Source organism: Syngnathus scovelli, chromosome 4, assembly GCF_024217435.2.
Source record: "Syngnathus scovelli strain Florida chromosome 4, RoL_Ssco_1.2, whole genome shotgun sequence".
Lineage (NCBI taxonomy): Eukaryota > Metazoa > Chordata > Actinopteri > Syngnathiformes > Syngnathidae > Syngnathus > Syngnathus scovelli.
In genome coordinates, this window is record NC_090850.1 from 3,296,962 (window position 1) to 3,580,000 (window position 283,039).

Below are 283,039 nucleotides of genomic sequence, written 5' to 3' on the forward strand. Positions count from 1 at the left end.
TGTGGCGGCCATCTTGGATTGACCCTGAAGTGCTCCCAATGACCCTAGAATGAACCGGAAGTGCCCCAAATCGAACCGGAAGTGACCTTAGGTAAACAGGAAGTGACCTTAGGTAAACCGGAAGTGACCCCAAATCAAACCGGAAGTGACCTTTTTAAACCGGAAGTGACCTTTTTAAACCGGAAGTGACCCCAAATAAACCGGAAGTGACCTCAGCTAGACCGGAAGTGCCTCTATTCAAACCGGAAGTGACCCAAATAGACCGGAAGTGACCCAAATCAACCCGGAAGTGAACTTATTTCAACATTAACTGCCCTAAATAGCTACATTAGGCGCTAACAGTTGCTTTTTTTGTCCGATTGAACCCGTTTCAACATTTTAACCCCAAAAGTGAACCTCCTGAAGCTGTTTTTTTACGTTTTGTTCCAAATTTCAAAATATTTCGGCGCAATTGCTTTTTCTTTTAATTCCCATTCATTCTCTATGGGGATTCAACATTTGCTCTCACTTCTACATTTTTTAACCGATTCAACCCGTTCCAACATTCAACTGTTCATCCTTTGCCTGCCTATTCCACAACTTTCCACTTACCAAAAATTCTCTACAATTTCGTTTTTCTACTCTTTTTTCCACATTTTTCAACCGATTCAACCCATTCCAACTTTATTCACTTTGTTTACCTTATGCTTACCATATTCACCTCCTTCACCCACACTTCCAGTGTGGCGGCCATCTTGGATTGACCCGGAAGTGCCCCCAATGAACCCAGAATGTACCGGAAGTGCCCCATATCAAACCGCAAGTGACCTTAGGTAAACAGGAAGTGACCTTAGGTAAACCGGAAGTGATCCCAAATCAAACCGGAAGTGACCTTTTTAAACCGGAAGTGACTTTTTTAAACCGGAAGTGACCCCAAATAAACCGGAAGTGACCTCGGCTAGACCGGAAGTGCCTCTACTCAAACCGGAAGTGACCCAAATAGACCGGAAGTGACCCTAATCACCCCGGAAGTGACCTTATTTCAACATTAACTGCCCTAAATAGCTACATTAGTCGCTAACTTTTGCATTTTTTTGTCCGATTGAACCCATTTCAACATTTTAACTCCAAAAGTGAACCTCCTGAAGCTATTTATTTTCGTTTTGTTCCAAATTTCAAAATATTTTGGCGCAATTGCTTTTTCTTTTAATTCCCATTCATTGTCTATGGAGATTCAACATTTGCTCTCACTCTCATTTTTTAACCGATTCAACCCGTTCCAACATTCAACTGTTCATCTTTTGCCTACCTATTCCACAACCTCCCACTTACCACAAATTCCAAACTTCAAATTTGAAATTCAACCAAATTCTCCAAAATTTAGTATTACACTTCTATTTTCCACATTTCTCAAGAAATTCAACTCATTTCAACATCATTCGCCATCATTCCCCAAGAAGTGATTCAAAGTCTTCGCCTTCACACGCAATTTCTCCAGAAATTGCATTTTCTAGTTATTATTATTATTATTATATTTTATTCTCCACACTTTTTTGTCCCGCTTCTTCTTCCACATAATTCATCCGATTCACTCCGTTCCACTTTTGACGTATTCCAAATATTCACGAGATGAGCGCTTCCATTTTTCTCGTTCCGAAAATTTTCCGATTTCGCAAAATTCGCGAATTTACGACAAATTTTTCCCCATTCATTCTCAATGGCGGATTCTACATTTCACATTTACGTCATTCCCCTTTTAAATTCACCTCATTCAGCACATTCAAACCACATTCGGAATGATTCTCGACATTCCCAAAATTCCCAAATTCAAAAATTTCACGTTTTCACGTTAAAAATTCCGACAAAATTTCACGAAATTTCGTTTTTCACCTCTAGTTTCTACATTTTTCAACCGATTCAACCCATTCCAATTTTCAACTGTTCATCTTTTGCCTGCCTATTCCACAACTTCTCACCTACCAAAAATTCCAAAATTTCAAATTTGAAATTCAACCAAATTCTCCAAAATTTCGTTTTTCTACTCTAACTTCTACGTTTTTCAACCGATTCAACCCATTCCAACTTTCAACTGTTCATCTTTTGCCTACCTATTCCACACCTTCCCACTTACCAAAATTTCCAAATTTTCAATTTTGAAATTCAACCAAATTCTACAAAATTTGGTTTTTCTACTCTAATTTCTACATTTTTCAACCGATTCAACCCATTCCAACTTTATTCACTTTGGTCACCTCATCCTTACCATATTCACCCCCTTCACCCCCACTTCCACTATGCTTACACAATTCAACCCTTGACCCCCACTTCCAGTGTGGCGGCCATCTTGGATTGACCCTGAAGTGCTCCCAATGACCCTAGAATGAACCGGAAGTGCCCCAAATCGAACCGGAAGTGACCTTAGGTAAACAGGAAGTGACCTTAGGTAAACCGGAAGTGACCCCAAATCAAACCGGAAGTGACCTTTTTAAACCGGAAGTGACCTTTTTAAACCGGAAGTGACCTTTTTAAACCGGAAGTGACCTCAGCTAGACCGGAAGTGCCTCTAATCAAACCGGAAGTGACCCAAATAGACCGGAAGTGACCCAAATCAACCCGGAAGTGAACTTATTTCAAAATTAACTGCCCTAAATAGCTACATTAGGCGCTAACTTTTGCATTTTTTGTCCGATTGAACCCGTTTCAACATTTTAACCCCAAAAGTGAACCTCCTGAAGCTTTTTTTTTACGTTTTGTTCCAAATTTCAAAATATTTTGGCGCAATTGCTTTTTCTTTTGATTCCCATTCATTCTCTATGGGGATTCAACATTTGCTCTCACTTCTACATTTTTTAACCGATTCAACCCGTTCCAACATTCAACTCTTCATCCTTTGCCTGCCTATTCCACAACTTTCCACTTACCAAAATTCTCTACAATTTCGTTTTTCTACTCTTTTTTCCACATTTTTCAACCGATTCAACCCATTCCAACTTTATTCACTTTGTTTACCTTATGCTTACCATATTCACCTCCTTCACCCACACTTCCAGTGTGGCGGCCATCTTGGATTGACCCTGAAGTGCCCCCAATGAACCCAGAATGTACCGGAAGTGCCCCATATCAAGCCGCAAGTGACCTTAGGTAAACAGGAAGTGACCTTAGGTAAACCGGAAGTGACCCCAAATCAAACCGGAAGTGACCTTTTTAAACCGGAAGTGACCTTTTAAAACCGGAAGTGACCCCAAATAAACCGGAAGTGACCTCAGCTGGACCGGAAGTGCCTCTAATCAAACCGGAAGTGACCCAAATCAAACCGGAAGTGACCTTATTTCAACATTAACTGCCCTAAATAGCTACATTAGTCGCTAACTTTTGCATTTTTTGTCCGATTGAACCCGTTTCAACATTTTAACCCCAAAGGTGAACCTCCTGAAGCTGTTTTTTTTCGTTTTGTTCCAAATTTTACAATATTTTGGCGCAATTATTTTTTCTTTTAATTCCCATTCATTCTCTATGGGGATTCAATATTTGCTCTAACTTCTACATTTTTTAACCAATTCAACCCGTTCCAACATTTGACTGTTCATCTTTTGCCTACCTATTCCACAACCTCCCACTTACCAAAAATTCCAAACTTCAAATTTGAAATTCAACCAAATTCTCCAAAATTTAGTATTACACTTCTATTTTCCACATTTCTCAAGAAATTCAACTCATTTCAACATCATTCGGCATCATTCCCAAAGAAGTGATTCAAAGTCTTCGCCTTCACACGCAATTTCTCCAGAAATTGCATTTTCTAGTTATTATTATTCTTCTATTTTATTCTCCACACTTTTTTGTCCCGCTTCTTCTTCCACATAGTTCATCCGATTCACTCCGTTCCACTTTTGATGTATTCCAAATATTCACGAGATGAGCGCTTCCATTTTTCTCGTTCAGAAAATTTTCCGATTTCGCAAAATTCGCGAATTTACGACAAATTTTTCCCCATTCATTCTCAATGGCAGATTCGACATTTCACATTTACGTCATTCCCCTTTTAAATTCACCTCATTCAGCACATTCAAACCACATTCGGAATGATTCTCGACATTCCCAAAATTCCCAAATTCAAAAATTTCACGTTTTCACGTTAAAAATTCCGACAAAATTTCACGAAATTTCGTTTTTCACCTCTAATTTCTACATTTTTCGACCGATTCAACCCGTTCCAACTTCCAACTGTTCATCTTTTGCCTACCTATTCCACAACTTCCCACTTACAAAAAAATTCCAAATTTTCAAATTTGAAATTCAACCAAATTTTTCGTAATTTCGTTTTTCTACTCTAATTTCTACATTTTTCAACCGATTCAACCCATTCCAACTTTCAACTGTTCATCTTTTGCCTGCCTATTCCACAACTTCTCACCTATCAAAAATTCCAAAATTTCAAATTTGAAATTCAACCAAATTCTCCAAAATTTCGTTTTTCTACTCTAACTTCTACGTTTTTCAACCGATTCAACCCATTCCAACTTTCAACTGTTCATCTTTTGCCTACCTATTCCACACCTTCCCACTTACCAAAATTTCCAAATTTTCAATTTTGAAATTCAACCAAATGCTACAAAATTTGGTTTTTCTACTCTAATTTCTACATTTTTCAACCGATTCAACCCATTCCAACTTTATTCACTTTGGTCACCTCATCCTTACCATATTCACCCCCTTCACCCCCACTTCCACTATGCTTACAAAATTCAACCCTTGACCCCCACTTCCAGTGTGGCGGCCATCTTGGATTGACCCTGAAGTGCTCCCAATGAACCTAGAATGAACCGGAAGTGGCCCAAATCAAACCGGAAGTGACCTTAGGTAAACAGGAAGTGACCTCAGGTAAACCGGAAGTGACCCCAAATCAAACCGGAAGTGACCTTTTTAAACCGGAAGTGACCTTTTTAAACCGGAAGTGACCCCAAATAAACCGGAAGTGACCTCAGCTGGACCGGAAGTGCCTCTAATCAGACCGGAAGTGACCCAAATGGACCGGAAGTGACCCAAATCAACCCGGAAGTGAACTTATTTCAACATTAACTGCCATAAATAGCTACATTAGGCGCTAACTTTTGCATTTTTTGTCCGATTGAACCCGTTTCAACATTTTAACCCCAAAAGTGAACCTCCTGAAGCTGTTTTTTTACGTTTTGTTCCAAATTTCAAAATATTTTGGCGCAATTGCTTTTTCTTTTAATTCCCATTCATTCTCTATGGGGATTCAACATTTGCTCTCACTTCTACATTTTTTAACCGATTCAACCCGTTCCAACATTCAACTGTTCATCCTTTGCCTGCCTATTCCACAACTTTCCACTTACCAAAAATTCCAAAAATCAAATTTGAAATTCAACCATATTCTCAAAAATTTAGTATTACACTTCTATTTTCCACATTTCTCAAGAAATTCAACTCATTTCAACATCATTCGGCATCATTCCCCAAGAAGTGATTCAAAGTCTTCGCCTTCACACGCAATTTCTCCAGAAATTGCATTTTCTAGTTATTATTATTATTATTCTACTTATTCCGCTCACTTTTTTGACGCTTAACTCCTTCCACATACTTCAACCGATTCACTCCGTTCCACTTTTCACTTATTCCAAATATTCATGACACGGCTGCTTACATTTTTTTTGTTCGAAAAATTTTCCGTTTTCACAAAATTCACGATTTTGTGGCATTTTTTTCCCCATTCATTCTTAATGGCAGATTCAACATTTCACATTTTTGTTGTTCCAGTTTGAAATTCACTTATTTCAACACATTCAAATCACATTGGGGACATTCCCAAACTTGCCAAATTCAAAAATTTCACGTTTTCACTTTTAAAATTTGCACAAAATTTTGCAAAATTTCACAAAATTTAGTTTTTCACTTCTAGTTTCTACATTTTTCCACCGATTCAACTCGTTCCAACTTTCAACTGTTCATCTTTTGCCTACCTATTCCACACCTTCCCAGTTAGCAAAATTTCCAAATTTTCAATTTTGAAATTCACACCAAATTTTCCCAAAATTTAGTTTTTCCCTTCTAATTTCTACATTTTTCAACCGATTCAACCCATTCCAACTTTATTCACTTTGTTCACCTTATGCTTACCATATTCACCCCCTTCACCCCCACTTCCACAATTCAACCCTTGACCCCCACTTCCAGAGTGGCGGCCATCTTGGATTGACCCTGAAGTGCCCCAATGAACCCGGAATGAACTGGAAGTGCCCCAAATCAAACCGGAATTGACCCCAAATGAACCGGAAGTGACCTCAGGTAAACCGGAAGTGACCCCAAATCAAACCGGAAGTGACCCCAAATCAAACCGGAAGTGACCTTTTTAAACCGGAAGTGACCCCAAATAAACCGGAAGTGACCTCAGCTAGACCGGAAGTGCCTCTAATCAAACCGGAAGTGACCCAAATCAAACCGGAAGTGACCATATTTCAACATTAAGTGCCCTAAATACCTACATTTGCGCTAACTTTTGCAAATTTTGCCCGATTAAACCCATTTCAACATTTTAACCCCAAAAGTGAACCTCCTGAAGCCGTTTTTTCCTTTTGTTCCAAATTTCAGAAACTTTTGGTGCAATTTTTTTTTCTTTTAATTCCCATTCATTCTCTATTAGGATTCAAGATTTGCTCTAACTTCTACATTTTTTAACCGATTCAACTCGTTCCAACTTTCAACTGTTCCTCTTTTGCCTTCCTATTCCACAACTTCCCACTTACCAAAAATTCTCTACAATTTTGTTTTTCTACTCTAATTTCTACATTTTCAACTTATTCAACCCATTCCACCTTTCAACTGTTCATCATTTTCCTACCTATTCCACAACTTCCCACTTACCCAAAATTCCAAATTTTCAATTTTGAAATTCACACCCAATTTTCCCAAATTTCCTTTTTCCCTTGTAATTTCTACATTTTTCAACCGATTCAACTCTTTTCAACATCATTCTGCAACATTCCCCAAGTATTTATTCAACCTCTTCACCTTCACACGCAATTTCTTCAGGAATTGCAAATTCTAGTTATTATTATTCTACTTATTCCGCTCACTTTTTTGACGCTTAACTCCTTCCACATACTTCAACCGATTCACTCCGTTCCACTTTTCACTTATTCCAAATATTCATGACACGGCTGCTTACATTTTTTTTGTTCGAAAAATTTTCCGTTTTCACAAAATTCACGATTTTGTGGCATTTTTTTCCCCATTCATTCTTAATGGCAGATTCAACATTTCACATTTTTGTTGTTCCAGTTTGAAATTCACTTATTTCAACACATTCAAATCACATTGGGGACATTCCCAAACTTGCCAAATTCAAAAATTTCACGTTTTCACTTTTAAAATTTGCACAAAATTTTGCAAAATTTCACAAAATTTAGTTTTTCACTTCTAGTTTCTACATTTTTCCACCGATTCAACTCGTTCCAACTTTCAACTGTTCATCTTTTGCCTACCTATTCCACACCTTCCCACTTAGCAAAATTTCCAAATTTTCAATTTTGAAATTCACACCAAATTTTCCCAAAATTTAGTTTTTCCCTTCTAATTTCTACATTTTTCAACCGATTCAACCCATTCCAACTTTATTCACTTTGTTCACCTTATGCTTACCATATTCACCCCCTTCACCCCCACTTCCACAATTCAACCCTTGACCCCCACTTCCAGAGTGGCGGCCATCTTGGATTGACCCTGAAGTGCCCCAATGAACCCGGAATGAACTGGAAGTGCCCCAAATCAAACCGGAATTGACCCCAAATGAACCGGAAGTGACCTCAGGTAAACCGGAAGTGACCCCAAATCAAACCGGAAGTGACCCCAAATCAAACCGGAAGTGACCTTTTTCAACCGTAAGTGACCCCAAATAAACCGGAAGTGACCTCAGCTAGACCGGAAGTGCCTCTAATCAAACCGGAAGTGACCCAAATAGACCGGAAGTGACCCAAATCAAACCGGAAGTGACCATATTTCAACATTAAGTGCCCTAAATACCTACATTTGCGCTAACTTTTGCAAATTTTGCCCGATTAAACCCATTTCAACATTTTAACCCCAAAAGTGAACCTCCTAAAGCTGTTTTTTTCCTTTTGTTCCAAATTTCAAAAAATTTTGGTGCAATTTTTTTTCTTTTAATTCCCATTCATTCTCTATTAGGATTGAAGATTTGCTCTAACTTCTACATTTTTTAACCGATTCAACTTGTTCCAACTTTGAACTGTTCTTCTTTTGCCTTCCTATTCCACAACTACCCACTTACCAAAAATTCTCTACAATTTTGTTTTTCTACTCTAATTTCTACAATTTCAACTTATTCAACCCATTCCACCTTTCAACTGTTCATCATTTTCCTACCTATTTCACAACTTCCCACTTACCCAAAATTCCAAATTTTCAATTTTGAAATTCACACCCAATTTTCCCAAATTTCCTTTTTCCCTTGTAATTTCTACATTTTTCAACCGATTCAACTCTTTTCAACATCATTCTGCAGCATTCCCCAAGTATTTATTCAACCTCTTCACCTTCACACGCAATTTCTTCAGGAATTGCAAATTCTAGTTATTATTCTACTTATTCCGCTCACTTTTTTGACGCTTAACTCCTTCCACATACTTCAACCGATTCACTCCGTTCCACTTTTCACTTATTCCAAATATTCATGACACGGCTGCTTACATTTTTTTTGTTCGAAAAATTTTCCGTTTTCACAAAATTCACGATTTTGTGGCATTTTTTTCCCCATTCATTCTTAATGGCAGATTCAACATTTCACATTTTTGTTGTTCCAGTTTGAAATTCACTTATTTCAACACATTCAAATCACATTGGGGACATTCCCAAACTTGCCAAATTCAAAAATTTCACGTTTTCACTTTTAAAATTTGCACAAAATTTCACAAAATTTCACAAAATTTAGTTTTTCACTTCTAGTTTCTACATTTTTCCACCGATTCAACTCGTTCCAACTTTCAACTGTTCATCTTTTGCCTACCTATTCCACACCTTCCCACTTAGCAAAATTTCCAAATTTTCAATTTTGAAATTCACACCAAATTTTCCCAAAATTTAGTTTTTCCCTTCTAATTTCTACATTTTTCAACCGATTCAACCCATTCCAACTTTATTCACTTTGTTCACCTTATGCTTACCATATTCACCCCCTTCACCCCCACTTCCACAATTCAACCCTTGACCCCCACTTCCAGAGTGGCGGCCATCTTGGATTGACCCTGAAGTGCCCCAATGAACCCGGAATGAACTGGAAGTGCCCCAAATCAAACCGGAATTGACCCCAAATGAACCGGAAGTGACCTCAGGTAAACCGGAAGTGACCCCAAATCAAACCGGAAGTGACCCCAAATCAAACCGGAAGTGACCTTTTTCAACCGGAAGTGACCCCAAATAAACCGGAAGTGACCTCAGCTAGACCGGAAGTGCCTCTAATCAAACCGGAAGTAACCCAAATCAAACCGGAAATGACCATATTTCAACATTAAGTGCCCTAAATACCTACATTTGCGCTAACTTTTGCAAATTTTGCCCGATTAAACCCATTTCAACATTTTAACCCCAAAAGTGAACCTCCTGAAGCCGTTTCTTTCCTTTTGTTCCAATATTCAGAAACTTTTGGTGCAATTTTTTTTTCTTTTAATTCCCATTCATTCTCTATTAGGATTCAAGATTTGCTCTAACTTCTACATTTTTTAACCGATTCAACTCGTTCCAACTTTCAACTGTTCCTCTTTTGCCTTCCTATTCCACAACTTCCCACTTACCAAAAATTCTCTACAATTTTGTTTTTCTACTCTAATTTCTATATTTTCAACTTATTCAACCGATTCCACCTTTCAACTGTTCATCATTTTCCTACCTATTCCACAACTTCCCACTTACCCAAAATTCCAAATTTTCAATTTTGAAATTCACACCCAATTTTCCCAAATTTCCTTTTTCCCTTGTAATTTCTACATTTTTCAACCGATTCAACTCTTTTCAACATCATTCTGCAACATTCCCCAAGTATTTATTCAACCTCTTCACCTTCACACGCAATTTCTTCAGGAATTGCAAATTCTAGTTATTAGTGTGAAGGTGAAGACCTTCACACTATTGTTATTGCTGTCCTTTATTATTATTAGTGTGAAGGTGAAGACCTTCACACTATTGTTATTGCTGTCCTTTATTATTATTATTATTATTATTATTATTCTACTTATTCCGCTCACTTTTTTGACGCTTAACTCCTTCCACATACTTCAACCGATTCACTCCGTTCCACTTTTCACTTATTCCAAATATTCATGACACGGCTGCTTACATTTTTTTTGTTCGAAAAATTTTCCGTTTTCACAAAATTCACGATTTTGTGGCATTTTTTTCCCCATTCATTCTTAATGGCAGATTCAACATTTCACATTTTTGTTGTTCCAGTTTGAAATTCACTTATTTCAACACATTCAAATCACATTGGGGACATTCCCAAACTTGCCAAATTCAAAAATTTCACGTTTTCACTTTTAAAATTTGCACAAAATTTTGCAAAATTTCACAAAATTTAGTTTTTCACTTCTAGTTTCTACATTTTTCCACCGATTCAACTCGTTCCAACTTTCAACTGTTCATCTTTTGCCTACCTATTCCACACCTTCCCACTTAGCAAAATTTCCAAATTTTCAATTTTGAAATTCACACCAAATTTTCCCAAAATTTAGTTTTTCCCTTCTAATTTCTACATTTTTCAACCGATTCAACCCATTCCAACTTTATTCACTTTGTTCACCTTATGCTTACCATATTCACCCCCTTCACCCCCACTTCCACAATTCAACCCTTGACCCCCACTTCCAGAGTGGCGGCCATCTTGGATTGACCCTGAAGTGCCCCAATGAACCCGGAATGAACTGGAAGTGCCCCAAATCAAACCGGAATTGACCCCAAATGAACCGGAAGTGACCTCAGGTAAACCGGAAGTGACCCCAAATCAAACCGGAAGTGACCCCAAATCAAACCGGAAGTGACCTTTTTCAACCGGAAGTGACCTCAGCTGGACCGGAAGTGCCTCTAATCAAACCGGAAGTGACCCAAATAGACCGGAAGTGACCCAAATCAAACCGGAAGTGACCATATTTCAACATTAAGTGCCCAAAATACCTACATTTGCGCTAACTTTTGCAAATTTTGACCGATTAAACCCGTTTCTACATTTTAACCCCAAAAGTGAACCTCCTGAAGCCGTTTTTTTTCCTTTTGTTCCAAATTTCAAAAGATTTTGGCGCAATTTTTTTTTCTTTTAATTCCCATTCATTCTTTATTAGGATTCAAGATTTGCTCTAACTTCTACATTTTTTAACCGATTCAACTCGTTCCAACTTTCAACTGTTCAATTTTGGTTTTCTACTCTAATTTCTACTTTTTTCAACTTATTCAACCCATTCAACTTATTCAACCCATTCCACCTTTCAACTGTTCATCTTTTTCCTACCTATTCCACAACTTCCCACTTACCCAAAATTCCAAAATTTCAGTTTTGAAATTCACACCCAATTTTCCCAAATTTCCTTTTCCCTTGTAATTTCTACATTTTTCAACCGATTCAACTCTTTTCAACATCATTCTGCAGCATTCCCCAAGTATTTATTCAACCTCTTCACCTTCACACGCAATTTCTTCAGGAATTGCAAATTCTAGTTATTATTATTATTATTCTACTTATTCCGCTCACTTTTTTGACGCTTAACTCCTTCCACATACTTCAACCAATTCACTCCGTTCCACTTTTCACTTATTCCAAATATTCATGACACGGCTGCTTACATTTTTTTTGTTCGAAAAATTTTCCGTTTTCACAAAATTCACGATTTTGTGGCATTTTTTTCCCCATTCATTCTTAATGGCAGATTCAACATTTCACATTTTTGTTGTTCCAGTTTGAAATTCACTTATTTCAACACATTCAAATCACATTGGGGACATTCCCAAACTTGCCAAATTCAAAAATTTCACGTTTTCACTTTTAAAATTTGCACAAAATTTTGCAAAATTTCACAAAATTTAGTTTTTCACTTCTAGTTTCTACATTTTTCCACCGATTCAACTCGTTCCAACTTTCAACTGTTCATCTTTTGCCTACCTATTCCACACCTTCCCACTTAGCAAAATTTCCAAATTTTCAATTTTGAAATTCACACCAAATTTTCCCAAAATTTAGTTTTTCCCTTCTAATTTCTACATTTTTCAACCGATTCAACCCATTCCAACTTTATTCACTTTGTTCACCTTATGCTTACCATATTCACCCCCTTCACCCCCACTTCCACAATTCAACCCTTGACCCCCACTTCCAGAGTGGCGGCCATCTTGGATTGACCCTGAAGTGCCCCAATGTACGCGGAATGAACTGGAAGTGCCCCAAATCAAACCGGGATTGACCCCAAATGAACCGGAAGTGACCTCAGGTAAACCGGAAGTGACCCCAAATCAAACCGGAAGTGACCCCAAATCAAACCGGAAGTGACCTTTTTCAACCGGAAGTGACCCCAAATACACCGGAAGTGACCTCAGCTAGACCGGAAGTGCCTCTAATCAAACCGGAAGTGACCCAAATCAAACCGGAAATGACCATATTTCAACATTAAGTGCCCTAAATACCTGCATTTGCGCTAACTTTTGCAAATTTTGCCCGATTAAACCCATTTCAACATTTTAACCCCAAAAGTGAACCTCCTGAAGCCGTTTCTTTCCTTTTGTTCCAAATTTCAGAAACTTTTGGTGCAATTTTTTTTTCTTTTAATTCCCATTCATTCTCTATTAGGATTCAAGATTTGCTCTAACTTCTACATTTTTTAACCGATTCAACTCGTTCCAACTTTCAACTGTTCCTCTTTTGCCTTCCTATTCCACAACTTCCCACTTACCAAAAATTCTCTACAATTTTGTTTTTCTACTCTAATTTCTACATTTTCAACTTATTCAACCCATTCCACCTTTCTACTGTTCATCATTTTCCTACCTATTCCACAACTTCCCACTTACCCAAAATTCCAAATTTTCAATTTTGAAATTCACACCCAATTTTCCCAAATTTCCTTTTTCCCTTGTAATTTCTACATTTTTCAACCGATTCAACTCTTTTCAACATCATTCTGCAACATTCCCCAAGTATTTATTCAACCTCTTCACCTTCACACGCAATTTCTTCAGGAATTGCAAATTCTAGTTATTATTCTACTTATTCCGCTCACTTTTTTGACGCTTAACTCCTTCCACATACTTCAACCGATTCACTCCGTTCCACTTTTCACTTATTCCAAATATTCATGACACGGCTGCTTACATTTTTTTTGTTCGAAAAATTTTCCGTTTTCACAAAATTCACGATTTTGTGGCATTTTTTTCCCCATTCATTCTTAATGGCAGATTCAACATTTCACATTTTTGTTGTTCCAGTTTGAAATTCACTTATTTCAACACATTCAAATCACATTGGGGACATTCCCAAACTTGCCAAATTCAAAAATTTCACGTTTTCACTTTTAAAATTTGCACAAAATTTTGCAAAATTTCACAAAATTTAGTTTTTCACTTCTAGTTTCTACATTTTTCCACCGATTCAACTCGTTCCAACTTTCAACTGTTCATCTTTTGCCTACCTATTCCACACCTTCCCACTTAGCAAAATTTCCAAATTTTCAATTTTGAAATTCACACCAAATTTTCCCAAAATTTAGTTTTTCCCTTCTAATTTCTACATTTTTCAACCGATTCAACCCATTCCAACTTTATTCACTTTGTTCACCTTATGCTTACCATATTCACCCCCTTCACCCCCACTTCCACAATTCAACCCTTGACCCCCACTTCCAGAGTGGCGGCCATCTTGGATTGACCCTGAAGTGCCCCAATGAACCCGGAATGAACTGGAAGTGCCCCAAATCAAACCGGAATTGACCCCAAATGAACCGGAAGTGACCTCAGGTAAACCGGAAGTGACCCCAAATCAAACCGGAAGTGACCCCAAATCAAACCGGAAGTGACCTTTTTCAACCGGAAGTGACCTTTTTCAACCGGAAGTGACCCCAAATAAACCGGAAGTGACCTCAGCTGGACCGGAAGTGCCTCTAATCAAACCGGAAGTGACCCAAATCAAACCGGAAATGACCATATTTCAACATTAAGTGCCCTAAATACCTACATTTGCGCTAACTTTTGCAAATTTTGCCCGATTAAACCCATTTCAACATTTTAACCCCAAAAGTGAACCTCCTGAAGCCGTTTCTTTCCTTTTGTTCCAAATTTCAGAAACTTTTGGTGCAATTTTTTTTTCTTTTAATTCCCATTCATTCTCTATTAGAATTCAAGATTTGCTCTAACTTCTACATTTTTTAACCGATTCAACTCGTTCCAACTTTCAACTGTTCCTCTTTTGCCTTCCTATTCCACAACTTCCCACTTACCAAAAATTCTCTACAATTTTGTTTTTCTACTCTAATTTCTACATTTTCAACTTATTCAACCCATTCCACCTTTCAACTGTTCATCATTTTCCTACCTATTCCACAACTTCCCACTTACCCAAAATTCCAAATTTTCAATTTTGAAATTCACACCCAATTTTCCCAAATTTCCTTTTTCCCTTGTAATTTCTACATTTTTCAACCGATTCAACTCTTTTCAACATCATTCTGCAACATTCCCCAAGTATTTATTCAACCTCTTCACCTTCACACGCAATTTCTTCAGGAATTGCAAATTCTAGTTAGTGTGAAGGTGAAGACCTTCACACTATTGTTATTGCTGTCCTTTATTATTAGTGTGAAGGTGAAGACCTTCACACTATTGTTATTGCTGTCCTTTATTATTATTATTATTATTAGTGTGAAGGTGAAGACCTTCACACTATTGTTATTGCTGTCCTTTATTATTATTAGTGTGAAGGTGAAGACCTTCACACTATTGTTATTGCTGTCCTTTATTAGTGTGAAGGTGAAGACCTTCACACTATTGTTATTGCTGTCCTTTATTATTATTATTATTAGTGTGAAGGTGAAGACCTTCACACTATTGTTATTGCTGTCCTTTATTATTATTATTATTATTCTACTTATTCCGCTCACTTTTTTGACGCTTAACTCCTTCCACATACTTCAACCGATTCACTCCGTTCCACTTTTCACTTATTCCAAATATTCATGACACGGCTGCTTACATTTTTTTTGTTCGAAAAATTTTCCGTTTTCACAAAATTCACGATTTTGTGGCATTTTTTTCCCCATTCATTCTTAATGGCAGATTCAACATTTCACATTTTTGTTGTTCCAGTTTGAAATTCACTTATTTCAACACATTCAAATCACATTGGGGACATTCCCAAACTTGCCAAATTCAAAAATTTCACGTTTTCACTTTTAAAATTTGCACAAAATTTTGCAAAATTTCACAAAATTTAATTTTTCACTTCTAGTTTCTACATTTTTCCACCGATTCAACTCGTTCCAACTTTCAACTGTTCATCTTTTGCCTACCTATTCCACACCTTCCCACTTAGCAAAATTTCCAAATTTTCAATTTTGAAATTCACACCAAATTTTCCCAAAATTTAGTTTTTCCCTTCTAATTTCTACATTTTTCAACCGATTCAACCCATTCCAACTTTATTCACTTTGTTCACCTTATGCTTACCATATTCACCCCCTTCACCCCCACTTCCACAATTCAACCCTTGACCCCCACTTCCAGAGTGGCGGCCATCTTGGATTGACCCTGAAGTGCCCCAATGAACCCGGAATGAACTGGAAGTGCCCCAAATCAAACCGGAATTGACCCCAAATGAACCGGAAGTGACCTCAGGTAAACCGGAAGTGACCCCAAATCAAACCGGAAGTGACCCCAAATCAAACCGGAAGTGACCTTTTTAAACCGGAAGTGACCCAAAATAAACCGGAAGTGACCTCAGCTAGACCGGAAGTGCCTCTAATCAAACCGGAAGTGACCCAAATAGACCGGAAGTGACCAAATCAAACCGGAAGTGACCATATTTCAACATTAAGTGCCCTAAATACCTACATTTGCGCTAACTTTTGCAAATTTTGCCCGATTAAACCCATTTCAACATTTTAACCCCAAAAGTGAACCTCCTGAAGCCGTTTCTTTCCTTTTGTTCCAAATTTCAGAAACTTTTGGTGCAATTTTTTTTTCTTTTAATTCCCATTCATTCTCTATTAGGATTCAAGATTTGCTCTAACTTCTACATTTTTTAACCGATTCAACTCGTTCCAACTTTCAACTGTTCCTCTTTTGCCTTCCTATTCCACAACTTCCCACTTACCAAAAATTCTCTACAATTTTGTTTTTCTACTCTAATTTCTACATTTTCAACTTATTCAACCCATTCCACCTTTCAACTGTTCATCATTTTCCTACCTATTCCACAACTTCCCACTTACCCAAAATTCCAAATTTTCAATTTTGAAATTCACACCCAATTTTCCCAAATTTCCTTTAACCCTTGTAATTTCTACATTTTTCAACCGATTCAACTCTTTTCAACATCATTCTGCAACATTCCCCAAGTATTTATTCAACCTCTTCACCTTCACACGCAATTTCTTCAGGAATTGCAAATTCTAGTTATTATTATTATTATTCTACTTATTCCGCTCACTTTTTTGACGCTTAACTCCTTCCACATACTTCAACCGATTCACTCCGTTCCACTTTTCACTTATTCCAAATATTCATGACACGGCTGCTTACATTTTTTTTGTTCGAAAAATTTTCCGTTTTCACAAAATTCACGATTTTGTGGCATTTTTTTCCCCATTCATTCTTAATGGCAGATTCAACATTTCACATTTTTGTTGTTCCAGTTTGAAATTCACTTATTTCAACACATTCAAATCACATTGGGGACATTCCCAAACTTGCCAAATTCAAAAATTTCACGTTTTCACTTTTAAAATTTGCACAAAATTTTGCAAAATTTCACAAAATTTAGTTTTTCACTTCTAGTTTCTACATTTTTCCACCGATTCAACTCGTTCCAACTTTCAACTGTTCATCTTTTGCCTACCTATTCCACACCTTCCCACTTAGCAAAATTTGCAAATTTTCAATTTTGAAATTCACACCAAATTTTCCCAAAATTTAGTTTTTCCCTTCTAATTTCTACATTTTTCAACCGATTCAACCCATTCCAACTTTATTCACTTTGTTCACCTTATGCTTACCATATTCACCCCCTTCACCCCCACTTCCACAATTCAACCCTTGACCCCCACTTCCAGAGTGGCGGCCATCTTGGATTGACCCTGAAGTGCCCCAATGAACCCGGAATGAACTGGAAGTGCCCCAAATCAAACCGGAATTGACCCCAAATGAACCGGAGGTGACCTCAGGTAAACCGGAAGTGACCCCAAATCAAACCGGAAGTGACCCCAAATCAAACCGGAAGTGACCTTTTTAAACCGGAAGTGACCCCAAATAAACCGGAAGTGACCTCAGCTAGACCGGAAGTGCCTCTAATCAAACCGGAAGTGACCCAAATAGACCGGAAGTGACCCAAATCAAACCGGAAATGACCATATTTAAACATTAAGTGCCCTAAATACCTACATTTGCGCTAACTTTTGCAAATTTTGCCCGATTAAACCTATTTCAACATTTTAACCCCAAAAGTGAACCTCCTGAAGCCGTTTCTTTCCTTTTGTTCCAAATTTCAGAAACTTTTGGTGCAATTTTTTTTTCTTTTAATTCCCATTCATTCTCTATTAGGATTCAAGATTTGCTCTAACTTCTACATTTTTTAACCGATTCAACTCGTTCCAACTTTCAACTGTTCCTCTTTTGCCTTCCTATTCCACAACTTCCCACTTACCAAAAATTCTCTACAATTTTGTTTTTCTACTCTAATTTCTACATTTTCAACTTATTCAACCCATTCCACCTTTCAACTGTTCATCATTTTCCTACCTATTCCACAACTTCCCACTTACCCAAAATTCCAAATTTTCAATTTTTAAATTCACACCCAATTTTCCCAAATTTCCTTTTTCCCTTGTAATTTCTACATTTTTCAACCGATTCAACTCTTTTCAACATCATTCTGCAACATTCCCCAAGTATTTATTCAACCTCTTCACCTTCACACGCAATTTCTTCAGGAATTGCAAATTCTAGTTATTATTATTATTATTATTATTCTACTTATTCCGCTCACTTTTTTGACGCTTAACTCCTTCCACATACTTCAACCGATTCACTCCGTTCCACTTTTCACTTATTCCAAATATTCATGACACGGCTGCTTACATTTTTTTTGTTCGAAAAATTTTCCGTTTTCACAAAATTCACGATTTTGTGGCATTTTTTTCCCCATTCATTCTTAATGGCAGATTCAACATTTCACATTTTTGTTGTTCCAGTTTGAAATTCACTTATTTCAACACATTCAAATCACATTGGGGACATTCCCAAACTTGCCAAATTCAAAAATTTCACGTTTTCACTTTTAAAATTTGCACAAAATTTTGCAAAATTTCACAAAATTTAGTTTTTCACTTCTAGTTTCTACATTTTTCCACCGATTCAACTCGTTCCAACTTTCAACTGTTCATCTTTTGCCTACCTATTCCACACCTTCCCACTTAGCAAAATTTCCAAATTTTCAATTTTGAAATTCACACCAAATTTTCCCAAAATTTTGTTTTTCCCTTCTAATTTCTACATTTTTCAACCGATTCAACCCATTCCAACTTTATTCACTTTGTTCACCTTATGCTTACCATATTCACCAACCTTCACCCCCACTTCCACAATTCAACCCTTGACCCCCACTTCCAGAGTGGCGGCCATCTTGGATTGACCCTGAAGTGCCCCAATGAACCCGGAATGAACTGGAAGTGCCCCAAATCAAACCAGGATTGACCCCAAATGAACCGGAAGTGACCTCAGGTAAACCGGAAGTGACCCCAAATCAAACCGGAAGTGACCCCGAATCAAACCGGAAGTGACCTTTTTAAACCGGAAGTGACCCCAAATAAACCGGAAGTGACCTCAGCTAGACCGGAAGTGCCTCTAATCAAACCGGAAGTGACCCAAATCAAACCGGAAATGACCATATTTCAACATTAAGTGCCCTAAATACCTACATTTGCGCTAACTTTTGCAAATTTTGCCCGATTAAACCCATTTCAACATTTTAACCCCAAAAGTGAACCTCCTGAAGCCGTTTCTTTCCTTTTGTTCCAAATTTCAGAAACTTTTGGTGCAATTTTTTTTTCTTTTAATTCCCATTCATTCTCTATTAGGATTCAAGATTTGCTCTAACTTCTACATTTTTTAACCGATTCAACTCGTTCCAACTTTCAACTGTTCCTCTTTTGCCTTCCTATTCCACAACTTCCCACTTACCAAAAATTCTCTACAATTTTGTTTTTCTACTCTAATTTCTACATTTTCAACTTATTCAACCCATTCCACCTTTCAACTGTTCATCATTTTCCTACCTATTCCACAACTTCCCACTTACCCAAAATTCCAAATTTTCAATTTTGAAATTCACACCCAATTTTCCCAAATTTCCTTTTTCCCTTGTAATTTCTACATTTTTCAACCGATTCAACTCTTTTCAACATCATTCTGCAACATTCCCCAAGTATTTATTCAACCTCTTCACCTTCACACGCAATTTCTTCAGGAATTGCAAATTCTAGTTATTATTATTATTATTCTACTTATTCCGCTCACTTTTTTGACGCTTAACTCCTTCCACATACTTCAACCGATTCACTCCGTTCCACTTTTCACTTATTCCAAATATTCATGACACGGCTGCTTACATTTTTTTTGTTCGAAAAATTTGCCGTTTTCACAAAATTCACGATTTTGTGGCATTTTTTTCCCCATTCATTCTTAATGGCAGATTCAACATTTCACATTTTTGTTGTTCCAGTTTGAAATTCACTTATTTCAACACATTCAAATCACATTGGGGACATTCCCAAACTTGCCAAATTCAAAAATTTCACGTTTTCACTTTTAAAATTTGCACAAAATTTTGCAAAATTTCACAAAATTTAGTTTTTCACTTCTAGTTTCTACATTTTTCCACCGATTCAACTCGTTCCAACTTTCAACTGTTCATCTTTTGCCTACCTATTCCACACCTTCCCACTTAGCAAAATTTCCAAATTTTCAATTTTGAAATTCACACCAAATTTTCCCAAAATTTAGTTTTTCCCTTCTAATTTCTACATTTTTCAACCGATTCAACCCATTCCAACTTTATTCACTTTGTTCACCTTATGCTTACCATATTCACCCCCTTCACCCCCACTTCCACAATTCAACCCTTGACCCCCACTTCCAGAGTGGCGGCCATCTTGGATTGACCCTGAAGTGCCCCAATGAACCCGGAATGAACTGGAAGTGCCCCAAATCAAACCGGAATTGACCCCAAATGAACCGGAAGTGACCTCAGGTAAACCGGAAGTGACCCCAAATCAAACCGGAAGTGACCCCAAATCAAACCGGAAGTGACCTTTTTCAACCGGAAGTGACCTCAGCTGGACCGGAAGTGCCTCTAATCAAACCGGAAGTGACCCAAATAGACCGGAAGTGACCCAAATCAAACCGGAAGTGACCATATTTCAACATTAAGTGCCCTAAATACCTACATTTGCGCTAACTTTTGCAAATTTTGCCCGATTAAACCCATTTCGACATTTTAACCCCAAAAGTGAACCTCCTAAAGCTGTTTTTTTCCTTTTGTTCCAAATTTCAAAAAATTTTGGTGCAATTTTTTTTTCTTTTAATTCCCATTCATTCTTTATTAGGATTCAAGATTTGCTCTAACTTCTACATTTTTTAACCGATTCAACTCGTTCCAACTTTCAACTGTTCAATTTTGGTTTTCTACTCTAATTTCTACTTTTTTCAACTTATTCAACCCATTCAACTTATTCAACCCATTCCACCTTTCAACTGTTCATCATTTTCCTACCTATTCCACAACTTCCCACACCCAAAATTCCAAATTTTCAATTTTGAAATTCACACCCAATTTTCCCAAATTTCCCTTTTCCCTTGTAATTTCTACATTTTTCAACCGATTCAACTCTTTTCAACATCATTCTGCAGCATTCCCCAAGTATTTATTCAACCTCTTCACCTTCACACGCAATTTCTTCAGGAATTGCAAATTCTAGTTATTATTATTATTATTCTACTTATTCCGCTCACTTTTTTGACGCTTAACTCCTTCCACATACTTCAACCGATTCACTCCGTTCCACTTTTCACTTATTCCAAATATTCATGACACGGCTGCTTACATTTTTTTTGTTCGGAAAATTTTCCGTTTCCACAAAATTCACGATTTTGTGGCATTTTTTTCCGCATTCATTCTTAATGGCAGATTCAACATTTCACATTTTTGTTGTTCCAGTTTGAAATTCACTTATTTCAACACATTCAAATCACATTGGGGACATTCCCAAACTTGCCAAATTCAAAAATTTCACGTTTTCACTTTTAAAATTTGCACAAAATTTTGCAAAATTTCACAAAATTTAGTTTTTCACTTCTAGTTTCTACATTTTTCCACCGATTCAACTCGTTCCAACTTTCAACTGTTCATCTTTTGCCTACCTATTCCACACCTTCCCACTTAGCAAAATTTCCAAATTTTCAATTTTGAAATTGACACCAAATTTTCCCCAAATTTAGTTTTTCCCTTCTAATTTCTACATTTTTCAACCGATTCAACCCATTCCAACTTTATTCACTTTGTTCACCTTATGCTTACCATATTCACCCCCTTCACCCCCACTTCCACAATTCAACCCTTGACCCCCACTTCCAGAGTGGCGGCCATCTTGGATTGACCCTGAAGTGCCCCAATGAACCCGGAATGAACTGGAAGTGCCCCAAATCAAACCGGAATTGACCCCAAATGAACCGGAAGTGACCTCAGGTAAACCGGAAGTGACCCCAAATCAAACCGGAAGTGACCCCAAATCAAACCGGAAGTGACCTTTTTCAACCGGAAGTGACCCCAAATAAACCGGAAGTGACCTCAGCTAGACCGGAAGTGCCTCTAATCAAACCGGAAGTGACCCAAATAGACCGGAAGTGACCCAAATCAAACCGGAAGTGACCATATTTCAACATTAAGTGCCCTAAATACCTACATTTGCGCTAACTTTTGCAAATTTTGCCCGATTAAACCCATTTCAACATTTTAACCCCAAAAGTGAACCTCCTAAAGCTGTTTTTTTTCCTTTTGTTCCAAATTTCAAAAAATTTTGGTGCAATTTTTTTTCTTTTAATTCCCATTCATTCTCTATTAGGATTCAAGATTTGCTCTAACTTCTACATTTTTTAACCGATTCAACTTGTTCCAACTTTGAACTGTTCTTCTTTTGCCTTCCTATTCCACAACTACCCACTTACCAAAAATTCTCTACAATTTTGTTTTTCTAATCTAATTTCTACATTTTTCAACTTATTCAACCCATTCGACCTTTCAACTGTTCATCATTTTCCTACCTATTCCACAACTTCCCACTTACCCAAAATTCCAAATTTTCAATTTTGTAACACACCCAATTTTCCCAAATTTCCTTTTTCCCTTGTAATTTCTACATTTTTCAACCGATTCAACTCTTTTCAACATCATTCTGCAACATTCCCCAAGTATTTATTCAACCTCTTCACCTTCACACGCAATTTCTTCAGGAATTGCAAATTCTAGTTATTATTATTCTACTTATTCCGCTCACTTTTTTGTCCGTTAACTACTTCCACATACTTCAACCGATTGACTCCGTTCCACTTTTCACTTATTCCAAATATTCATGACATAGGTGCTTACATTTTTTTCGTTCCAAAAATTTTCCGTTTTCACAAAATTCACGATTTTATGGCAATTTTTTCCCCATTCATTCTTAATGGCAGATTCAACATTTCACATTTTTGTTGTTCCAGTTTGAAATTCACTTATTTCAACACATTCAAATCACATTGGGGACATTCCCAAACTTGCCAAATTCAAAAATTTCACGTTTTCACTTTTAAAATTTGCACAAAATTTTGCAAAATTTCGCTAAATTCAGTTTTTCACTTCTAATTTCTACATTTTTCCGCCGATTCAACTCGTTCCAACTTTCAACTGTTTATCTTTTGCCTACCTATTCCACACCTTCCCACTTAGCAAAATTTCCAAATTTTCAATTTTGAAATTGACACCAAATTTTCCAAAAATTTAGTTTTTCCCTTCTAATTTCTACATTTTTCAACCGATTCAACCCATTCCAACTTTATTCACTTTGTTCACCTTATGCTTACCATATTCACCCCCTTCACCCCCACTTCCACAATTCAACCCTTGACCCCCACTTCCAGAGTGGCGGCCATCTTGGATTGACCCTGAAGTGCCCCAATGAACCCGGAATGAACTGGAAGTGCCCCAAATCAAACCGGAATTGACCCCAAATGAACCGGAAGTGACCTCAGGTAAACCGGAAGTGACCCCAAATCAAACCGGAAGTGACCCCAAATCAAACCGGAAGTGACCTTTTAAAACCGAAAGTGACCCCAAATAAACCGGAAGTGACCTCAGCTAGACCGGAAGTGCCTCTAATCAAACCGGAAGTGACCCAAATAGACCGGAAGTGACCCAAATCAAACCGGAAGTGACCATATTTCAACATTAAGTGCCCTAAATACCTACATTTGCGCTAACTTTTGCAAATTTTGCCCGATTAAACCCATTTCAACATTTTAACCCCAAAAGTGAACCTCCTAAAGCTGTTTTTTTCCTTTTGTTCCAAATTTCAAAAAATTTTGGTGTAATTTTTTTTCTTTTAATTCCCATTCATTCTCTATTAGGATTCAAGATTTGCTCTAACTTCTACATTTTTTAACCGATTCAACTTGTTCCAACTTTGAACTGTTCTTCTTTTGCCTTCCTATTCCACAACTACCCACTTACCAAAAATTCTCTACAATTTTGTTTTTCTAATCTAATTTCTACATTTTTCAACTTATTCAACCCATTCGACCTTTCAACTGTTCATCATTTTCCTACCTATTCCACAACTTCCCACTTACCCAAAATTCCAAATTTTCAATTTTGTAACTCACACCCAATTTTCCCAAATTTCCTTTTTCCCTTGTAATTTCTACATTTTTCAACCGATTCAACTCTTTTCAACATCATTCTGCAACATTCCCCAAGTATTTATTCAACCTCTTCACCTTCACACGCAATTTCTTCAGGAATTGCAAATTCTAGTTATTATTATTATTCTTCTATTTTATTCCCGCCACTTTTTTGTCCCGCTTCTTCTTCCACATAATTCATCCGATTCACTCCGTTCCACTTTTGACGTATTCCAAATATTCACGAGATGAGGGCTTCCATTTTTCTCGTTCCGAAAATTTTCCGATTTCGCAAAATTCGCGAATTTACAACAAATTTTTCCCCATTCATTCTCAATGGCAGATTCGACATTTCACATTTACGTCATTCCCCTTTTAAATTCACCTCATTCAGCACATTCAAACCACATTCGGAATGATTCTCGACATTCCCAAAATTCCCAAATTCAAAAATTTCACGTTTTCACGTTAAAAATTCCGACAAAATTTCACGAAATTTCGTTTTTCACCTCTAATTTCTACATTTTTCGACCGATTCAACCCGTTCCAACTTCCAACTGTTCATCTTTTGCCTACCTATTCCACAACTTCCCACTTACAAAAAATTCCAAATTTTCAAATTTGAAATTCAACCAAATTCTTCGTAATTTCGTTTTTCTACTCTAATTTCTACATTTTTCAACCGATTCAACCCATTCCAACTTTCAACTGTTCATCTTTTGCCTGCCTATTCCACAACTTTTTACCTATCAAAAATTCCAAAATTTCAAATTTGAAATTCAACCAAATTCTCCAAAATTTCGTTTTTCTACTCTAACTTCTACGTTTTTCAACCGATTCAACCCATTCCAACTTTCAACTGTTCATCTTTTGCCTACCTATTCCACACCTTCCCACTTACCAAGATTTCCAAATTTTCAATTTTGAAATTCAACCAAATTCTACAAAATTTGGTTTTTCTACTCTAATTTCTACATTTTTCAACCGATTCAACCCATTCCAACTTTATTCACTTTGGTCACCTCATCCTTACCATATTCACCCCCTTCACCCCCACTTCCACTATGCTTACACAATTCAACCCTTGACCCCCACTTCCAGTGTGGCGGCCATCTTGGATTGACCCTGAAGTGATCCCAATGACCCTAGAATGAACCGGAAGTGCCCCAAATCGAACCGGAAGTGACCTTAGGTAAACAGGAAGTGACCTTAGGTAAACCGGAAGTGACCCCAAATCAAACCGGAAGTGACCTTTTTAAACCGGAAGTGATCTTTTTAAACCGGAAGTGACCCCAAATAAACCGGAAGTGACCTCGGCTAGACCGGAAGTGCCTCTATTCAAACCGGAAGTGACCCAAATAGACCGGAAGTGACCCAAATCAACCCGGAAGTGAACTTATTTCAACATTAACTGCCCTAAATAGCTACATTAGGCGCTAACATTTGCTTTTTTTGTCCGATTGAACCCGTTCGAACATTTTAACCCCAAAAGTGAACCTCCTGAAGCTGTTTTTTTACGTTTTGTTCCAAATTTCAAAATATTTTGGCGCCATTGCTTTTTCTTTTAATTCCCATTCATTCTCTATGGGGATTCAACATTTGCTCTCACTTCTACATTTTTTAACCGATTCAACCCGTTCCAACATTCAACTGTTCATCCTTTGCCTGCCTATTCCACAACTTTCCACTTACCAAATATTCTCTACAATTTCGTTTTTCTACTCTTTTTTCCACATTTTTCAACCGATTCAACCCATTCCAACTTTATTCACTTTGTTTACCTTATGCTTACCATATTCACCTCCTTCACCCACACTTCCAGTGTGGCGGCCATCTTAGATTGACCCGGAAGTGCCCCCAATGAACCCAGAATATACCGGAAGTGCCCCATATCAAACCGCAAGTGACCTTAGGTAAACAGGAAGTTACCTTAGGTAAACCGGAAGTGACCCCAAATCAAACCGGAAGTGACCTTTTTAAACCGGAAGTGACCTTTTTAAACCGGAAGTGACCCCAAATAAACCGGAAGTGACCTCGGCTAGACCGGAAGTGCCTCTACTCAAACCGGAAGTGACCCAAATAGACCGGAAGTGACCCAAATCACCCCGGAAGTGACCTTATTTCAACATTAACTGCCCTAAATAGCTACATTAGTCGCTAACTTTTGCATTTTTTGTCCGATTGAACCCATTTCAACATTTTAACTCCAAAAGTGAACCTCCTGAAGCTATTTATTTTCGTTTTGTTCCAAATTTCAAAATATTTTGGCGCAATTGCTTTTTCTTTTAATTCCCATTCATTCTCTATGGAGATTCAACATTTGCTCTCACGTCTACATTTTTTAACCGATTCAACCCGTTCCAACATTCAACTGTTCATCTTTTGCCTACCTATTCCACAACCTCCCACTTACCACAAATTCCAAACTTCAAATTTGAAATTCAACCAAATTCTCCAAAATTTAGTATTACACTTCTATTTTCCACATTTCTCAAGAAATTCAACTCATTTAGACATCATTCGCCATCATTCCCCAAGAAGTGATTCAAAGTCTTCGCCTTCACACGCAATTTCTCCAGAAATTGCATTTTCTAGTTGTGTGAAGGCGATGGCCTTCACACATATGTTATTCTACACCATTCTCTATTATTATTATTATTATTATTATTATTATTCTTCTATTTTATTCCCGCCACTTTTTTGTCCCGCTTCTTCTTCCACATAGTTCATCCGATTCACTCCGTTCCACTTTTCACGCGTTCCAAATATTCACGAGATGAGCGCTTCCATTTTTCTCGTTCCGAAAATTTTCCGATTTCGCAAAATTCGCGAACTTACGACAAATTTTTCCCCATTCATTCTTAATGGCAGATTCGACATTTCACATTTACATCATTCCACTTTTTTCTACATTGTTCAACCGATTCAACTCATTCCAACTTTCAACTGTTCATCTTTTGCCTACCTATTCCACAACTTCCCACTTACCAAAAATTCCAAATTTGAAATTCAACCAAATTCTCCAAAATTTCGTTTTTCCACTCTAACTTTTACGTTTTTCAACCGATTCAACCCATTCCAACTTTCAACTGTTCATCTTTTTCTAACTATTCCACAACTTCCAACTTATGAAAAATTCCAAATTTTCAAATTTGGAATTCAACCAAATTCTCAAAAATTTTGTTTTTCTACTCTAATTTCTACATTTTTCAACCGATTCAACTCATTCCAACTTTCAACTGTTCATGTTTTGCCTACCTATTCCGCAACTTCCCGTTTACCAAAAATTCCAAATTTGAAATTCAACCAAATCTTTCTAAATTTCGTTTTTCTACTCTAATTTCTACATTGTTCAACCGATTCAACTCGTTCCAACTTTCAACTGTTCATCTTTTGCCTATCTATTCCACAACTTCCCACTTACCAAAAATTCCATATTTGAAATTCAACCAAATTCTCCAACATTTTGTTTTTCTACTCTAATTTCTACATTGTTCAACCGATTCAACCCATTCCAACTTTCAACTCTTCATCTTTTGCCTACCTATTCCACAACTTCTGACTTACCAAAAATTCCAAATTTGAAATTCAACCAAAATCTCCAAAATTTCGTTTTTCTACTCTAATTTCTACATTGTTCAACCGATTCAACCCGTTCCAACTTTCAACTCTTCATCTTTTGCCTACCTATTCCACAACTTCCCACTTACCAAAAATTCCAAATTTGAAATTCAACCAAATTCTCAAACATTTGGTTTTTCTTCTCTAATCTTTACATTGTGAAACCGATTCAATCCATTCCAACTTTCAACTTTACATCTTTTGCTTACCTATTTCACAACTTCCCACTTACCAAAAATTCCAAATTTGGAATTCAACCAAATTCTCAAAAATTTTGTTTTTCTACTCTAATTTCTACATTTTTTAACCGATTCAACTCATTCCAACTTTCAACTGTTCATGTTTTGCCTACCTATTCCACAACTTCCCGTTTACCAAAAATTCCAAATTTGAAATTCAACCAAATTCTCCAAAATTTCGTTTTTCTAATCTAATTTCTACATTGTTCAACCGATTCAACCCATTCCAACTTTCAACTCTTCATCTTTTGCCTACCTATTCCACAACTTCCCACTTACCAAAAATTCCATATTTGAAATTCAACCAAATTCTCCAACATTTTGTTTTTCTACTCTAATTTCTACATTGTCCAACCGATTCAACCCATTCCAACTTTCAACTCTTCATCTTTTGCCTACCTATTCCACAACTTCCCACTTACCAAAAATTCCATATTTGAAATTCAACCAAATTCTCCAACATTTTGTTTTTCTACTCTAATTTCTACATTGTTCAACCGATTCAACCCATTCCAACTTTCAACTCTTCATCTTTTGCCTACCTATTCCACAACTTCCGACTTACCAAAAATTCCAAATTTGAAATTCAACCAAAATTTCCAAAATTTCGTTTTTCTACTCTAATTTCTACATTGTTCAACCGATTCAACTCATTCCAACTTTCAACTGTTCATCTTTTGCCTACCTATTCCACAACTTCCCACTTACCAAAAATTCCAAATTTGAAATTCAACCAAATTCTCCAAAATTTCGTTTTTCCACTCTAACTTTTACGTTTTTCAACCGATTCAACCCATTCCAACTTTCAACTGTTCATCTTTTTCTAACTATTCCACAACTTCCAACTTATGAAAAATTCCAAATTTTCAAATTTGGAATTCAACCAAATTCTCAAAAATTTTGTTTTTCTACTCTAATTTCTACATTTTTCAACCAATTCAACTCATTCCAACTTTCAACTGTTCATGTTTTGCCTACCTATTCCACAACTTCCCGTTTACCAAAAATTCCAAATTTGAAATTCAACCAAATCTTTCTAAATTTCGTTTTTCTACTCTAATTTCTACATTGTTCAACCGATTCAACTCATTCCAACTTTCAACTGTTCATCTTTTGCCTATCTATTCCACAACTTCCCACTTACCAAAAATTCCATATTTGAAATTCAACCAAATTCTCCAACATTTTGTTTTTCTACTCTAATTTCTACATTGTTCAACCGATTCAACCCATTCCAACTTTCAACTCTTCATCTTTTGCCTACCTATTCCACAACTTCCGACTTACCAAAAATTCCAAATTTGAAATTCAACCAAAATTTCCAAAATTTCGTTTTTCTACTCTAATTTCTACATTGTTCAACCGATTCAACCCATTCCAACTTTCAACTCTTCATCTCTTGCCTACCTATTCCACAACTTCCGACTTACCAAAAATTCCAAATTTGAAATTCAACCAAAATCTCCAAAATTTCCTTTTTCTACTCTAATTTCTACATTGTTCAACCGATTCAACCCGTTCCAACTTTCAACTCTTCATCTTTTGCCTACCTATTCCACAACTTCCCACTTACCAAAAATTCAAAATTTGAAATTCAACCAAATTCTCAAACATTTTGTTTTTCTTCTCTAATCTTTACATTGTGAAACCGATTCAATCCATTCCAACTTTCAACTTTTCATCTTTTGCTTACCTATTTCACAACTTCCCACTTACAAAAAATTCCAAATTTGGAATTCAACCAAATTCTCAAAAATTTTGTTTTTCTACTCTAATTTCGACATTTTTTAACCGATTTAACTCATTCCAACTTTCAACTGTTCATGTTTTGCCTACTTATTCCACAACTTCCCGTTTACCAAAAATTCCAAATTTGAAATTCAACCAAATTCTCAAAAATTTGTTTTTTCTAATCTAATTTCTACATTGTTCAACCGATTCAACCCATTCCAACTTTCAACTCTTCATCTTTTGCCTACCTATTCGACAACTTCCCACTTACCAAAAATTCCATATTTGAAATTCAACCAAATTCTCCAACATTTTGTTTTTCTACTCTAATTTCTACATTGTTCAACCGATTCAACCCATTCCAACTTTCAACTCTTCATCTTTTGCCTACCTATTCCACAACTTCCGACTTACCAAAAATTCTAAATTTGAAATTCAACCAAAATCTCCAAAATTTCGTTTTTCTACTGTAATTTCTACATTGTTCAACCGATTCAACCCATTCCAACTTTCAACTCTTCATCTTTTGCCTACCTATTCCACAACTTCCCACTTACCAAAAATTAAAAATTAAAAATTTGAAATTCAACCAAATTCTCAAACATTTTGTTTTTCTACTCTAATCTTTACATTGTGCAACCGATTCAATCCATTCCAACTTTCAACTTTTCATCTTTTGCTTACCTATTTCACAACTTCCCACTTACCAAAAATTCCAAATTTGAAATTCAACCAAATTCGGAAAAATTTCGTTTTTCGACTCTAATTTGTACATTTTTCAACCGATTCAACCCATTCCAACTTTCAACTCTTCATCTTTTTCCTACCTATTCCCCAAATTTCCACTTGCCATAAATTCCACATTTTAAGATTTTAAACTCAACCAAATTCTCCAAAATTCTGAAATTCCACCAAATTCTCCAAAATTCCGTTTTTCACCTCTATTTTCTACATTTCTCAAGTAATTCAACTCGTTTCAGCATAATTCGCCAGCATTCGCCAAGAAGTGATTCAAAGTCTTCGCCTTCACACGCAATTTCTCCAGAAATTGCATTTTCTAGTTATTATTATTATTATATTTTATTCTCCACACTTTTTTGTCCCGCTTCTTCTTCCACATAATTCATCCGATTCACTCCGTTCCACTTTTGACGTATTCCAAATATTCACGAGATGAGCGCTTCCATTTTTCTCGTTCCGAAAATTTTCCGATTTCGCAAAATTCGCGAATTTACGACAAATTTTTCCCCATTCATTCTCAATGGCAGATTCGACATTTCACATTTACGTCATTCCCCTTTTAAATTCACCTCATTCAGCACATTCAAACCACATTCGGAATGATTCTCGACATTCCCAAAATTCCCAAATTCAAAAATTTCACGTTTTCACGTTAAAAATTCCGACAAAATTTCACGAAATTTCGTTTTTCACCTCTAGTTTCTACATTTTTCAACCGATTCAACCCATTCCAATTTTCAACTGTTCATCTTTTGCCTGCCTATTCCACAACTTCTCACCTACCAAAAATTCCAAAATTTCAAATTTGAAATTCAACCAAATTCTCCAAAATTTCGTTTTTCTACTCTAACTTCTACGTTTTTCAACCGATTCAACCCATTCCAACTTTCAACTGTTCATCTTTTGCCTACCTATTCCACACCTTCCCACTTACCAAAATTTCCAAATTTTCAATTTTGAAATTCAACCAAATTCTACAAAATTTGGTTTTTCTACTCTAATTTCTACATTTTTCAACCGATTCAACCCATTCCAACTTTATTCACTTTGGTCACCTCGTCCTTACCATATTCACCCCCTTCACCCCCACTTCCACTATGCTTACACAATTCAACCCTTGACCCCCACTTCCAGTGTGGCGGCCATCTTGGATTGACCCTGAAGTGCTCCCAATGACCCTAGAATGAACCGGAAGTGCCCCAAATCGAACCGGAAGTGACCTTAGGTAAACAGGAAGTGACCTTAGGTAAACCGGAAGTGACCCCAAATCAAACCGGAAGTGACCTTTTTAAACCGGAAGTGACCCCAAATAAACCGGAAGTGACCTCAGCTAGACCGGAAGTGCCTCTATTCAAACCGGAAGTGACTCAAATAGACCGGAAGTGACCCAAATCAAACCGGAAGTGACCCCAAATGAACCGGAAGTGACCCCAGGTAAACCGGAAGTGACCCCAAATCAAACCGGAAGTGACCTTTTTAAACCGGAAGTGACCTTTTTAAACCGGAAGTGACCCCAAATAAACCGGAAGTGACCTCGGCTAGACCGGAAGTGCCTCTACTCAAACCGGAAGTGACCCAAATAGACCGGAAGTGACCCAAATCACCCCGGAAGTGACCTTATTTCAACATTAACTGCCCTAAATAGCTACACTAGGCGCTAACTTTTGCATTTTTTGTCCGATTGAACCCGTTTCAACATTTTAACCCCAAAAGTGAACCTCCTGAAGCCGGTTTTTGTCCTTTTGTTGCAAATTTCAAAAAATGTTGGCGCAATTGCTTTTTCTTTTAATTCCCATTCATTCTCTATGGGGAGTCAAGATTTGCTCTAACTTTTTTTAACCGTTTCAACCCGTTCCAACTTTCAACTGTTCATCTTTTGCCTACCTATTCCACAACCTCCCACTTACCAAAAATTCCAAACTTCAAATTTGAAATTCAACCTAATTCTTCAAAATTTAGTGTTACACTTCTATTTTCCACTTTTCTCAAGAAATTCAACTCATTTCAACATCATTCGGCATCATTCCCCAAGAAGTGATTCAAAGTCTTCGCCTTCACACGCAATTTCTCCAGAAATTGCATTTTCTAGTTATTATTATTATTATATTTTATTCTCCACACTTTTTTGTCCCGCTTCTTCTTCCACATAATTCATCCGATTCACTCCGTTCCACTTTTGACGTATTCCAAATATTCACGAGATGAGCGCTTCCATTTTTCTCGTTCCGAAAATTTTCCGATTTCGCAAAATTCGCGAATTTACGACAAATTTTTCCCCATTCATTCTCAATGGCAGATTCGACATTTCACATTTACGTCATTCCCCTTTTAAATTCACCTCATTCAGCACATTCAAACCACATTCGGAATGATTCTCGACATTCCCAAAATTCCCAAATTCAAAAATTTCACGTTTTCACGTTAAAAATTTCGACAAAATTTCACAAAATTCCGTTTTTCACCTCTAATTTCTACAATTTTTGACCGATTCAACCCATTCCAACTTTCAACTGTTCATCTTTTTCCTACCTATTCCACACCTTCCCACTTACCAAAATTTCCAAATTTTCAATTTTGAAATTCACACCAAATTCTACAAAATTTCGTTTTTCCACTCTAATTTCTACATTTTTCAACCGATTCAACCCATTCCAACTTTATTCACTTTGGTCACCTCATCCTTACCATATTCACCCCTTCACCCCCACTTCCACTATGCTTACACAATTCAACCCTTGACCCCCACTTCCAGTATGGCGGCCATCTTGGATTGACCCTGAAGTGCTCCCAATGAACCTAGAATGAACCGGAAGTGCCCCAAATAAAACCGGAAGTGACCTTAGGTAAACAGGAAGTGACCTCAGGTAAACCGGAAGTGACCCCAAATCAAACCGGAAGTGACCTTTTTAAACCGGAAGTGACCTTTTTAAACCGGAAGTGACCCCAAATAAACCGGAAGTGACCTCAGCTAGACCGGAAGTGCCTCTAATCAGACCGGAAGTGACCCAAATAGACCGTAATGACCCAAATCAACCCGAAAGTGAACTTATTTCAACATTAACTGCCATAAATAGCTACATTAGGCGCTAACTTTTGCATTTTTTGTCCGATTGAACCCGTTTCAACATTTTAACCCCAAAAGCGAACCTCCTGAAGCTGTTTTTTTACGTTTTGTTCCAAATTTCAAAATATTTTGGCGCAATTGCTTTTTCTTTTAATTCCCATTCATTCTCTATGGGGATTCAACATTTGCTCTCACTTCTACATTTTTTAACCGATTCAACCCGTTCCAACATTCAACTGTTCATCCTTTGCCTGCCTATTCCACAACTTTCCACTTACCAAAAATTCTCTACAATTTCGTTTTTCTACTCTTTTTTCCACATTTTTCAACCGATTCAACCCATTCCAACTTTATTCACTTTGTTTACCTTATGCTTACCATATTCACCTCCTTCACCCACACTTCCAGTGTGGCGGCCATCTTGGATTGACCCGGAAGTGCCCCCAATGAACCCAGAATGTACCGGAAGTGCCCCATATCAAACCGCAAGTGACCTTAGGTAAACAGGAAGTGACCTTAGGTAAACCGGAAGTGACCCCAAATCAAACCGGAAGTGACCTTTTTAAACCGGAAGTGACTTTTTTAAACCGGAAGTGACCCCAAATAAACCGGAAGTGACCTCGGCTAGACCGGAAGTGCCTCTACTCAAACCGGAAGTGACCCAAATAGACCGGAAGTGACCCAAATCACCCCGGAAGTGACCTTATTTCAACATTAACTGCCCTAAATAGCTACATTAGTCGCTAACTTTTGCATTTTTTGTCCGATTGAACCCATTTCAACATTTTAACTCCAAAAGTGAACCTCCTGAAGCTATTTATTTTCGTTTTGTTCCAAATTTCAAAATATTTTGGCGCAATTGCTTTTTCTTTTGATTCCCATTCATTCTCTATGGAGATTCAACATTTGCTCTCACGTCTACATTTTTTAACCGATTCAACCCGTTCCAACATTCAACTGTTCATCTTTTGCCTACCTATTCCACAACCTCCCACTTACCACAAATTCCAAACTTCAAATTTGAAATTCAACCAAATTCTCCAAAATTTAGTATTACACTTCTATTTTCCACATTTCTCAAGAAATTCAACTCATTTCAACATCATTCGCCATCATTCCCCAAGAAGTGATTCAAAGTCTTCGCCTTCACACGCAATTTCTCCAGAAATTGCATTTTCTAGTTATTATTATTATTCTTCTATTTTATTCTCCACACTTTTTTGTCCCGCTTCTTCTTCCACATAGTTCATCCGATTCACTCCGTTCCACTTTTGACGTGTTCCAAATATTCACGAGATGAGCGCTTCCATTTTTCTCGTTCCGAAAATTTTCCGATTTTGCAAAATTCGCGAACTTACGACAAATTTTTCCCCATTCATTCTTAATGGCAGATTCGACATTTCACATTTACATCATTCCACTTTTTTCTACATTGTTCAACCGATTCAACTCATTCCAACTTTCAACTGTTTATCTTTTGCCTACCTATTCCACAACTTCCCACTTACCAAAAATTCCAAATTTGAAATTCAACCAAATTCTCCAAAAATTCGTTTTTCCACTCTAACTTTTACGTTTTTCAACCGATTCAACCCATTCCAACTTTCAACTGTTCATCTTTTTCTAACTATTCCACAACTTCCAACTTATGAAAAATTCCAAATTTTCAAATTTGGAATTCAACCAAATTCTCAAAAATTTTGTTTTTCTACTCTAATTTCTACATTTTTCAACCGATTCAACTCATTCCAACTTTCAACTCTTCATCTTTTGCCTACCTATTCCACAACTTCCCACTTACCAAAAATTCCATATTTGAAATTCAACCAAATTCTCCAACATTTTGTTTTTCTACTCTAATTTCTACATTGTTCAACCGATTCAACCCATTCCAACTTTCAACTCTTCATCTTTTGCCTACCTATTCCACAACTTCCGACTTACCAAAAATTCCAAATTTGGAATTCAACCAAATTCTCAAAAATTTTGTTTTTCTACTCTAATTTCTACATTTTTTAACCGATTCAACTCATTCCAACTTTCAACTGTTCATGTTTTGCCTACCTATTCCACAACTTCCCGTTTACCAAAAATTCCAAATTTGAAATTCAACCAAATTCTCCAAAAATTTCGTTTTTCTAATCTAATTTCTACATTGTTCAACCGATTCAACCCATTCCAACTTTCAACTCTTCATCTTTTGCCTACCTATTCCACAACTTCCCACTTACCAAAAATTCCATATTTGAAATTCAACCAAATTCTCCAACATTTTGTTTTTCTACTCTAATTTCTACATTGTTCAACCGATTCAACCCATTCCAACTTTCAACTCTTCATCTTTGGCCTACCTATTCCACAACTTCCGACTTACCAAAAATTCCAAATTTGAAATTCAACCAAAATCTCCAAAATTTCGTTTTTCTACTGTAATTTCTACATTGTTCAACCGATTCAACCCATTCCAACTTTCAACTCTTCATCTTTTGCCTACCTATTCCACAATTTCCCACTTACCAAAAATTAAAAATTTGAAATTCAACCAAATTCTCAAACATTTTGTTTTTCTACTCTAATCTTTACATTGTGCAACCGATTCAATCCATTCCAACTTTCAACTTTTCATCTTTTGCTTACCTATTTCACAACTTCCCACTTACCAAAAATTCCAAATTTGAAATTCAACCAAATTCTGCAAAATTTCGTTTTTCGACTCTAATTTGTACATTTTTCAACCGATTCAACCCATTCCAACTTTCAACTCTTCATCTTTTGCCTACGTATTACACAACTTCCCACTTACCAAAAATCCCAAATTTGAAATTCAACCAAATTCTCCAAAATTTCGTTTTTCTACTCTCATTTCTACATTTCTCTACCGATTCAACCCATTCCAACTTTCAACTCTTCATCTTTTGCTTACCTATTCCACAACTTCCCCTTACAAAAAATTCCAAATTTTGAAATTTGAAATTCAACCAAATTCTCCAAAAATGTGTTTTTCTACTCTAATTTTCACGTTGTTCAACCGATTCAACTCATTCCAACTTTCAACTCTTCATCTTTTTCCTACCTATTCCCCAAATTTCCACTTGCCATAAATTCCACATTTTAAGATTTTAAACTCAACCAAATTCTCCAAAATTCTGAAATTCCACCAAATTCTCCAAAATTCCGTTTTTCACCTCTATTTTCTACATTTCTCAAGTAATTCAACTCGTTTCAGCATAATACGCCAGCATTCGCCAAGAAGTGATTCAAAGTCTTCGCCTTCACACGCAATTTCTCCAGAAATTGCATTTTCTAGTTATTATTATTCTTCTATTTTATTCTCCACACTTTTTTGTCCCGCTTCTTCTTCCACATAGTTCATCCGATTCACTCCGTTCCACTTTTGACGTATTCCAAATATTCACGAGATGAGCGCTTCCATTTTTCTCGTTCCGAAAATTTTCCGATTTCGCAAAATTCGCGAATTTACGACAAATTTTTCCCCATTCATTCTCAATGGCAGATTCGACATTTCACTTTTACGTCATTCCCCTTTTAAATTCACCTCATTCAGCACATTCAAACCACATTCGGAATGATTCTCGACATTCCCAAAATTCCCAAATTCAAAAATTTCACGTTTTCACGTTAAAAATTTCGACAAAATTTCACAAAATTCCGTTTTTCACCTCTAATTTCTACATTTTTTGACCGATTCGACCCATTCCAACTTTCAACTGTTCATCTTTTTCCTACCCATTCCACACCTTCCCACTTACCAAAATTTCCAAATTTTTAATTTTGAAATTCACACCAAATTCTACAAAATTTCGTTTTTCCACTCTAATTTCTACATTTTTCAACCGATTCAACCCATTCCAACTCTATTCACTTTGGTCACCTCATCCCTTCCCATATTCACCCCTTCACCTCCACTTCCACTATGCTTTCACAATTCAACCCTTGACCCCCACTTCCAGTGTGGCGGCCATCTTGGATTGACCCTGAAGTGCTCCCAATGAACCTAGAATGAACCGGAAGTGCCCCAAATCAAACCGGAAGTGACCTTAGGTAAACAGGAAGTGACCTCAGGTAAACCGGAAGTGACCCCAAATCAAACCGGAAGTGACCTTTTTAAACCGGAAGTGACCTTCTTAAACCGGAAGTGATCCCAAATAAACCGGAAGTGACCTCAGCTAGACCGGAAGTGCCTCTATTCAAACCGGAAGTGACCCAAATAGACCGGAAGTGACCAAAATCAACCCGGAAGTGAACTTATTTCAACATTAACTGCCCTAAATAGCTACATTAGGCGCTAACTTTTGCTTTTTTTGTCCGATTGAACCCGTTTCGACATTTTAACCCCAATAGTGAACCTCCTGAAGCTGTTTTTTTACGTTTTGTTCCAAATTTCAAAATATTTTTGGCGCAATTGCTTTTTCTTTTAATTCCCATTCATTCTCTATAGGGATTCAACATTTGTTCTCACGTCTACATTTTTTAACCGATTCAACCCGTTCCAACATTCAACTGTTCATCCTTTGCCTGCCTATTCCACAACTTTCCACTTACCAAAAATTCTCTACAATTTCGTTTTTCTACTCTTTTTTCCACATTTTTCAACCGATTCAACCCATTCCAACTTTATTCACTTTGTTTACCTTATGCTTACCATATTCACCTCCTTCACCCACACTTCCAGTGTGGCGGCCATCTTGGATTGACCCGGAAGTGCCCCCAATGAACCCAGAATGTACCGGAAGTGCCCCATATCAAACCACAAGTGACCTTAGGTAAACAGGAAGTGACCTTAGGTAAACCGGAAGTCACCCTAAATCAAACCGGAAGTGACCTTTTAAAACCGGAAGTGACCCCAAATAAACCGGAAGTGACCTCAGCTAGACCGGAAGTGACCCAAATCAACCCGGAAGTGACCTTATTTCAACATTAACGGCCCTAAATAGCTACATTAGGCGCTAACTTTTGCTTTTTTTGTCCGATTGAACCTGTTTCAACATTTTAACCCCAAAAGTGAACCTCCTGAAGCTGTTTTTTTACGTTTTGTTCCAAATTTCAAAATATTTTGGCGCAATTGCTTTTTCTTTTAATTTTCCATTCATTCTCTATGGGGATTCAAGATTTGCTCTAACTTCTACATTTTTTAACCGTTTCAACCCGCTCCAACTTTCAACTGTTCTTCTTTTGCTTACCTATTCCACAACCTCCCACTTACCAAACATTTCAAACTTTCAAATTTGAAATTCAACCAAATTCTCCAAAATTACACTTCTATTTTCCACATTTCTCAAGAAATTCAACTCATTTCAACATCATTCGGCATCATTCCCCAAGAAGTGATTCAAAGTCTTCGCCTTCACACGCAATTTCTCCAGAAATTGCATTTTCTAGTTCTTCTTAATTTTCTTCTGCCTTTTTTATTGCAGCATATTAAAAGTTTTCAATATAGGATTTAAATTTGTTCTCAAATTGAATGTCTGGCTTTTTAAAATGTTTTGGGCAACGTAGGGTGTAGCTAAAGTCTTCTGCAATTACTATTTAGGATTTTCTTTCTTTTTACGGGAAATTTTGGGACCTCTCATCCATATTTAGTACAGATTTCCCGGTACACTATTCTTGCTACCTTGTTATGCCTCTCCATGTATGAATGCCTAGACCGCCAGCGTCTTACACGCGGTTGTGCTATGTTGCACCATTCCAGGGGCTTCTTTATCCAGCCTACACCTGGGATCCTCTCTGATGTGGTACACCCCAGCCTCTACTGATCTTGTGTTTAGATAGAGTTAGGGTTAGTGGTTAATACAACGGACACAGTGATCAGGGCAAATGTTAGTATCCAGGAGTCCTCAGGCAAGACCCATCATGCTATGTGTCCATATCAAGAGTTTGTTTACTTGATGGTTGAGTGGAAGCACCTGTGGCTAAAGAGAGAATGTGGCAAGGTTTACTTTACTCTCTGGACCTGGATTTGACACCTCTGTCAGAAAGGTATATTTTCATTATGAGCGTCGATATATTAAATGCAGCAATGCCAGGGTGCAAACGCTATTTTGCAAACAGCTCAGACTGAATTTAGGAAAAGAAGAGTGTGTCTGATTAGGATTTTCAAAGCCACCTGCCTCGGTTCATCTTTGCCTCTCTGTGAAATCATCGTCACACACAGAGAACAGTAAATGGTTCTATTTTCTTCTTCAGTGGGGGAAACATGTTTTTTGTTGTTGTTGTTGTTGTTTTTTTTTGCTTGAGTTCTCTAATTGGCCATTTCAGATTACTTTAGCACAGCATAAACACCGGAAAGGAGAAAAGAACAGTTTTCTCTCAGAGCACTGAAATTTTCTACTTTTATTGTCTCACACTTTTGTGATTCTACTGATTGTTGGTGGATTGGTTTTCAAACTTTTGTGCAACCCCAGTACAAGCCTTCTGTTAAGAATGGTGAACTGCATTACCACTGTTGTTACCATCTGTTGTTCACTCAACTATCTGGCATTAGCCAAGGTAGTATAATAACAACCATACATTCCACCAGACCTAAGACTCTTCAATGTTTCTAATCAATTAAATTGACTAATTTACAACCAATTTTTCTGAATTGGGTTGTGGTCTTGATTTCTTCTACTTTTTGCTTTTGAATACTCATAATTTATCTTGTATCTAACTAATAATTTTGTTGGCTGTTGTTCTGTGTCACATCACAAACATGGAGCCTGTGCCACAACCTTGATGTTGACAACACCATACTGTCATGCGGTCGCGTTTATTTTTCCGGTTTTCTGTCTCGTCGGTGTCGTAACTTTACTTCCTGTTTTATTTTGTCATCCCTTCCGTTTCAGTTCGTGTTTCCTTCCTCGGTGTTTGGTTGTCTTGTCTTCCCTGATCCCGATTGTGTGCACCTGTGTAGTTGACACTAATTGTCAGCACCTGTGTCCCCGCCCTTTTGTGTGTATTTAGTCCGTGTCTTCCCCTTGTCTTGTGCCACTGTGTCTTGCCTCGTCCCGACCACCAGCGATTCTTTGACGTCCGAGCTCTCAGTAAGACTCCTCCTTTTTGTCTCGCCACAGAGCGACGCTTTTTGTTAGTGCCTTGATCCCCATAGCCTTTTTGTCTCGCCACCGAGCGACGCTTTTTGTTAGTGCCGTGATCCCCATAGCCTTTTTGTCTCGCCCCAGTGCGACGCTTTTGTTTGTACTTTTTGCCACGTGTTTTCCCTCGCAAGAGGCGTTTTGAGTTGTACTTTTGATCAGTGTGTGTGCTGGAATAAATCAGAGAAAGAAACGACTCTGCATCCGAGTCCTCCGCCTTGTTCCCAGCCTGACAGTACACACTGGCCAGACATGGACTCGGCAGAGTCGGAGCACCTGTGCGCCGCAGTGCGCTCCCATGCCTCACAGCTCGCCCAGCACCAGAGGCAAGTGGGCGACTTGGGTGAAGAAATCCGAGGACTCGCTAAGAGTCAAGAAGACTTCAGAGGAGCGGTTGCCACCCAAGAAGCAAAGCTGGGTCAGCAAATGCAGGACGTGCTCTCGCTCTTAAACGCGGGACCAGCAGCGACCTCCAGTACACCCGCTGCTTCCCCAGTTACTCCCCTTGCAATAGCTCCCATGACCGGCGGTGCCAGACTGGCTCCTCCAGAGCGCTACTCCGGTGAACCCGGCCTTAGCCGGGCCTTTATTACTGAATGCGAGATGCACTTTGAGAGGTCCCCAGCAGATTTCCCCACCGAGCGCTCCAAGGTGGCCTACATGGTATCATACCTGACGGGGAGGGCCCGCACGTGGGCCACCGCGGAATGGGCCAGGGATTCCATCTCCTGTCGCTCTCTCCCCGCTTTTATCGAGGCTCTGCGAACGGTGTTCGACCCAATCTCCGCTGACCGAGCAAAGGCTCGCCAACTCTGTCAGATAGTCCAGGGACAAGAGACCGTCGGAGACTACGCCATCCGTTTCCGCACGCTGGCCGCGGAGTGCGGTTGGAACGCGACGGCACTGTATGACATCTTCCTCCGGGGCCTCTCTGGATCCATACAGGATCAGCTAATCCCCCTAGATCTTCCCACCGACCTCGACGCCCTCATCGCTCTGGCTATCCGCACAGACAACCGGCTGCAAGAGTGGAGGAAGCACCGAAGCAGGAACGCCCCCGCCTTCGTCCCAGTAGCCGGTCCTTCCGTCCTAGACGCTAACCACTCCAGGCCGGACGGGGATCGGCAGCGCCAGGAGCCAGAACCGATGCAGTTGGGCAGAGCTAAGTTAACAGAGTAGGAGAAGTTACGGCGACGCCGGGAAGGAAGATGCCACTACTGCGGTGAGCTCGGACACCTCCTTCTCTCTTGTCCGGTGAGGAGGACCCTGAAGGTAAGCGCCTTCTCTGCGGCTCTGTCCCCGGGGCGAGTGCTCCCCAAGGGCAGGATTATACAGCTGGGAAAAGAAATAGAACTTGAAGTGCTAATAGACTCAGGAGCGGATGAAAGCTTGATAGACTGGGCTTTTGCTCGCCGATGGGGGGTAAAGACTGACCTGCTGAACACTCCCGTGAAAGCTAAGGCACTCAATGGACAGGCACTTTTTGAGGTAACTCACATAACAGAACCTGTTTCGCTGTCGATTGGGCCCCACCAGGAGAATATACGGCTACATGTCGTAACCTCTCCAATGAACCCTCTCATTCTCGGGTATCCATGGCTTCAACGCCACAACCCCGCTATAGACTGGGGATGAGGGGAAATAACGGGATGGGGGCTCGACTGTCATGATTCCTGTATCAAGTCTAACCCGCGCGCTGTGCCTCCTGCTCTAGACGCGCAAACCCCAGACTTAACCGGGGTCCCTGCGTGTTACCACCAATGGGCCGAGGTATTCAGCAAGGCCAAGGCTGCCTCCCTACCTCCCCACCGTCCGTATGATTGCGCCATTGAACTCCTGCCGGGTTCAACTATACCCAAGGGGAGGCTTTATTCTCTTTCGGGACCTGAAAAGCAAGCCTTGAACGAATATATAGACTCCTCCCTGCAAGCAGGACTGATTCGACCATCATCGTCGCCTGCGGGGGCGGGGTTCTTTTTCGTGGGCAAGAAGGACGGCACCCTACGTCCCTGTATTGACTATAGTCCCCTCAATCAGATCACAATCAAGAACCGGTATCCGCTCCCACTGATGTCGACCGTGTTCGACCAATTACAGCAAGCCCGGGTGTTCACAAAGTTAGATCTGCGCAACGCATACCATCTAGTGCGCATCCGGGAAGGGGACGAATGGAAGATAGGGTTCAACACCCATCGAGGACACTTTGAATACTTAGTCATGCCATTTGGCCTCACCAATGCTCCCGCTGTGTTTCAGGCCATGATAAATGATGTTTTGAGAGACTGTTTGGACCGTTTTGTGTACGTATATTTGGATGATATTTTCATTTATTCCCCGGATCTGAAGACCCATAGGTTTCACGTCGAGACGGTGCTGCGACGACTCCTTGCACACCAACTGTACGTAAAGGCCGAGAAAAGTGAATTCCACAAGAACACCGTATCTTTTCTCGGTTTCATCGTAGCCCCGGGCAAAGTTGAGATGGACCCGGCGAAAGTTAGCGCGGTAACGGAATGGCCTACCCCTGACTCACGTAGAAAGGTGCAGCAATTCCTGGGCTTTGCCAATTTTTATCGGCGGTTCATCAAGGGCTTCAGTGCCACGGCGGCTCCCTTGCACGCGCTCACGTCTCCTAAGGTTCCCTTCCGCTGGTCGGCGGAGGCGGAGGCGGCCTTCTAGGAACTGAAGAACCGCTTCAGCACCGCTCCCATCCTCACGCTTCCCGACCCGTCACGACAGTTTGTGGTGGAGGTGGACGCCTCCAATCGAGGAGTAGGGGCCATTCTATCACAGAGAGCCAAGAGCGACAACAAGCTCCATCCGTGCGCGTTCCTGTCTCGACGGCTGACGCCCGCCGAACAGAATTACGATGTGGGAGATCGCGAACTGTTGGCAGTAAAACTGGCATTGGAAGAATGGAGACATTGGTTGGAGGGAGCACAGCAGCCTTTTTTGGTCTGGACAGACCATAAGAATTTAGAATACATAAAGTCAGCTAAGAGATTGAATTCCCGCCAAGCCCGCTGGTCACTTTTTTTCAATTGTTTTAACTTTTCTCTGTCTTACAGACCGGGAACCAAAAACACCAAGCCTGATGCCCTCTCCCGTGTCTACAACTCAGATCCAGAAATTAAGAAGCCCGAATCCATTCTGCCTCCTCATTGCCTGGTGAGAGCAGTGACCTGGCCAATTGAAGGCCGGGTACAGCGGGCCAATGGTAACAAGCCACCCCCTAGTGGTTGCCCGGAGAACAGACTTTTTGTCCCCGATCAATTACGATCCCAAGTCGTCCATTGGGCTCACACCTCCAGACTCTCCTGTCATCCGGGCATGCGCAGAACCCTGTTTGTCATCCAGCAGCGATTCTGGTGGCCCTCCATGAGGGCAGACGTCAAAGAATACGTTGCAGCCTGTCCCGTCTGCGCCCGGAATAAGAACTCCCACGGCGCCCGTATGGGGTTGCTGCATCCCCTACCCATTCCTTCGCGTCCGTGGGCAGAGATATCCATGGACTTCGTCACCGGGCTTCCGGCCTCGCATGGGCCAACCACCATACTCACGGTGGTAGACAGATTCTCAAAGATGGCTCACTTTATCGCCTTGCCCAAGCTCCCGTTCGCTAAACGAACGGCCACAGTGATGATGGACCACATATTCCGGGTTCATGGGTTCCCGAAAGACATTGTTTCCGATAGGGGGCCCCAATTCATATCCAGGTTTTGGAGGGAGTTTTGCAGGCTCATAGGGGCAACCGTGAGTCTCACGTCAGGCTATCATCCGGAGGCAAACGGGCAGACGGAACGCATCAACCAGCAGTTGGAGACAAGTCTCCGCTGCCTGGTCTCCCAGAACCCCTCCTCGTGGAGCAAGAACCTCACCTGGGTGGAGTATGCCCACAACTCCCTGCCCACCACGGCTACAGGTATGTCCCCATTCAAGTGTGTGTATGGCTACCAGCCCCCAGTCTTCCCTGACAGTGAGCCGGAGGTGACGGTGACCTCGGCCCACGCCTTGGTGCGCCGCTGTCGTCGCGTCTGGTCGGCGGCACGGGCCACGCTGGTCCGACAGGGGGACCGGGTCAAGCGGATGGCTGACCGGAGGAGACGTCCGGCGCCCGTGTACCAGCGAGGTCAACGTGTCTGGCTGTCCAACAAGGATCTCCCCCACCGGGGGGGACTCCAGGAAACTGGCACCTCGCTTCGTGGGTCCGTTCCCCATCACCAAGGTCGTGCACCCGGCCGCGGTGCGTCTCCGCTTGCCCAGGTCCCTTGCAGTCCACCCCACCTTTCACGTCGGGAAGGTCAAGCCGGTTGTGGACAGTCCATTGGTGCCAGATCCTGCGCCGCCTCCGCGGACTGTGGGAGGTGGGACGGGCTACACCGTGAAAGAACTATTGGACGTGCGCAGAAGAGGCCGGGGCTGGCAGTACCTGGTGGACTGGGAGGGTTATGGGCCGGAGGAGCGGCAATGGGTGCCGCCTAGTTATATTTTGGACCCGGGACTGTTTGAGGACTTTTATGCAGCTCACCCTGAGGCTCCTGGGCCGTCTGGGATCCGTCCCTGGGGGGGGGGGGGGGGGGGGGGGGGTTATGTCATGCGGTTGCGTTTATTTTTCCGGTTTTCTGTCTCGTCGGTGTCGTAACTTTACTTCGTTTTATTTTGTCATCCCTTCCGTTTCAGTTCGTGTTTCCTTCCTCGGTGTTTGGTTGTCTTGTCTTCCCTGATCCCGATTGTGTGCACCTGTGTAGTTGACACTAATTGTCAGCACCTGTGTCCCCGCCCTTTTGTGTGTATTTAGTCCGTGTCTTCCCCTTGTCTTGTGCCAGTGTGTCTTGCCTCGTCCCGACCACCAGCGATTCTTTGACGTCCGAGCTCTCAGTAAGACTCCTCCTTTTTGTCTCGCCACAGAGCGACGATTTTTGTTAGTGCCTTGATCCCCATAGCCTTTTTGTCTCGCCACCGAGCGACGCTTTTTGTTAGTGCCGTGATCCCCGTAGCCTTTTTGTCTCGCCCCAGTGCGACGCTTTTGTTTGTACTTTTTGCCACGTGTTTTCCCTCGCAAGAGGTGTTTTGAGTTGTACTTTTGATCAGTGTGTGTGCTGGAATAAATCAGAGAAAGAAACGACTCTGCATCCGAGTCCTCCGCCTTGTTCCCAGCCTGACACATACACCGTAAATATTGAACAAGTTCGGTATTAAGTTTGTAAACATCTACAATTTTCCAAGCAGATGGGGAAGGGAAAATCACCCTTGGTTTTCTGTATGTGTGAATGAAGACCACTCCAGGGTTTTTCCCTGCATCTCGGCCCAGGGGTAGGCTCCGACTCACCTGCACCTCAAATGAGGCCAAGCAGTAAAATTGGAAGGGCAGTAAGGCAGAAGGGCAACAGCTCGCTTGATCTTGATCTTGTCTCACTTATATCATTCAAATAAATTATGATGTTTGAAAATTATTTAATATACTAAGAATCATTTTATTGATGCACTTATGCCAAAGTACAGCTTTCTTGGAGGCTGAGCATCCCTAAATTCCTTGCCTTGGGGGTAAGCAAATACCTTTGGGATCAACCCAGATACCTCAATGCAAAAAGCTTAAGTCACTAAAGTAACATGTCCTGATACCATTTTCGTAACACTTTTACCAAGTTAAATGGGCTTTATTTGTACAGCACTTTTCTACCGTCAAAGTACTGAATTCAATTACCTGGGCCAAGCTACCTCCAAATCCTGTACAATGAAGACAATGTTCAAGGATGTGTCTGGTTTAATCCACCAGGAAAGTTGCGGATCTGAGATAGTTGTAGCAATGACAAAACTGCTTTCCTATTTATTACAAAAGCATTACACAAATGGAAGTTCAAAAATAAGGACAAAAAATAATAATTTAGCATCGGTGGATCAAAAGGGAGGCCGTGGCAATATGCGCTCCATGTTTCTTATGTCTTAGTGGATGTTTTGTGTTTAAATATATTCAGGGCTCATTGATGTCTAAGAAACAGATGGAAATAACAGATTTCTTTTGTAGAGCTACGCATTCCTTGTACTAGTATCTTATCATAAAGAAGAATTTCCTGTGGGCAGTAAATAAATTACAGAGCTATCTTAATCTTTGGGCAAAAAATGGTAATTAACTGTAAGATCTCCACCCAGCAAGGCTCTGCCCTGCATTTTCTCTTTGAAATTGTAGATAAACCGCGTTTCTCAGGGTGCCTTCATATCTGTGTAAATAAACAATTAAGATTTAATTACAAGATGAGGGAAATATATTTGCTGTGTTGAGCTGTTAAATACGCTTTAGCAACCTTTCTGGTAGGATGTCATTTTTCTGGCTCAACCTGTCCCAAAATACAAATTATACATAATATTATTGTGTGTAAGGTATAAATTTGCATTTATGTAAATCTCCGTGTTGTTTTTTTTACGGATTGATTGATCGATTGAGTGATTTTATCTGCCGAGGGAATTTACCGCGATTCTGCTAGTCGCGGTATACATCCCGCCTACCAACATCGAAAGCGACAGGATCGCGGCGCTTGGTGAACTGTACCAGGCTGTCAGTGAACAGCAGACAGCGCACCCTGACGGTTTCACCATCTTCGCTGGAGACTTCAATCATGCCAACCTGAAGTCTGTTTTCCCGAGGCTTCACCAGCATGTTACTTTTCCGACACGTGGAGACAGCTTCCTGGACCTGGTCTACTCTGCGCAAAAGGGAGCTTTCAAAGCCACCCCCCTCCCCCATCTTGGGCTTTCTGACCATCTCACCGTTTTGCTTTTGCCCGCATACAGACAATTGGTGAAGGCATCCAGGCCGGTTCGGAGGCGGGTTCGGGTGTGGCCTGAGGGTGCCTCCGATGCACTTCGTGACTGCTTTGACACCACTGACTGGGACTTGTTTAAGCAGGCAGCCACCTACAAAGATCGGACGGACATAGAGGAGTATACTGACTCTTTTACCTCTTACATCACGAAGTGCATCGATGATGTGACTTGCTCGAAATCCGTCGTCACTCGAGCGAACTGGAAGCCGTGGCTGACAGGGGCTGTCCTCAGACTGCTGAGGGCCAGGGACAAGGCTTTCAGAGCGGGGGATGAGGCTGGCTTGAGGACAGCGAGGGCCGACCTGTCCCGAGGCATCAAAGAAGCGAAGAAGGCGTTCTCGTCCAAGGTCTCCACCCACTTCAAGGACAGCAAGGACGCACGTAGCCTTTGGCGGGGCATTCAGACCATCACGGACTACAAGCCCGCGCCGAGGAGCTGTGAGGGCGACGTCCGTCTGCTGAACGATCTGAACCGCTTCTTTGCTCGCTTCGACGCCCAGAACAGCACTTGCCCCCTGAAGAACACTCCCCCCCCACACGAGCAGCCCCTGCGCCTCTCTGCCGACGGTGTGAGGAGGGCGCTTGCCGCTATTGACACCCGTAAGGCGGCGGGCACTGACAACATCCCGGGTCGAGCGCTGAAGGACTGCGCTGGGGAGCTGTCGGGTGTCGTCACGGACATCTTTAACGTTTCCCTGCAGCAGGCCCCTCGTGTTTCAAGGCTGCCACCATCGTTCCTGTGCCGAAGAAACCTGCACCGTCCTGCTTCAATGACTACCGCCCCGTGGCACTGACGCCTATCATCATGAAGTGCTTTGAGCGGCTTGTCATGGAGCACATCAAATCCGTTCTGCCCCCCGCCATTGACCCTTTCCAGTTCGCGTACTGTGCCAAGCGTCCCTGAGGATGCCATCTGCTCTGCCCTCCACTCGGCCCTCACACACCTGGAGAGAAAGGACTCTTATGTGAGGTTGCTGTTTGTGGACTTCAGCTCTGCCTTCAACACCATTGTGCCGCAGCGACTCATCTGCAAACTCGACGAGCTGGGCCTCAGTACCTCCCTCTGCAACTGGCTACTGGACTTCCTCTGTCAGAGGCCTCAGGTGGTGCGTGTTGGCGACAAAATCTCTGCCAGCATCACGCTGAGCACGGGGGCCCCCCAGGGCTGGGTGCTCAGTCCATTGCTCTTCACCCTGCTGACGCATGATTGCACTGCGACCTACAGCGACAACCGCATAGTGAAGTTTGCTGACGACACGACTCTGGTGGGTCTCATCACGAAGGGCGACGAGACTCGGTACAGGTCGGAAGTTGACCTTCTGACCACGTGGTGCAGGGACAACAACCTCCTGCTGAACGTCGACAAGACCAAGGAAATTGTTGTTGACTTCCGGAAGGGTCACACAAAACACCTGCCGCTGATCATCGATGGTGCTGTGGTGGAGAGGGTGAGCTGCACCAAGTTCCTGGGGGTGCACATCTCCTGGTCCGCAAACACCTCGTCACTGGCAAAGAAAGCTCAGCGACGCCTGTACTTCCTGCGGAAGCTCAGGCGTGCATGTGCTCCTCAGGCAGTCCTGTCTACATTCTACCGTGGCACCGTTGAGAGCGTCCTCACCAGTTGCATTGCTGTCTGGGGTGGTAACTGCACTGAACAGAACTTGAAGGCCCTGCAGCGCATAGTGAATACGGCTGGTAAGATTATTGGTGCTTCGCTCCCCTCCCTGAAGGACATTTACACTTCTCATCTCGCCCGGGGCCCGGCCGGGCATAGCCCGAAATGGAAACGTGGGTCCCCCTTCCCATGGGCTCACCACCTGTGGGAGGGGCCGAAGGGGTCGGGTGCAATGTGAGCTGGGCGGCAGCCAAAGGCGGGGACCTTGGCGGTCTGATCCCCGGCTGCAGAAGCTGGCTCTTGGGACATGGAATGTCACCTCTCTGGCTGGAAAGGAGCCCGAGCTGGTGTGCGAGGCAGAAAGATTCCGACTAGATATAGTCGGACTAGCCTCCACACACAGTTTGGGTTCCGGTACAAGCCCTCTCGAGAGGGGCTGGACTCTCTTCCACTCTGGAGTTGCCCACGGTGAGAGGCGTCGAGCAGGTGTGGGTATACTTATTGCCCCCCGGCTGGGCGCCTGCACATTGGGGTTCACCCCGGTGAACGAGAGGGTAGCCTCCCTCCGCCTTCGGGTGGGGGGACGGGTCCTGACTGTTGTTTGTGTCTATGCACCAAACAGCAGCTCAGAGTACCCACCCTTCTTGGGGTCCCTGGAGGAAGTGCTGGAGAGCGCTCCTTCTGGGGACTCTATCGTTCTACTGGGTGACTTCAATGCTCACGTGGGCAATGACAGTGAGACCTGGAAGGGCGTGATTGGGAGGAACGGCCCCCCTGATCTGAACCCGAGCGGTGTTCTATTGTTGGACTTCTGTGCTCGACACGGATTTTCAATAATGAACACCATGTTCAAGCATAAGGGTGTCCATGTGTGCACTTGGCACCAGGACACCCTAGGCCGCAGTTCGATGATCGACTTTGTAGTCGTGTCATCGGATTTGCGGCCGCATGTTTTGGACACTCGGGTGAAGAGAGGGGCGGAGCTGTCAACTGATCACCACCTGGTGGTGGGTTGGCTCCGATGGTGGGGGAAGATGCCGGTCCGACCTGGCAGACCCAAACGCTCTGTGAGGGTCTGCTGGGAACGTCTGGCAGAATCTCCTGTCAGGAAGAGCTTCAACTCCCACCTCCGGCAGAGCTTTTCCCACGTCCCGGGGGAGGCGGGGGACATTGAGTCTGAGTGGACCATGTTCCGCGCCTCCATTGTTGAGGCGGCCGACCGGAGCTGTGGCCGTAAGGTCGTTGGTGCCTGTCGTGGCGGCAACCCCCGAACCCGCTGGTGGACACCGGCGGTAAGGGATGCCGTCAAGCTGAAGAAGGAGTCCTATCGGGCCGTTTTGGCCTGCGGGACTCCGGAGGCAGCTGACAGGTACCGGATGGCCAAGCGGAACGCGGCTTCGGCGGTTGCTGAGGCAAAAACCCGGGCGTGGGAGGAGTTCGGTGAGGCCATGGAGAATGACTTTCGGACGGCTTCGAGGAAATTCTGGTCCACCATCCGGCGTCTCAGGAGGGGGAAGCAGTGCAACGTCAACACTGTTTACAGTGGGGATGGCGTGCTGCTGACCTCGACTCGGGACGTCGTGAGTCGGTGGGGGGAATACTTCGAAGACCTCCTCAATTCCACCTACACGCCTTCCATTGAGGAAGCAGGGCCTAGAGACTCTGAGGCGGATTCTCCAATCTCTGGGGTCGAAGTCACTGAGGTAGTTATAAAACTCCTCGGTGGCAAGGCCCCGGGGGTGGATGAGATCCGCCCAGAGTTCTTAAAGGCTCTGGATGTTGTGGGGCTGTCATGGCTGACACGCCTCTACAACGTTGCGTGGACATCGGGGACAGTGCCTCTGGATTGGCAGACTGGGGTGGTGGTTCCCCTCTTTAAGAAGGGGGACCGGAGGGTGTGTTCCAATTACAGGGGAATCACACTCCTCAGCCTCCCTGGTAAGGTCTATTCAGGGGTGCTGGAGAGGAGGGTCCGTCGGGAGGTCGAACCTCGGATTCAGGAGGAGCAGTGTGGCTTTCGTCCTGGCCGTGGAACAGTGGACCAGCTCTACACCCTCGGCAGGATCCTCGAGGGTGCATGGGAGTTTGCCCAACCAGTCCACATGTGTTTTGTGGACTTGGAGAAGGCGTTCGACCGTGTCCCTCGGGAGGTTCTGTGGAGGGTGCTTCGGGAGTACGGGGTGCCGAGCCAACTGATAAGGGCGGTTCGGTCCCTGTATCACCGATGCCAGAGTCTGGTCCGCATTTCCGGCAGTAAGTCGGATTCGTTCCCAGTGAGGGTTGGACTCCGCCAAGGCTGCCCTTTGTCACCGATTCTGTTCATAATTTTTATGGACAGAATTTCTAGGCGCAGCCGAGGCGTTGAGGGGGTCCGGTTTGGGGACCTCAGCATCGCGTCTCTGCTTTTTGCAGATGACGTGGTGCTGTTGGCTTCTTCAGGCCGTGATCTCCAGCTCTCGCTGGAACGGTTCGCAGCCGAGTGCGAAGCGGTCGGGATGAGGGTCAGCACCTCCAAATCCGAGTCCATGGTCCTCGATCGGAAAAGGGTGGAATGCCCTCTCCGGATCGGGGATGAGATCCTGCCCCAAGTGGAGGAGTTCAAGTATCTTGGAGTCTTGTTCACGAGTGAGGGGAGGATGGAGCGTGAGATCGACAGGCGGATCGGTGCAGCGTCGGCAGTAATGCGGACCCTGTACCGGTCCGTTGTGGTGAAGAGAGAGCTGAGCCAAAAGGCAAAGCTCTCAATTTACCGGTCGATTTACGCTCCTACCCTCACCTATGGTCACGAGCTATGGGTCGTGACCGAAAGAACGAGATCTCGGATACAAGCGGCCGAAATGAGTTTTCTCCGCAGGATGTCCGGGCTCTCCCTTAGAGATAGGGTGAGAAGCTCGGTCATCCGGGAGAGACTCGGAGTAGAGTCGCTACTCCTCCACGTTGAGAGGAGCCAGATGAGGTGGCTCGGGCATCTTATCAGGATGCCTCCTGGACGCCTCCCTGGGGAGGTGTTCCGGGCATGTCCCACCGGTAGGAGACCCCGGGGACGACCCAGGACGCGCTGGAGAGACTATGTCTCTCAGCTGGCCTGGGAACGCCTTGGGATCCCCCGGGATGAGCTGGATGAAGTGGCTGGGGAGAGGGAAGTCTGGGAGTCCCTCCTGAAGCTGTTGCCCCCGCGACCCGACCCCGGATAAGCGGAAGAAGATGGATGGATGGATGGATGGATGGATCTCGCCCGCAAGGCAACCTCGATTGCGAGAGATGTGAGTCACCCGGCTCACTCTTTGTTTGACCTTCTGCCCTCTGGGAAGTGGTACAGGAGCCTGCGCTCCCGCACCACCAGACTCGCCAACAGCTTCTTTCACAAGGCTGTTAGGACCCTGAACTCGCTACCCCCTTCTGCGTAGCGTGCGGCACTGTTGCGCTATTTTCTGGAATGTCTGTTGTACGCGCACTTGCTCCTTTTTTGCTCCTTTTATTTATTTATTTATTTATTTATTTATTTATTTATGTATTTATTTATTTATTTATTTATTTATTTATTTATTGTGTTATTTATTCATTATTTATTCAGCACGCTGTTGTTATACTTGTTTACTTGTTTGTCTGTCGTGAGCCATGTCTTGTCACCGTGGGATAGGGGGGAACGAAATTTCGGTTTCTTTGTGTGTCTTTGGCATGTGGAGAAATTGACAATAAAGCTGACTTTGACTTTGACTTTGATGGGTGTATACTTGTAAATACAGTGGTACCTCTACTAACGAACGCGTCTACTTTCGAACCAATTTTCAACTTCTTAACCGACGTGCCAGCCAGCCCCCCACCCCCTCCTCCCGCCTTGCCTCCTTTGCTCTGCCATTCCTTGTTCGTCTCGGTGCATAAGCAGTGTCAAAACAGTGTGTCTCCTAAGGCTATCAATATGAAACTTGAGATCATAAAGGCAAAGGCATATGGAATTCAGACAAAAGCATCGCTGTTCCACTTTATATAAACCACAACTGAATGAGTAAAACTTAAAACAGACGAATTTATAAACGTGATATGTAAGCGTTAAGATTTATGAGTTCTGCATCACTAACAGATAGAATGGGACAGATCCTTGCTATATTGTGGAGGTGAAAACACATTTCTAGTAATAATGTTTTTTTTGACAATTTGATGAGAGAGTTGAGTCAGATATGGAGATTTTTGCTGAATCACTTTGTACATTTATCAATTACATTCAACAGGACCTTTATCAAGACTCAAATTGGTGCCTTGTAATAATCTGTGCTTATAACATATTTGATTCAAATATGTTGTAAAACATATTTAAATCACAGCGTTTTCTCTGAAATATATGTTTTATTATAAACAAGGCGTGTCGGACAGCACTAACCTGGGTGCTGGTAGAGAAACCAACTTTTCCTCAAAATTTTGCCCGTTTTAATATAATTGTAAACAAAATTCATTATAGCAGCACAGATCCTAGGTTGTGTGGCCCAGTGGTCTAAGATACTGGATTTAGGCTCCAGACTTTCATGAGGCATGGGTTGAAATCCCACTGCAATCACTTATGCATCAATTCAGGTCTAGGTTCTTCTTGCCCAACTCCATAAAGTATCAGGACCCTTCAAAGGTCTTTACGAAATATACATTTTTGCCTTTCATGCTAACCTGGAGTACCCATTTAATAGGTAACTAAATAGGTGTATTTGTACAGAGAACGGTGAAAGAAGGCACATATATGCCTCGTAAACTGAATGCATTGAGGATGGGTCAGGTTCCATGCAGCACACCCAACGTGTCGAAAATATTATCCGCACAACATTTCTTCTCAAAAGCATGACTTGAAAAAACATCCAAAGCTTTCCAAAGTTCGAAACAGCAGAGGATGGTTTCGATCCATCGACCTCTGGGTTATGGCCCAGCACGCTGCCGCTGCGCCACTCTGCTGCTCAGCGCTAGTTATTCATGATGTCTTCTAATCAGCAAACAAGCATTCGGTTCCAACTCGCAACTGGATTCTGATTGTCACTCAAACCTGCTCCATCCTGCTTCAATGACTACCGCCCCATGGCACTGACACCCATCATCATGAAGTGCTTTGAGCGGCTTGTCATGGAGCACATCAGATCCATTCTCCCCCCCACCATAGACCCCTTCCATTTTGCGTACCGAGCCAAATGGTCCTCTGAGGATGCCAACTGCTCTGCTCTCCACTCAGCCCTCACCCACCTGGAGAATAGAGACTCGTATGTGAGATTGCTGTTTGTGGACTTCGGTTCTGCATTCAACATCATTGTACCACAGCGACTCATCTGCAAACTCGACAAGCTGGGCCTCAGTACCTACCTCTGCAACTGGCTACTGGACTTCCTCTGTCAGAGGCCTCAGGTAGTACGTGTTGGCGACAATATCTCCAGCAGCATCATGCTGAGCACGGGGGCCCCCAAGGCTGCGTGCTCAGTCCATTGCTCTTCACCCTGCTGACGCATGACTGCACTGCAACCTACAGCAGCAACCACATGCTGAAATAAGCCGACGACACGACTGGTGGGTCTCATCACCGAGGGCGACGAGACTCAATACAGGTCGGAGGTCGACCTTCTGGCCACGTGGTGCAGGGACAACAAACTGCTGCTGAACGTCAACAAGACCAAGGAGATTGTTGTTGACTTCCGGCAGGGTCACACCCAACACCTGCCACTGACCATCGACGGTGCTGTGGTGGAGAGAGTGAGCAGCACCAGATTCCTGGGTGTGCACATCAGTGAGGACCTCTCCTGGACCACCAACACTGCATCACTGGCGAAGAAAGCTCAGCGCCGCCTGTACTTCCTGCGGAAACTGAGGCGAGCAAGTGCTCCTCCGGCCATTCTACCGTGGCACCATTGAGAGCATCCTCTCCAGTTGTATCGCTGTGTGGGGTGGTAGCTGCACTGAATACAACATGAAGGCCCTGCAGCGCATAGTGAACACAGCTGGTAAGATTATTGGTGCTTCACTCCCCTCCCTGAAGGACATTTACACCTCCCATCTCACCCGCAAGGCAACCATGATTCTGTGTGATGTGAGTCACCCCGCTCACTCTTTGTTTGATCTTCTGGCCTCTGGGAAGAGGTACAGAAGCCTGCGCTCTCGCACCTCCAGACTCACCAACAGCTCCATACTCCAGGCTGTTAACTCTCTCCCCCCTCCACCCTCGGCTGCATAACGTCCTGTACTTTTGCGCTATATTCTGACTGTCTGTTTTATGCACACTTGCTCCATTTTTGCTCCTCTTATTTATTTATTTATTTATTTATGTTATTTGTTTTTTATTATTTATTCATCGCTCTTATTTGTTCATTGTTTGTGCCTTCTTGTTTTTACTTTTTGTGCTGTTTACTTGTATGTGTATTGTGCAATATGTCTTGTCACCGTGGGATAGTGGGAAACGTAATTTCGATCTCTTTGTGTGTCTTGACGTGAAGAAATTGACAATAAAGCAGACTAACTTTTTTTGACTTTGATATTGTTTCGCCTCTGTTGTGTACAGGCTTCATTACATTATGAACAAAGCTCAGTCGGGCAGCACTAACCTGGATGCTGGTGGAGAAACCAACCATTTATCCTCCAATTTCACGTTTTAAATAGAATCGTCAACTAAATTCAATGTAGAAATTGCAGGTGGTCGGCAGTGTGGCTGAGCGGTCTAAGGTGCTTGGTTAAGGCTCCAGTCTCTCCTGAAGTATTGGTTCAAATCCCGCCACTTCCGCATCAAATTATTCTTCTGGCCCAACTCTTGTCGGTGCAGCCGTTTGGTATGATGACCCTGGAAAGTTCTTTGCGAAATATCAATCTTTGCCATTCATGTTCATCTGGACTACGCATTTAATAGATACACTGTGTATTTGGATAGAGACCGCTGAAAGGAGGCACATATATGCCTCGTGAACTACCGTATTTTTCGGACTAAAAGTCGCTCCGGAATATAGGTCGCATTAGCCATAAAATTCACAATAATGTGAAAAAAAACATATATAAATCGCTCCGGAGTATAAGTCGCATTTTGGGGGAAATTTATTCGACAAAATCCAACACCAAGAACAGACATGAATGAGCAATAACAGGCTAAACGATAGGTATGCTAACGACATAAACACAAACGAAGAGCGGAGAATGGGCCTGACGTAACATGCAGAGTTATTCAAATAACTATTACATAAATAACACGTTTATAAAACCATCTGTGTCACTCCAATTCATTAAATCCATCGATCGTCCTTTATGTCAACAATGCCAGCCGGGTGCGCGCAGCTGACGGCGGTTGCACTTCAAAATATTCCACAGGCCCATATGATTTATATATCAAATAACTTATACAAGCAATAATATTATCAAACCATCTGTGTCACTCCAAATCATTATATCCATCGATCGTCATTTACGTCAACAATGCCGGCCGGGTGCGCTTCAAAATATTCCACAGGCCCATATAACGATATATAAGTTATATATCAAATACCGTATTTGCCGGTGTATTGGTCGACCTTTTTCGATCCAAAATCGACCGAAAAAAATCGACCTCGACTTATACACCGAGTCATAAAATTTAACTTCGTATTCATCGCTTCAAATGTGATGGTAACCAAGGCCGTTTCTCATGCATCTCATTGTGCGTTGCACTTAGAAAATTTGAACCGGGCGGCGTGCGCGAGTGCGCGGCCCGCTGGAAGTCGAATGAGGCGCCGCGACCACCTCCGCGGTGCTTATAAACAGCCGATCCGCTCGGCGGGGGCTATTTTCGGCCACTTGGCTCGTGCGCACGGCCTCCCGGATGTGCCGGGCGGGTGCGCGAGCTCGCCGGCCGCTGGAAGTCGAATGAGGCGCCGCGACCACCTCCGCGGTGCTTATAAACAGCCGATCCGCTCGGCGGGGGCTATTTTCGGCCACTTGGCTCGTGCGCACGGCCTCCCGGATGTGCCGGGCGGGTGCGCGAGCTCGCCGGCCGCTGGAAGTCGAATGAGGCGCCGCGACCACCTCCGCGGTGCTTATAAACAGCCGATCCGCTCGGCGGGGGCTATTTTCGGCCACTTGGCTCGTGCGCACGGCCTCCCGGATGTGCCGGGCGGGTGCGCGAGCTCGCCGGTCGCTGGAAGTCGAATGAGGCGCCGCGATCTCCTCCGCGGTGCTTATAAAGTGCCGATCCGCTCGGCTTGGAGCTATTTCCGGCCTCCCGTTGGTGCCGGGCGGCGTGCGCGAGCTCGCCGGCCGCTGGAAGTCGAATGAGGCGCCGCGATCTCCTCCGCGGTGCTTATAAAGTGCCGATCCGCTCGGCTTGGAGCTATTTCCGGCCTCCCGTTGGTGCCGGGCGGCGTGCGCGAGCTCGCCGGCCGCGATCTCCTCCGCGGTGCTTATAAACAGCCGCATGCGCACGGCCTCCCGGAATTTGAACACATTTCGTCAATAAATTTTGCATATTGAATTTTGAAGTTTAATATAATGCAACAATTGAGCTCGACTTATACAAAGGATATATCATAAAATCGTAAATTTCCGTCGAATTTTAGGGGGTCGACTTATACACCGAGTCGACCTGTACACCGGCAAATACGGTAACTATTATATAAGCAATAATATTATCAAACCATCTGTGTCACTCCAAATCATTGAATCCATTGATCAAATTCCTCGTCCTTTGACAACAATGCTGCGCGTGCGCCCTGACGTCAGCCTCGTCGTTATTCCACAGATCGAGTATATAACTATACTGTAGCGTTAACAAAGTAAAAGGAAAGACGTGGGTTTGGTAAACGGCTCTTTATTTAACAAAACAAGAGTTCAACGAGCCAACAACTACTGAACTGTAACGATTAAAACATATACAAGTTGCTACACGAAATAAAATATATCAAATAATTATAACATAAATAGTTCACCGGTGTCGACTTCCATGCGTTTGGCGGTGTGGACTTCCATCCCCGGAGGTGGCACTTCCAGCCACGGAGGTGGAAGAGAGCTCCATAGAATAGGACTGGGCGTGCGTAAAAGCCATGTCCGAGCCCCATCCACCGTTCCCGGACAGCCACCCGGCCGAGCGCCGGCCCCAGACTTCCATCCACGGAGGTGAAAGAGAGCTCCGTAGAGTAGGACCGGGCGTGCGTAAAAGCCATAATAGTTTTTCAAACCTTCTGTGTCACTCAAAATCATTAAATCCTTCAAACTCTTCATCCTCCGTGTCACTTACAAACAAAGCCGCTAATGATGCCAGTAGTACGTGGGACCCTTCATCATCTTCGTCATCCCGTGATCGAATCTTTGTCCTTTATTTAAACAACCGCCGTGCCGCTGATGTCACTTAAAATTCAAATTACAGTAATCCCTTGCTACATCGCGGTTCGTTTATCGTGGTTTCACTTTTCTTTTTTTGAATTTTGAAAATTTGCAAAAGAATTCACATATAAGTCGCTCCTCAGTATAGGTCCCCCCCCCCAAACTATGAAAAAACCACGACTTATAGTACGAAAAATACGGTACATGCAGTGACGAGTGAACAAATAAGTCGGCAGACAAGTTTACCAATTTACCAGTGGCCAGAAGAGCAGCACTCTGTGCCGTACTGTAACCGTCGGTGAGAATGGGTAGACAGGGAGGCCTGTAAGCAAGTCCGTCACTCGGATAGTCCATCGCTTCTCTGCCTTTTGGCTAAGATCAAGTGTAGTATCTGTTCTTATCATTTGAATATCCGATTTGCCCCCTTTGAGGGACTTCATATTAAATTGCTTTTTGGAATAGGGAGATGAGATTCAGAGCTTACTCTGCCCACTCTGCGCATCAACCTGGTGTTGCAGTATATCTGGGACTGGTGTACTTACCTATGTTGGTCAATTGAAATGCAAATTCAATAAAACGCAGCGAGGACGGTTTGGATGCTCAATTTTTCACAACGGGCCTGGCAGAAGAAAACAAGGCCTTCAGGTCAGCCAGACGGACACTTGGCCGACAAACATCTGCTCTACTTCTCACGAGTTTCAGTGAGTCAAACCCAGGTTGCAACCATCACCAGAGGCTTGTCGCATTAGCTCATTCGACGGTTGCATGCTCCACCGTTGCGCCTGTTACCTCTTATGCCCTGCGAGTAGTACACACACACACACACACGCACATTTCTAATCCACTAGTACCATCACACCATTCGCCAGTTTACAAATGGCACCGTCATCTAACAGAGAGGATGTAAAATAAGTGGTCGTGTGCCCAGGCATAAAGACCTAACCTGGCAGGAATGACACTGTGATCACGAAGGTGGTTCACCCAGGGTGAGATGTGCCTATTGCACTGACGGTCACATGACCCCTGCGAATTCTCCAAATGCAGGAATCTCGACTGCGTAATTTGTGAGAGTGGGGAAATGTGTCCGTGCTCTCCCTGATTTGATTGTTAGATATTGAGAGTCCTGAACCAAGTGCGACACAAACGCTTGTAAATCCTGTTTCAGGGCCGCAGCAGGCACTTGGCATCTGCATCTTAAATTGAAGTTGAGGATTCTAAGTAGTGTGGCCGAGCGGTTTAAAGCACTGAATTAAGGCTACAGTCTCTCATGAGGAGACCGGTGAAAGTAGTCACACATATTCCATGTGAAACGTAATTGACAATGGGTCAACTTCCATGTGCAACAATTAATGTGTAGACCAGGGATGTCAAAGTCAAACACACCGAGGGCCAAAAAAACAAATTTGCTACAAGCCGAGGGCCGGACTGGTTCAATGTTTATTAAAATATATCGAAATGATTGCACATAGCCTATTGAACCAAGACCTAACACAGTGTACATTATTTAATGATTAAATGAATATGGCAATATTTTGTTATGGCTCTGTCAGTAACTTCAAGGGAAAACATTTTCAAGAACCAAACAGCAAAAAATTAAATTGTTTTTAAAAACAAAATGTGTTTCTTAATATCAAGATAAATGCATAAATAAAAGTGCATGCATTATAAACTGAAAAATTATTATTGTGCTGCTCTATGATCTACCGATCACTGCTTTCAAATCGTAAAATAAAAAAATTAATCCAATCAGTTGTATTCTTTCTCATGGCTCTTATCTGCAATGTTCCCTTAGTCCATTCAACTGAAAAATAAATATAAATAAATAAAATACAAAAATGTATGGCACACAGACAAAGCAATACTTTCTTCAAAGAAAAATCACGTCTTGTAGAAACAAATGTAAAAATTTAACAGAATTAAAAAACGGAAAACACGCTACTGCTCTGTGATGCTCACTTGTCTGAGGCTGAGCCTGATACTTGGAGGTGTCTCATCTTTTGTACAAGTTCATCAATATTCGGGGTTAGGCTCTGAGGCTCAAAACCAGTTTTTGATAAACTCTCCTGCTGCAAAGGGCCGGGGTGATTTTGCGATCTCTTTTGCCACAGTAAAGCTAGCCTTGACAGCAGCCTCGCTTTGTGATTTAGCATATGTGAACATAGCCTGTCTGGACTTAAGGCCTCGTTTTAATTCTTCCACCTTCTGTAGCTTTTGTTAATATTCCATATTCTTGTCTTTGTCTGTGTGTTTCTTAGACGTTTGATAGTGCCTTCTTAAATTAAATTCTTTCATTGCAGCTACATTTTCTCTACACAGAAGACACACAGGTTTGCCTCTTACCTCCGTAAACATGTACTCTGCCTCCCACCTGGCCTGAAACCCCCTGTTCTCAGCGTCCACCTTACATTTAGCCATTTTTGAGGAGGGTGGGTATCAGAAAGTTGAACTCTGCTCTGTGCAAAACACCAGCGGGCGGCTGTGGCCTGCGGGCCGGTTCTAATAGTAATTAAATATCATCCAGGGGGCCATAAATAATCAATTCGCGGGCCGGATCTGGCCCGCGGGCCGTAACTCTGACATATGTGGTGTAGACAGTCTAAACTTTACAATACTTCTATTCAAGAGCAACACTTCAAAGAAGTTTGGAGGCTGTTTAACAATAGGAAACAACGAGCTCCAGGTAGTAGAAAATTGTTTCAATCAATCAATCAAGCCATCCGGGCCATTGGCTCAGCACGCTCCATCCGCGCTACCCTGCAGCTGATCACTCAAACCTCATTCTGTCCCCTCATCGTCGAACGACCATTAATGCCCAACACTTGCAACTGGATTCCGGTTGTCTTTGAAGTCGTTTCGCCTGTTGCGATTGATTGTACAGGTATGGTGTTGTTTCTGCAGGGCACATGTGCTTGCCGCGGCTCCTAAGGCGCCTCGGGTGAGCTGCTGGGTCGTCAGCTTGTTGTTTCTTCTTTGTTACATTATTATGTTATTTGGCCGTGCGGTCTAAGGCGCTGGATTTAGACTCCAGTGTCTCCTGAGGCGGGCATTCAAATCCCACCACTGCCACTTCTGCATCAATTCAGTTCTGTTCTTCTTGCCCAACTCCTGTCAGTGCAGCCAAAACGTATCAGGACCCTTCAAAGGTCTTTGTGAAATATCTATCTTTGCCTTTCATTCTAACCTGGAGTACCCATTTAATAGGTAACTACACTGTGTATTTGGACTGAGAATGGTGAAAGAAGGCACGTATATGCCTCCTAAACTGTATGCATTGAAGATAGGTCAACTTCCATGCAGCACAGCCAACATGTGAAAAATATCATCCGTACAACATTTCTTCTCAAAAGCATGACTTGAAAGAATATCTAAAGCTTTTCAAAAACCACCAGGCAACAAGTTCCAAGCAGAGAGGATAGTTTCGATCCATCGACCTCTGGGTTACAGGCCCAGTACGCTCCCGCTGGAACACTCTGCTGCGCAGAACTAGTCTTTCATGATGTCCTCTCATCGGCAAATGAGCATTCAGTTCCATCTCACAACTGGATTCTGATTGTCACTCATTTTGTTTCGCCTCTGTTGTGGACATGCTTCATTACATCATGAACAAAGCTCAGTCGGTCAGCACTATTCTTACTCATTTTTGCTAGCTTTGCGGGCTCGACTGGGGAAACATGTCACGTGACCGAGACGAGCGTCTTGACCTGAATTAAATAATCGTCGCTAAAAAGAAATATGTACTATATTTTTTTCCTGTGCGGCTTGGCGGCCCGGTACCAAGGGCTGGTGGAGAAACCAACTATTCATCCTCCATTTTCGCATGTTTTAATAGAATTGTCAACAAAATTCAACGTAGACATTACAAGTGCTAGGTAGTGTGGCGCTGGATTAAGGCACCAGTCTGTCCTGAGGCGTAGGTTAAAATCCTGCCACTTCAGCATAAGTTTAGGTCTGTTCTTTTGGCCCAACTCTTGTTGGTGTAGCCATTAAGTATGATGACCCTTCAAAGTTCTTTGGGACATATCAACCTTTGCCTTTCATGCTCTTCTAGACCAGAGGTCCCCAACCACCAGGCCGCGGACTGCTACCGGTCCGTGGGTCACTTGGTACCGGGCCACCAAGCCGCACAGGAAAAAAAAAAAATATATTATTTTTTTTTATCAACGATTAATTAATTCAGGTCAAGACGCTCGTCCCGGTCACGTGACATGTTTCCCCAGTCGAGCCCACAAAGCTAGCAAAAATAAGTAAGAATTTATTTTGAAAAATATTCTCTCCCAATTACATCCGTCGGTTCACCTCAAGACACTCGTCTCAGTGGCCTAGTAGTAGAGTGTCCGCCCTGAGACTGGAAGGTTGTGGGTTCAAACCCCGGCCGGGTCATACCAAAGACTATAAAAATGGGACCCATTGCCTCCCTGCTTGGCACTCAGCATTAAGGGTTGGAATTGGGGGGTTAGATCACCAAATGATTCCCGAGCGCGGCACCGCTGCTGCTCACTGCTCCCCTCTCCCCCAGGGGATGGATCAAAATCACATGGGGATGGGTTAAATGCAGAGGACAAATTTCACCACACCCAGATGTGTGTGTGACGATGATCATTGGTACTTTAACTTTAACTCAGTCACGTGACATGTCACCTCAGTCGAGCCCGCGAAGCAAGCAAAAATGAGCAAGAAACAGAGATGAGGGAAAAAAGCCCAATGAGGAGAAGGAAGAAGAGGCTACGTCTTCTAAGAAAAGGAAAGCTGCATTTAAAAGAAAATTTCTGGACTCCTACTTAAAATATAGATTTATCGCCACAGGAGACTCTAACGCAGTTGTTTGTCACCCTTTTTTTCATTCACGGCACACCTTTTAATTGGAAAAAATCTCGAGGCACACCAACAAAAATCTGTTAAGACGTAGCCACCTATATTAACAATATAGTCATTCTTATCAAAGTGTCTTGAATAAATCAACTCAAAAACTTATTTTTTATCATCTTTTATATTTCTTCTTTCAAATAAAAAGTGCACTTAAAGTGCAATATTATATTTGGGAAAGATTTCACTGTTACAATATGAAAAGTTGCATGTACAAAATGTCAATCTCAGTATATTTTACTTGTTTGCTTGGTACCATAGCACTGTTAGATAGCTTTTCACTGTCACGGTCGGTTGTAGCATGGAGCAGGACGACCAAGTGCAGCTTGGACCAGGGTTTATTGAAGCAACTCAAAATACAGACTCGGTAAACTGACATGACTTAAACAATAACTTGACTGACTGACCGGGACGTGGAACAAGAAAACAGCAGGACATGACGGCACCAAGACAGGACGACAACACCGAACGACAGCAACCAAAACCAAAACCAATGATCCGACAGGGAGAGAGGGGCAGACAGGACTTTTATACACGACAGGTAACGAGAGGCAGGTGGGAACAATCACACTGATCATGGGCACACAGGAGGGGAGGGGCGAGCACACAGACAGAAACCAAGACAGACACATAGTGGAGCAGTTGGGGGCGAGACGTGACATTCACCACATACCAAGCACAACGGAGCATCCCAGGTAAAAGTAAATCCGAATGAAATATAACTCTCATTGTATTGCCTTGAGCACACGGTATTTGCCTTATTTCTCATACTAGGGCCTTCATCTGGGTCTGAATTTTGTCCAGGGCCCAGATTGGAGTTAGCATTTTTTCTTTTCAAAAACGTCTCCATCAGTGTCAGCACAGTCTTGCTAGCCACAATGCTCTCACTAGTACCTGTCACATTCATGCATCACTAATTCTCTTGTCTTAACGTACAATGCAATTCGCTCCCTGCTGCCATCTAGTGATAAGGAATCTGTCACGGAACAGAGACAGGGCGACCAAGTGCGGCACGATCCTTTATTGAAAAAGGGGGAAAGGGGAAGTGGAACGCTGGACTTGCGGTCTGGCGTGGCTGAGCAGCAGAGCACAGCGCGTAGTCGTAGTCGGAGGCAGGCAGGTTGTCGAGACAGGCGGCGATCAGAAGCGTGGTCAAAGGACGAGCTAGTCGTCGGGGCAGGCGGCGATCAAGGCATGGTCGGTCAGTTAACAGAAGCAGTTGGCAACAGAGATCATTCAGGGGACAAAAAAGCAGTGGTGTCACGGGCACGGTAAGTAGACGAATTGACAACCACTGGCAGAATATACAGAGGTTAAGTAGGGGACCTCACGAGCTGAGGCAGGTGCTGGCAATTCCTTGATTGGGGCTTGGCTGGAAGTCAGGTGACGCAGGAACGTGACAGAATCATTACATGATTACGCTTCCAGTCACTACTACAGCACAGACACTCGACAATGGCATATTATCTGCAGATAATAATCAATTCGTTTTCAAAAAATATTTTTAGACCAATTAGGTGAAATTGGATAATTTTCCACGGCACACCTGACGATCACTCACGGCACACTAGTGTGCCGCGGCACAGTGGTTGACAAACACTGCTCTAATGCGCCAAGTCCACTCTGCATAATATGTGGTGACAGGCTAGCTAACGAGCTAATGAAGCCTTCAAAACTGCTTCGGCACATGGAGACCAAGCATTCTGCATTAAAAGACAAACCTTAACCACTTCGGGTGTCATTGTCTCCGATTACGCCTACATGGGACCGGCTCGTTTCTGAGAAACAAGCTCAGTGCTCCCACTAATTCAACGTAATGGTGACTTTTATTTTTATGTCGTTTATACTTGTTTTTATGCCAGCCGTATCATTTTATTTCATCGTATTTATATATTTATTATAAGTGTATTATTTATTTATATAAATGTATTATTTATTTATATAAAGGCCGGTCCGCGAAAATATTTCTGACACGTAACCGGTCCGTGGCGCAAAAAAGGTTGGGGACCACTGTTCTAGACTACCCATTTGAAAGGGACCTACACTGTGTATTTGGATTGAGACTGGTGAAAAAAGGCACATATACGTATGCTTCGTGAACTACCGTATTTTCCGCATTATTAGGCAAACTTAAAAACTTTAAATTTACTTAAAAAAAACACAGTGCGCCTTATAATGCAGAGCGCCTTATTATTGATCAAATGATGAATTTGTTGATCCATACTGGTTGTACACAGCGCTCTGTCAAAATGTTTCAGTACGTTTTAGTACGACTAGTAAATTACAAGTTCGCATTGCTTCCCAGCATTACGGCAACCGTGGTCAGGGGGCGTCACTAAATAGGTGTTGTACCCACGAGGCTATTTCATTTCAAAATAGGCTGTTCCGTTAATGTTTTCGAGTACGTTTACGGATCAATATCCAACGGAATCATAAATAAGCAGCACCAGTTGTCAGGCGCAGAGCAGGGAGAGGACTCGAATGCAGAGAGTTCAATGTCCAAAAAGGAACAAAACAAAGGCGCCTCGAACCGAGGGAGAAAAAGGGGAAATCAAAGCGCCTCGAACTGAGGGAAATACAAAAACAAGGTAGCGATGTAACCAAGTTAACATCGGTGATCAAGGTGGCTCTAACAAGGCTTCTACGTGGAACTCGAGGGTTTCGTGATCGCTAGTGTTCTGACAAGGCAAGATGCACTGGCACTGGATACGGGGAAAGACGCGGGTTATATGGACACAGGAGGGGAACACAGGTGAAGACAGTTGGTCATTGACGCAGGTGCACACACTTGGAATCAGGGGATCACGTGACCGGACGCACAGGGGAAGGACACACTGACTGGAACGAGAGGAAATCACACAATAAAACAGGGAATGCACCGGACGACACATGACAGCATGACATAACCCCCGCCCTCTAGGGCCGGATCCCAGACGGACCCGGAGCATCGGGGTGAGCCGCGTAAAAGTCATCTAGTAGCCCGGGGTCCAGGATATAACTACGCGGCACCCATTGCCGCTCCTCTGGCCCGTAACCCTCCCAGTCTACCAGGAACTGCCAGCCACGGCCCTTCCGGCGCACGTCCAGCAACTTCTTAACTGTGTAGGCAGGCCCACCCCCCACCGTCCGCGGAGGTGCCGCGGGAGCCGGCACCATCCCACTCTCCCTCACCGGCTTGACCTTCCCGACGTGGAAGGTGGGATGCACCGCAAGGGACCGAGGCAGACGGAGTCGCACAGCCGCTGGACCGATGACCTTGGAAATTGGGAACGGCCCCACAAAACGGGGGGCCAGCTTCCTGGAGCCCACCTGGAGGGGAAGGTCCCGGGCGGACAGCCAGACCCGCTGGCCGGGCCGGTAGACAGGTGCCGGACGACGTCTCCGGTCAGCCATCCTCTTCACCCTGTCGCCCTGGCGGACCAGTATGGCCCTTGCCGCCGCCCAGATGCGCCGACAGCGTCTCACCACGGCGCGTGCCGAGGTAACTGACACCTCCGGCTCGCTGGCGGGGAAGAGCGGGGGCTGGTATCCAAAGACGCACATGAAGGGGGACATCCCGGTCGCCGTGGTGGGAAGGGAGTTATGGGCGTACTCTACCCAGGTCAAGTTTTGACTCCATGACGAGGGGTTCTGGGTTACCAGACAGCGGAGGCCCGTTTCCAGCTGTTGGTTGATGCGTTCGGCTTGGCCGTCTGCTTCCGGGTGGTAGCCCGAAGTGAGGCTCACGGTGGCCCCTATAAGCTTGCAGAAGGCCTTCCAAAAGCGGGACACGAACTGGGGGCCCCTATCTGACACGACGTCCCTAGGAAATCCATGGATCCTGAAGACGTGGTCCATGAGAACTACTGCCGTACGTTTGGCCGAAGGTAATTTGGGCAGGGCAATGAAGTGGGCCATCTTGGAGAACCTATCCACGACGGTGAGTATCGTCGTCTTACCGCTAGACACCGGCAGTCCCGTGACAAAATCCACAGAGATGTCGGCCCATGGTCGAGAGGGAATGGAGAGAGGCTGCAGCAACCCCATCCGGCGGCCCGGAGTGTTCTTACTTCGCGCACAGATGGAACAGGCTGCAACATACTCCCGGACGTCCGCCCCCATGGAGGGCCACCAGAATCTTTGTTGGAGGACGTGCAGGGTTCTTCGCACGCCCGGGTGACACGTGAGCCGGGAGGTGTGCGCCCAGTGGATCACTTGGGATCGTAGTTGGGGCGGAACAAACAGTCTATTCTCGGGACAACCCCTAGGGGGTGGATCATCGTGGTTTCCCCGCTTTACTAAGTCCTCTATGGGCCAGGTTACGGCTCCCACCACGCAGTGAGGGGGGAGAATGGGCTCTGGCTCTGAGGACACCGGGTCTGGGCTGTAGACGCGTGACAGCGCATCAGGTTTGGTGTTCTTGGCCCCCGGTCTGTAAGACAACGTGAAATGGAAACGGTTAAAGAAGAGGGACCAACGAGCCTGGCGGGAGTTCAATCGCTTGGCCTCCTTGATATATTGCAGGTTCTTGTGATCGGTCCAAACCAGAAAGGGGTGTTGGGCTCCCTCCAGCCAGTGTCTCCATTCTTCCAGAGCCTTTTTGACCGCTAACAATTCCCGATCTCCGACGTCATAGTTCTGCTCCGTGGGGGTCAGCCGTCGGGACAAAAAGGCGCAGGGATGAAGCTTGTTGTCGACCTGGGATCTCTGAGACAGGACGGCGCCGATTCCCTGGCTGGAGGCATCAACCTCCACCACGAACTGACGAGATGGGTCAGGCAAGGTAAGAATTGGAGCGGTGGTGAACCGCCTCTTCAGCTCCTGGAAGGCGGCTTCAGCCTCCGCCGTCCAGCGAAACGGAACTGTCGGGGAGGTGAGAGCATGCAGGGGAGCCGCGGTGGCGCTGAAGCCTCGTATGAATCGCCTATAAAAGTTAGCAAATCCTAGAAATTGCTGAACTCTTTTGCGGCTATCCGGTACCGGCCATTGGGTCACCGCGCTTACTTTGGCTGGGTCCATCTGGACCTTTCCTGGGGCTATGATGAAGCCAAGGAACGATATCGTTTCTACATGGAACTCGCTCTTTTCGGCCTTGACATAAAGTCGATGGTCCAGGAGTCGTTGCAGGACCGACTTAACATGACTCTCATGGGTCTTCAAATCGGGTGAATAAATTAAGATGTCATCTAAGTAAACGAAAACAAAGTGGTCTAAGAAATCACTCAGAACGTCATTGATCATGGCTTGGAAGACCGCGGGGGCATTGGTGAGGCCGAACGGCATTACCCGGTATTCAAAGTGTCCCCGGGGGGTGTTGAAGCCCGTCTTCCACTCATCCCCTTCCCGAATGCGCACAAGGTGATACGCGTTACGTAAATCTAACTTGGTGAATACCCGAGCCTGCTGCAACTGATCAAACACGGCCGACATGAGTGGGAGGGGGTACCGATTCTTTATAGTGATCTGGTTGAGGGGACTGTAATCTATGCAGGGGCGCAGGGTTCCGTCTTTCTTCTCCACAAAGAAGAATCCGGCCCCTGCAGGCGATGATGACGGCCTGATCAGACCTGCTTTAAGTGACGCGTCAATATAGTCATTTAAGGCCTTCTTTTCGGGGCCCAAAAGGGAATAAAGTCTACCCTTGGGGATCGAAGCACCGGGCAATAGGTCTATGGCGCAGTCATAGGGACGGTGGGGTGGTAAGGAGCTCGCCTTGGCTTTGCTAAATACCTCCGCAAGGTGATGGTAGCATTTGGGTACTTGGTTTAGATCTGGAGCTCTGAAATCTGGTTCAGGAGACGCAAGGTCCGAGGGAGAAGTGCAGGTGGACTCGATCGAAGGTTTTGGTTTGACACACGATACTTGGCACTGGGATGCCCACCCCTTTATCTCCCCTGACTCCCAGTTTATTACAGGGTTGTGGTGTTTTAGCCACGGATAACCGAGGATAAGCGGATTCAGGGGGGAGGTGGCTACATGCAGTCTTACTAGTTCATGATGAGTGCCAAACGACAATGAGAGGGGTTCGGTTATATAAGATATGTCAAAAAGGGCTTGTCCGTTAAGTGCTTTAGCCTTTATGGTTGTGTTCAAGGGTTCGGTCTTTACACCTATGCTGCGAGCAAAAGCCCCGTCGATCAGATTCTCGTCGGCCCCTGAGTCAATCAACACCCCGAGCTCGAGTTCCTTGCCTTGGCAGGTTAGCGTCCCGACGGGTAGAACCCTATTCTTCTGCCGGACCACGGAGAAGGTGCTTACCCTCAGCGCCCTCCGCTCCGGGCAGGAGAGGAGGAGATGACCAAGCGCCCCGCAGTAGTAGCATCTGCCCTCCTGGCGTCGACGCTGTCTTTCCTCTTCGCTCAATTTGGCCCGGCCGAGCTGCATGGGTTCCGTCCCCTCGAGTGGCCCGGCCGGGATCGATCTTTGGTGGTGCGTCTCGTGGGATGACCGCCCGCCCAATGATGCGGAAGGAGTAACGATCGCACCCCGGCTTGCGCGCTGCTTCCTCCATTCCTTTAGTCGGTTGTCAGTTCGGACGGCCAACGCGATGAGAGCGTCGAGCTCCACAGGAAGATCAAGGGAAATTAGTTGGTCCTGGATGGTCCCGGAAAGACCCTGGAGAAAAGCATCGTACAGAGCCGTCGAGTTCCATCCGCTTTCCGCGGCCAGAGTGCGGAAGCGGATCGCGTAGTCGCTGACTGTCTCTCGACCCTGGGTGATGTGGGACAGCTCTCGTGCCTTCTCTCGGTCCGTGGGAACTGGATCGAACACCATGCGCAGGGCCTCGATGAATCCGGAAAACGAGTGACAGGTAGCGGAATTCCTGGCCCATTCTGCGGTCGCCCACGTCCGGGCTCTTCCCGTCAAATAGGAGATCGTGTATGCCACCCGGGAGCGTTCCGTTGGGAAGTCGCCGGGAGCTCGCTCGAACTGCATCTCGCAATTCGTTATAAAGGCTCGACTCAGCCCGGGTTCACCTGCATATCGTTCTGGGGAAGCCAGTCTGATCCCCCTCGCCAGAGGAGCAGGCGCCGGGTGGTCCACAGGGGGCGCCGCTGTGGAACAGGGCGTCGCAGCTCGCCCCGTGGTCAGCAGAGCGAGGACGTCTTGCATCTGACGACTCAGCGAATCCACCTGGGTGGCCACCGCCTCTCTGAAGCCTTCCTGGTTCTTTACCAGTTCCTGAACGCCAACACTCAGAGCGTCGACCTGCTCCTGCTGTTGGCCCAGTCGCGCAGTCTGGGAGCGTACTTGGGCGACCAGCTGCGCTGTCTCTGCCGAGTCCATGTCTGGCCAGTGCGTAATGTCAGGCGCAGAGCAGGGAGAGGACTCGAATGCAGAGAGTTCAATGTCCAAAAAGGCTTTTATTGTCGCCACTGACAGTCGAACAAAAAACGCCTCACTAGGAGGGAAAAAAGGGAAAACAAAGGCGCCTCGAACCGAGGGAGAAAAAGGGGAAATCAAAGCGCCTCGAACCGAGGGAAATACAAAAACAAGGTAGCGATGTAACCAAGTTAACATCGGTGATCAAGGTGGCTTCTACGTGGAACTCGAGGGTTTCGTGATCGCTAGTGTTCTGACAAGGCAAGACGCACTGGCACTGGATACGGGGAAAGACGCGGGTTATATGGACACAGGAGGGGAACACAGGTGAAGACAGTTGGTCATTGACGCAGGTGCACACACTTGGAATCAGGGGATCACGTGACTGGACGCACAGGGGAAGGACACACTGACTGGAACGAGAGGAAATCACACAATAAAACAGGAAATGCACCGGACGACACATGACAGCATGACACCAGTGTGTTAAATCAGTCTTTAGTCGGTTCCGATCACTGTTTGAGAAACGTGATTATTTACAGGGGGCTGCCACAACACTTTGCTGAGGCGCATGGGAGTCTGCGAGCTGAGGCTCATGGGAGTTTGCGGGTGGCTAATGCTATCATGATAGCTGCTATATGCACGAGGCTATTTCATCTCAAAATAGGCTGCTCCGTTAATGTTTTGAGTAAATTTACGGATCGATATAGAAGGAAAACATAAATAAGCAGTACCAATGTGTTAGATCAAACTTTAGTCAGTTCTGATCATTTTATAGGAGATAGTTTGAGAAACGCGATTGTTTACAGGGGGCTGCCACGACACTTTGCTGAGGCTCATGGGAGTCTGAGAACTGAGGCTCATGGGAGTTTGCAGGTGGCTCATGCTATAATGATAACTGCTATATGCACGAGGCTATTTCATCTCAAAATAGGCTGCTCCGTTAATGTTTCGAGTAAATTTACGAATCGATATGGATGGGAAACATAAGTAAGCAGTACCAATGGGTTAGATCGAACTTTAGTCACTTCTGATCATTTTATAGAGGATATGCACTGACGTCACAGATCGGGGCGGCCATTTTTGTTTGGGTGGCAAAAAGCCTCGTCTGCTGCCACTGGACTCGTGAGGATGGCGGCCTGGGTGGGTGTCGTGAGTGATTATTTCGTCCAGTTGGACCAAGAAAGCCGCAAGAGATACATTGAAAAGTTGAAAAAATATAACATTCGTGTTGATCTGCTGTGGAAACCAAGTAAGAACGCCACCAGCTCCTGCTTCGCTTGAGCTGGGACAGCAAGCGCTTGGTCCTCTGATAAGGCGACTTTTCCGCCAGTAACATATCCAGACATTTACAACTATTTGATAGTTGTTTTTCAGACAAGCTTGATATAAAATTGGAAACTGGCGGATCCAGTTTGGTGTTTCAGGTGGGGCCGAACTGATCTTTGGGTGTATTCGCCTGTGGCTGTACCCTGTATCCGCCAGTGACAATGGATGATTCTGACTTATAATTGTAGATATGTGAACAATCTAATTATTAAAAACTAGCAATTGGACAAACATACTGTAATGAAGCTGTGTAATTATGCATTCCTTAGTTCATGGCCGAGAAGCAGCAAGAAAAAGGGAATATCCGACCATACCTCACAGATGAATGTTGATGTCAATAAAACAAAATTACGTATTTGCCACAAAGTGATCTGAGCAGATGTATGAATGGATAGTTGGCTTTCAAAGCTTGGAGCTGTTGCGGCCATGTTCCGCCCTACGAAGCGCCGCCACCCAGCTATCCTTTCTGGTCTGGTCCGCAGGAAACCAATACAGCTTCTTGGTATCGCCTTTTTGGAAGCGATAGGCACATCCAATGGCACAACAACTCTTCACCGTGGTCAAAGTTGCACCGTAACAAGTTTGCCACGATCTGCCACTGATTAAAAAAACTCATCTGCAAACTCGACAAGCTGGGCCTCAGTACCTACGTACCTCTGCAACTGGCTACTGGACTTCCTCTGTCAGAGGCCTCAGGTGGTACGTGTTGGCGACAAAATCTCCGCCAGCATCACGCTGAGCACGAGGGCCCCCCAAGGCTGTGTGCTCAGTCCGCTGCTCTTCACCCTGCTGACGCATGACTGCACTGCGTCCAACAGCAACAACCGCACAGTGAAGTTTGCTGACGACACGACTCTGGTGGGTCTCATCACCAAGGGCGACGAGACTCAGTACAGGTTGGAGGTTGACCTTCTGACCGCGTGGTGCAGGGACAACAACCTCCTGCTGAACGTCAACAAGACCAAGGAAATTGTTGTTGACTTCCGGAAGGGTCACACCCAACACCTGCCGCTGACCATCGACGGTGCTGTGGTGGAGAGGGTGAGCAGCACCAAATTTCTGGGGGTGCACATCAGTGAGGACCTCTCCTGGTCCGCCAACACCGCGTCACTGGCGAAGAAAGCTGAGCGCCGCCTGTACTTCCTGCGGAAACTCAGGCGAGCAAGTGCTCCTCCGGCCGTCATGACTACATTCTACCGTGGCACCATTGAGAGCGTCCTCTCCAGTTGTATCGCTGTCTGGGGTGGTAGCTGCACTGAATACAACATGAAGGCCCTGCAGCACATAGTAAACACGGCTGGTAAGATTATTGATGCTTCACTCCCCTCCCTGAAGGGTATTTACTCCTCCCAACTCGCTCGCAAGGCGGCCACGATTGTGAGTGATGTGAGTCACCCCGCTCACTCTTTGTTTGATCTTCTGCCCTCTGGGAAGAGGTGCAGGAGCCTACGCTCCCGCACCGCCAGACTCACCAACAGCTTCATTCTCCAGGCTGTTAGGATCCCGAACTCTCTTCCCCCTTCTGCGTAGCGTCCTGTACTTATTTATTGTGTTATTTGTTTATTCATTATTTATTCATCACTCTTCTTTATTCATTGATTGGTTTGAAGCGGGAATCATGAATCTTGAACCGGCCATCTCACGTAAACGATCAGCCCTCCTCAACTACAAAGCCAATCCCAGTGACAAAACACTTGCAGCTCTGAGGAAAGCCAGAGCTGACACCCAGAAGATTGCCAGGCAGTGCGCAAATAAATACTGGCAGAGTATATGCCAGAATATCCAAACTTCTGCTGATTGTGGCAATATCCGGGCAATGTATGATGGGATGAAAATAGCATTCGGCCCCACTGTCACCAAAACTGCCCCTCTGAAGTCAAGCACTGGTTCAATCATTACAGATCGAACCAAACAATTGGAGAGATGGGCTGAGCATTACCAAGAGCTTTTAACGAGGGAAACTGAAGTCACGGTAAATGCTGTGGAAGGCATAACACCACTACCTGTCATGGAAGAGCTTGATGAACCGCCCACTATTCAGGAGCTGTATAAGGCTGTCGATTCCCTATCCAGCGTAAAGCCCCAGGAAATGACGGCATCCCCCCAGAGGTCATCAAAGCAGCCAAACAAACCAGCCTCCTCGTGCATCTCCACAAGCTACTCTTACAGTGCTGGGATGAAGGAAACGTGCCTCAAGACATGAGAGATGCCAAGATCATCACACTATACAAGAACAAAGGCGATAGAAGTGTTTGCAACAACTATCGCGGAATATCCCTACTCTCTGTCGTGGGAAAGACATTTGCCCGAGTTATATTAAACAGACTCTATCCACTGGCTGAACGGATTTATCCAGAATCCCAGTGTGGCTTTAGAACAGGGAGATCCACCATCGACATGATCTTCTCATTAAGGCAACTGCAAGAGAAGTGTCGTGACCAACAGCGACCACTGTATATCGCCTTCATAGACCTAACGAAAGCCTTTGATTTGGTCAGTAGAACGGGTCTGTTCACACTCCTGCACAGAATTGACTGTCCTCCTAAATTGCTGAGACTGATTGTCTCCTTTCACAAGGATATGAAAGGTACTGTACAGTGCAATGGATTAAAATCTGAACCCTTCCCAATTACAAGTGGGGTAAAGCAAGGCTGCGTCCTTGCCCCAACTCTCTTTGGCATCTTTTTTTCACTATTGCTACGATATGCCTTCGAGACATCCGAAGAAGGAGTGTACCTGCACACCCGAAGTGATGGCAGCCTATTTAACCTTACCCGCCTTCGAGCAAAAACACGCGTGCGCAAAGTTCTCATTCGTGAAATGCTGTTCGCGGATGATGCGGCACTGACATCACATACCGAAGCCGGCCTCCAAGACCTTATAAATGCCTTCGCCCATGCTTGTAGAGAGTTCGGTCTGACAATCAGCATAAAGAAGACGAACATCTTAGCCCAAGGTGTCAGCTCTACCCCTCACATCTCAATTGTCGACTGTTGCCTCGATGTGGTCGAAGATTTCACCTACCTTGGCTCCAACATCTCTAACAGTCTCAGCCTCGTCAAAGAGATCAATGTCAGAATCGGCAAGGCCTCATCGGTGCTAGCCCGCCTAGCAAAAAGGGTGTGGGAAAATAGCTCGCTCACCATCAAAACCAAGATCTCAGTGTATCAGGCCTGCGTGCTGAATACACTTCTATATGAGAGCGAGACCTGGACGCTGTATAGTCATCAGGCACGCAAGTTGAACAGTTTTCACCAGCGCTGTCTAAGGAGGATCCTCAACATCTCATGGCAGGATCACGTTTCCAACAAAGAGGTCTTGACCAGAGCAGGAGTTTCCAGCATGTTTGCCATCCTTACAAACAGACGTCTGCGGTGGATTGGCCATGTATCCCGTATGCAAGATGGTCGACTTCCCAAAGACCTATTGTATGGTGAGCTCGCCTCTGGTTCTAGACCACTCGGAAGACCACTTCTCCGCTTCAAAGATGTTTGTAAACGGAGCTTGAAGGAGGGCAACATCGCACCAGCACAATTTGAGACACTGGCCGCAGATTGCTCAGGGTGGAAAGCCGTTACCAAATCAGTCATCAAGAAAACGGAAGAGAACAGAGAGAAGAAAATGGAAGAGAAAAGGGCTCAAAGACACAGAAGAGATGCTCAGCTACCCCGAAACTCTACTGCCTTTAGCTGTGACATCTGCAACAGGGCATGCGGCTCCAGAATTGGACTCTTTAGTCACAGAAGGAACTGCAGGTCCAGCAACCAATGACCACCAAGGCACATAGTCTCTCGAGACTGACGGAAGCCAACAACAATTTATTCATCACTCTTCTTTATTCATTGATTGTGCCTTCTTGTTTTGTTTTTCTTGTGTTGTTTACGTGTATGTACATTGTGAACTGTCTTGTCACCGTGGGATAGTGGGAACGTAATTTCGATCTCTTTGTGTGTCTTGGCATGTGAAGAAATTGACAATAAAGCAGACTTTGACTTATTTTGCCTTTGAAAATGCTAAAAAAAAATGCCCCAGTACACGTATCGCTAAAGCGCAATCCAGCCTTGGCCCTATTAGCACCACCCAGTGTCCGCCGCTTTTTGCCGCCCAAACAAACCGTCAGCCGGTCTGTGACGTCACGTTGCATATCCGCTATAGGAGATAGTTTGAGAAATGCGATTGTTTACAGAGGGCTCATTGGTTATTGGCTAGCGGATGCATACCGCAACCCTAGTCAACCTCAGTTTAGCTTCTATTTTATGCGCCTTTTAATCCGGTGCGCCCTATACAGGACTGTCTCAGAAAATTTGAATATTGTGATTAAGTTCTTTATTTTCTGTAATGCAATTAAAAAAACAAAAATGTCATACATTCTGAACTCATTACAAATCAACTGAAATATTGCAAGGCTTTTATTATTTTAATATTGCTGATTATGGCATACAGCTTAAGAAAACTCAAATATCCTATCTCAAAATATTAGAATATTTCCTCAGACCAAGTAAAAATAAAACATTTATAACAGCAAAACAAAATCAAACATTTGAAAATGTCCATTAATGCACTCAGTACTTGGTTGGGAATCCTTTTGCACGGATTACTGCATCAATGCGGTGTGGCATGGAGGCAATCAGCCTGTGGCATTGCTGAGGTGTTATGGATGCCCAGGATGCTTCAATAGCGGCCTTTAGCTCATTTGCATTGTTGGGTCTGGTGTCTTTCAGCTTCTTCTTCACAATACCCCACAAATTCCCTATGGGGTTCAGTTCAGGGGAATTGGTAGGCCAAACGAGGACAGTAATGCCATGGTCAGTACACCATTCACTGGTGGTTTTGGCACTGCGGGCAGGTGCCAGATCATGCTGGAAAATGAAATCATCATCTCCATAAAGCTTTTCAGCAGACGGAAGCATGTAGTGCTCTAAAATCTCTTGGCACACAGCTGCATTTACTCTGGACTTGATGAAACACAGTGGACCAACACCAGCAGCTGACATGGCTCCCCAAACCATCGCTGACTGTGGGAACTTCACACTGGATTTCAAGCAACTTGGATTTTGCTCCTCTCCAGCCTTTCTCCAGACTCTGGCGCCTTGACTTCTAAATGAAATACAAAACTTGCTTTCATCTGAAAAGAGGACTTTGGACCACTCCCGGCGAACGGCAGCTGACTGAGCGCGCACACGCTACTCACCTGCATCAGTCGAGGCTATCTGGGCGTGTGCGCGCTACTCACCTGAATGTAATCAAGGACGCCAGAAGGAAAGACCTAATGGGCAAAAAACATCATCTCCAGCAGCATGGGAATACAAAGCAAATACAGAAAAGTACCAAAAAGAAACAAAAGATCTGAACAGACAGCCGGTAACCTCACAAATCCTCCTTGTTGCTAATACAAATGACTTGCTGCCCTTGTGGCTAATACCATTGAGATGGGGGGGAAGAGGAAGAGTGTGACACATGGACACTTTGTGCTTAATCATAAAGTGGAGACAGACAATTAAAAACACGCATCTTTTTCTTATATTTGTCACATGTATTGAAAGTATTTACTGCTAAAACGTAATGTTATAGAAGAGGTGTTTGTAAATATATGTGTATGGTTAAAAAAGATCCTGGGTTGGGTGGTTGTTTGATATTTACATCCATTGGATTTACTATCTTAAATTCATTATTTAATTCATTAAATTTATTTTTATTTAAAGTCAAAACTTTCCATAGATATTTTCTGCATATCTGATTTTACAAATAATATGCAAAATGGTAACTGTTGGAATTTGTTTGTTTTATCTTTGAGGTTTTTCAGCTAACTTGCTAACTGCTAAGTACAACTGAGACCACCCTTACAACAAATGATTGACAAGTTGGAAGAAAATCACGGGTGAAGAAAATAAATGGAAAAAATGGAACAACAGTTGGTTATTGAGTGGAATCCAGTTCAAGGTTCAGTTTGGTACAACACTTCAAGTGTGGGAAGAAGTAAAACACTTGACAGTGAAAAAACGGTTCCAGCTGGTTGAAGAAGCCCCATCCAACCAGACTCAAGCCATCCCGCCATTGCGTCCACGCCCGGTCCGCCAGCCGCTGAGTCCACGGCCGGCCCGCCAGCCGCTGAGTCCATGGCCGGCCCGCCAGCCGCTGAGCCCACGCCCGGCCCGGCAGCCGCTGAGTTCACGGCCGGCCCGTCAGCCGCTGAGTCCACGCCGGGCCCGCCAGCCGCTGATTCCACGCCCAGCCCGCCTGCCAACCCGCCTGCCAGCCCGCCTGCCAGCCCGCCCGCCTGCCAGCCCGCCTGCCAGCCTGCCTGCCAGCCCGCCCGCCTGCCAGCCCGCCTGCCAGCCCGCCAGCCGCTGAGTCCACGCCCAGCCCGCCTGCCGCTGAAAGGCTAAGCCCAACGTTCTCCGCAAAGCCTAAAATGGCCGAGTCAAAGTCTTTGCAACAGTTGAAAAGAGAAAGAATGACCTACAAACAGAGCTTTGGAATGCCCTACCAATGGATATTAGAACTGCTACCTCAGTAGAAACATTTCTATGACATGGCCTTTAATTAACCTGTAGTGGCCGATTCGGTTGGAGTTTGTTTTTGCTCCCTCTCCCTCTCCCCACCCCCCTCCCCCCACCCGTCCCCGGCTGGGGAAGTAGTTAGGTGACACCTAAGCTGACAGCGGCTATCTGGATTCTCGTGGACCAATTCAGGATGAGGGAACTGCCAGGACAATCGAGGGAACATCCGGCAGCTCTTCGCTTTGACTTGGACATCCATTTTTTTTAATGCATTTTCATATTACGTATTTTATGTGCCCTCTCTGCACCAAGTCAGATGTTTCTTCCGTATTCTTGAGTTCAGAAGTGGCTTGACCATGGGAATACGGCTATTGTAGCCCACTTCCCGGACACGTCTGTGAATAGTGGCTTTTGATACCTGGACTCCAGCTTCAGTCCACTGTCTTTGAAGCGCCCCCAAATTCTGGAAGCGACTTTTTTACACATTGCTGTTAAGGCTGCGGTCATCTCTCTTGGTTGTGCAGCGTGACCTGCCACATTTCCTCCATCCAACAGACTTTTTGTGGATGTGCTTTGAAACTGCACTCTGTGAACAGCTTGCTCTTTGAGAAATTTCTTTTTGTGTCTTACCCTCCTGATGGAGGGTGTCAATGATGGTCCTCTGGACAGCAGTCAAATCAGCAGTCTTCCCCATACTTCTGATTTAGTTTATTGAACCAAGCTGAGTGTTTTTCAAGGCTCAGGAAACCCTTGCAGGTGTTTCGAGTTAATTAAAGTGATTAGCTGAATACCCTACTAGTACCGTATTTTCCAGACTATAAGGCGCACCTAAAAACCTAAAATTTTCTAAAAAGCAAGCAGTGGGCCTTATAGTCTGGTGCGTCTTATATATGGATCAATTGATGAATTTGTTGATTCATACTGCTTGTACACAGTGCTCTGCCAAAATGTTGCATTACGTTTTAGTACGACTAGTAAATTACAAGGTCGCATCGCTTCCCAGCATTACGGCAACCGTGGTCAGGGGGCGTCACTGAATAGCTGTTGTACCCGTGAGGCTATTTCATTTCAAAATAGGCTGCTCCGTTAATGTTTCGAGTAAAGTTACGGATCGATATGGAAGGGAAACATAGGTAAGCAGTACCAATGTGTTAGATCAAACTTTAGTCAGTTCAGATCATTTTAGAGGAGATCGTTTGAGAAACGCGATAATTTACACTTTCGAGTAAATTTACGGATCGGTATGGAAGGGAAACATAGGTAAGCAGGACCAATGTGTTAGATCGAACTTTAGTCAGTTCTGATCATTTTATAGGAGATAGGAGAAACGCGATTGTTTACAGAGGGCTCATTGGTTATTGGCTCGTGGATGCATACCGCAACCCTAGTCAACCTCAGTTTGTTGCAGTATAGCTTCTATTTTATGTGACTTTTACTCCAGTGCGCACTATACATGAAATAATTTCTCAAATAAAACATTCAATGAGGGTGTGCCTTATAATCCAGTGCGCCTTATGGTGGGAAAATACGGTATACTTTTTCATGATATTTTATTATTTTGAGATAGGATATTTGAGTTTTCTTAAGCTGTATGCTGTAATCAGCAAAATTAAGATAATAAAAGGCTTGCAATATTTCAGTTGATTTGCAATGAATCCAGAATGTATAACGTTTTTGTTTTTTAATTGCATTATAGAAAATAAAGAACTTTATCACAATATTCAAATTTTCTGAGACAGTCCTGTATATGAAATAATTTCTAAAATAAAAAAAAATCAATGAGGGTGCACCTTATAATCCAGTGCGCCTTTTGGTGTGAAAAATATTTTTAAATGCCATATGATCTCTTTGAAAGCCTGCAGTCTCACATGCTAGGTCATGCACCATTAATTATGGGAGGGGATTTTAACTGTGTCTCAAACAGAGGTGACAGAAAACGTGCTGCGGAAGACTAAAGTTGAGAAAACATCTGTTTTAATAGAAGACATGTGCTAGGTCTTTAAATTAAGTGATTGCTTTAAAGTTATACACTCGAGAGGAGGGTTTCACGTGGTTCAGCAGTGACAGCACAAGAGCCTTCCGCATTGACTGTGTATTTACACAGGGCTGGCCACCAACAGATGGACAATTAAAACAGACAATTTCTTCTCAGACTACTGACAATACGCTAACCATGCATGTTTTGGAATGTGGGAGGAAACCGGAGAACCCAGAGTAAACCTACGCAAGCACGGGAGAACATGCAAACTTCACACAGGAAGGCTGGAGCTGGAATCGAACCTGCTCTCCTGAGATGTGAGGCGGATGAGCGCAACTTGTCCCACTGTGCTCCCAATTATAGACAAATAAACTTTTAACATTTTTCTACTAAAAGGAGGACAAGAGTGTTCCCCATCTGTGCCCAAAATAATTCCTCAGTGACCCTGGTCTCACATCTCTATCATTTGTTGGTAGTCCGTTTCCCTCTGAAGGTGACAGTTATTTTTACGTTTCCATATCATATTCACTTTCTCAAATGCCCCATTTTACTCAATTGTCCAAGCATCCGGCTGGCAAGGGTGACCCATCTTGAAGCACAAGAGCTTTGATTGTTCTCGACTCTCACAGGATTTGGTCCCAGGTTTGCTTCTTACATCCAGTATAGAGATATTTTTTTCTTCATCTATTTTTATTCTCACATTCAAAAAACAACTAGGTAAAAAATAACTCAATTGGGTTATATTTGATCCTAGTACTTAAAAAAGGACCGACCAACATTTTGAGTCATTTTGAGCCCAAAAATTGAGTTACCATTTAAATTTATAAGGTTAAACGAATACAATTGGGTCAAAACATTGTAATTTTTTTATTATTATACTTATTTTACATATTTATGTAAAACTCTGTAAATATATTATAATAAAATATATATAACTAATAATTATAAAATACCAATAAATGAATGCAATAACATTTAAATATAAATTAATTTAGAAATTAAACCAGCTCAGTGGCCTTCTCCCCGTGCCCGCGTGGGTTTTCTCCGGGCACTCCGGTTTCCTCCCACATCCCAAAAACCGATTGAGCACTCCAAATTGCCCCTCTGTGTGAGTGCGAGTGCCTATGGTTGTTCGTCTATGTGTGTGCTGTGATTGGCTGACAACCAGTTCAGGGTGTCCCTCGCCTACTTCCCAATGACTGCTGGGATAGGCTCCAGCACGCCCGCGACCCCCGTGGTTACAAGTGGTATAGAAAATGGATGGATGGGTATTTATAACTTGAATTGTAACTTCATCTATAAGCAGGTAGTGAACAGTTTTAGCAGCTCAGTGGCCTAGTAGTAGAGTGTCCGCACTGAGACTGGAAGGTTGTGGGTTCAAACCACAGCCGGGTCATACCAAAGACTATAAAAATGGGACCCATTGCCTCCCTGCTTGGCACTCCGCATTAAGGGTTGGAATTGGGGGGTTAGATCACCAAATGATTCCCGAGTGCGGCACCGCTGCTGCTCACTGCTCCCCTCTCCCCCAGGGGATGGATCAAAATCACATGGGGATGGGTTAAATGCAGAGGACAAATTTCATCACACCCAGATGTGTGTGTGACGATGATCATTGGGACTTTGACTTTAACTTTAAATATAAATTCATCAGTTATCTGCATTTCATTTGGCACATTGTCTAAATTATGAAAAACACAGACCAATATCACAGATCGATGGAGCAGGGCGACCAAATGCAGCTTGGACCAGGGTTTATTGAAGGGAAAAGGTAGTTGGAAGAGAGGGTAAGGGGAACACACTAACAGAACCAGCAAACATACATAACTGACCGACCGACAGACTGGCCAACCAAAACAGAACTGGCAAAGACAGGAACCAAAAGAAACAAGAAACAAGAACGACATTAAGACATCAACGATCCGACAGGGGAGTAACGCGCAGACAGGACTTAAATATGAGACAGATAACAAGAGGCAGGTGACTGTGATTACATTGATTGAGGCACAGGAGGGGAGGGGCGACACCAACAGAAACCATGGCAACATAGACAAAATAATGCACCCGGGGACGAGGCATGACAGTACCCCCCCCCCCCCCCACACACACACACAAGGGACGGCTCCCGACATCCCAAAAAACCAAACTCCCACGGGCCGTATGGGGTGGCGGGGGCGAAGCGCACCGTTCCAATTGACCCCACTGGTCAAACAAAGTCCGAACCGTGCTCGGCGGCAACTGGGGAAACAACCTGCACTCGGCGGCTACTCGGGGAATGGAACCGCGCTCGGCGGCAACTCGGGGAACGGAACCGCGCTCGGCGGAAACTCGGGGAACGGAACCGCGCTTGGCGGAAACTCGGGGAACGGAACCGCGCTCGGCGGACTCTCGGGGAACAGAACCGCACTCGGCGGAAACTCGGGGAACGGAACCGCGCTCGGCGGAAACTCGGGGAACGGAACCTCGAAGTCTGGCAACGTCCACGGGTCCGGCAATGCTGGGGTGGGGCCCGATGGCAGCCGCGAGTCTGAAGGCGGCGAGAGGAACTCCGATGGCGGCCGCGGGTCCATCGTCGAGGGAGCGAAGTCCGATGGCGGCCGCGGAGCCGATGGCGCCGGTAGGAACTTCGATGGCGGCCACGGGTCCGGCGTCGCTGGAGCGAAGTGTGACGGCGGCCGCGGAGCCGATGTCGCTGGAACAAGCTCCGACGGCGGACATGGATCAGGCGTCGCGGCGGGAGCTGGTGGCGGAGGTTGGTCCAGGTGCTGGTCGCTGAAGTGGTCGGGTCGTTCCGTCACGGATCGGAATGGAGCAGGGCGACCAAATGCAGCTTGGACCAGGGTTTATTGAAGGGAAAATGTAGTTGGAAGAGAGGGTAAAGGGAACAAACTAACAGAACCGGCAAACTGACATAACTTAACTGACCGACCGACAGACTGGCCAACCAAAACAGAACTGGCAAAGACAGGAACCAAAAGAAACAAGAACGACATCAAGACATCAACGATCCGACAGGGGAGTGACACGCAGACAGGAGTTAAATATGAGACAGGTAACAAGAGGCAGGTGACTGTGATTACATGTCAAGTCAAGTCAAGTTTATTTGTATAGCCCTAAATCACAAACAGTCTCAAAGGGCTTCACATAGCCAAAATTGACAATTATTCTCAAAGCATCCCCTGATCATAAGCTCCCAAAAGGGCAAGGAAAAAGTCAAAAAAAACCTGCCAGGGGAAAATGAGAAACCTTGAGAAGGGACCACAGATGGAAGGATCCCCCTTTCAGGATCACCAGGTTGTAATGGATGCAGAGAATGCACAAGTAATACATAATATGAAAATCAATGAAAAAAAATGGATGTCGGCGGTGCCCTCGATTGTCCTGGCAGTGTCTTCAAGGGGGTTGAGCCGCAGTTCCCCCATCTTGAATTGGTCCCCGAGAATCCAGCTAGCCGCTATCAGCTTTTGAGCCACCTAACCCCCTCCCCAGCCGGGGAGGAGGTGGGCAGAGAGAACAGAACAAACTCCGGCCGAATCGGCCATCACAAGTTAGTTAAAGGCCATCTCATAGAAATGTGTCTTTAAACGTGTCTTAAATGTTTCTACTGAGGTAGTAGTTCTAATATCCATTGGTAGGGCATTCCAAAGCTCTGGAGCCCGAATAGAGAATGCTCTAGACCCTGCAGACATTTTCTTGGCCTTCGGTATAACTAAAAGACTAGCGTTTTGCGAACGAAGGTTACGAGACGGAACATAAGGAACGACTAGGTCGACGAGATATGAAGGCGCTAAGCCATGCAGTGATTTATAGGTTAGTAGAAAAACCTTGAAGTCACATCTTAAATGGACCGGGACCCAATGTAATTTGGCTAATATTGGGGTAATGTGATCAACTTTTCTTGACCGTGAGAGCAGCCTTGCAGCGGCATTTTGCACTAACTGTAGACTTTTGATACTGGACTTAGGAAAACCAGAGAATAATACATTACAGTAGTCCAGGCGCGACGTGACGAACGCATGTATAATAGTTTCCGTGTCCCTGGTCGAGAGGATAGGACGAATCTTAGCAATATTACGAAGGTGAAAAAACGCAATCCTGGTTATATTCTTAATGTGTTTTTGAAAGGAGAGCGTTTGGTCAAATATTACCCCGAGATTAGTTACCGTATCACTCTGAGTGATAGTACGGTTATCTATAGTTATAGTGGTTTCCTTAAATAAGTGTTGATAACGCGTAGGACCAATTATCAACATCTCAGTTTTATCCGGGTTAAGACGAAGGAAGTTGAGAGACATCCATTGCTTAATCTCCGCAAGGCACGCCTCGAGATTACAGCAGTCCTGTGGATCTGTCATCGATAACGGCAGATATAATTGGGTGTCATCCGCGTAGCATTGAAAACTAATATTATATTTACGTATTATGTCCCCAAGCGGAATCATATAAATATTAAATAGAATCGGTCCGAGTACCGATCCCTGTGGGACACCACACATAACATTATAAAGCTCAGAGGACGTATTACCATGGACCACTCGGTGCGTCCTGCCTGATAGATAGGAATTGAAACAGCTTAGTGCTGACCCTGAGATACCAACACAACTTTTAAGACGCCCTAATAAAATATCGAAGTCTACAGTGTCAAAGGCAGCACTAAGATCAAGTAGTAACAATACAGACGACGTATTTGAATCCATAGCCATGAGGAGATCATTAGTCACTTTAGCAAGTGTTGTCTCTGTAGAATGATTAGCTCTAAAACCAGACTGAAAAGAGTCATATCGATTATTAGCGACCACATAATCAATAAGCTGCTGCGCTACTATTTTTTCGAGAAGTTTTGCTATTAATGGGAGGTTTGAAACTGGCCTATGATTACTGAGACAGTCCGGGTCAAGATTTGCTCGCTTAAGTAGTGGTTTAATAATAGCGGTTTTAAAGGCTATTGGCACTATCCCAGAGGAAACAGACAGATTGATTATATTTAAGACGGACGGTCCTAAAATTGGAAATAATTCTTTAAGTAGTTTGGCTGGAAGCGGGTCGAGTAAACATGTTGTTTGTTTAGCCGTACTAATCAATTTTGTAAGCATTTCAAGGGACACGCTTTTAAAATTTGAGAGGGTTATTGCATGATCCCCAGCACTAGTAACCGGCGGAGCGATTGGCATGGTATTCTTGATCTCGTCCCTAATGGACTCAATCTTTTGAGCAAAAAATTTCATAAACTCGTCAGCTGAGTGGAAGGAGCTATCGGGGGTCGGCTGGCGCAGAGTTAGCTTTGCCACTGTATCAAATAGGTATTTAGAATTGTTTTTATTAAGATTAATGACTTGCGAAAAATAACGAGTTTTTGCTAAAATAAGCGCATCTTTATATTTCAGGAGGCTGTCCTTCCATGCCTGATGGAAAACCTCAAGTTTGGTTAAACGCCATCTGCGCTCATGCTTTCTACATAATTGTTTAAACGTACGTGTTTCATCTGTGAACCACGGAGTTGGCCATCTACGGCGAGTTTTCAGACGTAGCGGTGCCACAGAGTCGATGGCTTTTAATAATGTCGCATTGAATTCATTTGTAAGATTATCGATAGAGCCGCTGTACGCGGGAAACATGGCGGTTGCCGGCGACAGTAACTCAGATAGCGCAGTTGCAGTCATGGAGTTAAAATTACGGCTGCTATAATTCTGATTGCTCTCTTGTCTTTGACAAGGAACTAAAATTTCAAATTGTATTAAAAAATGATCAGACAGAACAGTAGTGTATGGCAGTACTGCTATATTTGAGGTTGCTAGTCCCCGGGATAATACCAGATCTAAGGTATTTCCATTCTTATGCGTTACTGCCTGTACAGCTTGCGTAAAACCAAACGTATCGATTAAAGTTTGAAATGCCGAAGTCAGTGGTTCTGACGGTGAATTCATGTGGATGTTGAAATCACCCATGATAACTATATTATCTGCATTTGTCACTAGATCAGCCACAACTTCTGAAAATTCATCCAGGAAGCCAGAGTAAGCCCCGGGTGGGCGGTAAATAACAACAAGATAGAATGACGGTAACGCAGTGGATCGCACAATGAGAACTTCAAATGTTTTAAATACGTGAATTGAGCGAGGCCTAAATCTAAGCTCAGAATTTGAGATGAGGGCGACACCCCCACCCTTTTTTCGAGGACGAGCCACATGCGAGCTCACAAAATTTGGAGGCGAGGCCTCGTTAAGTGGCAGCAGTTCATTAGGTTTTAACCAGGTCTCGCAAAGACCAAAAACGTTTAGATTATGTTCCGTGATAAGGTCATTAACGAGAACTGCTTTCGTATGAAGTGATCTAATATTCATAAAACCGAATTTAAGTGTAATTGGTTGATCAGGGTGCGTATCTATCGAACAGCACATAGTGAACACAGCTAGAAGGATTATTGGTGCTTCACTCTGCTCCCTGAAGGACATTTACACCTCCCACCTCACCCGCAAGGCGACCACAATTGTGAGTGATGTGAGTCACCCCGCTCATAATTTGTTTGATCTACTGCCCTCTGGGAAGAGGTACAGAAGCCTGCGCTCCCACACCACCAGACTTTACGCTGTTATACTGACTGTCTGCTGTGTGCACGATTGCACCATTTCAGCCAAGTTGCTCTTATTTATTCATTGTATGTGCCTTCTTATTTATACTTTTTGTATTGTTTACTTGAATGTTTTGTTTGTCTGTGGACCAATTGGGTGTAATATGTCTTGTCTCCACCGTGGGATAGTGGGAAACGGAATTTCAATCTCTTTGTATGTCTTGACATGTGAAGAAATTGACAATAAAGCAGACTTTGACTTGGACATAGACATAATAATGCACCCGAGGGTGAGGCACGACACCAATGGTTAGAAATGATGAAATTATTGATCAGAATATTCAAGTGGGTTACGCTGCATTGACTGAAAGGTACAGTTAGTCAATTAAACAAGTACATTGACCCTAAATCACATTCTTAGTCAACTTCTCTTCTGACTTCCATCCCTAGATGAACAGCCATTAAAATGGATGAACAGACGGGTGGACATATGGATGGATGATTCACAACTCAGCATTTTGTATAAAGCTATACAGCATTATTGTTAACATGATATTGTCCAGTCAACATATTACTGTTTTCCAAAATACATTTCTTGTTGCAGTCAGCATGATTTCTGTTGTCCACACATAAGTCTATAAATGAAGTCCATCGCTTTACAGTAACACAAGTGATGTGGAAATGTTGCATTATGCATGGTTGGAGGAATATGGGGGTTTCGGCTGGTAGCAAGGGAAGACCTTGTTGCCATGGCAACTAATGGTCCATGTTAGGCGAGTCGTATCCAACAATTTTTCCTGTTAGATCCTCATGAAGTGCTGATGTGGGCCAGTCAAACTCCTTTCATTTTAATAAGCACCATCTCTAACTTCCTGACACAAGTGCCGGTTTTAACAAGCAGCATGTCAAACTTCCTGATACAAGTAGTCAAAAAGCCCCATTTGAATGACTTGGGATTTGAAAATTGGTTGAGGTGAACTTTGTAAGGTGTGTTTGACAATCAATATACTACGCTGCCTCCTGAATCAACTTAAAAACTCATCAAAATTAACCTTGTGAAATAAAATAACAGGATGACCAGTGTATGGTCTTAAACAGCACGCACGCATGCATGCACACACGCGCACACGCTCACACGCACACAGGGTAGATATTTGGTTGTTCCTCCACATATACAGTAGCAGTAGCAGCAGACCTAATTGCAAAGTGGGCCACTATATAGGGCAAAAAATGAAGGGCTAAAAAGAGGATAGGAGGCAAACAAGAGCAGTGATGCAGTGCAGTGTCGGACCCTGCACATACTATGACTTAACACAGAAACCACAAGTACTCATTAGAAGAGAATTTTAATGTTGACGCACACTGTATTACAATACAGTATGTGATCATGTTGATTAATAATTGGCTGAAAACGGCACAAATAATTTGAAGAACACTGACAGATAATAACTTAATATTATGATTCGTTTTACAGAGCAGGTAATTGACCAATAAATATGTCTTTATCACACTTTTTATTGTATGAAACATATTGAAATATAGATTGTCCAGTGTTGGGATGTAATGTATGTATTTAAAAATCAGAAAACAAAAAACATGAGATCATATCAACTAATTAATCAATGTGACTATATATTGTTCGAAAAACAAACAAACTACATTCATCCTCCCTCTAGGTCAAGGCCTGAATGTATTGGTTGATAATGAGCTGGCCATAAAAATGCACCATTGAATAATACTGAAGCTATGTGAACATGCAGATTTTGTCGCTCACGACCTCATTTCAGATGGAAATCACTCAGTTCTTTAAACTCTTTAAATCACTTTCTTGCAATCATAGCCATAAAATAAATTCTGGCCATCGGTTTGTATTCATCTTGCAATTGTTGGTCCCATTTCAGCCCTGTCACAATCATTATTTCCTCTAGCAGATCATCTCATCACTGAGATGAATGAAAGAATAAAGCAAATCAAGCTTGTTTTCAAATTGCTACGATAATCACAGTATACTCTACACATTTTTGGTGAAAATAAATGTTAGAAAAAATAGGATATTCATCAGACATTAATCATGCAAAGTACCCGGCCGACAATTGTGAAGAGGATGGCACTTAATGCCATCGATCCTACTGGGAGGATGAGATCACAGTGGGGCCACTAATGATTGCATCCCCACAGATTTATCTGAAAGGCTTCCACATCCTTCCCCAGGGATCTAAAAACCTTTATATCATACCTTTGGTGTCACATAGCAGAAAATCATTGATTCCCTGTTATAGAGCATACTTGTGTATGAGATAAAGCACTTCATTCGTGAACAGAAATGACTGTTCTCTGATTGGTTCAATAGCCTACAGTAGCTAACTCCTCTGTTCACAGTATCGGAACAAGTCTTACATTAGGCCATTATAAGAATTTCCATGTGAAGACCAACGTTGGCATATTGATTTTTCAAGTAAAATTAATCGAACAATGAGATGACATTATCTCTCAAGTGTGCAGATGTTTCCCATTCACTGACTGACCACAGAAAATGAACAGTTGATGAAGAGGGGAACAGTATGAAAAATGTACATTTACTGGTTGTCACTACAAGGTACTGGCTTTCTAACCCCCCCATGGTCAATATTTGGAAATAATACTTTGAGGGATCAGAGAATGCAATTAAAAGAATGTCAGTCGGGGTAAGGAGGTGAAGGCTCCCTACTGTGTGCAGGGGCAGCGCTCTTAAACCACCACCACAATATGTCATAACTACCACTGTATAACTACAGTATTTTTACCTAATGTTAAGCATTGCCGCAACCATGACATGAATAGTAAATATTACAAACAATTGCATAAGTGTACTACAACCGTAAAAAGACCCACTTTACAAATTGAGGACAAATTGCTTTTGTTGAGCAGTTGTATAATTCAAGTTATTTACTTTAAAAATGACAAGGAAATGAGTGTGCAATGTCAGTTTAGTCACCAGATAAGATGACAGTTAGGCTGGCGACTCGGATTTCCACTCCTACACCTTCTTCTTCCAGTTTTCCGGCAGTCCGAATTCCCTTTGTGGCACCATGTTTTGCCACACAGGTCAGTCTTTGTACCAAATGTTTAGTTTAGAATAGAAGGCTCACATTTGGAGTAATGTGTGGTGTGATGTGTTGGTCAGCTTTTGTATGCTACTAAGTGTAAAATAAATAAAAATATGTGCTAATTTTCCCTGTCATGAGTAGGGTCACTCCCATTTGACTAATAGGGTAAGATATTAAAAGTGTTTTGTGTGTACCTGGCTCAAGGTTAAAATATAAGGATGTGAGCTTTACTGCGATATACGTATAGTGTGGTGGTGAGCTGATTGCTTTTGTTGCATGGCTAGAATATGTGTATATTTTAAAAATGGTTTGCTTCTTTTTCATGGCATTTTTATAGATTAACGCTTTGTTTCTTTAGTGCAGGGGTGCCCAAACATTTTCAGCTCGCGAGCTACTTTTGAAATGACCAAGTCACAAAGATCTACCCACTAAAAGAATAATTAATTATATATATATATATATATACACACACATATATATATATATATATGTTATCGTGAAAAAAAAGTCCTTTTATAGATTAATGCTTAGTTTCTTTAGTGCAGGGGTGCCCAAACATTTTCAGCTCGCGAGCTACTTTTGAAATGACCAAGTCACAAAGATCTACCCACTAAAAGAATGTTATCGTGAAAAAAGTCCTTCTCCCATTCCCTATGAAAGTGATACTTTTTTAAAAATCTTTTTACTATGTCCAGCTGCCCCACAATTTTTTATACCCTTTCTTAAGTTTAAGAGAAAAAACAGGGTTCTGACAATTGGAGGGAACTCGCGAGCTAGCGTGTTAGTGTTGTGTTGTTAGTGCTGTTTGCGCACGCGTCAAGTGCGAAAAAAAACCCCAAATTATTTTAATGTCACGCGATCGACCAGTAGTGGCCAGGCGATCGACCGGTCGATCCCGATCGACGTATTGGGCACCCCTGCTTTAGTGGTAGTGTACAAATTTGTAAGTACACTAGCGCAATAGTAAAGTCATAATTAAAGTGACTCTTTCTATGAAAAACACTTCAAGGCCAAAAAACATAGAATCAGTCAATGAAAAAAGCAGGACCAGCGCCACTAACGTGTCCCCCACCCCACCCAAAAGTTTGTTTTATTTGACCCAACTTCCTGGGTCAGTCCAATTTTTAACCCAGAGTTAGAGGCAGACCAGGCAGGCAGACCAGGCAGGCAGACCAGGCAGGCAGACCGACCGGGCAGGGCAGGCCGGGCAGACCAGGCCGGCAGACCAGGCGGGCGGGCGGGCGGGCGGGCAGGCAGGCAGGCAGGCAGGCAGGCAGGCAGGCAGTTTTTTTTTTTTTTCATATTTGGCTGAATTGAGTTTGGGGTGGTTCAGCGTCTTGATCATCAGCTTGTCACCAGTCAGGCAATTTGCAATTCAGTTTTTACTGGGAGTCATTACAGATAACTACTGCTGTTCCTGTATTTATGAGATTTAACTACTACATTGTGATGATTAAATTGTCACAGTGTCAAAACTATTTTTATTCCGGCCACCAAACACACCAGAATCGCGCTTGACTCCCTGCGTCCGGAAGTGCTTCTGATCATCAACAGTATTTTGAACAATTGACCATCGAGAACATGTGTCCATTGCCTCTTTGCAACCTATGCTGACCATTTCAATTTTTTTTAGGGCAGCTCGCAGTAAAATAAGGTTGAAACACAAACAAGGAGAGAATGGCATCTATATTATGATACAGAAGAATTAATTCTGTTGCTCAATTTGGAAACTGTTCCAGAACCTGCTGCAGAAACGGACAAATAAAGGACATACAAGCCGAATGCAAAAACGTGTTTTTTTTTTTTTTTTTTTAGGGAGTGGGGGTATCAAATCACTTGTCCGTTATCCTTACTACTCACCAGAGTAGGAATATTCAGCAACGTGCAATGTGGTCAGTGTCTAGGCACTCTAGGTTAGAGCTTTTAGGGATTTGAAATGAGTAAACTTTGCCATCTAGTGGTTACCTGTAAACATCACATGCACCAAAGAAGCAAGCATACTTGACACTCCAAAATTACCAATCCTTCCCAAGACGCGTGGGAAGCCAGAAACCAAGATGATCAAGCAGACAACAGCATTGCAAATACAATATTGGTGATTGCAGACCAAACCTGTTCAAAACCAGTCAATAAAAGAACAAGGCAAATAATAAGTCACAATATCAAGCAATATACCAAAAAACATTTATTTTAAAGTGCACACAAATTCATATCAGATCATGAAGTTATAAAAACATTTCTCTTTACCACTTAGTTGATCACATATCAAAAAATGTCTAGTTATGTCTTCTTTTAAACTGAAAATATGTCTTCTATATTGATCCAGTGTGTAGGTATAATTATAGGCTTAAAATGTTCCTTTTATTGATTTAATGTGTGAATATAATTATATGGTTATGTACTTTAATCAGTGAGGTGTGAGCATATCTGTTCTTGTAGCTAGGCGGGACTTTTTGGAACCCATTTTTTTCAATATTATTACTCTCTGGTTACTTGAAACAGCTGCGTGAATGAAACATATTCGACACAGCTCTAAATATGATGCAGTAGTTTTTCTCCACAGCAAACTGCAACCGATAATAATTTCGGGAAGAATATTTGAGACAGAAAATTGAATAATAACTGATTAGTAATCAATAATTTATTAAGTAACGCATACTAAGAATGAATCATTAATAATTTGATCATTATTATTCACTTTGAGACAGCAGTGCAAGTGGTTGTTTCCGAATACGTCGTATCATGACGGCGTTCCATATTTGACATACGCGTGACTGTTCACATGTCAGTCTTTGTCACGTGCACAAATGTCAGTTACGCGTGGTCAGTTACAACACATGGCGATGACGTCACTCCACCCGGAATCTTTATGACGTTCTTTTTCTTTTATGGCATCTTCTCTTCAGAGCTTGTATGCGCTTGGAACTTCTTTGTGCAAAGACAGCGTTTGACCATCCATAAGGGTATTTGCTGCTCTTTTACAAAGTCAGTCAAACCACATCACAAATTAACAGACACTGATTGCTCGGGAGTTGGTTATCGGTAAGCTTAATTATTTACTATAATACTGTAGAATTTTTGGTCTTTGTTGTCTGTCTACTAAAATAATCCCATGGCTACAGAATATTCAAAATGGAGTACTGTCCTTTATAACTATCGTTTAAACGATGCAATCAATTGTAGCCCTAGAGTAGAAGCCACTGAGCGCTGCTACTGCTAATACAAGTTTTTGAATACTAGCATGCAAAGATCAAGCAAAACTTCCGAGTCATTATTTTCAAAAGGTGGATAGCTTGTCGAAATTGACTCAATCATCTAGTTGGGTGGTGTAATTTTAAAAGTGATATTTACAATAACAAGGCAAAAAAAAAGAAAAAAAGTTCCGTCATTGAATCGCCAACTGGAATTACAGTTCATCGTCAAAGTTTTGGTCTAGCGAGATTTCCACAGATTTTAATTTGTGTGTTCATGGTGATGGTTCTGCCCAAGGTTGGTTTGTACTGTATTTTGTGTGAGGATCTGATAACATCTCTAACCAACTCTCAGCAACCTTTTTCAAGTGTCTTCCGTAACAAATGCCGGAGGGCTACCAGTTTGACCAGTTGATACAATTCTAAAGTTACCAATTTGATCAAATTACCATTGATAATTTTTTCATATTAAATTATGTGAAGACACTGATCGTGCTCATGATTTCTAACAATGACAAAACCGATGAATTGCTGATGATTTATAACAATTATAAAACCAATGAATATCCAAACATTTTATTTTTTAAATCTGCACGTGTTCACATTTTCAAATGAAAACTTTTACAACATGCCTAGAATATCACAACTACTAGTTCTTGGACAGGCTTGCAGGCTACTCGTGGTCCTTGGGGGCTACCTGACAAACCCATGTAGGTGACCTTGCTCTAATGTTTACTCTAGTATGCATCACTTGATGCCTAAATGAATTCAATCACATGGTTTTCACCTGTCCAAACTGTTGCTTATTCTTTCAGAAACTCCTCTCCTTAAGGAAATATGGTGAGTGTGCATGGGATTATTTCCCTTTGAGACTTTTGTTGTTTAAATTTTTATTTCATAAACTGACAAGGCATATGGCGGACTGTGCCACTAGTTTTTTTTCTTTTGAAAAAGATTACTTCTGAACCAATGTTAAAAAGGTGCTGAAAACTTTACATTGGAAGCTATAAACATTCAATAACACACTATCCAGTGAGGACCACTGAAAGCAAATCAACAAATTAAGGGGACTTTACGCAAACTTGAATGAAAACAATCCATATTTTAACTTGTCTAGCCAATTGAGACAATAAAATTGATTAACTGTTGTAAAGATTATTCTTTCCTTATATTTTATACAGTATCATGAATCACCATACCATTAATTCCCCTGGAAACTTTTGTTGTTGACTTTGTGGACGGCTTGTCCTTTCAAGGGTCGCCACGGAGAATTAATTACGTTTGTTAAACTGCTTAGAAAATCATTACCCAATGTATTACCCAACTTGTAACAATATATTATAACCTTTAAATGGCCTTAACATAATTTTTCCCTCCTACAGCGTGAGTGTATCTCGGTGCATGTTGGACAGGCTGGCGTTCAGATTGGTAATGCCTGCTGGGAGCTTTACTGCCTGGAACATGGAATCCAGCCGGACGGACAGATGCCCAGTGACAAAACAATTGGAGGTGGAGACGATTCCTTCAACACTTTCTTTAGTGAGACCGGAGCGGGAAAGCATGTCCCCAGAGCTGTCTTTGTGGACCTGGAGCCCACAGTCATCGGTAAACTAGCTCAGCTCTGAACTGCTGCACATCAAAACATTCTCTCTTTTAATGCCAGGCCCCCTCCACCCTCCAAATAAAAGAACATATATTGTGCTGTCCAATTTAAAGCTTTATGACTGATCTTTCAAGGCTCACAGAATTTTATAATTTCAAAGTATTTTATAACTATCACACAGAAATTACCCAATAAAAGATTAGCCTCGTTAATTCCAAAATATTTTTACCTTAATAATTTTTTTTAGTAATCAGTAGAATATGATTTGGTTTCTAATTTCGTCCACAAAAGCTTTTTGTAGTTTTTAGTCACGCCTCAAACATCTGTAGTTCTTTTTGTTTCTAAAATACCAAAAGCAACAGTAAAAAGTTTTTGGAAACAAAATATCGGTGTATCAACTGAATCAAACGATTTGCACGCAACTTAGTAGTAGTGTTTAGTGTGTTCATGCATCATGTACACTACGTACGACAGTTCATTTGTACTTTGAAATGAAATTTAAATAAACTATCTCATGTGACACCTCTCTTAGATTTAACGATACCACCACTGACGGTAAAAAGCTGATTGTAACGGTCGAATTCAGAGATGCCATGTTCAGAAGCGTCCACATTGTTTTGATAAATGGTGAACTCATCCAAGAGATACTCACTGCTGCCATTTGATGGCTATTAGTGTAGTGTTCTATGAGGAATTACAAAAGTTCAATCTTGAAATTAACATAAAATCAAGCTGAAGCATTGGTTTGTTTTCTTCAGACGAAGTGCGTACGGGAACCTATCGGCAGCTCTTCCACCCTGAACAGTTAATCACCGGCAAGGAGGATGCCGCAAATAACTACGCCCGTGGTCACTACACCATCGGCAAAGAGATCATTGACCTCGTGCTGGACAGAATACGTAAACTGGTGAGCACTGAAGTCAAGAACTTGTGATTACAAAGACAAATGTGATGTTCGATTCATGTCCCTCCGTGTCACCAGGCTGACCAGTGCACCGGCCTTCAGGGATTCTTGGTGTTCCACAGTTTCGGCGGTGGCACCGGTTCCGGGTTCACGTCCCTGTTGATGGAGCGTCTGTCTGTGGACTACGGGAAGAAATCCAAGCTGGAGTTCTCCATCTATCCAGCACCTCAGGTGTCCACGGCTGTGGTGGAGCCCTACAATTCCATCTTGACCACACACACCACCCTGGAGCACTCTGACTGTGCCTTCATGGTGGATAATGAGGCCATTTATGATATTTGCCGCCGAAACCTAGACATGGAGCGTCCTACATACACCAATCTGAACAGATTGATCAGTCAGATCACTTCCTCGATCACGGCTTCCCTTCGTTTCGACGGCGCCCTCAATGTCGATCTTGCAGAGTTTCAAACCAACTTGGTACCATATCCTCGTATTCACTTCCCTCTGGCCACCTACGCCCCCATCATCTCTGCTGAGAAGGCTTACCATGAGCAATTAACTGTTGCTGATATCACCAACGCGTGCTTTGAGCCAGCCAACCAGATGGTGAAGTGTGACCCTCGTCATGGCAAGTACATGGCGTGTTGCCTTTTGTATCGTGGCGATGTGGTGCCCAAAGATGTAAATGCCGCCATTGCCACAATCAAAACCAAGCGCACCATCCAGTTTGTGGACTGGTGCCCCACTGGTTTTAAGGTGGGCATCAACTATCAGCCCCCCACCGTGGTTCCCGGTGGCGACCTGGCCAAAGTACAGAGAGCTGTGTGCATGCTGAGCAACACAACAGCCGTTGCAGAGGCCTGGGCTCGGCTCGATCACAAGTTTGACCTGATGTATGCCAAGCGCGCTTTTGTTCACTGGTATGTGGGGGAGGGTATGGAGGAGGGAGAATTCTCTGAAGCCAGAGAGGACATGGCAGCTCTAGAGAAGGACTATGAGGAGGTTGGGGCCGACTCAGTTGATGATCAGGGGGAGGAAGGAGAGGAATATTAAAGACGTACAAAGGAACTAGATTGCAGGAAACAATGTTGTTTCCTCTGTGATCCTGAATGTATTTGCTGATTAGTTTGATTGTGCAAACCAGACAATTAGTTGGATCACTAAAAGATAAATATCTTTTTTCCTTCAAATTGTTTATGCATTTTGGACAAAATTGACAATTAAAAGAAACCATTCTTGTTACTCAAATGCTCTCCATTGTATTCCAGACATTCTCGTCAAGATGCCAGACATCTTTGAAGACAGCAGTCCATCACAATGATTTGAGAAAACCAACCTAGTTTGTTTTAAACTACAAAGAAATTGTTAAAAAGTCAGTTACACTAGGTTTGTCAACATGATCATGTAATTGAAGGCAGAATAAGTAGATTCAAAAAGTTTGTCATGTAACTATCGACCTGTATTTACATTGCTATCTTGGTGGAAAAGGACATTATGGATGAAATGACATGCATGGTAATCATGTACCGTAATTGCCGGACTATAAGCCGCGACTTTTTTCCAAAATTTTGGACCCTGCGGTTTATAGTCAGGTGCGGCTTATATAAGATTTTTTTTCATGATTTTTGTGATGATTTGATCACTTTTACTCTTAACACTATTATATACAGTAAAACCTACAAAACAAACTGACAAATAACTTGTTTTCAAATCAGACGAGTAAAAACTGGTCAAATATTTAAAAAAAAAAAAGATATTAAAAGTGAAGACAATTTGCAATTCTAGTAATGACACACGAATTTGATGCACAATTTGTCTTCGCGGGCCACATAGAATGATGTGGCGGGCCGTATCTGGCCCCCGGGCCTTGAGTTTGACACCTGTGCTCTAAACCCTTTCTCTTACTCTGCCATGTCACTCAGAGATTACACAAAGCAGTGGCGTTGTTTGGACCATCTGCATTGTATTAAAACACAATCAGCATTTAAATTCAATTCTTCTGACATTTTGCTCACCAAAAACAAGTTGTAATGAATGTGAACTTTTAATGCATTTTATTCAGAAGGTTACTTTGAACCTTAAACGGCGGCGCGGCGTACTTATGGATTTTTACGGCCTCCGGCCTCCAGCGGGCGCTCTAGCAGGAAGCAAGAGCGAGACAGGCGAAGAAGAGATAATGCGCCGAAGACGTGCTCGTTTGTGTTTACATTTCGCGCATCACGCACACACCCGCATTCACACAAAGACAGGAAGCTTTTATACACAAACCGTCATTATGGGGGACAAAAGAAATGCATATGATGCCGCTTTTAAACTATACGTGTCGCTTGCTAGTTTAATGTAATTTAGCGCTTCGTGCATGAATAAGATTAGCATGAACAGACCCTTTTCACACTCGAAGTAATGCATAAAAGCGACGACGAAAGATACTGAGAAAGTGTGAGGCGAAGGATATCTAACGCTATTCCAATCGGACACGAAGGAGGAAAACTTCGATGGTTTCAGTGCACAGGAGGAAGATGAAGACGGCTCTTTTTTTACTTTTACTGATATGTTTTTTTTTAACCAGCCCTGTTAGTGCTGTGCTTCCGTGTTTCTGCGGTATTACTGCCGCGTCACAGGCAGTGTTTGGAAAGAAATATTAAGGTATGTTATTAAAGCTTTAAAAAAACTTTAATAACATCCTTTAAAAAAAAAAAAAGCTTTAAAAAAACTTTCTGTGTCCAGTCTTTCTTTGCTAATAACTCGCGTGCACACTTCCGCGTTGCTGCGGTACTACTGCTGCGTCACAGGCAATGTTTATAAAGACATGTTCAAGTATGTTATTAAAACGTTAAAAAGGCTTTCTATGTACTGTCTTTCTTTGTAAAAAACCCGTGTGCACGTGCGGCTTATAGACCGGTGCAGCTTATGTAAGAAAAAAAAACTGAAATATCCCTGAATTTTAGCTGGTGCGGTTTATAATCCGGTGCGGTTTATAGTCCGGCAATTACGGTAAATCAGTGATCCCCAACCACTGCCTGGTTAAAGGTGGTCCGCAGCGGGGTTGCACAAATGAAAGGGGGGAAAATATTTCCCTTGAAAGTGAACGGATTCTCTCATTTACATCCATCTATGACTGACTAATATCAAATCCACAAGAAAGAAATTTAAACCGCAAGCTGGGTGGTGCAAATCTTCAACTCTCTGGTGACATATAGAGGCCTTGTGGAACATAGCTGGGGAAAGCTGCATTATTTTGTTGCTTGGCCCTTGTGTGAATTGAGCCTGTTTACATCTCGTTGCCTGGTGACGTGTAATGACAATAAAGCTGACTGCATTACATCATTGCAGCATGTGATTAAACGGACCAATCCTGAGATATGATGGCATTCTACGCGCATCAGCTGACCTGAGAGCATCTTGTGTTGCAGACTAGTTGTAAAAGTGCCGCACAACACAATGTGTCGGCCACGTGATGCGATGCGGTCGTTGTTGTATGGGTATAAAGAGGCCTTTAGTTGGCACTTGACCCGGGACGATTACAGGAACAGACGAAAAAACCTGTGGTGAGATATCAGAAGTTAGCTAATTAGCTAAAAGAGGATGAGGGTTGAGAGAAGTCATGAATTTCAGAGTACACTGGACCAATAAGCGAAAATCCGCATACAATTGATGCCCACTAGAATGCATAAAAAAATCCACATAAAAAGAATGCTGATTCTATTTATGAATATTAAAAAAAATTAAGTCAGGTTATGCAGCATGTATTTGTGTATTAGAAACAAGATTATCATAATATTTTTTTTTAAAAAGGGCACCAATCTCCTGAATGTCTTTTGAGTAGTGAAATCCAGGCCATTATTTCAAGGCAGAAAATGAAATGAACAGTTTATTTATATATTTTTAAAATACTACATCAGCGATGGCAGTTCAATGGCATGATGTTAAAGTTAAAGTCCCAATGATCATCGTCACACACACATCTGGGTGTGGTGAAATTTGTCCTCTGCATTTAACCCATCTCCATGTGATTTTGATCCATCCCCTGGGGGAGAGGGGAGCAGTGAGCAGCAGTGGTGCCGCGCTCGGGAATCATTTGGTGATCTAACCCCCAAATTCCAACCCTTAATGCTGAGTGCCAAGCAGGGAGGCAATGGGTCCCATTTTTATAGTCTTTGGTATGACCGGGCTGGGGTTTGAACCCACAACCTTCCAGTCTCAGGGCGGACACTCTACTACTAGGCCACTGAGCTGCTAAAACTGTTCAGTTCACTACCTGCTTATAGATGAAGTTACAATTCAAGTTATAAATATCCATCCATCCATTTTCTATACCACTTGTAACCACGGGGGTCGCGGGCGTGCTGGAGCCTATCCCAGCAGTCATTGGGAAGTAGGCGAGGGACACCCTGAACTGGTTGTCAGCCAATCACAGCGCACACATAGACGAACAACCATCCGCACTCGCACTCACACAGAGTGGCAATTTGGAGTGCTCAATCGGTTTTTGGGATGTGGGAGGAAACCGGAGTGCCCGGAGAAAACCCACGCGGGCTCGGGGAGAACATGCAAACTCCACACAGGGAGGGTTGGAGGTGGAATTGAACTGGCACCCTCCAAACTGTGAGGCGGACGTGCTAACCAGTGCACTACCGTGTCGCCTTAAGTTATAATGATCAAGTTATAATTTTGATGCAGATAGAGCAGTCTAAGGTAAGCATACATTTAGCCATAATCTCTAAAAGTAATAATTATCATTATTACTAACATTAATAATGCATTGGTAATGGGTGTTTGGTGTTTCACAGTGAAGGTGAATAAAGACCCCAAAGATAAGAAAAAAAAACCCACTGAAATGAGACCACAAACAATCATGAAGTAAAGGTAGCTCAAGAGGGCGTGATGGCCCACTTTCATCCAAGCACTACCGTATTGGCCCGAATATAAGGCCCCGATTATAAGATGATTTTCAAGACTCAAGTTTGAAAAAATACTTTTTGAACACCAAATGTAATTTTCATACAGAAAAAAATACAGCACATTTGAAACAAATGATTATAACAATATATTCGAGAGAAAAAGCATGTTATTTTGCCTCATTCAAGTCATGCGAAAACTGTCTATCACATCTTAATATCTGAAAATTTAAATACCGTATTTGCCGGTGTACAGGTCGACTCGGTGTATAAGTCGACCCCCTAAAATTCGACGGGAATTTACGATTTTATGATATATCCTTTGTATAAGTCGAGCTCAATTGTTGCATTATATTAAACTTCAAAATTCAATATGCGAAATTTATTGACGAAATGTGTTCAAATTCCGGGAGGCCGTGCGCATGCGGCTGTTTATAAGCACCGCGGAGGAGATCGCGGCCGGCGAGTTCGCGCACGCCGCCCGGCACCAACGGGAGGCCGGAAATAGCTCCAAGCCGAGCGGATCGGCACTTTATAAGCACCGCGGAGGAGATCGCGGCGCCTCATTCGACTTCCAGCGGCCGGCGAGCTCGCGCACGCCGCCCGGCACCAACGGGAGGCCGGAAATAGCTCCAAGCCGAGCGGATCGGCACTTTATAAGCACCGCGGAGGAGATCGCGGCGCCTCATTGGACTTCCAGCGGCCGGCGAGCTCACGCACCCGCCCGGCACATCCGGGAGGCCGTGCGCACGCGCCAAGTGGCTGAAAATAGCCCCCGCCGAGCGGATCGGCTGTTTATAAGCACCGCGGAGGAGATCACGGCGCCTCATTGGACTTCCAGCGGCCGGCAAGCTCGCGCACCCGCCCGGCACATCCGGGAGGCCGTGCGCACGCGCCAAGTGGCCGAAAATACCCCCCGCCGAGCGGATCGGCTGTTTATAAGCACCGCGGAGGAGATCGCGGCGCCTCATTGGACTTCCAGCGGCCGGCGAGCTCACGCACCCGCCCGGCACATCCGGGAGGCCGTGCGCACGCGCCAAGTGGCCGAAAATAGCCCCCGCCGAGCGGATCGGCTGTTTATAAGCACCGCGGAGGAGATCGCGGCGCCTCATTGGACTTCCAGCGGCCGGCGAGCTCGCGCACGGCGCCTCATTGGACTTCCAGCGGCCGGCGAGCTCGCGCACCCGCCCGGCACATCCGGGAGGCCGTGCGCACGCGCCAAGTGGCCGAAAATAGCCCCCGCCGAGCGGATCGGCTGTTTATAAGCACCGCGGAGATCGCGGCGCCTCATTCGACTTCCAGCGGGCCGCGCACTCGCGCACGCCGCCCGGTTCAAATTTTCTAAGTGCAACGCACAATGAGATGCATGAGAAACGGCCTTGGTTACCATCACATTTGAAGCGATGAATACGAAGTTAAATTTTATGACTCGGTGTATAAGTCGAGGTCGATTTTTTTCGGTCGATTTTGGATCGAAAAAGGTCGACCAATACACCGGCAAATACGGTATGTAAACTAAAGTGCAATCACATTTGTAAATCGATGGCTTCTGGTTTTTGAAATGTAAATAAACCAATCTACTGTGATAAAACAAGAACATTTCAATAACTGCATTAACCATTAAAGTGAAGTCTAACTAACTGTAGTTCAAGTTCAAGTTTACTTTGTCAAAAATTCTATGCAACAGGGTTAGCACAGAAGTTTGAAATTGCGTTTGACCAGTCTCCAATGTGCAGTTTAACTAAGAACATTTAAATAAGACATTGACATAAATCTCTTTCTTTCTCACACACACACACACACACACACACACACACACACACACACACACACACACACACACACACACACACACACACACACACACACACACACACACACACACACACACACACACACACAGCTAACTTACTCATACTGAATTTACAATTCTTTCTCTGACATATTCATTCACAACATAAACAGAGACAATGCACACTTACACATTGCAGTCATTCAAACACTAACATGCTGATAAGATATGTGCAATACTATATAATAAAATACATAAAAAGTCCTCACCACCCTCTGCAGCGCCTTTTTGTCTGCAGCTAGGCAGCTGCCATGCCAAACAGAGACGCTCCTGGTCAGGATGCTCTCAATAGCACCTCTGTAGAAGGTGGTGAATGCAGAGGTGGAGAGGTCGGCTCTTCTCATCCTTCTCAGGAAGTGGAGTCGTGTCTGCGCCTTCTTTTGAGTTTTTCCTTGCCCTCTTGGGAGTTTAAGATCAGGGGGTGTTTGAGAATATCTTTCGTTCTTCACATGTCCTGAGTGTTGTTGTTAGTCACCTAAATGTTGAACAGAGGCTGTGATTTACCGAAGTCAAATTCCTTGTTTGGCACGCTCAAACATGGCGAATTAAAAAAAACTCTTGAACTCTTGAATCTCTCTTCTTGACCAGCGCAGTGATGTTGGTAGTCCATGAGAGGTCATCAGTGATGTGCACTCCCAGGAACTTTGTGCTTTTCACAGACTCTACTGCACTGCCGTTGATGATGAGTGGGATGTGTGTTGGTTGTTTCTTTCTGAAGTCAAGTCAAGTCAAGTTTATTTGTATAGCCCTAAATCACAAACAGTCTCAAAGGGCTTCACATAGCCAAAATTGACAATTATTCTCAAAGCATCCCCTGATCATAAGCTCCCAAAAGGGCAAGGAAAAACTCAAAAAACCCCTACCAGGGGAAAATGAGAAACCTTGAGAAGGGACCACAGATGGAAGGATCCCCCTTTCAGGATCACCAGGTTATAATGGATGCAGAGAGTACACAAGTAATACATAATATGAAAATCAATGAAAAAAAATGGATGTCGGAGGTGTCCTCGATTGTCCTGGCAGTGTCCTCAAGGGGGCCGAGCCGCAGCTCCCCCATCCCGAACTGGTCCCCGAGAATCCAGCCAGCCACTATCCGCTTTTGAGCCACCTAACCCCCTCCCCAGCCGGGGAGGAGGTGGGCAGAGAGAACAGAACAAACTCCGGCCAAATCGGCCATCACAAGTTAGTTAAAGGCCAGCTCATAGAAATGTGTCTTTAAACGTGTCTTAAATGTTTCTACTGAGGTAGTAGTTCTAATATCCATTGGTAGGGCATTCCAAAGCTCTGGAGCCCGAATAGAGAATGCTCTAGACCCTGCAGACATTTTCTTGGCCCTCGGTATAACTAAAAGACTAGCGTTTTGCGAACGAAGGTTACGAGACGGAACATAAGGAACGACTAGGTCGACGAGATATGAAGGCGCTAAGCCATGCAGTGCTTTATAGGTTAGTAGGAGAACCTTGAAGTCACATCTTAAATGGACCGGGAGCCAATGTAATTCGGCTAATATTGGGGTAATGTGATCAAATTTTCTTGACCGTGAGAGCAGCCTCGCAGCGGCATTTTGCACTAACTGTAGACTTTTAATACTGGATTTAGGAAGACCAGAGAATAATACATTACAGTAGTCCAGGCGCGACGTGACGAACGCATGTATAATAGTTTCCGCATCCCCAGTCGAGAGGATAGGACGAATCTTAGCAATATTACGAAGGTGAAAAAACGCAATCCTGGTTATATTCTTAATGTGTTTTTGAAAGGAGAGCGTTTGGTCAAATATTACCCCGAGATTAGTTACCGTATCACTCTGAGTGATAGTACGGTTATCTATAGTTATAGTGGTTTCCTTAAATAAATGTTGATAACGAGTAGGACCGATTATCAACATCTCAGTTTTATCCGGGTTAAGACAAAGGAAGTTGAGAGACATCCATTGCTTAATTTCCGCAAGGCACGCCTCGAGATTACAGCAGTCCTGTGGATCTGTCATCGATAACGGCATATATAATTGGGTGTCATCCGCGTAGCATTGAAAACTAATATTATATTTACGTATTATGCCCCCAAGCGGAATCATATAAATATTAAATAAAATCGGTCCGAGTACCGATCCCTGTGGGACACCACAAGTAACATTATAAAGCTCAGAGGACGTATTACCATGGACCACTCGGTGCGTCCTGCCTGATAGATAAGAATTGAACCAGCTTAGTGCTGACCCTGAGATACCAACACAACTTTTAAGACGCCCTAATAAAATATCGAAGTCTACAGTGTCAAAGGCAGCACTAAGATCAAGTAGTAACAATACAGACGACGTATTTGAATCCATAGCTATGAGGAGATCATTAGTCACTTTAGCAAGTGCTGTCTCTGTAGAATGATTGGCTCTAAAACCAGACTGAAAAGAGTCATATCAATAAGCCATGTAATCAATAAGCTGATGTGCTACTACTTTTTCGAGAAGTTTTGCTATGAATGGGAGGTTTGAAACTGGCCTATAATTACTGAGACAGTCCGGGTCAAGATTTGCTCGCTTAAGTAGTGGTTTAATAATAGCGGTTTTAAAGGCCATTGGCACTATCCCAGAGGAAACAGACAGATTGATTATATTTAAGATCAGACAGAACAGTAGTGTATGGCAGTACTGTTATATTTGAGGTTGCTAGTCCTCGGGATAATACCAGATCTAAGGTATTTCCATTCTTATGCGTTGCTGCCTGTACAGCTTGCGTAAAACCAAACGTATCGATTAAAGTTTGAAATGCCGAAGTCAGTGGTTCCGACGGTGAATTCATGTGGATGTTGAAATCACCCATGATAACTATATTATCTGCATTTGTCACTAGATCAGCCACAACTTCTGAAAATTCATCCAGGAAGCCAGAGTAAGCCCCGGGTGGGCGGTAAATAACAACAAGATAGAATGACGGTAACGCAGTGGATCGCACAATGAGAACTTCAAATGTTTTAAATACGTGAATTGAGCGAGGCCTAAATCTAAGCTCAGAATTTGAGATGAGGGCGACACCCCCACCCTTTTTTCGAGGACGAGCCACATGCGAGTTCACAAAATTTGGAGGCGAGGCCTCGTTAAGTGGCAGCAGTTCATTAGGTTTTAACCAGGTCTCGCAAAGACCAAAAACGTTTAGATTATGTTCCGTGATAAGGTCATTAACGAGAACTGCTTTCGTATGAAGTGATCTAATATTCATAAAACCGAATTTAAGTGTAATTGGTTGATCAGGGTGCGTATCTATCGAACAGCACATAGTGAACACAGCTAGAAGGATTATTGGTGCTTCACTCTGCTCCCTGAAGGACATTTACACCTCCCACCTCACCCGCAAGGCGACCACAATTGTGAGTGATGTGAGTCACCCCGCTCATAATTTGTTTGATCTACTGCCCTCTGGGAAGAGGTACAGAAGCCTGCGCTCCCACACCACCAGACTTTACGCTGTTATACTGACTGTCTGCTGTGTGCACGATTGCACCATTTCAGCCAAGTTGCTCTTATTTATTCATTGTATGTGCCTTCTTATTTATACTTTTTGTATTGTTTACTTGAATGTTTTGTTTGTCTGTGGACCAATTGGGTGTAATATGTCTTGTCTCCACCGTGGGATAGTGGGAAACGGAATTTCAATCTCTTTGTATGTCTTGACATGTGAAGAAATTGACAATAAAGCAGACTTTGACTTGGACATAGACATAATAATGCACCCGAGGATGAGGCACGACACCAATGGTTAGAAATGGTGAAATTATTGATCAGAATATTCAAGTGGGTTACGCTGCATTGACTGAAAGGTACAGTTAGTCAATTAAACAAGTACATTGACCCTAAATCACATTCTTAGTCAACTTCTCTTCTGACTTCCATCCCTAGATGAACAGCCATTAAAATGGATGAACAGACGGGTGGACATATGGATGGATGATTCACAACTCAGCATTTTGTATAAAGCTATACAGCATTATTGTTAACATGATATTGTCCAGTCAACATATTACTGTTTTCCAAAATACATTTCTTGTTGCAGTCAGCATGATTTCTGTTGTCCACACATAAGTCTATAAATGAAGTCCATCGCTTTACAGTAACACAAGTGATGTGGAAATGTTGCATTATGCATGGTTGGAGGAATATGGGGGTTTCGGCTGGTAGCAAGGGAAGACCTTGTTGCCATGGCAACTAATGGTCCATGTTAGGCGAGTCGTATCTATCGAAGGATTTTTAAACGGGATGCGAGTAAAATTGTGTTCTCTAGGCCTAATATCACCTCTCAAAAGTTTATTAGGGCGGTGGGATGAAACGACCGTGGGAATTTGATGATGAGTATTTGTTACACATGTGAAGTTATCTAAAACAGGCACCGTTTCATCAGCAAGACCGGTCGGGACGGAGTGATTGGATTTGTCTACTACCCCAGTAGAAAGTGTGTTTATGTGTACTGCAGCACTATTTAAACTGTCGCGCTCTAGTCTACACGAGGAGCTATGTGTATGCTGAAAGTCTAGCCTAGCGCTAGTTAACTTTAACTTAACAGACTCCAAACCCACCCTCACAGGTGGTCTAATCACCTGTGCCCTGGCCTGCTCTAAAGTGACCTGTCATGAGTGGCTCAAACAGTAATCTATATTCCTAGAAAGAGTGAAGGCGCCTTCACGGTTAGGGTGAAGGCCGTCCTTCCTCAGCAGGTCGGGGCGGCCCCAGAAGGAGGACCAGTTATCTATAAAATACAGTCCCTGCTTTTTACAGAACCCAGCCATCCATCGATTAAGGGAGACTAATCTACTAAACCTCTCATCAGTGCCTCTCCCAGGCAGGGGGCCAGAGACAAATACTCGATGCCGACTCATCTTTCTGGCAAGATCACAAGTCCTCGCTATGTTTTTCTTTGTGATCTCTGATTGTCTCATCCTAACATCATTGGAGCCGACGTGTATCACTATGTCCGAGTAGCTAGTGTTGTTGGAACTACGCTGTTGACTAGGCCTATTGCGAGTCAGCTCCCTAAGATTAGCTTCTATGTCGGGTGCTCTGCCCCCAGGAATACACATTACCGTGGCTGGATTTTTAAGCGTAATGTTGCGGGTAATGGAGTCGCCTATGACCAAAGTGCGAGGGCCAGCAGACCGAGATGACTTCGGACGGCTATGCGTCTTACCTGGCTCATCGCGATTAGCAAGCCGCTTGGGGCTAATGCTAACCGGGCTAGCGGGCTGACTACAGCCCGCGTCTGAGTCCGCCGCAACTACTGTTATCGCACTATTCTGCTCTAACTGGCGGACACGTCCCTCTAGCAGAGACAACCTCTCTAAGAGAAGGGTGCAGTTGGTGCACGAAGCCGTACATACCTCTTGGTCCGCTGCCATACTTTGTGTCCGAAGAGCGACGATCTGTCCACAGTGATTTATTTTGTTTTGTTTACGTTGAGAAGCAGATTGTTTCTATCACACCAGGTGATGAGTTGCTGTACCTCCTCTCTGTATGCTGAGTCATCGTTGTCTTTGATGAGGCCCACCACTGTTGTGTCATCTGCAAATTTGATGATGTGATTCGTTTCAAATCTGGCAGAGCAGTCGTGGGTCATCAGCGTGAACAGCAGGGGGGATAGCACATCCTTGCGGCACCCCGGTGTTTATGATGGTGGTCGCTGAGGAGTTGTTTCCGACTCTGACTGTCTGCGGTCTGTTCGTTAGGATGGATCCTGTTGTACAGGATGGAGAGTGCTTCCTTTATGTTAGCGCTGGGGGGGGACGTAAACAGCTGTGATGTTGACGGTATTGAATTCACGCGGTAGGTAGAATGGACGGCAGTTGAGGGTGAAGGAATGAGGTCGAAATACAAAAAGTCCTGCCTCGCTACAAAAACAGATATGCTCAAACCTCATTGAATAAAGTACATAAGCAGACAAGTATATTCACATATTAAATAAATAAATAAATAAAAGAAACATTAAGGATATAATTATACCTACACACCAAATCAATAAAGAAGACATAACTAGACATTTTTGATAAGTGGTGATGAGAAAGGTTTTTATAACTTTATGATCTGATATATTTCTGAGGACTTTGAAATAACAAATGACTTTTGATATATTGCCTAAATAGCTTAATGACCCTTAAGGAACTGTGGAATGCATGCCTGATGTTTTTTCTCTGAATCATGGACACAGCCAGAGTCGTCTTGACCGTTCAGTACTTGATTGTATCTTGTGTTTTGACTAATGCTAGAGGCCAGTTTTTGATTACTACTGAACGTTCTGCACAGAGGGAAATATTTTGGCCTAACAAAGAAAAGATACGGTTGGAAACATGATTAAACTAAGAATAGAATGACGTAAGCAAAGACATGAAGTATCAAAAGCACAAACTTTACATAGTCAGGTAAGAGCAATAGATTAATGATGTCACAGCCAAAAGCTAACATAAATTCGCACAAGATGACACAATTGGAAGAATGAGGTACGATAGTCTATGTCCAAGATTGGAGGAGAATGTTCACAGGAAGGTCACGTGGAGATAAAACCAGCAGGTGCCAGAAGGAGCCACCCGAGAACTCGGCCAAAGATGATCGCCAAGGCCGAAAGACGGGAGGGAAGACAACAGCCCCCACCCGAGAACTCGGCCAAAGATGATCGCCAAGGCCGAGAGACGGGATGGAAGACAACAGCCCCCTCCACACACACACACACACCAACAGCCCCCCACCTACACACCGAATCGCCCATAACCAGCACCACTCCCATGGAAGCAGACTCTCCTTCGAACTTGCCCCACCCCGAAGACTCATCGCCCATCAATCCCGGCCCACAATGTGCTACTGAATATAAAACTGATCTAACAACCTTGGACTTTGCCTTTTCTGAATGGAGACTTTCCGCTCTTGAAGGGCCCAGCGCTGTATTGTACTTTCCTGAAAACAGAGCTTTTTGAACAAGAATTGTGATTGAACTCAACCAATCTGTCTAAGTCTAATTTCTGCTTCAGTGTCTTTGCATTTTCCTAAATCTGAAGAAATCAAACGAGCACGCAGTGAGTAAATTGGATAACAGGTGATTGGCAAAGGCTTTTGCCGTGAGGCGCAGATAACGCGCTCCCTAAATTGTGGACAAAATCCAACAAGGGTTAAAAACTCAATGTTCTCTGAGCAGTGACTTGTAGTAACTACAGCGTTTGTACACCAGTTGTTGTTGATGTAAATGCACACACCACCTCCTCGAGATTTACCCGTGCTGGCGTGGTTTCTGTCCGCGCGGAAAGTTGTAAACCCATCCAGTTTAATGGCGCTGTCCGGAACGTTGTTGTGAAGCCACGTCTCTGTGAGGATGATCGCGTTGCATTCTCTCACCTTTCGTTCTGTAGTTAAGTCCAGCTTGAGATAGTCCATTTTATTTTCCAACGACCGCACGTTTGAAAGGAGAATAGATGGAAGTGCTGTTTTGTGAGGGTTTCTCTTCAGTCGGTGTGTGATGCCGGCTCGGGAACCTCGCCTTCTCCGGCGTGTGCTCAGACTCCACCGCTGCTTCAGCTGCTTCCAGTGTCGGCTGGTGGGGGAGGGGGAGCCCGCTGCCTCGGCGGTTCCTTTGTCTCGGAACATTATTCCAAGACCGCGAAGAGTTTCGCGATCCATGGCAAAGTTAACTCCGGATATATCCTTTGTGCAGTTGTTGCTTCTAAGTCCCAATAGTGTACTTCTGTCGTATGCGATTCTCGGAGACGATTTGGACGGTACATTTAACACAAAACACACATTTTTATCGGGAGCCGGCTTGGCCGCAGCCTCACAGGGCGCCGCCATCTTTACCTCTCAAGTCATTACTTGTATACTGTAGCCTTGAAACAAATCTGAATAAGGAAAAACATTGTAATAAAATAATGCAAACTGCTACCGCTATTGTTGGGGAGCCTGAGGACTGTAAAGGGGGTTGGCTCGGATAGTTATACTCTTTTCGCCCCCGGGTGTCGGTCAGAGCACTGGAGGGAAGACGTGGTTCAGTTTTGATTGCTTTACTGAATTATTGGCAAAAAAATAATAATAAATAACCATAAACACTCGGCAACACACCAAACATACATCGATCGAGACAACAAAATACATTTGCTGGCGACCGTTAGTCGCCATGCCGCTGCGTAACGGGTACTCGTACAATGTGAGGTAAACTCAAAAGAGCGCGCCGGAGCTGTCAATCAAACGGCGCGCACATGAAGCAAATCGCGATCGGACAAACGGTACATTAGTGGACAGTAGTAACAATGAAATGACTATACAAGTGAGTATATCTCACTTTGTGTCAAAGACGCACACGATCACAGCAACATACACAGTCGATTCTGAGCGCGCCGGAGCTGTCAATCAAACGGCGATCGGACAACACGATCACAGCAACATACTCAGTCGATACCAGCAACCTTTAACTTACCGCTGCGCACAAGTGAAAATGGGTATAATGTCTAGACCCCAAATATAAGACGACCCTCACTTTCAGTCTTATTTCAATGCAAAAAAACTCGTCTTATATTCGGGCCAATACGGTAATAGAATGTATGGTTTTATTTACGAATATTACCCCTATAAACTCTTTGTCCCATTCCTTTTGCACCCGTGTTAATTTAACAAATCTAAATGACCAATTAGGTGCGTGAAAAAGCTGTTGATGCTATTGCACAAGAGAAACAGCAGTTTTGAGGAAAATGTTTGTGAGGTCTTCTATATTTGAAACCCCATTTTGTTTCAAGAATGAGTGTGGTTCATGTTACTACCGGGACTCGTCAAAATCAAACTATTTGAAATAATAATCAGTCACATCTGAAGAGAACAAAGAAAATCAACGAGCTTTAATGATATCTTTAAATATGGTGATCTGAAAATAGTTCAGTAACAGTATTGCACCAAGCAGAGCCTCCTGTCATCAAGGCCAACAGTATCATAAACTCTTGAAAACGGAGGACACATCTGCACAATTTTCAGTAGTCTTTCTGTTTGCTCATCACATCTTTATATACAGAGCATGAGGCCATTTTGACATTAACTGATCAGAGCAGTGAAATTCTGTAAAAATGGATAATAAACCGAATTTCTTTAATTCAAAGAAATATACAAACTTATTGCAACTCATCATTATTTTTTGTCTAAAGGTGTTCTCTCAATGACATTCACACTGGAGGATGATAGAAATACATATATACACATAGACTAAACAAGTCATCAGATATCAGCCCAAATATCAGTAATATCCATAAATAAAAAAAAAAAAAACAACCTCAAAACATTTTTTGCTTTGCTCTTCAATCCAACAAGAATTGAAATGGAGCATCGTATTGATCTCACTGCTGTTATGATTCAGTGCTTCTGACACTGAGATAATATATACACCCAAATGCAGTTACAGTGCATAGATTTACTCAGCATAAGGATCATGTGCAATGTATTAGACAAACGGGAAAATTTTACCAACATTTGTATTTGGGAAATAAATTAAACAACCCCAAGAGTGAATGTATTGTTGTTGACAGGGAAACCAAGTTGAGAGGTTTGATTTCCTCTAGTGAGTAACATGCCAGAGATGACATTATTGTTAATAGGTTGTAAAGTGTTTACATCTAAGGGTTCTCTAGCCTATATTGTGATATCACTCTTTTAAGGCTTTGTGCGGTAAACCACTTTTACAGATAATCTATTTACAACTTGCAATTTGTGCAACTATTACCAAAGCTGTGAACAAAAAAGACAATTGACTATCAAAGGATGAACATCCCAGTTACCTGACTGTGCCAGTGTTTATAAAGCAAATGACACGCTAGTGTGTAATTTACAAATAAATTAATAGGGACTTAGCTACCGTATTTGCCGGTGTACAGGTCGACTCGATGTATAAGTCGACCCCCTAAAATTCGACGGAAATTTACGATTCTATGATATATCCTTTGTATAAGTCGAGCTCAATTGTTGCATTATATTAAACTTCAAAATTCAATATGCGAAATTTATTGACGAAATGTGTTCAAATTCCGGGAGGCCGTGCACATGCGGCTGTTTATAAGCACCGCGGAGGAGATCGCGGAGCCTCATTCGACTTCCAGCGGCCGGCGAGCTCGCGCACGCCGCCCGGCACCAACGGGAGGCCGGAAATAGCTCCAAGCCGAGTGGATCGGCACTTTATAAGCACCGCAGAGGAGATCGCGGAGCCTCATTCGACTTCCAGTGGCCGGCGAGCTCGCGCACCCGCCCGGCACATCCGGGAGGCCGTGCGCACGCGCCAAGTGGCCGAAAATAGCCCCCGCCGAGCGGATCGGCTGTTTATAAGAACCGCGGAGGAGATCGCTGAGCCTCATTCGACTTCCAGCGGCCGGCGAGCTCGCGCACTCGCCCGGCACATCCGGGAGGCCGTGCGCACGCGCCAAGTGGCCGAAAATAGCCCCCGGCGAGCGGATCGGCTGTTTATAAGCACCGCGGAGGAGATCGCGGAGCCTCATACGACTTCCAGCGGCCGGCGAGCTCGCGCACCCGCCCGGCACATCCGGGAGGCCGTGCGCACGCGCCAAGTGGCCGAAAATAGCCCCCGCCGAGCGGATCGGCTGTTTATAAGCACCGCGGAGGAGATCGCTGAGCCTCATTCGACTTCCAGCGGGCGGCGCACTCGCGCACGCCGCCCGGCACATCCGGGAGGCCGTGCGCACGCGCCAAGTGGCCGAAAATAGCCCCCGCCGAGCGGATGGCTGTTTATAAGCACCGCGGAGGAGATCGCTGAGCCTCATTCGACTTCCAGCGGGCCGCGCACTCGCGCACGCCGCCCGGTTTAAATTTTCTAAGTGCAACGCACAATGAGATTCATGAGAAACGGCCTTGGTTACCATCACATTTGAAGCGATGAATACGAAGTTAAATTTTATGACTCGGTGTATAAGTCGAGGTCGATTTTTTTCGGTCGATTTTGGATCGAAAAAGGTCGACCAATACACCGGCAAATACGGTATTTCTTTTAAACCTCTCGACCAACTTCCAACTTGTTGATTACCTTTTTAGAGGGCACCAGTAAGGCACATTAGGACAAGCACGTGAATTGCGACCAAGTAGGCAAGAAAGAAGTAACGTGAGCGTGCACGGCTCATCAGCAGCCGGGAAAAGTACAGGCCTCTTCCTCTGAACCAACGTCTGCATGCCACCATTCCGCCTTTCATCTGGCACACAAGTCACACACAAATCAGACACAGAAATTTGACTGGTAAAGAAAGTATGTCTTTTCCTGACTATAAGTCGCTCTGGAGTACAAATTGCACCACCAATAAAATGCATAATACAGAAGGAAAAGAGCTATATCAGTCGCACTGAAATATAAGTTGCATTTTGGGGGGAAATTTATTTGATAAAATCCAACACCAAGAACAGACATGTCATCTTGAAAGGCAATTTAAAATAAAAATAGAATAGAGGCTGAATAATTGTACGGAATTGTAATACTAATAATAATTGTACGGTATGCTAACATTACATGGCACATAAACAACGAACTGAGAATGTGCCTGGTTTGTTAACATATTAAGAGTTATTCAAATAACTATAGCATAAATAACATGTTAACAAGTTTACCAAACCATCCGTGTCAGTCGAAATCCAATGAAATGTTCATCCTTGGTGTCACTTTTAAACAACTCCGGAAGATGTGGCATTACTCTGAGTGACGGATGAAGGTGATTAATTGCCAGTCATGTATTTGCATTAAAACCATGGACAACTGAGCTGAAACAAGTGATCGGTTGGGGCAGTAAACTAAAAGCGGCCCCTCAAGTGTGTGTAAATATTTGAATGAAAATGAGACTGGCAGCATGGGCCGAGGGACGGGAATTGGAAATTAACATTAATTACATAATGCTGTGATGCTGTGCATTTGAGATTTTTCATTTTCATTTGTCTATGTTGTGGAATCTGTCCCTTTGCAAATATACATGAAATGAAATATGCAGGTCAATCATTCTTCAAATATGACAAAATAAGTGCTCGTATGAATGGCCATCTAAAATGGCACTCGCTAAGGCTAGCTGACGAACATCTAGTATCTATATGAAAAGCAAAAATATAATGTTGCGTCTGCTTCAATGACAAAATAAGGACGAGCAAAGAGACGTTTACTTTACATATCAGAAAGTGTATTCAAAAACATGGCAAACTTCATATCATGAGTTCAGCCTAATGTGGCTCACTGGGAAAATCTAATTGATTTAGGATCATAAAAGCTTCTACCTTCCGTGTTATCAGTGGCTGGTTTGGGTTGAGGCTTACAGCTTCCCACTCATCATCTGCTTCCATCTCGATACTGCTGAAGTCTCTCCGAAGATCTTGAGACAGACTTGAACTGATGGTGCAGAACATAACATTTACCTTTGAGCACATCACTGTATGTGACAGTTGATACAGGGTGTTTTTGTGTCAACACCTTTTTGTGCTGGCCTCAGCAAGATGCAAAGCCTCTTCGGCAGTCTCCCTTCGGTACCGTTCATCTGCCAGACTCCGCTCTACCTCAAGGAGCCTAAATGTGGAGCAAAGTAACATCTACAGTCAGAGTCAAGAAGCCTTTTGACAGCGCTACAAAGAAATAGTATGGAGGACTACTTGTGCTACATTTGAAAAACTATATCTACAAAATAGTTGAGGTGGAGCATTCATGTACTCAACTGCGGCTAGGGTGAGGCATGTATGGATGGATGGGTGTGTGGTTGGCGGGGAATTGGGTGGATGGATGGATGTGGTATGCCTGGTACGAAACATGCTGGCTTGTCAAGTTTGGCAAGGACGACTGCTTGATCTAGACTGACTACTGTCTGGTGCTAGGATAGGAGCCATCTTTGTGCATTAGATAAGATATTTAAACTGTAATCGGACGGACATCCCACTCTCTCAGCCAATGTGTCAAGTGTTATTTTACAATACAATACCCACCCCACCTTCTTGTCTACTAGGGAATTGAGTTACCATTCTCTGGCTGATTGGTACACTGGCTAGTGCTCTGTGCTAAGAACCAAACAAAACATCAGGTATGATTCCCAAGTTGTGCGGAAAGTGGCACGTAAAGTTTTTTTTCCCCCATTTTAAGGGAATGATGATTGACGGACTGACTGACTGAGAAGCCATGATGGAAACACTTTCAAAATAACGAGGACGGAGGGACAGACAATTAGATTTTGAATAAGGTTTGTAAATAAATAAAAAATGTTTAGTTTTGCAATTTTTGTTTGCTGTTTTTAAATTTGTGTGTTTTTTAATTTGTTTTTGCAATTACTTTTTTGTCTGTTTAGATATTTTTTTCTGTGAATTGAACTTCAGGGCCACTGTAATCATCTGTGATGTGACCACCTTTCTCTGAGCTGGTCAACTTCAATTGTTTGAGCAACAACTGTGCTGTTCTTTTCCTGAGGACCTCCGGGAGCCACCTGTGCTTCAACTGCACCCTAAAAGACAGGAAAACACAATACTACAATTGTTTTCAGATTCAAAACAGCTTTAACTAAAAATACAAAGTGGGAATTGCACAAACACTCAATTAATAGTCACCATGAACATAATCTAAAAGCAGCAATGTAAGCGACTGTGATCACTCTCACTTGACCCAATGGCAGAACATCTGACAATTTACTATAGAGACAAAGGACATAGAAGTATTATGTCTTCAAAACTTGAAAATGAAAGACAATTCATAACGAGTGCCGTACACTATCTAAACAGAACAGTAAATACACGATCTTTTTGGGAAACGTTACCTGGGTCTGGCCTTGGCTTTCCAGCCAGCGGCATCGATTTTGGGTGTCACTCAGGGTTTGGGACATAGCACTAAGGTGGGCGGTGACAGCACCCTTCTCCTCCATTGCTTGCTGTAGCTGTGGATGGGGACAAGAACATAAGAGGTTTGCCGCTCCGTTATTAATTCAGAAGACCAAACAATGTGGTAAAACATCTGCAGCACAACACAAAATGAAAAATATGGTAGGAAGGTTAGTTCACATTTGAGACATTAATATTACTCATATTTTATATCAGTTTATCAGTAAACCACCAATCATGTTACCCCTCCTAGCAATTAGAATAGTATGTAGAGGTGAGTTGTGTTGTGTCATTAACAGTTTCAAACCTTTGAGTTAAGTTGCTCAAAGTACTGGTCTCGTTGCTGGATGTCATACAAGCAGAGTTGCAGCTCTCTGTGCAGCTGGACCCTCTCTGCTTCCAATCGACTCACCGCCTCTTCCATTTCCTTCTGGCTTACCGGATTCACCATTTCCTAATGATTATCCACAAATATTAACGGTGATGAATGGTTAACCATATTAAAAAGTAAACTTGTAACACAATAGAGGCCTTGTATTATTGAATCTCAAGGACAAAATAAAAACTTTCATTCAAATGTTGAAAGTGGTGCAGTTCAGAAAGTCCCTCAATTTCCCATTATTGACTATCACAAATAGTTTAGGGATCAAGCTGGATGCATGATGTTACAAAAAGCCAGCTGCACACTGAGCGACAAGGGTGTACATGACTGAGCTGTCGTGTTGCGTGTGTTGACGGTTCTACAACTGTGGATGAAATGGCAAAGCTTTGGTAAATATGCACGGGACCGACCGTTGCATGTATTACGCTGATTACATTCAAATGAATGGGAGCCATCCCCGCCATTTCATATATATTAATTATTTCAACTTTATTCTCACCCAAGTCCTCCTTCTCTAGCAACTTGTTTCTATACTGACCCCAAGTTTTTTTGTGGATTAAAAAAGGTGTATACAGTACAGCATATTATATAACGAGACTTAGAGTACAATACAGGATTGTACATTTCACATCACAATGAGTCCTTATGCTAAATCAGTCAATGAGTTGTCCAGCTGTCTTATTTTTTTTTTTTTTAGATGATTAGGTCTTATTCCAAAGCATCACACAGTTTGCACAATGTGCATCATCCCTTGGAGAAAATGCCAGAGTCAGAACGTGAAAGTATACAAATTTACCTTGACTGGTTGTGTGTCTCTTTCAGACCTGCAAGCAGTAAAATAGCATTGATTTGTTGAAATTTCTTTGACTTTGCTCCAGAAGTGTCAAAATATGATCACTATTATGAAGTGTACAACAGGGGTTAAATGTTGTAAACATGCTGGTAAATGAAGCTGAATAAACACAGACTTGATAGCTTTGTTTTTGATGGCGGTTATCCACAACTGTTTACTATTAAACTATTACTATTAAAGAGGACTAAACCTTTTTTTGCAAGAGTATCTTGTATGTACCAACACTGCTCAAAACACAGCACACTGATTACTATTGCATTGGTGGAATAAGTATTAAGTTTGAATTAAGTCGCAGGCATGCTGGCCAGCAGTCATTGAGCAGTAGGCGGGGGACACCCTAAACTGGTTGCCAGCCAATCGCAAGGCACACTGAGACGAACAACCATTCGCACTCGAACTCACACCTAAGGACAATTTGGTGTGCTCAATCGGCCTATCAAGCATGTTCTTGGGATGTGGCAGGAAACCGGAGTGCCCAGACAAAACCCACGCGGGCCCGGGGAGAACATGCAAACTCCACACAGAGAGGGCCGGAGGTGGAATCGAACCCTCACCCTCCTAACTGTGAGGCGGTCGTGCTAACCGGTGCGTCACCGAGCCGCCTATCTCAAAACTTTTAAAGTAAAAAAGCATCAGATAATGAAGATATTCATATTTTAAAAGTTTTGACAGCATAGCTTTATTCCTCTTTACGAACACACATTAAACACAAGCATTTCAAACAGACACATCTATCAAGTCTACTTTTACCTTTGAAGAGCAGTTTCATTTGGCAAATTGCTGGCTTCTTTTCCAGGTGTCAGTCGAGGCTGCAGCTCTTTCATCTGCAAGAGAAGCAATAGTAGACCAACAGCTTCTTGTGAAAATTGATCTTTAAATCCCATCAAACACTAAGTATTATGGGCAGCAGCTGATGTGCATCACATCCTAACGTAGAAGTACCAATAGAACGTTGAAAAAAGCAAATTTGACTCAACCTTCACGTGCTTATGCAAAAGGAAACAATGTAGCGACATTGAAGTGCAAGTCACAGCCAAAATCAAACCACTGCTGATGACATGACTTACCACCCCATGCTTTTCAATCTGGAAAGTACTTCCTTTTGACTTTGTCTCACTCATGGTCCTGACAGTGTTTAGGCCTGACTCTTGCCTGGACTCAATCACTTTTGTCGCTTCTGCCAACTCATCAACCAGCCTGTCACGATCATTTTGGAGACTGGCAATGGACTTGGAGAAAGCAGACAGTTGTTTGCTATAGGAGGAATTTTCCAGGATAACCCGTTTCAGTTGTTTTTCCTTTTCTGAAAAAGCCTTCGTTAGCTCGCCAAGCAACTTGTTCAGCTCTGCATGAGTATCTTTGCTCTCCAAAGCTCTTAATTTGTGAACAAGGATCTCCCTTTCTTTCGTAAACATGGCTACATCAGATGTAGCATCCTGGAAATGGCGCTCAACTTTGTTCAGAGCTGCCCAAGTGTCTCTGAGCTCTCCATCATACCTGCTTCGCAAGACCTTGAAGTCTTCAACGAGCTGGTCACGGTCATTCTGCAAAGCAGCCATGGCTTTACAAAGGGACTCATTTTGAGCCTTTAGATCTTTATTTTGCCCTTGGGCCTCCAACAATTGTTGCTCTGATTCCAGTAGACCCTTTGCAAACTTTTGCTCAGCCCTCTGTCGTTCAGTCGTCATTTGGTCCACTTCGTGTTCAGAGGCATCCAGTTCAGTATTGTATTCATCATCTGAATGTGTTAGTTTTTTGTCAGTTTCATTTTCAAGCAGGTCCATTTGTTTCGTTATGTCAGCAATTTGAGCTTCCTGTGAGAGAAGCTTTTGCTGAAGATCAATACATTCAGCAGTTTTAGCCGCCACAGTTCGCTGCAGATCAGCAATAACTTTGTCTTCATTTGTATCCTTCTGACTCGCTATATCATTTTGCAGTTTTGCCACCTGTGTTTCAAGTTTAGAAACATCTGCCTTCAAAGTACAACTCATCTCTATTTCGTTTTGGAGCTCTGACAAAGCTTCTGTGTGCTGTTTTTCAGCTGTCGTGTTTTGGTTTTCAAGATTTTGTATAACATCCTCCTGCTTTTTTAGCAAAACTTTCAACTGATTGTCTTTTAAGGATAAAACCTGGTTCAAATCCTCTCTGTAATGAATGAGTTGGGCCCTGAGCATTGCGTTCTCAGAATTTAGGTCATCCATCTGATATAATAATTTCTTAATTTCTTCTTTAAGGCCTCTGGTTGTGCCACCATTATCAATCGAGTTCTCTTCATCTTTAAGTTCTAAATGACTCTTTGCCTCTAGTATTCTGTATTCAGACATCAATTGTTCTTTTTCCCTCTGTGCAGACACCAGTGACATCTTGACTTCCTCCATCTTAGCTGACACTTGCTCTTTTTCCTGGCCTGACCTGTTCAAGCTAATTTGCAGACTTCTGACTTTGGCCTGAAGTTCTCTGAATTCTTTAGTAGCCTGTTCCCTTTGGTGTTGTAAAGTTCTTAACCTGTCCTCATAGATAGCTTCTTGGGACTGACAATTAGCCTGAAGTTGCTCAATATATCCTGACATATGGTCATCCCTACAGGACAAGAGAGAGGAGATCTCAGCATCTTTGCTTTGAAGTAGGCTTTCCAGTTGAAGGGAAATTCCTTTTTGGTTCTCCAGGTCAGCCTGCACCTTGTCATTCTCAGCCCTCAAAACAAGCATCTCAGCGTCCAAGTCAGCATTAATCTTTTCTGTCAAGTTATGAAGATGAAAATGAGAAATCTCATCGTTGTTGGCAATCTGCATTTCAAGAGCGCTTTGATCTTGCTCTACTGTTTTAGCTTGAGCACTGAGTTCATTTAACTGTACAGTCAAAAGTTCGACAGTCTCATTGAGATCGGCATTGCTAGCACTCAGAATCAACATTTGCCTCTGATGAGAAGCAGAAGCAACTGAAGATCCATTAAGCGCACTCTTCAGTCTTGAATTAATTATTTTAAGTTCATTCACCTCTTTTTTACACAATCGCATATCCTCCAGTAATTTTTTCACTGCAGAACCTTGTTCCATGAGCTGGTTATCTTTCTCCTGCAAAGCGTTTTGATACAAATCATTCCAAAGTTTTGTAGCATTTGCCCCATGAGGAGTGGATGATAAAGCAGACAGTTTTGCTTCATTAGTCTCAAATGCTCGCTTTAGATTATTCATCTTCATAGCTTGATAGTCCATTTGTCGCTTTAGTTCAGTAACTCTTCGACTGTCGCTAATATCTAAATTCTTTAGATCATCCATTTGTTTCTGTAAAATAACTTCATTGTTTTTAAATGAGTTTAACTGTTTTTCAACCGTAGCTTCCTTTAATTTTGTTTTCCCTGTGAGTGAATCTTCAGATGGAACATTTACTCGGTCTAGCTTAAGGTGGTCTCTTTCCTGAAGCATACCAGTTCTCACTGTGGCCTCCTGGATGTGAGACTTGGCTTCACCTTCTTTGTTTTGCTCTTCAACTTTTTTCATGGTTTTCAAAGAATTCTCTAAATGCAAAATGTGCTCTTGATATTTAATGCAGTTTTGTTGCAACTGACTTATTTCCTGATGCTTTTCTTTTAGAAGCTCTTGCAGTTCTTTATTGGTGTTTTTGGACCCCTCCTTTTCTCGCTGCACAGCCTTGAGTTTTTCCTCAACGTCTTGGATTAATTTTAGATGTCCATCCTGTTTTTCTTGGCAAAGTGTGTCATTCACCTCTTTGCTAATTGCAAGCTGGGAAGACAGCTGAATGTTTTGAGCTTGCAAAGCACTGATGGATTCAGACAGTGATTCAATTATTTTAGAATTGTTGAGGACCACAGTTTCCAGGTACTCGTTTTCATTTTTCACTCTGTCTGATGATTCTTGAACATTTTCTAGCTCCTCTTGCAGAAGACACTTATCATCTTCTAAAATTTTAACCTTCTCATTGAGACTAATTGTTTCGTGGATGTGCTGATTCATCATGGCTTGAAGCTCAATAATGGCATCCTCTTTTATTTGCAGCTGCACTTCATGACTACTGTGTATTTTTTCAAGTCTTTCAGAAAGAAATGTATTTTCTTTCAGTAAAACCTTATTGCTTTCAAGTTGAGCCATAAATTCAGCATTCTGGCCCTCAATCTGGGTAATCAACACATTTTTCTCACTTAATGTCTCATCAAGTTTAAGTTGCACGTTCTTTGCGTGAGATTTTGATTCCATGCACTGTTTTGAATCACTACCATTTAGCTTTTCAGTCAGTTCTCTGTTTTTAACATGCATATCTGCAATATTATCTTTGCAAGCCTCCAGTGAAGACTTCAGTTGTAGAATTTTGGCCTCGCAGTGCTGATTTTTGTTAGTCAGCTCAAATATTGCTATCCTGTGGGTTTCAATGATTTCGACCAGTTCTTTTTTAATGGTGTCATTTTCTTGCTGCAGTTCTTCTATTATGTGCTGTTTCTCTTCTGAAAATGTCTGCATTTTTTCTTTAAGTGTTTCATGTTCCTCCTCTACTTGTCTGGCTTGGCCGTGCATAAATACCATCTCAGTCTCACATTTGAGCAATTTTCGGAGGGCTTCCTGTCTATCACTTTTGGCTCCTTCCAAATGTTGTCTCATCTTATCCATTTCAGTACCAACATTCTCATATGCTTGTAAAAGGGTCTCATAATCTTGTTCAAGTTCTGAATGCATTGATTTCCATTTGGTCAGCTCCTCCGTCTGAGAGTCTTTGAGAGATTCTAGCTGGCAGGAAAATGCTTGCTTCTGCTGTGTGATATTCTCTATGGTTTGCTTCAAGCTTTCACATGCGTCTGATAGACTACAATTGTCATGATGGATACGATCAACTTCAGAGCTTAGCTTCTCTTTATCAGTGTTAACAGATTTTATATCTATTTCAAGGACTACATTTTGTTGTTTTAGTCTTGAAAATGAGGATTCTAGGGCAAGGCATTCAACTTCTTTGGCATTGATTTTTGATGACAGATTTCCAACTTGTTCTTTCAATGATGCATTTTCCTTCATGAGTTCTTTCCTTGAGACTAAAGCTGTTTGAAGTTTCTTAGTTAGTAGGGTCATTTTATTATGATTATCCTGATTATTTACTTTGCCACAATCTTCTTGAGATTGATGAAGTTGGTCATTTTCCCTTTTCATGCTCATAGTGGAAATGTCATGGTTTTTACTTATCTGCTGCAATTGTAGTTGAAGTGCTGCAATCAGCTCATCCTTTTCTGATATTGCAGACTTATCTTCATGTTTTGGAACTGTTTGTAAGTCTTCAGCACATCTGTCAACAGTGTTTACTGCATCTTCATTTACATGTTCTTCCTTGTTGGACGCTTCAGCAATCTCTTCATACATAAGCTCTTTGACATGCTTACACTGGTTCAGCTGAGTATGGAGCGTGCCTAACTCTATCTTGAGTTCATCAATTATTCTCAAGGCATTTACATTGTCTATATTCAACGATACCAAATTTGTTTCTTTTTCAGTGTATTCTAACTGTGCTTTTTCAAGCATCCTCGTCAAACTGTACTCCTTCTCACACAGCCGTTGCTGTGCCTCTGCCAAAACTCTCTGGATGGTTGACACTTGATCCAAATGAGTCTTTTCTTCCATTGAATCTTGAAACTTTACTTCATTTGTTTTCAGCTGACCTTGCTCTATTATCGTGACAGGTTGGGAATTAGAAGCCAGAGTCTCTGATCTTTCCTCCATCAAGATGAGAGCCTTGTCTTTAATTTTCAATTGGGTTTGCAATTTTGAATGGCACTGTCTCTCGCTCTCTGCCAGAGAAATCTTTAAATCTTGCACAGTTTCATCCTTCTGAACAAGCTCTCTTAAAATCTTTAATTCATCCAAATTAGACAATGAGGTCCTCTGGAGTTGCTCCAGTTCGCTAAGATTCTCATTATATTTGAACTGGATGGCAGTGAGCTCATTTGGCTGCTGACAGTGTTGTTTCAAGAGTGCCTTATAGTTATCTTTCAGTTCATTTAATTCTTTGGTTAATTGTTTCTCATTTTCTTGAGCTCTCTGTAGAGTCTCTTTGCGTGCTAGTAATGCAACCTGGATCTTTTTTTGCAGCAGTGCCTTTTCTTGCTTCATTTGTGCAAGCTTGTTCTCTAACACACCAGCATTATCATTGGGGAAAGCTTTGTCTTTAGACAGATTTTTACATATTGTGATTTTAATCTGATGCTCTTCCACATTTTCTATCAGTCTCTTTTCTTGTTCAAAACTATTCTGTTGCTCAGCAGCACATGCCTGAAGATGTTGGATTTGGACACGTTTCTCATTGAGTTGTTGCAATATTTCTGTCAAGCAACTCTCTGTTTCGCTTTCTGACGAGTGAAAAAAGTTTTTTTCAGATTCAAGTTGCTCAGCAAGTTCTTCAGTTTGCATTTTGTGATAATGGATCTCCCTTTCTTTATCAAAGCATTCCTTTTCAAGGAGAGCAATCCTTTCATCAAGCACTTTTGCTGCAGACTGAGCTTGTGTTGTGGTTTCCACTAATTTGTCTTGTAAACATGAAATATCATTGTCAAGACCGTCACATTTTTTTTCAGACTCTTCATTTTTTTTCAACAGATCCTTTCGAATAATGAAAGACACTTGAAGTTTTTTCTTCACTGTATCTTTTTCTTTAGAAATGTTTGCTATCTCACATTTTAGGTCACTGTTTTGTTTTAGCAGCTCAAGTTTTTCTGAGTTCTGAATTTCATTCTCCCTTAGGGTACATGAATTATGTTCTTCTAGCTGGAGGAAAATCTCCTTATACTGCTTAGTGGATGTGTCGTAATCTTGTTGTATAATCGCTAGTTGTTTTGCTAAATGGTCATTTTCCTCACCAAGTTTCACCCTTTCATTTAAGGCAGACTCCATGACTTGGGAAATTGATGCATCCTTTTCTTTTAACTGCTGACTAAGCCCAATGAGTAATTCTTTTTGTTGACTTATCTGAATGGTCATGGAGTTGATTTGATCATCTTTTATTTTAAGTTCCCCGTGTAAAGACAAGTGTTTCAGAGAAGCTTCTGTTGATTTTTCTTCCTCAGTCTTCAGCTGAGTTTGTAAATTCTCCATTTTCTTCTGTAAAACAAACATTTGACTTTTTTCATAATTACTCTTATCTTCTTTATCAAGGGCAGCTTGCATTTTTTGAAAATCTGCTATAGTTGTATCAAACTTGTTTTTCAAAGCATCTACCTCAGAGTAAAGAGTGGCTTCAACTTGTTTTATCATTTGATGCAAATGTGATTTGTCCTCATGCGAAATGACGGATATGGCGTCAGCACCACTGAATTTTGCTACAAGCTGTTCTAACTCAAGTTCCACAGCCTCAAGAGCCTGCTGCAAAGTTTTGTTCTCGTTATCCTTTTCCTTGACTAATGCCATGACCTTTTCAAGTTGTATCCTAGAGGTTGATGCCTCAAATTCTCTTGCACTGAGAAGATCAGAACCTTTTTTAATAGCGGAGAATGCTTCAGCCAGTTTGTCTTGCAAATTGTCTAGGTCCTGTTTCAAAGCATTTACCTTCACATCTTTAGATGAAATTTCATTTTCAACATTATTCAATTGTTCTACAAGTAGTGCCTTATCATGTTTTTCTCTATCTAGGACAAGCAGCCACTCTTTTTCAGTGTCCTGCAGCATTTGGTCTATCTTATGAATACTATCTTTCAATTGAGAAATGTCCTCATCTTGAGCACTAACCTTGGTTTGGAGGCTCTCCTTGTCATACACCATTTGCTGGATGCTTTCACTTATGCTGCTGGACTGCTGCTCCAACTGAACCTTGGGGTCCCCCTTGGATTCACATATTTGATGATGTAGCTTCTCCAGCCCTTCCTTTTCTGCAAGAAGTTTCCTAATATCCTCAACTAAGTGTATATTTTCATTGTTGACAGCTGTGAGGGCGCTCTGGTGCTCTTTTCTTGACAAACTAATCTCTTCATTCAGCTTCTTATTTTGCAGTTCTAGTTTCTGTATTTTAGAAATAAGATCAGATGTATGTTTGGCTTGGGCTGTGTACTGATTGTTAATTGCATGTAAAGCCATTTCTCTCTGTTCCAGGTTCTCTGTCAATGCATTCATGTGGCCCACAACTTGAAGATGTTGAGCTCTTAGTTTTTCGATTTCAACAGTCAAATGAGAGACATTTGCTTGATGAGAGGCAAATGCTTCATCCTTTTCTTTTGACAACTTGGAAATCAGGTTCTGTGTCTTCTCAAGTTTATTTTGGATTAAGGAAAGCTCATTTCTCAAAGTTTCTATGGTGGTCTTTGCTGTGTTGTGTTCATCTGATAAAGTCTTTAGGCTCAACATTTCATCAGTCCTTTGGGACAGCTGCTTTCTCATATCCTGCAAATCCTCCAAATTGGCTGCATATTTTTCTTGCAGGTTAATGAGGGCACTTTGTTTTTCTTCAGCTGATGTTTTGTGGTTGGAAGCATCCGATGACAGTATCTGTATTTGATTTTGTAATTGTGACATTAACTCTGTGCTTTCGACAAACTGACTTTTGAAAAGCAACAACTCATCGGCTGTTCTCTGTAAACCTTGAAGAGACTGTGACTGGTCCATAAGACGAAAGTCTCGTTCTTCCAAGGCTTTTTCAAGATTTTTTGTTTCTACTATCTGCATTTGGAGGATGCTGTTAATCTTAAAAGACTCTTCTTCAAGGTGTGAAAGCTTTTCTTTTAAGATCTCACACTCTTTTTCTTTGTCTTGAAGACTAACATTCAAATTTTCATTCACAAGCGTGACATTTCTTTGATCTTCAAGACTAGACTGCTCTTTTTTCTCCAATATATTTTTTAAAGTTGTTGATTCTGAGGTAAGACCGCGGATTTGACCTCTAAGTTTGCAGACAGAATCTCCAAGGTCTGTAACTTGGACTTTCAAACTAAACATTTCATTATCTTTCAGTTTCAACTGCTCCTCCTGCTCAGATATCCTACTTTTAAGTTCTTTCAGGGAATCATCTTTATCTTGGATGGTTAAATTAAGATGTTCCTTTTCTGACTGTGTAGTTTTGAGCTGGAGTTCACTTTCATTAACTGCTTTTTTTAGATGTGCAAGTTCTTCATGCGCTTTGGAAAGCTCTACACAAGATTTCTGAAGCTCAGATTTAAAGCTTACATTCTGATCATTTAGGGCTTGAATTGCATCTTTTAAATCAGTTACCTCAGCTTTCATCAGTTCATTCTCTTGTCTTAGTTGACAATTTTCAAAAGTAAGCGTCTCCACAGAATCCTTGAGATTGGTAATTTCAATCTGCATCTCTTCTACGCCGTTATTCACGGCTGCGAGCTGACTTTCAAGTTTGATCATGGATTGAGTACATTCATTGAGCTCTTCTTGCTGGTTTTCAAAATCATTTGTTAGATCTTTTAACATGTGCTCCTTTTGTTCTAACTGTTGCTTTGTCTCTAAGCTTTCTTGTCTGACTGACTCAACCTCACACTGCATTTGCAACACAAGGTCCTTCTGCAGCATGACTTCATTGTGATGAACAATACATTCATCTGATTTTTGCTGAAGCATTGTGTCCTTCTCCATTATCTCTGTCTTTAAGATGGAGCCCTGTTCTTGAAGCATAGAGATGGTGTCCTGCAATTGCAGTTGTTGGATATGCTGGGCTTCTAAGAGTGATTTTTCTTCTAACAGGATTTCTTCTTTCTCAACCAGAGAGAGTTTCAACTGATTTATCTGAATTTTTAGGTCATTTACTTGCTCTTGCAATGTTTGAATCTGTTGTTCCCTTTCATTCAGTGTTTTTGAAAGGGTATTACATTCATTTGTTTTCTCAAGCAAACATACTTTGTTAGAGATTTCCCTTTCCTGGATGACCTGTTTTGTGTTACTTACGGAATCAATAAGATATTTTTTTTCATTCAGAAGATCATTGATTATCTTCTCATCATTTGTGTTTTGTTCCTCAAGCTTAGATTTCTGTTCTTTGAGGAGACTGATCTTGGTTTTTAATTCACAAGCCAATGCATTGTTCTGTGACACCTCTTTTTGTAGTCGTTCATTATCTTCGGTTAGACTCGTTACATTCATGCTAAAACTGGAGTTCTGCTCAAGAGTGGCTTTGAGTTCTGTATCAAGGTTTGAAATAATATGTGTTTTCTTGTCAAGTTCATTTTCTATGGACTTTAAAACTGCATGAAGTTGTTGGCTTTCTGACATGATTGTGTGCATTTTACTTTTAAGGGTTCTCAGCTCGGTTTCCCTGAAGTTTGCTTCTGTTTTGAGTTTTCTGGATTTTTCTTTCATTTCATTGATTTCGTTTTTGAGAGCGTTCATATTATTGTTTGCATCATCAAAGTCATCTTTGTGTTTTTGGCACTGCTGTGCCATACTTTTCATCATCATTTCTTTTTCTTCGAGATCCTTGCAAAACTGCGAGCGTTCCGAATTTAGTGATTCAACTTCCTCTTGGAGCTTCTGTACAGATTCCTTATGGAAAATAATCTCACTCTGCAAACCATGACACTCTTCCTGTTTTTCCTTTAAAGTTGAATCCTTCTCCAATAGCCCAGACTTCAGACTGCAATCTTGTGCTTGAAGAAGAGTCAATGTTTCTTTAAGTTGCATTTGATCAATTTTTCGGGCCTCCAGTTCTGCTTGAAGATCAGAGGCAACCTGGTGGTTCTTTTCTGTGGTAACGCGCAACTCATCTGCCTCAGAAATGTGGCTCTGCAGTTGCCCTTGCAATTGTGTGATGATGTCCTCCTTTTCCCTGAGTAACCGGTTGAGGTTACTACATTCTTTTGTTTTGGCCAGGACAACCTCATTGTTTGAGAGTGTGTGTTGTTTAAGATCTCTTTTTAAATCAGTAGCTTGTAAAATTAAATCTTCTTTATTTTTTTCTAATTCATGAATCATACTGCTGTTTTGGAAATATTGTGATTCTAATGTGGATAACTTTGCATGCAAAGAATCTCTTTCGAACTTGATTTCTGAAATTGTCGCAACCTTTTCAGTTACTTCTAATTCAAGTCTTTCATTTTCCTTTGTTAAGTTTTGTACTTGTCTCTTTAAATTGTTGTTAAGTTCAAGGGCAGATGTAATATTTTCATTAAGTTGGTTTTCATTCAGATTCTGTACTTCAAGGTTTTCAGTGAGATTTATAAGCTTTTCTTGCAACTGTTCTTTCTCAGTCTCCATGTGTTTTAAGAGATCCTTCATGTTTGAGACATTTTCAATGTTGTTATCAAGTTCTTTGCGCAACTTCTTATTTTCAGATTCCCTGACTTGTAATTCTGCATTATAGCTCTGTCGCTCATCCTTTGCCTGTTCATCATTTGCCTTCAGTTGGTTTTCCAGCAATGTTATGATTTTCTTATATTTCTCCATCTCTTGTTGAACATTGTCCTTACTTTGTGCTCGTTCCTTTAATTCTTTGGACAACAGCTCCATGTCATGATTGAATTTTTCCACTTGGGATAGAAGTTTGTTCTTTTCATCCTTTATAGTTTTCAGTTCATTTTCATACATCTCTTCTTTTTGAAGAATATTTTTCTCATTGTTAGCATTTATTTCCTTGAGCTGCAACATGAGTTCATCAGACTCGTGTTGCCTTAGGTTAGCTAATTCCATTTGTTCTTTTAGTGAAGAGATGAGTGTTTCACATTCCGAAAGCTGGACATGATGGCTCACAGTTTGTTTCTGAGTTTGAGATCGGAGGTCTTGAATAGTTTGTTTATTCTCTTTAGCCTGTTTGATTAGTTGGTCCATCTCTGCTACTTTAGATTTGCTTTCTTCTTTGGCCTTGTCTAATTCCATCCTAACATCCTTTAGATTCTCAACAAGCTCCGTAATCTTGGTATTAAGCGATTGCTGATCTGCAGTCTGCGAATCGCTAATAACTGTGACCTCTCGACCTGCTTTTGTCAATGCATTTTCTACTTGAATCAAGTTTTCTTCCTTGAGTCGAAGCTCTTCTTTGAGAACTGTAACCTGTTCTGAATACTCCAACATGGTGGTGTTTAGTGCTTTGTCTTTTTCCAACAGAGTATCTTTCAGACTATCAATCTCCCGTTCACAACTTTGAAGATCATGAATGAGTTGGGCCCTTTCTTCCAGGTGGGACGTGTTTAACTTGTCTAATTCCTCATTCGTTTGGTCAAGCTCAGTTTGTAATGTGTCTATGATGATGTCTTGCTTCTGACTCTGCAAAATAAACAAATAAATCAAACTTTTAGGTAAGACTGGGTAATTTCTACTTTTATTCACCAATAAAAGAGAAATGGAAACTTGGCAAAATTGGTTAAATATATCTAAAAAGAGATAGATTAGAGAGAAGCGCACCTTGTCTCTCAGCTCACTCAGCCTCTGTGTGACATCAGTGACTTCTGCTTTTAACTCAGAGCAGAGCTTCTCTGAGATACTGCTTTTCTTGGAAACATTCTCAAGCTGAGTACAAGAAATAAGAGCATTAAACTAATTAATATCAAGCCAACAACACTAATACTGCCTAAAGCTGGGCATACATTGTCATAAGAAGTCGTTTGAAGAGGGACATACTATGAAAAATTTAATTTGAATTTACTTTTAAACAAATACTTGAGTGTGATTTGAAATTTGAAATTAAAGAACCACATAAACTTTAACTGCCAAGTTGAAAATGTGTCATGAGCAAGCCCTTCTCTGTTTCTGCACCACTGTTACGAAACAGCTAAGTTAAATGACTTAATTTTACCCAATGGATTGCCATGAACCCCTCATGTCACCTTTTGAGGATACCCAACATTACCCAACCAGACATTTTGCTGCTATCCCACTGAGGGACGAACAATTGCTGAAGGTTGCAAAATGAACGTTCACAATCGCAAATGTTTACGAAATATTTGCCAGATGTTTCCCAAACATTTTTGTAGTTTTGTTTTGTTGCAAGAAAATATGAAATACGTTCAAAATTCCCTTGGAAGAAGAAAAGTAAAGTATAATTAATGTCTGGTGACCGAATGGCAAACCTTTGAGAAATTAAACGAAACCTGACAAAGGCAACATTTGCAAGCACTAACAATTGTCCACCACTCTGTGGGATAGGGGTTTAAAATGTGTGTGTTGAACAGCCTGCCGGGGAACCTCAGGGCTACAGAGAATGTTTATGTTTAAGAACAGCCTCAAGACCTACATTTTTAACCGAACTTTAAATTAATACAGTGGGGCAAAATACACTGCTCTACAAAATTAAAGGAACAGTTTTTTTTTATCAGGGTATGGCATGAATTTAATTACACTTTTCTGATTAGGTTTTGGTCAGGTACATGGCAGAGGGGGTTGTTAATCAGTTTCAGCTGCCTTGGTGTTGATGGAGTTAACAACAGTTGCACTAGAGGGGCAACAATGAGATGGTCCCCAAAACAGGACAGGTTTTGCAGGTGGAGGCCATTTCAAGTTCCTCCCTCTTGATCTTTTTTAACTATTTTTCCACAAGTGCTGGCTTTAGCTAGAGTCATTATCACGACTGGGAGCATGAGGCAATTTCTTAACCCTCCTGAAGTTGCGCAGATTGTCCAACTCCTCCAGGATGGCACATCCATGCGTGGTGTTGCAAGAAGATTTGATGTGTCTCCCAGTACAATCTCCAGAGCACGGAGGAGATTCCAGGAGACAGGCAGTTACTCTAGGAGAGGTGGACAGGGCTGTAGATGGTCCTTATTCCATCAGCAGGACCGATATCTGCTGCTTTGTGCAAAGAGAAACAGGTTGAGCACTGCCCGACCCCTACAGAATGACCTCCAGCAGGCTACTGGTGTGAATGTCTCTGCCCAAACAGTCAGAAACAGACTTCACGAGGATGGCCTCAGGGCACGACGTCCTGTAGTGTGCCCTGTGCTCATTGCTCAGCACCGTGGAGCTCGATTGGCATTTGCCATAGAACAGCAGAATTGGCAAGTCTGCCACTGGCACCCTGTGCTTTTCACAGATGAGAGCAGGTTTACCCTGAGCACCTGTGATAGACGTGAAAGGGTCTGGAGAAGCCAAGGAGAGCGATATGCTGCCTGCAACATCATTCAGCATGACCGGTTCAGTGGTGGGTCAGTGGGAGGCATTTCCATGGAGGGACAAACAGACCTCTACAGGCTAGAGAACGGCAGTCTGATTAGGTATTGAGATGAAATCCTTGCACCCATGGTCAGACCCTACGCTGGTGCAGTAGGTCCTGGGTTCCTCCTGATCCACAACAATGCCCAGCCTCATGTGGCAAGAGTATGCAGACAGTATCTGGAGGATGAAGGAATTGACACGATTGAATGGCCCTCACGATCACCTGATCTAAACCCGATAGAACACCTCTGGGACATAATGTTCCGGTCCATCAGACACCGTCAGGTTGCTCCTCAGACTTTACAGGAGCTCACTGATGCCCTTAGACAGATCTGGGAGGACATCCTACAAGACACCATCCGTCGTCTCATTAGGAGCATGCCGTGACGTTGTCAAGCATGCATACAAGCTCGTGGGAGCCACACAAGATATTGAAAAGAATTTTGAGTTGCAGAAATTGAATTTAGGCAAACTGGACGAGCCTGACACATTTTTTCACTTTGATTTTTGGGGTGTCTATATACTGAGCCGTCTGTAGGCTGAAAACTTTTATTTCCATCAAAAGATGTGACATCATTTTGTTCCTGAGACATTAAACTGTCCATATCAGTATAGATATCCAACTTTTTTTTTCACCATTGAAATCTGATGTGTTTTCAAAGTGTTCCTTTAATTTTTTTGAGCAGTGTAGTATTTAGTCAGCCACCAATTGTGCAAGTTCTCGCACTTGAAAGATGAAAGATGCCTGTAATTTTCATCATAGTTACACAGACGGCATTAAGGTCCTGACAGCTAGGTAACCGAAACATATAAAGTAGGTAAAACCTTCCCTGACTAAAAGAACTGTTTAATATACTCAACTTGAAAAAGACGGTATGAATCTTCACAAACACTTGGGATAGATATAAACATTTGTGACCCGTGACTCTCGTAAGGATGAGCAATTTGGAAAATGAATGAATGAATGAATATGTTCCATCTTTGTGTTGCTTCAATGTTCAAAGGTATGATTTTTCATGTTTAGTCAAAATCTAAGTCATCTGAATGGCTAGTGCGATGTCACCACATCAGTGAAAAGGGGTTTGAAGTCCTCCAACTCAAACAGGGTTGTAAATATTAGCTTCGGCAATTACCTCAATGAGTTGTCAGCACTACCTTATGCATCACAGAGCAATGTTCTTTAGTTTTTTTTAGATCATCTGATATTATGGACACCTCGGGAAGACCCAGCTTGGTGCCAAATCTGTTTCCAAAACTTTGAAAATGATCATTTCTTGAGATGTTTTCTCAACAAGATGCTCTGTACTCTCTCAGGATTATAAACTCCTTAAGGTTTTATTCTTAACCTTTATGTGTGTGTTTGCATGTGTGCTTGTGTGGCAGGGTCAATTCTAAGCCAGATAATCACTGTAGAAATTCATTTGTTTGAATGATTTATAAAATGGCCTTAATTGATGGATGCGTTGGTCTTGTGCTTGAAAGAAGTTTGATTTGCACAGTGCATATGCCCAGCTTTAGCTGAAAAAAATCCAAAACCTTACAGCTTGCTCAGTCTGAAGGAGTTTGTTAGACATCTCTTTGCACTGAATTCCTTTTTCACTCGAAGATTCTTTGAGGCTGTTGATGAGCTCCAGTTTTTCTGATGTCTTGGCTAAAGCGCTTTCCTTCTCAATGAGTGAGCTTTCCAGGCATTCCTGTGTGTCTCTGAGCCTAAAACCAATCAATCAATCAATAAATCAATCAATCAATCAATCATAAGAGGTGACTTATCTTCCAAAATGAATAGTAATTACCTGCTTACTGGTAAAACACGAGACGATGCATAAAGCAATATTTTGACCAAGTATTACAAAAGTGGAGTTGTCATTTATATGCAGAAAACTCACACACTGTCACTGACCAACAATTACCGTATTTTCACGATTATAGGATGCGGATAAAAGTCTTAGATTTTCTTCAAAATGTGCGGCGCGCCCCATCATGTAGTGCGCCCATTGTGTGTTGTTGTTGTAAGGCGGATGTAGTAAAGAGCGTCATGAGAACGTTAAAGGGGAAATTGTGGGTCTGGATTTGCAGTGCTACCTGTGTGTGTGTGTGTTGTTGTAAGGCAGACGTAGTAGAGGGTGCCATGAGAGAACGTTAAAGGGGGAAGTGTGGGCGTGGATTGTACCATATTTTTCGAACTATAAGTCGCGTTTTTTTTCATAGTTTGGGTGGGGGGCGACTTATACTGAGGAGCAACTTATGTGAATTTTTTCATACATTTTCAAAATTATAAAAAAAAAGTGAAACCGCGATTAATGAACCGCGAAGTAGCAAGGGATTACTGTAATTTGAATTTCAAGTAATGTCAGCAGCGCGGCGCGGCGGTTGTTTACATAAAGGACAAAGATTCGATCACGGGATGACGAAGATGATGAAGTGCCCCATGTACTACCGCCATCATTAGCAGCTTTGTAAGTGACACGGAAGACGAAGAGTTTGAAGGATTTAATGATTTGGAGTGACACAGAAGGTTTGAAAAACTATCATGGCTTTTACGCACGCCCGGTCCTACTCTATGGAGCTCTCTTTCACCTCCGTGGGTGGAAGTCGGGGGCCGGCGCTCGGCCGGGTGGCTGTCCGGGGACGGTGGATGGGGCTCAGACATGGCTTTTACGCACGCCCGGTCCTATTCTATGGAGCTCTTTTCCACCTCCGTGGCTGGAAGTGCCACCTCCGGGGATGGAAGTCCACGCTGCCACACGCCTGGAAGTCGACGCCCGTGCTTGGGGCTGTGTGGCGGTGAACTATTTATGTTATAGTTATTTGATATATTTTATTTCGTGTAGCAACTTTTACCGTAATTTTCGGACTATAAGTCGCGTTTTTTTTCATAGTTCGGGTGCGGGGGGCGACTTATACTCAGGAGCGACTTATGTGAATTTTTCCACAAATTTTCAAAATTCAAAAATCCGCGATGTAGTGAAACCGCGGTAAACGAACCGCGATGTAGCAAGGGATTACTGTCATTTGAACTGAAAGTGACGTCAGCAGCGCGGCGGTTGTTTACATAAAGGACAAAGGATTCAATCACGGGATGACGAAGACGACGAAGGGCCCCACGTTTGAAGGATTTAATGATTTGGAGTGACACAAGGTTTGAAAAACTTATTTATGTTATAGTTATTTGATATATTTTATTTCGTGTAGCAACTTGTATATGTTTTTATCGGTACAGTTCAGTAGTTGTTGGCACATTGAACTCTTGTTTTGTTAAATAAAAAGCCGTTTACCAAACCCACGTCTTTCCTGGTACTTTGTTAATGCTAATATAGTTATATACTAGATCTTTGTGGCGCGCGCGTGGCGTTGTTGACATAAAGGACGAGGAATTTGATCGATGGATTTAATGATTTGGAGTGACAGATGGTTTGATAATATTGTTGTAAAATGACAGTTATTTGAAATATACTTTATATATCGTTATATGGGTCTGTGGAATAATTAGAAATGCAACTTACAACGAGTCCGATGTCAGCGGCGCGGCGCATATGCAGCCCCATACGCGGCATTGTTTACATAAAGAACGATCGATGGATTTAATGAATTGGAGTTCTTCTTCTTATCGTGGCTACAAGGCAGTTAGTTACAAGGCTTGGCTAGATGTGGTTCAGCCACAGCTGAACACATTTCTGTCCCTTCTCAATAAACTCTGCTAAGTCCGATGCTGTATAGGGCGGCTAAGATTGTTCGTTTTGCAGAGGAGAACCCTTCGATGTTCACAGATAGAATTGTCAATGCTGGTCGCGAGGAGGTTCCTCATTTCCAAGATCGATCTTTGTGTCTATCTCCAGGCATGATGTTGTTTTCTGTTCTGTAGCTTTGTGGCTTGTAGCTTGCAGCTTTCGGCGTAGGTTGTAGCATAGCTTGCAGCACAGCTTGTAGCGTAGCTTTGTAGCGTAGCTTATAGCTGTGTTGTAGCTTGTAACTTTGCTTAGCTTCATGAATTGGAGTGACACCGATGGTTTGATAAATGTGTTATTTATGTAATAGTTATTTGAATAACTGAATGTTACGTCAGGCCCGTTCTCAGCTCCTCGTTTGTGTATATGTCACGTTAGCATACCGTATCCTTTAGCCTGTTGTTGCTGGTTCATGTCTGTTCTTGTTGTTGGATTTTGACAAATACATTTGCCCCAAAATAAGAGTGTTTTTTTTCACTTTATTGTGCATTTTATGGCTGGTGCGACTTATACTCGGGAGCGACTTATAGTCCGAAAAATACGGTATATGTTTTTACCATTACAGTTCAGTAGTTGTTGGCTCGTTGCACTCCTTTTGTTAAATAAAGAGCCGTTTACCAAACCCACGTCTTTCCTTGTACTTTGTTAACGCTACAATATAGTAGTTATATACTAGATCTGTGGAATAACGAGGCTGACGTCAGGGCGCACGCGCGGCGTTGTTGACAAAAGACGAGGAATTTGATCTATGGATGCAATGATTTGGAGTGACACAGATGGTTTGATAATATAATCAAATATAATACTTATTTGATATATAATTTATATATCGTTATATGGGCCTGTGGAATATTTTAAAGTGCAAGCGCCGTCAGCGGCGCGCACCCATTGTTGACATAAAGGACGATCGATAGATTTAATGAATTGGAGTGACACAGATGGTTTTATAAACGTGTTATTTATGTAATAGTTATTTGAATAACTATGTTACGTCAGGCCCGTTCTCAGCTCTTTGTTTGTGTTTAAGTCACGTTAGCATACCTATTGTTTAGCCTGTTGTTGCTCGTTCATGTCTGTTCTTGGTGTTGGATTTTGTCGAATAAATTTCCCCCAAAATTCGTCCTATACTCTGGAGCGACTTGTATATGTTTTTATTCATGTTATTGGTCATTTTATGGCTAATGCGACCTATATTCCAGAGCGACTTTTAGTCCGAAAATATGGTATATAAAAGAACGTATATGCGTCATGCAAAACATCGTTGTTATAACAACCCTGAAAATGGCAAAGAGACATGCTTATCAAGCACAGTTCAAACTGAAAGCCATCAGCTACGCGGAAGAGCATGGAAATAGAGCAGCCGCGAGAGATTTTAAAATCAATGAATCGATGGTTCGCAAGTGGAGGAACGAGCTCCGACAGGTCAAGAAGACACAGCTGACTTTGCGCGGACGTCAGGCGAAGTGGCCCGAGTTGGAGGAAAGACTCGAACAGTGGCTCATCAAGCAAAGAACGAGTGGGAGAAGCGTTTCGACGGTCACCATTCGACTAACGCTAGCAGAAGAAATGCAAATTGAACATTTTCAAGGAGGTCCGTCTTGGTGCTTTCGTTTCATGAAACGGTGCCATTTTTCCATCCGACCCAGGACTACTTTCACTAAGAGTGGAAAGCAGCGCCGGATGAGTTACGCCACAATTTGCGAATGGATTGTAGATGCTTGGGCTAACATGTCTGCTGACACTGTTGTTCGAGCTTTCGCAAAAGCCGGCATCATATCCGAGGAGCCACACGGCACGGAAAAAGACTGACAGTGAAGAAAGTGAACCTGGTATGTCTGTTGGAGATTTAGCCCAGCTGTTCAATTTAGAAACAGAGGATGAGGACTTTAATGGGTTTGATTGATGAAGATTACCGGTAATAAAAATGTGAATACCAAACTCAGTTTTGCTCTCTCTTTTTTTTTTAAATACGCACACTTGTGTGCTTGTTTTATCCGTGTGTTTTACCATACCCACGCCTATTGACAATTAAAAAAGTGTTAGTACTGTAATTTTCGGACTAAAAGTCGCTCTGGAATACAGGTCGCATTAGCCATAAAATGCAAAATCATGTGAAAAAAAAACATATAAGTCGCTCCGGGGTACAAGTCGCATTTTGGGGGAAATTTATTCGACAAAATCCAACACCAAGAACAGACATGAACGAGCAACAACAGGCTAAACCACACCTGGGCAAAATACGGCCCGCGGGCCACATCCGGCCCTTTGTGCATCCCTGTCCGGCCCGCATGAGGCCAATCGTAATTATATTTGATTACAACTTAATGTGCGTGCAATACAACTGTTTTGCTTTTATTTTGAAAGGCGTCGCACTTCCGTGTAGCATACATGTATGTGAGCTGCGCGTGAAGGTGAACAGTGCGAAGTAATGCTACCCGAGAAATGTGTGCTGACCCTCAGAAAAGAAAAGTTGACAAGGAGCACCGTGTTTTCAACAAGACATGGACTGCCAAGTATATCTTTACAGAAATGAAAGGTAAGCCCGTGTGCCTGATTTGTGGTACACAGGTCGCTGTGTTTAAAGAATATAATTTGAGGCGCAACTACACGACCAAGCATGAGAAAAAAATACATCTGTCTGATAAACTGTGCGCATCAGAGGCTGATGCATTGCTAGCAAAACTACAAGCCCAACAAGGACTTTTTATCAAACTTCACACCCAGAGATGCAGCGGCTTTGTCATTTGAGGAAAAATTAAAGAAGTTAAGAATAAATTGTACTGATTAATGATTTGTTTTTTATTTGACCTATGCACCACAATTTCACATAGCTTAATAGAAATATAAACTGAATAATAGTATTCTTCTTATTACCAGTACCAGCTATTTAAAATAAATAATTTAGTGCATTTTACAATGGAAGTGCATTTTACAATGGAAGAAAATTGAGCAGGTTTAAGTTATCGTAGGTGTGGCCCTCTGACACAACTCAGGTTTTTCATGTGGCCCTTGTAAAAATTAATTGCGCACCCCTGGGCTAAACGATAGGTATGCTAACGTGACATAAACACAAACAAAGAGCTGAGAACGGGCCTGACGTAAAATTCAGAGTTATTCAAATAACTATTACATAAATAACACGTTTATAAAACCATCTGTCACTCCAATTCATTAAATCCATCGATCATCCCTTATGGAAACGATGCCGCGTATGCGCCGCGGCGCTGACGTCTAAATATTCAAAGTATTCCACAGACCCATATAACGATATATAAAGTATATATCAAATAACTATCATATAAACAACAACATTATCAAACCATCTGTGTCACTCCAAATCATTAAATCCATCCATCAAATTCCTCGTCCTTTGTCAACAACGCCGCGCGTGCGCCCTGACGTCAGCCTCGTCTTTATTCCGCAGATCTAGTATATAACTATATTATAGCGTTAACAAAGTACAAGGAAAGACGTGGGTTTGGTAAACAGTTCTTTATTTAAAAAAACAAGAGTTCAACGAGCCAACAAGTACTGAACTGTAACGATAAAAACATATACAAGTTGCTATACGAAATAAAATATATCAAATAACTAACATAAATAGTTCACCACCAGACGGCCCCAAGCACCGGCATCGACTTCCAGGTGTGTGGTGGCGTGGACTTCCATCCCCGGAGGTGGCACTTCCAGCCACGGAGGTGGAAAAGAGCTCCATAGAACAGGACCGGGCGTGCGTAAAAGCCATGTCCGAGCCCCATCCACCGTCCCCGGACAGCCACCCGGCCGAGCACCGGCCCACGACTTCCATCCACGGAGGTGAAAGAGAGCTCCGTAGAGTAGTACCGGGCGTGCATATAGGCCATGTCCGAGCCCCATCCACCGTCCCTGGACAGCCACCCGGCCGAGCACCGGCCCCCGACTTCAATCCACGGAGGTGAAAGAAAGCTCCGTAGAGTAGGATGGGGCGTGCGTAAAAGCCATAATAGTTTTTCAAACCTTCTGTGTCACTCCAAATCATTAAATCCTTCAAACTCTTCGTCCTCCGTGTCACTTGCAAACACAGCCGCTAATAATGCCAGTAGTACGTGGGACCCTTCGTCATCCCGTGATCGAATCTTTGTCCTTTATGTAAACAACCGCCTCGCCGCGCCACTGACGTCATTTGAAATTCAAATTACAGTAATCCCTTGCTACATCGCGGTTCGTTTATCGCAGTTTAACATTTTTTTTCTTTTCTTTTTGAATTTTGAAAATTTGTGAAAAAACTCATATAAGTCGCTCCTCAGTATAAGTCGCCCCCCCCACCCAAACTATGAAAAAAAACGCGACATAGTCCAAAAATTACGTGGGACCCTTCGTCATCTTCGTCATCCCGTGATCAAATCTTTGGCCTTTATGTAAACAACCGCCACGCCATTGACGTCACTTGAAATTCAAATTACAGTAATCCCTTGCTACATCGCGGCTCGTTCATCGCAGTTTAACTTTTTTATTTTTTTTATTTTGAAAATTTGTGAAAAAATTCACATAAGTCACCCAAACTATGGAAAAAAAACGCGACATAGTCCGAAAATTACGGTACTTTGTAATCAATACTTTTATAAAACACAACCAAAGTCAGTTTTGCTCCCGCTCTATTTTTAAATACGCACACTTGTATGCTTGTGTGTGTTGTTGTTGTTGTTGTTGTAAGGCGGAAGTAGTAGAGAGCGCCATGAGAGAACGTTAAAGGGGGAAGTGTGGGCGTGGATTGAACAGTGGAGCCTCGGTTTTCGAATGTCCCGGTTCTCGAACAAATCGGTACTCGAACAAAAAATTCGAGATTTTTTTGCTTCGGATGTCGGACAAAATTCGGTTGTCGAACCTGGCAAGATGAGCCGAGAGGACCCGCATGCCAACTGACTCCGATCGTTATTACATTCTCGTTACTCTGAGGATTGCATCAACTCTAATCATGCTTCCAAAGGAAGCAAGTGGGAGCAGTAAAGCCAACCTAAAACACAAAGACGCTCCTAAAGCAATGCGACAGTGAGCGCCCGGCGCGCTGCGGTTGGGCGATCGGAACAAATTAAGCTCCCTGCGCACTGAGGTCCACTTAAATTTTGTAAAGTCCATTAGGACTTTAAAAATATTTTCTAAATTTTAGCGACGGCACTGTCACAATCATGCGAACAGCGCGGTGCAGTTGCGCGGTCGGCGATGCGCTACGGTTGGGCGTTCGGCGGTGCGCTGCAGTTGCGCGATCGGACAAAAATGCGCAAATGAAAAAATGCTTAAAAAAGGATTTTTTTTTCTTTGGAATGGATTAAATTTTTTTCCATTATTTGTAATGTTTGTATTTGTAATTCACTTCTCGAACAGCCTTCTGGAACAGATTGTGGTTGAAAACCGAGGCTCCACTGTATATATAAAACCCGGGCACTATGATGCGGTGCGCCCTATATGTGTGTTAAATACAGTTATAGCACACATAAGTGAGACTGCGCCTTTTAGTTCAGTGCGCCTTTTGGTCGTGAAAATACGGTAATAGGGATCTAACGATTCACTCAAGCCATGTTCCCATTCAATTTACAGTTCCGATTTTGATTTGATTCAATTATGAAAAATCTTTTTTTCAAACAAAATTAATGATTTTATTACCAAAACATTTCTTTATTTTAATATCTGCATTTTGTCCTTGCTACAAACGGTAACTTTTTCTAACTTTACAAAAAAACTAAACAAATAATTTTGACTATTTAACTTCATTTTTGATATTGATATTTAATTTTTTACACAGATGCATATTTTGAGTTAATTCAATATTAAATACATTTTTTAATTAACCGTTATTTCTAACAACTACAAATAATGTAATATTTTCATTTACAAAACGGCATTAAATCATTGCAATCATATTCCCAAGATTATGGTGAAAAAAATTTATACATCTTAATTATCAATGGAATAACTTACCCCTTAAGTTGTTCATTGAGACTACGAACCAACAGCTGATGTTTTTCTGCTTCCCTGTTCTGCTGACTACGCACACTGGCAAGTTGGGCCTGTAATTTATCCGTCTCATTCTGTAAAGGCAGAAAAAAACATTACACCAGCACAGTCAGGATTTAAACATTTTAATACAATTCTGGCTATATGCATATGGACAAAATGTTGGGTATCTCGCTGTCAATGAGAGAAAAGCCCACATTGATCATATAAATACGATAATTTGAACCTGACAAAAGTAATCAGTTAACAGTTTTAAAAATTGAATTAAATATAACCAATACAAATCAGGCATTGTTTTTTAATTGTCGTTCGACAGGCAGTGATTCCAATCAAACAAATTTTGTAACTTTCAATGAAACGTCTGCACCTCTCAGCAGGTTATTTTCATTTCATTTGTATGCTGCTCAAGTTGTCTCGGGTTTCAAGGGCGTTTTGTCCAGACGGCATTAAGGTGCTGACATTATCCCAGAAGCTTTGTGGTTGTTAACGTAGTGTTTGGCAAATTCCAGTCTCGCTAAATAAATGACAAAAGTTCATCCTTAGACGTTGTCTCAAACTCTATTTTGGTTCAAGCAACGAGGGATGGTGTGGTCAAGTTGTCTTCAATTTTTATCATTCAGTCATTTCCAGGGACTTTGACTACAGGCCCATGGATCTTAACTTTTTGAATAATATCAAGCTGCTTGGAGATTGTCTTGTAGCCTTTACTGTTAATGTGCTTGTCTGGAAGTTCTTTCTAATATATCGAGACTGTCTTCCTTCCCAGCTGGACCATGTTTAGTGTAGTGCACACTATGCCTCCAAACAGTACTTGTTACCCTTTAAATGACTGACTGATTAAAAGTTTGAAGACCCAAGAAGATGCTAAGTCCTGGACGCATCTTGGTTGACTATGTCCCTGTGGTTTATTATTTTTATATTTTTTAGAGGTATCATAATTTTTTATCCAGGCCATTTCGTGGGTTTGTTTTTAAAAATAATTCTTTTGAATCACAATTCAAAGCAATATCTGATTTTCATTTGTTGATTTTCAAACAATTTCAATTTATTATTACTTTAGTCAAAATCTACTCACCGTATTTTTCGGACTGAAAGTTGCTCCGGAATATAGGTCGCATTAGCCATAAAATGCACAATGACGTGAAAAAAAAACATATATAAGTGCTCCGGAGTATAAGTCGCATTTTGGGGGAAATTTATTCGACAAAATCCAACACCAAGAACAGACATGAACGAGCAACAACAGGCTAAACGATAGGTATGGTAACGTGACATAAACACAAACGAAGATCTGAGAACGGGCCTGACGTAACATTCAGAGTTATTCAAATAACTATTACATAAATAACACGTTTATAAAACCATCTGTGTCACTCCAATTCATTAAATCCATCGATCGGCCTTTATGTCAACAATGGGTGCGCGCCGCTGACGGCGCTTGCACTTCAAAATATTCCACAGACCCAAATAACTATTATATAAGCAATAATATTATCAAACCATCTGTGTCACTCCAAATCATTAAATCCATCGATCAAATTCCTCGTCTTTTGTCAACAACGCCACGCGTGCGCCCTGATGTCAGCCTCGTCGTTATTCCACCGATCTAGTATATAACTATATTATAGCGTTAACAAAGTACAAGGAAAGACGTGGGTTTGGTAAACGGCTCTTTATTTAACAAAACAAGAGTTCAACGAGCCAACAACTACGGAACTGTAACGATAAAAACATATACAAGTTGCTACACCAAATAAAATATATCAAATAACTATAACAAATAGTTCACCACCAGACGGCCCCAAGCACCGGCATCAACTTCCAGGTGTGTGGCGGCGTGGACTTCCATCCCCGGAGGTAGCACTTCCAGCCACGGAGGTGGAAGAGAGCTACATAGATTAAGAATGGGCATGTGTAAAAGCCATGTCCGAGCCCCATCCACCGTCCCCGGACAGCCACCCAGCCGAGCACCGGCCCCCGACTTCCATCCACGGAGGTGAAAGAGAGCTCCGTAGAGCAGGACCGGGCGTGCATAAAAGCCATGTCCAAGCCCCATACACCGTCCCCGGACAGCCACCCGGCCGAGCTCCGGCCCCCGACTTTCATCCACGGAGGTGAAAGAGAGCTCCGTAGAGTAGGACCGGGCGTGCGTAAAAGCCATAATAGTTTTTTAAACATTCTGTGTCACTCCAAATCATTAAATCCTTCAAACTCTTCGTCCTCACTTATAAACAAAGCCGCTAATGATGCCGGTAGTGCGCGGGGCCCTTCGTCATCTTCGTCATCCCGTGATCGAATCTTTGTCCTTTATGTAAACAACCACCATGCCGCGCTGCTGACGTCACTTGAAATTCAAATTACAGTAATCCCTTGCTACATCGCGGTTCGTTTATCGTGGTTTCACTTTATTTTTTTTATTTTGAAAATTTATGAAAAAATTCACATATGAGTCGCTCAGTATAAGTCGCCCCCCCCACCCAAACTATGAAAAAAAAAAAAAAAAACGCGACTTATAGTCCGAAAAATACGGTATTTCTATGATCACTGTTGGTTAGTCTTTCATTATCAGAGTACCAGCAACTTATTCCACGTGTAGAATTACCACTGCAAACCGACGTTGATGACCTAATGATCAGAAAAATAAAGTCTCACAGTTTTTCACATTGTCTAAAACAGTGGTTCTCAAATTGGGGTACGCGTACCCCTGGAGGTACGTGGAGGTACTCTAGGGGGTTTTACAAAAATATATACCGGTATTAAAAAAAACAAATATAAAAAACAGCAAGCCTGATTTTCTTGAGAATTAGTTATAAAAGGTTTGATGAAATACAAATGAATGTTTTAGATTCAGTATTAACTTTTAATCCTTAAAAAACGGACTCTCCACAAACCAATAGCAGTCACCTGCGGTTGCTTTGATGATGCACTGTAACGTGGAGATGTGGCTAAAGCGTAGCAGTGATGCTGCTGTTGAAAACACGGAGAAACAAGTAAAAATGAAGGCAAAACCAGAGCCGACGAAGTACCGACAGTACATGGAAGACTATTGTTTGATGGGATTTACGTCCACAAGTTGTAATCCACCCAAAGCGCTGTGCTTTTTTTGCGGGGAGAAATTAACCAACACTAGCATGAAGCCGAAACATCTCCAGCGGCATCTCACCACAAAACACGGATGCCATGTTGGTAAGCCACCGGAGTTCTACAGGAGGAAACTTTCTGACTTCAAGTCATCACAGGACACAATGTGAAAAGCCTCCACTACATCAGCCAAAGCCCTGAAGGCTTCTTATGCGGTTTCTTTGCTCGTAGCTAAAGCCAAAAAAACGTTCACCATAGCTTCATGTTTCTCACTAAAATGTAGTATGAGTGCAAAAGACTCATTCAAGCTTCAACACTGTTCAATGCTTGTTCAATGCTTGTCAAATCAAAATCAAATGTTCAATGCAACGATTAAATTTTAAGAGGAAAAAAAAGTTTAGTTTTTTTTTTATCCCAAAAGAGGTCAAGTTGATTATTTTTTGAGCAAATCTTTATTTATTATTAAGTTATGAATTGATTTTGTAAACAAGATATTTATTTATAATTACGTTAATTTATTTTTATGAACACATTTTTAGTTATGTATATTTTTATTTCTTTGCAAGAGATTATTACAAAAAGTTAAAAGTCCCAAAGTTAAAGTCCCAATGATCATCGTCACACACACATCTGGGTGTGGTGAAATTTGTCCTCTGCATTTAACCCATCCCCATGTGATTTTAATCCATCCCCTGGGGGAGAGGGGAGCAGTGAGCAGCAGCGGTGCCGCGCTCGGGAATCATTTGGTGATCTAACCCCCCAATTCCAACCCTTAATGCTGAGTGCCAAGCAGGGAGGCAATGGGTCCCATTTTTATAGTCTTTGGTATGACCCGGCCGGGGTTTGAACCCACAACCTTCCAGTCTCAGGGCGGACACTCTACTACTAGGCCACTGAGCTGGTTAAGATTAATATAAATTAGCAGTGTTCTGCATACAGTATTTGAGTTTTGAAAGGGTTTATGCCTTTTTGGTGGTTACTGTTTACTGTTTATCGTTTTTGTTTCTATATGCAATGTTTGAAACATAAATGTGTCTGTCAGGTACATTGCTACAAGTTGTTTAACTTTAATAAATCAAACACTGATGGGACAATCCTGTACCTCTTTCTTTTCGACCAGAAATGTGTTGCGCTGGTCAGGGGGTACTTGGCTGAAAAAATATTTCAAAGGGGGTATATCACTGAAAAAAGTTTGAGAACCACTGGTCTAAAACACCAAACCCCATTTTTTAAACCAAACCATAAACTAATGTTTCAAATCAAACACTCTTTTGGCCAAACTTTAAACACTGTTCAACTCTTACACTCGATTTGCAAAACATCTTTTTTTTTTTTTTTGCAAACCTTAAGCATATTCTCAGTCAGTAAACATATTTCACACTATGAAACACTTGTGTTGCAAAATTGTGATCCACAATGGATATAAAACTACAGCGAGGCAGAGGAATTCATGTGCGAGGTGGTGGACTTGGAAGAAGAGACGAGGAAGCGGTAGAGGCAAACCCAGAACAATTATCACTGAGGAGATTCATGCAACATGGTATGACCATGAGGGAAGCAGGACAGAGATTCCAGTCTAATCTGAGCAAGTTCTTAGTGGCCACCATCGTTCAGAGAAGAGAACATGTACCGTATTTTTTGGACTATAAGTCGTGTTTTTTTTTTTTTTTCATAGTTTGGGTGGGGGCGACTTATACTCGGGAGCGACTTACATGTGTAATTATTCACAAAGTTTTTACTTGATCATTAACACATTACTTACTAGTATCGTTGATCACTTCACATGTTATTTTCACTTTAAAACGCATTTATTTTTTTAAATGACACAGCGGATGAAGATTCCAATGGATTTAATGATTTGGAGTGACATGGATGGTTCGTTAAAATTGTTGTTTATCCATCCATCCATCCATCCATCTTCTTCCGCTTATCCGGGGTCGGGTCGCGGGGGCAGCAGCTTTAGGAGGGACTCCCAGACTTCCCTCTCCCCAGCTACTTCATCCAGCTCATCCCGGGGGATCCCAAGGCGTTCCCAGGCCAGCTGAGAGACATAGTCTCTCCAGCGCGTCCTGGGTCGTCCCCGGGGTCTCCTACCGGTGGGACATGCCCGGAACACCTCCCCAGGGATGCGTCCAGGAGGCATCCTGATAAGATGCCCGAGCCACCTCATCTGGCTCCTCTCAACGTGGAGGAGTAGCGACTCTACTCCGAGTCTCTCCCGGATGACCGAGCTTCTCACCCTATCTCTAAGGGAGAGCCCGGACATCCTGCGGAGAAAACTCATTTCGGCCGCTTGTATCCGAGATCTCGTTCTTTCGGTCACGACCCATAGCTCGTGACCATAGGTGAGGGTAGGAGCGTAAATCGACCGGTAAATTGAGAGCTTTGCCTTTTGGCTCACCTCTCTCTTCACCACAACGGACCGGTACAGGGTCCGCATTACTGCCGACGCTGCACCGATCCGCCTGTCGATCTCACGCTCCATCCTCCCCTCACTCGTGAACAAGACTCCAAGATACTTGAACTCCTCCACTTGGGGCAGGATCTCATCCCCGATCCGGAGAGGGCATTCCACCCTTTTCCGATCGAGGACCATGGACTCGGATTTGGAGGTGCTGACCCTCATCCCGACCGCTTCACACTCGGCTGCGAATCGTTCCAGCGAGAGCTGGAGATCACGGCCTGAAGAAGCCAACAGCACCACGTCATCTGCAAAAAGCAAAGACGCGATGCTGAGGTCCCCAAACCGGACCCCCTCAACGCCTCGGCTGCGCCTAGAAATTCTGTCCATAAAAATTATGAACAGAATCGGTGACAAAGGGCAGCCTTGGCGGAGTCCAACCCTCACTGGGAACGAATCTGTCTTACTGCCGGAAATGCGGACCAGACTCTGGCATCGGTGGTACAGGGACCGAACTGATAAGGATCAGTTGGCTCGGCACCCCGTACTCCCGAAGCACCCTCCACAGAACCTCCCGAGGGACACGGTCGAACGCCTTCTCCAAGTCCACAAAACACATGTGGACTGGTTGGGCGAACTCCCATGCACCCTCGAGGATCCTGCCGAGGGTGTAGAGCTGGTCCACTGTTCCACGGCCAGGACGAAAGCCACACTGCTCCTCCTGAATCCGAGGTTCGACCTCCCGACGGACCCTCCTCTCCAGCACCCCTGAATAGACCTTACCAGGGAGGCTGAGGAGTGTGATTCCCCTGTAATTGGAACACACCCTCCGGTCCCCCTTCTTAAAGAGGGGAACCACCACCCCAGTCTGCCAATCCAGAGGCACTGTCCCCGATGTCCACGCAACGTTGTAGAGGCGTGTCAGCCATGACAGCCCCACAACATCCAGAGCCTTTAAGAACTCCGGGCGGATCTCATCCACCCCCGGGGCCTTGCCACCGAGGAGTTTTTTGACTACCTCAGTGACTTCGGCCCCAGAGATTGGAGAATCCGCCTCAGAGTCTCCAGGCCCTGCTTCCTCAATGGAAGGCGTGTAGGTGGAATTGAGGAGGTCTTCGAAGTATTCTCCCCACCGACTCACGACGTCCCGAGTCGAGGTCAGCAGCACGCCATCCCCACTGTAAACAGTGTTGACGTTGCACTGCTTCCCCCTCCTGAGACGCCGGATGGTGGACCAGAATTTCCTCGAAGCCGTCCGAAAGTCATTCTCCATGGCCTCACCGAACTCCTCCCACGCCCGGGTTTTTGCCTCAGCAACCGCCGAAGCCGCGTTCCGCTTGGCCATCCGGTACCTGTCAGCTGCCTCCGGAGTCCCGCAGGCCAAAACGGCCCGATAGGACTCCTTCTTCAGCTTGACGGCATCCCTTACCGCCGGTGTCCACCAGCGGGTTCGGGGATTGCCGCCACGACAGGCACCAACGACCTTACGGCCACAGCTCCGGTCGGCCGCCTCAACAATGGAGGCGCGGAACATGGTCCACTCAGACTCAATGCCTCCCCCGGGACGTGGGAAAAGCTCTGCCGGAGGTGGGAGTTGAAGCTCTTCCTGACAGGAGATTCTGCCAGACGTTCCCAGCAGACCCTCACAGAGCGTTTGGGTCTGCCAGGTCGGACCGGCATCTTCCCCCACCATCGGAGCCAACCCACCACCAGGTGGTGATCAGTTGACAGCTCCGCCCCTCTCTTCACCCGAGTGTCCAAAACATGCGGCCGCAAATCCGATGACACGACTACAAAGTCTATCATCGAACTGCGGCCTAGGGTGTCCTGGTGCCAAGTGCACACATGGACACCCTTATGTTTGAACATGGTGTTCATTATTGAAAATCCGTGTCGAGCACAGAAGTCCAACAATAGAACACCGCTCGGGTTCAGATCAGGGGGGCCGTTCCTCCCAATCACGCCCTTCCAGGTCTCACTGTCATTGCCCACGTGAGCATTGAAGTCACCCAGTAGAACGATGGAGTCCCCAGAAGGAGCGCTCTCCAGCACTTCCTCCAGGGACTCCAAGAACGGTGGGTACTCTGAGCTGCCTTTTGGTGCATAGACACAAACAACAGTCAGGACCCGTCCCCCTACCCGAAGGCGGAGGGAGGCTACCCTCTCGTTCACCGGGGTGAACCCCAATGTGCAGGCGCCCAGCCGGGGGGCAATAAGTATACCCACACCTGCTCGACGCCTCTCACCGTGGGCAACTCCAGAGTGGAAGAGAGTCCAGCCCCTCTCGAGAGGGCTTTTACCGGAACCCAAACTGTGCGTGGAGGCTAGTCCGACTATATCTAGTCGGAATCTTTCTGCCTCGCACACCAGCTCGGGCTCCTTTCCAGCCAGAGAGGTGACATTCCATGTCCCAAGAGCCAGCTTCTGCAGCCGGGGATCAGACCGCCAAGGTCCCTGCCTTTGGCTGCCGCCCAGCTCACATTGCACCCGACCCCTTCGGCCCCTCCCACAGGTGGTGAGCCCATGGGAATTGTTGTTTATATTACATTTATTTGATATCTCTAGCCTGACGTCAGCGGCGCACGTAGTTCCGTAGTCAACAGCTGTGGGTTTTTTTTTTTTTTTTTTTTTTTTAAGTAACAATACAAAGATTCCATTGGATTTAATAATTTGGAGTGACATGGATGGTACGATAAAATTGTTGTTTATATTACATTTACATCTGTCTTTTTTTTTTTTTTTAAGTGACAGAAGACGAAAATTGACACGGATGGTTCGATAAAATTGTTGTTTATATTATTGTTATTTGATATATAGTTTATATATCGTTATATCGTTATATGGAATAATTTGAACTGCAACTGACGACGACGACGACTTCGACGTCAGCGGCGCGCCGCACACGCGGTGTTGTTTAAAGAAAGGACGAAGAATACGATCGATGGATTTAATGATTTGGAGTGACATATATGGTTTGATAAACGTGTTATTTAAGTTATAGTTATTTGAATAACTTAGTTATGTCAGGCCTGTTCTCAGCTCCTTGTTTGTGTTTATGTCACGTTAGCATACCGTATCGTCTAGCCCAGGTATGGGCAAACTACGGCCCGCGGGCCACATCCGGCCCACGGGACCGTTTAATCCGGCCCGCCAACCCTAAATAAATTGTATTATTAAACTTTTTTTTTTTTTTTTCGGTAATTTTGCCTGCAATGACTGCGTCGCCTCAGTAGATGAGGAACCACTCGCCTGCGCATTTACTACCGGAAGCCTTGTCAGAAAGCTCGGTGCACACTTACAAGTGCGTGTACGTACTCAGTAGTACGGAAATGGCGCACTCGCGCTCTATTTGTATCAGTGCCGAATTTAGAGCGTGGGCTGTGACGACAGCATTCTTGTAATTTGCGCGCCGAGCTTTCGGATACAGTTTTACGCTAAAGCCACCCACAAACCTTCCCCTGGAATCCTTCCATTAAAATGAGTCGCCCAAGGAAAAGCAAGGTGGACACTGAGTGCCGAGTGCTTAAAAAGTGGCCAATTTGGCTCGACGTACGCGACGTGACGTTCAGCCACATGAACATCAACATCAACCCGTCACAGATCTAGGTAAACGGACCAACACCTCGGATCTCTCCTAAGAATTGCCACAACAAATTTTACTCCAGACCATGACACACTAGCAAAAAAAGGGAGACCAACAACACTGTTCCCACTGAAAATGAAGGGGAGGCTTTCAAGTTTGTTGTAAAAAAAAATGCATTTTGAATATGATCTGTACAAATAGCAGGGATTGAAACTAGCGACCATTCTCATTTTCAAACAATGCAGGATGCTCAAGGACATTGATGCACCACCTGTTTGTGACTAATCTTAACCTGTAAAGTTCTTAAGGCTTTCTTTAAGGAAGTGTTTCCCGTTTCCTCACCTCTGTTACCAGGTGTTTGTGAGTTAAAACTCTGATTTTCAGATACCCCTCACCGTGTTGCAGTTTTGATTATTTTATTTGGATGTATGCTTTCACCGATTCTTCAAGATGATATACTTGGTCAGAATGTTTGCCGTTTGATGTGATCTCATAAGATAAACATCTTTCATTAATCTGACCTGCAGGCACTGAAGTGATGGAGACTGTTATTCATAATAACAGTGTCGTATTTTATGAGAATCACTGATAGCAGTTTTTTAGGGATTTTTTTTTTTTTTTAATGCTGTTAATAAATGCATTTGTTTTCAAAAAACTTTTTTTTGAATATCCACGCTTTACTACCTACTAAAGGCCAAAACCTTTTATGCAATGACCTTTACAGGTCGTTAATATTACTTCACACAAACACTACATCCATCTGCTCCTGGTTCGGCCCCCCGGTCAAAATTTAGAACCCAATTCGGCCCGCAAGTCAAAAAGTTCGCCCACCCCTGGTCTAGCCTGTTGTTGCTGGTTCATGTCTGTTCTTGGTGTTGGATTTTGTCAAATAAATTTTCCCCAAAATGTGACTTAAGGTGCGACTTATATGTTTTTTTTGTCCCTTTATGGTGCATTTTACGGCTGATGTGACTTGTATTCCGAGCAACTTTTAGTCCGAAAAATACGGTAATTGTGTCTTGTTGTACAACATTTTCTGTAACATACATAATACTATAGGCTACTGTAAGGTCTATTTATAGGCTTTATACGCTAAGTGCATTTTCCCACTTAAAGACGACCAAATAAATGTGAAAGGGCAGCCATTTTCTCTCAACCACAAGATAGATTGTTCATATTGGTCCTTCAGAATAATGTCATCCGACTCCATAAAATCCAGCAGAGTTCTTGAAGACAATGTCAACTCTGATGGAATCAACAATGTGTCTTTATCAACTAATTGACCATGTCCTCCAATGCAACAGCATCAGCATGAAACAAATGTACAGACTCCTTTTTGAGAGCAACTCTGCCAGAGTCAAAGAACTAAGATATCGGTATGTGCAAGTCATGGCTTTCTCAAACTACATGATTATTTTGTAGTTCACAACGGTCGTGCTGTCAGACTACAAGATGAATATTGTTCAGTGTCTTGAAGCAGCGTCATGTCGCACTTTAAGTCAGTCACCGACCAGATCGCGCCCAATCGTCGCGGGCTTCTTACAAAATTCAGTCCATTCCTTTTCATGCCATTTAGTTTGTTTGTGCGCGGCTAAGTGTCTTATTGGTCACTGCCTAAAAAACAATTGAAGAATGTCGTAGAACATGTCACATTATGCCACAAGATGAATAAAAATTTTGACATGCCAAACTCTCGCCGTCATGGTCGTTGTTAATTTCACACTACACGGGCTACGACATGTCAAGACAACTCAAAATCGGCCACAACTCACTGCATTCATACGCTCATTTATCAGGCATTTGTGTCACCTGACATCGGCATAAGTGTAACCTACACACACTTTCAGTGCACTTCTATGCTCAAAGTCCGACTGTTACTCTATGATGGTAGTTGCTACTATTACAATACAGTATGTAAATCTGGAGTGCATACTGTACATATACTACCATTGAAGAAGTCTGTATTTGTATGTCGCTTACAGCGATGTGGATTAGGTCCTCTGGCCAGACCTCTTTCTTTTCTTTCTCTTTCCCTTTCTTTCTCTTATTGTATTTTCCCTATTAATTTCTCATGTTCTACAGAAAGTCACCCAGTGATTCGGAGATGGAATATTGGACTTTTTTCTTAATCAACATTGTTCACAAAACAATAATGTAATGTTCATGGTTAAACACGCACAGCACACTATTAGCAGTCACCGCCAGAGATGCTCTCCAGCGCATACATTCATGAGAGACCAAACAAACCTGAGGGACCCAATTTAGCTGCTCATCTTCATGTATATCAAACATCTGTGTTAGAAAAGTTTATTACAGTATCCAAGTCCTCAGGGACAGGGACATGGAAATGACTCAGCATTTACACATCAGTGGGTAAATGAATTTTGTTAGCGTATGTTGTGCTGTTATGGCGGGATATAGCTTGACCTTTCCTGAAACCTGTATCATAATTTGTAGTCACGTGTGGTTAAGGGATGAGGTTTACCTGTAAGGTCTCAAAGCGTGCTTGCAGCTGTAGACGATCTTCAAGACCTTGACAACGCTCTTCCAGGCTCAGTATCTGCTCTTGTAATTGATTTCTCTCTAGCTCCAGCTCCTCCACCACAGTCCGCAAACCATCTTTAATTTTTAGGAAGAAATAAGGAAGAAAGAAAATTATTAAGTTTTAGAAGGAAAAACAGACAGCAATTTGTCTGCTCGATATCTACACAGTCTACAAGGTATATAGAGATAAAGTATAGGCGCACGCTGAAGTTTACACACATTCATCAAGAATGTCATTCATTTGGGATTTTTTTAATTTTTTTTTTAAGAACCATTATTTTTCCGGGTTGCTTGACCATACGGCAAACATTGTCAATGACTGATGATTCAAACAAGAAAAGGTCATTAGCATATCAGTGAATAAAACTATTGGAAATTAGTCTACATGTACAGAGCTGTGAAAAGTATTTGGCGACTACCTGAGTGTCTTTGCATAAACGTTTCAGATCATCAAGCCAATATCTCACAAAGAAAATGAACTAAATACAAAATGCAGTTTCTATATGACTGAAGATTGATTAACTGAAAATGAACTAAATCCAAAATGCAGTTTCTAAATAATGACTGAAGCTTTATTAAAGGGAAGGTCAATTCAAAAACGCTCTTTAATCATCTCAATATGTTCTATGTGACCCCACTAGTGTAAACGTATTGCAATTAATATTGTGTTTGTGAAATATGAATTAAATCCATCTCAGACGTCATTTTGCAACTCATCAAATGAAAATGACACCACAGTCGCTCAGGTAAAGGCCTAGAAAGACCAATCCTGCATTAGCCTACCCCGTGTCATCGTACTGACTGTCACATTGTAAAAAAAGACAAAAATACATCGCAACAGACAGGCAGCAATGGTGACCATTAAGTACCTTCTGCATATGCGTGAAATGTAATACCCCTCCTTACTATCGGCGGCGATTGTCACTACTCCTCATGGTTAGAAAACGCAAACCGGAAAGCTCTTTGCATTTGCACAATAAATCTTATCCTAATTCACAGTTGTTTGATCATATTTATTTTATCATTAGCTTCTTTAGTGAAAAATATAACACCTAAACTTTAAAAGTCTTAGCCATTATAGACCATTGTCAAATATCCCCTTTATTTGCAAAATTCTTGAAACTTTTTGTTTGTATAAAATGCTGCAGCAAGACTCACGCTCAAGACTACAAACTGACCATCTACCCTTATATTGGCCATCATGTATAGGCTCCTGGTCCACCTGAAACGTGATTTTCAGGTTTTGCTACATACCAATAAAATATAACATTTTATGACAATGTTTGACAGGTTGTGTACATAATTATATCAGAGGTCAGTGCATTCACAATACTAACCCCAACAAACTAGTCAGTTCAACCAGTATGCACATTGTAATGAAAATGCAAAACATTCTGAATGTCCTAATGTGATTTGATTGGGGAGTTTTCAGAAAATGAACATTATTCATAACTTTTGCAAATTGACACCTTACTTAGTAACACAAGTAACATAGCCTGACACATGGTGAGAGATGAAAACAACCAACATTGACAAAAAAACAAACACAAAACGGTATTTCTGATGAAAATGAAAAACAAAAGACCAACCCAAATGTGAGGACAACCAGTTGCATGCTGGTGTAAACTGTCTAGGGGTTCTCCCACCTGTGTCAGGTGTACTGTACTCAGGCCACCAACCTCCCATATTTTCTCCTTCCATTGGAGTTGTGCTCTCCGATGTGCTGTGGTAGTCATGGAATGAGGCTTTTCCATCAAATTCAAAATCCTCCTATGTGTAAGAAAAAATCATTAAAGAGGTGATGTAAAACTATATTCAAGGTAGTACAGTACCGTTTTAACTCTGGCAAGTAAAACCATTTTCAGGGTAGGGATTATTATTAAGGGCGGCTCGGTGGCGCACTGGGTAGCACGTCCGCCTCACAGTTAGGAGGGTGCGGGTTCGATTCCACCTCCGGCCCTCCCTGTGCGGAGTTTGCATGTTCTCCCCGAGCCCGCGTGGGTTTTCTCCGGGCACTCCGGTTTCCTCCCACATCCCAAAAACATGCTTGGTAGGCCGATTGATCACTCCAAATAGTCCCTAGGTGTGAGTGCGAGTGCGAATGGTTGTTTGTCTCTGTGAGCTCTGCAATTGGCTGGCAACCGGTTCAGGGTGTCCCCCGCCTACTGCCCGATGACGGCTGGGATAGGCTCCAGCACGCCCGCGACCCCCGTGGGGACTAAGCGGTTCAGAAAATGGATGGATGGATGGATTATTATTATCATTACAGATGTACGTCATCTGATGGCGCCGCGGATGGCTGCCACGGTGAGTCGCTCTCTGTTTCTTTGTCTTATTTTGTGTGTTTTCTGTGTCTTCTGCTGTCCATCCCGGATCACTTTTACTAGAGAAGCACTGTTAAACATCGGTCAGTCTTCTTCTGGTATTTTCTCTCCTGTTCTCTCTGATTCAGACTGTTTGTCGGAGATTTTAGCCGGAGCGGCGGTGCTATACAAGCTAGCGCGACGGCGGCGACGCGGAAAACGAGCGGGAGCCCTCGTAAAGCTGAGGCAGAGAGGGTTCCGTTCTGCCCTACCGTCAATTCATCTGGCGAATGTCCGCTCCCTGGTGAACAAGATGGACGAACTGCTGCTCCTCACTTCAAGGAACACGGACTTCAGCAGATCCGCCGCGCTGTGTTTTGTTGAGACGTGGCTTAGCGAACGAACCCCCTCACCACGCCATGGAGTTAGCTGGGTTTCGGCTAACGCGTGCAGATCGCAGCGCGGAGCTCTCCGGAAAATCAAAGGGAGGTGGTCTCTGTTTCTACATTAATGAACGTTGGTGTACCGATGTCATGGTGTTGAAAGAGTTTTGCAGCCCTCTCCTAGAAACACTTCTCATAAACTGCCGGCCGTTCTATTCACCACGGGAGTTCTCCTCGATCGTCATGGCGGCTGTTCACATCCCACCACACGCACGTGCGAGTGAAGCCACGCAGATGCTGGCTGACCAGGTGACAGACATGGAGAAACTTCTACCAAATTCACTAATCATTGTTCTGGGTGATCTTAACAGGGCGAACCTCGCACACGAACTCCCCTGATACAGACAGCACATAACGTGTCCCACCAGATGGGCACAGACACTGGACCACTGCTACACCGTAATTAAGGATGCATACCACTCTGTGGCTCGTGCAGCTTTAGGACTCTCGGACCACTGTCTAGTTCATCTGATCCCTGCCTACAGACAGAAACTAAAAACTTATAAGCCTGTGGTAAGGACTGTCAGGAAGTGGACAGTGGAGTCAAGGCAGGACCTCCAAGCCTGCTTTGATTGCACCGATTGGAGTGTTTTTGAAGCTGCAAATTCAGACTTGCATGAACTCACTGACACTGTCACATCATACATCAGTTTTTGTGAGGATCTGTGTGTGCAGACTAAGACCTTCTGCACGTACAACAACGACAAACCTTGGTTTACACCGAACCTTAGGAGGCTGCGCAAAGTCAAGGAGGAGGCCTACAGGAGCGGCGACCGGGACCTGTTCAAGCAGACCAGAAACACACTGAACCGAGAGGTCAGGAAAGCCAGGAGGTGTTACGGGGAGAGCCTGGAGAGACACCTCTCTGCCAATCCTGATCCCTCAACAGTGTGGAAAGGCCTGCAGAGCATCACGGGCTTCAAGAAACGAACCCCCCGTCCTGTGGAGAGCCCAAGGCTCGCTGACCAGCTAAACAGGTTCTACTGCAGGTTTGATCGGTCCTCCCACACAACGGGACCTCCTGCAGCACAATCCACACAATCCACATACTCACCTCCCCCCACAACTGCTCTGTCCACACCTCCATCACCGTGGTCACCGACTCTCTCTCTTGCAGAGGCCGCGCCCGCACTCCAGATTCGCGAGGAGGAAGTGCGCCAGATGTTCCGGAGACAAAAGATCAGGAAGGCACCGGGCCCAGACGGCGTGTCACCTTCCTGCTTGAAAGTCTGCGCTGAGCAGCTGGCGCCCACCTTTGCACGGATCTTCAACCGTTCCCTGGAGCTGTGTGAGGTGCCCTCGTGCTTCAAGAGCTCCACCATCGTTCCAGTGGCCAAGAAGCCCGCCATCACAGGTCTGAATGACTATAGATCTGTTGCACTGACATCTGTGGTCATGAAATCTTTCGAGAGGTTAGTACTGAACCACCTGAAGGATGTCACGGGCCCCCTGCTGGACCCCCTCCAGTTTGCCTACCGGGCAATGATGCGGTCAACATGGGACTGCACTACATCCTGCAACACCTGGACACCCCAGGAAAGTACGCCAGGATCCTGTTTGTGGACTTCAGGTCGGCGTTCAACACCATCGCTCCTGACATCCTCCAACAGAAGCTCATCCAGCTCGCGGTGCCTGCCTCCACCTGTCAGTGGATCACCAGCTTCCTGACCAACAGGAGACAGCGTGTGAGGCTGGGGAGCATCACATCTGACACCCTGACCACCAACACTGGAGCCCCTCAGGGATGCGTCCTCTCCCCACTGCTCTTCTCCCTCTACACCAACGATTTCTCTGCAAGTGACTCTTCCGTGAAGCTCCTGAAGTATGCAGACGACACCACTCTCGTCGGACTGATCCAGAATGGTGATGAGACTGCGTACAGACAGGAGGTGGAGCGGCTGGTCCACTGGTGCAGCCAAAACCACCTGGACCTGAACCCGCTCAAGACCGTGGAGATGACAGTGGACTTCAGGCGAGGCCCTTCACCACTTTCACCCCTCACTATCCGCAGTAATACTATTCTCTCATCAGACACCTTCAAGTTCCTGGGAACCACAATCTCTCGGGACCTGAAATGGACCGGCCACATAGACTCTGTCCGGAAGAAGGCCCAGCAGAGGCTGTACTTCCTGAGACAGATCAAGAAGTTCAACCTGCCGCGGGAGCTGCTGAAGACCTTCTACACTGCCATCATCCAGTCTGTCCTCTGCACCTCCATCACTGTCTGGTTTGGATCGGCCTCCAAACAAGACAAGCACAGACTGCAACGGACAATAAGGACTGCAGAAAAGATAATTGGAATCAACCTCCCATCTATCCAAGACTTGTACCTGTCCAGGACCAGGAAACGTGCAAGTAACATCTCAACAGACCCTTCGCACCCAGGTTGCAGCCTGTTTGAACTACTCCCCTCCGGACGCCGTTATAGAGCTCTGTACACTAAAACCAGCAGACACAGAGACAGCTTCTTCCCCCAGGCTGTCGCTCTGATGAACTCACACCACTCTTAGAGTCTCAGAGTCATTACTGTGCAATAACATCCCGCTTTCCACACCTTTTTTGTCTACACTGTTTGTACTATGTGTCCTCTCTGCATCCATTGCAGCCTGGTCATCCTAGAAGAGGGACCCTCCCATCTGTGGTCTCTTCTCAAGGTTTCTCATTTCCCCTAGCTGGAGTTTTGAGTTTTTCCTTGCCCTCTTGGGAGTTTAAGATCAGTTTAAGATCGGGGGGTGTTTGAGAATATCTTTCGTTCTTCACATGTCCTGAGTGTTGTTGTTAGTCACCTAAATGTTGAACAGAGGCTGTGATTTACCGAAGTCAAATTCCTTGTTTGGCACGCTCAAACATGGCGAATAAAAAACTCTTGAATCTTGAATCTCTTGAATCTTATAGAGGTTGAGCTGTTGGTTAATGCATACCTTATGTCTAAGGATAGATTCACATTGGAGGTAAACGGGAGCTATTTTGGATTGTTTTAACCTATATGCAACATGTATCTGATTTCTTGTCTGATCGTTTGAAAGGTTCAATTCTGATATTTGCAAATCCAACCTGGGTCATTTTCTAATGTAGTCCTAGATTGAATGTGCAATGCAACCTCGGTCTGAATGACCAGGCCACGTATAGTATCCAAACTATACGTGATCTAAATCCCAATATTCAGTGTGCATTGAGGTGGGGGTGACTTTAATTTACTCCCACTTGAAACATGAATCAAAGTAGACATTTGTGGTGATAGTAATAATTAGTAATTCAGCGACACATTTATTCATTACATACGGCAATGAAGTAACGTCATCTCCATGAAAAGCCTCGCCTTATTTCCCAAAAATAATTTTATTTCTACCTCCTCCCGAATCACTTCTCGGTAGATACAGAATAGTAAAAATTGAGCCCCGACACGCTGAACCATACAGTGGTACCTCTAATTACAAACTGAATTGGTTCCGCGATTGGGTTTGTAAGTAGAAACTTTGTAAGTAGCAGCAACATTTTCTATAGAAATCAATGTAAAAGCAAATAATGCGTGCTGGACTATCCCAAAAGTCACACTATTTGCCCTATTGCTCTGTGTAAAATAGGGAAAACCAAAACAACAGTTTTATTTTTGCTTTTTCAAACTTTTATAACAAAAATAAATCTCACTTTATTTTTAACCTCCTAACTTTGCTTGGAGAGGGAGTAACCTGTTCTAATTTTTCTACACTTGCTAAAAAGACCCCTGAGAAGACACACAAAAAGTTAGACTAATAAATCATGGTTCGCTTCGACGTATTACTCGCTATGTGAAGTGTGTTCTTCATGTTTTTATTGAAAACAAACTATCTCCAACACAGCAACGGCTTCCACCTTTCAGTCAATGCGCGTGTGCTCCTGCAACAGGGGGTTTTCACTTTGGCACAACGGCTGTACTCCATCGTGAGCTCGACGATATGCATGCCTTCGCCATGCTCCTTTATGATTTTTTTTTTTCACAAATTCTTACTTGATCATTAAGACATCACTTACTTACAAGTATAGTTGACCACTTCCCATGTTATTTTTAGTATAGTTGATCATTTTACATGCTTTTATATCTTTATCTTGAACATATTCAAAACATAAAAAATAGAGAAATCATCAAATAAAGCAATTAACACTGTAAAGCGCCATATCCAAGTCCACTGTCTGCTGTATGTACACTTGCTCCATTTTTGCTCCTGTTATATTTATTATTATTTGTTTATTTATCATTTATTCAACACTTATTTATTCATTGTTTGTGCCTTCTTGGGTTTTTTTGTGTTGCTTGTATGCATATGTGTACTATCTCACGGAGGGATAGTGGGAATGTAATTTCAATCTCTTTGTGTGTCTTGGTACATGAAAAAAATCGACGATAAAGCAGACTTTGACAAAACCAAATAAACAAAACAAAAAACTACATCTTAAAAAAATTATATTTTCAGACAAAACTGGATGAGGGCGCTCTAAATTTCACCGTTGGCCGTGACTCAACAACTGGGTGGGCTTAAGAAAAATGGCACCAAAAAGAAACTCATATTTTGTAGGTTACAAACTTCAAGTTGTAAAATATGCAGCTGAAAACAGTAATCGAGCAGCAGAAAGAAAGTTTGGAGAACCGTGATGTACCAATGGATTACTATTTCAAGTGACGTCAGTGGCACGGCGCGGCGCAGCGCGGCGCAGCGCGGCGGTTGTTTACATAAAAGAGAAACGTACCCACGTAAGGAATACCGGCATCATTAGCGGTGATCATTTCTAAGTGACACGGAGGACAAAGAGTTTGAAGGAATTAAGGATTTGGAGTGACATAGAAGGTTTGAAAAACTATTATGGGTTTTACGCACCCCCGGTCCTACTCTACTGAGTCGGGGGCCGGCGCTCGGCCGAGTAGCTGTCCGCGAACGGTGCATGGGGCTCGGACATTACGCGCGCCCGGTCCTATGCCATGGAGCTCTCGTGTCTGGAAGTCCACGCCGCCACACGCTTGGAAGTTTGTTTTGTTTAATAAAGAGTCGTTTACCAAACCCACGTCTATCCTTGTACTTTGTTAACGCTACAATATAGTTATATACTAGATCTGTGGAATAAAGACGAGGCTGACGTCAGGGTGCACGCGCGGCGATGTTGACAAAGGACGACAAATTTGATCGATGGATTTAATGGATTTAAAGTGCACGGATGGTTTGATAATATTATTGCTTATATTATAGTTATTTGAAATATAGTTTATCTATCGTTATATGAGCCTGTGGAATATTTTGAAGTGCAAGCGCCCTCAGCCGCGCGCACCCATTGTTGACAAAGAACGATCGATGGATTTAATGAATTGGAGTGACACCGATGATTTTATAAACGTGTTATTCATGTAATTGTTTTCTTTAATAACTCTATATGTTACGTCAGGCCCATTCTCAGCTCTTCGTTTGTGTTTGTCACGTTAGCATACCTATCGTTTAGCCTGTTGCTATCGTATTGAACAATCGATGGATTTAATGAATTGGAGTGACACCGATGGTTTTATAAACATGTTATTTATGTAATAGTTGTCGTAAATCACTCTATATGTTACGTCAGGCCCGTTCTCAGCTCCTCATTTGTGTTTGTCACGTTAGCATACCAATCGTTTAGCCTGTTGTTATCGTATCGAACGATCGATGGATTTAATGAATTGGAGTGACACCGATGGTTTTATAAACATGTTATTCATGTAATAGTTGTCCTTAATCACTCTATGTTACGTCAGGCCCGTTCTCAGCTCTTTGTTTGTGTTTGTCACGTTAGTATACCTATCGTTTAGCCTGTTGTTGCTATCGTTTAGCCTGTTGTTGCTCGTTCATGACTGTTTTTGGTGTGGGATTTTGTCGAATAAATTGCCCCCCAAAATGCGACTTATACTCCAGAGCGACTTATATATGTTTTTTTTCACTTTTTGGGGCATTTTATGGCTGATGCGACTTATACTCCGGAGCGACTTATAGTCCGTAAAATACGGTATATCGATAGCCTTAGGGCACATACGGTTTACCTGTTTTACACTATACCTGTTTTTACACTGCTAACACGCCGAGACGAACAGGGAATGGCAAAGCAAAGGAGACAAGGCGGAAGGAGGGGGGTTTGTTCGGCGCTTTGGGTCGGAAGTCAAAAATCGGTTTGTAAGTAGCTATAAAAAAATCACAAGGCTCCGGTTTGTATCTCAAAAAGTTCGTAAGTACAGGCGTTCGTAAGTAGAGGTACCACTGCATTTACTTTGGTAAATACGAAGTTGTGTATGATCGCATTTCTTCTTCTGCACATGCAGGCCGCTTAAGGGAGACATTTGGTACACACCACAGACAGTCTGAGGTTATTATGTATTGTGACCACACAAACCAGGATGCACGCACCGGATTTTATCCCCAACAATCTGAATTGAGCATTAAGACCTTACAGTCTGAACCTAGCCTATAGGTCATGGTGACTTATGTCATATAACGTAATTCCTGGTCTGTAAGCCGCTACTTTTTGCACAAGCTTTGAACCCTGCTACTTGTCATTCAGTGCGGCGTATCTATGGATTTTTTTTGGTTTTTGTGATGACTAATACACTTATACACTCGTAAAAGGTTTGTGGGCCACTGTTGTGCGGCACCGTTTTGCTGGGCGGAGGGATAAGTGACCAGACACACGGTCACTGGGGAGAAGAGTGGTGTGTTGATCGCATGTCTATCCGCCAGACAAACAGTGCCATAAAGAAGGGACAGAAGGAGATCAAGAGAAACATTACTGAAGAAAGGAAGCTTTTAAACACAAACCCTCACTATGGAGGACAAAAGAAATGCATATGATGCCGCATTTATGTTAAAGGCAGTCAATTTGGCTCTTAATGAAGGAACTAGAGCTGCTCATGCACTGTAGAGGTTTCCTCCGGTCACTAGAGGGCACTGGGCTATTGATGATGACATCTTGTTGTGTCACACTTTTCTTTCTTTATTTCCCGCTCATGTCTACTCTGGAGCTATACGTGTAGCTCAGGGACTTCCAAAGTTCAGTCCTCAGGGGCCGCATTCCTACATGTTTTTCAAGTTTCCCTTGTTAAACACACCTGATTCAATTATCAGGCTGCTGCAGAACGTGAGGATGAACTGATCATTTGAATCAGGTGTGTTTAACAAGGGAAACTTGGAAAACATGTAGGAATGCAGCCCCCGAGGACTGGACTTTGAGACCCCTGGTGTAGCTCATATCACATTGGCAACTTTACCCCTGTAAGTGGTCCCATTTTATTTATTATTAGTTGTGTGTTGCTCGTGTTTCCTGCACATTAAGTTTATTAAGTTTTGGTCGTCGCTGAGATTTATACATGTTTGTATGTTTGCTGAGCTCCTTCATCTCTGTCAATAAAGGTTATGTTCAAGATTCAAGATGTTTATTGGCCATGTTTGGGCATGCCAAACAAGGAATTTGACAAGGAGATCTCAGCCTCTGTTCAACATTTAGGTGACTAACAACATTCAGGACTTGTGCGAAAATTGACAATTATTCTCAACCATCCCCTGTTCTTAAACTCTGTTAATACAAGGTATGCGTCCCCAAAGAACCATCTCTTCTCTGACAATATTGTTTGTGTATATTCTTTTAAAAATGGTAATTAAATATTAAAAAACCTGCGGCTTATGGTCCGGTGCGGCTTGTATATGAACAAAACAAGATTTTCCTTTCAATTTAGCTGATGCGGTTTATAATCAGGTGTGACTTATAGTCCAGAAATTACGGTAGTCAGATGTTATTGCTTTGAGAGCAAAACAAAAATGTGCAAACACAGCAATAAGCGTATCACAATCTTTGCAGGCTGCTGAAATACAGAATGAGTAAAAATTTGGTGTTTTTTTTTTTTTAACGACCATATTCGGTTGGCAATGTCTCAAAATTGATATGGCAAACCTGAAGAGGATTATGGTAAAGGATAAGCATGTTCACATTTCATGGTTACAAATAATTTATGTTTGGGACAATAATATGCTGTATGTGCATACCTGCATGCTTCTTTGGGCTGGTACAGTCAACTTCTTGTGCCCGTGTTGGCTGAGCCCCTGAGCTTGAGCCAGCTCCTCTTCCAACTCCTGCTGCCGAGTGGCCAGTGCTGGATTGGAGCAGCCAGGAAAGAACCAGTCATCCTCAATCAGTTTTGTGCCACAGGTATAGGGGGTATTTATTTGGGTTGGATTGAGGATGTACATAGGTATGGATGGAAATGGCACAAGACAGGGTTTGGATAAAACTGTCGCTAAGACAAAAAGATACTGATAGTGTTAAATAATTGTGATCACAGATGGTGGTTGTAGTGGGTGAAGGGAGATTGCCATTAGAACCGGTTTCAAGAAACAGTGGATGGAGTAAAAGGCAAAATAATGGAGACAAAGATGGAGTGAATTTCAGGAAGAAGAACAATGTGAAAAGAACACTTAGTGAAAATCTGCTGTTCAAGCTTGCACGTTTAGTGGAAAGAAAAAGTGACTGCCTTCAAGTCTTTGGGCGACAAGAAAAATCATTGATGGCAGAAAGACCAGAGAAATTTTCATCAATCATCATAGAAGGCAATAATCACCAGGATCACTGACTTAAGTGAGGATTCAGATAGGTGATCTGTGATGTGGCTTTTTTCCCAATCATGTACAAAACATGTTCCCATCTGTTTTGTGACAACAGGCTGACAGTGTAGGCAGAGGGGGCAGCTCAAAGCAAAAGAAGAAAATAGTCGAAGGAAGGTAATTACAAAAGAACAGGAGATACTTATGATGCAGCGACAGGCCTGCCTTACAAAATTGTTTGAAGATATGAATGCAAGGCACTACATCCGTTAAACGTTTGATTAAATATGCTGATTAAATATGCTACAGAAAACAAATAGGGATGTTTGATCAACATTTTGCTCAGAACGCGCAATATAATGAATTTAAATAAATAAATAATCAAGATATGTGGTTGTGCAACTTAATTTCTTTTTAAGGGTAGAGCTCTGCTGTTTGTATTGTTTTTTTAATTTTTGGTGTTATGTGATGTTTACTGTTCTACCTGTGGACTTCTTGTGGACGGTTTTTAGCATTTTGGACGTGACATTTGTCAAAGGAGAATATCGGTGCTTGATGGTTGCGACTTTTTGGCAGCATGTGGACATTTTATTGGGGGGTTGTTGACTCTGACTTTCGTCGCTCGACGATTAAGGGGTGCTTGTGTTTTTTGCGTCCGTAATGGGCACCATTATTCACAGACATGTTTTCTTCAGCGGAAGTGTTGGCGCTGTTGGACAGTCTACGTTAATACCACTGGATGGAAGACTGGTAGAGCTGAGGATTAAGAGAGAGGAACGTCAATCTGGAACCCAGAGGTGTGAGATGTGGAGAGGAATGATGAGTCGGCGCCTCAAAATGAACCGCCTCTAAATAAAGCACCTCTAAATGAAGCTCCTCTAAATGGGCAAGGAGAATTGAACGATTCTTTATGTATGTTACTCATCAACGGCTGCTACAACTGCTGGTTTACTTTCAAATTTAGCCTGTAGCAGACATATGTGACGTCATGTATGCTGTGGTCATGAAGAATGAAATACTATGACGTCATGTATTATCACGCTCCTGAGCTGGAAATGTCAATTAAAAAAAAAAAAAAAAATGCCATTATATGTACGATATTTAACTTAATATACTACAAAGAAGGTGGCACAGTGATGCACAGGTTAGGACAGGTATGGGCAAACTACGGCCCGCGGGCCACATCCGGCCCATGGGACCGTTTAATCCGGCCCGCCAACCCTAAATAAATTGTATTATTAAACTTTTTTTTCCCGGTCATTTTGCCTGCAATGACTGCGTTTCCCCAGTAGATGGGGAACCACTCGCCTGCGCATTTACTACCGGAAGCCGTGTCAGAAAGCTCGGTGCACACTCACAAGTGCGTGTACGTACTCAGTAGTACGGAAATGGCGCACTCGCGCTCTATTTGTATCAGTGCCGAATTTAGAGCGTGGGCTGTGATGACAGCATTCTTGTAATTTGCGCGCCGAGCTTTCGGATACAGTTTTACGCTAAAGCCACCCACAAACCGTCCCCTGGAATCCTTCCATTAAAATGAGTCGCCCAAGGAAAAGCAAGGTGGACACTGAGTCCCGAGTGTTTAAAAAGAGTGGCCAATTTGGCTCGACGTCACGCGACGTGACGTTCAGCCACATGAACATCAACATCAACCCGTCACAGATCTAGGTAAACGGACCAACACCTCGGATCTCTCCTTAGAATTGCCACAACAAATTTTACTCCAGACTATGACACACTAGCAAAAAAAGGGAGACAAACTACACTGTTCCCACTGAAAATGAAGGGGAGGCTTTCAAGTTTATTGTAAAAAAATGCATTTTGAATATGATCTGTACAAATAGCAGGGATTGAAACTAGCGACCATTCTCATTTTCAAACAATGCAGGATGCTCAAGGACATTGACGCACCACCTGTTTGTGACTAATCTTAACCTGTAAACTTCTTAAGGCTTACTTTAAGGAAGTGTTTCCCGTTTCCTCACCACTGTTACCAGGTGTTTGTGAGTTAAAACTCTGCTCTGATTTTCAGATACCCCTCACCGTGTTGCCGTTTTGATTACTTTATTTGGATGTATGCTTTCACCGATTCTTCAAGATGATATATTTGGTCAGAATGTTTGCCGTTTGATGTGATCTCATAAGATAAACATCTTTCATTAATCTGACCTGCAGACACTGAAGTGATGGAGACTGTTATTCATAATAACAGTGTCGTATTTTATGAGAATCACTGATAGCAGTTTTTTAGGGATTTTTTTTTTTTTTTAATGCTGTTAATAAATGAATTTGTTTTCAAAAAACTTTTTTTGAATATTCACGCTTTACTACCTACTAAAGGCCAAAACCTTTTATGCAATGACCTTTACAGGTCGTTTATATTACTTCACACAAACTCTACATCCATCTGCTCCTGGTTCGGCCCCCCGGTCAAAATTTAGAACCCAATTCGGCCCGCAAGTCAAAAAGTTTGCCCACCCCTGGGTTAGAATATCCGCGTCACAGCTCAGATGTGTGTTTGGTCTCATGTGTGAGCTGGAGAGGTTTGAGTCTGGCTCTGGCCTTCTTGTGTGGAGTTTGCAGGCTCTCCCCAGGTATTGTGGTTTCCTCCCACATTTCAAAGACATGTATGGTGGGCCAATTGAGCACTCCAAATTGTGTGATATGTGTTTTTATATGTGTGCCCCGCAATTAGCTGGCAATCAGTTCAGGGTGTACCCTAACCACGGGCCCAAAAACTGCTGGGATCGGCTCGAGCACGACCGCGACCCTCGTGGAGACAAGCGGTATGGATAATGGATGGATGCTCAAGATATTTAATGTGATAAACCATCATTAACTTTGAATTTTATGTCTGTAACAAATTCCAAAAAAGCTGCGACAGGGTCATGTTTACCACTGTGTTACCTTTTTTTTTTTAAAAATGTCAATGAATATTTGGGAAACTAAGGTCACTAATTGTTGAACTTTTGTAGATGGAATTCTTTGCCATTCTTGCTTGATGTACAGCTTCAGCTGTTCAACAGTGCCGCATATTTTATACTTCATAATGCACACACATTTTCAATGGGAGACAAGTAGGGACTGCAGGCAGCCCAGTTTAGTACCTGCACTCTTATTATAAGGCCACACTGTTGTAACATGTACAGAATGGGGTTTGGCATTGTCTTGCTGAAATAAGCAGGGGCGTCCATGAAAAACCCCTCCGCGAGTCGTCACCTTATCGTGGTGGAGGGGTTTGCGTGCCCCTATGATCCTAGGAGCCATGTTGTCGGGGGCTTCATGCCCCTGGTAGGGTCACCCATGGCAAACGGGTCCTAGGTGAGGGGTCAGACAAAGCACGGCTCACCCAAGCCCCTTATGATGAAAACCATAAATGGACTTTGTTTTCCCTCGCCCGGACGCGGGTCACCGGGGCCCCCCTCTGGAGCCAGGCCTGGAGGTGGGGCTCGAAGGCGAGCGTCTGGTGGCCGGGTCTTCACCCATGGGGCCCGGCCGGGCATAGCCCGAAATGGAAACGTGGGTCCCCCTTCCCATGGGCTCACCACCTGTGGGAGGGGCCGAAGGGGTCGGGTGCAATGTGAGCTGGGCGGCAGCCAAAGGCAGGGACCTTGGCGGTCTGATCCCCGGCTGCAGAAGCTGGCTCTTGGGACATGGAATGTCACCTCTCTGGCTGGAAAGGAGCCCGAGCTGGTGTGCGAGGCAGAAAGATTCCGACTAGATATAGTCGGACTAGCCTCCACACACAGTTTGGGTTCCGGTACAAGCCCTCTTGAGAGGGGCTGGACTCTCTTCCACTCTGGAGTTGCCCACGGTGAGAGGCGTCGAGCAGGTGTGGGTATACTTATTGCCCCCCGGCTGGGCGCCTGCACATTGGGGTTCACCCCGGTGAACGAGAGGGTAGCCTCCCTCCGCCTTCGGGTGGGGGGACGGGTCCTGACTGTTGTTTGTGTCTATGCACCAAACAGCAGCTCAGAGTACCCACCCTTCTTGGGGTCCCTGGAAGAGGTGCTGGAGAGCGCTCCTTCTGGGGACTCCATCGTTCTACTGGGTGACTTCAATGCTCACGTGGGCAATGACAGTGAGACCTGGAAGGGCGTGATTGGGAGGAACGGCCCCCCTGATCTGAACCCGAGCGGTGTTCTATTGTTGGACTTCTGTGCTCGACACGGATTTTCAATAATGAACACCATGTTCAAACATAAGGGTGTCCATGTGTGCACTTGGCACCAGGACACCCTAGGCCGCAGTTCGATGATAGACTTTGTAGTCGTGTCATCGGATTTGCGGCCGCATGTTTTGGACACTCGGGTGAAGAGAGGGGCGGAGCTGTCAACTGATCACCACCTGGTGGTGGGTTGGCTCCGATGGTGGGGGAAGATGCCGGTCCGACCTGGCAGACCCAAACGCTCTGTGAGGGTCTGCTGGGAACGTCTGGCAGAATCTCCTGTCAGGAAGAGCTTCAACTCCCACCTCCGGCAGAGCTTTTCCCACGTCCCGGGGGAGGCGGGGGACATTGAGTCTGAGTGGACCATGTTCCGCGCCTCCATTGTTGAGGCGGCCGACCGGAGCTGTGGCCGTAAGGTCGTTGGTGCCTGTCGTGGCGGCAATCCCCGAACCCGCTGGTGGACACCGGCGGTAAGGGATGCCGTCAAGCTGAAGAAGGAGTCCTATCGGGCCGTTTTGGCCTGCGGGACTCCGGAGGCAGCTGACAGGTACCGGATGGCCAAGCGGAACGCGGCTTCGGCGGTTGCTGAGGCAAAAACCCGGGCGTGGGAGGAGTTCGGTGAGGCCATGGAGAATGACTTTCGGACGGCTTCGAGGAAATTCTGGTCCACCATCCGGCGTCTCAGGAGGGGGAAGCAGTGCAACGTCAACACTGTTTACAGTGGGGATGGCGTGCTGCTGACCTCGACTCGGGACGTCGTGAGTCGGTGGGGAGAATACTTCGAAGACCTCCTCAATTCCACCTACACGCCTTCCATTGAGGAAGCAGGGCCTGGAGACTCTGAGGCGGATTCTCCAATCTCTGGGGCCGAAGTCACTGAGGTAGTCAAAAAACTCCTCGGTGGCAAGGCCCCGGGGGTGGATGAGATCCGCCCGGAGTTCTTAAAGGCTCTGGATGTTGTGGGGCTGTCATGGCTGACACGCCTCTACAACGTTGCGTGGACATCGGGGACAGTGCCTCTGGATTGGCAGACTGGGGTGGTGGTTCCCCTCTTTAAGAAGGGGGACCGGAGGGTGTGTTCCAATTACAGGGGAATCACACTCCTCAGCCTCCCTGGTAAGGTCTATTCAGGGGTGCTGGAGAGGAGGGTCCGTCGGGAGGTCGAACCTCGGATTCAGGAGGAGCAGTGTGGCTTTCGTCCTGGCCGTGGAACAGTGGACCAGCTCTACACCCTCGGCAGGATCCTCGAGGGTGCATGGGAGTTCGCCCAACCAGTCCACATGTGTTTTGTGGACTTGGAGAAGGCGTTCGACCGTGTCCCTCGGGAGGTTCTGTGGAGGGTGCTTCGGGAGTACGGGGTGCCGAGCCAACTGATAAGGGCGGTTCGGTCCCTGTACCACCGATGCCAGAGTCTGGTCCGCATTTCCGGCAGTAAGACAGATTCGTTCCCAGTGAGGGTTGGACTCCGCCAAGGCTGCCCTTTGTCACCGATTCTGTTCATAATTTTTATGGACAGAATTTCTAGGCGCAGCCGAGGCGTTGAGGGGGTCCGGTTTGGGGACCTCAGCATCGCGTCTTTGCTTTTTGCAGATGACGTGGTGCTGTTGGCTTCTTCAGGCCGTGATCTCCAGCTCTCGCTGGAACGATTCGCAGCCGAGTGTGAAGCGGTCGGGATGAGGGTCAGCACCTCCAAATCCGAGTCCATGGTCCTCGATCGGAAAAGGGTGGAATGCCCTCTCCGGATCGGGGATGAGATCCTGCCCCAAGTGGAGGAGTTCAAGTATCTTGGAGTCTTGTTCACGAGTGAGGGGAGGATGGAGCGTGAGATCGACAGGCGGATCGGTGCAGCGTCGGCAGTAATGCGGACCCTGTACCGGTCCGTTGTGGTGAAGAGAGAGGTGAGCCAAAAGGCAAAGCTCTCAATTTACCGGTCGATTTACGCTCCTACCCTCACCTATGGTCACGAGCTATGGGTCGTGACCGAAAGAACGAGATCTCGGATACAAGCGGCCGAAATGAGTTTTCTCCGCAGGATGTCCGGGCTCTCCCTTAGAGATAGGGTGAGAAGCTCGGTCATCCGGGAGAGACTCGGAGTAGAGTCGCTACTCCTCCACGTTGAGAGGAGCCAGATGAGGTGGCTCGGGCATCTTATCAGGATGCCTCCTGGACGCCTCCCTGGGGAGGTGTTCCGGGCATGTCCCACCGGTAGGAGACCCCGGGGACGACCCAGGACGCGCTGGAGAGACTATGTCTCTCAGCTGGCCTGGGAACGCCTTGGGATCCCCCGGGATGAGCTGGATGAAGTGGCTGGGGAGAGGGAAGTCTGGGAGTCCCTCCTAAAGCTGCTGCCCCCGCGACCCGACCCCGGATAAGCGGAAGAAGATGGATGGATGGATGGATGGTCCATGAAAAAGACATTGCTTGGAAAGTAGTATATGTTTCTCTAAAACCTGTTTGTATCTTTCAGCTTAAATGAGTCAACAGATCTGTAAGTAACCCATGCCCCATTGTTGGAAATGATATACTTTTGATCATTGGATTCTATGTATCTACTTTTGTGTGCAAGATTCTCCCAGTATGTGACCATCTGGCCTTGTGAAAATGACTTGGGGGCATATGGCCGGCTAATGACTGGAGTCATTAGCCGCGCTATACAATAAGCCCCACAGTTAGCTAGACATGATCAGATCATGAAATTGTCATGGGATGGCTGAAGCAGAGACACAGACTATGTCTTTGTTAAGATAATGGTCATGAGACGTCCATACTGCTCCGACCATAAGAGTATCTCCTTTGTTCTGTGGTAATGAGATAATAATTATGTCCGTCCTGTTTGGAAACCAACTCGATCATGTACACATGCCCCTTTGTGGTAATGAGATAATAATTATGTCCTTCCTGTTTGGAAACCTACTTGATCATGTACACTTTGTTTCTCTCTCAATAAAAGGCACGGCTAAATTCGAGCAGAGTGCGGATCTCAGCCACACTTGCGGTGTGTGTGTCTGGGGTACGTCCTGCGCAGAAGAAAACGCTAAGCCAAAAAGACCTACCGTCTCTGAGACTGATTTCAGATAAATGTTGTCAACCCAACACCCATACCATCACAGAAGTTCAATTTTAACATTAAATTTGTTGTGTTTTTAGTGTATTCAATTAAATATAGGTTGAACATCATTTTCCAAAACATTATATTTGGTTTCTATTTATGTTTAACAAAATGCCCCAACTTCATTGGAATTGGGCTTTGTATTTGCAGTGATCGAAGGCCACTTGTACTGATCGGAAGCAATAGGTAAATGCTAATGTCAGCCACCCTCTCATCACGTCAAACGTATCTGCACACAGCACATTTTTTTTCTAAATACAGATGTTCGAGCTTCTAATGTGTTGTTTTGAGGGATTAATCTCAGCTGCGAAAAGAATAGCTATAGTGTAAAAATTTACTCAATGTTTACACTATAGCCTACATGACCAACTGCGTATCAAAAGCCACAGTTGGGCATGACCAACTTTTAGAAAAAAATGGGCATTCAACACAAAGATTATCTAATGTTGTAGTATTCTAAATTAAATAGCTCTACAATGTGACTAAACGAATGTAGTTTGTGTGTGCAGTTAACTGCTGAAAATGTTTAAGGCTATGACGAATGATCATTATTTGACAATATTAAAACCCCTGACAATAAATATGGAATTACCAGTCTCAGAAGATGATCATTCCATTGTTTAAATTTGTAGACACAAAAGGATCAGTAGATCACAGATATGACACAAAACTATAGTAACTTCAAATGGTAACTTTCTAACTTAAAGAAACACTAAAAGTGACTAAAGTTGACTTGAACATGGCAGGAAAAGACAATGTCATACTGTTTGTTATCTATTCATCCATTCATTTTCTGAAACACTCATCCTCACTTGAGTCCAAGTGTCCAAAAAAGTTGTTCTTAGTAGTTGCGCAATATTGGTCACAATATAGCAAGGAAAATTCACTTTTGCCCCTACATTTTATTTTTAAGCACCGGGAATATGAGCAGGATGCCAGGTGATGTACAGGACTGTCTCAGAAAATTAGAATATTGTGATATTCTTTATTTTCTGTAATGCAATTAAAAAAACAAAAATATCATACATTCTGGATTCATTACAAATCAACTGAAATATTGCAAAGCTTTTATTATTTTAATATTGTTGATTATGGCATACAGCTTAAGAAAACTCAAATATCCTATCTCAAAATATTAGAATATCATGAAAAAGTAAACTAGTAGGGTATTCAACTAACCACTTGAATCGTCTAATTAACTCGAAACATCTGCAAGGGTTTCCTGAGCCTTGAAAAACACTCAGCTTGGTTCAGTAAACTAAATCACAAGTATGGGGAAGACTGCTGATTTGACTGCTGTCCAGAGGACCATCATTGACACCCTCCATCAGGAGGGTAAGACACAAAAAAAAAATTCTCAAAGAACAAGCTGTTCACAGAGTGCAGTTTCAAAGCACATCCACAAAAAGTCTGTTGGAAGGGGGAAATGTGGCAGGAAACGCTGCACAACCAAGAGAGATGAACGCAGCCTTAACAGCATTGTGAAGAAGAGTCGCTTTCAGAATTTGGGGGAGCTTCAAAGACAGTGGACTGAAGCTGGAGTCCAGGTATCAAAAGCCACTGTTCACAGACGTGTCCGGGAAATGGCCTATAATAGCCGTATTCCCATGGTCAAGCCACTTCTGAAGCGTCTGGCTTGGGCTATGGATAAGAAGCACTGGACAGTTGCAGAGTGGTCCAAAGTACTCATTTCAGACGAAAGCAAGTTTTGTATTTCATTTGGAAGGCAAGGCGCCAGAGTCTGGAGAAAGGCTGGAGAGGAGTAAAATCTAAGTGGCTTAAAATCCTGTGTGAAGTTCCCACAGTCAGCGATGGTTTGAGGAGCCATGTCAGCTGCTGGCGTTGGTCCACTGTGTTTCATCAAGTCGAGAGTAAATACAGCTGCGTACCAAGAGATTTTAGAGCACTACATGCTTGTGTCTGCTGAAAAGCTCTATGGCGATGATGATTTCATTTTCCAGCATGATCTGGCACCTGCCCACAGTGCCAAAACCACCAGTAAATGGTGTACTGACCATGGCATTACTGTCCTCGATTGGCCTGCCTATTCCCCTGACCTGAAACCCATAGATAATTTGTGGGGTATTGTGAAGAAGAAGCTGAAAGACACCAGACCCAACAATGCAAATAAGCTAAAGGCCGCTATTGAAGCATCCTGGGCATCCATAACACCTCAGCAATGCCACAGGCTGATTGCCTCCATGCCATGCCGCATTGATGCAGTAATCCGTGCAAAAAGATTCCCAACCAAGTACTGAGTGCATTAATGAACATTTTCAAATGTTTGATTTTGTTTTGCTGTTATAAATATATATTTTTTTTACTTTGTCTGAGGAAATATTCAAATATTTTGAGTTAGGATACTTGAGTTTTCTTGATGTATGCCATAATCCGCAATATTAAAATAATAAAAGGCTTGCAATATTTCAGTTGATTTGTAATGAATCCAGAATGTATTACATTTTTGTTTTTTTAATTACATTATAGAAAATAAAGAACTTTATTACAATATTCTAATTTTCTGAGACAGTCCTGTAATGTCGATTAATTCCACAATTTTACTGTAATATCCAGCAGCGAAAGTTAAAGTACAGATAAAAAGGAAAAGGCACAGCTCGGTCGTCATCACTCTCCAGCATCTGAGCCCTCCGCCCTCAACCGTTGAGCAGGGAGCCTAGATTGCGGCTCTCATTCAAGTGAACAGGACCCAGCCAGTAGTGTCCACTCACGAAAGATTTCAGCCCAAGCTAGTTTTTCTGACAAATATGTTTTTTTAGAGTCAAGGTGACTTTGGATGGTTGTACGTGTACAGCCTACCATTTTTTCCATATGCTATCGTGAATTTTGGACACCGGCACGTCCAAACTTAGTATAGCCTAGAGACTTACATTGACATTTGAGACTTTTCTCATCATTATCAATTGAAAGAAAATTGGGGAAGATGAAAAAAAAAAAAAAATCAAGATGATACTGCATTTAGCCATAGAGCAAGCAATGTAAAAACTTTGCTTGACACACAATGTCAATGTCATGGCCTGCAAATAGTCTGGATCTTAATCCAATTGAAGAAAATAGTCTATCACAAGGTGACAACAAGCAATCAGAAAAAGTTGGAGCCAGGCTGATGAAGGCTATTATTTATCACTCACCATGCCTCTGAGACTGGGAGTATGACTGTGCCAGAGGTAGTGCAACAAAGTACTAGTGATGTGTTGATGTTTTCTTGTTCTGTTTTATCATAATTCCATGTTTTTTTCCTTCAAAATTTAGCAAGTCCATATTTTTTCCCGTGTTTGGTCTAGATAAATACCTGTTAGATTACTTTTTTTTTTCTTGATTTCATTTAGCGTACCTTGAAGCCAGAAAGTTGCCAATTAATGTGATTTCAGTCGTGTGTGTGACTGTTTTTATACATAATTAAACCACTAAATGAACATCTCAGACTGGTGAGTCTAAATATTTGCTGGCGGTTGTTTATTGTTAACTGGATTTCATGAACTGTTATTTTTAATTATAATTTCATTTTGGTCAACAAAAAAAATATTGGAGACATAATTTAAATATTAAAAGTGAAAAAGTGAAAAAATAAAAGGAAAATAACACCGAAGAGTAGGGAAGGAAGGCCAACTGAAATTAAGACTAAAATGTGCTGTCTGCAACTGCACTGGCTGCAGCTCAACCCATTAAAGACAAAATTGTGGGAAGCTTCAGCCAGTACAGATAGGAAGACCAACACTACAGCTCAGGAAGAGCCTGCATGCACAAAACTGATGGGAAACTGTTCTATGTGGCTACTCCCATCCATGGAGCAGGAGCTGGTGAGGGCAAGTGGGCAGTCCTCATGATGGGACAGCACAGGGTCAATGAAGTACACCTCATTAACAATGGAGAAAGCAGTGAATAAAAAAAAAAAAAAAAGGAAGGTAATGTTCAGTCAGACAATAGGACAAATAGTAAACAATAAAAACATTCTAATTCTCTCTGTAGCACTAATAATGGTATCAGAAAAGAGGGTGGTGGTGGTGGGGTGATTGGACAAAAGAAGAGGTGGAATTCACTTAGCTGCCAGTTCATGAGGCAATTAACGTGGAATTTATATTTCTATAACAAAGAATACATCAATTCAACTTCAATTTGACTAGGCCAGGGATTTGAACAATATTGCTCTGAATGAATGAATGAATGCTTGGCCATGAGTCACTATGCATTACAATTCATTACACTTGTCTTTTTTCGTTGCTGTTTGCATCATATTTTGAAGAAAAAACAAATAACCACTGAATGTAGGGGGATGTTTTAATTTCATTCCAAGACCTGTGACATTTAGGCTGCATTCAGACTACAGCCATATTATTCAAAGCAGACTCCTCCTCAAGATCTGTTCACCTCATTGACCTATCTGACAGATTGTTGTTGCAACATTGTCAGAACAGTGGCGTCATCCAGCATGCTAAGTGTTTGACGTCACTAATTGTGACAGTAGCAACACGTGTAATATGTTCATAAAAGGACTCGCCCCACAAACCGATAAGGCAATGCGTTTCCTCCACTGTATAGGGAGTGCCGTTTTCAGTTTCTGCGATGTGCTCCATTCTTTACTGCTCCCCACTTCAATTGGCGTATGGGGTCTTGAGTTACATAGAGTGCCATCACAGACAGTCAAAACTGATTTGTGTGTTTGGAGCACTTCAGACACATCCCGTCCAAATCATATATGAAACTACTTCCTAGATGTGGTTTTAATACATCTTGCAAAAATTGGATTTCATGTGCATTGTGGATGTTGAGACTTCACAGGAGCCTTCCTGTTTGAATCTGAATGGACTAAAAATTGGATTTTGGCTGAAGGGAGCCCAACAGTCATCATCCTCTGGCAAAGCCCTTACCCTCTCTTTCTTCTTCCATGTGGGTAATGCGAAGGACCATGGCAGCCTTTTCTTCCCTGGCCTGATCCCTGGCACTCACTGCCTCATCTACCATCTCCTGCCACTCCAACACCTGGCTGTGAGCATCATCAGCACTCCCAGACTCACTTGCCTGTACAGTATGAGAAGTCAAGAAACAATAAGAAGAGCACTCATTTGAAAATTAATCCTGGAACCCAGACCTGGGAGGTAGCTCTTTTTGTAAACTGTTCCAGATCTGCTTGCAATGTCCTCTGTTGCTCCTCATATACCTCCAGTTTAGCCTCCAACATGTCTGTTGGTGAAAGAATCAACACATTGTGTGAGGATACTTTTATATGATTGTGATTAAGGCAACATTAAAAATTAAAACTGAAATGATAATACGTGCACCCAAAAATTCACAGTTTTAAGTACCATTCTTTGCTTTGAGCTCCTCGTACTGCTCCACTTTCCAAAGGTTTTCCTCACGTTCCACCTCCAGTTCTGTAATCTGACTTCGCAAGGCAGTAAGATCAGGAGGCGCAATGCCAGCCTTAAAAAGAAACAACACACATGGCTCGAAGGTAAGATCACTTGATTGGCAAAGCTGCATTTTTGGAGTGCTCCTGAGAGACTGAGAATCTGTTGTGTGAACTATGTCATAACACACAAACGCTGCTGGTTTTGTCATAGGCATAGCCAGAACATTTTCAGCATGGTGGCCAGGGTGAGTGGTGATACACCTTACTAAAGGTTCTGCTTGGCCTGGGCGATTATATGATCGTGATTACTGATCGCAATAAATTTCAGGTCGATTACGGTGCTCAAGTGTGTGCGTATTTCTCGATTAAGCATGTGCCTGGTTGCAATACACATATGCTCCAGTAAACAGCGCTAATACAACATTATAGATGCAAAAACTCAAAGACGAACTTGGTCACATACATGCGTGACAGCAGCCAATCAGAGATGACCTTTTATTTATTTGCTTCAGTTTGGAGTTGCTGCAGTGGTAAATTGCCAACAAATTGTCATCAAATTAATGATAGACAAATGACTAACTTTTTACTGCTGAATTGGCCAACTCAGTAAAGTATCCCTTTAACATGTTTTTTATGAAACAAACTTCACAAACATTTTAACAAAAACAAAGATAAGCAAAAAAAAAATAATACAACTGACAAAGTTTTTGGGTTGATCATCTGACCTGACTTTTTTTCAGCTCTTCCTCCAGCTGTCTGATTCGAGATTTAGACCAGGCTTTCATTTTCAGGAACTTCGCCTCCGATCTGCTGGCTTCTTCTATTTTCTGCTTTGTTTGGGCTATAAAAAGAAAAGGGAAATTAAATTAATTGAATCAGCTCACCGCGGTGCTGCAGTATCAGCAAATCACAAACAGATCAAAGTCACTGAAAACCATCAAACAATAAAAGGAGCCAGGAACAAAAAAAATGTTCCGTATCATGCATCATGCGGTTTTGGGAAACTTCAATTGGATAAGTATTGTTTCAGGGCATGGACTCAAAGTGAGTGTATTCAGTTAAGTAGGAATAACGGTATATTAAAACAAAACCTATGTGAGTGCAAAGGAAGAAAGTTAAAATCAGCCTTCACTTTGACAAAAAAGAAAACCAGACAGTCACTTTTCAATTTACAATGATTTTGATGTCACTTTTTTCTAATGTTTCGAAATTTCCCAATACATCAAGGACAGCATTCCGAGTAGTATTTGCTAAGTTTAGCCAAGGAGCTAAATTCTGAACAATAACCAAAGATAAGATAGACACTGTGGTGTGGTACCATTTACCTACTTAAATCATAAAAGTATCGTAAGGGAGAAGATTCAGACTATGGAGGAAACTCAACTCTTCATCGTTTAACAATGCGTGTGAACTTGAATGAGTACTCACATTGTTAATCGATATTAATACGCGAATCCATCAAAGTTCTCATCTTCTGCATCCAAATTAAACGTTTGGACAAGTTCCCTTCTTTCATGTACGTGTTACGTACGTACTGTTTTTTTTGGCCTGATCTACGTAAAACATAATGTCCTCTGATTGGTTCATCGGGTCTACATATTACGCCTGTATATTACCCCTCTGTGTGGCGGAAGCCACACAAAACAACTTTACAGATTTTCGATCCACACAAATGGCGCACCCTTATTAAAAGTCGTACCTTCATTTTTTTGAGAAAATTAAAGGCATTTAAGTGCGCCTTATGCTACGGAAAATACGGCATCATGACTATGTTGCTACCCTTTGTGACTGAGTATGTATGACATCATTATGCCAGGATCTGTCACTAAGGAATCTTGATTAATCAATACCCCCAACACATACTCTCTCACTCACACGCGCGCACTCGCACGCACAAATATGGTATTGAAATGATTGATTATGGTTTTGAGGCTGATTTTTTTTTTTTGTGCCCACCAATTTTTGTGGTCGACTTAACAGTTAGTCGACTTTTTTTTCCCTCGGCTCTAGATGTTTTTTTAAATGGTTATGGGTGTCTTTCAACCCCACTGTAGCCTATCCTAGGTGAGAGGCAGGGTACACCCTGGACTGGGTGCCAATCACAGGGTACCTATAGTTTATTGGACACCATTTGAAAATGTACAAATCTGGCTACCTAAAGTGCCAGCACACACCTATCTACATAAGATCCCACAACTGACAGTGCCTATAAAGAGTAAAAAGTAAGCATTATGTCAAGATGTATCCACAGAGACAAGGCACAGATCTGGGAAAAGGTAAAGAAATATTTCTGCTGTTTTTAAGTTCCCAAATTCAGCGTCTTTCTTGAGCTGGCAGCTCTAATACAGTGAACTGAGGAATCAGAGTAGAGTTGGCAAGGTTACCAAGAACCCGGGGTTCACTTTGACAGAGTACAGAGTTCCCCTGTAGAAAAAAAAAGCTACTTGTAGAAGGACAACTAAATCTGCAGCAATCCACCATTCAGGCCCATATAAAAGACGCATGGTAGACCACCATGAGTTTGCCCAAAAGTATCTGAAAGACTTTCTGACCAGAGGACCGAAGATTAAATAGGAATTCCCCAACCTTACTTAAGTCCAGTCCAGTGAAAAACAGAAGCCAAATAAAAAAAATGTTCATTAAAGTATCAATATACAAGCAAATCCACCTAAACATGGCTTAAAATGAAAATATGATGTGCGTCATAAACTCTTGTTTATGACGGCTATGACTCATGAAGAAGAGTGGGTAGTTCTGTAACTGGAGGGTCGGCTGTTCGAATACCACTCTGTCCGAGTCATGTGTAGTTGCGTCTTTGGGCAAGACACTTCACACACCCTGCCTTCAGTGCCACTCACAAATACTAAGCAGACTGCTGACATAAGATATACCGTAATTTTCGGACTATAAGTCGCATTTTTTTCCCATAGTTTGGGTGGGGGGGGCGACTTACAATGAGGAGCGATTTATATGTGAATTTTTTCAAAAATGTTCCCCCCTCAAAAAAGTGAAACCGCGATAAAGGAACTGCGATCCAGCAAGGGATTACTGTAATTTGAATTTCAAGTGACGTCAGCAGCGCAGCGCAGGGCGGCGCAGCGCAGGGCGGCGCAGCGCAGGGCGGCGCAGCGCGGCGCGGCGGTTGTTTACAAAAAGGACAAAGATTGATCACGGGATGACGAAGATGACGTAGGGCCCCACGTACTACATTAGCGGCTTTGTTTCTAAGTGACACGGAGGACGAAGAGTTTGAAGGATTTAAGGATTTGGAGTGACACAGAAGGTTTGAAAAACTATTATGGCTTTCACGCACGCCCGATCCGACTCTACGGAGCTCTCTTTCACCTCCGTGGATAGAAGTCGGGGGCCGGCGCTCGGCCGGGTGTCTGTCCGGGGACGGTGGATGGGGCTCGGTCATGGCTTTTACGCACGCCCGGTCCTATTCTATGGATCTCTCTTCCACCTCCGTGGCTGGAAGTACACGCCGCCACACGCCTGGAAGTTTGTTTTGTTAAATAACGAGCCGTTTACCAAACCCACGTTTTTCCTTGTACTTTGTTAACGCTACAATATAGTTATATACTAGATCTGTAGAATAACGACGAGGCTGACGTCAGGGCGCACGCGCGGCGTTGTTGACAAAGGACGAGGAATTTGATCGATGGATTTAATGATTTAGAGTGCACAGATGGTTTGATAATATTATTGCTTATATAATAGTTATTTGATATCTACTTTATATATCGTTATATGGGCCTGTGGAATATTTTGAAGTGCAAGCGCCGTCAGCGGCGCGCACCCATTGTTGACAAAGGACGATCGATGGATTTAATGAATTGGAGTGACACAGATGGTTTTATAAACGTGTTATTTATGTAATAGTGTTTTTTTTAAATAACTCAATGTTACGTCAGGCCCGTTCTCATCTCTTCGTTTGTGTTTATGTCACGTTAGCATACCTATCGTTTAGCCTGTTGTTGCTTGTTCATGTCGGTTCTTGGTGTTGGATTTTGTCGATTAAATTTCCCCCCAAAAGCGACTTATACTTCGGAGCGACTTATGTTTTTTTTTCACGTTATTGTGCATTTTATGGCTAATGCGACCTATATTCTGGAGCGACTTTTAGTCCGAAAATTACGGTAGTGTATTTCTAAAATCGTTCCCTAATCTTTATTTTCCACACTGATATTAAAAATAGGTACAGTGGAGCATCGGTTTTCAACCACAATCCGTTCCAGAAGGCTGTTCGAGAAATGAATCGATCGAATTCCGAATCATGTTTTTCAAAGTCAAAAAGTCAAAGTCAAAGTCTCCTTTATTGTCAATTCCTCCGCATGTCAAGACACACAAAGAGATCGAAATTACGTTTCTCACTATCCCAGGGTGACAAGACAGAGTTCACAACGCACATACAAGTAAACAACACAGGAAAAATAACATAAGAAGTCAACATCAATGAACAATAAGCGTGATAGCACGCTAGCTGCTCCCGATGCACAGCAGAGTCTGGTAAGATGACAGTCAACCAGGCCACTGTGAACACGAGCACACAGCAGGCACGCACTGTCCGGTTCGTGGATCCTATCAGGCGAACGCAACCCATCTTGTCGTCCCGCGAACGAACGTACGCCAGGAGAATGGAAGGCACGGATGGGCGAGCTGGGTTGGCCGCAAGCCTGGCCCGACGTCTCCGCGCTGGCCCCTCTTCCGCTGCCGCGCAGACCCGCTGCCGACGCATCCCAACAATGCTCCAGGACGGAGCAGTCCGAGCTCAGGACGCAGTCCAACCGGGGGAGGAAGAGCAGGCCAGTCCGGCGTCGCTCCATGACGAAGCAGTCCGAGCGCTAACACCAGCAGCAAATCTCTCCGCACCAAAGTCCAGAACGCCATAAAACCCACTTCCGCCGATGTTGAGCAGAACATGCCCGCCGCACTAGTAGCACGACGTATCACACGAGACGAATACACACAAAACTGCCAGACAAACACTCAGTAAACACTCACAAAACACCGAACGGGACAGAGAGTGGCCGCTGCGTGTGCACGCGCCGCCATCATTTCCTATTACAAAAAAAAAATATCTTCCAAGCAAAAAAAAACAAAAAAAAACAAAAAAAAAGCATTTTGTCATTTGCGCATTTTTGTCCGATCGCGCAACTGCAGCGCACCACCGAACGCGTAACCGTAGCGCGTCGCCGACCGTGCAACTGCACCGCGCTAGTCGCGTTATTGTGACAGAGCCGTCGCTGAAATTTAGAAAATATTTTTAAAGTCCTGATGTACTTTCCAAAATTTAAATGGACCTCAGTGTGCAGGGAGCTTAATTTGGTCCGATCGCGCAACCGCAGCGCACCGGGCGCTCATTGTCGCATTGCTTTAGGAGCGTCTTTGTGTTTTAGGATGGCTTTACTGCTCCCACTTGTTTCCTTTGTGGGCATGATTAGAGTTGATGCAATCCTCAGAGTAACGAGAATGTAATAACGAACGGAGTCAGTTGGCATGCGGGTCCTCTCGGCTCATCTCGCAAGGTTTGACAACCAAATTTCGTCCGACATCCGAAGCAAAAAAATCTCGAATTTTTTGTTTGAATACCGATTTGTTCGAGAACCGGGACGTTCAAAAACCGAGGCTCCACTGGATCAACAGTAAAACATCTCTAACCACTGTGATTCCTTTTTCAAAAAGAGAGTGATTGGGTTCACAAAAACACCTACCTTCTAACTCTGCTATCCTCTGGAAAGAAGCGGAATCATCAGATATGTTTTCAGCTTTTGGGGACTCCTGACTGACAGATTGTAGTGTTACTTTATTTCTTCTCAGCTCATTTAGTTGGCCAAGTAGGTCCTGCTGTGTATGAGTCAACTGCGCTTGATGCTTTTCTGTCATTTGCCGAATCTCAACCTGCTGCTTCTCCATCAGGTCGCGAAGTTGGGCTCGCATTACATGCTTTTCTGCCTCCATTTTGGATTCAAGGCTCTCTCGTTCAATGTTTAGTCTCCGCATCCGCTCTGTTAGCTCCTGGCAACAGAATAAAGAATGTCATCACGGGGGGTTTCTGGGATTCTATCATATATAGAAACGAGCTGCTATACAAGAATATTCCATGTCCCTAGGAGACATCTCATGGAAAATCGACTTTTTTTGCTTTTAAAATCATTTTCTTGTGTATTTGGAGTGTCCAGGAGTGTAGAAAAGTGTAATATATCCTCCAGGTGCTACAGAGTTAATTTTATGATCTGTTTTTATTCAGATTTCTCTGTTTTCTGTTACGAATTTTTATCTATTGCATCACGTTCGTTGGGGTGGGACAAACCAAACAAGGTAATGGGTGTTGCAAACAGTTTCACAAATCCACCATCTTTATTGCTCGGAGAGACTTTTGTAGTCCAAATACAGGTGCAACAAATACATTTCCTAACCTTTATCTGTTGGTCCCTGCCGTCGACTTCTTTCTGAAGAACATCAATGACCTGTGCTTTTCCAATCAGCACCTCCTCTTTCTCATGAAGTTTCTGTTTTAAAGCCTTCAGAAGCTGATAAGAAAATGAAAAGAAGAAATAATGCGTGAAAAGGAAATCAAACAGGTTCTTCAATACTTACTGTTTACCAGCAAAATTCAAGAATCTGAACACTTAACATCAACAACATTCTCATCACAACCTGCTCAAGATCAGCACTGGCATCAGACTTTGCGGCAAGTTTGAAGAGCTCCTGTTCATGCATCTGGTTGATCTCAGTCAGTTGATTATCTTTCTGGAGGATTATCTCTTTGAAAGTCTGAATCTAAATCCAAAGACAAAATACATTGATGGGTTCCAAAATGAAGATTATTTCAAAGCAAACCCACAACAGCAAAAAAAAAAAAAAAAAAAATATGTTGGCGGTGCTAAAATAGAATACATTCTGTGCCTTTTTTTGGAGTATGAAATAACTGAATAACAACAGCAAAGACGCATACATTTTGTTTGTACATGTTCTCTTTCTGACTGTACTGCTCCTTCTCTGTGTCCAGAAGCTCCTTCAGGCTGTCCGTCTGCTCCTGAAGCAAACTATAGCGTTCCTCTGTTTCTCCAACTTTCTTGGTCAGGCTCTGCACCAGCTGCTGAAGTTCATGCATTGCTCCATGGTCTTCATCTACCTGAGAAATTATAGTGGAATGTCAAGATGTGGCTAACATACGTGACAGTTATTGGATTGAACTTGAAAAAATGATTGTGTAAATTGTTTCTGTGAAAAGAACCTGCGGTGTGGATGTAACGGACTGGTCTACTGCTGTTGCCGTTTGCAAATGAATAATGTAGGCCTCCTTCTCTGCTAGCTTCCTGTCCTTCTCTGTCAGCATAGCATCCATTTCTTCACCTCGTAGCTGCTGTGCTTCTACCTCTGTCCTCTAAAGAAACATTGAAATTGTCAATGTGTTAAAATTCCTTATAAAGGCACGTATTCAAATACATTTGGATGCACAGAGAGTATAGCAGAGTATGAGAGTATGTAGCAGTATGTAGTAGAATGACAAAGAAAAGTAGATTCACATACATACAAAATGTGACCTTAGTCTGTCTGGTGTGTGAACATATGCTACCCCAAAGTGACCCACACGTTCAGAAGAAGACATCACTCCTAGCATTGTGTTTACGCCAGTAAATGTGGTCCAGCGTGTCGCTCATCTTTTTATCATCTCATATCCACAGAGGAGTGATTTTGGAAAAGGTAGAATTACTTTCTTTTGAGGAAATTGTCTTTTCAATCTCATTTCATGGAAACATCACAAAAGATGTCATGTCATTGGCGTGTGTCGTACATGAACCTCCACTTTGTGCTTCATGTTTCAAGTGGGATGAAATTAAAATAAAATACTATAAAGTCAATATTGTCACTCAAAACAACTTTGCACATTCACAGAGTCAATGCCCCTCTCAAGCAGTTTCTCTTCCTGCCTGCACGAAGCATATGATGACACCCGGTACGGATATGTGACCTGCCTGTTCGGATTACATTCAGACTCAGGTTGGATTTGAAAAGAAAAATATATATACCGTAATTTCCGGTGTATAAGCCGCAACTTTTTTCCGAAATTTTGAACCCTGCGGCTTATAGTCAGGTGCGGCTTATATAAGATTTTTTCGTGATTTTTGTGATGACTTGATCACTTTTACTCTTAACACTATTATATACAGTAAAAGCTACAAAACAAACTGACAAATAACTCGTTTTCAAATCAGACGAGTAAAAACTGGTCAAATATTTAAAAAAAAAGATTAAAAGTGAAGACAATTTGCAATTCTAGTAATGACACACGAATTTGATGCACAATTTGTCTTCGTGGGCCACATAGAATGATGGGGAGGGCCGTATCTGGCCCCCGGGCCTTGAGTTTGACACCTGTGCTCTAAACCCTTTCTCTTACTCTGCCATGTGACTCAGAGATTACACAAAGCAGTGGCGCTGTTTGGACCATCTGCATTGTATTAAAACCCAATCAATCAGCATTTAAATTCAATTCTTTCTGACATTTTGCTCACCAAAAGCAAGTTGTAATGAATGTGAACTTTTAATGCATTTTATTCAGAAGGTTACTTTGAACCCTGAGGCTTAAATGGCGGCGCGACGTACTTATGGATTTTTACGTCCTCTGGCCTCCTGGGGGCGCTCTAGCAGGAAGCAAGAGCGAGACAGGCGAAGAAGAGATAATGCGCCGAAGAAGACGTGCTAGTTTGTTTACAACATTTCGCGCATCACGCAGAGCGCGATCAAGACTGACATTACTGAAAGGAAGCTTTTATACACAAACCGTCATTATGGGGGACAAAAGAAATCTTTTAACATCTGCAACAAACTCTTGGAGATGTTCTACCAGTCCGTGGTTGCCAGTGTCCTGTTTTACACCGTGGTGTGCTGGGGCAGCAGCACATCCAAGAAGGACACCTCCAGACTGGACAAACTGGTCAGGCGAGCCGGCTCTCTGATCGGCAAGAAGCTGGACTCATTGGAGACGGTGGCAGAGGCAAGGACACTGAAAAAACTGTTGGACATTATAGGCAATGTCAGTCACCCTCTGCACTCTGTCATCACTAATCAGAGGAGCCGGATCAGTGGGAGACTGCTCCTCCCCAATTGTAGGACAAGCAGACTGAAGAACTCCTTTGTCCCCCAAGCCATCAAGCTATTCAACTCCTCACTGGGGAGGAGGTGACATGGACATGAACAGGGACATAACTGTACACATTCTTCACGTCAATATACAATGCGCAATATTATGGCAACTACTGTGTAGTGTTTTTACCTCCCTCGATTTTCTTGCCTAGTTTATCTTTTGGCCTCTTTTACATTTCATTGCTATCTCTTGCACTGTGTGTATTTCTGCATCTTCTGTATATCTTGATCTCTTGTGTTTTTCTTGTGTATCTTGTATTTTACTGCTACTGGACACAGAATTTCCCTGAAGGAGTAATCCCAAGGGATTAATAAAGTTGAGTCTAAGTCTAAGTCTAAGTCTATGATGCCGCTTTTAAGGTAAAGGCCGTCGATGTTGATGACATTGTGTTGCGGCACCCTTTTCTTTATTTCGTGGTCCCGTCTACTCTGGAGCTATACGCGTCGCTCGCTAGTTTAATGTAATTTAGCGCTTCGTGCATGAATAAGATTAGCATGAACAGACCCTCATCATGGAAAATGCTAGAAGAAATGGATAAAGATGACGGCGAAAGAAATACTGAGAAAGTGTGTGGCGAAGGATATCTAACACTATTCCAATCGGAAATTGAGGAGGAAGACTTCGACGGTTTCAGTGCACAGGAGGAAGATGAAGACGATGAAGCTCTTTTTTTTACTTTTACTTTAACCAGCCCTGTTAGTGCTGTGCTACCATGTTGCTGCTGTGTTACCGCCGCGGCTCAGTGACTTTTACCGGTATGTATTATTTAATCAAACCCTATTAGTGCTGTGTTACTTCCATGTTGCTGCGGTATTACTGGCGCGTCACAGGCCGTGTTTGGAAAGAAATGTTAAGGTATGTTATTAAAACTTTAAAAAAGCTTTCTGTGTCCAGTATTTCTTTGTAAAAAACTCGTGTGCACGTGCGGCTTATAGTCCGGTGCGGCTTATGTAAGAAAAAAAACTAAAATATCCCTGAATTTTAGCTGGTGCGGTTTATACACCGGTGCGGCTTATACACCGGAAATTACAGTATAATTGAGTCATTCAGACTTCATATAATATACTTAGATACAGTTCACATACTGTCAAAAAAAAAAAATCCGGGTCGCATTTGTATGCGTGTGTGAACCTAGCCTATGTGTGTCAATGGGCAATTTCCAACTGATATTTGTTATCTTAGGCCAGGGATGGGCAACTCCGGTCCTCGAGGGCTGGTATCCTGGAAGTTTTATATTACTCTCTCCTCCCACACACCTGATTCAAATGATAAGGATTGTTATCCAGCTTCTGCAGAGCTTGCTGATGAGCTGACCTTTTGAGTCAGACGAGTTGGAGGAGGTAGATAAAAAACATACATGTATGTATGATACTGAGCCTCGGGGACCGGATTTTGCCACACCTGTATATGTGCAGAAACCTTTGTTCAAATTAGGCCAATTTCATATTCTTCACAAATCAATAGAACAGTTCAGTTCCACTTGGTAAAAAAAAAAAAATCATGGTACATGTATTTTGTTTTCCTGTAAAGTAATCATTTTGGAGTTGCATGGATTCTGCCTGATCAAAAAGTGGTCTACAAAAAGAATCAAAATCAATTTGACAATGGCATGTCAGTAAAAAAAATGTATATTCAAAACTGGTATTTTTTTTTTATTTGGTGGTGCAACATGAAATATAAACAGAGTAAGAAATACAAAATGATGTGCAATAGACATCAAGTGTGCTGTAAGTGTGAAGTTTAAAATTATACCAGTTTATTTAGTGTTCCTGAGTCTGAAACCTAAGGACTTCCTACCTTCCTTTCAATCTCCTTCTCACTCTGGGCAAGGTGTTCTTCAAGCTCCTCAACCTTTTTCTTCAGTAAAATGATTCTCCCTCGAGTGGCTTGGTCTCCTCCTTCTGATGGCCCCTACAAGGATATTGAATGAATTGCGACTGAAATTACAACGGACATCCAAAAATATATAAAAACACACCTGTTAAAATATCAATCACAAAAAGCATCTCCTGTGCACAAATGGTCACAATAGCAGAGTTGTTGACTAATCGATTAATTGTTGCACCTCTAATTCTGAATGTCCCCAGAAACATTATCTCAGATTCCCTTTCCTCTCAAAAAGATTTCACACATTTTCAATTGATTTTTGAAGGTTATTATTTTTAAAGAGGATTTGAATTGAATCAGTCTTTTTATAATAATCAGAACTCCATTTGAACAGGGTGTGTTTGTAGACATTTTAGCACTGTTGTAGATAGCTTTTAATTCTGAACCTATAACCACAAGTTTACAATGAAAAACTTGCTGGAAATAACATTTTAAATAAATGCAGTTAGTTTAGCATACATTTCTAAAAATCTATAGGTTTTATATATACATGACTGTCTCAGAAAATTTGAATATTGTGATGAAGTTCTTTATTTTCTGTAATGCAATTAAAATGAAATATTACAAGCCTTTTATTATTTTAATATTGCGGGTTATGGCTTACAGCTTAAGAAAACTTAAAAACCATATCTCAAAAAATTTTAATATTTCCTCAGACCAAGTAAAAAAAAAAGATTTATAACAGCAAAACAAAATCAAATGTTTGAAAATGTCCATTAATGCACTCAGTACTTGGTTGGGAATCCTTTTGCACGGATTACTGCATCAATGCGGCGTGGCATGGAGGCAATCAGCCTGTGGCATTGCTGAGGTATTATGGATGCCCAGGATGCTTCAATAGCGGCCGTTTGCATTGTTGGGTCTGGTGTCTTTCAGCTTCTTCTTCACAATACCCCACAAATTCTCTATGGGGTTCAGGTCAGGGGAATTGGCAGGCCAATCGAGGACAGTAATGTCATGACCAGTACACCATTTACTGGTGGTTTTGGTACTGTGAGCAGGTGCCAGATCATGCTGGAAAATGAAAATCATCATCTCCATAGAGCTATTCAGCAGACGGAAGCATGTAGTGCTCTAAAATCTGCATTTACTCTGGACTTGATGAAACACAGTGGACCAACACCAGCAGCTGACATGGCTCCCCAAACCATTGCTGACTGTGGGAACTTCACACTGGATTTTACGCAACTTGGATTTTGCTCTTCTCCAGCCTTTCTCCAGACTCTGGCGCCTTGCCTTCCAAATGAAATACAAAACTTGCTTCCGTCTGAAAGGAGGACTTTGGACCACTCTGCAACTGTCTAGTGCTTCTTTTCCATATCCCAAGTCAGACGCTTCAGAAGTGGCTTAACCATGGGAACACAGCTATTGTAGCCCATTTCCCGGACACATCTGTGAACAGTGATTTTTGATACCTGGACTCCAGCTTCAGTCCACTGTCTTTGAAGCTGTTAGAAAAATGTATATATACATGTTATCATGCGTTCTCTAATCAATGCTTACTGCAATATTACTGCAATATATGCTTGCTGTTAGGCTTTGCTGTTTTTATGTTGTGCTACAGAAAAGAAAGGTTACAGCTGGGTCACGAGAGAGGTGACGGCTGGGTCAGGCAGGACGCAGCTACCAGCTTGCAACTCTGCAAGCAGAGAACGTCTAGGAAAACGTCTACCGAGACAATTCGTAGAAACAACATGCCTGACCACAGTTTTACACTCTCAGATGGAGCGGTAAGAAAACGTTTCCTGTTTTTATCATAGAGACAAAGAGAGATGCTGATTGCTTAAATTGTTTTGCAGACATTGCCATATAAGTATGCAACACCTTGTGTTTATTTTTGCTTCCGAGACAAAGCCCACATGCTTTTCCCCCCTCCATAGGGGCTTTTGTCTCACACTGTGGGTAGGACAAATCCAAATAAAAAGAGTAGGAGTGCATATAGATATTTAGTGTAGTGAGATTGTTGTAAGCTATCTGTACTGCACTCCGCGCGAAAATTTGAATTAATATTCTTGTCTCATTGTGATTTCTGTTTGCTGAGTCTTTTCTCTTTACTTTATAGTACACATGTCAGTAAAATAAACCTGACAGAAGCTCCCCCAAATTCTGGAAGAAACTCTTCTTCACAATGCTGTTAAGGCTGCGTTCATCTCTCTTGGTTGTGCAGCGTTTCCTGCCACATTTCCCCCTTCCAACAGACTTTTTGTGGATGCGCTTTGAAGCTGCAGTCTGTGAACAGCTTGTTCTTTGAGAAATTTCTTTTTGTGTCTTACCCTCCTGATGGAGGGTGTCAATGATGGTCCTCTGGACAGCAGTCAGATCAGCAGTCTTCCCCATACTTGTGATTTACTTTACTGAACCAATTTGAGTGTTTTTCAAGGCTCAGGAAACCCTTGTAGGTGTTTCGAGTTAATTAGACGATTCAAGTGATTAGTTGAATACCCGACGGGTATAACTTTTCATGATATCCTAATATTTTGAGATAGGATATTTGAGTTTTCTTAAGCTGAATGCCATAATCAGCAATATTAAAATAATAAAAGGCTTGCAATATTTCAGTTGATTTGTAATGAATCCAGAATGTATGACATTTTTGTTTTTTTAATTGTATTACAGAAAAGAAAGAACTTCATCACAATATTCTAATTTTCTGAGACAGTCCTGTACATATATATTTTTGAACTTCCTGTCAGCAACTGTAAATAATTCCACTGAAAGTGAGTATCAAGTTTAATAAAGTGGTGATTATGTGCATCTCTCATTAGTGCAGCAAAGAAGAGTGTTTACCTTCTTGTTGCGTGTTGGTGAATCTTGGCTCTGCATCCGTTTCTTCAGTTCTTCAAGCTGTGTGGTGAGAGAAGTCACCTTGGCCTTGTTTTGGAGATGCAACTTCGACAGTTTGTCCTCACACGCCTCCTTCTCCATCTGAAGGATTGACAGCATGGTTCTATAATCTTTTTCAATAGTAGCCAAATGATTCAATGATAAACTGAGTAATTTCTTGAAGCATTGCAAACTGCTTTAGGGACATGACATGATCATATCTAGTATCTACAGAAGGGGTTGGCAACTATAAATACACAAAGAGCCATTTGGAACACATTCCCACAGAAATAAAATACACAAACCACACAACTTTTCACCTGTATTGATAAAACTACCGTAATTTTCGGACTAAAAGTCGCTCTGAAATACAGGTCGCATTAGCAATAATTTGCACAATAACGTGAAAAAAAACATATATAAGTCGCTCCGGAGTACAAGTCGCATTTTGGGGGAAATTTATTCGACAAAATCAAACACCAAGAACAGACATGAACGAGCACCAACAGGCTTAACGTTAGGTATGCTAACGTGACATAAACACAAACGAAGAGCTGGGAACGGGCCTGACGTAACATTCAGAGTTATTCAAATAACTATTACATAAATAACACGTTTATAAAACCATCTGTGTCACTCCAATTCATTAAATCCATCGATCGTCCTTTATGGAAACAATGATGCGTATGCGCCCCACCGCTGACGTCTAAATATTCTAAATATTCCACAGACCCACATAACAACATATAAAGTATATATCAAATAACTATCACATAAGCAACAATATTATCAAACCATCTGTGTCACTCCAAATCATTAAATCCATCGATCAAATTCCTCGTCCTTTGTCAACAACGTCGCGCGTGCGCCCTGACGTCAGCCTCGTCGTTATTCCACAGATCTAGTATATAACTATATTATAGCGTTAACAAAGTACAAGGAAAAATGTGGGTTTGGTAAACATCTATTTAACAAAACAAGCGTTCAACGAGCCAACAAGTACTGAACTGTAACGATAAAAACATATACAAGTTGCTATACGAAATAAAATATATCAAATAACTATAACATAAATAGTTCACCACCACACGGTCCCAAGCACCAGCGTCGGCTTCCAGGTGTGTGGCGGCGTGGACTTCCATCCCCAGAGGTGGCACTTCCAGCCACGGAGGTGGAAGAGAGCTCCATAGAATAGGACTGGGCGTGCGTAAAACCTATGTCCGAGCCTCATCCACCGTCCCCAGAGAGCCACCCGGCCGAGCGCCGGCCCACGACTTCCATCCACGGAGGTGAAAGAGAGCTCCGTAGAATAGTCCCGGGCGTGCCTAAAAGCCATGTCCGAGCCCCATCCACCGTCCCTGGACAGCCACCCCGCCGAGCGCTGGCCCCCGACTTCAATCCACGGAGGTGAAAGAGATCTCCGTAGAGTAGGACCGGGCGTGCGTAAAAGCCAGAATAGTTTTTCAAACCTTCTGTGTCACTCCAAATCATTAAATCCTTCAAACTCTTCATCCTCCGTGTCACTTACAAACAAAGCCGCGAATGATGCCAGTAGTACGTGGGACCCTTCGTCATCCCGTGATCGAATCTTTGTCCTTTATGTAAACAACCGCCTCGCCGCGCCACTGACGTCATTTGAAATTCAAATTACAGTAATCCCTTGCTACATCGCGGTTCAACTTTTTTTTTCTTTTCTTTTTGAATTTTGAAAATTTGTGAAGTATAAGTCGCCCCCCCACCCAAACTATGAAAAAAAACGCGACATAGTCCGAAAATTACGGTACTGCGAATTGCATTTATGAAATCAATCAATGAAGTGGTACCGCACAAAATTGTATTACTGTGTGTAAGAAAAACATTTTGAACTCTGAAAAAAAGATGTTTGGTTGTAGCTTACGACAATTTGAGCCCTACTCATTTTAATGAAATTGAAGGCAAGTTTACCATATCCAATTTCATTTGATTTGCAAATGAGTTATTACTTACAAATGCCATCTTGATCTCCGCATTTGTATATTAATGCAAAATCTTACTTCCCATACCTCTTAATGGTGTGTTGACTACTGAACTAGCGGCCAGTGCTTTTAGTTAGAGATGTGGTGGTGGTGCAGGTTCAATCATCAAGTGAGTGAATGCCACTCGAGAAAAAACGCCACCGGTTACATAAATATACATATTGATCGAGCCATCCACCCCAGCCAGCCAGCCCCTCAACCCACCAGTCGTGGATATAAATCTATGCAATTTATGGAAATTTGAATCTATTCAGAATCGCTACAACTAGGAATCGCGATTCTTTGTAGAATCGACTTTTTTCTGCACCCCTATGAAGTATAGTAAAGAAAACAAGTAGACCGACACCTTAAGTTGTTCATCCTTGGTGCAAAGTGTTGCATCCTTCTCCCGAATCAGCTCTTTCAGTTGAGTGACAAGCTGCTGAGTTTGAACAAGTCTGTCTGCCATTTCTTCAGCTTGAACCGCTTCACTTCTGCCGCTTCCATGGGGATAGCCTGGGGCCTGGAAGAGAGGGCAGGGGAGACTTGTGAATGCATGTCCACATTTAACATGAACAATTCACACATCTCCAGCATAGTACGGCTGCAATGTACGGGATTTTTTTTTTTTGTAAATCTTGAAAGGTGCATTAAGTTATTGTCTGGTTATTGAAAGTAAATAACCTAGCGCAACCAATTGAGCAGGTCATGAAAGTAAAAAAAAAAAAGTTTTCATCCATCTTAGGTGGCAGCCATTGTCTACTTGCTGTCGCGACTGAAGCAGCTCTTGGGTCCCTATCCCCAAAGCGGGAGTTTACTATTTTTAAAAGTAATAATGTAATTATATACCTTGTTGTCATACACTTAGAGCAGGGGTGTCAAACTCATCTCACATTGGGGGGGCCACATACGGCCTCGGTAGATGTCAAGTGGGCCGGACCATTAAAATTATACCATACTCTGCTATAAGTAACCAAAATATAATGTATTTCCTTTTTTTTTTTTTTTTGGTGTAAAGAAGCACAAGAACAGTAGGAAAATGTTGAAATTTAATGAACATTCCTTTTACAAAACATTAATAGCATTACAATAACATTAACATAACTTAAAACATTGACAGTAATGCACTTTAAGATTACACGAGATTCATAAAGAAAGGAATTTTTAAACCATTTACACATGTGCATATAAAATCTAAATTTACTCCCTGCCTACACCTTACAAACTAAGATGAGCGCTATTAAGTGTGTAAAGAAGAAAGTATTCACATATCCTGTAAATGTGGAAACTTCATACATGAAACACACATACAATACATATTGAACATTCATGAAGTTGCATGAACAGTAGAAATCCACCATACTTTTTGTAGTGAAGTTGCTGAATAACAATACACTGCACACTTTTTTAATCACCACAGTATGGATTCATCTTCACAGAGATGTATTTTTTCAACGGAAACAGTATCTAAGGCAGCATTTTAAAGGCATTAGACTAGTCTGGACTTGTTTTTGTTCCTGATACTTGGCATCTTTTGGCCTGTACAAGTGCATCAATACCAGGTGCCATGTCCTGACTAGCGAGGCGGGGGGCGGGGCGGGGGCGGGGCAGGGCAGGGCAATGACATACCAGCTCTGCCGAACCCCTGAAGCCGACTCACCGAACCCATGTTAAGAACCACTGCCATAGAGCTTTTCAGCAAACGCAAGCATGTAGTGCTCTAAAATCTCTTGGTACATAGCTGCATTTACTCTGGACTTAATGAAACACAGTGGACCAACACCAGCAGTTGACATGACTCCCCAAACCATCGCTGACTGTGGGAACCTCACACTGGATCTCAAGCAACTTGGATTTTGCTCCTCTCCAGCCTTTCTCCAGACTCTGGCGCCTTGACTTCCAAATGAAATACAAAACTTGCTTTCGTCTGAAAAGAGGACTTTGGACCACTCTGCAACTGTCTGGTGCTTCTTTTCCATATCCCAAGACAGACACTTCAGAAGTGGCTTGACCATGGGAATACGGCTATTGTAGCCCATTTCCCGGACACGTCTGTGAACAGTGGCTTTTGATACCTGGACTCCAGCTTCAGTCTACTGTCTTTGAAGCTCCCCCAAATTCTGAAAGCGACTCTTCTTCACAATGCTGTTAAGACTGCGTTCATCTCTGTTGGTTGTGCAGCGTTTCCTGAGACAGTCCTGTATAGTATTCCTCGTCAGGCTAATGTAATTAGGAGAAGCTTGTCGCTTGTCACTTGTCGGCTCTGGATGAAAGTTGACTGCTGTTTCCTCAGACCCGCCTGTAATTCATTGATCTTATCTCTTCTCAGTTGTCCTTGCAAGCCGTCATATTTTTCACTGTGAAGAGTCTCATAGTGGCATCGAATATTATATTCCTTCAATACCGAAACGTGTTGCAAACACACCAAGCACAATGGTTTTCCGTGCTTATCTATAAATAAATAGGACGTGATCCATTTTTCATTGAAAATTCTACAGTCCGTATCTACTTTTCTCCGTTTGGATAATGACATTTTGGCGAATGAGGGTGTAAAGGAGGGGTAGAGACCAGGGTAGAAACAACATCGTAACAAGCAGCAATTGGCGCATTGTTACCGTCTGCTGTGTTGGGTCTGTCTTCTCTGATCAAAACAGTGTTGTCTTCTACTCTGATCAAAACAGTGTGCCCCATAGCGGATAATCCATGAACGTATGTTTGACACCCCTGATTTAGAGTGAAAAATAGCATATGCAATGGAGCATCTCATTCATAATCTCCCCCTATGCACCAGCCCAGTGCCTCGGGTCTGCAGAGGATTAAGCGGAGCCTCAGAGAGAATCGAGCTTTTTCTGTTGCCGGTGCTTCCCTCTACAGTGACCTCCCCATTACATGTTAGGCAAGCCCCCTCTTTGCTCATTTTTTAAACTAATTTAAAGGCCTATTTTTATTGTTTGGCTTTCACCTAACTAGCAACTGTTACTGTTCTGCTACTGTATATGAATTTGTCTTTCAATTTATTGTTGACTTTGTGGTTGTCCCATTGCTATACAGTATGTGTGAAGCGCTTTGCTATACCTGCTGCTGTTGTAAATTGCGCGACATTAATAACACATATTAATAATACATTAACATTAAAAAGTTGTATTATATTCTATTATATAATTGCTGATGTTGAGAAATGACCCCCAGAAGCATTTATGATAAACAGTATTTTCAAAATGAGTCAATATTCAAGACAACCTTGAAACTGGGTGTGTTATCAAATTCGCCAAATTCAACCAACTGCAAGAAAACATGTTAGAATGAAGCTGTGTGTGACTCACACATATCTAATAATGAGTTTTAAATGTTGCTGAGTTTCTCACTGGGCACTAATGCCAATCATCTGACGCAAAAATGTGACCAGTGAGCACTCACGTCGTTAAAGGTCAAACACAGATACTTACTCCTGAGCCAGACTCTGCCTCGTCATTGGAAAACCACTTCAGCATGGTTCAGACCTTAAAACACAGCAAACACAAACTTTAAACATTGGAAATCCATAAGCAGTCATTTAATCAAGGCTTTAGTATACTGAGGTTTATTATCATGTGGAACATGCTATTAAAACAAACGAGTCAAAGAAAAGAAAACACAAAGGTCACTGACATAACCTAAAACTGACTGCATTGATAAGTTTAAAAACAAAATTGCTGAAAATTAACCAGCAAAATTTAGGCATTGTTTTATTTTTGTGTTGCAACAGAATTACTCTAAAATAAAAATGTCCTGGACGGATACAATGTGGTACCCATAATTTGTTATTGCGCAATCTTTTGATTGATTCATTCATTGCAAACAATTTCTGTAACTCTCATTCAGCATGTCTCAACAGTTAGTTTGGCCCAGTATTGATGAGAGAAATTGCTCCATGCAAACTCCTCAAATTTTCGGGGTGCCTTCTTGAGGATGTTGGATTGTTTTTTTCAGAGATGTCCAATCATTTTTACATCACTTGTCAACATTAAATTCAGAAAATTGCAGTTTGGTCAAATTGAACTTAAAGTGATAGAGTAATTGCATAGATGTGCATTTATTTTGTCCGTCCTCAGTCCTTGACCTGGCCACCCTTCCATCATCATCCCTTTATGCATATTAATAAAATAATCACACCCCATCCCCGTCCATCCTCATCATTGAAAAGGGCTTATGTTACCGCTCCATACGGTCGTACATAGTCAGTGTGGGAAAAGTCATAGTCCAACACCCAATTTGATTAAAATGGTGGAGTGCATATACCTGCACTATAAAGTGGCAGCCAAATAACTTTACAAAGCCTCACATTCGCTTATTTATACTTACAACCTTAAAGCGGCAAAAGGTTTTACGTTTAAAATGGCTTACTTTGACCAGGATCCCACTCTGCATTGTAGCCAAGTGTAGAATCAAATCCGAGGTTTCATAATACACAATAATAAACATTTAAACCTCAGCATTAAGCTAATTTACAATTCAAATCCATTTAATTTAGGGAACCTATTTTCAGGTTACCATTTACATGATGATGACGCTATAAGATGTTGTAAGACGTTGTACGACACGGCAGAAAAACAAAAAGCAGGGATTAATGTGTTACAATATTTGGTTGGAGTCGATTTTATTTCAGTCATTGTTAATATTTCATAAATTGGATTTTAGAAAAATCATTTTACTTCACTTAAGTCTCCATTTTCCATCGCCTGTATGATTAAACAAACTAATTTACCGGTGGCTGCATCAAAGGGAATGTGACGTCCACAGTGTTTCTGGTTACTGTATTTGCCACACAAATGACACAGAGCATTTATGGAGATAGAATTTAGCTAGATTGAGGAGCAAATTTATAACGATGAATACATTTAAGGTGGCACAGTGCCACACGTGAACAAGTCCGCCTCACAGTTCAGAGGTTTAGTTTGTGTTTTAATTTAATTTAATTTGCTTTGTTACTTACTTTGTTTGTTCATAAAAAGTTGAAGTAATTTCTAGTTTCTTCAGTTTTCAGTGCAGACACTTTAAAAAAGACAATTTGGAAACAATTAAAAAAATAAATGCTGATAATAATTTAGATAATTTGTCGATTGGAGAAACATGTGAAAACCAAGATTGAATTTAGGGTTTGATAAAAAAAAAAAAAAAAAAAAAGTAAAATCACAAATACATTAGCGGATCCCAAAAACTCGACAATCATGGATGTATTTGTGGATCTGAAAAACAAATGAGGGAAATCGTGTATAATTGTTGGATCAAAAAAAAAAAGAAGGTAAAAATCAATGAATAATTTTGACACAAATCTTGCCCCTTAGTAGCGTAAACTCATCTAACTGACAAGCATACGCGTTCACAAGGAAAAGACGGAGTTGACGTCCAGTATGGTCCACCACATGGGACTGTGGGATTTTTACAGAACATCGAAACCCTCCATACGAGACCAAGAGTCGGTAGTGATCTGGCTGTCCAAATCGGAATAGAATGAGGAACCACTTTTAGTGATAAATATAGTGCGGGACTAAGGTGATTGAGGGGTTGGGGGACAATGGTGAACATTCGGACACAGCCAATAAATTGAGATTGAGCTCGTTAACTTACTAAACAGACCTGGCTGATACAGGAACAATCAGGTCTGACCGGTTTCTCTTCACATACCAGAGAAAACTGCGTGTAGTTAGTTAGTAACTTGGAAAAAGACGCAAGAACTGAACTATTGCATTGGCATTAGCAAGTGCCCTTTGTTAAAGCACACTATAGAAGTAGTTTATCGTCAAACCACTTAAATACCAAATTAACACCTGCTCCTCCGCGCTTGCTTCTTGCTAACTTGCGCCATAATATCGCTTGGCCTTTACGATAACTTCGATTTGATATAGGCCTTTGTCCACATACAGACATCCAGCTCAAGGCATACAAGTTAATAAAAACTACGGGCTTGACAACTTATCGCGCTAGCACAAAGCTAATACAACTAGCGTCGTACTCGAATGAGCAAATGAGCTCTTACAAGCTACCCACAATCGATCATCAAAATTTACTTACCGGCCGGGCACATACGTTTATGACGATTTTATGGAGAGTTTCCCCATTTGAGCATATCGCCAGGAATGCATGATCATTTTATTCCAGCAACGACAACATTGCACCTAGAATATCAAAATGAATCGAGCAAAATTGTCAACAAGACACTACAGCTGTGGAATTGGCGCATGCGCAAATCCTTCCGCTATGTTGCCATCCTGCACACTGGCATACCACTCAGCATTTCAAGTATAAAAACAAGAGGAAAAAAAACACCGAAACTATTTGTCAGTCCTCGCGTGGGTATGTTATTTTAATACATTACTTACCATATTGAAAGTTGAAAATGCGTTGCTCTCTTTGACGATGCTATATTAATGCGTTATTGTTGTTTTTATAAGTGACCGTGGATAGTCAGTCTCATCTCTGTGGGAGATATTTTTGCCAACGTCACGCAATTTTAATGCTAGAATATATCACATAATTTGAAAAAAACTTAACAAAATAACAGTCATGAGACTGTTTCGTTATTGTTTAACAAATCATGTGAGTGACTTGCTTTTGCAACATCTAACTTTATTGGACAAAAGTAAAAATTTAAAAGTATATATATATATATATATATATATATATATATATATATATATATATATATATATATATATATATATATATATATATATATATATGAGCAGTGTATACTTTGAAAACACATCAGATTTCAATGGTGAATAAAAAATGTTGGCTATCTATACTGACTGATATGGACAGTTTAATGTCTCAGGAACAAAAGGATGCCACATCTTTTGATGGAAATAAATGTTTTCAGCCAACAGAGGGCTCTGTATATAGACACCCCAAAAATCTAAGTGAAAAAATTATATTGCAGGCTCGTCCATTTTGCCTAAATTCAATTTCTGCAACTCAAAATTATTTTCAATATCTTGTGTGCAAAAGTGCGAAAGGGCTCATTGCGCGGATTAAATAGGAAAATCCCGACATTAAGTGGACTCACTGTGTGATTCACAGGGAAGCGTTAGCATCCAAGAAAATGAGCCCCGTGTTGCATGATGTTTTGAACGACAGCATCAAAGTGATCAACTTCATCAAGTCAAGGCCACTTAATGCACGTTTGTTCTGCCGCCTCTGTGAAAACATGGGAGCTGAACACACGCAACTCCTCCTGCATACAGAAGTGCGCTGGTTCTCTCGAAGGAAGATACTCAACAGGCTGTTGGAGTTATGAGCTGAAGTGCACACCTTTCTGACAGAGCACGGATCTCCCCATTAAAGTCAAAGTCAAAGTCTCCTTTATTGTCAATCCCTCCGCATGTCAAGACACACAAACAGATCGAAATTACGTTTCTCACTATCCCAGGGTGACAAGACAGAGTTCAGAACGCACATACAAGTAAACAACACAGGAAAAATAAAACAAGAAAATGAACAATAAGAGTGATAGCACGCTAGCCGCTCCCGATGCACAGCAGAGTCCGGAAAGATGACAGTCAACCAGGCCACTGTGAACACGAGCACACAGCAGGCACGCACTGTCCGGTTCGTGGATCCTATCAGGCGAACGCAACCCATCTTGTCGTCCCGCGAACGAACGTACGCCAGGAGAATGGAAGGCACGGCTCTGCGAGCTGGGTTGGCCGCAAGCCTGGCCCGACGTCTCCGCGCTGGCCCCTCTTCCGCTGCCTCGCAGACCCGCTGCCGACACATCCCAACAATGCTCCAGGACGGAGCAATCCGACCTCACGACGCAGTCCAACCGAGGGAGGAAGAGCAGGCTAGTCCGGCGTCGCTCCATGACGAAGCAGTCCGAGCGCCCTTAATCTCTCCGCACCAAAGTCTAGAACGCCATAAAACCCACTTCTGCCGATGTTGAGCAGAACATGCCCGCCGCACTAGTAGCACGACGTATCACACGAGACGAACACACACAAAACTGCCGGACAAACACTCAGTAAACACTCACAAAACAACGAACGGGACAGAGAGTGGCCGCTGCGTGTGCACGCGCCACCATATTGAATCATTACACCTTGTTCGAGAGCACGGACTGGCTTGCAAAGCTTTGCTCGCTTGCAGATATATTCAGCAAACTGAACGAACTGAATGTGTCTCTGCAGGGCAAAGACACCAGCATCCTGAACCTGTATGACAAGGTGGGTGGTTTCCTGAAGAAACCAGAGCTGTGGAAAAGGGCATGTGGTCAGGAGAATTTCACCTGCTTTCCTCAGGTGGATGCTTTTCTCTCCAATGAAGATGTGGAGACAGCTCCAGTGAAGTTAGTCATAGTGGGTAATTTGGCTAACTTGATAAAGGGCTGTGTTGGGTCTAAATACGATTAGACATTAAATCACTCGCTGGAATGAAGAGGAGAAGACAACCAGAACAGGTTTACTCGCGAGGAGAACGATAGAGAAAGCAATCTCAGTTACAACCTCCATCAGTTCTGAGTCCTTACTCCACGTGCCCCTCTTTTTAATGTTATGGTTACCCTGGTTACAGAGGCGTTGCTACACTAAGGGAGGGGAGATTGTGTCTGTAGCAACGCTGATTAGAAAAAGAATGTAGTGTGGTGTGAATTAGCACTTCACTGTTGGCTCGTGACCCCCGCAGAGGCCGTTCCCAGCCGTCTTCCCTCACAGTTGGCTGACTCGTCCTCGACTGTGATCAAATACCTTGAAGCACGTTGATTGCCGCTTTGCTGTGGAACAAATGCAACTAAACCTTTGCTAACTTTATCTACTTGGTAAATAAACACACAATAATAATAAGTAACTTGTCCTAAACACTTCAACACACATTAAGCAAACGTGAGGTAACTGGTATGCAGTTCCTTAAACAAACATTGAGTAAATATGGGATAACTTTTATGCAACTACTTCTAACTGTATGTAACCCTTAACAAAGAAAAACAGGTCTGATAAACTACAATCTATGAACCAAACCTACATCTAAATGAAAAGGAATGAAGTTCCTGTGAATCAAACAAAGAACATGTCACCTATGCAAATAAGCCCTGCTCATTGTTAGTGAAGGCCTCTTACGGGAACAAAAACACACAGACAACATAAGGACAGGAAGGATACAAATGGCTGACAGGGATCAAAAGACATCCCTATCACATAAAAGGAAGAACCTAGATAAAAGGAAAGATAAACTCGTAAAGGCGAGGCCTCCAGGTCTGGCAGGCCAAAGCTTCACTTAAAATTATTCCAACAGGCTTTCATTGCTACTTTGCTAACATGGAGGAGAAATCTGCATAGCTGAATTGGGTGAGAAACCCATTTCTCTTGTCTGAAGCAAAGAGAAGCAAGCTTCCTGTCACTCACCAGGAAAAACTGATGGAAGTGGCATCTGACCAAATGAAGTTTGGCGCATCCACTCTCACACAGTTTTGGGTGTGTGTGAGGCAGGAGCACCCTGAGCTGGGAAAGAAAGCTTTGGAGCAGTTGCCGCCCTTTGCCTCCACATATTTATGTGAGACCTCCTTCTCTGCAATGACTGTGATCAAAACAAAACAAAGAAACAGACTGAGCCTGGAGAAGAACTTGATCACAGCAGTTGCCTCCCTGCCACCAAGGATGACAAAGATGTGAGGTACAAGCCCATGCTTCTCACTAAAATGTAGTACGAGTGCAAAAGACTCATTCAAGATTCAAGACTGTTCAACGCTTGTTCAGTGCTTGTCAAATCAAAATCATATGTTCAATGCAACAATTCAATTTTAAGAGAAAAAAAGTTTAATTTTTTTTTATCCCAAAAGAGGTAAAGTCTATTTTTTTATGAGCAAATCTTTATTTATTATTAAGTTATCAATTTATTTTGTAAACAAGATATTATTTATTTATAATTAAGTTAATTTATTTTTGTGAACACATTTTTAGTTATGTATATTTTTATTTCCTTGCAAGAAATTATTACAAGAAATATTAATTTAAATTAGTAGTGTTCTGCATACAGTATTTGAGTTTTGAAAGGGTTTATGCCTTCTTGGCGGTCACTGTTTACTGTTTATCTTTTTTGTTTCTATATGCATTGTTAGAAACATAAATGTGTCTGTCAGGAACATTGCTACAAGTTGTTTAACTTTAATAAATCAAACACTGATGGCACAATCCTGCACCTCTTTCTTTTCGACCAGAAATGTGTTGCGCTAGTCAGGGGGTACATGGCTGAAAAAATATTTCAAAAGGGGTACATCACTGAAAAAAGTTTGAGAACCACTGCTCTAGCCTGTAGAGGTCTGTTTGTCCCTCCATGGAAATGCCTCCCCAGACCATCACTGACCCACCACTGAACCGGTCATGCTGAATGATGTTGCAGGCAGCATATCGCTCTCCTTGGCTTCTCCAGACCCTTTCACGTCTATCACAGGTGCTCAGGGTAAACCTGCTTTTACACAAGGCAATTTAAGACCTCAGAGAGGAAAGTTCCCGACTCCATTGTATCCGTTTCAGACAATACATATGGTTTATATCCAATTACATAAATGTGAAGGGAAAGAATATTGTTTTTTCTGCATTTATTTGTTTTTTGCATTTATCTCATTGTAAAAAGGTGATCTCCGCAGACCCAATCTAAGTACGGAAGGTGAGCAAAGTCTGGTAATAGTGCCTGATCCTGGTGCCAAGACCCAGGGTTGACACGAAAGCTAGCAGAAGCCAATTTCCAAGACACCAACCCGAAGCTCAGGGTGTTGACTCTTAGGAGATCCAAAACGTGAGCATTAGAGAGTCATTCGTAAAGTGCTTTAATCAGGCTGTAGCCTGCGCAAAGTCTACCATGTGCTTTTTGGTTGCCTTTGCTGGTTTGTGTTATTGTTATTTATTTTATTTTTTTCGGGGGTTATTTTATTTGTATGGATAGAGTACCATGAGCCTCGAACAGTCTTCTCTCAGGCAACTACCAACGCTGATTCTAATCAATATGGCTCATGGGAAAAAATTGCTAGACATAAGCGCAACACAAAATCCCCTTTTGATCATGTTTTTTGTACACCAGAAATCGTCCGCGGTCCAACTTGCGTGCCATGGCTTTTGTCTTGGACTTACAATAACTCATTAATGTTTACTGTGGCTCCTAATACATCTTCTTCTATTATTTTACCTATGAAAAGTTTGAAAGGTTTTCGAAATGGTCACCCCACTACTGGGGATAAATGGCTCGGATATTGGTGGTATTTAACTAGTCACCCAGTTAGCACCGACTGGGGCACCCTTGTCACCACACAAACGCAAGATTTTTGGCCCTCTGGTTCCAGTGAAGAGGCTGTGTTCTTTGCTAAACGAGTAACTTTGAAGAATCAGGGCACAAGCCTCCTTTTGACTCTTACACTCCCTGATGGTCAAATTCGTCCTCCAAATGCCACCTTGTTTAACACTTCTTGTTGGGGTTTTCAACTGTGGGCTTGGTCCTCTGGAATTGATCCTTACTTTCCTATTGCTATTTGCATTAACAAAACAATGTCGATCGCAGACCGTCCCGTTACAAATAATTACACCCTGTCAGCAGGAGCAAAAATTACAAGTATGCTCCTCACTGATGTAGACAGCTATTTAGCCTCCACAGGAATAAGCGGTCAAACCAACAACTGGCTTCTTATGGCTCAGCAAGCCGCAAAGATGGCTAACACCAGTTGCATTGCATGTATGGGTCCAAGACCTTTTTTGAAAATCATACCTGCAAATATAGTTCCTAAGTGTGCTGTTGTTTTAATGTTAAACTCATCCATTTCACCCACTCATGATTGTTTTAAATGGGATAAGGTTTACCCTGTTGCCTCTATGACAAAATATAAACCCCTTTTTTCGTCCGATGTAGCTAAGGGTGAGAAGCTCGGCGCCCTACCTACTCCATGGTGTGGGTCTATGACCAATGTCACTGCCCCTTTTTTTGCCCATTGCTCGTAGTGATATTTGGTTTTGGTGTAATAGTAACAAACTTTATGATAGGTTGCCTTTAAACAGCTCTGGAATTTGCGCTTTGGTAACCCTATTGTTTCCTGTTCATTTGATACCAATGTCCTCTTATGATCTAACATCTTTTGCTAAGTCCGTAGTGCCCGAATTCTGGCCGAGAACGAAGCGAAACGACGAATGGCAGGGCGCAGCTAATCCAACTTACATAGACGCCATTGGTGTTCCTAGAGGAGTACCGGATGAGTATAAGCTGGTGAATCAGATAGCTGCTGGTTTTGAATCCGCACTGTGTTGGTGGTGTACTCTTAACAAAAATGTTGACAGGATTAACTACATCCATTACAACGTGCAGAGGCTTGGAAACTGGACCGAGGCGGGTTTCAAGGAGGTCCACTCCCAACTGGCCGCTACTTCCCTCATGGCTTTCCAGAATCGAATGGCCCTTGACATGCTACTCTCAAAAGAGGGCGGTGTCTGAGCCATGTTTGGTGAGCAATGTTGCACATTTATTCCAAATAATACTGCAGCCGACGGAAGCCTGTCCCGGGCCCATGAGGGTCTGCGGACCTTAAATGGGAAGATGAAGGAACACGGTGGGGTGAACACGGAGGTTTGGATCGACTGGTTGAACGTGTTCGGAAAGTACCGCACCCTGGTTTCCTCGGTCCTGGTCTCCCTTGCCGTTTTCTCTGCCATTTTGACCCTGTGTGGATGTTGTTGCATTCCTTGTCTCCGATCCTTAATTAACAGGCTAATTACAACTGCTATTTCTCCACCAGCTAAGACTTTTCCGTTGCTCCAAAGGGATGACCTTTCGATCGACGGGAGTTCTTTCTCTAGTGACGACTCTGTCAGCGAATCTATTGTGGTAAACGTGTCCGATTTGTTTCCCCGACTCTGGCTTTGACGATTAAGACTCAATTACCTCCCAAGTGTAACACATTGCAAAATGTGATCCCTTGGCTGAAAATTTTTTGAAGTGATAAGTTAGTCCCCGAGAACTTATGATAAACAGGGGGGAATTGTTAGAAAAATTGTATATATATATATATATATGTTATCATGCGTTCTCTAATGAGTACTTATTCATAATGTTATTGCTCAATATGTTTGCTGCTTTGCCTTGCTTATTCTTATCTTGTGCAACAGAACAGAAGGATTACGGCTGTGTTAGGGGCGAGATGACGGTTGTGTCAAACAAGATACTGCTGACATCTCAGCAGAAAAATGACATCCGCCAGAACAGATCACATCAAACGATGCGTCATGATCCTTCTGATCTTCCTTAAAGAACATCACTTTCTCTTTTTATCTCTCGGAATATTGCTTAAACTGTTTTGCTGATATAGCCATATCTGCACGCAACACTTTGTGCATTACTTTTTGTTTCTTTTCTTACGAGACGAAGCCCACAATCTTTTTCCCCTCACCCTCAGGGGCTAATCGTCTCACACTGTGGGTAGGGCGTTCCAAATAAAAAGAGCGAGAGTGTAAACAGATTTTTAGTGTAGTCAGATTGTAGAAAGCAATCTGTATCGCACTCCTCGCAAGAAAAATCAATATTCTGCCTCACTTGTTTTTGTCTGCTGATCCTTTTCTTTTATTCAGATATTTAGTTAGCACTTTGAACCTGACACCTGCTCTCATCTGTGAAAAGCACAGGGCGCCAGTGGCGGAGTTGCCAATTCTGCTGTTCTATGGCAAATGTCAATCGAGCCATCCTGGAGGAGTTGGACAATCTGCACAACTTCAGAAGGCTTAAGAAATCGCCTCATGCTCCCAGTCGTGAAAATGACTCTAGCTAAAGCCAACACTTGTGGAAAAACTTAAAAAACATCAAGAAGAGGAACTTGAAATGGCTTCCACCTGCAAAAGCAGTCCTGTTTTGGGGACCATCTCGTTCTTGCCCCTCTCGTGCACCTTTTGTTAATTCCATCAACACTAATGCAGCTGAAACTGATTAACAACCCCCTCTGCCACGTACCTGACCAAAACCTTATCAGAAAAGTCTAATTGAATTCATGCCATACCCTGATAAAAAACTGTTCCTTTAATTTTTTTGAGCAGTGTATATACGATATATATATATATATATATATATATATATATATATATATATGGTAATCCCTCGCTACTTCGCGGTTCACCTTTCGCGGCCTCGGTGCATCAGGGGTTTTTATGAAAACAAATATTGCGGATACATTTGGTGCATCGCGGCCTCGGTGCATCGTGGGTTTTTATGAAAACAAATATTGTGGATATATTCGGTGCATCGCGGCTTTTTGCGGCGTCACTTGGAGCGCGGGGCTTTGTCTGCCCATATGACTTTACAGCACACTATTGGCCGGTAGGGGAGACGAGAGCAATGGGAACATGTTGATCTCTATCCTTGCCGCTGATTGTCTTATAAGAGCAGTTCGTCCACGCTTTATCTTAGCCTCCTGCAGTCGCGCTACGTGTCCACTCTTCCACATCGTTCGCGTCAGGAGATTCGGCAGCATCTCTGATTTGCACTTATTTTGTCACAAACGAGGCAGGACAACCAAATGCAACATGGGCTCACACAAAGTTTAAGGATGCTGGAATGACTGCTGAGCAGAGCTTGCATCGTGCGTCATCGAAGCAGGAGGTCATAGCAAGCTTTTTAAAGCTATTTAAAAAGTATTTAAAGCTACAATAAAGTGTTTAAAAGTACAATGAAATGTTTAAAAATAAAATGATAAAAGTCTTGTACAGATGCCCTCGCGCTGGGCCGCGGGGGCGCGTCAGCCGACCAGTACGCAAGGGCAGACATGTTTACACTTCATAAAAGGTTAATAAAAGGCCTGTTTGGATATTGTAACAATAAATGTACTCTTATTTATTTTATTATTTATTTAAATAAGTAAGAATGTTTCTGAAAATCAGTTTGACTTTAAAATGTTTACAAAAGTGTTTAAAAATACAATAAATTGTTTGAAAATATAATAAAGTATATAAAACTAGAATAAAGGTTCATGTAAGTCTTGTGCGGATATTTTAACAATATATTGTCACGTCTCGCCCCCAACTGCTCCACTATGTGTCTGTCTTGGTTTCTGTCTGTGTGCTCGCCCCTCCCCTCCTGTGTGCCCATGATCAGTGTGATTGTTCCCACCTGCCTCTCGTTACCTGTCGTGTATAAAGGTCCTGTCTGCCCCTCTCTCCCTGTCGGATCATTGGTATTGGTTTTGGTATTGGTTGGTTTTGGTTTTGGTTGCTGTCGTTCGGTGTTGGCGTACTGTCTTGATGCCGTCATGTCCTGCTGTCTTCTTGTTTCACGTCCCGGTCAGTCAAGTTATTGTTTAAGTCATGTCAGTTTACCGAGTCTGTATTTTGAGTTGTTTCAATAAACCCTGGTCCAAGCTGCACTTGGTCGTCCTGCTCCATGCTCCAACCGACCATGACAGAATGATCCGACCACCAAAACGACCAGAGCTTGGACCAACCTTCACCACCAGCTCCCGCTGCGACGCCCGATCCACATCCGAGCATGTTCCAGCGCCATGGGCTTGCAGCCGCCATCGGATCTTGCTCCAGCGACGCCGGACTCACGGCCGCCATCGGAATTCCCCCCCAGCGCCATCAGCTCCGCGACCGTCATCGGACTTCGCTCCCGCGACGCCGGACCCGCGGCCGCCATCGGAGTTCCTCCCGGCACCATCGCCTCTGCGACCGTCGTCGGACTTCGCTGCCGCGACGCCGGACCCGCGGCCGCTATCGGAGTGCCCCCCCGGCGCCATCGGACTCGCGGCCACCACCGGGCTCCATCCCAGCGTTGCAGGACCTGCGGGCGTTGCCAGACATCCAAGCCAGCTGCGTCGGACCCGCGATCGTCCCTGACTCCACTCCCACTGCTGCGGCGCGTGATGGCTCTTGCCGCCGCGCAGAGCCCCGCCTTCCGAATGTCGCCGATCACTGTACGGACTTTGTGAGTGGCCGCCGATCGCGATACAGACTTCCCAAGTCGCCGCCCCAGTGCGGTTGTGTTTCCCCGAGTTTCCGCGGAGTGCGGTTCTGTTTCCCCAAGTCACCGCCCGTGTGCGGTTGTGTTCCCCAAGTCGCTGCCCGGGCGCGGTTCTGTTCCCGAAGTCACCGCCAGAGTGCGGCTCTGTCCCCTAGGTCACCGCCAGAGTGCGGCTCTGTCCCCTAGGTCACCGCCAGAGTGCGGCTCTGTCCCCGCAGTCACCGCCCGAGTGCGGATCTGTCCCCGCAGTCACCGCCCGAGTGCGGTTCTGTCCCCGCAGTCACCGCCAGAGTGCGGATCTGCCCCCGCAGTCGCCGCCAGACTGCGGATCTGTCCCCGCAGTCGCCGCCAGAGTGCGGATCTGTCGCCGCCAGAGTGCGGATCTGCCCCCGCAGTCGCCGCCAGAGTGCGGATCTGTCCCCGCAGTCGCCGCCAGAGTGCGGATCTGTTCCCCGAAGTCGCCGCCAGAGTGCGGTGCGGTTCGGTTCCCCAAGTCGCCGCCCGAGTGCGGTGCGGTTCGGTTCCCCAAGTCGCCGCCCGAGTGCAGTGCGGTTCGGTTCCCCAAGTCGCCGCCCGAGTGCGGTGCGGTTCGGTTCCCCAAGTCGCCGCCCGAGTGCGGTGCGGTTCGGTTCCCCAAGTCGCCGCCCGAATGCGGCGCGGTTCGGTTCCCCAAGTCGCCGCCCGAGTGCGGCGCGGTTCGGTTCCCCAAGTCGCCGCCCGAGTGCGGCGCGGTTCGGTTCCCCAAGTCGTCGCGCGAGTGCGGCGCGGTTCGGTTCCCCTAGTTTTTTTTTTTTTGGGACGTCGGGAGACGTCCCTTGTGGGGGGGGTTCTGTCACGTCTCGCCCCCAACTGCTCCACTATGTGTCTGTCTTGGTTTCTGTCTGTGTGCTCGCCCCTCCCCTCCTGTGTGCCCATGATCAGTGTGATTGTTCCCACCTGCCTCTCGTTACCTGTCGTGTATAAAGGTCCTGTCTGCCCCTCTCTCCCTGTCGGATCATTGGTATTGGTTTTGGTATTGGTTGGTTTTGGTTTTGGTTGCTGTCGTGTCGTCTTCATGTCCTTTTGGTTCCTGTCGGTTTCAAGTATGTTGTGGTTGGGAAGTCATTTTGTTTTGTTAAGTCATGTCAGTTTACCGAGTCTGTATTTTGAGTTCCGCCAATAAACCTTGGTCCAAGCTGCACTTGGTCGTCCTGCTCCATACTCCACCCGACCGCGACAATATGTATTTACTCTTCTTCATTTTCTTTATTTTCTTATTTATAGAATGTGTATGAAAATCTGTTTGACTTTAAAATGTTTACAAAAGTGTTTAAAAATACAAAAAAAGCATTTAAAAGTACAATACAGTGTTTAAAATTACAATAAAGGTTCATTAAAGTCTTTGTAACAATATATTTTCTCTACTTCACAGATTTCACCTGTCACCGGTTCTTTTTGGAACATAACCCCCGCCAAAAACGAGGTATCACTGTATATGATGTTAATCGTCCCATGTTCAGGATTAATCGGCAAGTTAATGTAAATTTAGAGATCCATTCACCCACAGAAGATTTTGTCGAGATTTTATTCATTAGGAATGCTCAAGAAAAAAAGGGCCTGTTTGCAATATTTGTTGATCAGGTTAGGTGGAAACGGTTGAGTATCACAATGATGACAGTTTTTCAATAGCAAAGATGAGGCTAATAATATGTAGGCCGCTTTGTGAACAACTGTGTGAGCAAATAGTCCAACAGATTAAGAATGAGATTTATCATTGAACAATTGCAAGTTTAGGAATGTTATCATCTACTATCCTCATGAACACCACCCTCGCCGTCTCTCTCTCTGTCTCTCTGTCTCGCCGTCTCTGTCTCCCTGTCTCGCTCTCGCCCGTACGCGCACGCTCGTGCCTTCCCTCAAAAGAATCTGAATAATAAGTGTAAAGTAAAAGTGCATTTTATCTCTTTGTAACAATGTACGTATACTGCAGTCTTGGTGAAGATCTTGAATCTTTGCCATTGTAGTTGAAAAAGCAGAGTAAGCAAATTTCTTCAGACACATGAACTGTATGTACTATTTAATGTAAACTGTAACAAGGATCTTTCCCCAAACTTGACCTAAAAAAAATTAAACAGCACAAAATGCCTTTCGGTGACCCATACACCAGGCACATTGGTACATGGTGATAAAATGGACTATCTCAAGCTGGACTTAACTACAGAACGAAAGGTGAGAGAATGCAACGCGATCATCCTCACAGAGACGTGGCTTCACAACAACGTTCCGGACAGCGCCATTAAACTGGATGGGTTTACAACTTTCCGCGCGGACAGAAACCACGCCAGCACGGGTAAATCTCGAGGAGGTGGTGTGTGCATTTACATTAACAACAACTGGTGTACAAACGCTGTAGTTACTACAAGTCACTGCTCAGAGAACATTGAGTTTTTAACCCTCAACTGCCGTCCATTGTACCTACCGCGTGAATTCAATACCGTCAACATCACAGCTGTTTACGTCCCCCCCAGCGCTAACACAAAGGAAGCACTCTCCATACTGTACAAGTCTGTGAGTACACTACAGAACACACACCCGGACTTGGTCTGCATAATCGCTGGCGATTTCAACCAGGCCAAATTGAAAACAGTAATACCACACTTCCACAAGTGTGTGAACTTTGCAACAAGGGGAGAAAACACACTTGACCAGGTCTACACAAACATCAGACAGGCTTTCAGAGCGGTTCCCCACCCCCACCTGGGTTCATCAGACCATCTCTCTGTTATGCTAATTCCAGCCTACAGACCTCTGTTGACGAGAAGAAAACCAACTGTGAAGTAGATCAGGGCCTGGCCAGAGGGCTCCACAGCAGCTCTACAGGACTGTTTTGAACGCACAGACTGGTCTGTCTTCAGGGAGGCGGCCACCACCAACCAGGACGTCAACCTCACCGAATACACAGACTCTGTAACTGGATACATAACGAAGTGCATGGAAGATGTAACCGTCACCAAAGACATTACAGTGAGAGCAAATGAAAAACCCTGGTTCACCAGGGAGGTACGTGAGCTCCTGAGGGCACGCAACGCTGCTTTCAAGTCTGGGGACAAGGAGGCCCTCAAGACTGCTAGGGCCAACTTGCACCGGGGCGTGAGAGTAGCCAAGCGTGCATATGGTCAAAAAATCAACTCACACTTCACAGACACAAAAGACCCAAGACGCCTGTGGCAAGGCATCCAGTCAGTCACAGACTACAAACCATCCCCCCCACCGTGTGAGAACAACATAGACTTCCTCAACTCTCTCAACACCTTCTTCAGCCGGTTTGAAGAAAACAACACCACAACACCCACAAAAACCCCAGTACACCCAGACAGCACAACACTTCAACTGGACCCAGCGGACGTGAAGAGGACCCTACTCAAGGTGAACCCCAGGAAAGCTGCAGGTCCAGACAACATACCTGGGCGCGTGCTCAGAGACTGTGCAGACTCACTCACTGACGTCCTCACAGACATCTACAACACCTCTCTGAACCAAGCCATCATACCAGCAATTTTCAAAGCTACCACCATCGTACCACTACCCAAGAAGTCACCAGCATCATCACTGAATGACTACAAACCCATAGCACTCACTTCCATCATGATGAAGTGCTTTGAGAGACTGGTGAAGGTCCACTTAACATCCACCCTCCCCACTACTCTGGACCCATACCAATTTGCCTACCGCCCCAAGCGCTCCACTGATGACGCCATAGCAACAGCACTCCACCTCTGCCTGGCTCATCTGGAGAACAAAAACAGTCACGCGCGGATGCTGTTCATTGACTTCAGCTCTGCGTTCAACACAGTCATCCCCCAACATCTGGTGAATAAGCTGAGTACAATAGGCGTCAGCACTTCACTGTGCAACTGGCTGCTGGACTTTCTAACGAACAGACCGCAGACAGTCAGAGTCGGAAACAACTCCTCAGCGACCACCGTCATAAACACCGGGGTGCCGCAAGGATGTGTGCTATCCCCCCTGCTGTTCACGCTGATGACCCACGACTGCTCTGCCAGATTTGAAACGAATCACATCATCAAATTTGCAGATGACACAACAGTGGTGGGCCTCATCAAAGACAACGATGACTCAGCATACAGAGAGGAGGTACAGCAACTCATCACCTGGTGTGATAGGAACAATCTGCTTCTCAACGTAAACAAAACAAAAGAAATCACTGTGGACTTCAGAAAGAAAAAACCAACACACATCCCACTCATCATCAACGGCAGTGCAGTGGAGTCTGTGAAAAGCACAAAGTTCCTGGGAGTGCACATCACTGATGACCTCTCATGGACTACCAACATCACTGCGCTGGTCAAGAAGGCGCAGACACGACTCCACTTCCTGAGAAGGATGAGAAGAGCCGACCTCCCCACCTCTGCACTCACCACCTTCTACAGAGGTGCTATTGAGAGCATCCTGACCAGCAGCGTCTCTGTTTGGCATGGCAGCTGCCTAGCTGCAGACAAAAAGGCGCTGCAGAGGGTGGTGAGGACAGCAGAAAAGATCATCAGGTCACCCCTTCCAGCCATTCAGGAACTGTACACTTCACACTGTTCCAAGAGGGCAATGAACATCATCAAAGACACTACTCATCCTGCACACAGACTGTTCTCCCTTCTACCATCAGGAAAGCGGTACCGCAACCTGCGGTCCCGCACAAGCAGACTGAGTAACAGCTTCTTTCCTCAAGCCATCAGACTCATGAACACACTGAGGAAAACCACTTGAACATTCCAAAGTCACCATGCCACTTGGCACTTTACTCTTGCACCTTATATACAGTTATACACTTTTTCACTTTACTTCTATGACCACTGATTGTACTTCTGCTGCTGTGTATGTGGGTCTGTATTGTCAATACTCTTATTACACACCGTGTGTGTGTGTGTGCGTGTGTGTGAATGTGAGAGAGAGTATTTTATTGTATAGTATTGCACATGTTTATCAGCATGTTAGTGTTTGAATGACTGCAATGTGTAAGTGTGCATTGTCTATGTTTATGTTGTGAATGAATATGTCAGAGAAAGAAATTGTAAATTTAGTATGAGTAAGTTAGCTGTGTGTGTTGTGTGTGTTGTGTGTATGTGTGTGTGAGAAAGAAAGAGATTTATGTCAATGTCTTATTTAAATGTTTTTAGTTAAACTGCACATTGGAGACTGGTCAAACGCAATTTCAAACTTCTGTGGTAACCCTGTTACATAGGATTTTTGACAATAAAGTAAACTTGAACTTGAACTTAAAGAGTAGGTTTAGGAATATAGATGAAAAAGCACCAGGACTATTCCACAATGAAGGTAGATGAGTGAAAAATGCAAGAACCAGTTAATCCCCAGTCTGCTTTTTGGCATATTTCAAATGTGTATACTGTAGTGTACAAATTTGGGTTCCATGAGAATACAAGATGATAATCTCGCTATAATGTATAGATAGTATTTTTGTATAACATAGACCCCAATGCAGCTCCTCCGCCCAGTGTCGTAATGCAGTGTAGACATTCCGTAGGCTGGTTATTGGTTTGAGCGCCAATCGTTCACTTTTGCACCTAGCTCATTTAGCGGAACCAGTGTCGCCACGAGGAGGCAGAGCTGAGGAGCTTGTCTGGCAGAGGTGATCAAGTTACACAAGCCTTATGGAGCCATTTTATAGGTCACCGGGAGCTTATCCCCGAGAGCCCAGCTCCGGCATTACCAAACCATCAACGGCCAGAGGGCGGAGGAGGTCCCAGACCCAACGGCCTAGTGTAGAGGAGTAAACCTCACAAATCAGGAGTGGGGCCCCGAAGGCGGACCAGTGTAGAACGCTCACTGACTCCGGCAGCTCCTGCAGCCCAGTTGGTGCCAAATGTATTGCTTGCATTCCTCTGGACCACACCAACAAAGCCGAGAGGGGGATCTTGACGACTGGGCAACCCAAGGTCTCCATACACTGTGCCCAGGCCTGTGCCTTGGATAGGTCACTCATTGTCGCTGTCTTAGTGACAGAAACAATTCGGGAGACAGCAGTTACGAGTTCTAAGCCTGAGCCAATTGGCGTCAGCTCAGGCGCTACGGGTTGTCTCCAATGGTGGGAGGGATCATCGCATCCCACTGGCCAGCTACCGCCCGCCTAAGCTGGGCAGCCCCTAGCCAATTAGGTGCTGACCCGCCACAGTCCGTCTGCTTCAATGGGTGCTTGGAGCTAGGATAAAATCAGAACGGCGGACTGTAATCCATGCACCAAGCAATAATAAAAATAAAACAAAGCCGCCAGCGCTTAGACTGGCAACATGGAATGTTAGAACTTTATGTCCAGGGATCACCAATGACCCGAAACAGATAAACGATGTTAGAAAGACAGCTGTCATCAACCGCGAGCTGACACGTCTGAACATCGACGTTGCTGCACTGCAAGAAACCAGGCTATTATCCAACGGCAGCATCAGAGAGAAAGACTACACATTCTTCTGGCAAAGAAAGGCCCCAGGGGAACATCGTATGCATGGTGTAGGTTTCGCAGTGAGGAACTCCCTCCTGCCTGCTTGCACGCCACCAACAGTGGGCACCGCCCGCATCCTCATCATGCGCATTGAAACCACGTCTGGCCTTGTAAACATCGTGAGCGCCTACGCCCCAACACTCACCTCATCAGAAGAGGAAAAAGACCAATTCTACGACGAGCTTGAGACCTTCATCAGGGAAATACCTGCATCTGAGTACCTGGTCCTGCTGGGAGACTTCAATGCTCGTGTTGGCTCGGACAATTCCTCTTGGCCCTGCTGTATTGGCCAGTTTGGAGTTGGCAAGGTGAACGAAAATGGGCAAAGATTGTTGGAACTATGCTCCTTTCATGATCTCTGCATCACAAATACGTTCTTCTTTACAAAGCCCAGCCACAGAGTGTCATGGCGGCACCCTAGATCTCGTCACTGGCATCAACTGGATCTCATTATCACTCGACGATCCTTCCTCAACTGCGTCAACATCACTCGCAGCTATCACAGCACAGACTGTGATACAGACCATGCTTTGGTCGCCAGTAAAGTATGCCTCCAACCCAAACGAGCTCATAGATCAAAGCCAAAGGGCCAGCCTCGCATAAACACAACCAAGACCCAGGACCCTCAGTTAATTAAAAGCTTTGCTGTTAACATCAAAGAAGCCCTTAACAAATGCTCAACTGGCAGTGCAGAACAAAAATGGAATCACATGCGAAGTGCAATATACACAACTGCTCTCGACTCCTTTAGATTAAGAACGAAGATGAACCCAGATTGGTTTGAAGCGGGAATCATGAATCTTGAACCGGCCATCTCACGTAAACGATCAGCCCTCCTCAACTACAAAGCCAGTGACAAAACACTTGCACCTCTGAGGAAAGCCAGAGCTGACACCCAGAAGATTGCCAGGCAGTGCGCAAATAAATACTGGCAGAGTATATGCCAGAATATCCAAACTTCTGCTGATTGTGGCAATATCCGGGCAATGTATGATGGGATGAAAATAGCATTCGGCCCCACTGTCACCAAAACTTCCCCTCTGAAGTCAAGCACTGGTTCAATCATTACAGATCGAACCAAACAAATGGAGAGATGGGCTGAGCATTACCAAGAGCTTTTAACGAGGGAAACTGAAGTCACGGTAAATGCTGTGGAAGGCATAACACCACTACCTGTCATGGAAGAGCTTGATGAACCGCCCACTATTCAGGAGCTGTATAAGGCTGTCGATTCCCTATCCAGCGGTAAAGTCCCAGGAAATGACGGCATCCCTCCAGAGGTCATCAAAGCAGCCAAACAAACCAGCCTCCTCGTGCATCTCCACAAGCTACTCTTACAGTGCTGGGATGAAGGAAACGTGCCTCAAGACATGAGAGATGCCAAGATCATCACACTATACAAGAACAAAGGCAATAGAAGTGTTTGCAACAACTATCGCGGAATATCCCTACGTGGGAAAGACATTTGCCCGAGTTATACTAAACAGACTCTATCCACTGGCTGAATGGATTTATCCAGAATCCCAGTGTGGCTTTAGAACAGGGAGATCCACCATCGACATGATCTTCTCATTAAGGCAACTGCAAGAGAAGTGTCGTGAGCAACAGCGACCACTGTACATCGCCTTCATAGACCCAACGAAAGCCTTTGATTTGGTCAGTAGAACGGGTCTGTTCACACTCCTGCACAGAATTGGCTGTCCTCCTAAATTGCTGAGACTGATTGTCTCTTTTCACAAGGATATGAAAGGTACTGTACAGTGCAATGGATTAAAATCGGAACCCTTCCCAATTACAAGTGGGGTAAAGCAAGGCTGCGTCCTTGCCCCAACTCTCTTTGGCATCTTTTTTTCACTATTGCTACGATATGCCTTCGAGACATCCGAAGAAGGGGTGTACCTGCACACCCGAAGTGATGGCAGCCTATTTAACCTTACCCGCCTTCGAGCAAAAACACGCGTGCGCAAAGTTCTCATTCGTGAAATGCTGTTCGCGGATGATGCGGCACTGACATCACATACCGAAGCCGGCCTCCAAGACCTTATAAATGCTTGTAGAGAGTTCGGTCTGACAATCAGCATAAAGAAGACGAACATCTTAGCCCAAGGTGTCAGCTCTACCCCTCACATCTCAATTGATGACTGTTGCCTCGATGTGGTCGAAGATTTCACCTACCTTGGCTCCAACATCTTTAACAGTCTCAGCCTCGTCAAAGAGATCGATGTCAGAATCGGCAAGGCCTCATCGGTGCTAGCCCGCCTAGCAAAGAGGGTGTGGGAAAATAGCTCGCTCACCATCAAAACCAAGATCTCAGTGTATCAGGCCTGCGTGGTGAATACACTTCTATATGGGAGCGAGAGCTGGACGCTGTATAGTCATCAGGCTACAAGTTGAACAGTTTTCACCAGCGCTGTCTAAGGAGAATCCTCAACATCTCATGGCAGGATCACGTTTCCAACAAAGAGGTCTTGACCAGAGCAGGAATTTCCAGCATGTTTGCCATCCTTACAAACAGACGTCTGCAGTGGATTGGCCATGTATCCCGTATGCAAGATGGTCGACTTCCCAAAGACATATTGTATGGTGAGCTCGCCTCTGGTTCTAGACCACTCGGAAGACCACTTCTCCGCTTCAAAGATGTTTGTAAACGGAGCTTGAAGGAGGGCAACATCGCACCAGCACAATTTGAGACACTGGCCGCAGATCACTCAGGGTGGAAAGCCGTTACCAAATCAGTCATCAAGAAAACGGAAGAGAACAGAGAGAAGAAAATGGAAGAGAAAAGGGCTCAAAGACACAGAAGAGATGCTCAGCTACCCCGAAACTCTACTGCCTTTAGCTGTGACATCTGCAACAGGGCATGCGGCTCCAGAATTGGACTCTTCAGTCACAGAAGGAACTGCAGGTCCAGCAACCAATGACCACCAAGGCACATAATCCATAGTCTCTCGAGACTGACGGAAGCCAACAAGACCCCAATGATATAGAGGGTTACTGACAGAGTATATTATAAGTTTAGACTATTCTCTTCCTGCTCAATAAACCAGTCACATGGTGCAAAATCCAATTTGAGCTGATCCATTACCCATGGGTCCTTTTCAGCTCCGTCAATAAATTCCTCCAGGGAAATTTGACCTGCACAATGCATAAAAAAGCAAGTTACAGAAGGCTATATAATAATAATTACTATTATTATTATGTTCTATCTATTCACAATAGTATTCATATATTTCCTTAGAGAAGGGATGTTATAATCAACATCTGTTGTAGAGATATGTTTTTTTTCCTAATTTGTAATAAATGTTGAATTTAGAGTTTAAGATCAGGGGATGTCGAGAATAATTGTAAATTTTTGTACATGTTAAGCCCTTTGAGACGTGTCTGTGATTTAGAGCTATATAAATAAACATGACTTGACTTGTATTCAACACGACTTACTGTCTTTATTTTTGTCCACTTGGGTAAATATTCTATCACAGATATCTTCAATGTTGTCTGGAGCTCCAGAGTCAGTGTGCTTCTTTAATTTGTAGATAATCTGTGCAGAAAACACAAATATTTTAGTGAATAAGAATTATATTGAAATTTTCATAGCTCAAATAATTTTTTCCACAATATGATTTTTTATCCTAATTTGTCATTGCAACAAAGTTTAGATATCCATAGTACATGAGTACCTGACACACGCACCTAAATTACCCACAGGGAGAAAATTATTCACCCACACAGGATTTTGTCAAATGTAATTCACATTTCCCCAACATGTTACTTTCATATGATCTGAAGGGATAGGGTCAAAAGACAAAAAAACCCGCATAGCCACAATAACAGATAGGCTCACATCTCTTTGGATAAAGTATATAAGCAGACAAGTATATTCACGTAATCAACCAATAAGGACGACATAACTAGACATTCTTTGATAATACGATAATAACAGAAGTTGCTACAACTTCACGATTCAATATGTATTTCTGTGCACTGCAAAATAAATGTCTTTTGATATATTGCCCAAATAGCTGAATGACCTTTAAAGAACTGTGTAATGCATGCCTGATGTTTTTCTCTAAATCATGAACACGGCCAGAGTCGTCGTGACCGTTCAGTATTTGATTATATCTTGTGTTTTATAACTTGTGTTTTGACTAAACGTCATATGTTGCCTAATGCGAGACACCAACTTTTTGATTACTACTGAACGTTCTGCACAGAGGGAAATATTTTGGCCTAACAAAGAAAAGATATGGTTGGAAACATGATTAAACTAAGAATATAATGACGTAAGCAAAGACATGAAGTATCAAAAGCACAAACTTCACATAGTCAGGTAAGAGCAATAGATTAATGATGTCACAGCCAAAAGCTACCATAAATTCGCACAAGATGACACAATTGAAAGAATAAGGTACGACAGTGTATGTCCAAGATTGGAGAAGAATGTTCACAGGAAGGTCACGTGGAGATAAAACCAGCAGGTGCCAGAAGGAGCCACCCGAGAACTCGGCCAAAGATGATCGCCAAGGCCGAGAGATGGGATGGAAGACAACAGCCCCCTCCACACACACACACACACCAACAGCCCCCCACCTACACAGACAGACCGATAAAAGTTTTTAAAAATTTGTTCGTGTAACAATGGTTTAAATTACATCATTTGCCACAATACTTGTTTTGCATTAAACACCACTTATTGATGTTGAATGCAGAAGTAAGACAGCAGACACTGAAGAAAAAAAGAATGAGGTAGCTGATGTCAAATATGGAATTAAAATTTAAGTTTTTAAAACTTTTGAGGGTTTGACTTTGAAATCCAAAACAACATTGTTCATAAATACATAATGTTTTAGGTAGAGAGGGTCAAATGTCACAGCATTGTTTTTTTAGTACAATACCTATTGCAACACTACTAGGAAACTATACATACATTCTTATCTGCAACAGTTTGCTCTTCTTCCAAACAACTGTTTTGTTGTTTAGGGTTTGCCAAAATTTTATTCTAATTGGCCATTGGGTTCTGGTCTGATTTGGAGGTACAGCCATCTAAGTACACATATACTGTACTCTGAGATAATGGAAAACAAACCTGTCTAAACAACCAAACAGCAACATCAAATCAAAACCAAAAACTGACAAACAATCATAAAAATTGTGCAAAAAAATACCACCACCACAGCAGCCATAATACAAACTGGGGTCAAAATTAAACTACAAACACAGAGTGCCTGGGAACATAAATGTGATTTGCGTAATTAGAAACACAATTAAAATAGTTAACAGTTAAAAATATATTTTTTTACTAAATTAAATATGACAGTGTACCCAAGTTTTCAATTGCTTTGAGATAGTATTATTTCCATAGAACATAAACTATATGTATAATCATATTATTTATAATAATAATAATTGTAATATAATATAATAATAACAATTATTGACATTTCATTGCCGTGGGTTCAACAACAAACTTCCTTCCAGTTTTGGGCCTTCTGAGCCCACTGCCATGGCAGTACTATAGCAAGGATTCTGACCTTCAAACCAGCAGTCCAAATTACAACAAAACTGGCCACAAAATGTTCTCTGCTCTTCATCTTCAAAACAGAAAAAGCTCAACATAGAGAAAACAGTCAAAGTCAAGGTACAAAGACAGCATATCTGTCACTCTTGAACCAATGATGAGGATCCTCCCACTAAGATCATGGAAGTTTTCCACAATTTTGGATGACCCAGCTCGAGGCGTTTGTTAGAGATTTGCTCACTCCAACTTATTTTGCAAGAACCACACGGTAGACAAGCAAGTTCTTTTAGACACCTGCAGGTGGAGAGATCACTCGCTCCAGGAATGAAATCTGCATAAACTAGAAGTTGGCTTTTGTTTGACATCTGAAAATCAGCCAAACAGGACATGATAGCTTGAACGAAAATAGTTGGACTATCAGCAAATCCTTGTGGCAATCTGGTGTATGTATAGCTTTGTCCTTTAAAGGTAAAAGCGAACCAAAACTGTGAGTCTGGGTGAATTGGCACTGAGAAAAAATGCATTGCTGAGATCAATTACTGTGAAATACTTCTGATTAGGTTTCAAAGTGTTCAGAAGTGTGTGTGGGTCAGGCACATTGGGTGCTCTTGTTTGCACTGCATCATTCACTGCTCGTAAATCTTGTATCATTCGCCAATTAATTTTGTCGGCCTTTTGGACTGGGAAAATGGGAGTGTTGCAAGGAGAATCCGAACACTCCCTAATGATTCCTCCTGTCAAAAGATCATTTATAACAGGGGCAATCCCGTTCATTGCCTCCTGTTTTAAAGGATATTGTTTAACTCTTGGACGCCACTCTGATCTTGGTTTGATCTGTACTGGGGAAATGGATTTTAAAAGTCCTGCATCAGATGGGCCCTTGGTCCACAGTTTTTCAGGAAGCCCAGCCAATTCCCCCTCCTCCTTTTCACTCAAACAAATGTCAACTAGTCAGGGAAGCGCACAAGCGCCTGCTCTGCCTACAGCCACTTCACACACTGTTTGCTTCCACACGTCACAACTGGTACTGTAGCTCCACCCATCACCTTTGTCCTCATAATCAGTCACAGATCCAGCAAGTTTAATTCGGGAACCCACATCTGCCCACGTTATACTGTGAGGTTTAAACAATGAGATGTGGGGTACAGCCGACAATTTGTATCTATCTTTCTGAGGAGCGGGCAGGCGTACAGCGGCAGCCGCAAATGACCTGCGATCAGTGTACAGAGCAGTGATTGTTAAAGTTACTTCTGTGTCGCTGAGAAAACTTCCAATATAGTCATCTTGTGGATCAGTGAGAATATTCATGGTGACATGTAATTCAGTACAAGTCATTTCTGATTCAGGTTGGGACAATTGTTTTCGAGCTTCACCCAGCAATCTGCTTGGGAGTTTAGGATTTCGTTCAGGAGGGATGGCATAGGAGCAGCAAATCTGTTCACCTGCCTGTGCAGCATATGAGTCCACATCTCTCACTCTACATGCTCGCATGCCATCCTTTACTGGAATTATTGCAATTCCCAACCGAGTCATCAGATCTCGTCCCAACAGGTTTATGGGACATTTTGGGGATAGGACAATCGAAACTGAAGCCATGCTTCCAGTTTCCTTATCTCTCACTTCAACTGGATTAGAGATACTCTCCTTGTGTACCTGCCCATCAGCAGATTTCACCCAAATAGTATTTTGGGAGGCCTTTAGATTTGGGACTTTAGTTTTTATCACGGTTTTACAAGCCCCAGTATCGCACAAAAACTCGACATCACTGCCTCCAATGTTTAGAGTAACATATGGTTTTTCTTTTAATGTACTCAGAATGTCCCATGCTGTATGGACATCTACTATTTCTTCCTCTATAGGAGCACCAGGGGTCAAAGGGGGGGGGGTCTAGTCATGCTGAGAATTTGGCCTTTCCTCTGCCCCTCCCTGCACCCTTTGATTGATATTGTTTTGCAGAACGACACTCCCTTGCAAAGTGTCCTCGTTTCCCACAGTTCCAACAGTTTGTATCTGATGGGGGTTTTGATTTATATGGCGGCCTGTGACCTTGTTGGCCTCTACCTCTCCCTCTGCCTAGCTGGGACCCTTGGAAGAAGACTGTTGTATCTTCATCTAGTTCATCATCATCATTATCTAGATGAAATACATCAGAACTCTTGCCTTTTTTGATCACTTTTTCAGCATGTCTGGCCCATTGCATAGTTGTTGTCACACTTGCAACATCCACTTCCACCAAATGTTTCCTCACCCAGTTGCCTATTTCAGGGCGGAAATTAGTGAGGAGCGCATTTTTAAGCTGTTGTTGATAAGCACTCTCAGCTGTATCATTGAATGGGATGCCACTATGCACCCTGAATTCTTTTTCAAATCTCAAACGAAAATCATCAGTATCTTCGCCAGGCTTCTGTTTTATTCCTGCCAAATGACCATAATTCGCTCGTCTTTGAAATATAGTTCGCACTCTTTGCACAAGACCATTCCATTGTGCTGCATACTCCTCTCCCAATTGATTTCCCTCAACGGGATAGGGAAAAGGCCCTTGATTATTTCTACCTGTATAATTTCCTCTAACCTTTGCCCAGTCTTTTCCCAAGGAGGACATTGCAGCCTCTCCTGCCTCATGTCCATTCAGTCTATAGGAATGTATAATTCCAGCCATGTCCTCTGCCCATATAGCTGGGTCTTCAGCAACAGGGGTAACCCCTTCAACAGCTTTTCTTGCCTCTTCCAATGTCCATGGCCGGAAAACATATGTATGTGGGAGTTGGCCTTCCCCTACATTAGGGTTTGGCACCTGTATCATTGGGCACACATCAACCTTGTCCAAATTTTGAGAAAATCTAGCAGCAGTGGTCAAACTTCTTGTTTGTACAGGACTTCTAGTAATGTGACCCTGACTTCTTTTGCTGTTATATGGGGGGGGCTGCAGGTTTGTTAAGCTTGGATACAAGTTTTGTGTACGAGCGGAAGGCCCCTCTTGCTCCTCTGCTCGAGCTGCGCCTTCAGCGTCGGCGGGAGCCGTGGCCGCGGCAGTGCGCCTGCGCACTCCGGCCTCATTGTCTTCCGGCCTGACAAACATAGTCTCAGCCTCATCACCTTTCATCTTTCTATCTTTTGTCTTTTGGATTTGTTCTTTTCTCTCTTGTGAAGCTTTCAACCACATTTTAGCACAATCCAATTCTCTTTCTTTTCTTTTCTTTTTCAGTCCATTTTTCTTTTTATCCACACTCTCTTCTAAAACATCAACTACTATCTTCCACACTTCAACTCTCAACTTCCCTTCTACTCCATACTTTTTCTTCCACTTCGGCATATATTGCATACAATTAAGAAATCTACTCGCCATGTACTTCTCATCTCCGTCAAGAGGTAGAGATTTACCGTTTTTATTTCCCATCTTAATTCTAGTAGTTCTAGGTTATACAATTTCTTTTTCTCAAAAATATTATTATTATTATTACTATTTATTACTATTTATTTATTTAACTATGTCTTTGAGGATCCTCAATGCAGGTTTAAATTGACCTTTCAACAAATTACTAGCCTGTATTATTGCCGTGGATCAATGCTAGAACTGCTTCTTAGTCAATTTATCCTACCAGTCACACACTCAATCACACAAACTCCAGCGCTTTTTTAGGCCTATCCAGGGATGGGTGTAAAACCCTCCCAAACAGCTTTGGAAAAACGGACAAAAGAAAAAATCTACGCCCTTCTTCAATTAAGAAAAAGAAGCTCTGTTTTTCTTAGCCCGTTTCTTCCACTGGGACTTGAACCCAAGCTATTCTTTGGCTTGGAAAAACATACAAAGAAAAATCTACGCCCTTCTTTGATTAACAAAAAAGAAGCTCCGTGTTTCTTAGCACGTTCCTTCCACTGGGACTTTAACCCAAGCCAGATCCCTCAGCTCGGAAAAACAGACAAAGAAGAGTCTACACACTTCTTCGATGAACGAAAAAGAAGCTCTGCCTTTCTTAGCCTGTTTCTTCCACTGGGACTTGAACCCAAGCTATCTCCCGTGCACCTCTATGTGTTACGCGTTTAACAACACAACACAATTTCAAGCCTTTAACTTACTTGTCCCCTGGTTCGTTGCACTGCCGGGTCCCGTCAATCCACCTCTGTCAGACGAAGGCAGACCTAAGATGCTGGCCCAGCGAAGAATTTCCTTCCCAGGTCTTTCTTTACCAGGTCCGGCTAGTGGACGCTGGCCCGTCGACGGTGTACAGCGCGTCGTCTTCCGTCAGCCAGATGATGGGTATGAGGGTCCCGGGTTTCGGCACCAAAATGTTAGAGATTTGCTCACTCCAACTTATTTTGCAAGAACCACACGGTAGACAAGCAAGTTCTTTTAGACACCTGCAGGTGGAGAGATCACTCGCTACAGGAATGAAATCTGAAAGGTCTCCTTCCTGCAAGGGCATATTTATTAGGAGGAACAGAGTGGGGGTATGGGTAGGCTGGCTAAAGCCCTTGCCCTCTAGTCTAAACATGTCAGGGGATGTTTTATGACCTTGTGATAAGGAGGACAAGGTAAGGTATTTATTACCTGTTGCACTCCAACATAATCCTACGATAAAGATAACCTGGAAAACCCTAACAGCGTTGACATCCAGGTTTAAAAGGTTCATTACCCATTCATCCTTCTGAGCTCCCTCCATGAACTCTGTTAAGGATATATGTCCTTTGTGACACAAGCACATTAAATTCAATTCAATTCAACTGTTTTCATAACAAAATTATGTAAATGACCCTTGAGCCTTTATTTCATATCATGCCAATTTTTAAGCCAAGAAAATCTGCATATTACAAGATTGTTTACTTTAGGAACTTATTACATACTGTATATTAGAAGATGAGTATTAGAATTTAACATATAATAATACTTTTGTAATATTTTCATTATTTCTACTTATCCCAATTGGTTGGCTGGAAGAAGTCAAAGTCAAAGTCAGCTTTATTGTCAATTTCTCCACATGCCAAAGACACCCAAAGAAACCGAAATTTCGTTCCCCCCTATCCCACGGTGACAAGACATGGCCCACAACAGACAATCAAGTAAACAAGTAAACAACAGCGTGCTGAATAAATAATGAATAAATAACACAACAAATAAACAAATAAGAGGAGCAAAAAGGAGCAAGTGAGCGTACAGCAGACATTTCAGAAAATAGCGCAACAGTGCCGCACGCTACGCAGAAGGGGGTAGCGAATTCAGGGTCCTAACAGCCTGGAGAAAGAAGCTGTTGGCGAGTCTAGTGGTGCGAGAGCGCAGGCTCCTGTACCTCTTCCCAGAGGGCAGAAGGTCAAACAAAGAGTGAGCCGGGTGACTCACATCTAGGTCAAACAAAGAGTGAGCTGGGTGACTCACATCTCTCGCAATCGAGGTTGCCTTGCGGGCGAGATGGGAGGTGTAAATGTCCTTCAGGGAGGGGAGCGAAGCACCAATAATCTTACCAGCTGTATTCACTATGCGCTGCAGGGCCTTCAAGTTCTGTTCAGTGCAGTTACCACCCCAGACAGCGATGCAACTGGTGAGGACGCTCTCAATGGTGCCACGGTAGAATGTAGACATGACTGCCTGAGGGGCACATGCACGCGCTGAGCTTTCTTTGCCAGTGACGAGGTGTTTGCGGACCAGGAGAGGTCCTCACTGATGTGCACCCCCAGGAACTTGGTGCAGCTCACCCTCCACCACAGCACCGTCGATGATCAGCGGCAGGTGTTTTGTGTGACCCTTCCGGAAGTCAACAACGATTTCCTTGGTCTTGTTTACGTTCAGCAGGAGGTTGTTGTCCCTGCACCACATGGTCAGAAGGTCAACTTCCGACCTGTACTGAGTTTCGTCGCCCTTCGTGATGAGACCCACCAGAGTTGTGTCGTCAGCATACTTCACTATGCGGTTGTCGCTGTAGGTCGCAGTGCAGTCATGCGTCAGCAGGGTGAAGAGCAATGGACTGAGCACGCAGCCCTTCTTGAGTGCACTGCATCACTGAAAACAGCATTTGTGGCCTTTTCAGATTGTTTAGTAATTACCCTTTGCCATCAACAAGATGACCAGGATGTACTTCAAAGGGAGGTGGTTCAAATTCTAAAAATGCTAAGGCAAGATGTCTCAATGCAATCTTGAATCCGCCTTCAGCATAAGTGACTTCTGACTAACTTTCATTAAGGAATGTTAGTCATATTTAAAGCATCACACACCCAGTGAATTTTACTGAATCAAAGCGAAGAGTCTCAAGAGCACAAAAGAATAGAAAAGGACAAGCGACGAATCACAATTAAATAACCATGGTGCTGCAAAACAATAATTTATGATTTTGATATTAGACATCGTCATACAGTAGTTATTTTTGATAGCCCATAATCTAAGACATAAAAAATAACAGACCAAAGTGTGCTCCTCAATTCATTTTTTTAGTTTTTATTTGTTCGTTCAGAGATTGTGTTGTTGATGTTTCCATTGTAATCACCTGTGCTACTGTTTCTCTTTGGTTGTAATTAGAGTGATTCCTCCTTACCATCACTATTCCGGTCACCCAGTTCAAAGATTCTGTCACATATTTCAGATGGTGTCAAATCTACATCAGTTCTTTGGAGCTTGATTTTGTAGAGAATCTGCACGATATAGAAGACAGGTAATACACCCAAACACACTTAACATTGTTGGCAGACGTGTTTGATAATAGCTATTGCCTATCAGAAGCTGAAATGTTAAGAATATGCAAATATAATGGTACATCTTAAGACAATCCGAACTATTTATGCCAAGTAAATCAGTTCTCATAGTGGTGGGGTTATTTGGCTCGGGGGCCTTAGAGGCTTACTGTAAAGTACAGCCAGATATAGCAGAACCAAACCTAACTTCTCATCCAATAAAGTCAACCAACCAACCAACCAACCAACCAACCAACCAACCAACCAACCAACCAACCAACCAACCAACCAACCAACCAGTATGTGACCTTATAGCTCTAAGCTGTTTAGGGCATGTCAATAATCACTCTTGAAAGGATTAACAGTTTTAACAGTTTCATAATAACTTAACACAGAGTGACAAAATATTTAAATGACTCATTCAATGACAAGATACAAATCAGAAAGGCATGATTCTGTGGTGTGATTTGGTTTACCCTTATTATCCGTTTCACCTCTTGCCCGTCTAATTTGCCATTCCCATCCTTGCCATACATTTTGAAAGACCACTTGAGCCTATCCTCAAAGTTCCCTCGTAAAATCAAATGAAGCGCTGCAACATACTCCAGGAAATCAAGTGTATTGTCCTGTGATCAAAATACATATTTACAAAGAGGGATGGGGCACATTAACCAAGACTATCAGAAATCATTGCAACTTATTATTTTGTTTTGATTATACACTCATTTTACCTGATTGGTGTCAAATGAGCGGAATATTGTTTCAATGAAGAGTGACTCCTCTGCAGAATTGCTGGGTACTCCAAAGATCCTCTTGAACTCATGTAAATGCAACGCACCACTTGGACACTCCTTCATGAAACTTATGCATAGCTCCTGAATCTGTGCTAAATCTATCTCCTCACTGTGGCTTTCCTCTTGTCCCATGGCCTTGAACAAACAAAAAAAAAAGGCTGCTGGAAATGCTAAGATGTCCCCAGTTCACAAAGACGTGGACTACAACAATCATTCAAACAGCATGTCCAGGTTCTCTCTTGGCATGTAGTGAGAAGGGAGGCTCTAAAGAGGACAAGTGGATTAGCTCACTGACCACTTCATCGCTGCGTGACAAGTGATAGTACGTATGCTGGGAAGTCTGCCTACTTGTCTGTTTGAGTTGGTTCACACAATACAGATATTTGGCTATCTGTATCAGCTATTACCAAATCCCTGTTTGTGCTGTTAAACGGAGCTATCTTTAAGTCTCAGCAGTCATTGTTGAATCCAATAAATAAGTAAAAAAGTAAAAATTCCAAGCGCGGAATGCATCATCAAAAACCAAACAAAACAAAATTTCTAAACATACTAACTTACTAGGGCGGCTCGGTGCCGCACTGGTTAACACGTCCGCCTCACAGTTGGGAGGGTGTGGGTTTGATTCCACCTTCGGCCATCCCTGTGTGGAGTTTGCATGTTCTCCCCGTGCCTGCGTGGGTTTTCTCCCACATCCCAAAAATATGCATGGTAGGCTGATTGAGCATTCCAAATTGCCCCTAAGTCCGAGTGCGGATGATTGTTTGCCTCTTTGTGCCCTGCAATCGGCTGGCAACCGGTTCAGGGTGTTCCACCGCCTACTGCCCGATGACCGCTGGGATAGGCTCCAGCACCCCTGTTGGGACAAGCGGTACAGAAAATGGATGGATGGACTAACTTCCTTACTTACAAAATACTTAATATTGTTCCAATAACAATGATTTTGTAACAGTTCAAGAGCATAGCATCAGCATGAAATGCATTGTCATGTTTTCTCTCAACATAAACATTGTTCCCTCTGTGCTTTCTTTTTTTTTTGCTGTAAATTATCCCCCCAGTATGGCCCTAAAGTAATTTAACATGCGATTTACAGCAGTAATAGTCTAAAATATTCCTGAAAAAATAAGTAACGGCTAATGATGAATGTGTTTTTTTATGGTCTAACAGTGCAGTTTGGTTTATACAAATCTACCATCTGTTGGAGCCACATCCATGCTGCTGTCTGCCCTTCATTGCCGCTGGACCTGTGGTCTAGGCAGGTCATCTGGTGAGGACAAAGTCAAGACAAAGTAAGGAGTAAAAAGTAGTGATAAATGTTGGGAGTAAAAATAAAATGTCATCAGACAAATAAATATGCAACCAAAGTGCAGATACCTGAAACATCAATCAATTTTCATCCATCCATTTTCTGAACCGCTTAGTCCCCACGGGGGTCGCGGGCGTGCTGGAGCCTATCCCAGCTGTCATCGGGCAGTAGGCGGGGGACACCCTGAACCGGTTGCCAGCCAATTGCAGGGCACACAGAGACAAACGACCATTCGCACTCGCACTCACACCTAGGGACAATTTGGAGTGATCAATCGGCCTACCAAGCATGTTTTTGGGATGTGGGAGGAAACCGGAGTGCCCGGAGAAAACCCACGCGGGCTCGGGGAGAACATGCAAACTCCGCACAGGGAGGGCCGGAGGTGGAATCGAACCCGCACCCTCCTAACTAAATTCAAAATCTTGTTAAATGCAAAAACAAATTATCTGTACAGTTCTTTGTTACTTCCCACCACTGATTTTGAATGATTTACCTTGAGTGGCCAAATAAAGTAAACTTTACACAGATTAAGGTTTAACTCTGGAGCTCTCACACTGTCTTGATTGATAGAGACAGCAATATTGTTACATTACTAAATGTCTGGTGCTCCAATATTTCTGTCTATTTGCCAAAATAATCCCCCTTGGTGTATTTAATTCAAGACACCATGTTGGGAACAGATGTGACGTCAAGTAGTTGACTGGGCCAGATCGCTTGCCGATGGCTATAAATGTGTCTGTTCTTGTTTTGGTTTTTTTCTAACCATGAGGTGACCCTAATAAACCGCTGTCAGGGCAGAGTAGTGATGGGCACGACAGTTCTTTTGAGTGAACTGAATCCTTAGAATCCTCTTTTGAACTTTGCGTTGATAACAGTCCGGATAGTTTGCTTCGTCTTTGGTCCGGAGGACACGATGTCCAGTGTTTCCAAAAACAATTTGAAAAGTGAACTCATCAGACCACAAAAACACTTTTTCATTGTGCATCAGTCCATTTTTCATGAGCTCGAGCCCAGAGAACCCGGCGGCGTTTCTGGATGTTGTTCATAAACGGCTTTTGCTTTGCATGGTAGAGTATTAACCCACACTTACTGATGTAGTGACAAACTGTATTTACTGACAGTGGTTTTCTGAAGTTTTCCTGAGCCCATTTGGTGATGTCCTTTACATACTCATGTCGGTTTTTAAGGAAGTGCTGTCTGAGGGATCGAATGTCACGGTCATTACATGCAGTGATTTCACCACATTCTTTGAACCTTTTGATGATATTATGGACCGTAAATTCCTTGCAATTTTGCTTTGAGAAATGTTGTTCTTAAACTTTTCAACTATTTTCTCACGCGGTTGTGGACAAAGAGGTGAACCTCGCTCCATCCTTGCTTGTGAATGACTGAGCATGTTTGGGAAGGCTCCTTTTGTACCCAATCATGGTACCCACCTGTTCCCAATTAGCCTGATCACATGTGGGATGTTCCAAATAGGTGTTTGATGAGCTTTTCTCCGCTTTCTCAGTATTTTTTGCCACCTTTCCAAACTTCTACTGGACATGTTGCAGCCATAAAATTCCAAGTTAATTATTATTTGGCAAAAAACAATTAAGTTTATCAGTTTGAACAGTTTGGTGGAGGGGTTTGCGTGCCCCTATGATCCTAGGAGCCATGTTGTCGGGGGCTTCATGCCCCTGGTAGGGTCACCCATGGCAAACGGGTCCTAGGTGAGGGGCCAGACAAAGCACGGCTCACAAGCCCCTTATGATGAGTGATATAAATGGACTTAGTTTTCCCTCGCCCGGACGCGGGTCACCGGGGCCTCCCTCTGGAGCCAGGCCTGGAGGCGGGGCTCGAAGGCGAGCGTCTGGTGGCCGGGCCTTCGCCCATGGGGCCCGGCCGGGCATAGCCCGAAATGGAAACGTGGGTCCCCCTTCCCACGGGCTCACCACCTGTGGGAGGGGCCGAAGGGGTCGGGTGCAATGTGAGCTGGGCGGCAGCCAAAGGCGGGAGACCTTGGCGGTCTGATCCCCGGCTGCAGAAGCTGGCTCTTGGGACATGGAATGTCACCTCTCTGGCTGGAAAGGAGCCCGAGCTGGTGTGCGAGGCAGAAAGATTCCGACTAGATATAGTCGGACTAGCCTCCACGCACAGTTTGGGTTCCGGTACAAGCCCTCTCGAGAGGGGCTGGACTCTCTTCCACTCTGGAGTTGCCCACGGTGAGAGGCGTCGAGCAGGTGTGGGTATACTTATTGCCCCCCGGCTGGGCGCCTGCACATTGGGGTTCACCCCGGTGAACGAGAGGGTAGCCTCCCTCCGCCTTCGGGTGGGGGGACGGGTCCTGACTGTTGTTTGTGTCTATGCACCAAACAGCAGCTCAGAGTACCCACCCTTCTTGGGGTCCCTGGAGGATGTGCTGGAGAGCGCTCCTTCTGGGGACTCTATCGTTCTACTGGGTGACTTCAATGCTCACGTGGGCAATGACAGTGAGACCTGGAAGGGCGTGATTGGGAGGAACGGCCCCCCTGATCTGAACCCGAGCGGTGTTCTATTGTTGGACTTCTGTGCTCGACACGGATTTTCAATAATGAACACCATGTTCAAACATAAGGGTGTCCATGTGTGCACTTGGCACCAGGACACCCTAGGCCGCAGTTCGATGATCGACTTTGTAGTCGTGTCATCGGATTTGCGGCCGCATGTTTTGGACACTCGGGTGAAGAGAGGGGCGGAGCTGTCAACTGATCACCACCTGGTGGTGGGTTGGCTCCGATGGTGGGGGAAGATGCCGGTCCGACCTGGCAGACCCAAACGCTCTGTGAGGGTCTGCTGGGAACGTCTGGCAGAATCTCCTGTCAGGAAGAGCTTCAACTCCCACCTCCGGCAGAGCTTTTCCCACGTCCCGGGGGAGGCGGGGGACATTGAGTCTGAGTGGACCATGTTCCGCGCCTCCATTGTTGAGGCGGCCAATCGGAGCTGTGGCCGTAAGGTCGTTGGTGCCTGTCGTGGCGGCAACCCCCGAACCCGCTGGTGGACACCGGCGGTAAGGGATGCCGTCAAGCTGAAGAAGGAGTCCTATCGGGCCGTTTTGGCCTGCGGGACTCCGGAGGCAGCTGACAGGTACCGGATGGCCAAGCGGAACGCGGCTTCGGCGGTTGCTGAGGCAAAAACCCGGGCATGGGAGGAGTTCGGTGAGGCCATGGAGAATGACTTTCGGACGGCTTCGAGGAAATTCTGGTCCACCATCCGGCGTCTCAGGAGGGGGAAGCAGTGCAACGTCAACACTGTTTATAGTGGGGATGGCGTGCTGCTGACCTCGACTCGGGACGTCGTGAGTCGGTGGGGAGAATACTTCGAAGACCTCCTCAATTCCACCTACACGCCTTCCATTGAGGAAGCAGGGCCTAGAGACTCTGAGGCGGATTCTCCAATCTCTGGGGTCGAAGTCACTGAGGTAGTTAAAAAACTCCTCGGTGGCAAGGCCCCGGGGGTGGATGAGATCCGCCCGGAGTTCTTAAAGGCTCTGGATGTTGTGGGGCTGTCATGGCTGACACGCCTCTACAACGTTGCGTGGACATCGGGGACAGTGCCTCTGGATTGGCAGACTGGGGTGGTGGTTCCCCTCTTTAAGAAGGGGGACCGGAGGGTGTGTTCCAATTACAGGGGAATCACACTCCTCAGCCTCCCTGGTAAGGTCTATTCAGGGGTGCTGGAGAGGAGGGTCCGTCGGGAGGTCGAACCTCGGATTCAGGAGGAGCAGTGTGGCTTTCGTCCTGGCCGTGGAACAGTGGACCAGCTCTACACCCTCGGCAGGATCCTCGAGGGTGCATGGGAGTTTGCCCAACCAGTCCACATGTGTTTTGTGGACTTGGAGAAGGCGTTCGACCGTGTCCCTCGGGAGGTTCTGTGGAGGGTGCTTCGGGAGTACGGGGTGCCGAGCCAACTGATAAGGGCGGTTCGGTCCCTGTATCACCGATGCCAGAGTCTGGTCCGCATTTCCGGCAGTAAGTCGGATTCGTTCCCAGTGAGGGTTGGACTCCGCCAAGGCTGCCCTTTGTCACCGATTCTGTTCATAATTTTTATGGACAGAATTTCTAGGCGCAGCCGAGGCGTTGAGGGGGTCCGGTTTGGGGACCTCAGCATCGCGTCTCTGCTTTTTGCAGATGACGTGGTGCTGTTGGCTTCTTCAGGCCGTGATCTCCAGCTCTCGCTGGAACGGTTCGCAGCCGAGTGTGAAGCGGTCGGGATGAGGGTCAGCACCTCCAAATCCGAGTCCATGGTCCTCAATCGGAAAAGGGTGGAATGCCCTCTCCGGATCGGGGATGAGATCCTGCCCCAAGTGGAGGAGTTCAAGTATCTTGGAGTCTTGTTCACGAGTGAGGGGAGGATGGAGCGTGAGATCGACAGGCGGATCGGTGCAGCGTCGGCAGTAATGCGGACCCTGTACCGGTCCGTTGTGGTGAAGAGAGAGCTGAGCCAAAAGGCAAAGCTCTCAATTTACCGGTCGATTTACGCTCCTACCCTCACCTATGGTCACGAGCTATGGGTCGTGACCGAAAGAACGAGATCTCGGATACAAGCGGCCGAAATGAGTTTTCTCCGCAGGATGTCCGGGCTCTCCCTTAGAGATAGGGTGAGAAGCTCGGTCATCCGGGAGAGACTCGGAGTAGAGTCGCTACTCCTCCACGTTGAGAGGAGCCAGATGAGGTGGCTCGGGCATCTTATCAGGATGCCTCCTGGACGCCTCCCTGGGGAGGTGTTCCGGGCATGTCCCACCGGTAGGAGACCCCGGGGACGACCCAGGACGCGCTGGAGAGACTATGTCTCTCAGCTGGCCTGGGAACGCCTTGGGATCCCCCGGGATGAGCTGGATGAAGTGGCTGGGGAGAGGGAAGTCTGGGAGTCCCTCCTGAAGCTGTTGCCCCCGCGACCCGACCCCGGATAAGCGGAAGAAGATGGATGGATGGATGGATGGATGGATGGAGTTTGAACATTAAATATGTTGTTTTTGTAGTGTATTCAATTGAATATGTGTTGAGAAGGATTTTCAAATCGTTGTATTTTGTTTTTAATTACATTTTACACAATTTCCCAACTTCAACCGAATCCGGTTTGTACTTATCTCAGTGCTTTCTTTCTGTCCTTGTTGGTTCGTTGTCTTTGCTGACTTTGTGCTGTTTTACGCCTGAAGTTTTGGTACTCTGACTTTAGTTTGCTTCAGTAGTTTGGGAGTGGATGTTTGTTAAAAACAAATTCTTCGATACGCCCTGCTCCTCCTGTTTCCCTGCATTTGGTTCCTTGTCCTTGTGCTTTCTTGGCGTGCTAGCTTGAAGAGACTCCAAGGCTTGGTTCTTGACTGTAGAACCAGGTTTCCGAGAAGCTCGTACATCTGTGGTTTAAATGTTGACCTTGTGAATAGAGGATTGTTTAACCTCTGTCACCTTAAACTTAAATGATAGCTTGAACAGCTACACTGTGTGATATGCATTTCTCATTTAGTATCGGAAAAATCTAAATGTTGAAAATTATGACTCCACTCACACGAGCATCAAGTGAGCCCATCAGACCCTTGCCTCCATTTCTTCTGAGCTAATTGAACAGGTTTCTGTTCCTTCATGGATGGACTTTGGGTATGTAGCCTTTCATTTGCCTGCATTCAAATGTCAGATGAAGCTGAAATGTCATCTTGGACCAATGGACCATGAGAATCGCTCCAATATGTCGCTGCACACACAGATGAATCTACTCACTTCATTCTTGTACACAGCAACAATACTGTTTTTTAATTCCAGCTGTTAAAATGTTCTCACAAGTCTTTATACTGTTGCATCATCTTGATTTTCTCTCTAATTCTGGCAATGGGCAAAGTTCTAACATGAAGTCAAATTTACTGTTCAATTAAATATTGAATCATTTCTACACTGTGGTTGTTCAACAAGGCCCCCAGATGACGTAGCTTTCTGTCATATCAGTACTAGGGTCTATGAGAGACCAATGTTAGAGTACGGTGAGGGCTTGTGAAAATTCACGAGCTTTCCCATCGTCATGGTTAGGGCTTGGTCATGCTGATCCAAAAGCAAACCTTGTCCAGCTAGGTCTGAAGATTGGGATCGGTGTCCTGGATGCCAGATGGGTTACGGGAGGACCCAAATGCAGAAGAAAGAGAGAACGACTAAACTGAGATGATAATGAATTTATTTGGGTGGGATGATGGTGGTTGGAGGAGTTTGTCGTGTGGAGGAGGTCCAGGAGCAGTTTCCATATTGTGGGGTGTTTTCAGTGTAGGTAAGGTGGCAGACTGGGAACAGGGGGAAAATGCAAGTCAGGATCTTTTAAATTTCCAGATTGTGCAGAACCACTGGATGTACAAACTCGTTTTTAGTATTGACAGGGCGCTGACATTGAAGACAGCCGCTGATAGAGTAACTCCAGCGCACCACACTTGAAATTACTAACAATCAAGCATGCACATGCACACCCACGCACACTCATGGTGCCAAGACCTGACACAAGCCAAGACCAGTTAGAGTCAGCCCATGCAAATCTCAAGTTGTGGCAAATTTGCTGAAAGTGAGTGTAAGGCTGAAAAGGACACTGAGGGTCCGAGGGAGGGACTTTAAGGATGGAGACCTTGGTGTGACGTGTGGATATACAGTCCAAAAAGAAAGAAGTACAGGTGGCCTAAATCAGACAGCCACTTGGTGGGGCCATGTGAAGTACTGGAGAAAATAGATTAGGTTGTTATATGGTACAGCTGCCACCTAGTGGCAGATGGCTTGCTCTCCACAGGGATGTACTGGCCCCATATAGATGTGACACCCACTGACAACAGCGCAGTGGGCCTGGGTCCCAGACTTGGTTCCAGCAGGATGCAAATACAACACCTAAGTGGGCCCTCAATGAGGAGCTCAGATCCCTGTTTTGCAAGTTTTTTAGCCTCCTCATTGTCTTGGACTCCCTGATGACCGGCATCCATACAATCAGAAGGTCGTTGCAATGTTTTCAAAGTTTGAGGGGAAGGCCAAACTTTGTTTGCACATATTTTCATAAGAATATGGAGACTATAAATAAGCCTTTAGACCCCATAGGCTGAATCCAGCCCGCCAAACTATCCAATCCGGCCTGCAACTGGATTCCATAATTATGAGGACAAAAGAGAAAATATCTGTTAAAAGAAAAGCTTGACTCATAAAGGCAACAAATCCCTTTTGTTTTGTAATGAAATAAAAAAAGAATATACAAACAATAAACATGAAATAGTATTGTTATGCCAAATTTAACTTTTTATTTAAGTTTGGGTCCAGCCCCCAATTTTGGCCCGCTGACAAATATAGTGAGTGACCCCTGCTTTAGGCTTTTCAATCAAATTAAAACTCATTACATTTTGCGCACTGGTTATTGTAGTAAAGATTAAAGCAAAGATGCTAAGCACAATTATACGTGCATGCTATAAAAATTTTGAAAGAGAAAATGAAAACTTAGTAAACAATTTACGATATTATCTACCCGAGTGGACATCCCATGTCATACAATAACTGACTTCTATCTTTACAGTTGTGGTTTATTAAGCATTTTGTTCATGGTGTAATGCATCAGACATCAAGATACCTCATACAGTATTAAGAAATAATTTCTTGGCAGATTTAGTGGCACCAGAAGTTTAATGCTGTATGTATTGTAAAATATATCCTTTTGAAAATAACACAATTCAAAATAACATTTGCAAAAATAAATGCTGGTTTCTCTAAATGAGGATTGTATGAATGAATGTTCTATCTCAATATATTGAAACTAATAATAAGCACATTTGCAAAATCGGTCATCTGAAGAGGTAACATTTGCAAAAGAAGAACCTTTTACAGAAGGTATGTACATCTACTATCAATCCACTACGGTGGGTGGTGAGAAAAAACTCCTGTGTGAAACTGAGCTTCAGATATTTCTCCCAGTTATGAAATCACTATCCAGTACTGCTGCCTCTGTTGACGTACTCAAACCTTCCATCCGTCAAGGGCCATTTTGTGAGTCTAGACCAGACCTAGGCAAAATACGGCCCGCGGGCCACATCCAGCCCTTTGTGCGTCCCTGTCCGGCCCGCATGAAGCCAATCGTAAATTATATTTGATTACAACTTAATTTTAAAAAATAAAAGAAAATCAGTGTCGTGTGTGCAATGCAACTGTTTTTTTTTATTTTGAAAGGCGTCACACTTCCGTGTAGCGTACGTGTATGTGAGCTGTGCGTAAAGGTGAACAGTGCGAAGTAATGCTGCCCGAGAAATGTGTGCTGACCCTCAGAAAAGAAAAGTTGACAAGGATCGCCGTGTTTTCAACAAGACATGGACTGCCAAGTATTTCTTTACAGAAATGAAAGGTAAAGCCTTCTGCCTGATTTGTGGTACACAGGTTGCTGTGTTTAAAGAATATAATTTGAGTCGCCACTACACGACCAAGCATGAGAAAAAATACATCTGTCTGATAAACAGTGCGCATCAGAGGCTGATGCATTGCTAGCAAAACTACAAGCCTAACAAGGACTTTTTATCAAATTTCACACCCAGAGATGCAGCGGCTTTGTCATTTGAGGAAAAGTTAAAGAAGTTAAGAATAAATTGTACTGATTGATGATTGTTTTTTTTATTTGACCTATACACCACAATTTCACATAGCTTAATGTAAATATAAACAGAATAATTGTATTCTTCTAATTACCAGTACCAGCTATTTAAAATAAATAATTCAGTGCATTTTACAATGGAAGAAAATTGAGCAGGTTTAAGTTATCGTAGGTGTGGCCCTCTGACACAACTCAGGTTTTTCATGTGGCCCCTTGTAAAAATTAAATGCCCACCCCTGGTCTAGACAATGCCAAACTGAGCCAAGTCGCTTAGTTCCATGTCACTGAATGCCTCCCAGGGACAGATCACTGCAGAGTCTGAGAAATAGATGGACAAAAACCTTATAAAAGGTTAAAGTTTAACCTTATAAAAGGACTTTTTATAAGGTTTATAAAATTGAGACTTGAATATGGTTGAATGTTTAGTTTACCGGTTAAACTAAAGTTTCAACCATATTCAAGAATCAACTTTTAAACTACTTACCCCCAAGTCCCTCCATCCCAGGAACATCATTGTCAAACCTTTTTGGGGGGAAGAAAATGGTAGTTTAATACAAGTGTTTGCTGATAAATGCGTAAATGATGTCATCCAAATTTGGAATGTGTCAAGTGACATGGTGGTACAAGATGGTGTAAAATTAGGTATTGAATTTGGCCCAGGCACATCGGCTATTCCAAAACATGTAGTAGTTCCAAAATTTCACCAGGAGATGGTGTTAAAGCTTGACATATGGGTAACCTGATGGGAATCAACAAATCTAATCAATTAAATTGTTAGCAATTGGGAGGATACGACCTGTTCAAACATGTAGCAACACACAATTTTGGAATATGAGTTTGCTATGCCATAATTTTAAGATGTGACAGCTTGAGCAATATCAATATATCTGTTTAAGTTGGAGGAGCCCATTATTGTGTTAAGTACTATTATGGGATTGATCTTTATTAGACAAGATATATGTGATTAATGTTGCAATGTTTTGTCCAACCTGTATTTAACATGGGTGTTCCATCCATACCTGAATGTATTAAGTTGAGAGGAGACATCAAGGGCTAATAGTGAAAGAACAAGCAAAACAGGAAACATCTGCATCCGGTGGCAAACTGTAGTCAGGCGCAGTGGTTGCTGCTTAAAGCAAGGTTGCCAAGACAACTGTTAGGGTTTTTCAGATTATCCTTATCGTATGATTATGTTGGAATGCAACCGGTAATAAATAAGATAGCTTGTCCCATCCTACACAAGGTCGTAAAACACCCCCTGATATGTTTTGACTAGAGGACAAGGGCTTCCTATTCAGCCTACTCTTACCCCCGCTCTGTTTCTCTTAATAAATATGCCCTTGCAGGAGGGAGAGTTTAGACTTCATTCCTTCAACGGGTGAACTCTCCACCTGCAGGTGTCTAAAAGGACTTGCTTGTCTCCCGTGTGGTTCTTGCAAAATAAGTTAGAGTGAGCACAACTCTAACAACAACCAGTGGTGCAGGATTCTGACCTTTCACCTACATATTCCAACGAGGTAATGCCAGAAGCCTATAAATATGTTGCCTGAACACAGAACGGGGCGCTTCTTCCTAGTCAGTGCGATGGCCGTGACGCTGCCCGGAGTAAAAGAACGAAGATGGACTTTTCATTCTTTTTGAGATTGAAAAAGAGTCAAGAGTCACTTCATTCTACTAAGATGAATTTCCAGAGTCTTCGAATTGGACTTTGTCAAATTTTAAGCTTCGTGGAAGGCAGAGGAGACAGCCGCTCCGGGCTGAAAGGGGAAGTCGCCAATTTTATTTTTTTGGCTACGCTCCTCACGCCCAGACCTTTCCTCTTTTTTAAACAGAATTCGGATTTTGGAACAAAGGAGAGCCGATCACTCGACTTGTTGAATATAGTAACTGGAAGATTAATTGATTTTAAGTGTGAATTGCTCAACATCTTGGGAGTATTAGTATACAGTATGGTAGATAAATTGTGTATATATGTTATCATGCGTTCCCTAATGAGTACTTATTAATAAAATTATTGCACAGAATGCTTGCTGTTTCGCCTTGCAGACGTCCACCAGTCCACAACAAGTCATACGATGCTGTCTGGAGCTTCCTGACCTTCTACATCTCTGGGAATCCAAGAAAGCTGTTGATAGCTCAAACTATTTTGTTGATGTCTGCACATGGCATTTTGTCCTTGCACTCTTTTCTCATGGTGTCTTGTCTGTGACTTCTTATTTCACATAGCATTTTGTCCTTGCACTCTTTTCGATTCTCATGACATCTTGTCTGTGACTTCTTTTTGTTTATAGAATCTCGTTTCTTCTCTCATGAGACAAAGCCCACGCTTCCCCCCACCTCAGGGGCTAGTCTCACATTGTGGTTAGGGCATTCCTATATAAAAGAGTGAGGAGTGTAAACAGACCTTTAGTGTATTTCGGGACTGCTGTAAGTCTGAATGCACTCCTCGCGAGAAAGAACTCAACATTCTGCCTCACTGGTTTTGTCTGCTGATTCTTTTGCTGATTTTGAACCTAACACAGTAGGTGCTGGACAATGATCAATAGGTATTCTATTTAATGAGTTCAAAACAGATGTATTAAAGAGCTAAGGAAGACTAATATGACAGGTAACCTAGGAGAACACAAATAAATAAACAAACAAATAAATGAATAAATAAACAAACAAACAAACAAACAAACAACAAGATAAAGAAAGAAAGAAAGAAAGAAAGAAAGAAAGAAAGAAAGAAAGAAAGAAAGAAAGAAAGAAAGAAAGGAATAATATCAGTGTTTAGTACTAGAATCTTTACTATTTGAGCTTTTTGACCATCATTACAAGGAACTTTAAGAACAACTTTACGAACAAAAAAAACCCTATTGTTTTGCATTAGCACAGTGACATATGTGCACTACTCACAAAAATGAAAGGATTTTCATTTTTTTGGGAGTGAAACATCAGGATGAACCTAAAATGGTATTGAACAACTAACTATATGATAGTGGCCGTCAAGTTTGGGTGTCCCTGCATTAGAGATGTTTTTTTGTTTGTTTTTGGTATTGTTACAATGTAGATCTTCAAATGCAATAACAATTTAAACGAGAAGTTACTGTTACTGTTGACAATAAATCTTTGTGTCTATACCAAAGCACGGGATGAGTGAGTTGCACTGAATAAATATCCAAATTGAGGGTTCATACTCTGGTTATGAAAAAATGTCGTGTATTTAGGTAAGTTATAATTTCAGTATATTTTATATTCATATAACTAATATGATTCATCAGTTGATTCATTCATGGAACAATTATGTAGAATTTTCATAGATAGACTTTCTTAGTTGACATTTATGGTAGGTAAGTTCACTGAGGGTTTAAGCAATCTAAACAGCGAAGAGGGCATACCAATTCACTGTTTTGGAAATTATTGATTCTTATTATGTTGACATATTGTTTGGCTTTAGACCATTTTAGGATTTCAAGTTTAAGAATGGTATATGCCTATAAAAACATGAAGCTTGCTGGATTCTGTCCACAATTTAGGGAGCGCGTTATCTGCGCCTCACGGCAAAAGCCTTTGCCAATCACCTGTTATCTAATTTACTCACTGCGTGCTCGTTTGATTTCTTCAGATTTAGGAAAATGCAAAGACACTGAAGCAGAAATTAGACTTACACAGATTGGTTGAGTTCAATCACAATTCTTGTTCAAAAAGCTCTGTTTTCAGGAAAGTACAATACAGCACTGGGCCCTTCAAGAGCGGAAAGTCTCCATTGAGAAAAGGCAAAGTCCAAGGTTGTTAGATCAGTTTTATATTCAGTAGCACATTGTGGGCCAAGATTGATGGGTGATGAGTCTTCGGGGTGGGGCAAGTTCGAAGGAGAGTCTGCTTCCATGGGAGTGGTGCTGGTTATGGGCGATTCGGTGTGTAGGTGGGGGGATGTTGGTGTGTGTGTGTGTGTGTGTGTGGAGGGGGGCTGTTGTCTTCCATCCCGTCTTTCGGCCTTGGCGATCATCTTTGGCCGAGTTCTCGGGTGGGGGCTGTTGTCTTCCCTCCCGTCTTTCGGCCTTGGCGATCATCTTTGGCCGAGTCTTTGGGTGGCTCCTTCTGGTACCTGCTGGTTTTATCTCCACGTGACCTTCCTGGGAACATTCTTCTCCAATCTTGGACATACACTGTCGTACCTCATTCTTTTAATTTTGTCATTTTGTACGAAATTACGTTAGCTTTTGGCTGTGACATCATTAATCTATTGCTTTTCTTTTTATACATCATGTCTTTGCTTATTCTTAGTTTAATCATGCTTCCAACCGTATCTTTTCTTTGTTAGGCAAACTATTTCCCTCTGTGCAGAGCGTTCAGTAGTAATCAAAAACTGGCGTCTAGCATTAGTCAAAACATAAGATACAATCAAGTACTGAACGGTCAAGACGACTCTGGCCGTGTCCATGATTCAGAGAAAAAACATCAAGCATGCATTACACAGTTCCTTAAGGGTCATTAAGCTATTTAGGCAATATATCAAAAGTCATTTGTTATTTCAAAGTGCTCAGAAATATATATCAGATCATGAAGTTATAAAAACCTTTCTCATCACCACTTATCAAAAATGTCTAGTTATGTCTTTATTGATTTGGTGTGTAGGTATAATTATATGCTTAAAATGTTTCTTTTATTTATTTAATGAATATACTTGTCTGCTTATGTACTTTATTCAATGAGGTTTGAGCATATCTGTTTTTGTAGCTAGGCAGGACTTTTTGTATTTTGACCCCATTGCCTGCAAGCTTCCAGCTGCTTCATGAACCACTTGTGTTTACTGAGCCCTCCAAATAATAATCTTCGTTTGGCACTGGGCTGAAAGCACACTGACTGCAAATTCTTAAACCTCTTTAGTTAAAGCGACGGTGTCATCTATAGGATTAAAATCACAGCAACCGGATCATGAAGCAAATTTGAAGCTTAATTCTCCCATCACTAGAATAGTGGCAACAATGTTGATCAGTTCAGGGGCTGCTGTAAAAAGCTCTCACTAAAAATGGCTCATCAACATCAAAGAAATAAGTGCATGTCACAAAAAAATTAATTAATTGACTTTATTACGGGATAAGATTTAATAGCGCATGAATAAAGATTGGAGGATAAATGGATGGATGGAGGGAGAGGAGAGAGAGCGAGATGGAGAAAGACAGACAGATAGCTAGCTAGCTAGCTAGCTAGCTAGCTAGCTAGCTAGATAGATAGATAGATAGATAGATAGATAGATAGATAGATAGATAGATAGATAGATAGATAGATAGATAGATAGATAGATAGATAGATAGATCTTGATAAGTTACTCAAAAATGTGAAGCCTAAAGTTGCAGCTTGCAGCGAGTGACCCAGAATGTGGGAAGTTACACATCAATAGCTTCCTCAAATTTTCAGCATCAGCCGTTCCCACTCAGAAACCCGACCAGCGTATTGCCATCAAACAAAGAGGAGAGCAATAAATCAGCTGGATTGTAGCCACGATGAATAAACTACGTTTTGTTAGCACATGGTTTATACGATGCCAAACTCAGTCAGATCACTCAGCTCCACGTCGCGAAAAGCCTCCCAAGGGCAGATGACTTCTGTATCTAAATAAAAGCAAGAAAATAAGAAATGTTCAAACACTGATCTCACTTATTGCTAATTTATGTGATGGTTACCTCCAATGCCGTCCATCCCAGGTACATCATCAAATCTATGAAGAACATGCCATTACTTTCTTCAACATAATAAAATTTGAATGAACCAATAATACTAGTAGCCTATTTGATAGTAGTATCTGTGTTGCCTGTGAACTTACTCCTTTAAACCAGCTTTGGGAGGCTTGCTCTTGAACAGTCTTGTCTCCTTCGACTTGGGAGGGTTGGCTTTAACGCCCTTGGGTTCTGCTGCTGCTGCTGTTGCATTCATTTCTATTAAACCAATAATTTACAGCTTTATTTCCAACTTCTTCAGTAAAACTTCATTAATGCAACATGCTGTTTTTATAGTAAAGGAGGAGTATGTGAATAAACAGCTGCCAGCATTTCAATGCTGTGTGCCATTATGATGTGCATCAAATGAAGGGCCTTCAAAATAAAATAAAATATTACTTGTCTATTACTGTAGTACTGTATATTCCAGTTAAATGTTGTTCTAAGAAGACATGTTCTTTTTTTTACTGTGGTTTTTGCTCGTGGATACATCGTGCAGTGTACCAAACTATCCACAAACACATTCAAAGTTTCACTTTGCCTCTACACTCTTAAACGTGCTGGCTCAAAGGTAGGTTTTAGGCACTGGATGTTGTTCCTAATAAAACCCTCCCATTTTGTGTGTGTGTGCGTGTGTGTGCATGTGTGATGGAGTCATGTGGGTACTTAAAAAAAAAAGAGCGAGAGAGAGATAGCTGAAACTCTCAATATTTGCCTTAAACACAAAAATCCTCTACCAAAATTGTGTTGAATCACCTGTACCAAAACTTTGACCAGCTTTTAGCTGGTCTAACGATTAGTTTACTTCCTGTAATCAAATTGTCAAGTGCATCAGGGGCGTGTAAAGGAAAACGCCCTCAGCTGCTACACCCAGCATGGAGCAACATGGTCGTCTAAATTCCCAAACACAATAAAATAGACTTTCCCGCTACAGAAACAAAGTTGTGCTTGTTTTTACACCACACGGACATGTCTACGGAAGTCGACCCATAAATTTACAGTACCTCAACTTCACTATCCAAACGTGTTCAAAGTTGTGAGCAGTTTCAGATATTTAGCCCACCCAAATCCAATGTTCAATCCAATGTGCTGAGCCAAGATAATTAATCCTATCGGCGCAGAACCCACACCCAGTGGGTTAGGAAAACAACCCAGTATTTCATAGTGTGTTGTCCTCAGTCCTTTGCCCCTCCAGTATAAAACAAATGCGATAGATATAAATATAAATAAGCTATTTATCCACCTGGGATCAAATTTAAACAGAGTACAAACTTCAGTGCAACTCAAGAGACAATGTGTGGTGCCAGCAGTAGCCCAACCTGTATGCTTGTTTGGGGTTTGCTTGAATCCAGAAGAAGGAGCAGTCTGGAGGGCCTGCGAAGAAAAAGATGCAAAAACAAAGAGAAGTTTCTCTTTCTTTTTGCACTCCCGGTCATGTGCTTTCACTGAGCTGCCCCCTTTATATAGTGGTCATACACAAAGCCGCTAATAGAGTTAAGGCAGGGACAATATCACAAGGGATAATCTTCATCATTTGAGGACATCTACGCACCTGTGTTGCAAAATGTGCCCTATCTGGTCAATAATGTTTTTTTATGTACATGGGCTGCTCATTCTCACCAGCAATTATTGTTCATTGCAGGATGATGCAACAGCACAACCACCATACACTAAATTTAACCACTAACTGCAGTATATCTATCTATCTGTCTATCTGCATTATGAGTTTTATTTACAGTAAGTATTTTATTTTAAACGTAAGCAACATTGCCTGAGCTAGCATCGTTTTTACAGTGCATAAGATATGTGTTGTGGTGTTTGATTGACAGGTAACAGCAGAGTGGGGTATTGTTTCCGCACATTCAGCACACACGTCCACAATGTTGATACTCCCCAAAAATGTACTTTATATACAAGTGCAGAATAGTGTAGGGCCTTCCTGTGTGGCTCGATCTTGTATGTTCATGCTTGGGTGGGTTTTTACTACTCCCACTTTTGTTAGGTTGACTGAAACTCTAAATTGTCCATAGGTGTGAATGTGAGTGTGAAAGGTTGTTTGTCTGCAATTGGCTGGTGACAGGTTTAGGCTCCAGCTCACTCATGACCCAAGTGGGAAAACCGGTATAGAAAATGCATGGATGAATATACAGTGTTGATTGTTTTCTTTCTGATTGTTGAAGGGGAAAAACAACCAAAACATTTTGACCCTTGCAGTCTTCTATTTTCTATCTCAACAAATTGCATAATTCTTTGAAACTATGTCCTGCATTTATTCTGCAGCTGAACCTGCTCAAGACCGTGGAGATGACAGTGGACTTCAGGAGAGACCCTTCACCACTTCCACCCCTCACTGTCCGCAGTAATGCTATTCCCTCCACAGACACCTTCAAGTTCCTGCGATCCACAATCTCTCAGGACCTGAAATGGACTCGTATACACAGACTCTGTCCGAAAGAAGGCCCAGCAGAGGCTGTACTTTCTGAGACAGCTCAGGAAGTTCAATCTGCCACAGGAGCTGCTGAAGACCTTCTACACTGCCATCATCCAGTCTATCCTCTGCACCTCCATCACTGTCTGGTTTGGATCGGCCACCAGACAAGCACAGACTGCAACGGACAATCAGGACTGTGGAAAATATAATCGGGACCAACCTTCCATCCATCCAAGACTTGTACCTGTCCAGGACCAGGAAACGTGCAAGTAACATCTGTACAGACCCATTACCCAGGTCACAGTCTATTCGAACTACTCCACTCCGGACGGCGTTACAGAGCGTTGTACGCCAAAACCAGCAGACACAGACACAGCTTCTTTCCCCAGGCTGTCGCTCCGATGAACTCAGTCTCAGAGACATCACTGGGCAATAATATCCTGTTCTTGCCACTTAAATGTTGTTAGTCACCTGAATGTTGTTAGTCACTTAAATGTTGTACAGAGACTGAGATCAACTGGAGTCAAATTCCTTGTTTGGCATGCACAAACTTGGCCAATAAAGCTGATTCTGATTCGAGCAGAACACACTCATTTTTTAAAAAACATAATGAAAATCCTACTCACAAGTGTTTTAAAGTGTTCTTAGAGCATGATAACATGTTCATGCATGAAAGACAGACACGTTAATATGTAACATGCTGGGAAGTATTTAATAGGATTATACATGGTGACCTTAATTACATTATGAAAGCATACGACAATCCATAATACTGTATGTTAAGTACTGTAACTACGTACGTACCTGGGTTTACTTAAGATGAAATTGATTTGTTATAGTGTAGTCTGTCTATTAAGTCTGGGTATGTAAGGTATCTAGTCCAACGTGTCAATCTGAGTTTTGCAAAGTGCATCAAATTTTGTTGCGAACAGAACATGACGGAAATCATGTTGAAAATATAAAAAGTATCAAGAAATACGAAGCACAATATACAAACCGAATGCTTATCGTAAAAATTACCGTATTTTCACGTTTATTAGGCGCAGATAAAAGTCTTAGATTTTCTTCAAAATGTGCGGCGCGCCCTATCATGCAGTGGTTCCTATGTGTGTTGTTGTTGTAAGGCGGATGTACGTATATCAAAGAGCGCCATGAGAACGTTAAAGGGGGAAGTGTGGGCGGTGGAAATGTGGGCGTGGATTGTATATAAAAAAACGGGTACATGCGTCATGCAAAACATCGTTGTTATGACAACAGTGAAAATGGCAAAGAGACACGCGTATCAAGCACAGTTCAAACTGAAGGCCATCAGCTACGCAGAGAAGCATGGAAATCGAGCAGCCGCGAGAGAATTTGAAATCAATGAATCGATGGTTCTCAAGTGGAAGTAGCTGGAAAACGAGCTCCGACAGGTCAAGAAGACGCAGCCGAGTTTCCGCGGACGTAAGGCGAGGTGGAGGAAAGTCTCGAACAGTGGATCATTGAGCAAAGAACGAGTGGGAGAAGTGTTTCGAAGGTCACCATTTGACTAAAAGCAGCAACGCTAGCAGAACAAATGAAAATGGAACATTTTCAAGGAGGACCGTCTTGGTTCTCTCGTTTCATAAAACGGTGCCATTTTTCCATCCGGACTAGGACTATGTTGGCTACTACTGCAGCAAACGCATCGCCGACAAACACATCCAGCCCAGCCACATCACCAACATGGACGAGGTGCTGCTCACTTTCGACATCCCGGTGAATCACACTGTGGAGAAGAAAGGGACCAAGACGATCGCAATACGCACAACGGGATACGAGAAGTCTTCTTTTACTGTTGTGCTTGGCTGCCATGCTAATGGACAGAAACTGCCGCCTATGGTGATTTTTAAGAGAAAGACTTTGCCTAAAGAGAAGTTTCCAGCAGGAGTCATCATTAAGGCAAATGAAAAGGGCTGGATGGATGAGGAAATGATGACTGAGTGGCTGAGGGAGGTGTATGTAAGGAGACCAGGTGTTTTTTCCACGCATCACCATCGCTGTTGATCTGTTGATTCCGACTTCCGGCTTCCGGGTTGTTCTGACAGATCGTCGCTCTTCGGACACAAAGTATGGCAGCGGACCAAGAGGTATGTACGGCTTCGTGCACCAACTGCACCCTTGTCTTAGAGAGGTTGTCTCTGCGAGAGGGACGTGTCCGCCAGTTAGAGCAGAATAGTGCGATAACAGTAGTTGCGGCGGACACAGACGCGGGCTGTAGTCAGCCCGCTAGCCCGGTTAGCATTAGCCCCAAGCGGCTTGCTAATCGCGATGAGCCAGGTAAGACGAATAGCCGTCCAAAGACATCTCGGTCTGCTGGCCCTCGCACTTTGGTCATAGGCGACTCCATTACCCGCAACATTACGCTTAAAAATCCAGCCACGGTAATGTGTATTCCTGGGGGCAGAGCACCCGACATAGAAGCTAATCTTAGGGAGCTGACTCGCAATAGGCCTAGTCAACAGCGTAGTTCCAACAACACTAGCTACTCGGACATAGTGATACACGTCGGCTCCAATGATGTTAGGATGAGACAGTCAGAGATCACAAAGAAAAACATAGCGAGGACTTGTGATCTTGCCAGAAAGATGAGTCGGCATCGAGTATTTGTCTCTGGCCCCCTGCCTGGGAGAGGCACTGATGAGAGGTTTAGTAGATTAGTCTCCCTTAATCGATGGATGGCTGGGTTCTGTAAAAAGCAGGGACTGTATTTTATAGATAACTGGTCCTCCTTCTGGGGCCGCCCCGACCTGCTGAGGAAGGACGGCCTTCACCCTAACAGTGAAGGCGCCTTCACTCTTTCTAGGAATATAGATTACTGTTTGAGCCACTCATGACAGGTCACTTTAGAGCAGGCCAAGGCACAGGTGATTAGACCACCTGTGAGGGTGGGTTTGGAGTCTGTTAAGTTAAAGTTAACTAGCGCTATGCTAGACTTTCAGCATACACATAGCTCCTCGTGTAGACTAGAGCGCGACAGTTTAAATAGTGCTGCAGTACACATAAACACACTTTCTACTGGGGTAGTAGACAAATCCAATCACTCCGTCCCGACCGGTCTTGCTGATGAAACGGTGCCTGTTTTAGATAACTTCAGATGTGTAACAAATACTCATCATCAAATTCCCACGGTCGTTTCATCCCACCGCCCTAATAAACTTTTGAGAGGTGATATTAGGCCTAGAGAACACAATTTTACTCGCATCCCGTTTAAAAATCCTTCGATAGATACGCACCCTGATCAACCAATTACACTTAAATTCGGTTTTATGAATATTAGATCACTTCATACGAAAGCAGTTCTCGTTAATGACCTTATCACGGAACATAATCTAAATGTTTTTGGTCTTTGCGAGACCTGGTTAAAACCTAATGAACTGCTGCCACTTAACGAGGCCTCGCCTCCAAATTTTGTGAGCTCGCATGTGGCTCGTCCTCGAAAAAAGGGTGGGGGTGTCGCCCTCATCTCAAATTCTGAGCTTAGATTTAGGCCTCGCTCAATTCACGTATTTAAAACATTTGAAGCTCTCATTGTGCGATCCACTGCGTTACCGTCATTCTATCTTGTTGTTATTTACCGCCCACCCGGGGCTTACTCTGGCTTCCTGGATGAATTTTCAGAAGTTGTGGCTGATCTAGTGACAAATGCAGATAATATAGTTATCATGGGTGATTTCAACATCCACATGAATTCACCGTCGGAGCCACTGACTTCGGCATTTCAAACTTTAATCGATACGTTTGGTTTTACGCAAGCTGTACAGGCAGCAACGCATAAGAATGGAAATACCTTAGATCTGGTATTATCCCGAGGACTAGCAACCTCAAATATAACAGTACTGCCATACACTACTGTTCTGTCTGATCATTTTTTAATAAAATTTGAAATTTTAGTTCCTTGTCAAAGACAAGAGAGCAATCAGAATTATAGCAGCCGTAATTTTAACTCCATGACTGCAACTGCGCTATCTGAGTTACTGTCGCCGGCAACCGCCATGTTTCCCGCGTACAGTGGCTCTATCGATAATCTTACAAATGAATTCAATGCGACATTATTAAAAGCCATCGACTCTGTGGCACCGCTACGTCTGAAAACTCGCCGTAGATGGCCAACTCCGTGGTTCACAGATGAAACACGTACGTTTAAACAATTATGTAGAAAGCATGAGCGCAGATGGCGTTTAACCAAACTTGAGGTTTTCCATCAGGCATGGAAGGACAGCCTCCTGAAATATAAAGATGCGCTTATTTTAGCAAAAACTCGTTATTTTTCGCAAGTCATTAATCTTAATAAAAATAATCCTAAATACTTATTTGATACAGTGGCAAAGCTAACTCTGCGCCAGCCGACCCCCGATAGCTCCTTCCACTCAGTTGACGAGTTTATGAAATTTTTTGCTCAAAAGATTGAGTCCATTAGGGACGAGATCAAGAATACCATGCCAATCGCTCCGCCGGTTACTAGCGCTGGGGATCATGCAATAACCCTCTCAAATTTTAAAAGCGTGTCCCTTGAAATGCTTACAAAATTGGTTAGTACGGCTAAACAAACAACATGTTTGCTCGACCCGCTTCCAGCCAAACTACTTAAAGAATTATTTCCAATTTTAGGACCGTCCATCTTAAATATAATCAATCTGTCTGTTTCCTCTGGGATAGTGCCAATGGGCTTTAAAACCGCTATTATTAAACCACTACTTAAGCGAGCAAATCTTGACCCGGACTGTCTCAGTAATTATAGGCCAGTTTCAAACCTCCCATTCATAGCAAAACTTCTCGAAAAAGTAGTAGCACAGCAGCTTATTGATTACATGGTCGATAATAATCGATATGACTCTTTTCAGTCTGGTTTTAGAGCCAATCATTCTACAGAGACAGCACTTGCTAAAGTGACTAATGATCTCCTCATAGCTATGGATTCAAATACGTCGTCTGTATTGTTACTACTTGATCTTAGTGCTGCCTTTGACACTGTAGACTTCGATATTTTATTAGGGCGTCTTAAAAGTTGTGTTGGTATCTCAGGGTCAGCACTAAGCTGGTTCAATTCCTATCTATCAGGCAGGACGCACCGAGTGGTCCATGGTAATACGTCCTCTGAGCTTTATAATGTTACTTGTGGTGTCCCACAGGGATCGGTACTCGGACCGATTTTATTTAATATTTATATGATTCCGCTTGGGGGCATAATACGTAAATATAATATTAGTTTTCAATGCTACGCGGATGACACCCAATTATATATGCCGTTATCGATGACAGATCCACAGGACTGCTGTAATCTCGAGGCGTGCCTTGCGGAGATTAAACAATGGATGTCTCTCAACTTCCTTCGTCTTAACCCGGATAAAACTGAGATGTTGATAATTGGTCCTACTCGTTATCAACATTTATTTAATGAAACCACTATAACTATAGATAACCGTACTATCACTCAGAGTGATACGGTAACTAATCTCGGGGTAATATTTGACCAAACGCTCTCCTTTCAAAAACACATTAAGAATATAACCAGGATTGCGTTTTTTCACCTTCGTAATATTGCTAAGATTCGTCCTATCCTCTCGACTGGGGATGCGGAAACTATTATATAATAATATATAATAATAATGTATTATTCTCTGGTCTTCCTAAATCCAGTATTAAAAGTCTACAGTTAGTGCAAAATGCCGCTGCGAGGCTGCTCTCACGGTCAAGAAAATTTGATCACATTACCCCAATATTAGCCGAATTACATTGGCTCCCGGTCCATTTAAGATGTGACTTCAAGGTTCTTCTACTAACCTATAAAGCACTGCATGGCTTAGCGCCTTCATATCTCGTCGACCTAGTCGTTCCTTATGTTCCGTCTCGTAACCTTCGTTCGCAAAACGCTAGTCTTTTAGTTATACCGAGGGCCAAGAAAATGTCTGCAGGGTCTAGAGCATTCGCTATTCGGGCTCCAGAGCTTTGGAATGCCCTACCAATGGATATTAGAACTACTACCTCAGTAGAAACATTTAAGACACGTTTAAAGACACATTTCTATGAGCTGGCCTTTAACTAACTTGTGATGGCCGATTTGGCCGGAGTTTGTTCTGTTCTCTCTGCCCACCTCCTCCCCGGCTGGGGAGGGGGTTAGGTGGCTCAAAAGCGGATAGCGGCTGGCTGGATTCTCGGGGACCAGTTCGGGATGGGGGAGCTGCGGCTCGGCCCCCTTGAGGACACTGCCAGGACAATCGAGGACACCTCCGACATCCATTTTTTTTCATTGATTTTCATATTATGTATTACTTGTGTACTCTCTGCATCCATTATAACCTGGTGATCCTGAAAGGGGGATCCTTCCATCTGTGGTCCCTTCTCAAGGTTTCTCATTTTCCCCTGGTAGGGTTTTTTTGAGTTTTTCCTTGCCCTTTTGGGAGCTTATGATCAGGGGATGCTTTGAGAATAATTGTCAATTTTGGCTATGTGAAGCCCTTTGAGACTGTTTGTGATTTAGGGCTATACAAATAAACTTGACTTGACTTGACTTGAATCTGTGACTCTATGCGTGCCCATCTCACAGCCGATGTGAAAAAACAGGTGAAGCAAATTAACGCCGAGGTTGTTGTCATTCCGGGAGGCACGACAAAGCAACTCCAACCGCTGGACATCGGCGTGAACTGGCCGTTCAAAGTAAAGCTGCGAGTGACGTGGGAGCGATGGATGACCGATGGAGAATATAGTTTCACTAAGCGTGGGAGGCAGCGCCGAGCGAGTTACGCCACAATTTGCGATTGGATTGTGGATGCTTGGGCTAACATGTCTGCTGGCATTGTTGTGCGAGCTTTCGTAAAAGCAGGTGTAGTGTATTTTTATTTAGGTATCATTCAATGTATATTTCACTTCTAAGTTTAGAGGTGACTAGGTCACGCGCGCATGGGATTTTATGGGGCCTGGGCCAGGAAGGCAGACTTCCTGGCACCAGGATACAGGAATCGTCCATTTGGTTAGAATCAACAAAGCAAGCTGGCGGGGGAAAAGTCGACCAGCTGCCCTCGTTTGCGTGCGCCCGAGTAAGGGGGGGTGGGGGGGGAGTGCGGGGTATAAGATCCAAGGTGGGAGAAGACAGGGGGACTTATTTTTTTGGCTAGAGAGGGACACTTCAATTCTGACATCGGTTGAATAAAATCTTTCCCCAATCAGCCGTGGGTCACTGAAGTTTTCCTTCCCTGAGCCAGCCACTTGTCCACCGTTTGATCTTGGAGACCAGCAGAACATCGAAGAGTATTCACCACATTTTTGGCATTACGAACAGTTCGCTTGTTCCCCGGGGAGAACATAATAAAAAAGTCAATATAGATAACAATAATACAACAATAATAGAAAAGTCCCATAAAACGTGGACTTTATTTTGGTGGATGAGGATGTACATTTTACCTGTGTGAATGGGGCGGAAGCACAGATACAATTGAACACTGCTTGCGACAAGAGATGCGCGCCACCTAGCCCCCCGGAGGGAAAAATCCCGGGACGCGCTGGGATGCTGAGAACGCACCCAATGGCCGTACGGGCCGAGTGCGATTGTTGAGATGTTTGGTGGCGGCATTTGTCTCTGTCAAGGTTGCACAAAAAAGGGAGGCTTGCTGCAGACCGCGTTTGGCAAATAAAAGAAGTGTGCAGCCTTGGCGTCCGTAGCTGTGTGAATGAATGTGGGAGAAATACCGGCCAGGTCTGGGACCTAGGAGTGCCGAAGAGAATGAAGTGCGCAGACCACGTTATTTGGGCACTGATCAGATTAGGAGTGTGTGCAAGTTTGCAAAGTTTCCCCGGTGGACAACTGGCGGGTTAGCCTCTTAGAGATACTCTTTAGGCAACTTACCGGGGTGAACTGGTGCGCTGCGGTCATACCCAAGTCGACACGGTTTGATCACGATTGTCAAGACGCACTGTGATAGCATGCATGCCTGTCAAAGTCTGATGAAATTTACGGCTTGCAGCAGACCGCAATTGGCAGATAGGAGCAGTGCGCAGCAGGTAGAAATTGGAAAATGTGGAAAAAGAGGCCTCAGGGGGTTTAACATTGGTATACCATGAAAGAAAAGTAACACTAAAGTTAGAAATCTGCAGTATAAGGGGGAAAAACAAAGTGCTTTTAGAGAAACAAAGACAATAAGTGCACAGGGCATGTTTGTAAGTGCGCATGCGCATGGGAAACAGCCGCTGTAATGAACAAATCGCATAGAAGCAGTTGGAAAAAATTTAAACGGGGGTCAGATTTGGATCCCTTTTTGTGCTGTTTCCTATGTGTTTATGATAATCTCTGTGAGATATGTCAGTCTGTTGTCGTTCTTTTGATGTGTGCTCAGGGGATCCCCATGTCTGTGTGTGTGTGTGCGTTTGTTTGTGAATGTGCTTGTGCGTGTGTGTGTATGTGTGTGTGTGGAATAAGATGGAAGTGGAGAATTTTTGAGTGGGGATGGGACAGAGTAGGGAGCCCGCGCTCACTCCAAGGTGCGTGCCTGTGGGGCGGGAGTGCTGGATTCGCGCGGGGAGGGGCCGGCGGAATGATAACGTGGGTCTGGCCAGCCCGCGTAGTCAACAGTGATGAGCCGGGCCCCCCCTTCGTTCGTTCAGGCTGCCCGCCCCGGGGACACGCACTGAGGAGTGCAGAGAGGCGTGTGCCGGGTCCCCCGGAATAGGTCGAAATCGTGTGAAACTAACACAAATGGTGGATGACCAAATGCCGCTGGGCAAATAATGCATGAACCACACTGAATGGGTATTTTTGAAACTGCAAAGGAACTAATGGTTAACAGTATGCCAATAGGTGGGAGAGGGGCATGCTTGCACTAACCGTTACAATACTGATGTATGTGTATTTGTGTGTGTCTGAAGTAGAAAGGTAGGCCGCAACACTTATAATTTATGGCAGGAAGCCACAAATGCGGCCTGGGACAGGGACCTATGGGTCACAAGATAGAGGAAGGAAGTGAAGAAAGGGGGGGTCACTCCTAATTACCGAGGGATCCTATCGGGAGCGGTCAACGCCCTACTAGGCCATCTGGCAACTAATATGGAGATGAGAGATTACATTTGTAGAAGAGTTTCAATACTCAAGTAGACATAGAGGCAAACGTGTTAAAGAAATTAAACTAGTTAGTAATTGATTAAGACAAATTAAGTGAGAAGGAAGGAGTATTTGTTGATTGGGATTAAATAAGGGGATACAGTAGGTCATAGTTTGTGGTCAACAATGCATTACATAGAAAAAGAGCGGAAGAGAGTTCAATGAGGAGATATTGGGAGTAGTCTGTTGGTTCTCTTTTAATACCCTTTAATAGGTTTCCTGGTGTAGATAGGTTAGCAACACGTGAGATTTAGCGGTTCAAAAGAAAGACATTTACAAGAAATTAACATTTTTGATTTGGACAATTGCAGGCTAACAGGAGCATGAGAAAGAACAGCTGAGAAGCGGGATCAAATGGGATCAGGGAGATTGGAAATTCACAACATCATATTCTAAGTCACATTTTTGAGCAAGCATGACAGGTAATAACGTTTGAGAGGTCGAGACATAGATCAGGGCTAGATTTGGAACGCAGATGCTTGATGAGTTAATTTTGAATACTGATTCTGAAGACACAACATACATCTCATTAAATTACATTACATCTTTACACAAGAGTTGGAAGCTGTATCCAAAATTGAAGGCTTGAAGTGGGAAAGACAGAAGCATGAGGGATCTATGTGATGTATGGAACGAGGGGAGCTTGGAGTAAGTCCCCGGGGGGGGATGTGGTATGCACATGGAGCAAGGAGTGGTCTCAGCGGTTCTAACTCAAATAATTAGAAAAAGGAAGGGATTAGAATCGAAAATAAGAAACCAACAGACGAAATGTATCTCAAAAACAGGATGAGTTCGCAGGACTTGCAGTATAAAAACGAGATCGCTGTTACTAGGAGAAGTTGACGTTTGATAAACAAACGTTATTAGCGAATTGATGGCAACAGCTATATTTGGAGATAATCTTACAAGTTTGACGTCCCGGTCTGTCACTCTCAGTGCCAGGATCCCTGAAACTCGATCCCGAGACTCCGCCTGCAGCCGTGGACGACTAGAAAACAGTGCCTGGCTTTGAGGCACCTTTGACCTTTGGCAAGAACAAAGAAAGACTGTGTTTGTGCTTGGAGGGGGCAAGCGACTCTCCGGAGGAAGGACGACATCCTCGGCGACGAGAAAAGACATTGAGAAGCGGAGGAACTCACAATGCTGAAAATGGACTCATTTAAAAAATTGACTCATTCGAGAGTGATGGATGGGTTGGCTCTGAGGCAACAACAAAAGAAAACCAATTTGAGAGGGTGAGGTGCTGCAAAAGACAAATGAGACATGAAGTGTCCGACAACCAAATCACACTCCTTGCTGAGGCATTACCAAACTTGGCGGAGCTTGGGTCAAAGTGGACAGGAGCTTCCTTATGCACTGAGTTTGACATAACTGAGGAGATTTGATAAAAAAAATGAATAATGTGAGAGCAACAGAGAAAAGCATCATAATCAGAGATTGAACAGATTTGGATAAAACAGATAGGTTAAAACGGTAGGAAACGAACGGGATCTGATATTTTGGCTCGTCAGGCTTAAGAAGTAGAAGTCGAGTTATATACATTTTAGAATAGGACATTTGGACTAAAGTGAATTCAGTCAAGGGGAAGCTAGGTTGCACAATGTACCTGTCCAATGCGATAGAAGTTAGTTACACCACAGGGGAGGTTCTGTGGTCAGAAAGTTGGATACGTTCAAGACAGAACGCCCATAGGAATTTTTGACTTTTACACAATCATGCATAGGAGTCGCACAAGGCGACAGTTAACAAGATAATGAATGCGATAGGGCTCAATTACGACTGCACCGACATGGCAAAGTAGAAGCAAGAGTGAGAGATTATATGCTAAACAGTCCACTATAGGGTTACCAATAGGAGATTCTATCAAAAGCAGTACTAAGAGGTGGATGTGAAGATAATAGGAGGACGTAGATTTTCGGAGGTTTGATAAGGGCAGACTCCATTGTCAAAGATAGGATTAGAGCGAGTGGGAATGGGGACATTTTGGCATTTTAACAGGGATTGACAGCAAGGGAGATTGAGGATAGAAGATCTGGACAGCAATGACGTAAATTACATTAAAAACTGCTCATTCGAGGGAGACAATATATATGACAATTTGCGATGAATCTGATGGGCAAATTCATGGAAGATTTAATTGGCGATTTTACAATAGGTCTGGTTGACGAGTATGTCAAAATGAGAAGAGTTACGTTTAGGAGTCAAAGTTTGCCTGCTCACTGACATACTAACTTTGCTTAGTGTGGGATGAGTGCTGAGTGATAGTGACGAATGAGTGTGTCTGTGAGTGTGGAGATGGGTGCGTGCGCGTGTGATCGTCTATGACTGTGTGTGCGCAGTATGAGTGGCCAGAGAGGTCTGAAGTTGGGGTGATGTGATCACAATTGAGGATAAAATTCCTCTCACCTGAAGGGGGGGTACAGATTGGAGGGACTGGAACTGTTAACTGATGAGCTCTGACCGGAACCATGGCTCAATGATCAATCAGGGGCACCATCGACAACAAAATGGTTCGATGGAGAAGGCCCATTTCAGTGAAGACAGAACTAGCATCGAACATCAAGACTTTGGACGATTTGACGTGTGACGACTTTGGGCTCACCCGACGGGGTGACGGACTAGGTGGACAGTTTGACGCTTGAGCTTGCTTGCGACAAGAGCACGCTCTGCTTTGTTTTTCTGCGTGACTTGATTTTTTGCAGCATCAGCTGCCAGCCAAGGCGCGGATTGCGCGTTGTTTGCATAACTTGTTTTCGTTTTTGCAGGTTGTCGATTGCGTTCGTGGAAAGTTTGTGTTGATTTTACGAGAATATGTTAACCCTTGCCCTTTTGGTTTTTATGATGAATTTGTTGATGACATGGTTTTCAGGACATGATCCGCGGACACCAGGATTCATTTTATGACAGTTTTTATTTTGATACTTGATGTCTGTGTAGTTTCTGTGTGTACAAATATCCGCTGTCAGCAGGGCTATATGCTCACTGACAGGAGTGCGTTGATTTTTGTTTGTATTGCCGAGTGTGTGGTGGACAGTCAATTTTTAGGGACCTGGGGCAACGGTCCCGGGGCCCAGATGGAACCTAGAGGTTCTGCGGGCCTGGCTACGATGAGTGTGGTGATGAGGGGGGACACTTTGCAGGTGTTTTGATACGTAATGACACGTTGGGTGAATGTGTCAAAGGGGGGGGGGAGTGGTAAAATAGAAATGGGTGAGTAGATTTCAATTTTTAATTGTGAGATTCAAAGTATTTTTCCAAATTCACTTGTTTTTTTAAGCTTTAACAGGACATGCCAGAATTCAACAAGCAGTGATGGAAGGAGCAGAAGAAGCATCTTGAAAGAAAGGGAGTTAATGGGAGACAACAACCTGGAATGGATGCGAAGCGTGGTAACAATCTAGTACAATAAGGTTTAAGGTTTTTCAATGACAAAGCACGAAGGACAAATCATACATCGATTAGGGAATGGACAGTGGCACAATACACAATGAAAGTTTGGAAGGTCATTGAATGTCGGAGGAAGACGGGGCCAGAAACAAGGAATAGGGGAAATTTCTGAACGTGTGACTGCATTAAAGTTAACGGAAGAGGATTAAGGCCAGTGAAGAAAAAAAAACGAGGGGTGACAGGATTCTGACTTGTTTTCAGAATTCTGACTTTAAAGTCAGAATTCTGAGAATAAAGTCAGAATTCTGACTTTAAAGTGAGAATTCCCACTTTCTGACTTTAAAGTCAGAATTCCGACTTTAAAGTCAGAATTCCGACTTTAAAGTTGGAATTCTGACTTTAAAGTCGGAATCCTGTCACCCCTCGTTTTTTTTTCTTCACTGGCCCTAATCCTCTTGCGTAAAAGCTGCTATTCCAGGGCAAATGTTTAATTATACATTTTAGGATGATTAGTTTGCATAACGAATATTGAAAGGACTGACAGTGACATCTGCGGCAGGAAAGGCTACCAGGAACGGGTAGAATTTACATTGTAACTTTCAGCACGACGAGAAATGAGGGGAATGATTTATAAGTGCTGGGGTGTTAGGTTTGTCTGTTTGTTTGTTTGTTTGTTTGTTTGTTTGTTTGTTTGTTTGTTTGTTTGTGTGTGTGTGTTTGCTTGTTTGTTTCAGGGACCGCGTGGTTCTCTGGAAAAGAGGGGTAGGTGTCGGGAGCCCTTGGGGGTTCTGATGAGATTTTGACGAGACGATTGACACAGCTTTTTCCTCGTTGCCCCATCATCGCCAAAGGATTATTTGAGAGGACTGGCAACACTGGAGCTATTGGGTTGTGTTGCCTCGCCAGCGGTGGCCGACGGGGCTAGGAGAACGTCAGGCCTTTAGGACTCCACATGTTTGCACTGTTAACGTCGCTTGATACGGATGGTAGCTATTGCTTGTCGTATTTCGCCTGGCTGCTGACCGGGGACTTGCACGGGATTCAACGGCCGTAACGGGCAACAGAAAGACATTGAATGGACAGCTGGCCCGGGTCAGCGCCGTCCCGTGCTACTCACCACTGACGGCTCAGTGGACTGGATTTTACATCTGCACACGCTTGTACATGCGAGGGGGCCATATTTAATTTTGCCAGTTCATAGAATGCATGAGCATGCAACAAACACTGCAATAATACGGAGATTTTAATTTTTTAACATTTTTTATATAGTACAAGATATTAGTATTTATTTATGTTTTATTATTATTCATTTGTTATTTATTTTGATCTTACCTGGAATGTTTTTCTCTTAACTTAAAGAGCCAAGAGGTTTAAAGAATGTTTCTGTGGAGGAGGTGCATACTAAGACATCATTTGTGAAAAGCCTCGGATAAGCATTAAGCATGTATGCTCTTAATGTCTCTGTCCGAAGAACCTCTCAACAGAGGATATTACAGCCCTAGATATACGTATCTGTATTTAGTTTTGACTACCTTAACAACGCCCATATTCACAGGCGCAGCAGGACTAACAGGGAGGCAAACAGGCAGGAACAAACTGGCAAAGAGGGAAACATGGAGAACAACAGGACTGACTGACAGGACTGGCAAGAGGGTAACATACTAACAGAACTAACTGACAGGCTAACAGAAACAGACTAACAGAACTATCCGACAGGGAGTGTCGGACACGCAGACAGGACTGAAATACAAGACTGGTAACAAAAGGCAGGTGAAGGTGATTAAAATGATTACAGGTAGACACAGGCGGGGAGGGGCAAGTGCACAGACACGCACAGAGACGCGAACGGAAACCATGACAATGAACACTGACATGCGAGGTGAAGGAATGAGGTCGAAATACAAAAAGTCCTGCCTCGTTACAAAAACAGATATGCTCAAACCTCATTGAATAAAGTACATAAGCAAACAAGTATATTCACATATTAAATAAATAAAAGAAACATTTGAAGCATATAATTATACCTACACACCAAATCAATAAAGAAGACATAACTAGACATTTTTGATAAGTGGTGATGAGAAAGGTTTTTATAACTTTATGATCTGATATATATATTTCTGAGGACTTTGAAATAACAAATGTCTTTTGATATATTGCCTAAATAGCTTAATGACCCTCAAGGAACTGTGGAATGCATGCCTGATGTTTTTTCTCTGAATCATGGACACGGCCAGAGTCGTCTTGACCGTTCAGTACTTGATTGTATCTTATGTTTTGACTAATGTTAGACGCCAGTTTTTGATTACTACTGAACGCTCTGCACAGAGGGAAATAGTTTGCCTAACAAAGAAAAGATACGGTTGAATGCGGTACGACAGTGTATGTCCAAGATTGGAGAAGAATGTTCACAGGAAGGTCACGTGGAGATAAAACCAGTGGGTGCCAGAAGGAGCCACCCGAGAACTCGGCCAAAGATGATCGCCAAGGCCGAGAGACGGGATGGAAGACAACAGCCCCCTCCACACACACACACACACACACACCAACAGCCCCCCACCAACACACCGAATCGCCCATAACCAGCACCACTCCCATGGAAGCAGACTCTCCTTCGAACTTGCCCCACCCCGAAGACTCATCGCCCATCAATCCCAGCCCACAATGTGCTACTGAATATAAAACTGATCTAACAACCTTGGACTTTGCCTTTTCTGAATGGAGACTTTCCGCTCTTGAAGGGCCCAGCGCTGTATTGTACTTTCCTGAAAACAGAGCTTTTTGAACAATAATTGTGATTGAACTCAACCAATCTGTCTAAGTCTAATTTCTGCTTCAGTGTCTTTGCATTTTCCTAAATCTGAAGAAATCAAACGAGCACGCAGTGAGTAAATTGGATAACAGGTGATTGACAAAGGCTTTTGCCGTGAGGCGCAGATAACGCGCTCCCTAAATTGTGGACAAAATCCAACAAATGGTGACCATCCGACGTGATTTCTTCAGAAGGAAAAGTGCATGCTCTACAAAGGATTCTTCGTTCTCCGCTCTTGCTCAACAGTATTGCAGTCCGATCAGCACAAAAGGTAAGGGGGAAACTTTTTTTCTCTCTCCCAGTTCAGCAATATTGTGGAGTGAAAGCGGAATACAAAAATTAATAATTTCAGCTCTGTGTTCAGGAATGGTGGTTGTATAGAAGTGTGTGTTTGTGTGGAACTTGGTAAAAGTGATTTGTGGAAAAAATTAAAAATACAAAAACAGGTGAAGGCGTCGCTGATATAGCAGTACGGATGCCGAGCGACTCCAATAGTGTGACCTTAGAACATTATAGGGCTGTCTAAGGCGAGGGACATCTGGGATGTCCGAGTCGTGGTGAATTAAGAGAAAGGTGGTGAGGACTTTGTCTGATCAGCAAAGGGCGCTCACACCGCTGGAACTTGTGGGATGCCAGTGACTAGCATATGGGCACCTGAGTGGCCTCAGTAGTAGACACTTAGGAACTTATACTGTTGCCTAAGGTCGGGGTCGATTGGATCGGCCAGGCCACCAATACGAGTCGGGGACTCGTGAAAAAAAAATAAAAATAAAAAAAAATGGTGAAGGCATCGCTGATATAGCAGGACGGATGCCTGGCGACCTCAATAGTGCGACCTTAGAGACTTATATTGTTGTCTAGGGCGAAGGGTAACTGGGTTAACCAGGTCGCTACATAATTGTTGAAGTGTGTCTATGATGATATTGTGTGGAAAGCAGGCTTGGCTGTCAGATGGGACAGCGGCGCAGCTGAAGAAGTGAGTGATTAGTTGTGGTGCTGTTCATGGGATGGAAGTGATGATTTGTGGTTCATGAAGAACAATAAGTTGATTTGTATAAAATTGTTGATTTTATTTTGATTTTGCATGAGAGTTGGAGTCAGAAAAATGGCTTAACAAGAATTTGATAAAGAATGTATATTTAATTAGCATGAATGTTATATCCCATTGTGTGGTGGGGTTAAACTGTAACCATTTTTGTTTTCAAAAGGGTGCGGCTCTAAAATTTGGGCCAAACGGTCAGGTGGGCACAAATGCATATTTTGGACAGAGGTGGGGGGTTACATTGGTGGCGAGGCTCTCCGCACTTCAGTTGCCTCCCACCCCATCCTTGTTATCAGCTGGGAAGATTGTCATGTCTATGTTGTGGGCCCGTGTGTTTGTTTATGTGCATGTTTGTCTTTGTGTATCAGTTCGTTATAAAGGATGGAATTGCGTTAAATTGGTGCACGGAAACGGTGTGCTAGACAATGGTTTATCAGATTTGCATTGTTAAATGTAAAAATTAGAAATGATAGAATAATCTGAGGGTTGTGGTCAGAAACTCGTCCAACGAGGAGAGTGCCCAGCCCTCATAAAAATGTGAGAGTAAGAGAGAACATACATTGTAGAATTGGATAAAATTAAATTATGATTGCAGATTTTAAATTTAGGAGGAATTATTGATTGGTTATGACATAAGACTATACAAGGACACATGTAAGGATAAGTCAAAGATTTGAATCACTTAGAGTTAAAAACAACAAATAAAAACGACATTGCAAGGGGGCACTTTTTATCAAAAGAACACCAAGTAAAGTATTAAGTAGTGGGCATTCGTGATTGGGATTAAATTAAGGATAAAATTAGGTCAATGATTAGAAATCAATGGTGCTCTACACAAAAAGGCTTAAATTTTAATGGGGAAATATTTGGAGTACTGTGTTGGTCTACATAGGTCATGGGCCTAGTTTATTTGGTTTTGATTATGGTTTGGGTTTATTTTGTTTATTGTTAGGTTTTCCTTGTGTTTATTGTTAAGGTGTTCCTTGTTATTCTCTTATCCCCTGCATTGTAAATGTCTTCTTTATGCAGATAGGTTAACAGGCTAGGAATTTAGTGAGGAGATAATTGATCAATTGATGGGGGTTAATGATTGTCCAAATCCTAGTCACATGTTTTGAGGGACCACAGCATTATATTTAATTTGCAGGCCATTATTTCGTATGTGATGACAGTGTCTAGATAAGTAGACTGTTTTATCAAAAATGTGAGAATGAAGGAGGAGGTTTGATTTGTAATCTGGCATTTGGGTGCCACTTTTAAGAGTCTGTGCAGGAGCATAGATTGTTTTTGTTTGTTTTTAAAGATATATTTAAAAGTTTATCTCGCTGCAGTAAGGATATCGCAATTTTGAAAGACTTAAAATTAAAAGCAAAATTCCATTTTAATTCTGACACATGCCAGCTAACATGAGGATGGGAAATAAATAAAGGAATGAATACTAGCTCAAATGTGGCATGTGTTTTAAATTGGGCGATAAGACATTCACTTCCAAGCGCTATCCTTTAGCGCTGCTGACAATAATAACTTATGAGATGTTAAATCAAGGAGGAGTGTCATATTTGGAACACCGGCGCTGTATGACCTATAGATTGAACAATAACATTCACCGCATATACAACCATGTTGGTAGATTGTTAAATTACATTACAGTTTATTACAAAGGATTTCGGAACTTTATTTGATGATAAACACTGGAACAAGGATTTTAGCCATGTTAATGGGTAGGGTGGATGGATTACTCAAAAAAAAAAGCATTTGATAAGGGCGGCTTGATAGTAAGATGATGAGTGTGCGCAACTGATAGGATACAAAATGTTAATAGGAAGATTTGGGGTGTAAGGAACAAATACTACACATGAAGACTGATAACACGAAGATAGTTTTGTGAAATTTGTGTCCCAGTGTGTTCTGCCCTAGCGCATGGCACAAGTCCTGAACTGAATCCTTGTACTCTACTGGCTGCCTCAAAATCAACAGAGGACTGTCCCTGGTCATGAGACACCTTTGACCTTTGGGAGAACACCAGGAACTATTATCATGCTTGAAGGGGGCAAGCACAGCTCTTCACAGACAAGAACCATATAGTTGGTGGAATACACACAGTTGCAGATCAAAAAGAAAATGGACTGAAAGAACAGAGACAAGATGGACGCATTTGAGAATGGCGGACGGTCCAGCCCTGAATCATCATCATGAGAATCTAAGAGGAGAGGCTGCTAAAGACTTGCACGAGTCACATGAAGTCAAACTGGACACATTGCTAAAGACTGCTGAAGCATTACAAAGTTGGTGGAGTGTGGGACAAAAGGGATGGAAGTGTGTTTGGGTGCTGGGGCAGACATAACTGAGGAGTTTTGATAAAAGAGGGAATAATAAGGCTGCTTATTGACACTGAAACGGGAATAAAAAACAAAATACATAGATATGGAAAGTGAAGATGCACTGACAAATTATACGACAGCGTGATCAGAAACTTTGTAAAGTGGACATTGATCAATAGAAATTAAATCATTTGAATCATAAATTTTTATATGTAACTTAGCATTTCGAAGACATAATTAATCTAACTGAAATAATGAAATTTTATAATTGGACCAGTGAAAATTTGGATTCGGGCAACAGAAGGCTGAAGTGCTAAACTTAATTGACCTTTATCAAAACAACAGAATTTAATTACACATCCACTGCGACTGATTTATAGGATGCATATTTCAGCTTGAAGGGGTGAGGGGCCATAAGAAAGTTGGAATTCTGGATAGTCAGCAAAATAGTAATACAGTAGGGCTTTAAATAACCAATACAATGACATGACCCTTGTGACAATTGATTTAAATGGCAATTTATGATAGGCACTTGGGGTTAGGATTAACAATCCATCCATCCATCCATTACTGGTGCGGCTTGTCCTTACGAGGGCCACAGGTGATTAACAATAATAACTAGAATTATTCATTTCTGTAGAAATTGCGTGTGAAAGCGAAGAGGCTGAATACAAATTCGGGGAAAGCTACAAGATTATGTTTAAATTTGGAACGTGTTGAATTGGCTAGAAAATTGATAAAAATATAGAAAGAATTTTGTAAAATTGGGCGTGAATTTTAAAGTTGAAAATTTGAAATTTTCCACAAGTGAGAAGTTTTGGAATAGGATGAACCGTTGAAAAATTGAAATGGGTTGAGTCAGTGGAAAAAAAAAAAAAAAAAAAAAGAAAAAAGGAAAACTAGAAGAAATTCGAAGGGAAAAAATGAAATTTTGCAAAATTTTACCGCAATGTTGGAAGTGAGGATGTGAAATTTGAATTTGAATCTAGGAGGTTAAAAGTGTAATGGAATAAATCAGATGAATTATGTGGAAGTAGTTAAGATAAAAATAAAATAAAAGGAAGAAGAATGCAGAAGAAGTTGAATAATAATAAAGTCAAGGCAATTCAAATTTATTTATATAGCCCACAAGCAAGTCTCAAAGGGCTCCAAATGTACAAAAATTGCCAATTTAAAATACAAGAACAATAAATGTGAGGGCCACAATGATGATCATGACAGCAAAAATATTTCTAATTGGTTTTGATAGGTACAAAGGGGGAACATGGAAGAAGGTTTTCAAAATTTGTGATATAGCATGACTCAATTATCAAGAGTAAGTATTTCTTTTTAATTCTAAGAATTGGCATCAACAAAAAATGAGAACGATAATCCAAGGTTATAGTGTAAGTGGCAGGAGGAAGCTGTGTATATTTTTTAAACATTATTTTCAGTATCATTATTTCTTAGGAGGGTCAGTAATGCTTGTGAGAAGATGAATGAAGGAACAAGGTAACAGTAAAAGGGAGTGCTCTAAAAATGTTTGGTTCTTTGCCAGAGGTAGTTATTTGGAGGGATGAATTTAAACTGAAAGCAAAATGGAACTGTTTAGTGGAAGAAATATGGGAAGGTGGAAATATTGAAGTTACAGCTCAACACAAAGTGTCAAATAGTCTAAGTGTGAGATGTGAGCAAACTAAATGGGGAGTTAAATCATGTTCCAGTATTATGCATATTGGCAAACGATGTGAGGACAGGAGACCAGACAATTAGATATTAATTTTGGATTTAAAATAAAAAAGGGACATTTTAATTGAGGAGAAAATTTTGCGTAGGGAGGGTTCTTTTTACAATTTAATGTTGTATGTTTTATGTGTGTCTTGTGGGATGACAGTTTGTCTGTAATGCTGTATGAATGTCAAGTCTGTACTTGGGATTGGGTTTGTGTATTGTGAATGGTTAACATGATTCAAGGTTGGGGTGATGTGATCACAGCAGAGGATAACATTCCTCTCACCTGAAAAATATAAAGATACTACAGATTTGAAAAAGCAAGATTGATCAGGGCTAATTTTGGACTAAATATGGGTTTAGGATTACTCTGGGGCACCATTGACAACAAAAGACTTCAATGGAGAAGGCCCATTTCAAGATTATGACCAGACGTGACTATACCAGCATTGGTATCAAGACTCTGAGCCAAGACAGTGTATGACAACAACTCTGGACTTACCTGACAGTGTGACGAAATGTATGTGACGGAATTTGTGATGACTTGCTTTGTTTTGATGTTTTACCTAATTGTATTGCAGCCTCTAACAGCAACCCAGGGAGCAGATTGTGCTTTATTTGTTAAACTTGCGTTTTCTTTGCAGGTTGTCAACTGCAGTCTTGGAGAATTTTGTGTCATGTCTGTGAACATGCATTAACAACTAACCCCTTACTTTTCATAATGAGTCTGTAAATGTGATCGGTTTCATGACAGGCTCGGCAGGCTCCAATTTTCTATTTCATGCGTTTGACATGCGCCCGTGTGTGGATTATTATTTTTATCATTATAAATTTTATTTTTTGGTATTATGGATGTTTATTGTACGGAGAGCTGCATGCACAGCTACAGGTGGGTGGTGGCTTTTGTTCATACAGCCATGTGAGATGCTGCCAGTCGAGTTTCAGGGACTGAGAATTGGTGATTCCAGGCTAGGATGGCATCTGGAGGTACACCGAAGTCCAGCTGGCGATGGGTATGTCACCATGGACATTTTTACTTTATAACCATTGTGACACATTTTTTAGAATGTAATGTCCACACAGCATCTAATTTTTTTTTAAATGCCAGTTTAGATTTCCAAAGACTTAACCCGTTAAGATGGTAGTGCCTGAATATGTTAAAAAGACATCAATGGAACCGTGTTGGGACATTTCTTATGTAGTCTAATTTCTTGAGATGGTGAATTATGGGTTTTTATTAGCTGTATTTTATAAATAAGATTAAAAAATGACATATATTACTGTGTCTTGACTTGTGTCACGACTCGTCCCCGATCGTGTCATAGTTTTGTTCGTGTGTCTGTGTGCTCGTCCCTCCCCTCCTGTGTGCCCATGATCAGTGTGATTATTCCCACCTGCCTCGTGTATATAAGTCCTGTCTGCCGCTCACTCCCTGTCGGATCATTGGTTGTGGTTATTCGGTGTTGGATTTATGTTGTGTGTTCATGTCATGATGTTTTTTGGTTCCTGGTTTCTGTCATTGGTAATGTCACCCTGTCTTTTTGTTTCACGTCTTTTTGGTCAGTCTCGTTGTTAGGTTTTGTTAAGTCATGTCAGTCGTCGAGTCTGTTAGGTTGCCGTTTTTGAGTTCACCAATAAACCCTGGTCCAAGCTGCACTTGGTCGTCCTGCTCCATTTCCATCCGATCCTGACAACTTGTGAAACAAGATGAGTTTAGCATACCGTATTTTTTGGACTAAAAGTCGCTCCGGAATATAGGTCGCGTTAGCTATAAAATGCCCCTCCGTGAGTCGTCACCTTATCGTGGTGGAGGGGTTTGCGTGCCCCTATGATCTTAGGAGCCATGTTGTCTGGGGCTTCATGCCCCTGGTAGGGTCACCCATGGCAAACGGGTCCTAGGTGAGGGGCCAGACAAAGCACGGCTCACAAGCCCCTTATGATGAATAAAATAAATGGATCGCGTTTTCCCTCACCCGGATGCGGGTCACCGGGGCCCCCCCTTTGTAGCCAGGCCTGGAGGCGGGGCTCGAAGGCGAGCGTCTGGTGGCCGGGCCTTCACCCATGGAGCCCGGCCAGGCATAGCCCGAAAAGCAAACGTGGGTCCCTCTTCCCATGGGCTCACCACCTGTGGGAGGGGCCAAAGGGGTCGGGTGCAGTGTAAGCTGGGCGGCGGCCAAAGGCAGGGACCTTGGCGGTCTGATCCCCGACTGCAGAAGCTGGCTCTTGGGACATGGAATGTCACCTCTCTGGCTGGAAAGGAGCCCGAGCTGATGTGCGAGGCAGAAAAGTTCCAACTAGACATAGTCGGACTTGCCTCCACGCACAGTTTGGGTTCCGGTAAAAGCCCTCTCGAGAGGGGCTGGACTCTCTTCCACTCTGGAGTTGCCCACGGTGAGAGGCGTCGAGCAGGTGTGGGTATACTTATTGCCCCCCGGCTGGGCGCCTGCACATTGGGGTTCACCCCGGTGAACGAGAGGGTAGCCTCCCTCCGCCTTCGGGTAGGGGGACGGGTCCTGACTGTTGTTTGTGTCTATGCACCAAAAGGCAGCTCAGAGTACCCACCGTTCTTGGAGTCCCTGGAGGAAGTGCTGGAGAGCGCTCCTTCTGGGGACTCCATCGTTCTACTGGGTGACTTCAATGCTCACGTGGGCAATGACAGTGAGACCTGGAAGGGCGTGATTGGGAGGAACGCCCCCCCCCCGATCTGAACCCGAGCGGTGTTCTATTATTGGACTTCTGTGCTCGACACGGATTTTCTATAATGAACACCATGTTCAAACATAAGGGTGTCCATGTGTGCACTTGGCACCAGGACACCCGAGGCCGCAGTTCGATGATCGACTTAGTAGTTGTGTCATCGGATTTGAGGCCGCATGTTTTGGACACTCGGGCGAAGAGAGGGGCGGAGCTGTCAACTGATCACCACCTGGTTGTGGGTTGGCTCCGATGGTGGGGGAAGATGCCGGTCCGACCTGGCAGACCCAAACGCTCTGTGAGGGTCTGCTGGAAACGTCTGGCAGAATACCCTGTCAGGAAGAGCTTCAACTACCACCTCCGGCAGAGCTTTTCCCACGTCCCGGGGTAGGCGGGGGACATTGAGTCCGAGTGGACCATGTTCCGCGCCTCCATTGTTGAGGCGGCCGACCGGAGCTGTGGCCGTAAGGTCGTTGGTGCCTGTCGTGGCGGCAATCCCCAAACCCGCTGGTGGACACCGGCGGTAAGGGATGATGTCAAGCTGAAGAAAGAATTCTATCGGGCCGTTTTGGCCTGCGGGACTCCGGAGGCAGCTGACAGGTACCGGATGGCCAAGCGGAACGCGGCTTCAGCGGTTGCTGAGGCAAAAACGCGGGCGTGGGAGGAGTTTGGCGAGGCCATGGAGAATGACTTCCGGACGGCTTCGAGGAAATTCTGGTCCACCATCCGGCATCTCAGGAGGGGGAAGCAGTGCAACGTCAACACTGTTTACAGTGGGGATGGTGTGCTGCTGACCTCGACTCGGGACGTCGTGAGTCGGTGGGGAGAATACTTCGAAGGCCTACTCAATTCCACCTACATTTCTTCCATTGTGGAAGCAAGGCTTGGGGACTCTGAGGCGGACTCTCCAATCTCTGGGGTCGAGGTCACTGAGGTAGTTAAAAAACTCCTCGGTGGCAAGGCCCCGGGGGTGGATGAGATCCGCCCGGAGTTCTTAAGGGCTCTGGATGTTTTGGGTCCCTGTATCACCGATGCCAGAGTTTGGTCCGCATTTCCGGCAGTACGTTAGATTCGTTCCCAGTGAGGGTTGGACTCCGCCAAGGCTGCCCTTTGTCACCGATTCTGTTCATAATTTTTATGGACAGTATTTCTAGGCGCAGCCGAGGCGTTGAGGGGGTTTGGGGACCTCAGCATTGCGTCTCTGCTTTTTGCAGACGACGTGGTGCTGTTGGCTTCTTCAGGCCGTGATCTCCAGCTCTCACTGGAGCGGTTTGCAGCCGAGTGTGAAGCGGTCGGGATGAGGGTCAGCACCTCCAAATCCGAGTCCATGGTCCTTGATCGGAAAAGGGTGGAATGCCCTCTCCGGATCGGGGATGAGATCCTGCCCCAAGTGGAGGAGTTTAAGTATCTTGGGGTCTTGTTCACGAGTGAGGGGAGGACGGAGCGCGAGATCGACAGGCGCAGCGTCAGCAGTAACGCGGACTCTGTACCGGTCCGTCGTGGTAAAGAGAGAGGTGAGCCAAAAGGCAAAGCTCTCGATTTACCGGTCGATTTACGCTCCTACCCTCACTTATGGTCACGAGCTATGGGTCGTGACTGAAAGAACGAGATCCCGGATACAAGCGGCCGAAATGAGTTTTCTCCGCAGGATGTCCGGGCTCTCCCTTAGAGATAGGGTGAGAAGCTCGGTCATCCGGGAGAGAGTAGAGTCGCTACTCCTCCACGTGGCTCGGGGATCTCATCAGGATGCTTCCTGGACGCCTCCCTGGGGAGGTGTTCCGGGCATATCCCACCGGTAGGAGACCCCGGGGACGACCCAGGACGCGCTGGAGAGACTATGTCTCTCAGCTGGCCTGGGAACACCTTGGGGACCCCCGGAATGAGCTGGATGAAGTGGCTGGGGAGAGGGAAGTCTGGAAGTCCCTCCTGAAACTGCTGCCCCCACGACCCGACCCCGGATAAGCGGAAGAAGATGGATGGAAGGATGGCTGGATAGCTATAAAATGCACAATAACGTGAAAAAAAACATATATAAGTTGCTTCGGAGTATAAGTCGCATTTTGGGGGAAATTTATTCGACAAAATCCAACACCAAGAACAGACATGAACGAGCAACAACAGGTTAAACGATAGGTATGCTAACGTGACATAAACGCAAACGAAGAGCTGAGAACGGGCCTGACGTAACATTCAGAGATATTCAAATAACTATTACATAAATAACACGTTTATAAAACCATCTGTGTCACTCCAATTCATTAAATCCATTGATCGTCCTTTATGTCAACAATGGGTGCGCACCGCTGACGGCGCTTGCACTTCAAAATATTCCACAGGCCCATACGACGATATATAAATTATATATCAAATAACAATTATAGAAGCAATAATATTATCAAACCATCTGTGTCACTCCAAATCATTAAACCCATTGATCAAATTCCTCGTCCTTTGTCAACAACGCCGCGCGTGCGCCCTGACGTCAGCCTCGTCGTTATTCTACAGATCTAGTATATAACTATATTGTAGCGTTAACAAAGTACAAGGAAAGACGTGGGTTTTGTAAACGGCTCTTTATTTAACAAAACAAGAGTTCAACGAGCCAACAACTACTGAACTGTAACGATAAAAACATATACAAGTTGCTACACGAAATAAAATATATCAAATAACAATAACATAAATAGTTCGCCGCCACACGGCCCCAAGCACCGGCGTTGGCGTCGGCTTCCAGGCGTGTGGACTTCCATCCCCGGAGGTGGCACTTCCAGCCACGGAGGTGGAAGAGAGCTCCGTAGAGTAGGATCGGGCGTGCGTAAAAGCAATAATAGTTTTTTAAACCTTCTGTGTCACTCCAAATCATTAAATCCTTTAAACTCTTCGTCCTCTGTGTCACTTACAAACAAAGCCGCTAATGATGCCGGTAGTACGTAGGGCCCTTCGTCATCTTGGTCATCCCGTGATCAAATCTTTGTCCTTTATGTAAACAACTGCGCTGTTGACGTCACTTGAAATTCAAATTACAGTAATCCCTTGCTATATCCCGGTTCGTTTATTGCGGTTTCACTTTTTTATTTTTATTTTGAAAATTCGTGAAAAAATTCACATATAAGTCGCTCCTCAGTATAAATCCATGAAAAAAAAAAAAAAACGTGATTTATAATCTGAAAAATACGGTATATTAATTGTTGACCACCAACATATTTTATTCATTGTAAATCACATCATCAGGCTAGCCCATTCCAAAATGGCAGCTTTGCCAAGGAAAACTTCGTTGACAGGAAAAGAGTTTGGCTGGTCTACAAGTGGAGTGCCACTGGTTTGCTGGATGAAATGCTGCAAATTACATTGTCTCAGCTCCTTTTTCAGCTCTTCAATTGTCTCCCATTTGCCCTAAAGGATAATGGGGATTACATTAGGAAAACATCTTTTAGAAAATCTTGCTGAAATGTTTTGATCTATAAATGAATAAATGGAAGTATGGATGGATGGATTTGGGTTGATGAAATGAAAATTCATACCCTAAGTGTGTCTTCTGTAGTTTGCAGCTCTTTCAAAGTCCTTGCTATTGTATCATCCAATTCATTGCTTTGCTGCGTGCGAAGGCTGAGCTTCCATTTCAGAGTCCTCAGAGTCTTGAGCAGCCACCTGAGAGGTTTCAAGTTTGTTGCGCTCTAGACGTGACGAATGACCCAGAAGTCCTTCAACTTGATAATTATTATCAAGTACGGATGTCTGTATCTTGTGTATACTACTCTGCAATTCTGTTATGATAAATGAAGACAAGACAATATTTTTGATGAAGATGATACAAAAGGACAGTATCTTACAAAGTAAATATTGATCTCCTACCTTGTTCTGGGTCTAGTTCTTCCTGCAACCTTTCACTCCATAGCTGACTCTGCATGAGCTCCTTCTCGTTATATTCAAAATGTTGTTCTGGTCCGTCCAGTTCTTCTGTAGACCCCAAATTCCTTGCAAGAATTGTAGCAGATGGTATTTCCTGTTCCCACCACTCTGTCTCGTCCTCCAGATCTTTAAGATGAATCTGCAAGTCTTTCAGCATCCTCTGTTGCTGCAGAATCTGCCTAAATAGATTATTCTTGTAGGAGGAGGAAGTGCTATTTACCTTTGGAGGGTCTGGAGGATCAACAACATTTACAGGGGAAGTATTTTGTTCACGTGAGGCTCTGGGAGGGTTTAGATTCTGGTTTGAGTTAGTCCTTTTGGATTCTGTTGGCACACCGAAATTGAAAGTGTGTGACTTCTCCAGCTCCTTGTGTTTCAGGATGTCTGAATCTCGGAGTTTGAGAAGAGCAGGATGAATGACTCTGGATGTTTTCTCTTGCCCATCACTAAGGCTGGGACCAGTCCGTCGCAGAATGAACTGGACCTCAGCAGCCAACTGTCCAAGCTTATTCAGGTGCTGCAATGGACATTCATCAGCACCCAGTGGTCTCTCTGTACCGCGTAATTTTAAGATGAGAATGTAGCAGCCGGTTTGACCTGCGTCATAGATTAATAGGTTAATGTATGCTACATGTACATACAATACATACTACATACATACATATCCATCCATCCATCCATACATACCGTATTGCCCCGAATATAAGACGAGGTATTTTGCATTGAAATAAGACTGAAAAAGTGGGGGTTGTCTTATATTCGGGGTCTAGACATTATACCCATTTTCACTTGTGCGCAGCGGTAAGTTAAAGGTTGCTGGTATCGACTGAGTATGTTGCTGTGATCGTGTGCGTCTTTGACACAAAGTGAGTATATGCATTTCATTGTTTCTACTGTCCACTGTTGTGCCGTTTGTCCCATCGCGGTTTGCGTCATGTGCGCGCTGTTTGATTGGCAGATTCGGCGCGCTCCTTTGAGTTTGCCTCGCATCATACGAGTACCCGTTACGCAGCGGCACGGCGACTAACGGTATTTTGTTGTCTCGATCGATGACTTATGTTTGGTGTGTTGCCGAGAGTATTTCATTTATGGTTATTTATTATTATTTTTTGCCAATAATTCAGTAAAGCAATCAAAACTGAACCACGTCTTCCCTCCTGTGTTCTGACCGACACCAGGGGGCGAAAAGAGCATAACTGTCCGAGCCAACCCCCTATACCAGGGGTGGGCAATTAATTTTTACAAGGGGCCACATGAAAGACCTGAGTTGTGTCAGAGGGCCACACCTACGATAACTTAAACCTGCTCAATTTTCTTCCATTGTAAAATGCACGAAATTATTTATTTTAAATAGTTGGTACTGGTAATTAGAAGAATACAATTATTCTGTTTATATTTATATTAAGCTATGTGAAATTGTGGTGTAAAGGTCAAATAAAAAAACAATTATTAATCAGTACAATTTATTCTTAACTTCTTTAACTTTTCCTCAAATGACAAAGCCGCTCCATCTCTGGGTGTGAAGTTTGATAAAAAGTCCTTGTTGGGCTTGCAGTTTTGCTAGCAATGCATCAGCCTCTGATGCGCGCTGTTTATCAGACAGATGTATTTTTCCTCATGCTTGGTCGTGTAGTGGCGACTCAAATTATATTCTTTAAACACAGCGACCTGTGTACCACAAATCAGGCACATGGCTTTACCTTTCATTTCTGTTGAAGTGAATTTTGAACTTTATGCGTATCTGTATGTTGCATTAGATGATCCACTAGTAGCAGTAAGACTATCTGTTAGATACATTGTATATATATATGTTATCATGCGTTCCCTAATGAGTACTTATTAATAAAATTATTGCACAGAATGCTTGCTGTTTCGCCTTGCAGACGTCCACCAGACTACAACAAGTCATACGATGCTGTCTGGAGCTTCCTGACCTTCTACATCTCTGGGAATCCAAGAAAGCTGTTGATAGCTCAAACTATTTTGTTGATGTCTGCACATGGCATTTTGTCCTTGCACTCTTTTCTCATGGTGTCTTGTCTGTGACTTCTTATTTCACATAGCATTTTGTCCTTGCACTCTTTTCGATTCTCATGACATCTTGTCTACGACTTCTTTTGTTTATAGAATCTCGTTTCTTTTCTCATGAGACAAAGCCCACGCTTCCCCCCACCTCAGGGGCTAGTCTCACATTGTGGGTAGGGCATTCCTAAATAAAAAGAGCGAGGAGTGTTAACGGACCTTTAGTGTATTTCGGGACTGCTGTAAGTCTGATTGCACTCCTCGCGAGAAAAGACTCAACATTCTGCCTCACTGGTTTTGTCTGCTGATCCTTATTCTGATTTTGAACCTAACACTATCAAACTATTTTTGCTGTACAGAGAAGCTTTAGTTTCAGTAATGTATAAGTACTTAGTAGAAGATAGAAGGGCCAGTTGTCCGTGACCAGGGAGAGATGAAGGAATGACCTTTTAGGGGAAACAAGCAGACTGAGACTCAAACTGCAGCTGTTACCCAAAGCCGTGACATCAGCTTCTTGTCAGGTATAAAAGCTACGGGCCTGACAAAAGAAGGGGCTCGCTCGCTCTCACTCGCTCTCGCTCGCTCTCGCTCGCTCTCGCTCGCTCTCTCTGGCTTTTTACATCCATGCCTTGGGGCCATTCAACCTTTTGAAAAGACTTCACTCTGACATCGGTTGAATAAAATCTTTTCCCAATCAGCCGTGGGTCCCTGAGGTGTTCATTTGCCTGCAACCAACCACCGACCACCGAGTGTTTTTTGGAGACCAGCGAAGCCACAAAAAACATATATCACACTGTACAGAAATATTTGGCAGTCCATGTCTTGTTGAAAACACGGCGCTCCTTGTCAACTTTTCTTTTCTGAGGGTCAGCACACGTTTCTCGGGCAGCATTACTTCGCACTGTTCACCTTCATGCACAGCTCACATACACGTACGCTACACGGAAGTGCGACACCTTTCAAAATAAAAGCAAAACAGTTGTATTGCACGCACGGCACTGATTTTATTTAATTTTTTAAAATTAAGTTGTAATCAAATATACGACACATTTTTTTTTTTTTTTTTTAATTACGATTGGCCTCAAGCGGGCCGGACAGGGACGCACAAAGGGCCGGATGTGGCCCGCGGGCCGTAATTTGCCCAGGTTTGCCCTATACAGTCCTCAGGCTCCCCAACAATAGCGGTAGCAGTTTGCATTATTTTATTACAATGTTTTTCCTTATTCAGATTTGTTTCAAGGCTACAGTTAGTTAGACTTCACTTTAATGGTCAATGCAGTTATTGAAATGTGTTTGTTTTATCACAGTAGATTGGTTTATTTACATTTCAAAAACCAGAAGCCATTCATTTACAAATGTGATTGCACTTTAGTTTACATATTTAAATGTTCAGATATTAAGCTGTGATAGACAGTATTCGCATGATTTGAATGAGGCAAAATAACATGCTTTTTATCTCGAATATATTGTTAAAATCATTTGTTTCAGATGTAATGTATTTTTTTCTGTATAAAAATTTCATTTGGTTTTCAAAAAGTCTTTTTTCAAACTTGAGTCTTGAAAAAGAGGGGGTTGTCTTATAATCGGGGCCGCCTTATATTCGGCCAATACGGTACATACATGTTCCGAGGTTATGATCATTGGCATATTTCTCTAAGAAAACCAATTAGACAAAAACTGCTGGAAGTACTGAAGACTAGAGGGAGTTTCAGAGGGGATCGAGGCTTTTCTGTTGCTGGTCCTTCCCTTTGGAATGAGCTCCCCTTAAATGTTAGGGAAGCCTGTCTCTACATTTTTAAAACCCATTTGACCCATCTTTATTCTTTGGCTTTTGACTGACTTTGTTGTTATTGTTCTCTTAGTCTCTCTCTTTAAATGTGGAAAGTATGATAAAACTGCTCACCAATTGCTTGTGCAAGAGAAATGACTATATCCTGGCAAGAAGTAGTCTGGGATATCCCGCACCCTCCACCCAAACCTTTGTCTCCATCACACAGCACCACCGGAAGCTACAGGATAAGGACACAGCGATAGTCAGGGTTCAGTGGCTTCGACAGGAATTCAGCCAAATTTAGTCTTCCATCCTAATTCTATACCGCAATCACACTCACATTTACACAATCACTGAGTGGGGGCATAAGTGAATCATTACACCATCAGTGACCTCGGGAAAAGTCATTGGATGCGATGTGAAATCGACACGCAGAGATAAAAACCTATGACACCGTCCTTTTACAATGGTGATTTGCATTGCTGGAGTTCCTAGAAGTTTAAGATTATCTTTGACTATCCCATACAAAAAACAAGGAAACAACAAATCTTATTGAGCATGTTATAGTCAACAAACCATCTGAACATTCTCTTTTTCAAAGGACATTTTATTCCTTTGAAAAAGAGAGTTCTCACTAGACACGTAGATCTTTTGTACACAAGAACAGATGTGTGTGTGTAGAGTGTGTGTGCAACTTTGTCTCTGTCTACACGTTTGAAGGATGCAGGAATGTGGCAGAACACGCTGACATTCCTGATTGACTCAGAGAGTACACACTTGGTTTACAGTATTCAAAACATCCTCAGTAGCATCACAAAATTCCAGGAATAAAGTATACGGGACTTTCCATTAGAAGTTCTATGAAATGATTGCAATGATGATAAATCCTGTTAATTTTTGAGTGATTGCTTTCACACAACGAATTTTAATTCTTCTATTTTGTAATACGATTATACATGATTTTCAGTCAATAAAGCATTGACTGGTTGTTATTTTAAATTAAAGTTTAAGGAATAGCATTTATTAATAGCATAAATAAAAAGTTCTCCTCCAACTCCACATAAATTGACCTTTTAAAATACATCTACGAAGGTTGGGACTGTTGTTAGAGGGTGTGGCATATTTACAGCATTTTTGCCGCTTAAACAAAAAACATTTCAGAAACAATATCAACTGCTAATAAAATGTACACTTACCTAGTTTAAGGCTCTCGATCATTGAGCAAACCTATGCCTGCAGTTGTGTGTTTAGTTTAATGAGCAAAGGCCTCACATATTCAGACCTATACAGACTTACTCTAGTTTAGGAAGAGTAACGAAGCGCAGGAATGCAGACCTGTGAGGTGTTTTGTGAGAAAAGTGATGTAATTTGTGGCAGGAACCTTGGTGCATGCACTGTTTAAGGTTTTGTTATTTCACTTGAAATTCTCTTACATTTGAAATCTCAAGATCATATTCACATTCTACATGAGTAGATCATGAAAGTTAATGCACTGGACTTCCCATTAAAAACTCTTTTGTTTTCTCCTCCTTGGTGTGCATCTGTGAGCTACGTTTCACAGCTCCGTTTTCCCTCAGTACAGCGCAATTACTGTAGTAAGATAAGCACAAACATACCACAAACTTGAACAAACATCATGAGGAGTGAGTCACTATGTTGAACAGTTGATGTACTGTTAGCTGGTTTCTGAGAGTAGAAGAATGTAATATTTACTGAAATTATACCTTTTGAAGTATATTTAATTTATTCAGTAAAGACAAGAGGAACTCGGCATCTTAGTGATGAAGTGCTGATTCCATGAGTTCATATACGATTTAATATTTGTATCCACACATCTATTTTCTAATCACACTTTTTGCTCGCTTCGTGGCAACGCCCTAGTTCTGCACTCAGTTGTCATGTTAATAAAAGCTGTACACATCATTGATCGAGATGGACAAGGCATGAGACAGCCTTTTTATTGAATCACACTTTTTGCTCGCTTGATCACATTTGATCTGTCTGTTTCCATCCATCCATCCATCCATCCATCCATCCATCCATCCATCCATCCATCCATCCATCCATCCATCCATCCATCCATCCATCCATCCATCCATCCATCCATCCATACATACATACATAGACATACATACATTCATCGCTCTTATTTGTTCATTGTTTGTGCCTTCTTGTTTTTACTTTTTATGCTGTTTACTTGTATGTATATTGTGTGATATGTCTTGTCACCGTGGGATAGTGGGAAACGTAATTTCGATCTCTTTGTGTGTCTTGACATGTGAAGAAATTGACAATAAAGCAGACTTTGACTTTGACTTTGACATGTACATACATACATACATACATACATACATACATACATACATACATACATACATACATACATACATACATACATACATACATACATGTATGGTGTTAGAGTTGTGCACACTCCAACTTATTTTACAAGAACCAAACAGGAGACAAGTAAGTCCTCTTAAGCACCTGCAGGTGGAGAGTCCATTCGTCGCTGTCTGAACAGCGATGATCGAATGAAGTCTGACTCAGGCCTCTTGCAGGAGCATTTTTATTGAGAGAAACAGAGTGGGGGTGAGAGTGGACAGGTTTGGTGAACCCCCGGCCTCTGATAAGATCAGAGCAGGGGGTGTTTTACACTGTTGTGGGAAACAGAACAACTTTGATTGCTTCCCCTCCAGCTGGTCAATCAAGCAGAGGAAGCAACCACTTCATCTTACTCTGCATTGTGAGGGCAAGACAAGATTGATTTAATCATTATAGTTTACATTCCAACATAATCCTACGATAAAGATAACCTGGAAAACCCTAACATCTCCCTCCTGTTTTATCATATGATTATGTCACCCCAAACAACAGACAAGTAAGAAAAAACATATATATATGTATAATGAAGAAAGAAGAATAGTAAAAATAAAAACAACAAACAATGATAGCAACACTTTCCAGTGAAGATGAGGCATTACCTCAACACCCCAGATCAAACTTATTGTGTAAGCGAAAAACCTGCTGGCCAGATGTCATTAGCAGGAAAATTCTTACACGGCCCTTTTGCCACAGGCGACCAGAATGCTATCAATAAAAAAATAAAAAGAAAAACACAGAAACAGTACATCATTGTATCCATCACTTGCGAAGCATATTTGATGGTCAAATCAACAAGTTTCCGTAAAACATGCTCAACAGAACAGCATCTACGCAATCCACGTCTCATTATCATTATCACATCTGCCACGCCTAAGAAGTTGTATATGTGCTCGTGTTTTCGTCAGCTGATGATGTTCTAGTCTGTAGGTGTGTTCTGTCACACACACTGGCGCACACACTCGTGTCCAGTTGGCAGGCTGCATCGGACAACTCTGGTGACCACAAAACCACGATCAGTTCTGAACAGGCACGTGCACTCATAGGATGCAGGTGAGGCAGTGCTTCTGAAACTCTGGATGAAGTAGGTCCCGTCCGATGGTGCAGCCATGTTGGTAGTAGAGCCCTTACACCTTGAAAACGGCTCTCTCATCCTGGCACACAGCGGTGATGTCAAAAGCTCCCATCCAGTTTCCTCCTGGAGAGCAGTCGTCGTTAATGCATTTGTGGGTCCTGCTACCTTGGATGTAACATGTGTAATTCACTCCAGCTGGTCTCTCCGTGTAGGCCACTTGTGGTATTGTTCATCCTCTAACAGTCACATTTAGATTTGCCCAGAAATGTTCATCATAGGCACCGTCTGCAAGTCCAGAGTGGGATGGGTCGGCATCACTGATTGTGACTGCTCGGCGTTGATATCCAACTCCTCCCATGGATGCCATACGTTTCGCTTCAGTGACATTCATTGCTCTGGCCTCCAAGCGAACTTGCGTGGAGGAAGGGAGGAGTTTCGAACACACATAGCACGCCTCCTGTGTGTGAGCTCTCACAGTGAACCTGACATACCGGTACCAAGTGTTGGTTTCGTATGGGTTTCTGGGGTCCCATGACCAGTCTTCAAAGTTCTCATCATGTTTACCACGGGCAACATTGTCATTTGGTCTGTTCAGATGAGTCAATAGACCATAGCACGCTCCAACCACAACGCAGCAGAGGATCCATCTGGCATATGGAGCCCCGTTGCTACTAGGATGGCAGAGACACCGGGACATCGCCTCGCCTAGCGGAGTGGGGATCGATGAATTCTTCACCAACATTGAGACGCCTCACCCTAAACGATGGGGCCCCTTTGTAGTCAGCCTTCCCCACCACTCCGAATTAGGGGTCCAGCACTCTCTGCAACTTGCAGTGGCTGAGGTGAATCCAGCTGGGCCGTTGAGAAATTTTTACCGCCGTGGGAGTAGCAAGCAAAACTTGGAACGGTCCCTCCCACCGCGGGCTGGCCCAGTTCTTTCTTTTGATGACCTTGATGTAGACCCAGTCTCCTGGATTGATGGGGTTGTCGACCTGTGAGGAGGAAAGATCAGGCGGGAGTAAATTTGTCTTTGACACAGTTTGAGCGTCCTGATCATATAATCTGCCAAGGACTGCTCTTCATCTGTTGTTGTCTCGTAGTTCTTATCGTTCTCATGTTCCTGTTAGCCTGCAATTGTCCAAATCAAAAATGTTTTCTTTTAACTGTCTTCCTTTTGAACCTCTAAATCTCTCGTGTTGCTAACCTATCTACACCAGAACAAAAAAATTACCACAGTATAACACCAAATGTATTCGAAAATTCATTGTCATAAAGTGTTGTATTATTACTATCTTCCACTATCTGTTCCACTCACTCCCTCCTTTTGAGGCTTGGCACCGCCCATGCCTCACACCTTGACAAACTTTTTGGGAGAATGCGTTCTTTACTACATACGATTCCATCATCATTTAATTTGACTTTCTTTCCAAAACGCTTCTCAATTTCTCAGTTCACACATCTTCTGCATGTGTTACTGGTTCTCCAGTTTTTTTTCTCTAGTTAATTATCAATCCAAAAGCTACGTGTTTCTTTCTAACATTCAACCTGCTCAAAATCACTCTTTCATCAAAGTCGCTCTACTAATTTTCCATAGTAGTCGCCAACAACTTCAACCATTCAACCTGTAATTTCTTTTCATTCAGGCTATCATTCATCAATGTTCATTTGCATCTCACACGCAGTCTCCAAAAAGGAGTCTTTCTATCACATTGGTCCCAATTCATCCAAGCTCACCACACAACATTCATATATCATTTTCAACTCAGGTTTCCTGGTAGAACAATCCACCAATTCAAAAAAACTTAACTAAAACAAACAATTGGCAAATTAATCTGAATTTTTTTCTTTGTTTTTAAATTTGAAGAACTCAATCTCTCAGATTTAGCTTGCATTTAGTCTTATAACACAACCAATCAATTATTCCTATTAAATGTAGCATTGCAAAATCTTAAATTCACAATTTAGCTTCTTCCAATTCCTCAAAGCATGTTCTGTCGTTTTTTTTCTTCGAATTTCTCATGTGGGCTCGACACTTTACATGCACTAGTGTGGATTAGTTTCTGCTCGCAAACAGACTTCTCTCTTTTCCTCTCATTTTTTTCTTTCAAAATCATTTCTGCTCTGCGGTGCAAATTGGATAGACCACAGTCTAGCAATTTCTTTTTATACTAAAACTTTAGCCAATGTTCATCATTTTAACATATACGCACACACATGCACAGCTCTCGCACGCAAAAGGTAGTTCCCAGCACCAATGATTCGTCACAGGCTGGCCATTTCCTGTGGTCGATCATGAGCTGGTCCCTCCCATGCACACGAGGACAGCACATTCTAATTTTATTTATTTATCTTCTAGAAGCAAGTTGCATTTCTTTACCACTTGATTTGCATATTTTAACTTTAGTGTAACACAAATTGATCTCTAGTCATTTGTAATTGGGCATACAAACAGCATTGTCATACTTCTTGGATGGACAGGACTTCTAATAATCTAAAGAAATTCTAATAATCTGACAATGACATGTTTTGCTGTCATATCATCTATTCTTTCTTTCTCTGTATGAGCATAAGCGGTCAA

The 283,039-nt window shown here is 43.1% G+C and overlaps 3 protein-coding genes, 2 long non-coding RNA genes, 2 other non-coding genes and 1 pseudogene across 14 annotated transcripts; 4 read left to right on the forward strand and 4 right to left on the reverse strand.

Annotated features, from left to right (window-relative positions):
* Positions 1–58,761: 58,761 nt before the first annotated feature.
* LOC125967844 (U2 spliceosomal RNA) lies at positions 58,762–58,952 on the forward strand. The gene has a single exon (XR_007480915.1). It is a non-coding gene; the product is annotated as a U2 spliceosomal RNA (small nuclear RNA).
* Positions 58,953–59,344: 392 nt separating this feature from the next.
* LOC125967843 (U1 spliceosomal RNA) lies at positions 59,345–59,508 on the forward strand. The gene has a single exon (XR_007480914.1). It is a non-coding gene; the product is annotated as a U1 spliceosomal RNA (small nuclear RNA).
* Positions 59,509–92,870: 33,362 nt separating this feature from the next.
* On the forward strand, positions 92,871–96,984 carry LOC125967459 (tubulin alpha-1C chain). Its single transcript, XM_049718596.2, has 5 exons — positions 92,871–93,077; positions 94,042–94,066; positions 94,609–94,831; positions 95,588–95,736; positions 95,812–96,984. The coding sequence occupies exons 2-5, from the start codon at positions 94,064–94,066 to the stop codon at positions 96,787–96,789; spliced, it is 1,353 nt and encodes a 450-aa protein (XP_049574553.1). The 5' UTR covers positions 92,871–93,077; positions 94,042–94,063; the 3' UTR covers positions 96,790–96,984.
* A 14,324-nt stretch (positions 96,985–111,308) lies between these two features.
* Positions 111,309–198,982, reverse strand: si:ch211-220f16.2 (golgin subfamily B member 1). 8 transcript variants are annotated; one of them, XM_049718580.2, is made up of 30 exons: positions 198,820–198,982; positions 196,215–196,268; positions 193,136–193,291; positions 190,739–190,876; positions 187,862–187,975; positions 184,151–184,300; positions 183,869–184,048; positions 183,571–183,693; positions 183,330–183,443; positions 182,625–182,928; positions 177,636–177,751; positions 176,864–176,981; positions 176,650–176,741; positions 176,429–176,579; positions 163,711–163,817; positions 154,530–154,710; positions 152,882–153,015; positions 141,296–141,405; positions 133,157–133,325; positions 129,870–129,974; positions 125,265–129,731; positions 118,617–124,640; positions 118,300–118,373; positions 117,493–117,520; positions 116,622–116,768; positions 116,254–116,370; positions 115,850–115,944; positions 114,933–115,025; positions 114,740–114,851; positions 111,309–113,679 (listed from the first exon to the last, which is right to left on the reverse strand). In XM_049718580.2, exons 2-30 carry the CDS (start codon positions 196,257–196,259, stop codon positions 113,521–113,523), a joined length of 13,923 nt encoding a protein of 4,640 aa, XP_049574537.1. In that variant the 5' UTR covers positions 196,260–196,268; positions 198,820–198,982; the 3' UTR covers positions 111,309–113,520. The 8 variants fall into 8 exon arrangements, with proteins under 8 accessions (XP_049574537.1, XP_049574533.1, XP_049574536.1 ...); XM_049718576.1 differs by having other exon boundaries at positions 118,617–129,731; positions 198,835–198,982; XM_049718579.2 differs by having other exon boundaries at positions 118,617–129,731; positions 154,620–154,710.
* Positions 198,983–198,988: 6 nt separating this feature from the next.
* Positions 198,989–200,105, forward strand: LOC137840262 (uncharacterized). Its single transcript, XR_011086786.1, has 2 exons — positions 198,989–199,101; positions 199,828–200,105. It is a non-coding gene; the product is annotated as an uncharacterized lncRNA (long non-coding RNA).
* Positions 200,106–201,199: 1,094 nt separating this feature from the next.
* Positions 201,200–218,851, reverse strand: LOC125967456 (uncharacterized). The gene is made up of 3 exons (XR_011086787.1): positions 218,663–218,851; positions 218,310–218,359; positions 201,200–201,514 (listed from the first exon to the last, which is right to left on the reverse strand). It is a non-coding gene; the product is annotated as an uncharacterized lncRNA (long non-coding RNA).
* A 5,379-nt stretch (positions 218,852–224,230) lies between these two features.
* Positions 224,231–228,481, reverse strand: guca1g (guanylate cyclase activator 1g). Its single transcript, XM_068650531.1, has 4 exons — positions 228,128–228,481; positions 227,873–228,022; positions 227,261–227,357; positions 224,231–225,423 (listed from the first exon to the last, which is right to left on the reverse strand). Exons 1-4 carry the CDS (start codon positions 228,320–228,322, stop codon positions 224,924–224,926), a joined length of 942 nt encoding a protein of 313 aa, XP_068506632.1. The 5' UTR covers positions 228,323–228,481; the 3' UTR covers positions 224,231–224,923.
* A 43,379-nt stretch (positions 228,482–271,860) lies between these two features.
* Positions 271,861–277,223, reverse strand: LOC125967460 (ras association domain-containing protein 8-like; annotated as a pseudogene).
* Positions 277,224–283,039: the final 5,816 nt, after the last annotated feature.

Bases quoted from the DNA above. Each gene is read 5' to 3' on its own strand.
- LOC125967459 (XM_049718596.2), top strand. The intron at 94,832-95,587 runs GTAAACTAGCTC...TGTTTTCTTCAG, and splicing joins CCTGGAGCCCACAGTCATCG to ACGAAGTGCGTACGGGAACC. The intron at 95,737-95,811 runs GTGAGCACTGAA...CCGTGTCACCAG, and splicing joins TGGACAGAATACGTAAACTG to GCTGACCAGTGCACCGGCCT.
- si:ch211-220f16.2 (XM_049718576.1), bottom strand. From the start codon at position 196,259: ATGCTGAAGTGGTTTTCCAATGACGAGGCAGAGTCTGGCTCAGGA. The intron at 190,877-193,135 runs GTGTCGGTCTAC...TCAATCCTTCAG, and splicing joins CCAAGGATGAACAACTTAAG to ATGGAGAAGGAGGCGTGTGA. The intron at 182,929-183,329 runs GTTAGGAAATGT...TTCTGTTGCCAG, and splicing joins GCAGGGACCAACAGATAAAG to GAGCTAACAGAGCGGATGCG.
- guca1g (XM_068650531.1), bottom strand. From the start codon at position 228,322: ATGGGACAAGAGGAAAGCCACAGTGAGGAGATAGATTTAGCACAGATT. The intron at 228,023-228,127 runs GTAAAATGAGTG...TTTTGATCACAG, and splicing joins GCTCATTTGACACCAATCAG to GACAATACACTTGATTTCCT. The intron at 227,358-227,872 runs GTAAACCAAATC...TATATCGTGCAG, and splicing joins AGGTGAAACGGATAATAAGG to ATTCTCTACAAAATCAAGCT.